Source organism: Pongo abelii, chromosome 3, assembly GCF_028885655.2.
Source record: "Pongo abelii isolate AG06213 chromosome 3, NHGRI_mPonAbe1-v2.0_pri, whole genome shotgun sequence".
NCBI lineage: Eukaryota > Metazoa > Chordata > Mammalia > Primates > Hominidae > Pongo > Pongo abelii.
In genome coordinates, this window is record NC_071988.2 from 11,673,449 (window position 1) to 11,961,806 (window position 288,358).

Consider the following 288,358-nt stretch of genomic DNA (forward strand, 5'->3'; position numbering starts at 1 on the left):
TAGAAACTAACAGGAATTATTCTAACACAGAGTGAAAGACTATGAATTCAGTTTTGAACATGATGAATTAGAGATGCCCGTGAAACACTGAGGCTGAGATATAGATAAAGCAATTATATTCTGTGTGTGTGTGTGTGTGTGTGTGTGTGTGTGTGTGTGTAAAAGACTTAAGATAGTCACTAATTCTTTACTAATTCCTCCATTGAAAAACAGAGTCTAATTCCTTTGAATCTAGACTGTGTACAGGGACTTGCTTGACAACTTCATGTACCCAGTGAAGCTAAGTCATAAAAAGCCTTGTAGCTTCTTCCTGGGTTCTTGTATCACTTGCTCCAAAAGCTTTGAGTGACCATATAAAAAGTCTGACAACCAGGCACAGTGGCTCATGCCTGTAATCCCAGCACTTTGGGAGGCCAAGGTGGGCGGATCACCTGAGGTCAGGAGTTCGAGACCAGCCTGGCCAACATGGTGAAACCCCATCTCTACTAAAAATACGAAATTAGCTGGAGGTGGTGGCACATGCCTGTAATTCCAGCTGCTCAGGAGTCTGAGGCAGAAGAATTGCTTGAACCCAGGAGGTGGATGTTGCAGTGAGCCAACATTGTGCCACTGCACTATAGCCTGGGCAAAAAGGAGCAAAGCTCTGCCTCAAAAAAAAAAAAAAAAAGTTTGACTACCCTGAAACCACCATGCTGGAGAGGCCATGTGTAGGTGTTCTGATAGACAGTCTGAGCTGAGTTTTCTAGCCATTGCCTCCAAGGTGCCAGGCATGCCAGACATGTGAGCAAAGCCTTTCTGGAACCTCCAGACCTGTCCTCCTGCCAGCTGAATATTCCTGAGTTGCTACTTTCAATAAAATGTTGAACAAAAGAAGTGGTATGCTGGTAAACATGCCCTCGGTGGAAAAAAAAAATGAGTTTAGTGTTTTCTGACTTCTGTGATATAAATACCCCCACCATGGCTGGCTTTATGCTATTGAAGTTTAAGCTATAAAGCTCACAAATTTCTTGAATATTTAACAATTGGCTCTTCTGAGCTGATGCAAGCCAACTCCAGCATGTCTTGCTCAAATTTCTGAATCACAAAATCATAAGGTATAATAAAATGTCTCTTGCTCCAAGACACTAAGTTTTGGTAATTTTTTATACAGCAATAGACAATCAGAAGAAAAGATATAAGCATATATTTAGTAAGATTGTTCTATTGACTCCAAATAAGGGATTAGAAACCAAATCTGAGGGCAAAGATATATACAGGACTTACACATTCTAAGAACAGCTGCAAACATTTGCAGTAAGAACCTCTTCAAGGCAACAAAAATGCAGCATATCAATTATCATTACCAAATTTCTATCAATATATGAAGATGGCCAAGGCAAGGAAAGGGGTTAGTGGTGGTTTTGGTAGTGTGATGCCGCCTGCTCTCCTTCGCAACAATAGGTCCAACCCTACCATAATCCAAATGGTCCGTAGACTAAAGAAAGCCTACTATCCATGTCCTTTCTTGGGCATCTGCTTCTAGGCAGCAGATGGGTTGATCTGCTCTGCTCTTATCTGTGCAGGTGGACAGAGAATTGGAATGAGACAGAAACATAACTTCATCCATTTACTTTGTGTATGGAGATTACATGTAACTTTAGACAGAACCTTCATGGGAAAGTAGAACAGGCAGAAAACATGGTGTAGCATGTCAGAAAGAGAGTGGCAGTTTTGATATGGAGAGACTAATCAATTCCCTTTTGAGGAAAGGGATCTAAGCTGAGATCTGAGCTTGCTGATTTGGGGACACTATCAGCTAATCCCTATTAGGGACACTAGGGGTTGAAGAAGAAAGGGATAGCACTCAAGGTGATAATTAAAGAAAGGTTAATGAAGAGACTATCAGCCAGACGCAGTGGCTCATGCCTGTAATCCCAGCACTTTGGTAGGCCAAGGCAGGCAGATCACTTGAGGGCAGGAGTTCTAGACCGTCCTGGTCAACATGGTGAAACCCCGTCTCTACTAACAATACAAAAATTTATCGGATATGGTGGCACAAGCCTGTAGTCCCAGCTAGTTAGGAGGCTGAGGCAGGAGAATCTCTTGAACCCAGGAGGCAGAGGTTGCAATGAGCGGAGATCATGCCACTGCACTCCAGCCTGGGTGACAGAGCAAGACTCTGTCTCAAAACAAAAAACAGAAAACAAACAAACAAACAAACAAAAAAACAACTATCTACAAGGTGGTTGGCATGGTAAGGGAAACCAGCTGCAGATGAGAAAGCAGCCAAGGACTGGCAGCAGCAGGAAGGGGAGGAGCCCTTACCAGGACCTGGCAGAAAGCGTGATCCTATGAGCTATGGCCTCAAGTGGAGGCACGCAGTCACTGGTGAGGATGAGGAGGAGGGCGCTCTGAGTCTGTTCTGGGGAAGTCATTGTGAAGGTCCTCAAGGATACTCAGTGAGCATTTCTGGCTCTTCATCTTCCAGGCAAATAGTGGAGTCCTTCTTCCTGGCCCCTTCATTGTTACGTGGGGCCATGCCATTATCTCCAGCTAGGGTGTGAGTGGACATGATGTGTGTGACTTAAAGTCACAGAACTGAATGATGGGATTGGAGACCTTCAGTACTCTCCTTCCCTCTGCATAGGGACAAGGCGCCTTCTGGATCACAGGTATTTTATAAACCTAGGCATTGGAGCAAGGGCACTTAGAACAGAGCCCTGAGATGCCCTCCAGTGGGGACAGAGTAGAAGCAAAAAGTAAGCCTTTGCTTCTTTAAGCCACTTAAATTCTTTTTAACTATAGTGCAATAGCTGTCGTGACTGATAGACATTTAAACTGAGACTTGTAGAGTAAGAATGAGCCGTGGGATAGATTTTACTAAGTTAGAAAATGACAAATGAGAAGCCATCTTGACTGAGAATTGCACTGAAAATGTGTTTGATAAATGGCTGAAATCCAAACAATGATAACAATAGAACCATACAATCAAAACACATATGTTCTGGTCATTGATTTGGTTAGAATGGTTAGGATATATATATATATAATATATTTATATAATATATAATATATATTATATATTTATTATATATTATATAATATATATTATTATATAATATATATTATATAATATATATTATTATATAATATATATTATATAATATATATTATTATATAATATATATTATATAATATATATTATTATATAATATATATTATATATTACAGATTTATTATATATTAAATATAATATAAATATATATTATATATTTATATAATAAATTATATAAATATATATTATATTATCTCCCATTAGTTCTGTCCCTCTAGAGAACCCTCACTAATACAAAGACTAATGAAATGTAAAAGTTCATCTTTTTTTAAATTGGCTGGTTAGAATTCTGCCACTTATGCCTGTTCAACTTATGGACGTTCATAAGTCTAACATCTCATAGCACAGTTGACATTTGCCAACAACACTTCACCGACATTTGGCTTTAGCCAACTCCTATATAAAGGCCATGTTTTAGTAGTAGCCATTCTGACTGGTGTGAGATGGTATCTCATTTGGTTTTGATTTGCCTTTCTCTAATGATCAGTGATGTTGAGCTTTTTATTCATATAATTGTTGGCCGTATGTATGTCTTCTTTTGAAAAGTGTCTGTTTATGTCCTCTACCCACTCAAAAAGTAACAGATGCTCGCAAGGTTATGAAGAAAAAGGAACCCTTATATGCTGTTCGTGGGAGTGTAAATTAGTTCAACCATTGTGGAAGACAGTGTGGCAATTCCTCAAAGACCTAAAGACAGAAATAACATTCAACCCAGCAATCCCATTACTAGGATTGTCATGGGATTACTTGCTAAATATCCCTATCCAAACTGGTAATCCACTACTGGGTATACAAATACAAAGGAATATAAATAATTCTATTATAAAGACACATGCATGCATATGTTCATTACAGCACTATTTACAATAGCAAAGACATGGAATCAACCTAAATGTCCATTAATGATAGACTGGACAAATAAAATGTGGCACATATACACCATAGAATACTACTGCAGCCATAAAAAAGAACAAGATCATATACTTTGCAGGAACATGGATGGAGCTGGAGGCCATTATCTTTAGCAAACTAATGCAGGATCAGAAAAGCAAATACCACATGTTCTTATAAGTGGGAGCTAAATGATGAGAACACATGGACACATAGAGGGGAACAACACACACTGGGACCTTTCAGAGACTGGAGGATGGGAGGAGGGAGAGAATCAGGACAACCAACTAATGGGTACTAGGCTTAATACCTGGCTGATGAAATAATCTGTACAACAAACCCTCATGACACAAGTTTACCAATGTAACAAACCTGCACTTATACCCCTGAACTTAAAATAAAAGTTAAAACAAGAAAGAAAGAAAAGGCAATTTTTAAAATTTATGAGCTAAGAGCTTTCTTTCTAAGACTTTAAACATTAAGCTTCCTATAACCTAACATATTTTACTTAACATATTTTAAATAGAGGTAAACTTGTAACTTTGACTATTTGAGTTTAATTTGACTCACCTACCTAACTCACAGCTATGGGATAAAACTCAAAATAAGATAGTCCAATACCACACAAATAGGAATACTGTTTCAATTCAGTTCTACACTCATGTATTTATTGATTTGTGGGAATGGGAAGACACTTTGATCCCACACTTGGAAGTGCCCCCACTTTGAGATCCTGCAGCATTATATATTTCGTAACAGCTCTTTTGATATGACTTACTGTTCCTACTGGATTGTAACTACTTAAGGGCAAAGGCGAAGTCTAATCCTTAAGTGCCTTGTAAAGTACTTGGCCTGTGGTAGGTGTCTTTGAGCCACTAGTGTTTCTGAATGAACAAATTGATTTGACAACCTGAGACACAGAATGACATTTCTGGGTGAATCATAAGTCTAACATTTATTAGCCGGGTAACGTTGATCAATGTATATATGTGATCTATCTTTTTATTTGTGTGGGCGTATGTGTCATATAAAACACATAGCTGAGTTTTTAAAATGTCAATTTTTTCAAGAACAATAATTAGGAGTCAGACATTGTGAAGCATTCTTGCACTGAAACACAAGTTGTTACTCACTTTCTCATGCAAACGCCATTTATAAGTAGTGGCCATCTCTCCCAAGGAATTACTTGCCCAATAACCCTACCCAAAACATATGGCTTTGGATATATTCAAGAAGCTTCATTTTCCTTGCTATCTTTGTCTGCGAGTTTTTTTATTGTCATCTGAGTGTTAACAGGTTTCTGGGAATCAATAAATGCTTTGCAAAGGCATTTTCTAGACCTCAAGGACTGGTACATCTTATAATTTGCTTCTTTGCTTATGCTATTCCTTTTCTTCCCAGTTGCACCTCTCCAGAGAGCTAGTGGCATTTCAACTAATGCTTGTTATTGGGAATAACTTCCCACTTTCAAAGGATATAATAATGCTGCAAAACATTACATATTTCTTTCTTGCTTATTTATACAACAAATATATCTTCAGTGTCTATTGCTGGTAAAGCCCCAAGAGTCAGGAAAACTAGGAAGACTCAGTTAAAACCTTCACCTTCACAGAGCCCATAATTATTTAGGAGAGCAACAGAGATCGATAAAGAGAGAATTGCAACATGGTGTGATAAAGAAATATCTTTATCTGTCTGTGAAGACATTATGGGATTACAAAAGGGTGGGACCATATCCAAGAGGTACAGAAACGATCTTGGAAGCCTTCCACAAGAAACTGTATTAGAACTAAACCGCAGAGATAAATCTGGGTTTGGGAGCAGATGGGAGGATATAGATCCCTTAATGTACCCTCATTCATTTCATCAATATTGGCTTGGAACCTAGTCTGTGTCATATGCTATACAAGGTATCAAAAAGATGACTTTGAATAAGAGAATCTACCTTCTTCTCAGTCATCAAAGATCCTATTGCCTAGTAGTCAAGTGTGAAGGTATTAGTAACACAAGTCATGTTCAGAACACATAGCAGGGTTGGATGTGGGCAGGATGGGCTTGGGGATGCAGCTCAAGCAGCCCTGTGTGGGCTCCAAGTGGCTCAGATGCCAGACAAGGAGTGAGAAGAGAGGAAGACAGCAGCACTCACCTCAGATCCCAGAAGCTCTCTTTTCTCAGTCCAGGAAAACCGGAAGACAAAGAAACCAACCACTTTGTTTCCATTCATCTCAACAAATACTTAAATAGCACCTTGATGTGGTTTGGATCTGTGTCCCCACCAAAATCTTATGTTCAATTGCAATCCCTAATTTTGGAAGTGGGGCCTGGTGGGAGGTTATTGAATCATGGGGGCAGGTTTCTCAAGAATGGTTTAGCACCATCCTCTTGGTACTGTTCTCACAATAGTAAGTGAGTTCTCGTAAGATCTGGTGGTATAAAAGCGTGTGGCACCTCCCCCGTCTCTCTCTCTCTCTCTTGCTCCTGCTCTGGCTACGTGAAGTGACTACCCCTTCTTCATCTTCCAGCATGATTTTAAGTTTCCTGAAGCCTCCCCAGAAGCTGAGTGGAACCCAGCAGCATGCTTCTATAGCCTGTGGAATCATGAGCCAATTAAACCTCTTTTTTTATAAATCACCCAGTCTAAGGTGTTTCTTGGTAGCAATGCAATAATGGATGAATAAACACCCAGGCACTGACAAGACAATTATGAGACAACCATACTCTGTGTCCTTAAGGATCTTGCTTCCCAGCAGAGGAGGAATTCATATATCAAGCTCAGTTCCAGGAAGTCTTCATAGAAATAGAAATGAAATGAGGCCTTCATTCCCCCATTTGGAAGAAAATGGTTCTAACCAAGGTAGAGTGAATGGGATAAGAGAAGACCAGAGCAGAACAGATATTTGCTAATTCTTCAGGTCTGGTAATGTTTCATCCAGTAGATAAAAAGCAAATCTGCTGAAAGGAAGGGAGGGAATTAAATGATGACCAAAATGATTGCAAAAATACCCTAATTCAAAATCGACTATGATGTAGAAACATGTCATTTGCATAGGCTTCTAATGAACTGTATTCACCGTGCAGAGATCTGCAAAGATAGTTCAGCACACATGTTTAGATAAAAAGCACCCTCTGAAATATGTTACTACTTTTATCTGACTCAGCAGTGGAAATCTAGGATTATCTCTCAGAGAAAAGAGATTGTCCTTGTCTCCCTACAGCAAAATGGTATTTTTGGAGTGAAGGAAAACTATCAAGGGGCTAATTAAAAAGAGTTACTGAAGATAGGGTGCAAATCCAAGAGCTGAACAGTCAGAATTTGGGAAGGTGCTTTGCCTCTGCAATGTCTTCATCAACAGAAACAGGCAGTGTGCATCTTGGAAAGCTGAAGAGTTAAATTCTTTAAGGAACAAATAGAAGAGGCCTACAGAATTCCACTTTCTACATAAAAAGTCACCTAAATATAAAAAATAAAGTGATTTAATATTGCCCTCGGAACCCAACTAGATTCCTTTGAAAAAATAATCTAGTTTTAAGTTAGGTCAGAACAGCAAGACAATGTTCCAAATGCAGAAAATGTTTAAATAGTTTATTTCAATAAATACTTACATCTCTTGTGGGAAACTAATACAAAGATGGTGATGAGTTCCTATTCTCACAAAGTTTCTCATTAAATAGAATCAGTTCATGTATTTAATGATGATTTTTTGAACCTGGTGCTCACTAGGTTTTCTGGATACAGAGAAAAGGGACACCCAATTCTTCTCTGCAAAGGACATCACCTTATAAGAAGGAGATGGGAGCACAGCAGTTGTAATATGATGTGAAGTCTGCAATAGAAATATACACATCATGTTAGGATTGCAGAGGAGGATCAAGAAAGCCACTCTGCAGATGGGGGATAGGAGATATCAAGAGGGCCTTGAAAGTAGGGGAGGTTGCAAAAAATTATAAAGTAGGAGAAGATGTAAGACAAATAGGACAAGGTAGAGCAGCAGAGGGAGAAGCCTTTCGACCTTAGGAGACAGCATTAGCAGACACTGAGAAGCCAGAGGCATGTACTCCAGCCAACTGGTCAGAGATCGTGGAGCACAGAGCACTTAGTGTGTGGTGAAAGACAGGACAGAATAGGTAGAAAGGCACCACTCCAATGGGGTCTGATGTACCCTGCTAAGATGTGTGGGCTTTTCCTATCAGCAATGGGGTGACACTGAACGGCGTGAAACAAGGAAGTCAAGTGATCAAGATTGAGGGGAACAAGACTGACAACAGAGCCTGGTTAGGGGTGTCAGAGCCCTGGGTAAAGGTGGGCTCTGTTGCCCAGAGCTGACTTATCTCATCACTTAACCTCTCTAAACTCCAGTTTTCTCTTCTGCAAAATAGACATAATAATACTTACCACAGTATTTGCTACAATGACTCAATTAGAAAAGACATAGTATATTTAATTAAATAAGGTAAAGGAAGCCCTTCCAGCACGAACAGTACACGGTAAGGACCACGTCAGTGTTGGGAGGGTTATGTGACATGGGATGTGTGACATGATGAAATTTGAGGTGGCATTTAAATTAATATTTTTAATAACTATATACTGATTGTATACTGGAAAAATTATAATTTCATATGAAACTGATGTTTTCATTCATATTGTTGAGCAAAATTTTAGCTAAGTTTGAAAAGATTAGTCTATTTTTAACTACATGAATGATAGTGGAGTTGCTATAGATATATGATGAACACAGCAGAAGAAATTCTGAGGTGGTTTGAAAATGTAGGAAGTTTAGAAAACCAAACTACCAAGGGTAACTTTCAATAAGGCTGTTGAAAGTGATACTGACAGGAGAAGATGGGATTTAAAGTAGGTCCACAATCGCATGATGTGAAGGAGCGATCAATTTGCAAAATACTTAGTAGGGCAGTCAGCATGAGTGGTGATTATTCGAATGGAGGAGAAGGAAAGAAAGAAGGCATCTGATGAATGAGAAACCGAGTCTGGTGATTGTCCATTTGGACAATGGAGACCCAAAGCCTTTTAGTCGCTTAGAGAATACAGGGGAAATCGTGTTTAGATGCAAGCATTCCTCCTGTGTCTGCCCTGCCTATTGGATATTAATGTAACAAGCCAGATTTATAGGCTTAGAGTTCACAAAGGTGATATGTTACAAACGAAAGATGAATATCTGAGAATTTGTTTTTGTGTGTTTTGTTTGTTTGCTTTTGTTTGTTTGTTTGTGACAGAGTTTTGCTCTTGTCATCCAGGCTGGAGTGCAATTGCACAATCTTAGCTCACTGCAACCTCCACCTCTCAGGTTCAAACGATTCTCCTGCCTCAGCCTCCCGAGTAGCTGAGATTATAGGCACCCGCCACCATACCCAGATAATAATTTTTGTATTTTCATTAGAGACAGGGTTTCACCATGTTGGCCAGACTGGTCTTGAACTCCTGACCTCAGGAGATCCACCCGCCTCGGCCTCCCAAAGTGCTGGGATTACAGGGGTCAGCCACCATGCCCGGCCTTGTGTGTGTGTGTGTGTGTGTGTGTGTGTGTGTGTGTGTTTAATGTTTATTTAGCATTTACTATGTACTTTGTCATGCTAGACAATGGATATACAATTTTAAGTTACACAGATATATTCTATCTTCCTAGAAGTTTTGAAGAGGAAAAAAGTCCTAAACAAATAACCCATGAAATTGTATAATTTAACATCATAACTAGTGTTATGAAGGAAAATAGTGGGAGGATATAAGATTGAGATTCTGTCAGGTGCAGGGAAGGCTTCTTTGATGAAGAAACTCTCAAGTAAAACCCAATGGTGAGAACCAGCAAGTTGGGTAAGGATTGTTTCGCATGTAGGTTGGGGTTGAAACTGTGAGAATAGCCATAAGGACCTGTGATAAAAATAAGTAAAATAAAAGTAGCAATAAATTAAAAGTCAATTCTGAAAATTACCGGTCTTTGAAGAAGCTGAGAGGATCCTACAAGGCATGGGTCTCAGAGAGGCACAGGAGAGGGTAGGCTCCTAGAGTAGCTGAGAGCTCTGAAGAGCAGGAAAAAAGTCACCTTGTGAAATGCTGGCAAAGATGGCCAATAAAACAGGGCCAGCTGAGCACGGTGGCTCACACCTGTAATCCCAGCACTTTGGGAGGTCAAGGAGACAGTTCACTTGAGGCCAGGAGTTCAAGACCAGCCTGGCCAACATGGTAGAACCCTGTCTTAACTAAAAATGCAAGAATTAGCTGGGCATGGTGGCACACAACTGTAGTCCTGGATATTTGGGAGGCTGAGGCACAAGAATCACTTGAACTGGGGAGGCAGAGATTGCAGTGAGCTGAGATGGTGCCACTGCACTTCAGCCTGGGTGACAGAGTGAGACCCGGTCTCAAAAAAATAAAAAATAAAAAAAAGACCAATTTTGACTTGGAAGAGATTTCCCCAAATAATGTTGATTGAGAGGAGAATGAATGGAGGTTGTTCCCATACCTCCAGCCCCACTCCGTGGTAGTTGTTAATTGTCATGTGACCTTGGATGCCTTGTGATTCTTCTCTGAGTCTCAGATTTTTAATCTGGAAAACAAGGTCAAAATATCATTGTTTTAAAAAAATGCCAGATACTGTATAAATGCTAGATAAAGAAATTAGAAAATGTACATTGACAGATGCAAAAGAAAGTAAAATCAGATATGGTTGGTACTTGTAACTTCAAAAATGCCAAACAAATGTGGATTTCCTTTTTCTTCCCCATCATATGTATACAGCACAACTCAAATGATCACCTTGGGGAAAAAAAGAAATAAAAAGTGGAAAAACAAATGAACAAACAACAAGAACAAAACTCCCTTTGATGTCTAAGTAAAGAACTGATATTTTCCTTTCCTGGACTCCCATAACAGTTTGTAAACACCTGTCTTGTCATACTAATCACATTGGATAATAATTGTTGTTAATGCACCTGTTTTCCTCTCAAAAATAAGATTTATTTTCCTGGCTATGTGCTTAATTTGTGTTTGCACTTCTAGTGCCAAGCATAAGAAATGTGCAATTTTCAATTTTGATGAAAAGCTACAATATGTAATTAGAGTAAATTAATGATCCCCATGGAAATGGTATTATTTCATACATTTTACACTGATAACCTGATACAGCTCAGATAAATGATGTGATTTGCCCACAGTCTTCTAGCTCATTCATAGCAGAGCTGGGATTCCAACCCCATGCCTTTTGAGTTTAAATAGCATGCTATTTTAATACCAGCATTCTGAGAAGTGAGAACATGAAGGAAAGACGGGGCCAGACAGAAAGTCGTGTGGGTCTCTAGAAAGCAGAAAAGAGGGGTAAGTGAGTACAGAATGATTCTGCCCCTGCCCATCTCATTCTCTGCATTTCCAAAGCAGGGAAAGTATGCACACGGTTCAGAATTACCTCCATAGTCATTACACGTAAATAAGTAGCCCAGTAATTAAAACATGAACTGCAAAATACCAGGGTAATCATTATCTTTGGTGATGGAAAGAGAAAATAAGATTGTACGTGGAGACTTCAACTCTCTGTAATGATTTGTTGTTGTTTTTCTAAGAGCTGAAATGATAGCATTTGTTAAATTTAGATGATGAGTACACAGGTGTTGATGTGTTCCATACTTTCCTCAATATTTGAACTATTTCAGTTTTTTTTTTTTTTTTAAGACATGCAGTGTCTCTCCATTCTCTCGTCAGCACACAGGAATCTGGCGCCCTCACAAGCTCACACAACAGAAAAACAGCAGGAACAAAATGACTTTCAACCAAGACCAAAGGACAAAGTGAGGGGCGGCAGGATCCCAGCAGGAAGGGCAACAGGGTCTAGAAGAGAGTGAAATTCTTATGAGGAGAGTTGAATTTTAGGGTAGAGAGTTTCTGAGGGACAAACGGAAGGTCTACTCTTGGGAAGCCCCAGAAGTTTGGAAGGAAAGACGGCCAGGCTTTGGGAGCTGTATCTGCACTTTTGAGATTGCTCTGCTTCCCAGAGGCAGCAGGGTAACTGTCCTACTGTTCAGGAATCAATCTTTATGGGAAGAGTCTTTCTTCTGCAATAGAAAAATTGAAATGCCCCCCAGAAAAATAATTGGAAACTTTTTTTTCCTCTCTGTAAAAGCCTGATAATCCTCTGATAAACTTCTCTAGGCAAAGAGAACAAAAACTTCCCCAGGCAAAGAGAACAAAAACTTCCCCATTTCCATTGCATAATAATGATAGTAACATTAACAACAATGTGTCAACGCGAATGATTTCCTAAGCCTTAGAAAGCAACAAAAATGTGGAGACACAGCGCAACGCCCCTGAGATTATAACGCTCAAATCTTATAGTTTTTAGCAACTATTTGTTGTGTGTTCACACTGGATAATATACATTTTTAGACATTCAGAATTGACACTCTTTCTTCCTTTATGCCATAAAAATAGATGGTATTGACTCAATGCTGTCACCTCGTGGTCATATATCATAAGTCGTCTGAACTGGAGGATTTTTTTTCTCCTTATCTCTTAGGTGAAGTTGTGATTTCCCAGAGCAGAAGTGGTAATTAACATTTATGGAGAAAGTCCTTTATTTTTTCTGATGAGATATCAGGTATTTTCATGATGCAATGAAACATCACCTTATTTTCTAGTCTTGTGAGGAATGGGGAACAGGCTAAAGGAGGATAGACGTCTTGCAGAATGCCTTGGAGCTGGCACTGTGGAGGTGAGATTTTAGACTCAGAACTTCTGATTCCACATCCTCCTCTCTTCTCAGTGTACGGCATGCCCCTAGGAAACCTTGTCTGTCTGTCTTATGAGACAACAAGCTACTAAGTTGTCATTTATATTTCTGGAAATCAAATAGATATTTAAAATATCAGATAGATGCTTAAAACTAATTCATTCATTCATTCATAAAACATATATTTGGCAACTACATGCTGCCAGAGCATTTTATTAGGTCATGCCGGAAGTGGAAACTAATCACATAATATCAGCTATTTGGTAACGATCAGCCTAGAAAAGATGACCACATGCAGAACTAAGACATCCTAAGCAGCAGCAAAGAGATCATCATGGCCACTGTGCAAATTTCACATTATAAAAAATGGTCTCTTGGAAGTAATTGAGCATTGAATTTAAATTCTCTGTGCAGTGGCCTCAGTTCTCTAATTTGATGTGTGAAATGCTGGCAAGATATGCAGATGGGTCCCTTGCCCAAATCATTTGAGCATTTCAACTTACTTTGTTGTGGAGCTGTATTAGTCAGGTTAATTAATGCTAACTGCTGCCACAGAGAAGCCCGGAAATCTCAGTGGCTTCATGCAATAAAAGTTTGTTTTTCACTTGTATCACAGTTTGATGTGGATTCAACAGCTGTTTTTTTATCTTGTACTTTGTTTCATCTTGAATCTCCATCTGGAAGGCATGACCCCCAAGGTTGCGGCAAAAGGGAGTGGAAAGGATGGAGGAGGCATGCCAGGCCTAACAGTTACTTTGGTTTTCAGGCCATTGACTGGAACTGGTCATGTGGCCCCATCTAATGGCAAGGGAGGCAGAGAAACAAGGGGAGTGGCATCAGAGGCAGGGAGCCTAATTATACACCAGGGACAAAATCAACCTAAGTGACAGGTTGCCTATGAGTTTGTATTCTCTGAAAACTTGGGCAAAATAATTATGAAAATCGACAAATGAAAAAGAATGGAAAAATCTATTACTCGGAAAACACTGGTTGGTGAGTGGTAAATATCCATTTTCATAAGGAATACTAATTCTTCCCTTAACATTGCACATTGCATTATGTCCGCTAGCAAAACAAAAATGCACACCTGGCTGGGCATGGTGGCTCATGCCTGTAATCCCAACACTTTGGGAGGCCGAGGCAGGCAGATCACCTGAGGTCAGGAGTTTGAGACCAGCCTGGCCAACATGGTGAAACCCGGTTTCTGCAAAAATACAAAAAAAAATTAGCCAGTCATGATGGCGACTGCCTGTAATCCCAGCTACTCCGGAAGCTGAGGCGGGAGAATCGCTTGAACCCAGAAGGCGGAGGTTGCAGTGAGCTGAGATCGCGCCATTCCACTCCAGCCTGGGTGACAGCGAGACTCCATCTCAAAAAAAAAAAAAAAAAAAAAAGGACGCCTTTATTTTTCTAAAGTTGTACTTGAGCACAACATGTTATTAGCCAGGAACCGCCTTGCTGTTACTTTCATAGTATTGCATATTGCCTTCATCAATGGTTTCTTAAATAGGCTTTGTTGTTTTGTGGCTCTCGTTATAATTGTATTCACTGGTATGTCACACTTAATTGTGCCTACTGGTTTGTGGTTATATGAAGATGGCAAAATGGTTTTTGTTTCCCACACTGTCACACTTGCTGAAGGAAGAGAGAGACAGAGAACGCACCAGAAAGAAAGAAAGATCTGTGTATGAAATCACACCCCCAAATTTGTCAGCAGTGTAAAATTATCATTGATCTGATTATTTAATTATATAAGTGATTGCATCTAAATCCAGGTAGCTCGGGCTGCCTTCGCTTTCTCCAAAACCCACATGAGTCTGAAGTCTTCTCCGCCTCAAAACAGAAGAAAGCCAGTTGGAATTAAATAACTATCAAGCCTAGGATGAAAATGGGAAGACCCCAATTGGAAGACGATCAGGTCTAAATGACAATGTGAGAGTCAGGGAAAGATGAACCCCAAGGCAGAGCATTTCTGAGGGTCCAAGAAAAGGCACCTCTTGGGCAGCCCCAAAAGTTGCAAGCAAAGCCCACCATGCCTTATGCTGTACATTTTTCAGGACCCCAGCTAACCACGAGCATGATCTGCTTGCTTTCAATTTTTAGGGTTGATAGTGGAACTTTCTATAGTGGAACTACTGAGGCCATCCTGCCATTCCAAGATTAAGAGCATAGCAAAGGGCTTACATAACATAACATTTAGAAAATCAACCAAATTACGTAGTAAGTTGCATAAATGCTTTCAAGATCTAAAAGTGCTTTCCTTCATGGAGTACCCACCACAGGGTTTTTAGGTAAGCTGAAATAGGTATACTAAGCCCGACTTTATAGACATGGAAGATTAGCATTCGGAAAGATGTTGAAAGTAGTACAAATGGGTGAGACAGTCATAGGACCTGGGTCAACTAACAACCCCTTTCACGCTGTGGTTTTAAAATATGTAAAAAAAGAACAGTGTTTGTTAAAACTTGGCGTAGGATTCTAGGCATTAGTTTTCAGAGCATGTAAATCTCTACATTTGAAATTTATTAACGAGAAACACTACAGTGGATTTGCAAGTAAGCTATGCTCACTTGATGAAACATTACAGAGCTATTAAAATAATCATCATAAATATTGAATTATAGTATATAAAAATGCTTAAAACAGTAACAGTATGCGCAAATAGTAAGTGAAAAAACTCAGGATACAAAATTACAAGATCACTGTATATAGGCCTATAAAATATGGTTATGTATAATGAAGACAGGAAGAAAATAAAACTCAACATTCATTGTGGTTGTGTTATGGTGGGATTAGGAATGCTTTTTTCTTTTTTCTTTTCTTCTCTGAATTTCTGAAATACAATGCCTTTATAACTTTTAGAATAATAATATTATTATTACTATTAGTAATTATGTATTAGAATGTAACACAATTTTAAATGAATATACTACATTTAATTTTTTTTATTATTGTGGAAAACACCCAATGCCCCTTTACTGTGACTGATTGGAAGAATCAGCTACATTGAACTGAATTGAGGGACTACAATTTTGCTGTTATTGTGGTTGACTCAAAGTAGTCAATCATGATTCAGAGTATTAAATCCGAACACAGGTTTTCTTAAGTCATGATAGATGGTTACGTGGATAGATAGATAGATAGATATGCCTATATACCACTTTAAAATATGAATTTAGGGGGAAAATGCCCTCAATATGTCATTGAGATATTTTCCTATCTTCTAAGATGTCTTTTACTTAGAATCCAAAAGATATGAAACAATTTTGAAAATTCAGAAAAGCAGATGTCATCACTCCTGACAGCGCCCTCATTCCTCTTTCTCCAGCATTCTTCATTTTTTTCCCAGAGGAACTGCAGAGCCAAGCCCCTGGTAATGATCACCTGAGGTTTGGGATGATCTCATTAGTTCCAAGCAAGTGTTCAGCAAATGCTAAACAGGCAGGCTGGGGAGCGCTGTTTGGAAGGTAATAAAATACTCATTAAGTCTGTGTGCCCATGGATAGCCTCCCAGTTTTGCTGATCTGCATGATGAATTTGCATATCCAGTTCTGAAATAGTAAATTATTAATAGTTGACACTGGAAGGGGAATCGACTGGAATCATTTCCATAACAATTGCTCTACTTTTGGGTGGGATGAGGTGGGGGAAGGAAATCTAACATGTCTCCCATTGTTGTTGCCTTCAAAGAGTGACCATGTCCTTGAAAGCTCCACTAATAGAAAACAAGAGAAAATATAAATTTAAAAAAACAACAAGGGGTTTCAAATTTATTTTTTGTTAAACAGAAAGAAAGTGAAGAGGAAGGAAGGAAAAGAAGGATATGAGTGAGAAAATTCCTAAATCTCAAATGATCAGAATTTTTCAGCCACATTTCAAGGTTTTCATACTTAAAAGTATTTTCTCCAAATTATCACTACCTGGGGAAGCAGTGCTTCCTGTCACCATGCTGCCTTTTATCAAAAAGAAATAGAAGGTTACAAGATTTCAGTAAGAAATAAAGAAAAGAAGTTGTTTGTTGAATAAACCAATTTTACGCTCAAAAGAGGACACAGGTTGTCAACCATGATTCTATTGTAATCACAGAAATGTCAATGTTGGTTGATAGATTAGTCAATTGATGGATTCATTCATTCACTCAAGAAACACTGAGCACCAAACCTGTCAGAATATATATTTTATATATTTATATTCAGTCCTACACTTTATTTTTTTGTGTTCTTTCTGTGTGTGAGTTCCCAGCCATTCGTTTATACAGCATTTGCTTATAACCTATTGTGTGACAGGCACTGTATTAGGCTTTATAGCTTTGTGGGTGAGAAACACACACACATACTTGAAAGTAGTCAAATAGTCATATATTTATAAGCTAATTACATATAATATGAAGTATTCTTACTTTCACTAATTTGACTATTACCAAGAGGACCTGAATACTTGGCATTTTAAATGACCCAAATGTATAAAAATATTAAAAGCAACCAGCAGAGGGCAGAACACCCTAACAAAAGGGAGACGTGTGTCTCAAGTCCTAATGCTCTCTCTTCAGGTGGTATTATTGCCTGGTTCATGCTAATTTCTTGGGATCTTGGGAATACCCTTACAGAACCCAAGATTTGGTTCAAGGGCTACCAAGGTCTCCTAACTGCTTGTCCATCACTACATAGCCAGTATAATGGTTAGGAGCTCAAACTCAACACAGACTTGGGTTTGAATCCAGTAATTTCCTTTACTGAAATGTGATCTAGGGTGAATTATTTAACATTGTGACCTTCAGTCTCCCGCTCTGAAAATGACAATAGTGCTAATGCAGATTTTGTTTCATTAATCCTCATTTTGTTGCATTAGTTATAAAGAGACTGTTAAGAGAACTAACAGACAATATACCTAGTAAGAATATCAATTAGATTATTGTGTCAAATATTGGACTTTTGAGGTCACTGTTGGGATCAGTCCTTGCTCCTTCAGCCTCATTGTGAAGAATAGGGTAATAAAGTTACTCTCTTCAGGAGGAAATTGGAGATTCAATTCTAGGAAGGAGGTAAATGAGGCAGCATTTACAGGAATTCTCCTGTATGCCAGGCTCTGTATCACCCATTTTGGGCATTGTCCATTTTCATGCTGCTGATAAAGACATACTCAAGACTGGGTAATTTATAAAGAAAAAGAGGTTTAATGGACTCACACTTCCACATGGCTAGGGAGGCCTCACAATCATGGTAGAAGGCAAAAGGCACGTCTTACATGGCAGCAGGCAAAGAGGAAATGAGAATCAAGTGAAAGGAGTTTCGCCTTATAAAACCATCAGCTCTCATGAAACTTATTCACTACCATGAGAACAGTATGGGGAAACCACCCCCATGATTCAATTATCTCCACTGGGTTCCTCCCATAATGTGGGAACTACAATGAAAGATGAGATTTGGGTGGGGACACAGCCAAACCAGATTAGGCATCATCTCTTTTAATGCTCAGAAAAAGCCATTAAGTAGGTATTATTCTAGGTTTATACATGAGGCAACTGAGGCTCAGAAAAGCCAGGTTATATGACCAAAAATATAAACCTAACAAGCAGTTTAAAATATGATTTAGCCCTAGGACCTTCTACTGGAGGGTCCACATTTTTTCTATCGCACCACTAAGCTTACAGCAGTGCCAGAGTAACCTCTCAAAAGATTGACTTCAATCATTTAACTTCTTCACTGAAAACCCTTTATTGAATGGTTAATTGCTTGGATCATTCATTCATTTGTTCAATAACTATTTACTGAATACTGTGTGCTTTACTAGATGTTGAGATTTCAGAAAGGAAAAATAATACAGTCTTTCTTCTCAAGGAGCTAAAATTTAGAGGGGCCAAATATATCAACAATTATCATTCAGGAGTGAAAAGTATATATGTTTTTAATTTGAATAATATGACATACAATATAAAAAGTGTTATTTTTTGAAGGTAAAAGCCAGGGTGGGGACTGCTCCAATCTCTTTTTAAGCCAGTATCTGCTATGATGAGTGGTTGGCCAGCAGCCTTCAGATGTTACTTCCAGATCCACCAGGATGTTCACTCAAGGTCACACTCTCCTGGAGATGTGCCAGTCCAGGACATTCCTGCCCAATGCAGGACTCTTCTAATAGGCAGCCTCTACTCCGGACTCTCCTTTTGCCCTAGTGACACCTTCTAGGAGCTGCACTGTGGTCAGAAGCTCTTTCTTCCCAACCCATTCTCCCTCTCCCCGTTTGTAGGTATCAGAACGGCATCATGACCTAAAGGCTCTCCTTAACTTTCTCCTGCTCCCTCTACCCTTTATTCCTCATCAACCCTTTCTCCAATAAATCTCCTGCAATTTAATTCCATTATGGTATCTGCTTTTCAGAGAACCTGTGCCATCACGGAGGCAAGTTGGCCAAATCTTCTTGGAAAAGTCAAAGATGAATTGTCACAGAGGGCAGTTGAGTTGAGATTGCAGGACTTCACAACTAACATAAAGCCCACTATGGCCCATAGAGTAAGAAGTCTGGAAGTCTGCAAATGGTAACTTCTTTGATATACACACATACAGACACAGATACAGAAACACACACACAGACACACATCTTTGAGAATACAGTAGTTGTTCAATACGTCTCCTGAGAAAAGAAGTGACTGATCACAATGTCTAAAACAAAGATGCAATGCCTGGAACAGGCAAGTCTTTTAACCTCATGTCCTGTTCCTGCAGTTCCCTTTACCTGATTGATCATTCTTACTCACCTCCAAGACCCACCCTATGGCCACATCTCAAAAGACCATGCAAAATGAGGCCTCTCCTTTTCTTTTAATTTTCACAGAACTGTGCTTGGGGCCAGCCTTACCCACATTTTACTTGCCTCATAGTATACATCCCACTACACACATGTAGTGTGTAGTATTTCACAGGTAAGTCCTAAAGTCTACTTCTAAGAGAACTGGCCATGCTCCAAGCCAGCTGGGTGTGGAAGAATAGTAGGCAAGGAAAAAGGGAAGGCGAGACTGCCTGAACATTACATCATCAGGACCATCCTTCACTTGATAAAGGTTATTAGACCAGGAGACAGCCTCTGACCCATCATAATTGTCTCGTGGCCAGTGGAGAAGCCTGGCATATAAAGTTGTGTTCAAACAAGGTCAAACTGGGCTGATCATATTCTCTCAAGCAAGAATATGAATAGGGCCAGGCATGGTGGCTCACTCCTGTAATCCCAGCATTTGGGAGGGCAGGCTGAGGCAAACAGATCATTTGAGGTCAGGAGTTTGAGACCAGCCTGGCCAACGTGGTGAAAACTGGTCTCTACTAAAAATACAAAAAATTAGCTGGGTGTGGTGGCATGTCCCTGTAATCCCAGCTACTCAGGAGGTTAAGGCAGGAGAATCACTTGAACCCAGGAGGCAGAGATTGCAGTGAGCTGAGATCTCACCACTGCACTCCAGCCTGGATGACAGAGAGAGAGTCCATCTTAAAAAAAAAAAAAAAAAAAAAGAATCTGAGTAGACTAAAAACACAGAAGATCGTGAGGACCACCGGTGTTCCGAAGTTATGGGAAAGCTGAATTTAAGAGTAAGAAAGCTAAAAATGAAAAGTCCCTTTAGTGAGACATTTTAAAACAATTAAGTGGCTAATAAAGTGGGTCCTCAAGTCAGGTGCCTACATTCAAATTCCAGGCTTTGCTTTCACTGGCTTTATGACCTTGGCAAGCTATAGCCCTCTCTACTCCAATTTCTTCATCTGTAAAAGGAAGACAAACATAGCTTTCCCTCAAAGAACTCAGATGGGGACCTATGCTAATCAGCATGTCTCATCTTCAAGGAGAGGGAATAATTTGGATCCCTGCCAACCACGAGAAGACAGTTTGACTCTTGGGGAAATGAGCTGCATGCCTTACCACCAGTCATAAAGTCTAGAATGGCTGCAACAGCATCTTAACACCATAGGGAGAACCCGTCTCAGGAAGAAGCCAATAAAATAAGGAGACTAGAGTCAAGTAAAGAATGGAGAACCAGGTCCTGTCAAGCACGTCTGAAGTCAGCCCTACATACAGACTTTTCTGTCATGTGAGCCAATGTCATTTTCTCACAAGAAAGTGGATTAACTTTTATATCTCCTGCAAGCAGAAGAGGTGTAACTCGTGTGGCTGGTTTGAAGAGCTCCTTAGATCTCCAATGGACACCAATGGCTGGCCCCAGTGAGTACTAGATTTCTGCACTAGAAGTTCTTTTTTTTTTTTTTTTAAGTGTCTCCTCTTCCCAGTTTCCTCTGTAAAACTCTGTTATATTTAAGAAATCCTAAGTGAGTCTGTGTTCTTCAGATTCAAAGGTGACTGACCAGCCCATTGACTTGTGTTGACCTGTTCTCCCACTATATTATGATAAATACAATTAATTATTCATCTTTTAATTTCCTATAACAGTGGTTACCAAACTGGGTGACCGATCAAGATGACTTGCGGAATTTCTGTAACAGATTTTGGTGCAGGGGCAAATTCATGAGTGTACAACCTGTGCGGTCACATGGGGCTGCATGTTTAGAATGGCCTTGCATTTGGGTTCATGCACTGCTGCCACCATCTTGGAATTCTTAATTTTTTTTTTAACAAGGGATCCCAATGTTCATTTTTCCCTGGAGCTCACAAATTACATAGTCAGTCCTACTTCTGTGCCTCACATTTCAAATTCTGCCTCAGAGACTCTGTGGCCAGGTCTAGGAATCAGCATTTTCCTGCAATGACTCCCACAGGGTCTAACGTGCAACACACTCTCAATCTGTATCTGGTTAAATGAATTAAGAAGTTGAAAATAAACTGATTTGTTTAAATGTGCTTGAGGGAAACATGTTCATTCTTGTGAGTGGCTCTAGGCCTTGAACACTCCATAGATTCAGAGATCCTGGGAGTTAGAAGGGTCTTTAAGATTCTCTTTCCAACTGCTTCTCTGTGAAATCTGTATATTTGAATCCCCAGGGCAGGTAAAAAACAAACAAAAACACCAATGCCCATACCTAAGCCCAGATCTGAGAGGTCTGAATTTAGTTGCTCTGGGATGGAGCCTGGAGATCATCATTTTTCAAAAGAGGTTTCTAGCATATAACCAGGTTTGAAGACTATTGAACTAGGGTAATATTTTCATTTGAGTAAATGAGAGACAGAGATTAAGTGCCTTATCCAAGGTAATACTAAACACCAGGGACAGATCAATAGTAATTATTGAAGTCCGTACTTATGACAGAGTGGTGGATCAGAAAATAGTTTGCATAATCTGTCCCTCCTTTTCCTTCTAGACACCTGTGATCAGAACTGGCATCCTGTCCACTTTGATTGAGACTGCTGTCCCCATCAAGTGAGGCTGATAAATATTGTTAACAGATTCTATACTGTTTCCTACTTTCACTTGCTCTAAGGAAATTGTTAGAGCAGAATCACTACCTACCACTAGTCATTAAGTCATATAGTATTTTAAACGGTGGATTAGAGTAAAAGCAATAAACGTATTAATGACTCCAAGTGTCATTAAAAATGGGGTCCACAGAGGTTGCACTGCAGAAAGACACCCCTGAGACCCTCTCTTGATAAACACAGCTGAACTAGAGCTCTGCCCACACCAATGACTGTTTCTCTAGGCTTGGATTTAGTCTCAAGGTAGGTCATGAAAGGTCAGGGCAAGTCAGTTTAACTTCCCCAGTGGCCAAAGTTAGTCATCTAAAGCTTTGAGGTCACAGGTGCGGCACAGAAGAAAAATCAAAACAACTGAAAGGTCAGCTTTTTTTGTCTTCTAGACTTGACTATGTGAATTTACAGGAAGCCAGGAAAAGAAAGATTAAAAGAGGAGAGAATGCTTACTTTTCTTCATCATAGTTATCAGGTTGTGTTATAAGTGTTAATTTACTTGTCTGCTATTCTCACTGAAATTTTAACCATTTATTAGACTGAGGAGCCATAGTATCTGCAACTGCAGATGAAACATAGAAGAGGATAAGCAAATGCTTGATGAATTAACAATATTTACCCATGTGTTTGTATATGGATATTATCTCTGTGTAATAAAGTTAAGTTAAATATTGCTTTTAGATACTATCTAATTTTCTTGGGTTTTGAGATAGGATCTCCCTCTGTTGCCCAGGCTGGAGTGCAGTGGTGCAGTCACAGCTCACTGCAGCCTCCACCTCCCTAGCGCAAGTGATCCTCCCACCTCAGCTTCTAGAGTAGGTGAGACTACAGACACGCACAACAACAGCCAGCTATTTTTAAATTTTTGTAGAGACAGGGTCTCTCTATGTTGCCCAGGCTTGGCTCAAGTGATCCTCCTGCCTCAGCTTCTCAAAGTGCTGGGAATACAGCCAGGAGCCACCACGCCCATCCTACAATTTAAATTGATTTTATTTTTTAAGAGCTGTTTCAGTTTCACAGCAAAACTGAGCAGAAAGTACTGAGAGTTTCCACGTGCACCTGCCCCCACACAGGCATGGCTACCCTGCTATCAACATCCCACACCAGGGTGGTACATTTTTTACAATCGATGAACCTACATTAACAAGTTGTTATCACTGAAAGTCCAGAGTTTACATTAGTGTTCATTCCTGGCGTTGTACATTCTGTGGGTTTGACAAATGGCATGTATCTACCATTATACTATCACACAGAGCCATTTCACCGCCTTAAAAATACTCTATGTTTCACCTACTCATCTATTCCTTCCTAACCTTTGACAACCACTGACCTTTTTACTGTCTCCATAGGTTTACCTTTTCCAGAATGTCATATAGTTGGGAGCACATGGTATGATATGGTATGTAACCTTTTCAGATTGAATTCTTTCGCTTAGTAAGATGCATTTAAGTTTTCTCCTTATCTTTACATGGCTTGATAGCTCATTTTTTAAAGGGATGAATAATGTTCTACTGTCTGAATGTACCACAGTCTATCCATTCACCTACTGAAGGACATTTTGGTTGCTTACAAGTTTTAGCAATTATTAATAAAGCTGCTATACATGTCAGTGTGCAGGAGTTTGTGTGGACACATGTTTTCAACTCATTCTGGTAAATATTTGCAAGTGCAATTGTCAGATGTTATGGTAAAAGCCTGTTATATTTGTAAGAAACTTCCGAACTCTCTTCCAAAGTGGTTGTAGCATTTTAAAGTCCTGCCAGCAGTGAATGAGAGTGCTGGTTGCCCTTGCCAACATTTGGTGGTGTTGGTGTTTTGAATTTTGGTCATTCTAACAGGTGTCTGATGGTATCTAATTGTTATTTCTATCTAACTTTTGAGTTAAATGTTTACATTTCTTTAAAAAAATAAAAAACAAAAATAAATGATTTATTAAAATAAATACCATGTCATATTCACTTTTTACAGTAAATATTACAGGTAGCTGCATATAAAATTAATATATACAATAGTTTCTCTAGAAAAAGTGTGATGCAAGACAACAAAATAACCACAAGAGCAAAAGAATAATTACCTACAGATAAATTTTTATAGAAATTTAGCAGGATCGAGATGAGAAAATACTAAAGAAACTACTAAGAGAGACCCATAACAAGACTAAAATAAATGAAAAAGCATACTTGTGTTTGGATAAAAAGATTCAATACCATAGAGTTTCAATTCTTTCTAAATTAATCTGTAAATTTAATGCAATAACAATAAAAAGTATATTTTTTAGAACTAGGCAATAATAAATCTAACTTTCGTGTGGAAAAACAAATAAACAAGAATGATAATAAATGTACTGTTGCATTTCCCTGAAGTGCTTTTTTAAGCATTACATATATATTAAATGATACACTTTCATCAATAGTTCTAAAAGCATTATTTTATTCCCACATTTATATATGATGACTTCAACAAACAGAGAGGTTAAATAACTTGTACAGGTTTATACAGTTAGTACATGGCAAAGGCTGTATTTGAACCCAAACATTCTGTATTCAGGGTACAGAAGTTTGACTAACATACCTCATTCTAAAAGAACCAGGAATATTTGGCCAGGTGTGGTGGCATGCCCCTGTAGTTCTAGCTACTTGGGAGGCTGAGGTGAAAGGATCACCGGAGCCCAGGGAAGTTGAATCTGCACTGAGCTGTGATTATGCCACTGCACTCTAGCTTGGGTGACAGAATGAGATTCTTTCTCAAACAACAACCAGAAATATTCTGGGTGGAGGGGAGAGTGATACAGTGGACAGGTCCTATATGATATTAAATATCACAGAGCTTATTAAGAGTAATAATGACACATGTATATGTAGACACAAATCAACAGGAGAGCATCCAGAGAGAAACTCAAACATATATGAGAGCTCAGAATATGAAAATATGTCCCTTTTTTTGGAAAAAATAAAGAAAAAAGAATATGAAAATGTAACATTGTACATCAGTAGAATAAAGAGATCCTGTTCTATAGGTGATAGTGGAATAAACTGGAATAAATTTCAAATTATGTCCCCATCCTACTCCTTTCATCACAATAAGCTCTATATGGTTTGATGATTTCAGCTGTGTGTGTGTGTGTGTGTGTGTGTATACTCACATACACACACATAAATGGGCAGATGGTAAATAGAAAAAGAAATTCAAAAATGGCTCTTATATACCTGAAAATATGCTCAGTACTACTTGTTATATGCAAAAAGCAAATTAAAACAATGCATGAGATGGTTTGGCTCCGTGTCCCCACCCAAATCTCATCTCAAATTGTAATGCCCATGTGTTGAGGGAGGGACTTGGTGGTGAGGTGATTGGATTATGGGGGCAGTTTCTCCCATACTGTTCTTGTGATAATGAATGATTTTCATGAGATCTGATGGTTTAAAAGTGTGGCAGTTCCCCCTTCACTCTCTTTCTCTCCTGCCACCATGTAAGACATGCCTTGCTTCCCCTTCACCTTCTGCCACAATTGTAAGTTTGCTGAGGCCTCCCCAGCCATGCAGAACTGTAAGTCAATTAAACCTCTTTCCTTTATAAATTACCCAGTCTCGGGTAGTTCTTTATTTCAGTGTGAAAAGGAACGAATACGATGCAATACCATTTTTAATGTAGCTTGGCAAAGATCAAAAAGTTTGAGAACACACACTGTTGGTAAGAGGAAAAATATACTTGTACATTGTTAGTGGAAATTTAAATTGGTTCAAACTGTATGGAATTTTGCAGTAGCTACCAAAATTTAGATGCACGTATCATTTGATTCAGCTATTTGGCTTGCAGAAATGTGTCCTCTACATGCCTTGACATTTGTGGACAAAGACATGTATATATACATGATATTAAGAGCATTATCTTCTATAATATCACACTATTGAGCCCAGTGTAAATGTGCATTAACAGAATCCTGGTTAAATAAATTATGGCATATTTGTACAATAATTGGCTAAGCAGCAATTCAAAATGGTGAGGCACTTCCATATGAATAAATATGGAAGGAGATCATGACACAGTGTTAAGTGGAAAAGGCAAATCAAAGACAAAGAATAAAATATATCAGAATTTCTCTAAAAGAATACATAAGGGGAGAAGAAAAAATAAGAGGTAAAATTGTTTTTTAATAGAATTTGCTGCTGTTGTTTTATTATTTTATTATTTTATGTTGTAAAGAGAATTGAATTACTCATAACTAAGTTCAAGCCATATTATTATTATTGCTTCATACATTGCCATCTTTTCCATTTTGTAATTTGTATTATTTATTTTTAATAATTTATTTAAAATATAATGAGCACTGCTAAGTCAATCACATAACCCAGAAACATTACTAATAATACCAATAACCTCTAAAACATTAATTAAAATTTGCATCAATTTGCAATTTGCGTCATTTGGACTTTGAAATATGCAAAAACATTACATACCTAAAAAATAACTTTGAGGATAATATGATAAAATAATAGGAAATGTTGAAAATATCAACTTTCTACTAAGGAAAAATGGGTTGTATTCATATCTCAACTATTGCCAAGAATATTAAAATTTATGTTTGTTAAAAGCAATAAAAGGAATATACGTGAGTTTTTTTAACTTATGTTTTCTGAGCCTCTTCTGTTTACCATATTCTTAACAAAAATTTCCTGAGAAGCCAGGCATGGTGGGTCACACCTGAAATCCCAGCACTTTGGGAGGCCAAGATGGATGGATCGCTTGAGCTCAGAAGGTTCAGACAAGCCTGTGCAATGTGGCAAAACCCTGTCTCTACAAAAAATACAAAAATTAGCTGTGCATGGTGGCACATGCCTGTCATCCCAGCTACTCAGGAGACTGAGGCAGGAGGATCACTTGAGCCCATGAAGCAAAGGTTGCAGTGAGCTTAGATCGCTCCACTGTACTCTAGTCTGGGCGACACAGTGAGACATTGTCTCAAAAAATAAAAATTAAAAAAAATGAAAGAAAAATTCCTGTGATAGAGTTCAATATTAACTTTTTGCTAATTTCGTTTACATGTAAGATAAAGTGCATAAATCATGAATGATGATTGCACAGCTCAATGCCTTTTCACACACATATCTACAAAGCAAATCAGGATCACTCCATCACCATAGAGGCCCCAAGCATGTCTGCATTCCAAAAGGAGGCAGATGTCTATACAAATTGGTGTTGCCAGTTTTAGAACCATGTGTAAATGAAATCACAGGGTACTTCCCCTTTGGGATCTGTTTTCTGTGCTCAATTTAATGCCCATGGTGTTCATCCACATTACTAGGTGTGGCAGTAGTCCATTCTGCCATCATGTCTAAGCCTCCTGTATGTTCCTTACATTTTGTATCTTTTACTACTGATGAGCATTTATACCTTCTGGTTTGGAGATATCATGCCTAGTGTTCATGGTTATAAGAGGACTGCCAACAGCAACTGAGGAGATATGCATCTTTCCTCATGTTTAGTGGGAATGAGTGGTATAAGAGTGAGGAAAAAAAAATCCAAGGAAACTCTAGCAACTCTTTCTTCATGTCTCATTGATAAAAATTCTGTCATATCTCCATGTCTGAAAATCTCTGGTAAAGGGGCTTGAATCACCTTTTAGACTCAGGCCTCCCTCTTAAGCTGGTAAAATTCTCCAAACCACATGTGTGGCTTATCAGTAGGGGAAGGGGAAAAGACAGATGTTGAAAGTCAACCACTCTGTCCAGCATCTAGAGGAGCTGAGTGAGCCATGTTAGTGCTCATATCATCCTCCCTTTTAATCATTCATTACATCAGTTTTTATTAAAGTGTGATATATGTACCATTAGTAATATTCAGAGAGAGTACACAGATAAACATTTTTAATAAATAGTAATTTTTATTTTACAAGTATTTTTACTTATGATGAGTGATATAATTTACTGTAGTGATATATCTTCCTTTAAAACAGGGGTGTCCTCAAATGTCCATCAATGATAGACTGGATTAAGAAAAGGTGGGCCATATATACCATGGAATACTATGCAGCCATAAAAAAGGATGAGTTCATGTCCTTTGCAGAGATATGGATGAAGCTGGAAACCATCATTCTAAGCAAACTATCACAAGGACAGAAAATCAAACACCACATGTTCTCACTCATAGGTGGGATTTGAACAATGAAAACACATGGACACAGGGCAGGGAACATCACACACTGGGGCACGTCTGGAGGTGGGGAGCTGGGGGACTGGGGGAGGGATAGCATTACAAGAAATATCTAATGTAAATGATGAGTTGATGGGTGCAGCAAACCAGCATGACACATATATACGTATGTACCAAATCTGCACATTGTGCACATGTACTCTAGAACTTAAGGTATAAAATAAAATAAAATAAAACAGGGTGTCCAATCTTTTGACTTCCCCAGGCCACATTGGAAGAAGAAGAATTGTCTTGGGCCACACATAAAATGCAATAACACTAATAATAACTGATGAGCTAAAAAAAAATCCCAAAATAATTTCATAATGTTTTAAGGAAATTTATGATTTTTTGTCGGGCTGCATTCAAAGCTGTCCTGAGCCACGTGTGGCCCATAGGCCACAGATTGGACAAGCTTGTTTTTAAACTAAATTTACTTAAATGAAAAAGGTGAGTCACTTTACTTTAAAGATCAAACTATCAAGTTAATTAGTAAAACCAGTTAATTATTAAAAAGTTATATGTGTGTGTGTCTGTGTGTAGTGAATGTATACACACACACATAACTTACATGATCATAGTAATGATCTTATTAAAAACAATGTCCTCAATATGTATTGCATAAGAGATGCAGGGATATTTCTTGGGATGTCATGATTATACAAAAATAGATTACAATTGTATTTCAGCTATTAACTACCCCAAAGATCAATCTTTGGATTTATTTTTATTTATTTATTTATTTATTTATTTATTTATTTATTTATTTATTTATTTTGGAGACGAATTCTTGCTCTTGTCCCCCAGGCTGGAGTACAATGGTGCGATCTCGGCTCACTGCAACCTCCGGCTCCCGGGTTCAAGTGATTCTCCTGCCTCAGCCTCCCGAGTAGCTGGAATTACAGGTACCTACCAACATGCCCAGCTAATTTTTGTATTTTTAGTAGAGACAGCATTTCACCGTATTAGCCAAGATGGTCTCGAACTCCTGACCTCAGGTGATTCGTCCACCTCAGCCTCCCAAAGTGCTGGGATTACAGGTGTGAGCCACTGCGCCCAGCCTGGATTTATTTTATTTATCAATATGCACTTCTTTGATGAACTCATTTAGTCTCATGACTACGTGTATGCCCTAAACCTCCAAGTTTGTATTTTCAGCTTAATCCCTCTCTCCTAAATTGCATACCTGTGTCTCCAACTCCTTTCTCGACATCTCCTTTGGGCATGTTCATAGTTATCTTCATAGGTAACCAAAACCAAATCCCAAAGCTGCTTCTTCCGTGATCTTCCTGTGTTCTGCAAATGGGAACCTTCATTATTCTACTTTCTCAGGCCCATATACCTGGTGTCATCTGAGTCATCTTTAGCTAGAAAAGCCCCGTACACAATCCATCAGTAAATCTTGGCTGTACTGCAAAATGCACATGATCTTACCACCTCTCACAAACTCTGTGATCCCTTGTGCCCCCATGCTATCCAAGCAACCATCTTTTTTCACTTGGATTACTACAGTTGCCTCCTTAATTATTCTCCCTATTTCTGGGCTTAACCCTCTAATGTTGATTTTTAACAGATGATCTTCTCAAAATGTGAGAGATATAATATCAGTCTTCTGTTCAAAACCTTCCATGACTTTCCATTTAACTGACAACAGAAGCTGATATTCATATGCTATTCTACAATGTCCTACATAATGTTAACCTTCCCACCCAGAAACATAATGTTCTGATTCCTCATGTTGTACGTTCTTCTCTAGCCACTCTGAACTCTATGTTTTTTCTGAAAAAAAAAAAAAAAAAAAAAAAATGATGTTGGGTGTTTTTTTCCTTACTCCCTCTTCCTGGCATGCTCTTCTTTCCTACATCTTTCCCACATCTTTCCCAGATATCTTTCCTATATTCTTCAGGTCCTTGACCAAATGCCGCTTTTTAAATGAGCTCCTCTTGAACCATGCAATTTAAATTTTCATGCTGACCACAACTCTAACTTTGCTTGCTTTATGTTTCATATTGCACTTATTATGCTATTTGGCATATCCTGCTACATTACCTGGTTATAGTTTATCTCCTCCCTTTAGAATAAAAACTCCATGTGAGCAGAAATGTTTGTCTGTTCTGCTTGCTGCCACATTCCTTAAAACATTGTCGACATCTAGTAGACATTCAACAAACAGATGTGAAATAGGTGAAAACTGCTGGGTTATAGTAGTAAATGAAATAGAATAAGGACCTGATGTCATGGAACATCCATCCTCTTAAGAGCAGACATGCAAAATAAAATAAACAAATATATAATATGATGACAGAAAGTGCTAATTTTAGGAAGACAAATAGAGCAAATCAAGATAAGAAAATGATGAGCTGTGTAGCATGGGTTCTTAGAATCATCAATGAATTCCACCATGGGGTGATATTTAAGGAGAAATGTGAACAAAATGATAGAGCAAGCCATATAAATATTTTAAAGAAAATGATTCCAAACAGAGAAAAATAACAGATATAAAGTCCCTTATTGAAGAGAACATGTGAGGTAGGCAAGGAATAGAATAACGGTAGCAGAGAAAGAATGAGCGAGAATCTGATAACGGGAATGAAGAAAGACGTAGCCAAGAGAAAGACATGCCCTACATGTAAATTGTTCTGTGTTAAGAGGCCAGTCTTTTTTCTTATTATGATTATACTTTAAGTTCTGGGGTACATGTGCAGAACGTGGAGGTTTGTTACATAGGTGTATACATGTGCCATGGTGGTTTGCTGCATCCATCAACCTGTCATCTACATTAGGTATTTCTCCTAATGCTATCCCTCCCCTAACCCCGCACCCCCTGACAGGCCTCAGTGTGTGATGTTTCCCTCCCTGTGTCCATATATTCTCATTTTCAACTCCCACTTATAAGTGAGAATATGCAGCGTCTGGTTTTCTGTTCCTGTGTTAGTTTGCTGAGAATGATGGTTTCCAGCTTCATCCATTGTCCCTGCAAAGGACATGAACTCATCCTTTTTTATGGCTGCATAGTATTCCATGGTGTATATGTGCCACATTTTCTTTATCCAGTCTATCATTGATGGGCATTTGGGTTGGTTCCAAGTCCTTGCTATTGTGAATAGTGCTGCAATAAACATACGTATGCATGTGTCTTTATAATAGAATGATTTATGATGCTTTGGGTATATACTCAGTAATGGGATTGCTGGATCAAATGGTATTTCTGGTTCTAGATCCTTGAGGAATCACCACTCTGTCTTCCACAATGGTTGAACTAATTTACACTCCCACCAACAGTATAAAAGTGTTCCCATTTCTCCACATCCTCTCCAGCATCTGTTGTTTCCTGACTTTTTAATGATAGCCATTCTAACTGGCGTGAGATGATATCTCATTTTGGTAAGAGGACAGTCTTTGGGAGGTCCAAGCAGGAGTCCTGTGACCTGATGTGCATGTGAAAAGGACCCTCTGGTGAGTGAAAGCAGGAGGAGCATGCCATGCCAGAGTCTAAGAGAAAAGTGGTGATGGCCTGAACCATGGAGTTTGCCGTGAAGGTTTTAAGAAGAGGTAGGGTTTGGGATGCACTTTAAAGGTGGAGCCGACTGGGCTTGCTTATAATGATGTGGATGTGAAGAAAGAGGTGGGTTAAGGAAGACTCAGAGAGTTGTGATCTGAGCAACTATGTAAATATAGATGACATTTTCTTAGACTAAAATCTCCAAAGGAGCAAGTTTGAGAGGAGGGTATAGAATGCAATATTACTTTTGTAAATTTTAGATGCCATTAAAACAATCATGTGAAAATATCAAGGAGGAAGTTAATTATTAAAATCTAGAGTTTAGAAGTCAGAGTGAGGCTAGAGATTGATTTTGAAGTTATTGGTGTATGTACTATAATCATTATTAATAAATTACTTTTATATATTTTATATATATTCTCAGGAATTGTATTATAATTCACACAATGACTTTAACAAAGAAATCGTTTTTGGATACTCACAGTGGCCCAATCAGGCCAGCATTTTCATCTCTATTTTATAATGAAACAAACTAAGGCTCAAGAGAGTTAAAAGTCTCATCTAACTCACCTGTAAACTTCCCAGAATTCACTGCGCATGTGCCCGAAACTATCCTCTGTCCTAGTGAAAGACAACTGAATAAGACAAACTCTATGCCCTCAAGCTGCTCCAAGTCTAGTGAATGTGTTAAGCAATGTAAACAAATAATTGTACTATATACATTCTAATTAATGGACTTAAACCTCAACCTGTAACTTTAGAATTCAAATTTCATGAAAGATTTTTTTTAAATAACACAAGTAAAAGAGGAAAGCAATAAACTACATTGCTTTTTCAGCCATTCATAGCATTGGAACTCTGCCTTGACAGTGGCTGTTCTGACAGAGAGGCCATCCCTTTGCCACACCTGTCAGCTGACTTCTGCTCCTCTTTGCTCTAACTGCCTGTGTCATTTGCCTACTAGACACAAAGGCTTTTAATCAGCGTGAAGCCTTTGTGCTTTGCTTGGTGGCACAAACAAACTGCAATATGTGAAGTCAATCCACTCCCTAAGGCCTTCTTCCCTTCCCAACCAGAGACATAATAGAAATACCAAATAGGAATATATGAATAGCAAGTAGGAACAAATATAATAATAGCAAATATAAAGTTCATAGCTTCAAATGAGGCAGTGCTAACCTGCTTTACCCTTTTTGACTACCACAAAGCCTTGTCACTGAGTGTTTCCTTACCACTGAATGTGTAGTGAGCTCACTTTCTCCCAGTACTTGATGGCATGGAGGTTATCTTGACTTGAATGGGGAACTGGACAAAAAGGAGAAAGCAGTAAAAGAAGCTTCGGAGCACAACAGCCCTTGGTTCAAATCCTGGTGCTAAGTCTCAGGGAAAATCCCTTAGCAAATTGCTTCATCTGGCTATGTTAAATGAGTGAACAGCGAATGAGATTCTGTATATAAAATTCACAGCATACCTGCCTCCTACCCCCTGCTCCATCCAGTAAAATAGTATGAAAGTCATCTTTCTTGACAAGAAATCCAGTTCCCCAACTCACCAGGCGCTTCTGGACATAACTCTTGGATTTCAACTCAAAAAAGCAGGCTGACCACTGAGCTGACCAGGGGTAGCCCCACTTCAGAGACAGACCTGGCTGACAGAGAAAATAAACTAGGTGAGGAGTTGTCTCCAAGGCAGTTTTATAAATCAGATCCTTGCTAACAGCCAAAGGAAAATAGCAACTCTTTCTCCCCCCTTCCCAAACTCTGTGAAATACGGTATATTTTCCAAAGTCAAGTGCTCACGGTTCTCTATTGCCTTAAGAAGCAGGAGGCCGGCAAGGAAGGGGCCTTGGGGGATGTGGGGAGGGGAGATCTATGACACATTGTTCGGAGAAGGTGGAAGAAGGACGACGGAGGTGTGTGGTCCTGCAAAGTATAGGCCAGGCGATGCCTCCCTCCCCCAGAAACTCATTTATCACCTTGATGGTTTCAGCTCATTTGCAGCCAAGTTATTGTCACCCTTAAAATAATGTGGCTTGACAGGGAAAAAATGAAATCCTTGTGAAAAGTTACATAGTCATCACACTCTGGAGTCAAAATATAGACTGCAGTATCCAAACACCGGGCCCTGGGTACGGCGGGGGTGGTATTTCCTCTCTCCCGCAGGCTTTGGTTTTAGAACAGGACATTAACATTTATGTCATGTTAACGTGCACCTAGGCATGGCGTGTGGCCTCCTGCCATGGACACAGAGAAACACATGCCCCAGCGCTGCCTCGACACGACCGCCAAGACTTTCAGTATAAATGAAGACGCGTGTTTCCTTGCCCAGAGAGTTAATAGCGGGCAACGACATAAATGTTTGGTCATCCCCCAGTGCACAAACTCCATTTCACATGTCAGGGAAGTACTAAATCTTGCCCCGCTACAAGCAGCAACTGATTTTTGACATCAGAACCAATTAAGCCAAAGCCTTCTCAGCTTGGAACCCCCAAAACATCCTAGCCACCCCATTTAACTAGCTGTGTGACCTTGATTGACTTTCATTAGCCTCAGTGTCCCCATCTGTAAAATGGTGATAGCTGAGTGTACCAGCATTGTTTATGGCAAAGAGGAAATACAAAACTGTATGCAAAAGAGTTTGTCTTGGTTTCTGGCACACAGCAAACATCCAGTACAGGGGAGTTTTCTTCCTTTCCAGTTTCTGTCTTGTCTTTCATACCCTTACATCTGGGCTGTAAGAACCTCAGTCTCACAGAGCAAAACTAATTTCCCACCACTGCATGATAGTCAGAACCTGTCAACATGACTATGTGTCTTGTTTTCTATTCTGCACAGCCTGGAAGGAGACCAAAGCAACAAGGAGAGCGATCTCACTGGAGAGGCAGGACTGATTGGCTAAAGGAGCCCAGTGAAGAGGTGGCAAGTACCTGGGGTGCAGCGCTTGTCCCTCCCAGCAAGCCCTCTGCCTCCCACCCACTGTCTACTTTGCTCCCCAGACAGATTGCAAAGCATCACATAACTATGCCTTTTCTGCTTTAGCTTCATCTGCCTGAAATTCCTTCCTTTTATTTTCCCTTGCTGAGTTATTCGTCTCTCCAGAACACCAGTCAGAACTCTACATCCTCCACAAAAAGCTTTACAGCTCCCTCTGACCTTTCGGGGGCCCACTCTGTATCCTCTCCATGGTTCTTCACGTCGTAAAACACTGAATTCTAACTGTTCAGTTGCCTGCTCCTCACCTAATTATCTCTTGCTGTTTCATAAGGGCGGGGCTTTGTCCCTGTTTCTGTGGTGTCCCTAGCACCTCTCCCAGTCAGTAGCACACATACATTCCTCAGGAAATGTTTGGGAAAATGTATTTAAACATACACAGTACAGATAATTCTACAAAATCATAGTTGTTAGTTGATCCCATGTAGTGTGTGTGTGTGTGTGTGTGTGTGTGTAACAATGAATAATTTCTAATATAACTAAGTCTCTTAATGAGCCATTTGTAATATGTTTATAAATCTCTCCATATCCATATATGTTTCAGTTACAAAGAATACAAAGGGAAAAGAGAAAGCAATAAGCAAATATGGATTTCACTCAATAAACAAATATCTACTGAGAGGCACCTATAAGAGTCTGAATAAAAGATGGCTTTTAGTCCTTGCTCAATAACTGAGTGTGTGATCTTAAACAAATCACATCACATCGAATTCACTAAAGTTGATTTTTTTTTTCTCTGAGACGGAATCTTGCTCTGTTGCCCAGACTGGAGTACAGTGGCACGATCTCGGTTCACTGCAACCTCTGCCTCCTGGGTTCAAGTCATTCTCCTGCCTCAGCCTCCCAAGTAGCTGGGACTATAGGCACATGCCACCATGCCTGGCTAATTTTTGTATTTTTTTAGTAGAGACGGGGTTTCACCATGTTGGCCAGACTGGTCTCAAACTCCTGACCTCGTGATCTGCCCGCCTCAACCTCCCAAAGTGCTGGGATTACAGGCGTGCCCAGCCACTAAAGTTGATTTTCTATTAACCTAAAATGAGAAGAATAATATCTATATTGTTTACCTCAAAATTCTCTGAGGATAAAATAAAATGCATATAAAAGCTTATTAAAAACAACAGTGCTCTATAAATCCAAGAGGTATTGTATATACTTATTAGCATATATGATATAACTATACCTTGTGCTCATTGTCCCATACGATTACTGACAAATTTAATGAAGAGGTAATTAATGAAAAATGTTAGAAGTTAATTAAATTTAAAGCAAAATCTAATTTAAGTGATGTTAAGTGATGTTTTTATTCATTTAGTAGAATGCTACAAAATTAAAAACAGGTTTTAACAACTAACAGACAAATAGAAAGTCCTTATGACACATATTTGGTTTTAAAAAGACAGGACCTGCAATTGAATATACACTACAGTAGGCACTATGCAAATAAAATATGAGCATATGAGCATAAGAATTTACTGAAATGTAAAAAATAAAAATATAGTCTTTAGGTTGGCTGATAGCAAGTGGTGCTAGGCTTTTTTTTCTCTTTTCCTTTTTTTTGTTTTGTTTTGAGATGGAGAATGGAGTCTTGCTCAGTCACCCAGGCTGGAGTGCAATGGCATGATCTCGGCTCACTGCAACCTCTGCTTCCTGGGTTCAAGTGATTCTCTTGCCTCAGCCTCCTGAGTAGGTGGGATTATAGGCACTCACCACTATGCCTGGCTAACTTTTTGTATTTTTAGTAGAGACAGGGTTTCACTGTATTGGCCAGGCTGGTCTCAAACTCCTGACCTCATGATCTGCCCGCCTCAGCCTCCCAAAGTCCTGGGATTACAGGCGTGAGCCACCATGCCCTGCCAGGCTTTGTTTTCTACAATCTAATATGCTGTTCTTTTTTTGCAAGTAAAGATTATGGAAAGTTTTTAAAATTTAGAATTGCACAATATTAGAATATAATAGCTTTCAAAAACAAACTTTTTTGTTTTGAAATATTGACATTTGAAAGGAAATATTTTAAATCTTTTCAATTAACAACTCACCGATTACATTTAGATCATTGGAATTGTGTAGGAAGTTGCATTTCATTTCAATAATTTCAATTATTCTGTAAGAAATACCAGTATTTCAAATTCAGTGACAAGGGAATAATTATATGGTTATTAAATAAGATTATGATAAACTTTAATCACTTCTAGTGCTAATATTATATAATTAAAACAATATCATAAGGTGACTTTTGTTTTCATCTCTTTACAAATTACTGGCATGCATACAGATTTATCCAAATGTAATATTTAAATACTGAGTTAGTCGAAGTAGAAAGCAGAAGAGAAAATGAATCTGCATATATTATATTAGCAAAGATCTCTTCAGGTTTGGTTTGAATATGTCCCCCCAAAAAGCATGTATTAGATACTTACGCCTTAATGCAACACAGCTGGAAGATGGGGTATAATATGAGGTGTTTAAGCCTAGAGGGCTCCACCTTTAGGAACGGACTCATGATGATTATAAAAAGGCTTAAGGATGTGAGTTTGAGCTCTTGCTTTTTTCTAATATTCTCACCTTCCACTACGAGATGATACAGCAGGAATGCCCTCACCAGATATCAGCCCTTTGCTCTTGGACACCCCACTCTTCAAAAAGTATGAGCCAACACATTTCTGTTGTGTAAATTACCCAGTCTCAGATATTTTGTCGAGCAGCGCAAAATGAACAAAGAAAATTTCTCTAGATTTAGCAATCCAAGAAGTTAAAGTCGTCACAATATCTGTTGTCTTAAGCCCAGGTTTATTGCTAGACACAATATAGACATGACATATTCATATATTGTCCTCTGCAAAGTGTAATACAACATTGGCTGAGTATGGATTTAGAACACAAATGCTCTGGTTCAAATCCTGTATCTATAATCTACTTCTTAGATTTGTTAGTTAAACTCTGTGCATTGTTATTTCCTTTAAGATAAAGAGGGTAATATGTACCTTGTTAGTCTTATTAGGATTAAATGGGTTAGGCTGGGTACAGTGGCTCATGCCTGTAACGCCAGCACTTTCAGATGCTGAGGCCAGAAGATAGATTTAGCCCAGTGGATAGCTTGAATCCAATATAGCAAAACCCCACCTGTTGTATATATATTTGTGTATATATATACAAATACATACAAATAAATTAGCTGGGTGTGGTGATACCTGCCTGTAGTCCCAGCTACTTGGGAAGCTAAAGTGGGAGGATCACTTGAGCCCAGAAGGTCAAGGCTGCAGTAGCTGCGATCATCCCACTGCACTCCAGCCTGGGCAACAGAGTGAGACCTTACTTCAAAAAAAAAAAAAAAAAAAAAAAAGGGGGTGATTAGATGTGATGAGTAATCCTGTAACAATGAATAATTTATAATATAACTAAGTCTTTTAATGAACCATTTGTAATATGTTTATAAATCTCTCCATATCCATATATGTTTCAGTTACAAAGAATACAAAGAGAAAAGAGAAAGCAATAAGCAAATCTGGATTTCACTCAATAAACAAATATTTATTGAGAGGCACATATAAAAGCCTGAATAAAAAACACAAAGATATTAAATATACAAAATAAAATATTGGAAAGTTAAGGTCAGAAGAACCAATATGTAAATAATAAGAGTTTCAGAGAGAGAAAAGAGAGGAATTAAAAGCAGGAAATTAAAAATGTAATAGTATAAGAAAATTTTCTCAGTACTAAAGGATACGAACTTCTCAATTGAAAAGACCCACAGAATGCTTAAAACAATAGATAAACAATGTCCTAGGTAAAATATTGGCAATATGACCCATAGGCCAAATCTTGCTTGCCATCTATTTTTGAAAATAAAAAAAGTGTTTCATTGGAACACATTCATGCCCATGTGGTTATGTATGCCCATGTGGTTATGCACACAGAGACTTATTTCGGTGTTTTTGTTCATATGTTTGTTTTTATTAATGGACAGAGAATATAATACATGTTTTATATTTTCAATACATCTAAAAAGTGAGAGTTGGTATTTCTTTTTTTTTTTTTAATTTTGAAGAATATCTTCTAAATTACCTTGAGGAATTCAAAAATAATTATACTAAATCCAAACTAGCCAAATTAAGTGCCTGATAAAGATTCTGCAGAAGGAAAATAAGACAAATGAAGCTGAGCACAGAAGGGAAAAATAGAAGTAGGATATATCACTAATTTCATAATTTGCACTTCTTACACTCCAGTCCCACTGCAAGATAAACATATAGCCTAAACAGTTACTCTTAAAATATACATGGGGAAAAGATAAGTGTGTGTGTGTATTTATTCATATATATATAACCCTGTGGGTACACATATATGCACACACACATACACAGATATATACACACATATAAATATATATATGTAGGCATGTGTTAACAACAGGAATACATTTACACTCTGGGCAAAACATCATATAGACAATTTTGTCAGTGTGCAAACATCATAAAATGTAGAGGATGTAGCCTACTACATGCCTAAGCTATATGATATAGCCTGCTGCTCTTAGGCTACAAATCTGGACAGCATGTTACTGCAGTGATACTACAGGCAATTGTAAAACAATGGTAGGCCAGGTGCAGTGGCTCACACCTGTAATCCCAGCATTTTGGGAGGCCGAGGTGGGTGGATCACCTGAGGTCGGGAGTTCGAGACCACCCTGACCAACATGGAGAAACCCCCATCTCTATTAAAAATACAAAAATTTGACAGGCATGGTGGCGCATGCCTGTAATCCCAGCTACTCGGGAGGCTGAAGCAGGAGAATTGCTTGAACTCGAGAGGCAGAGATTGCGGTGAGCCGAGATCATGCCATTGCACTCCAGTCTGGGCAACAAGAGCGAAACTCCATCTCAAAAAAAATAAAAAAAGTGTTTATATATCTAAACACAAAAAAGGTATAATAATAATACCATATAAATGATAAAAAATACTACAGCCGTATAGGGCACTGTATTAATCCATTTTCACTCTGCTGTAAAGAACTTCCTGAGACTGGGTAATTTATGAAGAAAGAGGTTTAATTGGCTCACAGTTCCATAGGCTTAACAGGAAGCATGACTGGGAGGCCTCAGGAAACTTACAATCATGGCGGAAGGCAAAGGGGAGGAAGTAAGCACCTTCTTCACTTGGTGGCAGAAGAGACAGCAAAGGGGGAACTGCCACACACTTTTAAACCATCAGATCTTGTGAGAATTCACTCACTATCACAAGAACTGCATGGGGGAAACTGCTGTCGTGATCCAATCACCTCCCACCAGGTCCCTTCCCCAATACATGGGGATTACAGTTTGACATGAGATTTGGGTGGGGACACAGAGCCAAACCATATCAGTCACTTATCATGAATAAAACTTTGCAGACTGGAAGTTTCTCTGAGTGAATCAGTAAGTGAATGGTAAGTGAATGTGAAGGCCTAGGACATTACTTTATACTGCTGTAGATGTTGTAAACACTGTACACTTAAGCTACATTAAATGTATTAAAATATATTTTCTTTCTTCAAAAACATGTTAACCTTAGCTTACTATAACTTATTTACCTTATAATGTTTTTCAATTTTAACTTTTTTGACTCTATCATAATAACAATTTAAAATACAAGCATGCTGTATAGCTGTAGCAAAATATTTTATTTCTATATATCCTTATTCAATAAGCTTTTCTCCTTTTTTTTTTTTGCTTTTTAAGCTTTTTTATTAAAAACTGAAGACACTAACACACATATTAGCCTAGGACTACACAGGACTGAGATCATCAACTGTCTTCTACCTCTACATCTTATCACAATGGAAGGTGTTCAGGAAGAATACAAATGCAACTATCATCTATGAAAACAATGCCTTCTTCTGAAATACTTCCTGAAGGATCTGTCTGAGGCTGTTTTATTCTAACCTTTTTTTTAATAAGTAAAAGGAGTACACTGTAAAATAATGGTAAACATATAGTAAATAAACCAGTAACATAGCTATTTATTATAATTATCAGGTATTATGTACTCTACATACTTGTATGTGCTATATAATTCATACAGTGACAATGCAATACATTTGTTGATGTGGTTTGACTGTGTCCCCTCCACAATCTAATCTTGAACTGTAGCTCCTGCAATTCCCACGTGTTGTGGGAGAGACCTGATGGGAGGTAATTGAATCATGAGGGTGGGTCTTTCTTGTGCTGTTCTCCAGATCGCGAATAAATCTCATGAGATCTGATTGTTTTAAAAGATGGAGTTTCCCCGCACAAGCTGTCTCTTTGCCTGCTGCTATCCATGTCAGATGTGACTTGCTCCTCTTTGCCTTCCACCATGATTGTGAGGCCTCACCAGCCATGTGGAACTGTGAGTCCAATCAACCTCTTTCCTGTATAAATACCCAGTCTCAGGTATGTTTTTATTAGCAGCATAAAAATGAACTAATACATTTGTTTACACCAACATCATCACAAACAAGTTGGTAATGCATTTTGCTACAATGTCACAATGCCAATCACCTTACTAAGAGACAAGAATTTTTCAGCTCTATTATAATCTTGTAAGACATCATCATTTACACAGTCTGTCATTGACCCAAATGCTGTTATGCAGCACATGAGTGTATATAAAGTTCCTTTTTGTATTACTTTTGCTCTATTTTATCTTTAGATTCTGAAGGAAGTATGTTAAAATCTCTTGCTATGATATCAGATCTGTTCTTTTTCCCATGAATTCTGTTAAGTGTTTACTTCACACACAACCATCTATGTTGTTAGGAACAAATATGTTTATGACTATTATATTTTTATTGAGCATTACCTATACAAATAAAATGGATCTATTAACAGTGTTTGTAAAGTCTTAATAAATTAATCAATAAACTTTATTTCAATTAGTATTTGTATATGTTTGTATTCAGTTATTTTTAACTTCTCTTTTATTTGGCTTTAAGCATATATTTTATAATTATTATATAGCCTGGTTGTATTTAACCACTCTGAGATTCTACTGTTTAATGGGAATTTAAAACTGATGTTTGTGTGATTTTTGGTATGTCTGAATTTAAATGAGCAGTAAACCCACAAAGATGTAGAAAATGAAAGAAGATAGAACATTAGCACAATCTGAGAAGTTACAAGTCAGGTGAATTGATAATAAAATAATCAACAGCTCCAAGGAAACTCAATCATAAATCAGTAGAAGGAAAAATGAGATCAAAATGCATTATACAACTGAAATTATATAAGGCTCATTAATCTGTGACCCTTGATTACTGGTAATGAGTCAGTGGAAAGAAAGATAACATGGCTGTAATAAAGCAAATTGGTGGAAAGTTTTTTATAGTTTTAAACATCCCCACTCACTTCATAAAGTTAAATGACTACTGTTGCTTTGGTCTGGCAAAATATTGTATATTACTTCTCTGGAGAAAAGGGCCTATGGTCTTGGGGCCAGGAGGTATTAATAAGGTTGGAGGTAGAAAAGGGAAAACAAGGAGATTTAGTTAATATTTGTGGTCTGGCTGTTGAGCGTCCTGGTGTGCTTTGCTTACTTAGAAACCAATGTTCCCACCACCATTGCCAGAACCTTCACTTTCCAAGTAGGATTTTAGTGAAATTTCTGGGCAGTCTCACTAGCCCAAGAGAAAAGGCACAAAGGCATTAACATTCAAAGTTTTACAACTAACAGGCCCTATTAGATATCTTCTGGATGAGGTTAATATATCACAGGATCCACTGTATAATTTAAAGCTTCCAAATTCCAAATTTTTAAATAATATTTGACAAATAAGAGTTACAAATCATCTGATTAAAACTTATATAAAAGATTTTTATAAAACAGAAGACAAGAAACCTGCAGGAAATAAGATTATGCATTGATATCGTTTATGTTTCTAGAGTTAAGAGAAGATATTACAGTCATGAAAGAAAAACAGTGTGTATTAAAACAACAATTATTATAAAATAAGAGCTATTTGAAAATTTTTATTTTTTTGAAATTTTTAAAAACTCAATAGAAATTTGGAAAAATTAGTATGAATAATTTTGCCAAAACAAAAATGAAAAACATATATTAAATATGCAAAATAAAATTGGAAAGTTCAGTTCAGAAGAACAAATATGTAAATAATGAGTTTCAGAGAGAGAAAAAGAAGAATTAAAAGCAGGAAGTTAAAAATGTAATAGTATAACGACATTTTCTCAGAACTAAAGGATACGAGTTTCTCAATTAAAAAGCCCCACAGAATGCTTAAAACAATAAATAAACAATGACCTAGGTAAAATGTTGGCACTGTGACCCATGGGCTAAATCCAGCTTGCCACCTATTTAAAAAAAGAAAAAAAAAGTTTCATTGGGACACATTCATGCCCATGTGGTTATGTATTGTCTATGGGCTGTTTTTACAATATGACAGTGTTGAGTAGCTGTAGCACAGGCTGCATGGCCCACAAAGCCTGAAATATCTATTACCAGACCCTGTATTAGTCAGTTCTCACACTGCTGTGAAGAAATACCTAAGACCGCATAATTTATAAAGGAGACAGGTTTAATTGACTCACAGTTCTGCATGGCTGGGGAGGCCTCAGGAAACTTACAATCATGGTGGAAGGCAAAGGAGAAACAGCCACCTTCCCAGGGTGGCAGGACGAAGCGAGTGCAAGCAGGGGAAATGCCAGACGCTTATGAAACCATCAGATCTTGTGAGAACGCCCTCAGTATCACGAGAACAGCATGGGGAAACCACCCTCATGATTCAATCATCTCCACCTGGGCCTGCCTTTGACAGGTGGGGATTATGAGAGTTGAGATTTTGGGCGGGGACACAGTGCCAAGCTATATCAAACCTTTTACAGAAAAATTTTGCCATTCTCTTCCCTAGGGCAAAGCACATCAGAAAATATTGAAATAGTCAGGACAAAGAGGAATTTCTGTAGGATTCTAGACCAATAAATAATTTAGGTCCTATATACTGAATCAAGAATCAGAATAGCTGAAGCTTTAAATAACAGCATCTAGATGGCAAAAAAAATAGCCTTCAAGTTCCTGAAAGAAAATGATTTTCAATCGCTAGAATTCTATACTCAGCCACAAATTAATTGTCAAGATGGAAGAAAGATCATTTTACAGATGTATGTTCTTCAGAATAATCTCTAAAACACACATCTCATTTCAGATGGCTACTTCAGAATTTGCTCAGCAAAAAAATAAATAAATAATAATAATAAAAGAGTAACATACAACTTATAGATAAAGAAACGTATGATTTATAGAAATAAGAGATCTGGTCACAAGAGAAATGTGAGGCAAGAGAAACACCAAACGGTGAAGACAGAGCTCAGGCTAACTGTGGTGGTCATTTTATGACGAATGCAAAATTGACAGAATACCTAATTCATCTGAATATCTCCAAAACATTTTTGAATTTGTAGATAAATGACAAATATTAATTTTGATGAAAAAAATTATGCAGGGGAAAATTTTACTGAGGTTTACCATTTGGCTCAATTATGAGTAGCACTTAAATAGTTGTAATTTTACAAATACTGAATATTGATTTAACCAAATTACATTATAACTATATTGAAATTATAGGGATTTGTTAAGGATGTGTATATGTGGTGAAATGGTGTCATCTGGAAAGGAAGTTATTTTCTTATCTATTTGGTGAGTGTCAAATGATAATACAGAATACTAAAAAATAAAAGTAGCAATAAACATATGATATTTAGAGACCTACACATAATACAAAAATAATCAGCTGAAAAAGATAAAGTGGCTGGGATGATGAAAATGGAAGTGGAAGACTATGGGCTGCCATTTTGTAAGATAAAACAAACAAACTTACAGAATTAGCTGACTGTTTAAACCATATGCCTCTATTTTTTAAATAAATATTTTACTTACTGCCCTGGTACAACTTGAGTTTGTAACACAGTAACCACCAGCCAGATTAAGACACCCAAATATCTCCTTCATTTTTCTCACCTAGAACTAACAACTTCTTCCAAAATATAACCCCTTTTCTGACTTTGAGTCCCACAGATTAGTTCAGCTTGTGTTTGTACTAAATGTAAGCGAAATCATACACTATTTAGCTTTTTTATTCAACATTATGATGTATGTGAGGTGTGCTTATTTCCACTGTTGTGTAGTATTGCATTATATCAATATACTAGAATTAATTTATCCCTTCTTCGGTGGTTAGACACATAGGTTGTCTCCATCTGGATACCTTACAAATAATGCTGTTACGAACTTTTTTTTTTTTTAGGCGGAGTCTCGCTCTGTCGCCCAGGCTGGAGCGCAGTGGTGCGATCTCGGCTCACTGCAGGCTCTGCTTCCCGGGTTCACGCCATTCTCCTGCCTCAGCCTCCCCAGTAGCTGGGACTATAGGCGCCCGCCACCACGCCTGGCTAATTTATTTTGTATTTTTTAGTAGAGACGGGGTTTCACCGTGTTAGCCAGGATGGTCTCGATCTCCTGACCTCGCGATCCACTCGCCTCGGCCTCCCAAAGTGCTGGGATTACACGCGTAAGCCACCCTGCCCGGCCGAACTTTTTTTTAGATAGGTTCTTGCTCTGTTTCCCAGGCTGGAATGCAGTGATGTGAATGGGCTCATGGCAGCCTCCACTTCCTGGGCTCAAGTGATTCTCCTACCTCAGGTGCACTCCACTGCGCCTGGATAATTGTTATTTGTTTGTTTGTTTTATAGAGATGGGGTCTCACTATGTTTCCCAGGCTGGTCTCAAACTCCTGTGCTCAAGCAATCCTCCTGCCTTGGCTTCTCAAAGTGCTGGGATTACAGACGTGAGCCACTGCGCCCACCTGTTATGAACATGCTTGAACATAATTTTTGGTTTATGTATGTAAGCATTTTTGTTGGTGATTAAAATTGTGGGGTTATAATAAGGTATGTACATGGTCAGATTTAAAAGATATATATAAATGAAACCTAAATTTCCATCATAGTGGCAGATTTTAGATTTTAAACCACATCTTTTGGTAAATGACATGTAAAGTAGTCAAAATTTAATCAGAATGTTGAAGATGTATATAACACAATTATCAGACGTGATTATAATGTTATTCTTTTTTTCTGTTAATTTCTGACTCATATATTATGAAGCTATCTTATCAGGGGGATACAAATTTAGAAGTGCATCTTTTTGATGGATTGATACTTTAAACCTAAAATATTCCATTTTTATTTTTGCTGAAAATCATCCTTTAGTAGTTTTTTTCAACAAAGATCTGTGGGTAATTATTTTCTGTTATTTGTGTCTCTAAATATTATTTTAATTTGCCTTCACTATTAAAGGGATTTAGAATCACAACTTGGTGTAGTTGTTTACCCTGATTACTTTATCCATATTAATCTGTCTCTTCAGCATCTATCACTTCTCACGGGAAATCTAGTTTTAATCTGAATTTACTATTCTATAGACATTTATAAGTCTATTTTCTTACATTGTATTTAGGATTCTTTTTAAATTTTTATGGTTCTATAATTTTATACAATGCATCCAAATATGTATTTTTTAAAAATACTTTATTCACACTTGAGAAAACTTTTCAATGTACAGATTTTAAACTTTTCTCTTTCCACACCATCTAGTAGATCTATGATAGAGCTTCTCAAACCATGTCTTGAGTTCTCCTTAATATTTTTAAAATTTTTTGAATCCGTGTTGCGTTCGGATCTTCAGTTTTAGTGTAAAACCCATTAACTCTACTATCAGTGCTGTTTTTTCTCAGTATTTAGTTAGCTTATTTTAAAAAAATATTTCACGGGGAGGAGCCAAGATGTCTGAATAAGAACAGCTCCGGTCTACAGCTCCCAGCGTGAGCGACGCAGAAGACGGGTGATTTCTGCATTACCATCTGAGGTACTGGGTTCATCTCACTAGGGAGTGCCAGACAGTGGGTGCAGGACAGTGGGAGCAGCGCACCATGCGCCAGCCAAAGCAGGGCGAGGCATTGCCTCACTCAGGAAGTGCAAGGGGTCAGGGAGTTCCCTTTCCTGGTCAAGGAAAGGGGTGACAGACCGCACCTGGAAAATTGGGCCACTCCCACCCGAATACTGCGCTTTTCCGACAGGCTTAGGAAACAGCGCACCAGATTATAGCCTGCACCTGGCTCGGGGGGTCCTACGCCCACAGAGTCTCACTGATTGCTAGCACAGCAGTCTGAGATCAAACTGCAAGGCGGCAGCGAGGCTGGGGGAGGGGCGCCCGCCATTGCCCAGGCTCGCTTAGGTAAACAAAGCAGCCGGGAAGCTCGAACTGAGTGGAGCCCACCACAGCTCAAGGAGGCCTGCCTGCCTCTGTTGGCTCCACCTCTGGGGGCAGGGCACAGACAAACAAAAAGACAGCAGTAAGCTCTGCAGACTTAAATGTCCCTGTCTGACAGCTTTGAAGAGAGTAGTGGTTCTCCCAGCACGCAGCTGGAGATCTGAGAACGGGCAGACTGCCTCCTCAAGTGGGTCCCTGACCCCTGACCCCCGAGCAGCCTAACTGGGAGGCACCCCCAGTAGGGGCAGACTGATACCTCACACGGCCGGGTACTCCTCTGAGATAAAACTTCCAGAGGAACGATCAGACAGCAGCATTCGCAGATCACAAAAATCTGCGGTTCTGCAGACACCGCTGCTGATACCCAGGCAAACAGGGTCTGAAGTGGACCTCTAGCAAACTCCAACAGACCTGCAGCTGAGGGTCCTGTCTGTTAGAAGGAAAACTAACAAACAGAAAGGACATCCACACCAAAAACCCATCTGTACAACACCAACATCAAAGACCAAAAGTAGATAAAACCACAAAGATGGGGAAAAAACAGAGCAGAAAAACTGGAAACTCTAAAAAGCAGAGCGCCTCTCCTCCTCCAAAGGAACACAGTTCCTCACCAGCAATGGAACAAAGCTGGACGGAGAATGACTTTGACGAGTTGAGAGAAGAAGGCTTCAGACGATCAAACTACTCCGAGCTACAGGAGGAAATTCAAACCAAAGGCAAAGAAGTTGAAAACTTTGAAAAAACTTTAGACGAATGTATAACTAGAATAACCAATACAGAGAAGTGCTTAAAGGAGCTGATGGAGCTGAAAGCCAAGGCTCGAGAACTATGAGAAGAATGCAGAAGCCTCAGGAGCCGATGTGATCAACTGGAAGAAAGGGTATCAGTGATGGAAGATAAAATGAATGAAATGAAGCAAGAAGGGAAGTTTAGCAAAAAAAAGAATAAAAAGAAATGAACAAAGCCTCCAAGAAATGTGGGACTATGTGAAAAGACCAAATCTACGTCTGATTGTGTACCTGAAAGTGATGGGGAGAATGGAACCAAGTTGGAAAACACTCTGCAGGATATTATCCAGGAGAACTTCCCCAATCTAGCAAGGCAGGCCAACATTCAGATTCAGGAAATACAGAGAACACCACAAAGATACTCCTTGAGAAGAGCAACTCCAAGACACATAATTGTCAGATTCACCAAAGTTGAAATGAAGGAAAAAATGTTAAGGGCAGCCAGAGAGAAAGGTCGGGTTACCCACAAAGGGAAGCCCATCAGACTAACAGCGGATCTCTCAGCAGAAACTCTACAAGCCAGAAGAGAGTGGGGGCCAATATTCAACATTCTTAAAGAAAAGAATTTTCAACCCAGAATTTCATATCCTGCCAAACTAAGCTTCATAAGTGAAGGAGAAATAAAATACTTTACAGACAAGCAAATGCTGAGAGATTTTGTCACCACCAGGCCTGCCCTAAAAGAGCTCCTGAAGGAAGCACTAAACATGGAAAGGCACAACTGGTACCAGCCACTGAAAAATCATGCCAAAACTAAAGACCATCGAGACTAGGAAGAAACTGCATCAACTAACGAGCAAAATAACCAGCTAACATCATAATGACAGAATCAAATTCACACATAACAATATTAACTTTAAATGTAAATGGACTAAATGCTCCAATTAAAAGACACAGACTGGCAAATTGGATAGAGTCAAGACCCATCAGTGTGCTGTATTCAGGAAACCCATCTCACGTGCAGAGACACACATAGGCTCAAAATAAAGGGATGGAGGAAGATCTACCAAGCAAATGGAAAACAAAAAAAGGCAGGGGTTGGAATCCTAGTCTCTGATAAAACAGACTTCAAGCCAACAAAGATCAAAAGAGACAAAGAAGGCCATTACATAATGGTAAAGGGATCAATTCAACAAGAAGAACTAACTATCCTAAATATATATGAACCCAATACAGGAGCACCCAGATTCATAAAGCAAGTCCTGAGTGACCTACAAAGAGACTTAGACTCCCATACAATAATAATGGGAGACCTTAACACCCCACTGTCAACATTAGACAGATCAACGAGACAGAAAGTTAACAAGGATACCCAGGAATTGAACTCAGCTCTGCACCAAGCAGACCTAATAGACATCTACAGAACTCTCCACCCCAAATCAACAGAATATACATTTTTTTCAGCACCACACCACACCTATTCCAAAATTGACCACATACTTGGAAGTAAAGCTCTCCTCAGCAAATGTAAACGAACAGAAATCATAACAAACAGTCTATCAGACCACAGTGCAATCAAACTAGAACTCAGGATTAAGAAACTCCCTCAACACTGCTCAACTACATGGAAACTGAACAACCTGCTCCTGAATGACTACTGGGTACATAACGAAATGAAGGCAGTAATAAAGATGTTCTTTGAAACCAACGAGAACCAAGACACAACATAGCAGAATCTCTGGGACACATTCAAAGCAGTGTGTAGAGGGAAATTTATAGCACTAAATGCCCACGAGAGAAAGCAGGAAAGATCCAAAATTGACACCCTAACATCACAATTAAAAGAACTAGAAAAGCAAGAGCAAACACATTTCAAAAGCTAGCAGAAGGCAGGAAATAACTAAAATCAGAGCAGAACTGAAGGAAATAGAGACACAAAAAACCCTTCAAAAAATTAACGAAACCAGGAGCTGGTTTTTTGAAAGGATCAACAAAATTGATAGACCGCTAGCAAGACTAATAAAAAAAAGAGAGAAGAATCAAATAGATGCAATAAAAAATGATAAAGGGGATATCACCATCGATCCCACAGAAATACAAACTACCATCAGAGAATACTACAAACATCTCTACACAAATAAACTAGAAAATCTAGAAGAAATGGATAAATTCCTCGACACATACACTCTCCCAAGACAAAACCAGGAGGAAGTTGAATCTCTGAGTAGACCAATAACAGGATCTGAAATTGTGGCAATAATCAATAGCTTACCAACCAAAAAGAGTCCAGGACCAGATGGATTCACAGCCGAATTCTACCAGAGGTACAAGGAGGAACTGGGACCATTTCTTCTGAAACTATTCCAATCAATAGAAAAAGAGGGAATCCTCCCTAACTCATTTTATGAGGCCAGCATCATCCTGATACCAAAGCCGGGCAGAGACGCAACAAAAAAAGAGAATTTTAGACCAATATCCTTGATGAACATTGATGCAAAAATCATCAATAAAATACTGGCAAACTGAATCCAGCAGCACATCAAAAAGCTTATCCACCATGATCAACTGGGCTTCATCCCTGGGATGCAAGGCTGGTTCAATATACGCAAATCAATAAATGTAATCCAGCATATAAACAGAACCAAAGACAAAAACCACATGATTATCTCAATAGATGCAGAAAAGGCCTTTGACAAAATTCAATAACTCTTCATGCTAAAAACTCTCAATAAATTAGGTATTGATGGGACATATCTCAAAATAATAAGAGCTATCTATGACAAACCCACAGCCAATATCATACTGAATGGGCAAAAACTGGAAGCATTCCGTTTGAAAACTGGCACAAGACAGGGATGCCCTCTCTCACCACTCCTATTCAATATAGTGTTGGAAGTTCTGGCCAGGGCAATTAGGCAGGAGCAGGAAATAAAGGGTATTCAATTAGGAAAAGAGGAAGTCAAATTGTCCCTGTTTGCAGATGACATGATTGTATATCTAGAAAACCCCATTGTCTCAGCCCAAAATCTCCTTAAGCTGATAAGCAACTTCAGCAAAGTCTCAGGATACAAAATCAATGTACAAAAATCACAAGCATTCTTAAACACCAATAACAGACAAACAGAGAGCCAAATCGTGAGTGAACTCCCATTTACAATTGCTTCAAAGAGAATAAAATACTTAGGAATCCAACTTATAAGGGATGTGAAGGACCTCTTCAAGGAGAACTACAAGCCACTTCTCAACGAAATAAAGGAGGATACAAACAAATGGAAGAACATTCCAAGCTCATGGGTAGGAAGAATCAATATCGTGAAAATGGTCATACTGCCCAAGGTAATTTATAGATTCAATGCCATCCCCATCAAGCTACCAATGACTTTCTTCACAGAATTGGAAAAAACTACTTTAAAGTTCATATGGAACCAAAAAAGAGCCCGCATCGCCAAGTCAATCCTAATCCAAAAGAGGAAAACTGGAGGCATCACGCTACCTGACTTCAAACTATACTACAAGGCAACAGTAACCAAAACAGCATGGTACTGTTACCAAAACAGAGATATAGATCAATGGAACAGAACAGAGCCCTCAGAAATAACGCCGCATATCTACAACTATCTGATCTTTGATAAACCTGAGAAAAACAAGCAATGGGGAAAAGATTCCCTATTTAATAAATGGTGCTGGGAAAACTGGCTAGCCATATGTAGAAAGCTGAAACTGGATCCCTTCCTTACACCTTATACAAAAATTAATTCAAGATGGATTAAAGACTTAAACGTTAGACCTAAAACCATAAAAACCCTAGAAGAAAACCTAGGCATTACCATTCAGGACATAGGCATGGGCAAGGACTTCATGTCTAAAACACCAAAAGCAATGGCAACAAAAGCCAAAATTGACAAATGGGATCTAATTAAACTCAAGAGCTTCTGCACAGCAAAAGAAACTACCGTCAGAGTGAACAGGCAACCTACAGAATGGGAGAAAATGTTCACAACCTACTCATCTGACAAGGGGCTAATATCCAGAATCTACAATGAACTCAAACAAATTTACAAGAAAAAAACAAACAACCCCATCAAAAAGTGGGCAAAGGACATGAACAGACACTTCTCAAAAGAAGACATTTATGCAGCCAAAACACACATGAAAAAATGCTCATCGTCACTGGCCATCAGAGAAATGCAAATCAAAACCACAATGAGATACCATCTCACACCAGTTAGAATGGCAATCATTAAAAAGTCAGGAAACAACAGGTGCTGGAGAGGATGTGAAGAAATAGGAACACTTTTACACTGTTGGTGGGACTGCAAACTAGTTCAACCCTTGTGGAAGTCAGTGTGGCGATTCCTCAGGGATCTAGAACTAGAAATACCATTTGACCCAGCCATCCCATTACTGGGTATATACCCAAAGGACTATAAGTCATGCTGCTATAAAGACACATGCACATGTATGTTTATTGCAGCACTATTCACAATAGCAAAGACTTGGAACCAACCCAAATGTCCAACAATGATAGACTGGATTAAGAAAATGTGGCACATATACACCATGGAATACTATGCAGCCATAAAAAATGATTAGTTCATGTCCTTTGTAGGGACATGGGTGAAATTGGAAATCATCATTCTCAGTAAACTATCGCAAGGAGAAAAAACCAAACACCGCATATTCTCACTCATAGATGGGAATTGAACAATGAGAACACATGGACACAGGAAGGGGAACATCACACTTCAGGGACTGTTGTGGGGTGGGGGTAGGGGGTAGGGATAGCATTAGGAGATATACCTAATGCTAAATGGCAAGTTAATGGGTGCAGCACACCAGCATGGCACATGTATACATATGTAACTAACCTGCACATTGTGCACATGTACCCTAAAACTTAAAAGTATAATAATAATAATAATAATAATAATAAAAGAAAATAAATTCTAAATATTTGAAAAAATAAAAAAAACTGAAAAAAAAAATTTCACGAGGTACATTTACCATTTCCAAGGCTGTCAATTTCTTCTTTCTCAAATGTACCAATTTTTGTTCAATGGCTTCCTTGAATCATTCTAAAGAAAACATTTCATTCTTTAGAATACTATTTTATGTTTGAAAATATATAAAAAAATTAAATGTAAACCTAAATTTTGAGTTAAAAGATAAATTATCATTTATATACACTGTACTGACTAAAATATATATTACTAGTGTCTCAGAAGTCCCTTTCAGGCCCCTTCCCAGCTGAATTTTATCCCTGCCACTGCCACTGGAGTTAACACCTAACCTAAATTCATTCTAATAATTTCCTCATTTATATATGTTCCGTATATAAATAGAATATACATAGTTATCATTATATTCTATAAATAAGCTATATATATATTCCCTATATATGGAATATATTAAAATAAGAAAATTATTAAAATATATATTATATAGTATATAACATAAATAGCCTATTTGTAGAATATATAATATCCTAAAGAATCATATACTATTTAGAGTTATTAAACTTTAAAAACTTATTTATTTTATATTTCATTTCTTCATTATATTATGTCTGATATTAATGTGGTTAAATCAACTTTTTTGTTTCGCATGTGCATGGTAAATGTTTTTCCATCTTTTGAATTTAACCTTTTCATTTCTGTGTATTTTACATATGTCTTTTCTAAATAACATAAAGTTGGAATTTGTTTCAAATCCACAGTTACAATTTTCCCCTTAACTAAATAGTTGCATCCCTGAACATTTTTTACAGTAACTATTTTATCTGAATTGAGTTTAACTATGTTATTGTGTATTTTCTTTCTGCCTCATCTTTTTCTCACTTCTCTTCCTTTCTAGCCATCTTTTTGTGTTGATCGATTTTTTTTCTTTCTCTCCTTACATTTTTCCCCTTTACTTGTTTGTAAATAATATACTCTGTGCATGTTATTCTAGCGATTAGAGGAACTATATGACTAGCTATCCTTGACCTAATAAATTTAAAATTAATCAGCATCTTCACTCTGAAAATAATAAAATGATAACAATTAACTACAATAATAAACCTTAGATTACTTTAAATCCATTCGCTATTTCCCAAATTATTTATTATTTTTCCTTAGTATTTTAGTTCTTTTTCTGTGTCTTCTCACAAATTAGACGTTATTGTTATTTTATGCCAGTGTTTGTTTGAAATTATCCACAAACTAACTGGTATATTTTCTTGCCATTCTTTTTGCATTTGAGATTTTTTATCTAGAACCATAGTCTTTCTGCCTAAAGTGCTACATCCTTCAGAATTGTCTTTAGTAACTGGTAAGTTCTCATTTTTATGTCTCATTTTACTCTGATTCTTAAAAGATATTTTACATGTGTATACAATTCTAGGTTGGTAAATATTACTTCCTCGGCATATTTAAAAATTATTTCACTTTCTTCTGTCTTTATTTTTTGCTACAAATGAGTCCATTACGTGTCTTATGGACATTTTTGTAGGTATTTAGTCTCTTTTTCTCCCTCCTGGCTGCTCTTAGGGTCTCTTTTTCATGGTCTTTAAATGTTTTATAAGTGAAGAGTTCCTTCAATTCGTCCTGCATTGTGTTCATTGTGCTTTTATAATCTAAAGATTTTTTCAACGATTCTGTGAGGTTATTATCCTCTACCATTCTGACCGTTGCCTCCTTCCTGTTATCTTTGGTATGGCCTCTGCAACCCTGACAAGAACATGTTAGAGCTTCTCATTTTATTCTCAATGCCTCTTAACTTCTCTTTGTGGTGTTCTTCTGCTTCTCTGAACCTCATTCTAAGTTATTTCTTCAGCTTTGTATTCCACTTTAAAATTTCTCTCTTCAACTTTATGTCATCTGTTCTTTAATCTATACATTGAGCTTTTAGTTTCATTGTTACATTTTCATTTATAGAGGTTTTAGTTCAAAGAATTTTATTATTCTTTATTTATTACTCACCACTGTGGAATTTCTGATAGCTCAAAACAATTTTGCTCTGGTTTGTACTCATGGCCATGTACATTTAATATATGTTTTTAAATATTAATCTATTTCTGGAACAGAAAAATAAAGATGATTCATATGCTTATGCTGTCATTGTTAATTTGAAGGCAATTTTCTTTTTCTTACCTTAAAACAAGTATGAATCTCTCCTTATCTATCTTATTCCAAGGTCTGAGCTCATTCATGACTACCATCTAAATGCATGTCTATTATTATTGTATAGCATCTATTCACAAAATTGTTTTCAAACTTATTTTTTATTTGACGTAAAAATATTCTTATATCTTGAAACTATTTTTAAGAATAAAATTATCCCTAGCAAGACTCTATTAGTGTACTATAAATACTTTGAGGATGTAATTTGTTATACGGAAGTTGACATTTTCCTCTTGTTTATTTGTTATTAATAATTTTTTGAAACAAATTAATGATTACTAATTACACTTAATATCTTACCTTTGAGATATGTACTTTTTAATGATATTTTTAAATTTAAACTGTAGTAAGCTTTGTGAAAGTCTGTAAATGCATATCAATAGTGCCTAAAAGGCTTATAAAATATAAACCTGTAAATTTGCTTGTACTGTATTAGTTTATCCTAGGGAACATTAAATATACATTGAATTTTTATTTAAAAAACTATGAAAACTGCTCATTACATTTCATATATCTAAAAAAGTAAGAATTATTTGCTAAAGTAAGACATGTATTAAATTATGGTGCATCTATATGACAAAATATTCAGCTATTAAAGATAATTTCTAAGTGGAATATTTGAGAAATATGCATATCATATGAAAAGTGATAAACACAAAAAACAAAAAATATATACTATTCCACTGTTCCTTTTGTGTCTATCTATTTATCTATCTGACAAAATCCTGGAAAGAAAAACAAATACATTAAAGTGTTAAGTATAATTTTTCTGCATGATAAAATCCTGATGTTTTTCTTTATATTTCCAATTTTTTAAAAATTATAATAAATATGATATTGAAATTATAGGAAAAAGTTCACATTTTTATTATTATCACATAGCTATGTTCAAAACTGGGAAATGGCAAAATTAAGAGAGGGAGACTGAAAGGGAAGGAGAAGAGAAAAAGCAATGAAGGAAGGAAGGAAAGGACGGAGGGAGGAAGAAAGAGAAGAAGGAAGGGAAAGAGGGAGGACATGGGATGCTCTCTATACTGACATATTCTCTTTTACTTTTTAATATATACAGTAAATACAAAACCAAAGGACCTGGTGTTGATCACTGCAGGCACTTAAAACTCATCAGTTCGAGTCTGCTAACATTTAGGAAAGCAAACAGCCAACCAGGGGTTCCAAATAAAAGCACAGGGCAGAAGTCAGCAAAGATCATTATGGCAATCTTCAAAGGCTGGCTCAGACCACACATTTGGTGATAGCTCACATGGTCACCATTCAAGAATTCAGAGAAGGAACAAGAAGGGGCCAGGTTTAGGATGGGGGAGGGTGGAAGAGCTATTTCCTGTACCAAAAACCTGTAAGCTTATAAAGAAGCTAAGTGATGTCACCTTTGAAAGGGACTAAAGTAAACATTTCTGAGTTAGAGTGAGTGGTGCCAGTACATTTCTGACTTGGAATGAATCTTTTCTTTCTCTCGTTTGCCATTGAAAAGTTATCTGTACCACTAATACACAGTTATAGCCATAATATTTTGGTTACCAGAAGGAGAATCTGCTCTGATTATCTTAAGTGAAGCATGCTTTATTAAAAAGACACTGCTGAGTCTCTCTCATGTCAAAACCAATCTATTTTCTAAGAGCTGCTGTTATTGTTATCTGTCTCATGTCTCTCAATCTAGCCTCTCCATTCTGCTTTTGTCTGCAATTGGCTTTCTCTGTTTCACTAACAGCTCCTCTCCTCTCCTCTCGTCTCCTCTCCTCTCCTTTCCTCTCCTCTCCTCTCTTCCCTTCTTTTCCTTCCTTGAAGCTTTAGCTTCTCACACTGCCAACAATGGATCCAACTCTATGTGACTTCTTGGTTCCATGTCCACTATTCTCATCAATTCCTTATCTCAGTGCTATTGTTCTTAATTTTTCAGAGAGGATTCCATCGCCAGGTTGGATCAGTGTCACCTATTGTACAATCAGTGATGGTATAAATTATATGGGTGTAAGGGGTGGGACCTCTTGAAGGCTATGTATGAAGTATTGTCTCTCTACTAAAGTTAGTGGTTGACACGTCTGCTGCATATACTTCTTAGGAAAAAGCCATGGCTGCTTGGCAAAGTTTGATTATAAGGTAGGTATCAGACACTAAGGAAGAATTAAAGAGGGACATGTTTATTGAGTATCAGAACCTATATGTATGGTGGCCACTTAATTATATGAGCTATTAATGTTCTCACAGTGCTTAACAATTATTTAACATCTATTACTGAGCACCAGGTGCTTTGCTGTATGTCATATCATTTCATCCTCATACGAATGCTTTGGAGTTGGCATTGCTGCCTTATTTCACAAATGAAAAAAGTAATCTTTAGGATTTCAAATCATACGTCCAAGGACACACAATAGAAATAAAATTTGAAGAAAACTCATTCCTGTCTGACTGCATTAGGTAATGTTTTTCTTAAAACCTCAGTTTAGCCTAGAGTCAAGCACTGATTTACTGTGTGATCTGGTATAACTCACTTACACTCCAGCCTTTATATTTTTCATCCATAAAGTAAGAATATTCTACAAAATATCTCTAGGGTCCATCTACATTATACCTTTTATGAAACTTTGATAATATTTTACTTATTATTTGGTTTTATCCCATTTTTAATTCATGTCTCCATTTTTTAAATTTTAATAGTGATTCTAGTAAGCACACTAGAAATAAATATTGGTAGTAAAAAGTAAAGATTATCTGCATTAAAATAATAAAATGGTGGTTCCAACTTCACCTTTAGTAACTCAAGATTTTAAATATACAGCATCAAAACTATGAACAAATCATAGATTATTTCAATAAAAATTAGCCAACGTAAGCTGGTGCTTTCTTTCTTTTCCGCAGCCACTGAAAGAGACACTAAGAAGAATCAGACGTAGACTGCTCTACTGAGCAAGTGTTTCTTGGACATACGAGTAAATGCAGATGAAAGGATGGGATGTTAGAAAGAGCAGACAATGTTTGGAGGATTTGAAAAAGCTTGCTAAAAGGAGTAGCATTTGAAATGTGTTTTGAACATATTAGCCAAGAGTAATTATTCATCAGAATCAGTAATAATCACTACACATTTTAAAGAAAAAACAAATGAACTCTTTAAGTTGATTTGAAATAACTTGATTTTCACATTTTATATTTTTTACATAAGTCTAAGCTCCTTAACATAGAAAAATGTTTGTAAACAGCAGCACCTAGAGACAAAACTTAGAGAATTCTGATTCTAAGACTCAAACCCAGCCAGCTCCTTAGGGGAGAGCACATTCAGAACCAGAGTGCAGCTGCAAGACTGTTTCCCTTGACTTGTGTGGCACAGAGCTGAGAGAGTGTAAAGGACGGGAAGTGATGTGGAACCGGAATTCAGAATGATCCAGGTCCCACTGCAGTAAAAGTCTGCCTGAGAAGCAGCTGAGTACATAAAAACTCATAAAGAAAACCAAAACAATGATATTCCCTATTGTGACTGTTTAGTCTTTCTGTAGAGACTCATGGGGTCCTGGCTATTATCTATTTTTAATATCACTTGACCTGAAAATTTATGCTACCATCTGGTAGAAGAGGAACATTTTTTTCTCTAATGTGAATATGGGTGAAGAAAAATGTTGAGGGAAGAGTCATAGAATAAGTCACTTAGTTTTTGACATTTTAAACGTAACTAGACACGTTAGATATTCTAACCAATAGATCAATCATTTGGTGTGCATCTGCTATACTATACTTGTTATACTGTGGCACTGAGATTTCTTTTTTTTTTTTTTGAGATGGAGTCTCACTCTTTCACCCAGGTTGGAGTGCAGTGGTGCAATCTCAGCTCACTGCAAGCTCTGCCTCCCGTTTTCAAGCAATTCTCCTGCCTCAGCCTCCTGAGTAGCTGGGACTACAGGCGTGTGCTACCACACCCAGCTATTTTTTCGTTTTTTCTTTCCTTTTTTTTTTTTTGTATTTTTAGTAGAGATGGGGTTTCACCATGTTAGCCAGGATGGTCTCAATCTCCTGACCTCGTGATCCACTCGCCTCGGCCTCCCAAAGTGCTGGGATTACAGGCATGAGCCACCGCGCCCAGCCATTTCTTTTTTTCTTTTTTCTTTTTCTTTCTTTTTTTTTTTTTTTTTTTTTTTGAGACAGAGTCTTGCTCTGTCGCCCAGGCCAGAGTGCAGTGGCGCAATCTCGGCTCACTGCTACCTCTGCCTCCTGGGTTCAAGCGATTCTTGTGCCTCAGCTTCCTGAGTAGCTGGAACTACAGGTGCCTGCCACCACACCAGGCTAATTTGTGTATTTTTAGTAAAGACAGGGTTTCAGCATGTTGGCCAGGATGGTCTCGAACTCCTGGCCTCAAGTGATCCACCTGCCTTGGCCTCCCAAAATGCTGGGATTACAGGTGTGAGCCACTGTGTCCAGCCCCTGTGCCACTGAATTTTCAAGTGGGAAAGTGTTGAATCTAATACTCTGTTGTATATGTATCATCTTTTCCTTTAAAATAGAAAATAAAACTTCCTTTTGGAAAGTTATTGCTAATTGTTTTATTTATTTCATTCTGACTTACCACCATTTCCTCACCTTTCGTTTGAATCAATCAGACAATTATGCCTTTCTACAGGAACTGAGCTAACGATCTCATGGAATTCAACTTAATATTCACAATTCAATCATTCACTCGAGAGTCCGGTGTAGGGGCCTAATAATTGTTGGGGGCTCTGTTGGATGCCTACCATACAGAAGCTCTTACTGATGCCATCAGGGATCTCAGAGCCAAAGAATAAGGCGAATAATTTCGGATGCAATTGTATGTGCACATGTGCGGTACAGAACACACACCTGCTTCATAGGTGTTACAGAGCAGGGAGAGATGAAATGTATTGGATCAAAGGAAGTTGGGGGGTGAGGTGGTGACTAGTGCATAGTGCTCAGAGAAGTTCTCTTGGAGGAAATAATATTTGTGCAAGAGTAGTAAATACAGACAGTAATTTGCCAAGTGACAAGGGAGAAAGGTCACGCAACTCTAACGACCAGAATTGACATTTTCATTTTACGTTTCCATTAAATTAACCATTTAGACTGTACAATAAAAGTCACAATATGAATGTAGAAGACTCAGGTATCCAGTGTGCAAGACAATGATGTTGAACGTACCGTGAAGCCAATTTTCACCGAGTCCTGTTCTGCCTTGTTGTTTCCCTGTGTTGTAGTGATGAAATGGGATCTATCCCTCTTCCGACGATCCCTTTCTGTGGAAAGAACTACCTTAGCACAATCCCTCTGACCCCTCTGTCTTCTTTTTAGCTCTAGGAAGAGGAGGTGACTATCTAATTGGTGATTTAATTATCATGTGATCTAGCAATCCCACTTCTGGGTATATAGCTAAAGGAACAGAAATCAGGATCTCGAAGACATATCTATCTGCACTCTTATGTTAATTATAGCATTATTCACAAGAGCCAAGACATAGAAGCAATCTAAACATCCACCAATAGATGAAAGGATAAAGAAAATGGAGTATATTCATACTATGAAATATTATTCAGCCTTAAAAAGGAAGGAAATCCTGTCGCAACAACATGGATGAACCTGGAGGACATTACGCTAAGTGAAATAAGCCAGACACAGAAAGTACGAAATGATTCTAATTTATAAGATGAAACAAAAATAGTCAAATTCATAGAAGTAGAGAGTAGAATGGTAATTGTCAGGAGCTGGGGATAGGGGGAAATGAGGAGGTTTCATTTAAGGGTACACAGTTTCTGTTATATTAATACAAGATGAGTAATCCTATATGTATCTGTACAACACAGTGCCTATAGTTAACAACACTGTATTCACACTTAAAAATGTGGTAAGAAAGTAGATCTTATGGTAGGCTTATCACAAAATCAATCATTATTATGAAGATGGTAGGAGAAAACTTTTGGAGGGGATGGGTAGGTTTATTGCATAGATTGTATAGATTGGGTTGACGGTCATGGATGTGTACTTACCTCCAAACTCATCAAGTTGTATGCATTAAATATATACAGCTTTATTTTTTAAGTGTCAATTAAAACTCAATAAAATGGTTTAAAAATAAATAAAGATAAAAACTACAGGATGCAGTACAAAGAACAACAAAAAAGAACTTGGGCGTGTGTGGCTAGCTCCCTTCCTTTTTTCTTCTGCTTTGCATAGCACAGAGCTCATGACTTCCTGTCAGCCCTTATGCTGGTGGTCTGTGAATGCCTGAAGCTGGAGTGCAGCAATACAGAGTCATATGTCCAAACGGAGGGACTACATTTTTCTTATATGAGCTTTATTTGTTACAGAAGTGGTATTTTAGCCAATATCTGCCTTACTCCTTTGAATTGTATTTCAACTGATTCAGAATGTATATATGTTTTTTAATCATCATAATCTGGTCTTCTGATAGTAAAAGTAACATAAAAATGCAGTTATGTGCTTTGATCTTGAGTGAAATAATCCTGGTGTGAGTCCCTATTCTAACACCTCTTACTGAGAACATTTTGGAAAGTTGCTGAATGTCTTTGAGCTTCATCCTCCTCATCTATAATATGGAGATGTTTAAAATTATAAACTGGCCAGTCCCTTTTAGCTAACAGGACTTCTAACAAGTTTCCAATGTTTCTTACCACTCACTCATTCCTTCACTCTTTCTTTCTTTCAGGATAGAAGAGTAGATACAGCATGAACTTTGGAACCAGAGAGTGTGGATTTGAATACTGGCTCTGCCACTTGAGCCATGACTTCGATAAGTTTTATAAGTTCTGTGTATTTCAGTCACTCCATTGGTAATTTCAGGATAATAATAGTATCTATATCTGAGAATTGTTAGGATTAAATAGGTTAATATTTTTAAAGTGCATAGGAGATTGTTACTAATATATAAAAATACAATACATATTTTAATTAAATTAACTATAAAAAATGAAACTAACATTGGGCTATGGGCTGCTAAAGGCACAAAGAAAGAAAAATGATACAAACTTTGCATTTAAGGAATTTAGTATATTTTAAACTAACAACATTTTGTGGTAGTGGATAAATATTCAAACTCCCAGCTGCCCAAGAAAGCAATTTCTTCCAGATAGTTTTGCTCACCTACTAACTACCTCTCCTCATCAGGAGCTGCTGGAGAGAGTAGACTGCGTGGCTCCCTAGCATGCGATTGAAACTGGTTACCCAGCTCCTCTAAGGTGAGTCTAACGTGCCTGTGGTTCACAACCCTGTCACAGAAGACAACTGCGCCTCCCAGATTATCACTAACTTCATCCACGTGATGCTCTGTAGCGCCTTCAGTCAGGTGCAAGCCCTTATTCTGTAATTCTTTAAACTTGTTATTAATGGCCAGCAAACTCTCTGATACCCTCAACCATTTCTCAAACATTTACTGAATCTGATGTCCCCTGACACTGCCACTCTGGTCATAGTAAGTTCTCTTATCCCAGCTGTTCAAGAAGCAGTTCCTTGACCAGATGCTCTTGGGACATCTCTTACCACTGGGTGAGCAGCCATTTCTAGTAAAGGCTGGTTATTCTCTAACATCCCAAGAAACAGTGCAGGAAACATAGGTGACCTCTTTACTACCTTTGCTCTTCCAGATGATATCTCCCGCATTTTTCTTCAAACCCCAAGATCCTTGGATGCTTGTGACACCAGATTTTACTGCCCACTGTCTTTCACGATTGCTACCCTCCAAGAGTCCCCCTTTACTTCTCCAAATTAATTGATTATTTTACCACCTGACCCATTGTATTTTTTGACCCACTCTTATTGCCATTCTTGTGTAGGTGTTCTCCCTTATTTCTGTAGGTGATCCCACACCAATGTCTCCCTGGCTGTAGGAGCAACCTACATTTTTGCAACCTACTTCCATGGGTGCATTAATGGCACTGTCTCTGAAATATCAAGTGTAAGCACACTACCCCATGACTGTCACCTACCATCATTCCAGATTTGCCTCTCCCATGATCCATCTTCCATCTCTAGCTACTTCTTTCTTTCATTGAAAATTCAATCTTTTGGCCATTTTCTAATTACTAACCACCCACCTTGCCCTTATTTCCTTCCTTGCAGCTTAGATTCCATTGTCCATCATTAAAATTCCTCTTTATAAACACTTCCACCCTCCTGGATTTTTCTTTCCTCCTGTAAAAATTTAAATTCTTGGTAAAGAAAATAATTGTTTATTCTTCTTGTAACTAAGTAGTGGATTATTGCTGGAAAACAACAATGGCACAGAATCATGCTGTGTCTATGGTCTTATAGTCCATTAATAATTAAAATTCTAGATACTATTACTTCAATAAATTATATCATATTTTCCAAGTAAGTTTGATTTTCCAGTCTCCAAAGAATTATTATTTCATAGCTCCTTTTTCTTTTCAAATCTCCTATAGGCATTTCTCTCTTCGTTCTGTCCTGATGACCTTAGCTTTCTTATTTATACAAGTAATTGAAGAGGACATTTTGCATTTTGCCTTCAATATAGTCATGTTTTTTCTATTGTTATAGATGAAGAGACCCTGCTTCTAGCAAAAGCCAATGGTTTTATTTTTTCTGAATCCCATCTTTTTTCTCCACTTTACCTTTGTATCTTCATTTTTTATCTTTTTTTTCATTTCTATTCAGTCATCTCCATGAGTATGTAAACATGATTTAGTATGCTACATGTTTCAAAATATTTCTGTCCTGAACACACATTCCCCACCCATTACTATTCTATATCTCTGCAAGATTTTATGGCAGAATTTCTGAAAAGCCTTGTCTCTCATAGCTGCTGCTGTAACTTCAACTCAGAATATCTCCACAACTTCTACTTCTCACCATAATCCCACTCACAATCCTTATCAGTACCGAAACTACCCTAATTGAAAATATTTTACTTTACATTTCCTCTTAAAACACTTACGTTGAAAGATGTTTTTATGTATACTCAGATTAACATGTACAATTTTATATAAATAAATAAATAAGGTTGTATCAAAAGTGTTATGTGTTTTTTTTTTTTTCCTGTGTACTGTTTTCTTGCTTCCTTTTATGTCCTCCTTTTTATTCTAACTAGTCAAATGAACTCTCCTTGCCATGGTGATCCCCCAGTGTCAGAACTTTGTTAAATCAATGTTTCTTTTTTATTTTTCGTTTTGATCTCTCATCGATTTTTGATATACTTGACAACTCCATCTTCATTTAAGCACTTTCTTCTCTTGGATTGTGTGGCACTTCTTTATTCTAGTTTTACTCCTAATTTACTTGCCTTTTCTTGGCTTCTTTTGACGGAACTCTACGTGTTAGCTTCCCTGTTCTCTCTCCTGGGCATCTTCTCTTTCTATGTACTCTCCTTAGGTTATCTCAACAATCCCTGTGCTTTTAAATAGTATCTGTAGGCTAAATCTCTACCCCTGCTTCTACCTCTGCATTTTTCTTCTAAAACCCAAGATCACTGGATGCTTGTGACCCCAGATTTTACTATCCACTTCCTTTCACCATTGCTGCTCTCAAGGGTACCATTTACCTCTACTTGTAACTTCCCATAGCTTCACACTTCTTTTTTATTTCCACTTACATTTCTAATCATCATTTTATACTTACCATGATCAAAGTAGAAAGCCTAATTTTTTTCCCCAAAATCTGCCTATTCTTCACACTTCATCATCTCACTGAATGACTTCAGCAGTTCCAGGCTTTTCAAGGCAAAAATCTAGGAGTTATATTTGATTTGTCTCCTTTTAAATCGAATATATTAACAAGTCTTGTCAAATTTACTTCAAAACATATCCCAATCCCATGCAGTCCTCACAACCTCTACTAGTAGCACTCATTTTCTCACCATTGTTATCTCTCTTGTGACTCCTACAACAGTCTCCTAACCCATGTCTCATATTTTCTCAAGTCTCTTACATTCTGTTCCCCAAACAGTACACAAAGTGATATTTTAGAACTTCAAATGTAAATTTAACGTTCTCCTATTGAAGTCATCCCATGAATCCCCATTTAGCCCTAATTCACAAACTCTTCAGTTAGCTGAGTCCTGCCTCCTTCACCTTAGTCCATAACATTATTCTCCTAATCCCCTAGTTAGAACTAAGTTGTTCTTCTCTGATGTATCTGGCATTCCAAACTCATTCATTCTCTAGACCCTCTACATTACAGTCCCACTCACAATCCTATTCCATATAGAAACTACCCTGGTTTAAAATATACTTGATATTTCTTCTTAAAAGATTGGGGTTTAAAGTTTTTTCCTTATGCATGCATGCATATATATACATAGGGATAGTTTTACATAAATAAATAAATAGGCAGGGTACAGTGGAGCATGCCTACAGTCACAGATATTCAGGAGGCTAAGAAAAGAAAATTGATTTACCTCAGGAATTTGAGGCCAGCCTGGGCAACACAGCAAGACACCATCTCTAAAATGTTTTTAATTAAAAATAAATAAATAAGATTATATAATGTGCTGTGCTTTTTCTATATGCTTTGCTTTCTTGCATTCTTTCCCTTTCTTCTTTCTCCCTGTTGACCTTCTCTACCTCCCTAACAGAAGGCTTGGGCAATGTGGTCAACTGATTTTAAAAAGTGACTCAAATTCTTCACTTCTTTCTGTATCCGCCCTTTTCGCAATGTGTCTTTGCAGCCTTGCTCATCACCACATGGAGATGATTCCCCTTGCTTTGAATCTTGGCTGGCCTTGTGATTTACTTTGACTAGCAGAATATGGCAGAAGTAATGGTGTACACATTCTATAATTAGCTCTCAAGAGGCCTGTGTACTTCTCTTTGACCTCTTAGGCTCAACTGACTATGTGAAAAGCCTTAGTAAGCCTATTAGAGGATGAGGGACCATGTAGAAGAGAATCACCCTAGACCAGCCATCCTGCACCATCTAATCCCAGCTGACCCAACTACTGACCTCAGCTGCATAATGAGCTCAACTGAGATCAGCCTAGCCCAGGACAGACCTAAAAAAACTGGTCTGTGGATTCATGAGCAATAATACATTTTTATTTATTTATTTATTTTTATTTTACTTAAAGTTCTGGGATACATGTGCAGAACGTCCAGGTTTGTAGGACATGGATGAAGCTAGAAACCATCATTCTCAGCAAACTAACATTGGAACAGAAAAGCAAACACCACATGTTCTCACTCATAAGTGGAAGTTGAACAATAAAAACACAGGGACACAGGGAGGGGAACATCACACACTGGGGCCTGTCAGGGGACGGGGGGCAAGGAGAGGGAGAGCATTAGGACAAATACCTAGCCCACGTGGGGCTTAAAACCTAGAAGACGGGTTGATGGGTGCAGCAAACCACCATCACACATGTATACCTATATAATAATACATTTTTATTGCTTTAAGCTATTTGGTTTTGGGTCTTTTATAATACAGCATTATTGTGACAATAAAATACTGATTCAATCAGAGAAAGGAAAAGCATTCTAGCCATTTCATTAGGAGAAACTTTATCACATGGAGTTAGTTGTTTCCAAAACTACTGGAGGGTGTTGGGTAGAACCATGACTAGCTTCAGGAAATCAGCAAGTGCAGGAATAACAGAAACCACTCACTTATCAACATTCTCAGCCGCTTGCCCACAAAAGGAAATGGTTTTCAGGAGCTTTCCAAGAAGCAAGGCAAAAGTCACAATGCAGTCTGTCCACATGATGCTCTCCAAGGTTAATAATGGCTTCTTTCTTTTTATCTTCTGGATAGGGTACAAATGCCTCTCATTTGCAGAGCCTAAACTGAAACACTGCTGACAGGATTGCAGATAGTTGTGATTAGTCATTGCTAATTTTTTGTTCAATCCTTCTTCATCTCTATCATTTATATCTTAATTTATGTAAACAATTTATAAATTCTTCTGTATTGTCTCCATGTTCATGTAATTATAAAGGGACAAATATATTCTCGCACATCTAAACACAGATATATGCATGAACCTATACATATATAGGGCAATGTTGTCACTATTTTATACAAATTGAACTATAGCCAAGGTCTTGGGAGCCCACCTTTGCATCAGTGAGGCCTAGATGTGAGACATGGAGTTAAAGAAAATTATTTTGGAGCTCGAAGATTTAATGATTGCCCTGCTGGGTTTCAGACATGTATTGGTCATGTAACCCCCTTTTTTTTTTTGGCTGATTTTGCCTCTTGGAATGAGTGTATTTACCCAATGCCTGCACTTTCATTGTATCTTGGAAGTAACTAACCTGCTTTTGATTCTATAGGCTCATAGATGGAAGGACCTTGCCTTGTCTCAGATGCCACTTTGGACTGTGGACTTTTGAGTTAATGCTGAAATGAGTTAAAATTTGGGGACTGTAGAGAAGGGAGAATTGTATTTTGCCATATAAGAAGAACATGAGATTTTGGAGGGTCAAGGGGAGGAATGATATGGTTTGGATTTGTGTCCCCGTCCAAATCTCATGTCTAATTGTAATCCCCAGTGTTGGAGGAGGGTCTAGATAGGAGGTGATTAGATCATGGGGGCAGATTTTCCCCTTGCTGTTCTTGTGATAGTGGTTGAGTTCTCATGAGATCTGGTTGTTTAAAGGTGTGTAGTACCTCTTCCTTCTCTTTCTTTCTCCTCCCCCAGCCGTGTAGGAAGTGGTTCCTTCCTCTTTGCCTTCCACCATGATTGTAAGTTTCCTGAGCCTCTCCATCCATGCCTTCTGTACAGCCTGCAGAACCATGAGCCAATTAAACCTCTTTTCTTTATGTTACCCAGTCTCAAGTAGGTCTTTACAGCAGTGTAAGAACAGATTAATACAAACTATAATACACATATTACACTACATCTTGCTTCTCACTTAAAAAATCTTGTGAAATCTCTTTTAGTAAACTAATATAACCCTGATTTACTCCTTTTGTTGGAGTACTGTATTTATTGGTGTAAACAGCTAAGTCAAATTTTCAACTTTTCACAAACTGTTAATACTTTTCCATTTTTTCCATTATAAAGAGTCTGCAATAGACATATTTTCACACATTATTATTTAATTGTTAAAAAGTATAGTCCAAGCCGGGCATGGTGGCTCACGCCTGTAATCCCAGCACTTTGGGAGGCTAAGGCAAGTGGATCACTTGAGGTCAGGAGTTCAAGGCCAGCCTGGCAAACATGGTGAAACCCTGTCTCTACTAAAAATACAAAATTAGCCAGGTGTGGTGGCTCATGCCTATAGTCCCAGCTACTCAGGCAGCTGAGGCAGGAGAATAGCTTGAATTGGGAGGTGGAGGTTGCAGTGAGCCTATATCATGCCACTGGGTGTCAGAGGGAGACTCTGTCTCAAAAAAAAAAAAAAAAGAATAGACCGAAGATGGAATTGTTTCATTGAAAGTTATATGTATATTTTAGTAAATGTTTCCAGGTTGCCTTTCCAAAAGAGCATTATAATTCACATCCATTGATTATATGTGAATAAAGGTTACTCATATTCTTGAAAAAAATAGATATTATCAATAATGTCTGGTATATATATATAATTTCATAATAATAAATGGAAAATACTATCTCATATGCTTTAATCTGCATTTACCCATCCACAAAGGAGTTGCGTATGTTTGCTGGTCATTTGAATTTGATATTGATTTTTATATATACATATATGTTTAACATGGTGTTAAAATTCATTAACACAGTGTTTAGGAATGCAATGCAAGCCCCGAGCTACACTGCTTGTGTTTAAATCCTGTGAGTTTTTTTTTTTTTTTTTTTGAGCTATGTTAGTCAGATTTTTCTATTAAGTTGCTGAATTCATAAAATTACCTAGGGATGCATCCCTGATTTTTATTATCAGAGATGTTTAGGAAAAACTGGAATTCAACCGAAGTCTTTCTACTAGTTACCAATGATAAAAACAGAAGCAGAGAGAAAATACTAATCACCTTTGTTCTCTTTCATCTTTATTCATTTCAATTTGAGATCTCTCTTCTGAATAATTTGTTGTTTGATTATAGTCCTTGCTTTAGTAATTTCTTTTGTGGTATTAGTGGGTGATAGGCTCTGAATATTTTAATAGCTGCAAATATCATTTCCTTTCCCCTACTGGGGTGATGGAATACAGTTAGTGAGACATTACTGTTCTCATAAATATTTGTAGATATTATTCCACTATATTCTACTTTCTACTCTTTCCTTTACATTGTCCATTACCAAACTGGTTTGTTGATTTTTTTTTATATAGCTAAGTTGCCCTTTATTTCTGGAAGTGGGGTGTCTTTGTTTCTGGAGTCTACATTTCCAACTGTCTCTCTGTGTGTCCATCTACCTTTTCATCTTTATCCCTGAAGTGCATAAATTTTATCAGGAAATGCCTAGGTATGTATCATCTTTTATCAAACTATTCATTCTACAGATTCCAGTCTTTCTCCAACTCAAAAGAAAAATTTCCTCATGTCATGTGTTTGATTATTTTCTATATGTTTGTTTGATGTTATGTAGAAATCTTATTTGCATTGTAGATCCTTCATGTCACTTATTATTTCCCTTATGACACCTATCTCTTTGGGTTTTGGAGGTACACTAAAAATTAAAGCAGTGCTAAATAAAGTATAATTACATAGAATTGTACTATTTACATGATAAATCCAAGATTAATTAAAAATATAATATTTAAAGCCAATGACATGAAATTTGCACTAGAATTGGAATATAGGGAAAATGTAAATATGCGATTAATGTCTTCAATCTTGTCAGTGTATTTCTGTGACAATAAGAAACTCATTTACAGATTATTGTCAAAACTTGAGAAAAACAAGCAATGGGGAAAGGATTCCCTATTTAATAAATGGTGCTGGGAAAACTGGCTAGCCATATGTAGACAGCTGAAACTGGATCCCTTCCTTACACCTTATACAAAAATTAATTCAAGATGGATTAAAGACTTAAATGATATACCTAAAACCATAAAAACCCTAGAAGAAAACCTAGGCATTACCATTCAGGACATAGCCATTGGCAAGGACTTCACGTCTAAAACACCAAAAGCAATGGCAACAAAAGCCAAAATTGACAAATGGGATCTAATTAAACTAAAGAGCTTCTGCACAGCAAAAGAAACTACCATCAGAGTGAACAGGCAACCTACAAAATGGGAGAAAATTTTCGCAACCTACTCATCTGGAAAAGGGGCTAATATCCAGAATCTACAATGAACTCAAACAAATTTACAAGAAAAAAAACAAACAACCCCATCAAAAAGTGGGCGAAGGATATGAACAGACACTTCTCAAAAGAAGACATTTATGCAGCCAAAAAAGACATGACAAAATGCTCACCATCACTGGCCATCAGAGAAATGCAAATCAAAACCACAATGAGATACCATCTCACACCAGTTAGAATGGCAATCATTAAAAAGTCAGGAAACAACAGGTGCTGGAAAGGATGTGGAGAAATAGGAACACTTTGACACCGTTGGTGGGACTGTAAACTAGTTCAACCATTGTGGAAGTCAGTGTGGCGATTCCTCAGGGATCTAGAACTAGAAATACCATTTGACCCAGCCATCCCATTACTGGGTATATACCCAAAGGACTATAAATCATGCTGCTATAAAGACACATGCACACGTATGTTTATTGCGGCACTATTCACAATAGCAAAGACTTGGAACCAACCCAAATGTCCAACAATGATAGACTGGATTAAGAAAATGTGGCACATATACACCATGGAATACTATGCAGCCATAAAAAATGATTAGTTCATGTCCTTTGTAGGGACATGGGTGAAATTGGAAATCATCATTCTCAGTAAACTATCACAAGAACAAAAAACCAAACACCGCATATTCTCACTCATAGATGGGAATTGAACAATGAGAACACATGGACACAGGAAGGGGAACATCACACTCTGGGGACTGTTGTGGGGTAGGGGGAGGGCGGAGGGATAGCTTTAGGAGATATACCTAATGCTAAATGACGAGTTAATGGGTGCAGCACACCAGCATGGCACATGTATACATATGTAACTAACCTGCACATTGTGCACATGTACCCTAAAACTTAAAGTATAATAATAATACAATAAAATAAAAAATAAAAAAAATTCCATGTCAAAAAAAAACAATGAAGTAAGTAAAAACAAACACTCATAGAAAATGAATTAAACTCATTAATTTATTTTGAAAGCATAATTTTTAGTGAGATGGCTTCAGGAGATCAATAGGAGTTGAATGCTAATCTGATAATGTAATTTTGGAAAATAATGTTAATAAATAATCTTACCTTTAAAAAAATACAAAACAAAGTCAAGAAAAAGATGAAAAAAAACAAAAAACAAAAAATCAGATTATTGTCAAGTCTAAAATTGAGGTCAGCCCATAGACAAATGATGGCTTAATCAACCCTTCAACCCCATTTTGTGTTAAGTTTTAAGATGAACAAAGTACTGTGGGTGACTGGTTTGAAAAAAGTCTTCACAAAGAAAGGGGTATATACCTGGGTATTGACATTTGAATAGGAGTTTGTTGGGATGTCCTCTCCATGTTTAGCTTACTGCTGCTTGCTCTGATGCAGAGCTACCATACCCATGGCTTACTGCTTTGTGTTAATAAATATCTAACAGTTTACTATATATTTTCATGTAGGATGATGGCATGATTCGAGAAGTCATTGAGATCTATTATCTATTCACTACAGCTTTCAGGCTATAAACTATTGCCATCATTGAGCCTGGTGTTGCCCAATGTACAGAGAGACTTTGGCAGGGATAGGAGGGATTTACGAGAAGAATAGCTGCAATAAGGAATGTTTTTGGGTCACTGCTGCTGTCCCCTCTCCTCACCATTTCCACCTTTCCTGCCCCTCTACAATGAGTTTTTAAAATGTATTTTTTAATTTTAATGGAATATATTAACTGATTTTATGACAGTCAAAACATTGTTAATAAATGAGAATATTTTAATGTAATGAATATATACATATATGCTATCTCATTTCAAAAGTGGCATTGATGAGTTACAAAAATACAAATTATATGGCAAGAGAAAAAAAAACCTTATAATTAAACAGTAAAATGAAGCAATAGAGAGCTTATAAACAGAAATACATGCCCAAAGGTTTTTATTCATTCATAAAAATAAAATGCTGACTGAAATTGTATCTTAGAGCTTACCAGCATACAAAGCAAAAAGGCAATAGCTGCGTATTGTAATACTTTTTCTCTTTCTTGCTCCCGTTGCTAATCAATTATCAAGTCCTGCCAGTTTTACTTCTTGTAATGAATCCATACACATGTCTTCAGCTTCTCCACAACTGTCTGAGCACTAGCCAGTGATGTCTGTTGCTCAGCTTGGGACAACAGCCTCATCTGTATTTACAATGTAACACTGATCTAGCCACAACCTATTTACTTTCACTTAGTAAGCAGCAAGGCTTATTTAAGGATGCAAATCTAGTCCTGTCTTTCCCTTGATTAAAATCCGCTAGTACTTTCTTTTTGAATAGGGAATAAAAGCTTCCAAGGCTTTTGAAGTTCTGGTCCCACCTCTTTCCCAAACGTCTTTTTTTTTTTTTTTTTTTTTTTAACGTAGTTTTGCTCTTGTTGCCCAGGCTGTAGTGCAATGGCGAGATCTAGGCTCACTGCAACCTCCGCCTCCCGGGTTCAAGCGATTCTCGTGCTTCAGCCTCCCGCATAGTTGGGATTACAGGCATGCGCCACCATGCCTGGCTAATTTTTTTTTTTTTTTTTTTTTTTTGAGATGGAGTCTCGCTCTGTCTCCCAGGCTGGAATGCAGTGGCGCAATCTCGGCTCACTGCAAGCTCTGCCTCCCGGGTTCATGCCATTCTCCTGCCTCAGCCTCCCGAGTAGCTGGGACTACAGGCGCCCGCCACCACGCCCTGGCTAATTTTTTACATTTTTAGTAGAGACAGGTTTTCACTGTGTTAGCCAGGATGGTCTCAATCTCCTGACCTCGTGATCCGCCTGCCTCAGTCTCCCAAAGTGCTGGGACTACAGGCGTGAGCCACCGCGCCAGGCCATTTCCCAAGTGTCTTAACCACCTCCTACCATCTCTCTAGCTTCCAGTCTGGTCTGTTAATACCTCAGCAGGGCCAAATTCTCTCTTCATAGAGGTATTTTCTGTGCTTAGAGTATTTTTTCTCCATCTGCCTTCCAAATCCCAATACTCCCTACTCATCATGCCAATTTTGTCTCCAGCCTAAGACCATGAGGGGGGCCCCTGGGGGAAGATTAGTTTTTCCAGGTTGTGCTCCCATAGCAGCATGCGTGCTCCCATAGCAGCATGCATTCTCCCAGTGCATATCCTTCCACTGGATTCTAAACTCCATTCATGCAGAGACCATATGGAGTTTTCTTCATCACTGTAACCTCCATATCTATCACATTACCTGACGTTTAGTAGGAGCTCAAACTCATGTTTGTTAAATGCATGAATGAATAAATGACTCAATGAATAAATGAACACCTACATGTCTTATTTCAAGAGTCATAAACTGTAAAGTGATTGGAGTGTAAATCTTTTGCTAAAGAAACACTTTGAAGAATTAGAAACTCAAGATCTAAAGAGGGGAGATTGCAGTCTTCTCCTTCTGGCATTCCCTTCATTTATCTTCCTTTGGTGGTCCACTTGGACTGCAGCCATGAGTCTCTGGTGCCAATTTGTCTCACATTATGAACGGATGTGCTCCATAAACCACCCATAATATGCTGGAATATGGCTCCTGGGCTTTCACGTTCACCGTGAGAACCTCCTGCTCTGCTTACATAGCATCTTTATTATTTACTCAGAGTTACGGAGCCCCAGGTCAGGATGAGTCAAAGATTTGCTCTTCAGAGCCAGATACTTGACTCTCTCGCTACTTAAACATGCCATTTCTACTTGAGGTATCAGAGACTTTTACCACTATATGTCTTATCTGCAATCACTGGGAGAGTATTTCCCATAAATCAATACAGCAAATATTTATAGAGTGCTTCATATAGACTCAGACTTCAGTGGGTCTATAGAGACTGTCTAGTCAAGTGTTCTTATTTTACAGAGATGATAACAGAGCCCTGGTGAAAAACTGGGAGTTCTGCTCTCCAGTCCATTAAATAATTCTCTATGCATGCAAGAAATATAAAAATAATTAAGGTGCTCTCCGTGTCTCAGATAGCTTACATATTGGCAAGGGAGGGGGCCAAACAAGTAAACTGGCAGCATTAACATATATTGACTGCCTAACAGTGATTGGCATGTAGTAGGGAGATAATAATGCTCTCTTAAATAAACGGATGATTACATGAATGCATTAGCTGATAAATCAATCAAAAAGTAGTATGATACTTCTGAGAGCTCTTTATCTTTATGTGACTGTTCATTATTAACTGCTGCCCTCTATATATTAAGGTAATGAGAAGGAAGAGTTTTTATAATGTTCTTACTATTGGATCCTCCGTACCTCACACAGTACACAGAATGTAGAACAGTTCATGTTCATTATTTGGCCATTTCGTGTTTCAGGATTCACCTACTGACTAAAATTAATTCGTGATCCCAAAATCAATACTTACGGTGCTTTCACAGTCAGTCTCAGACATGCCCAGGGGGTAAAATTTGAGTTTCCTGACACATAGTCTCGGTTTCTCAGCCAAGGTCAACAGAAGGTGGCACTCTGCCTTCTTCTTTCAGCTCTCATACTATAGACAAGTGTTTTTCTCATCATCTACCGAGTGTCTGTGTTATGCAATTATGTGTGTTTTGTTGGTGATTTCTTTATATAAATAACTCCAAAGTGAGGTGCTGTCTAGTGTTCCTAAGTGCAAGAAAGCTGTAATGTGCCTTATGGAGAAAACATCATGCATTAGATTTATTTGATCAGGCATGAGTCACAGTGCTGTTGGCTGGGAGTTCAGTGTTAATGCAACAACAATACACAATTAGTAAAGTGTCTTTAAAGAAAATGCTCAGAAAACAAAGATTATATATTGATAGGTTGGTGAAAATCTTGTGACCAGAGGCTTGCAGAAACCTAACTCTGTATTTCCCCTAAAAGCAATGGTTCTGCATTCGCGAATTCAGTGTTTGTGAATGTAACTACTGTTGATGTTAAGAACTGGCCCTCTGTGCTTAGTAAGTACAAAAGAAAGGAAAGAAAGAAGGAAGTCTACCGGTGGCAAGATGAACAGTACTTTGTGAGAAGAGAGAAGACTTAAAATGTCATACACAATACCTGTGACCTACACCTACCTGATAATTACAGTCTTCCTTCAGTATCTTCCAAGGATTGTTTCCAGGGCAATCACTGATAATAAAACCCTTGGATGCTGAAGTATCTTATATAAAAAATCATGTAATCTTTGCATATAATCGACACACATCCTTGTGTGTACTTTATGTCATCTCTAGGTTACTTATAAAACCTAATACAATGTAAAAATGCTACGTAAATGGTTGCCATACTGTATTGGTTTTTTACTTGTATTACTTTTTGTTGTTCTATTGTTTTCTTTCTTCTCCATGTACCTTTGATCCGCTGTTGGTTAAATCTGCGAATCTGGACCCCGGGATACTGAGGGCTGCCTATAATGCGCAGGGATGGCACCTAGGAAGGCACACCATCATGAGATGGTGGTAGCACTCTCCAGGAGTTCGTGCTTACAGCACAGTCCACACAAGTCATTAGGCAAACCACCTGCTACCCAAGTTCAAAGCTATGCTTTCCAGATTTGAGCTGTGTGATTTTAGGGAAGTTTAAATAAAATAATAAACATAAAACATCCAGGGCCTGATATAAATTCAGCATGTAATAAATATTAGCTACTTTTTATTTTGTTTAATTTCAACTGATTTTTTTTTTTTTTTTTTGAGACAGAATCTCATTCTGTCACCCAGGCTGGAGTGCAGTGGGACAATCAGAGCTCACTGCAATGTCAATCTCCTGGGATCAAGAAATTTGTAGAGACAGGGTCTTGCTGTGTTACCCAGGCTGGTCTCAAACTCCTGGGCTTAAGCCATCCTCCCTCCTTACCCTCTGCAAGTGCTGGAATTATAGGAATGAATCACCCTGCCTGGCCCTCAATTGATTTTTTTTAAATCAGTGGTTTTATATTGTAGCTAAAAATTTTTGCTGAGGTACATTTCCCAATTTAAAAACCTAATTCTGCATCCAAATCCACTTTATGTTTGCATATGCCATGAAGATTTTTCTAATGGTCAGCACTCTTGATGTTAACCCAGCTTCTTATTTGCCATTTTGAAAACTGGGTCCCCCAAGGCTTCACAACTACAAATAGTTTGATTTTCAGCCCACACAGATCTTGGCAGCATAGTGTCCCTCTTGATTGCTCTGTCCTTGGAATATAAATGCAATTTTAGTGACTGCCATTTTTTGATGTCAAATAGTTTGGCAACAAGGCAGTGATTCCAGAATTTTCTACCACTTCATTTGAACCAAAAATAACAGCTCACTCCTTTTACTGTTATTATTGTATTAATTTTTTAAAGGAGTGAAAAATCAAAGGAGAGAACCTTGGATTTTTTTAATTAAATTTAATTTTTATATTATTATTATTATTATTATTATTATTTTGAGACAGAGTCTTGCACTGTCACCCGGGCTGGAGTGCAATGGTGGGATCTCAGCTCCCTGCAAGCCCCACCTCCCAGGTTCAAGCGATTCCCCCACCTCAGCCTCCTGAGTAGCTGGGATTACAGGTACCCACCACCATGCCTGGCTAATTTTTGCATTTTTAATAGAGACAGGGTTTCACTATGTTGGCCAGGCTGGTCTTGAACTCCTGACCTTGTGATTCACCTGCCTCAGCCTCCCAAAGTGCTGGGATTATAGGCATAAGCCACCGCTCCCGGCCTTTAATTTTATTTTTAATTGACAAATAATAATTGCATGCTTGCCATTAAAGAGCTATATCTAAAGGTCATTTTTAGCTTTTTAGTTGTTTGGTCCTACAGAAACTGAAAAAAAAAAGAAAGAAAATAAGTTTTCTGACCATAGGTCACTGCTACTTCCCCACCTGAGAACTAATCCTAATTTCCCTCTAGTTTCCTTCACAAGCCACATGCTAGACTTGGGAAAACTAGGCATCTATAACAGAAAAGATGTCATGCTGGAGAGAATATGGGCACGTCTTGCACATAGTAGATGACATATTTTTCACTTTGTGTGGGTAATATCTCTTTTGTAACTTTGTACTCATCTAGTATTAGATAATACATTGCTACTAATTTCAGTGAAGATGATTGGTCTTGCTTCTTTTGTTTTAAACAAACCCTCTAAAAAAGAGAAGTCAGCTCTCATTGTTTGGAGAGGCAAGGATGGATTGACTACTAAGAGCAGAGACGTATCAGTGAGGATTCAATTTGGCTGCATATAACAGTGTACTCAACACTCAGGCTGGGTGTGGTGGCTCACACCTGTGATCCCAGCCCTTTGAGAGGTCAAGGCATGTGGATCACTTGAGGTCAGGGGTTCAAGACCAGCAATGACCAACATGGTGAAACCCCATCTCTGCTAAAAATACAAAATTATCCAGGTGTGGTGGCGCACAACTGAAATCCCAGCTATTTGGGAGGCTGAGGCAGGGGAAGAGCTTGAACCTGGGATGCGGAGTTTGCAGTGAGCTGAGATCGTGCCATTGCACTCCAGCCTGGACAACAAGAGTGAGACTCCTTCTCAGGAAAAAAAAAAAAAAAAAAGAGAGTTCAGTTTTTCTCTTAGGTAAAATGAGTCCAGAAACAGGCAGATCAGGCTAGTATGATGGCAAGTCAAAGATATCTCAGAGACCCAGGCAACTTCTATCTGCCCCACTAATTTTAACAGGTGACTTTCATCCTCAGTATTGCTTCAGGGTCAAAAAAATGATTTTTGCAATTGCACCTATTATCTCTGCACTACAGATAGCAGGAAGGAGAGCATTCCTACTGAGCAGAGCTTACCTCCCAGCTAAATAAATCAGGTCTCTTTATTTAAAACTTACCAGAGGCTCTACCTAATAATTTCCCCTTAGGTCTCAATGGCCATTCTTATGAGCAAAGAAGGCTAAAAAATGTAGGGAGTTGATATACATAAATAATTTAGTTGTCTGCTTTGCTGCCTCATATGGAAGTATTTGTAAACAATATGGAAAACAAGACATTGAGAAGCCAATAGATCTTTATTCCTTTGGAAGCTTTTCTGATTTGAGTCCTCTTTTAAAGACATAAACTGATAAAATGCCGAGTACAGTAAATAAATATATGTATAAGCCAGTCTCATTCCCATTACAGACTCAATCTTGATGGGGTGGGGTTGGATGCAATGGTGAGGGAGTGACTATACTATGGACAGCTAGGAATTTCCTAGGTGAACCTGTTGGGAGGCTCTTTCTCTTGCCCTGCACCCATCTTGAAGTTTGTCTCAACAGGAGGCTTTATTGAAGTTTTCATGAGGAGATTGGGATGGAAATGGAGGCTGCATGGTTTAGCCGACTAGGCTTCCATAACAATGTATCATAGACTGGGTGACTTACACAACAGACATTTATTTCTCACAGTCCTGGAGCTTAGAGGTGCCAGCAAACTCAGCGTTTGATGAGGGTGCTTCCTGGATTGCAGCCAGCCACCTTCTTGATGTGTGGTCGCATGGTCTTTCCTCAGTGTTTGTGTGTAAAGCTGGAGAGAGATCTCTTCCTTCTTATTATTCTTATAAGGGTACTAACTCCATCATGGGGGTCCCACCCTCACGACCTAATCTGAATCTCATTACCTCCTATAGGTCCCATATATCAGTCAGTGTTCTCCAGAAAAACAGAATAAATAGTAAATAGATAGATAGATGGAGACATACATACATACATGCATACATGTTGTAATATTATAGGAAGTGGCTCAAATTATTATGGAGGTCAAAGAGTCCCACATCTGACCTCTTCAAGATGAAGAACCAGAAAAGCCAACAATATTATTCAGTGTGAGCCCAAAGGCCTGAGAATCAGGAGAGCTGGTATCTGATGGCGGGAGATGATGTCTCAGCTCAAACAGATGCAAATTTGCCCTTTGTTCATCTTTTTATTCTATTCAGACTTCAACAGGTTGGATCACGCCCACTTACTTTGGTAAGGGTGATCTTTTTTATTCAGTCCCCAGATTCAAATGCTAATTTTTTCCAGAAACACCCAGAAGTAATTCTTTAGTAGCTATTGGGCTATTCCTTAGCCCAGTCAAGTTGATGCATAAAATTAACTATCACATTTTGCCTCCAAATACTATCACATTGGGGCTTAGGACTTCAACATATGAATTTTGGAAGGACACAAGCATTTTACCTGTTAATAGAAATCAGATTTTTTTCAACACTTTTAAACTTTTATTTTAGGTTCAGGTGTACATGTGAAGGTTTGTTATTAATGTATAGGTAAACTTGTGTCACAAGGTTTTGTTATACAGATTATTTCATCATTCAGATATTAAGCCTGGTACCCAATAATTATTTTTCCTGCTCCTCTCCCTTCTCACACCTTCCACCCTAAAGTAGACTCCAGTGTCTGTTGTTCTTTTCTTTGTGTTCATGACTTCTCATCATTTGGCTCCTATTTACAAGTGAGAACATGTGTTATTTAGTTTTCTGTTCCTGTGTTAATTTGCTAAGGATGATGGCCTCCAATTCCACCCATGTCCCTGTGAAGGACATAACCTCATTCTTTTTTATGGCTGCGTAGTATTCCAAGGTGTACATGCATCACATTTTCTGTATTCAATCTGTTATTGATGGACATTTAGGTTGATTACATGTCTTTGCTATTGTGAACAGTGCTGCAATGAACATTTGCATGCATGTGTCTTTATGATAGAATGATTTATATTCCTCATGTTGCAAAGAAAAGAGAACACTTGTACACTGTTGGTAGAATTGTAAATTACTTGAACCATTGTGGAAAGCGGTATGGTGATTCTTCAAAGAGCTAAAAAAGGAACTACCATTTTACCCATAAAACCAGATTTTATATGGAAATTTTTTTCTGAATTCTTTCTCTTTATCTCCTCACCATTTTCTCCAAGTGTTCTATGCTCTTTCCAGAAAATCCTGTTTTCAGCTTCTCCAGCCACACTGGCTCTTCTTCCTCACACAATTCCAGTCTCCTGCAGAGCTCACTTGGCAATGCAGAAGTTAGTCAAAATTTCCCCAAATTGAAATTGCAGAGGAGGGTAGAGGAATTTGGGCCCACACTTTCTGATGCAACAGCATGGCCAGAGGTACCTGAGAGGACTTCTGAGAGACATGAGCCGTACAGCAGCTTACCAGAAAAATAATTTTTTTTAAAAGTCTCAACAGGAAGGCATGTTGAAAGAGACACAGGAGGTAGCAAAAATATGGCTCAAAAGGATCTTAGAGCAATTAGCATGTTAATTCTTTGGTGAAAAAAATAAACAGATATTGCCCCTCTTTCCTGTTCTCATAGAATTTCAGTCTAGGAGAATAAGCAGACAGTATGTGTGTAATTACACAAATATGCTCTAAGATCCATAAGGACATCACTTTGTCTATTTTTGCTTACCATTGTGTCCCCCAAACTGGGAACTGTGCCAAGCACACAGGAACTCAAGAACTATTTATAGAGTCAGAGAAGGGAGAGAGGGAGAAGGAATAAAGATGAAGCTTGATGATTACTAGGTCATATTTGAGAAGGGGCTCAGGAGGAAGATGAGATATTCACAGGAGCCTCTCATGGTAGATGACATCTGTTCAAACCACTGAGGGAAGAGCACAGCAGGATGATGGCAGAGACACGGGGGATGATGGCGAGAGGCTGGAGATGGGGCAGGAGCTGGACCACCTAGGCCTTCTAGGCTCGCTCAAGATTTTTCACTTGGCTGTTCAATACTATGAGTAATTGAGTCTTCCTCCTAACCCTCCATGTGCAATTTTTGAACTAAATTAACGGTTAAGTCTTTTTCAGTGTTAGCTTAATATCATCCAATCACTTAAGCAATCTTTCTGAGTCATTCCAGTTTGATTAGAATAAAAGTGCTCCCTATTCACAATAGCAAAGACATGGAATCAACCCAAATACCCATAAATGCTAGATAGACTGGGTAAAGAAAATGTGGCACATATACACCATGGAATACTATGCAGCCATAAAAAGGGATGAGATCATGTCCTTTGCAGAGACATGGACGGGTCTGGAAGCCATTATCCTCAGCAAACTAATGCAGGAGCAAAAAAACCAGACACTGCATGTTCTCACTTATAAGCGGGAGCTGAACAATGAGAACACATGGACATATGGTGGGGAACAGCACACACTGGGGCCTCTTGGTGGGTGGAGTCGGGGGAGGGAGAGTATTAGGAAAAATACCTAATGCAGGTTGGGCTTAATACCTGGGTGATGGGTTGATGGGTGCAGCAAACCACCATGGCACACGTTTACCTATGTAACAAACCTGCATATCCTGTACATGTACCCCAGAATTTAAAACAAAATAATTAAAAAAAAGAATAGAAGTGCTCCATCTCTCAGGTATTTTCCTCTTCTCCACATGTTTTTTCCCTGAAGGGTCCATGAGGGAGGAAGCCTACATGACATAATCAACTGCGTATATGGGGTGGGAGGTGAGGTATACCCCTGGACTCTGTTGGTTTTTTGGTACACAATGGTGGCCTGATTTCTGTGAAACTGTCCCTAACCTTCTCAGTCACCTAATCCTGCAGCCTCTTATGCTGCAGTCTGTAACCAGTAAATTTAGGGACCTATTATTTTTTTAGCGATGCTTTTTTGGAGACCCAGCCAAGATAGCCCTGGTAGACCAAGCTCCATCTAGAAGCCACTGGATATGACTCCAGAGCCTGAGCTTCTAACCATGTCCTTTGTCATGGAGTCAATTCTTTCTGACAGAGCAGCTCTGCAACAGGCCAAGCATTTCTCCACATACCAAACATCCTCCTGGCAACTGCAGCCAGCTTAGATTCTCTTTGGCCTGCCCGTGTTGTCAGCCTATGTGGGAATGTGTCCAGCTTGTGAGCTCTCAGCCTTGAGGAAGTTTTATCCTTGAATCCCAGAAGGAATGGAAAAGCAAGGTGGGCCACTATATTGCACTATTTCAGGGAAAGACACATTTATAAATTATAATTTAAATTATGCACTTTGTGTTGGGCCATATGGAGATTCTGAAGTAAGAGCCTCTGGACCTCCTTGCTATACTCAATGTATCTGCCACAGTTTACACTCTCTGAGCCTGGGGATGAGAAGTGAGTAGTCACGGGTCTAATCGCATCCCTCGGGGTCAAGTTTTCTTCTTGTTTCTTCTACGCACTCTTCCATGGAGTGACCCATCACCTCACAGGCAGATGGGGCATCCTCTGTAGCGTCCTCCCTGGCTCCATTGTTAATACATGTTGAGAGGGAAAACAACGCGTATCTCTTGTGCTCTGTGTCACATCTTTTTCTACCTACCCTTTTACTCTAGACGTTGTTTCAGCAATCAGTTGCAGACAGGTGTGACCTGATTATGCCTTGCTTCTGCCACACTGTGTAAGTCTTGCCCCCAGGACTTCTAAGCCTCTGTAGCTTGAGAACCCCCAGAAATGCACTCAAGCATTCTGAAGCATGCTCTACCCTGGAAGTGCTGGAGAAAAAAGTTCCTACCCTTAGGGAAATTCATAATCAAAGGGGTTTAGGCATGAGTCTAATCAGGGGGTCTCCAGTGGGATTGAGTCTCAGCACCCACCGCCCATCAGATTGTGTGATCAATCTGAAAACATACCTTTAAATTGGCTTTTCTTTCCCTTTCGCATATGCAGTCACACACTCCCTCTCTGGGGTCTCTTCCCAAAATAAACCCCCAACACCACATTCTTCTTGCCTTGGGTTCTTTTTGGAGGAACCTAGGCTAAGATGGAGACCTAGAAGAACAAAAAAATCCATTTTCATGAAAATAACCTGACTTAAAACTACATAATTTAATTTTATTTCAAAAATTAGAGTATTATCTCAGTGTTTCTCCTAGCGTTTCTTTTACAATCAATACAAACTCCATGAAAGGTGGCATGGGCATGTAGACAAGAGCATGGACACAAAATCCAGGCAGCCTCTTCCAATCCTGGCTCCTTAAATGCTGTGGCCTTGAACAACTTATTTAATTTCTCAAAGCTTCAGTTTCTTCATATATATATATAATACATATACATATTATATATATGTATATATTATATATATTATATGTACGTATATAATATATATTATATACGTATATATTATGTATTATATATGTATATAATATATATTAAAGATACGTATATAATATATATTATATATACATATATAATATATATTAAAGATATGTATATAATATATATTATATATACATATATAATATATATTATATATATTATATATACGTATATTATATATTATATATACGTATATAATATATATTATATATACGTAAATATATTATGTATATATACCAAATATATATGTATATTATATATAATATATGTGTATATATAATATATACTTTATTTCAATGAATCTTAAAACTTATCTTTTAACTGAGGCCCAGAAAATGAAAGCAAACTGCTCAAGGTCCCACAAGATCTCAGATCTCCTGTCCCCCAATCTAGTCCATAATTTTTCCCCAGACTGTCAGACATCAAAGAGAAGAGACGAATTTTTTGTTCGATTTGTGCCCCACTAAAGATTCTCCCAAAGAACATTCTGAAGTGAAAATTCTAGGGTAAGAAAGGCAATGTGATGGTCGTCTTCTCTCTTTCTTTCAAGACTAGATATAAAATTATTTCTTTCTTAGCAGTCTGTAGTTTTAAATAGAGTTTACAAGGTGTTTTTTGATATCCATCATCTCATTTTATCAACAAATAAACTCTGAAAAGAACATGGAATAAAAGTTTCTAGCTCCACTTAGTAGATTAATTCACTCATACTCTAATTTATATATTCATTCACTTGTTTTTTAACTCATTTTCTGTTGATTATTGCCTCATATTGTGATGAGCAATGAGAATATACAGATGAGAAAGCTATAGCCCAATCCTAAACATCTTCACAGTCTAGTGGAAAAAAATGAGCATGCAAACAGAAAAAAAATGCAGTACTAGTTCTATGATCAAAGCAGCTATGGACTGTCTTGAGGATACAAAGAATGAGATAATCCTACATGGGGATAGGGTGAACAGGGAAAGGAATGATGCTCGCTCCGGCTTCAGCGATGAGAGCTTTTCGCTAGATAGCTAACAGACGCAGGGCATTCTTGACCAAGAGAACAGAACACACAAAGCCATAAAGAGATGGAAAACCTATTACTCAGAAACCAAAAGTCCTAGGATATGTCTGAATCATAGCATGCAACGCAAAGTAGGATATGAAAAAGGTGGAGGAGAAGGGAGGTTGAAGAGGTGAAGAACAAATTATAGTGGTTAATCTGTAACTGGTCAAAAGGAGATTCTAATGTGTATTACACAGGAAGATGCCACAACCTGATGTTCGTTTTACCAAGTTCACTCCAGTAGTATCAGGAAAAGTGGACTTGTGAGATAGAGGTTAGTGGCAATAGGGCCAGTTAAGAAGCTGTTGCTGTCATTCAAGAGAGATGATGAAGGCGTAACTTAAGGCAGAGCAAGGAGATAGGAAGAATACAGATGTTAGATATTTTAAAGAAGTGGAGTTGTTGGATCACCATCACTGACCGCATGTGAAAGATGATAAAAGGAATCATTCAGAGTAACTCCCACATTTATTTCATAGATTACTGAGTGGATGATGTTGCCATTGTTCCATATTGAGATGTTAAGAAGAAAACAGTAAGGAACAAAAGACAGTAAAGTATGGACATATTGACCTTGAGTTATATAGAGAAATATGCACTTACTATTTGACTAGTTAGTCTACAGTTTAGTACAGTTAAGGATTGTGGTTAGAAGCCTGAATTGGTGGTTCATTACCAAATAGATGGTCATTGAAGACATTGAATAAGATGACATTGCTTAAGAAAGGTTTGCAGAGTAAAAAGTGAAGAGAACTGAGCTCAGAACTCTACCATCTGAATGAATAAAGGTGGATAAAAGGAATAGAACCCATGAAAAGTTTAAGGTGAAATATGCCTAGAATTAGGTGGAGCAAAAAATTAAATTTATCTGTGAAGGAAAGGAGAAGGGTGTTTCTTAACCTACACAGGGACTTAAGAGTCCCAGAAGGGCATTGCTGCTGCTGTGTTATGGGAGACTCAAGCACTTACATTGGCTATAGAGAAGAAGCCATTTTTCCAATTCCAAGGGAAATGTTAAGCCAGGTTCTGGTTTTACATCCCAGGAAATATTAGAAGAATGAAAAGTTGAGTTGAAACAAAGGAATGGAGAGGGCTTCATATTTGTATTAGTTTCCCGTGGTTGCCATAAGTTGGATTGCTTAAAACAACAGAAAATTATTCTCTCATAGTTCTAGAGACTGGGTGTCTGGATCAAGGAGTAGGCAGGGCCACTCTGCTTCTGAAGTCTTCAGAGAATTCTTCCTTGCCTCCTCTGGCTTCTGGTTGTTGCTGGAAATCCTCGACCTTCCTTGACTTGTAGCTGCATCTCTACAATGCCTACCTCCATCTTCACAGGCCTGCCTTCCCGCTATGTACACTTCTGTGTCTCCAAATCTCCCTCTTCTTTAAGGACAGCAGTCATTGAATTAAGGGCCTATTCTAATTCAATTTCACCTCATCTCATGTTGGTTACCTCTGCAAAGACTTCATTTCCAAGTAAAATTGCATTCTTAGATGCTAGGTGTTAGGATTTCAACATCTTTTTTGGAAAGACCTACAACAGCAGCACACACAATGGATGCATATGTATAGTTACTATTGCACGGATTAAGGCAGGAAATAAGAGGGTCCATGACTCACAGCCTATATAACCTCAGCAAACTGAAATATATGGTTGTCTAATGAGAGACTGAGGGAAGATGCAGACATACAAATTCCAATACACCATGAAAAGTATTTAGGTTGGTGCAAAAGTAATTGCGGTCTCTGCCATAAAAGTAATGGCAAAAGCTGCAATTACTTTTGCACCAACGTAATACTTTAGTAACAGCCTGATCATGGCATGCTGTGGGAGCACAGGGGAGGGATTGAATAACTCAGCATAGACCAGGAGATGAAAAGGCTTCTCTAAATTCAATGATGGCTGTCCTTAAATAAGAGAGTAAAAACCAACTTTAATCTAAAAAGGCAGTTAAGACTCTATGCCCCACCGAAAGTGTGTATGATTGGAGAATATTCCAGGCAGACAGAGCAATGTGGGCAAAGGCATAGGGTGTAGAAAGGCCAGAGAAGTTCATCAATTGCCCACAATGCCACAACCAGCTGTGATAGGACTCTGTACTGTTTACTCCAAATTCCATCTTTCTCTCCCTCTGACACCCTGGAGAAAGAAACACTGATGTTGAATCCTTGGCCCAAAGTGTTTATTTTTTGATAGGGTATCTCCTTACCTGTTGTCCCATTATCAATCCCCAAAGGCCTTGAGCTTTACTGAAATGCCTAAGGTGGAAGTAATGATTAATGTATCCCAGGCCAAGAAGCTGCAGGAGCAGGGATTCCTGGCTCCTCACAGAGATGCCATTGTTCCTCTCTGAGACGGTGTCCCTCCCTCTCACACCCCGACCACGGCTTCCCCAAGCAGAGTGTTTATGTGTTGAGTGCAACACTCCGTGGACTTCAGGGTCTAATGGGGTGTGAGAGGGGGCCTGGGGTTTTTCATCTTGTTTTCAGCTGTACAAACACCCCACACTTTCCCCTTCCACTCAGCGTTTAAGCTCAGGCCTGTTAAGATACCAGAGCTGCAAGGTGTTGGCAGGGACTCCACAAGTCGAAAGAGGGAGACCCAGCGCCTTCCACCCTAACACCAAAGACATTTACAGTGTTTATTTTCTCAGCCTTCACCTAAGCTCTCAGGTAAACATTTCACTGTTTGATATTTTGGAACTTCTCTATAGCTTTGTTAAAAGGGAGGAAGATGGGAACTATGTTGTCCAAAGCAAGTGGAACCTGCTTCTCCAAAATGCAATGAGAGCAAATGAATTAAGAGATTTTCTCTCCCACTTATTATGGATTTACTTTTCCTTTCTTTCTTTTTTGTTAACCTGGTAACATTGACTTAAGACCTCTTCCTAACAAGTGTAACCTTTTAGAATTCTTTGGGACTGACTGATTAGGAAGCAGAAATAGATTCAAAGGAAAAGAGAGGCAGGAAAAAGAAACCAGCAAATGCTGAGCTCCCCTTATGCATCACTGGCTGTGATGCAAACTTGTATTATTTCACTTAATTCTCACAATGACATGCAAGGTGAGTGCCATTTTCTTCTTACTACAGAATAGAAAATCAAAGAAGATAACCTAAGGTTTCAGTCAAGGTCTTTCTAGCTCCAAAGCCCATCATGCCTTTTCTCTCTCTCCACCATGCTGATTTGTCATCAACCTTACAAAAAAAAAATTATAGAAAGAGAAAGAGTTGTGTATATCATCATGAAATAGCCATTATTTTGATCAAACACTTGCTATTTGCTATTCAGATATAAGTGATTGCATGATTTAGCAAAAATAGCCAATAATCAGTATCATAAGAAATGGCTTCAAGTCCTAGCTTGGCCACTTAATATTGAAATTAATTATGGAATAAGCTATATTTACGGAGGTCAATCAAAAATCAATGTTATGTTTTTTCATCACTATATTGTCAATTCATCTTTTGAGCTTTCTTCCATCCTCTGGCATGAAATCATAGGCAGATTCCAAACCATTTAAGTTATACTCAGGTATTATAGCAATCAGCTATTGCTAAAATAATGCTACATTATTTTACCACTTCACACCCAGTAGCTAATAGTAATAATTATTCATTACTCTTAAGAACCTGTGGATTAGATGGAAGTTCACTGATATAGGCTGTTCTCGGTTTCAAGATGTAGTTTGTGTCCAAGTTTACTTAAGGTGACTCTCATTTTCTTTGGACAAGTGACTACTCAGGTAAGTTTCTCATGATGATTGAAGGCAGACATACAGGTGAGGACAATGAAAACACAAGATCTCTCTTACCAACTAGGCTTGGAACTAGCCCTCAGATACTTCTGCTCACATTCCATTGGCCCAAATAAGTTACAGAGCTGAACTCAAAGGGTTGTGTGGGGACAGACCCACAGGTGACCTCAGTGATTCCTGCTTTCTGGTATTTACTCCTTTGTGTGAATAATCCCCTCCCCTTGAGTGTGAGCAAACACTCACAATAGACCAATAGACCAATAAAAAGGTACAAACAAGGACCTATGACTTGTTTTTAGCCAACGGAATATGGCATAGGTGAGGGATGCCACTTCCGTGATTACACTACATTATATAGAACTTCGTTGTGCTGGTAAACTTACCCTTGAGATTCTATCTCTAGACAACTTAGAAGCAGCGAGCAGCCAACTTGGGAGGCCCATATTGCAAGGAAATGAGGATGAATTCCATCTGGCAGTCAGCAAGAAGCTAGGGCCATCAGCCCTTCAATTGCAAGAAGATGAATTCTGCCAACAATTCTGCCCAAGGGAAGGACACAACTTAGAAATTTTCCAAACATTGGATGTACAGACATTCTCAATGGAGCCCTCTCTCTTTGCTGTGCTGTTATGAAGCATATCCTTCCAGTTTCTCCTTTAGAGTCCTATTTTGTTTTTCTTTAGGGCTGATTAAGATTCCAGTCTCTTTGTCACTCAAAGCATATGTTGATGGCCTTTGCAGCAACATGGATGGAACTGGAGGCCATTACCCTAAGTGAATTAACACAGGAATAGAAAACCAAATACTGCATGTTCTCACTTAAAATGGGAGCTAAACACTGAGTACACATGGACACAAAGAAGGGAACAGTAGACACTGGGGCCTATGAGGCTGGAGGGTGGGGGGAGGGGGAGGATCCAAAAACTACCTATCAATTATTATGCTGATTATTTGGATGAGAAAATTATCTGTACATCAAACCCCACAACATGCAATTTACCCATGTAACAAACTTACACATGTACTTGTTGAATCTAAAATAAAAGTTGGAAAAAGAAAGACACGTATTGAGTTCCAAATGGTTTTCCGAAAACTCCCTTCATTTACATTGCAGCCTGGACTTACAAGTGGGGGAATACACCTCTCCTTTGCTCTTTGGAAAACATCACACTCCCAAAATAGTGTTCTCTCCAGAAGTTCTCATTACCAAGCTGTCTCTTAACGAGCTATTCACCTTCCTTTACACAACCTGGAGATAAGCGAAGGGATAATGTAAGCAAGACCAGTTCAGCAACACCATCTTTTCAAGTTCTGCTCAGATAATTTTTCATATGATTTTTGTAAGGAAAAGACTATTACAAAATAAAATCTGGCAACATTAACCAGCATTTTAAGCCCCTATCACATGCCCTATCCAGCACTCCTGAGATCAACTAGCTTTCTTTTGTGTTTTCTTTAATAACATTATCAATATATTATATTAAGATGTATTAGTAATCTACTACTATTTCTACATAAATAAAAATTAACAAGCAAAATGGGAAACAGTCAGCTTTATTAAATGTTTTAAACTTCTAAATGCACTGCTTACCTTTAGTGTTAGAAATTTGTAGCAGGAATGTATGAAAAGACTGGTAGTGAATATATTATTCCACTGGTAAAAGTAACTTGAATTTCAGTGTTAGTAAGACTGGCACATATAGGAGTTCTTTACAGAGAATAGGAACAATTCAACATTGCTGAAAACAACAACTGCCTGAGCTCAAGGGAAGTGCTCTCTCTTTGATCAACCCAAAAGGAAGATATCATTCATTACCATCTATAAACCAGTACCTGAGGTACACAGCATACTCAATAAGCCACCTCTTATTCATAGGTCATTCTGATACCCTCTTATTCATAGGTATTATCTTCAGTTCATGCACTAAACACAATCCATCACTGATCAGATCAGCAAATGCAGTCTCTCTCAGCACAAACAACAAGAGACAAACCACTCTAAACCAAAAATACCATAATACCAGGACAGAAACTGGATGGTAAGTTTGTTGGATGCACCAAGTCCTTAAATCTTGTTTTATGATTTTTAGAGAGCTCTGTAATGGCTTCCTAGGTGTGATGGAAAGAGTGCATTTTACTTACTTTTAGATCTTCCACAAAACAATATAATTTTTAGAAGGAGCTGCCTCAGAAGTTCATCCAGAACAACTGTTTCATTAATCCACTCAAAATTAGCTCATATTTTGGACATTATAGTCTGAATTATTTACAAATAAAATGACTGCCAACCATATACTTTATTTGATACATTGATAAATACAGAAATGAAAAATAAGATGTTTGGTAAATTATTTTTGAAACCACATGTTCCCAAAATACATATTTTCACTCTCTAATAAATAAATTAGGACTGGCCGAGTGCACTGTGTACAATTTGTCTCTTAATTTTGAACTCATGTGAATGTCCAAGAAAACTCAATCTCTATGCTTCAGAATTCTTTGCACTTTATTCTTACGCACATTTTGTTAGTATAGTTTTATGTCCAAAATGTTTCCTCCCATTAGAAAAAAAAACCTTTTTCTTGGGATCAAAAAAATCATACTTGGAGCTCAATCTGTTAAATTCCCCAGGGGCAAGTGTTCCAAGCATATTATAAACTTGGCACAATGCATCATTATCTCTGTTAACCAACACATCAAGCTGTGTTCAAGGATGATTTAAAGGGATATAAAATAAGACTTTTTTAAAAAGTGTACGGGTAGATAAAGATAAAATAAAATTCCCTTAGAAAATGTACACTTAATTTGCTATAAACAAAAAGGAATGTTTTATATATATGTATAATATAGTCTTAAATGACTGTCTGTGTATACATTCAATTGCTTGAATATCTAAAAGTAATGTTTTCTTTCAGATACTCAAAGAAATGTCTATTTTTAGCCATCAACTGCTCCTCTAGAACATTCAAATTGGCACTTTGGAGGGATGACTATAGATAATCCAGCTACACAAATTGCTAGGGCTGCAGAGTTGAACATTGCTGACATCAAGGAGAAAGGCAATGTGTGCCTGAGTCCATCAAAATAGGCTTCAGGTCTTAGCAGGAAGTCTTCTATAATGAAGTACTACCTTCCTAATATCTGTTCCACACAAGCTGATTAAGCCCCATTACTCATCATACATTCAGGGATAAGCAAGCCTAAGCCATTTTGGGATGATGAGAAGAAGGTCTAGCTGAGGGCTTGTGAGAGATAAGCTTTCTGGCTTTTGTGAATTTAAGCCAGGTTTACTGCCCCCTACAAATCATGAATAAGGAAACTTAGCACCCTGGGCAACTGACAGGCATATTGCATTTATGAGGAAACCTACCTTAGGATGAACATGATGTTGACCTTGATGACATTAACTGTTGGATCCGCCAAACTGAAAGTTCATGCCACCTCTGGATTCTGTCTCACTTGCACAAATATGTTTCTATAATGTTCAGGTTCATTACAGTTTAAATTTCCATTAATTGCTGCCTAAAGCATCCCAATAGATATACTTTATTTTCCTTTCATGACATTCCTACATCAAACCACAGAATGGGAAAGGCTGCCAAGATTTCAGCCAAGATTGTGTCTAAGTTTAGTTTCTGCCACTACTACAATATTTACTATGGTCTTCATTTAAACACCTTATATAAGTCTAACACATTGAATCAATTAAATTAAGCTTTACTATCTATTAGGAGCTACTGAGCAGGCAATTGAATGAACTGGTGTTATTTTTACATAATGATTTCATCTACTTATTAATGTAGAACATAGATAGCTACAGAGTCCGTTAGACCAATGTTACTGAAATGCTACTGTCAGACACGTGGGTGCATTTGTAGATAGACAGCATAACATAGATAAATGATGGTCTACCCGAGGAGACAGGCAGATACAGTCTTATTGAAACACACTAACACATGATATCATAGAAGTATGTGCAAAAAAATGAAAGGATCCAAGAAAAAAGTTGTTTTATATTCATGGCTTTGTTTCTTTTCTCTTCCTGCATAAAAAATATTAAACTCTCAACATGGGCAACATGGAAAAACCCTGTCTCTACAAAAAAATACAAAAGTTAGCTGGGTATGGTAATGTGTGCCTGTAGTCCCTGCTACTGGGGAGGCTGAGGTGGGAGGATTACTTGAGCCTGGGAGGCAGAGGTTGCAGTGAGATGAGAAGGCACCACTGCACTCCTGCAACAGAGTGAGATCCTGTCTCAAAAAGAAAAAAATAATTAAACTTTTTCTCTAAAAGTAATATTTCTCTGTATGTGTTTGAATATAGAGGTGAAGGGAAAAGCTGACCCAGAAAACAAAGTATTAAACATTTGTATTGATTTTCTTGTGGAAGGGTGTATATAGAGGGGTGACACAGGGGTGGGTAATGAGGAAACTGGAATGTGCTACAGACATTTTATTTTAACAAAGAGGCAAGACAAAGAGTAAGAAATCCAGGATTCTTGTCCAGCACGAGCAGGCAACTTCCATCACTGAGTCTCAGTTTTATCATGTAAAGCAATCACTGCCCTGCCATATCCCATTTTACAATTGTTGGGAGGAGCACACAAGTACATATCCTTATTTTACACAGATGCACACACACGTATGTGCATGTATGTGTCTATATCTATATATCTTTATATCTATATCTACGTCAATGCTTCAAAAAGTGAGACAATAATCTTCACAAGCTTGGGGGGTTGAAGAAGTGCAGCTAGTCTAATCCACGTGAAAATAAATATCAGCTCTGAGCCACTTCATTATAAATGGTAATCAGCATATTTGAAGAAGTGTATCTGAGAAGGCAAAACAACCAGCAGACTTATTTTCAGAGCATGTGTGAGGCATGGGATGAAGTCCTATTGGGTATGCGTACTGAAAAGTAAACTGAATCACACCTAAGGATTATTTTGGCAATCGCTTTCTATAACAAAAGTGAAAATCACAGATACAAAATTTTATGTTTTAGTTTTCTTAGTTTTTTTCCCTCTCTTTTATTTTAACAACTTTACTGAGATATAATTTACATACCATAGAATTCACCCATATAAAGTGTACAATTCAGAGCCTTTAAGTATATATACAAAGTTTCACAATATTCACCAAAATCTAATTTTAGAACATTTTTATTATCCCCAAAAGAACCTTATACCTTTCAGCAGCCATTCCCCAGACACATTCGACTCCCCCCTGTCCGGCTCAGGGCAAATATCAATCTATTTTATATCTTATGGGTTTGTCTAATCTGGACATTTACATGAATAAAACTATACAATGTGTGATGTTTTGTGACTGGCTTCTTTCAGTTAGAATAATGTTCTCAAACTTCATCCATGTTGTAGTGTGCATCAATACTTCTCTCCTTTTTATGACCAAGTAATAATATTCCACTCCAAGGATAAACCACATTATGTTTATATATTTATGCATTTCAGTTGTTTCTACTTTTTGGCTACTGTGAATCATGAAACTATGAACATTTAGATACAAGGTTTGTGTGGACATATGTGTTCATTTCTCTTGGTTTTATACTTAGGAATGAGTTTGTTGAATCATATGGTAACTTTTTAAGAAACTGCTTAATGTTTTCCAAAAAAGTTGCACCATTTTACATTCTTACAAACAAAGCATGACTTTTGCTTTAATCTAATGTTACAAGTTAAATAATAAAGTTTAATTTTTCTTATTTCATAGTGAAAATAAATTTATTAACTGCCTTTCAATTTCTCCATGAGATATGCCTGTTGGTGTTAAAATAAAACATCATATTTGTTATTTTCAATTTTTTTGTATTGTGTGTTTATTTACCCACCTAATCCAGATTTCTTTTTTAAGATGATGTTTCTTTTTTAAATGTTGAATATTTTGTGTTTAAACATATTGGTCATTAGCCAAAGTGACTTATAAAATTTTTACTTTTTGAATATTTTGAGAATTTTCTTTTCTTTTCTTTTCTTTTTGAGACAGAGTCTTGCTCTGTCACCGGGCTGGAGTGCAGGCACAATCTCGGCTCACTGCAACCTCTACCTCCTGGGTTCAAGCAATACCCCTGCCTCAGACTCGTAAGTAGCTGGGACTACAGGCATACACCACCACGCCCAGCTAATTTTTATGTATTTTAGTAGAGATGGAGTTTCACCATGTTGGCCAGGCTGGTCTCGATCTCCTGACCTCATGATCTGCCTGCCATGGCCCCCTAAAGTGCTGGGATTACAGGTGTGAGCCACCACGTCTAGCCTTTGAGGTCAATTTTTATAAATAATCCAATCTGTGTATAGTTGTAAAGTGAATATAATCATTTTTAATTAGCCACAGAAGTTCTTAGAACATTATTAGTTCAATGTCATTAATTATATGGGATTTCCCCATTGTTTATATTTAGTATCTATCTCATAAGTTTATTGGGAAGATTCAAGGACCTAACTCACATATAGCTTGGGGGGTAGGAGACGGAAGACTAGCACATAGAAATAGTTCAGTATAACTGGCTGTTTTTATTCAATCATATCAAAGTAAAAATCTCCTTTTACAATTCTGTTTCTGTCAGTTTCTTGTAACGTCTCTAATATTATTTACTCATATATTCAGATTTTGTACTATTCAATTTATGCTTACTGGTGTCACAACTTTATAATTAAATATCTTTCATCATAATTTAAAGCTTTTTATTAATACTTTTAATTTAATTCTAATTTATCTGACTCTAATATTGGCACCTTTACTTTCCTACATTTAAGCTTGAGTGAAAAAAAAATCTCGTTTATTCTTTTTTAGGTTCTTTTTTCTCTGAATCATTTTGATCACATGTATTTCTCTAAACAAATATCATTTTATTTTATTTTTAATCCATTCTGGAAATTAATACCCACTGGCAGGAAAGTTTGAGTCCGTGATGTTCATTAGGATGATTTTTATTTGTGCTCCCTGATGTCATTCTATGCTCTGCTGTTCTATACTTCCCAGATTGTATAGAGCACTCTTGACAAAAGTAACTCCAGCTTAGAAAAATACTTCATTTTAGATATCATAGGGCACTTTGCCAACAAGGACAAAATGTTTTGCTTGATAAACAAATAAAAAAATAATAATAAAGACTACATCCAACCAGATAAGGACATAAAACAGGCACACTGTTCCTCTATGAGTCCTCACCTGAGGATTCTGTGATCATAAAGGGGTAGGGCTTCAGCAGCTCAGGACAGCTTTCTTCACTGAGACACTGACTTGTTATCACTTGTGATTTTAAGCACCCAGCATCTGCCATGGAAGGCTCTGCCCACATCAAGGACAATTTATTTTCCTTTGCGTATTATATGAGTCCATTTGCATCACTATAAAGGAATACTCGAGGCTGAGTAATTTATGAAGAAAAAGAGGTTTTGTTTGGCTCATGGTCCTGCAGGCTGTCCAGGAAGCAAGGTGTCAGCATCTGCTTCTGGTGAGGGCTTCAGAGAGCTTGCAATCATGGTGGAAGGTGAGGGGGGAGCAAGAGAGGGAGTGAGAGACGGGGGAGGTGCCACACCCTTTTAAACAACTATATCTTGCATTAACTCAGGGAATAACTCACTCATTGCCATGAGGAAGGCACCAAACCATTCATGAGGGATCTGCTCCCATAATCCAAATACCTCCTACCAGGCCCCACTTCTGACAATGGGGATTACATTTCAACATAAGATATGGGGGAGACAAATATCCAAGAACCATATCAGGTATAAACTCAGCAATGGAACTGAGTGTGTTGAATGATAGTTCTCCTTTAAGTTCTTTGAGAAATCACCAAACTGCTTTCCACAGTGACTGAGCTAATTTACATTTCCACCAACAGTGTATAAGCTTTCCCTTTTCTCTACAGCCTTGCCAGCATTTGTTGTTTTTTGACCATATAGTAATAGCCATTCTGACTGGTATGAGATACTATCTATCTCATTATGGTTTTAATTTGTATTGATCTAATGATTACTAATGTTGGGTATTTGTTTCTATGCTTGTTTGCCATGTGTATGTCTTCTTTGGGGAAGTGTCTGTTCATGTCCTTTGCCCACTTTTTAATGGGATTATTTGTTTTTTATGCTTGTTAATTTGTGTAAGTTTCTTATAGATGCTGGATATCAGTCCTTTGTTCGATGTATACTTTGCAAATATTTTCTCCCATTCTATTGGTTGTTTGTTTACTCTGTTGATAGTTTCTCTTGCTCTACAGAAGTTCTTTAGTTCAATTAGGTCCCACTTGTCCATTTTTGTTTTTGCTACAATTGCTTTTGAGGAAAGAATAATAAACACTTACTATATTTTTCAGGAACTATGTACTCATTGGCTCCATCCCTATTTCTCAGACTGAGAATTCTTGCAAGGACTTGTCTTGTTTCTTCTGTCATCCATGAGGGGTATGGTACCTGACATATAGCCAGTGTATAGCAATCGAGTTTTGAAGGAATGAATAAGTGAATGAGTTTTATAGACTCCCAGAGCTAGTAGTGACTCCATTTGACTGAAAAGAAAATCAAAGCTCTGAGATGTGTAGAGGCTTGCCAGCAAATTATAGTTACTTAGTGGTAGGAGCAAGTCAAGAGTTCAGGTCCCCTGCCATCCAACCCCACATAATCTGCTCAATCTTACCATATGTTTGAAATTTTAGAAGTGAAAGCTTTTACTTTTTTCTTCTACTTTTTGTAAGTAGTGCTAAATGATTAAGAAAAAGAGAGGGGAATATAATTTAAACTGCCTGTGATGAAAATAAATTAGTAGGAGGCATCCTGAAAGTCCAGGAACTAATATCCATCCACAGCAGCAGGCATATGTTTTTCCTGGCATACTTTCACTCTGAAGGTAAGCAAACACATAAGTTGGTATTTCATTACTTTAAGCATTTTTATTAAGGTGTTTTTTATATGTCAGTGGTGTAGGAAGAGAGAAAGATTAAAAAGAAATTTCTTGTTACAACATGTTTTGAAACGTTCTATATTTCTACAACATAGTTTATTTTTGGTTCTTTTTCTCAGCATGCAATCTTGACAATTTGGAGATAGAAAAATCTTTAACAGACAAGACCAATTTGACAAAAATTCTTAGGTACTTAGAATATCTGACACAGGCTGCCTAAATTTGAATACTAGAGCTTCACTTCTTTATAGCTCTGTAATGTTGGAAAGTAAAAAAGCATTTGGTGTCCATATTTTCTCATCTGAAAATGTACTGTTAAATTAAAAATATCTCTAACACCTACTTCATCAGCATGTCAAAATACTCAAAAATGTTACACAAGATAATATATGTAAATCATCTGGCACATTGCCTGACACATTTTAAATACTCTTATCATTTAGCTATTGTTGTAACAAACTGCCTTAAGACTCAGTGTGTTAAAACAATAGAAATCTAAAAAGTTCTGAGCTCATAGAAGTACAAAGTAAAATAATTGTTAACAAGGGTTGGGGTAGTTTGGAGGAGGGCAGGGTTCAGGAGATGCTGATTAAAGAATACAAAATTACAGTTACATAGAAGGAATAAGTTCAAGAGATCTATTGTACAACATGGTAACTATAGTTAACAATATATTGTATTATTGAAGAATGTGAAGAATGAATGTAGAGTGTTCTCATCACAAAAATAATAACTATGTGAGATAATGCATATGTTAATTAGCTAGATTTAGCTATTACATAATGTCTGCACACTTCAAAACATTATGTTGTACATGGCAAATACATACAATGTTACCTGTCAATGAAAGAAAAAGAAAGAAAAAAGAAAGAAAGAAAGAAAGAAAGAAAGAAAGAAAGAAAGAAAGAAAGAAAGAAAGAAAAAGAAAGAAAGAAAGAAATTTTTTTTCTTGTAAGTTTGTTTAAGTTATTTGTAGATTCTGGATATTAGTCCTTTGTCAGATGGATAGATTGCAAAAATTTTCTCCCATTCTGTAGGTTGCCTGTTCACTCTGATGATGTTTCTTTTGCTGTGCAAAAGCTCTTTAGTTTAATTAAATCCCATCTGTCAATTTTGGCTTTTGTTGCCATTGCTTTTGGTGTTTTAGTCATTAAGTCTTTGCCCATATCTATGTCCTGAATGGTATTGCCTAGGTTTTCTTCTAGAATTTTTATGGTTTTAGGTCCTTCTTTAATCCATCTTGAGTTAATTTTTGTATCAGGCGTAAGGAAGGGGTCCAGTTTCAGTTTTCTGCATATGGCTAGCCAGTTTTCCCAACACCATTTATTAAATAAGGAATCCTTTCCCCATGGCCAGACTGGCCAGACTCATGCATGCATCTGAAAGTTAGATTGCGGCCTTCTCTAGATTGGTATTGGCTGCGGCAACTTAACTAAGACAACTCTGCTCACATGTCGTTCATCCTCCTCCCAGTAATTGTGAGCCATCTCAGGCATGTTCTTCGCAAGGAAATGGCAGAAGCACAAGAGCAAGCAAACATTTTAAGCTTCATATGCAAACATTTTGAACAATTTTGCTTGCTTGAATTTTGTAAACATCTTACTTGGCCAAAGTAAATCTCATGTCAAGACTAAGGGTAGAAATATACTCCTCCAATCCATTTTCCTTGGTATAAATATATTACAAAACTAAGAGCAAAGAACACAGATACAGGGAAAGGTGATAGGTTGGGGCCAATAACACATCCTACAACAAACACTCAATTGTACAATACTAAGTAATATTAACTCTATCATTTACTTCCTAAATCTTTGTACACAAAATACCTTACATCTTCCCAAGCAATTGAATGGCACAGAGTACTAGTTCAAACTGTTTCTAATATAAGTAGACTGAGTCTTGGTGAGCAGTAAAGTTTGTATATTTACAGACATCACCCAGCAGCTATTCTATTCTGAACCTGTCAGAAATGGGTAATACAATGACACATCCCATTATCTCATTTCCAGATGTATTTCATTCACCTTATTGTCCTTTCAAATGTAACACTTGGAATCTGTTGATCCTATCTTGAAAACATTTATTCTCTTTTTCTAGTTTTCAGCTGCAGAATTACCATTCATGGCTTTATATAGGTTCTGCTTCTCTGCAGAGATCTTCTCTTCATTTATTAAAGTTATTCTTTTCTTTAATTCTTTGAGCATATTTTTTACTTCTTTTTATCCACTTAGTAGAAAGAAGTTGATTTAATCAAAGACATTAGCTCAACTGGCTCTTCACCTGAAGAAAATTCAAATTGGTTTCCAATTTATATCATACTCTAGAATTCAATTCTAAATGGATTAAAAAGTTAAGATTTAAAAAGAACAATAAAAATTATAATAAATAACTTGTGAAACTGAAAATACAATCCAGGATTTGAGAAAAACTTTCCTAATTAAAACAGAAACTCCAAAATCTATAAAAAGAAAGTGACATGGTGGACTATATAATATATAGATTACAAATACATTCGACAGACAATGTGTTATGATCTATATATATAATGACCTTAGGGCCAGGCACAGTAATCCCACTACAAGGAGGATTGCTTGAGGCCAAGAGTTCGAGACCATGCTGAGCAATATATTGAGATTCCATCTCTACAGTTTTTTTTTTAAACTTAGCCAGGTATGGTGGTGTATGCCTGTAGTCCCAGCTACTTGGGAGGTTGATGTGGAATAACTGTTTGAACCCAAGAATTTGAGGTTACAGTGAGCAATGATCATGCCACACTGTACTCCAGCTTGAGCAACAGAGCAATACTCTAAAACAAAAACAAAATAAAAACACCGATATCTTGCAAGCTTGACAGAATCATAAAGAAAAGATAACAAAACAAAAATCCCAGAATGAAAATTGACAAAAATATATGAGTAGGTACTATTAAATTGCAAATACTAATGACCAGAAATATATAAAAAGATGCTCAAATTTACTAATAGAAAAATGTGTTGCTACTATATAAGATACTACTTTAGATCTCACTTTAATATTATGCTATGTTTTATTTTCTATTGTATTTTAGATTAAGGGAGTAGCTGTGCAGGTTGGTTACATGGATATACTGCATGATGCTGAGGTTTGGGATTCTGATGATTCTGTTGCTCAATTAGCAAACATAGTACCCAATAGGTATTTTCAATCCTTGTTCCCCTTCTTCACTCTTCCCTTTTGGAATTCTGAGAGTCTATTATTCCACCTTTGTGTCCATTGTGTACTCAATGTTTAGCTCTCACTTATGAGTGAGAACATGCAGTATTTGATTTTCTGTTCCTGCTTTAATTCATTTAGGATAATGGCCTCCAAATGCATCCATGTTGCTGCAAGGGACTTGATTTCTTTCTTTTTCATGGCTGTGTACTATTCTATGGTGTATATCTTATCACATTTTCTTTATCCAATCCACCCTTGATGAGCACCTGGGTCAAATCTATGTCTTTGTCATTATGAACAGTGCTGCAATAAACATACAAGTGCAAGTGTATTTTCGGTGGAATGATTTATTTATTTTCCTTTGAGTGTAGTAATGGGATTGCTGAGACAAATGGTAATTCTAGTTTTAGTTCTTTGAGAAACCTTCAAACTGCTTTCCATAGGGGCTAAACTAATTTGCATTCTCACCAACAGTATATAAGCACCCCCTTTTCTCTACAAACTTGCCACCATATTATTAACTTTTTAATTATAACCCTTCTGACTAGTGTGAGATGGTATGTCATTGTGGTTTTGATTTGCATCTCTGATGATTAGCGATGCTGAGCATTTCCTAGGTTTTCTTCTAGGATTTTTATCCTTGAGGTCTTAAATTTAAGTCTGATCCATCTTGGGTTAATTTTTATACAGAGTGAGAGATAGGGTCCAGTTTTCATATTATCTGGAAGCCTTTGGAATCTGATGATGCAATAAGCACAGAGGGGCTGTGTCCCTGGTTAGTTTATAGAATTTGGGGATGGATCTGTTTTTCCAGTTTCATTTTTCCACCCCCATCTGATAGAGACCACACATCTCATTGTAAAATATACTGTTGGCAAATCCCTCATGTTATATTATCACACAGCTCAATCCCTGTTCCCCATTTCCAACCACAGCCAATCAAACTGGTCTCCTGCTAACCAAGTTTCCATTCTTGGTAGAGAAGGGAAACGGGGAGAATGGAAGACCAGGGATCTTTTCCTGTCCCTAATGATCCATTTAGGCACCTCATTTGCTCTGTACACTGCCATTATTATTATTTATCAGCCACTTATATGTCTTCTTTTGAGAAGTGTCTATTCATGACCTCTGCCCACTTTTTAATGGAGTTATTTGTTTTTTTTCTTGTGGATTTTTTTATGTTATTTATTGATTCTGGATACTAGTCCTTTGTTAGATGCATAGTTTACAAATAATTTCTCCCATTCTGTAGGTTGTCTGATTACTTTTACTCTGTTGATAGTTTCTTGTGCAAAAGCTCTTTAGTTTAATTAGGTCACAATTGTCAATTTTTGGTTTTGTCGCATTTGCTTTTCATGACTTAGTCATCAATTATTTGTTTAGGCCAAAGGCTAGAAGAGCATTTCCTCGGTTTTCTTCTAGGATTTCTATCCTTGAGGTCTTACATGTAAGTCGTTGATCCATCTTGAGTTAATTTTTGTACAGAGTGAGAGATGATGGTCCAGTTTTATTTTTCTGCATACGGTTGGCCAGTTTCCCAGGGCCATTTATTGATAGGATATCTTTTCCTTATTGTTTATTTTTGTCAATCTTGTCAAAGGTCAGTTTTAGGTGTGCAGCTTTATTTTAGGGTCTCTATTCTATTCCATTGGCCTATGTGTGTGTGTTTGTACCAGTACCATGCCGTTTTGGTTACTGTAGCCTTGTAGTATAGTTTGAAGTTGGGTAATGTGATGCCTCCAGCTTTATTCTTTTTGCTTAGAGTTGCCTTAGCTATGAATGGGAAAAGTTGGAAGCATTCCTGCTAAGAACTAGAACAAGACAAGGATGTCCACTCTTACCAGCCCTATTCAACATAATACTGATAACCCTAGTCAGGGCAATTAGAGAAGAGAAAAAAATAAAAAGCCTCTAAATAAGAAAAGAAGCAATTAAGTAAGAAAAGAAGAACTCAATTATCTCTTTTTACTAATGATATGATTCTATGCCAAAAGACCACAATGATTCTGCCAAAAGATTCCTATATCTGATAGACGACTTCAGCAAAGTATCAGGATACAAAATCAACATACAAAAATCATTACCATTTTCATATACCAATAAAGTTGAATCTAAGAACCAAATGAAGAACACAATCTCATTGACAATAGCCATACACACAAAAATAAAATATCTAGGGATACAGCTAAACAGGGAGATAAAAGATCTCTACAAAGAGAATTGACAAAACATTGCTGAAAGAAATCAGAGATGACACAAACAAATGGAAAAGCATTTCATGCTCCTGGGTTGGAAGAATCAGTTCCATTAAAATGTCCACATGGCCCAAAGCAATCTACAGATTCAACGCAATTCCTATCAAACTAACCATGCCATTTTTCACATAATTAAAGAAAAAAACTATTCTAAAATTCATAGAGAATCAAAAGAAAGCCTGAATAGCCAAGGCAATGCTTTTTTTAAATGTAGTCCCAGTATATAGTTTGAAGTTTTTTTCTCTGCTAAATATAACATATGGACATGCTTAATATCGGTTTCTATTGGCTGTGTCTTTTTTTTTCTGTGTATAGATCACACTGTGTATGAATCATACACTGTTTCTATGTTTTTGGTTTGGTTGTTTTTGTTTTCAAACTAGACAGTTAAGATACTATTGTATAGCTATTTTGTATCCCCTCATATTGTTCTGATGATTATTATTTTTATGTTTTTGTTCTAGTAGGCAGTTAACTTGCTTGAACCCAAACTGCAATCGTTATCTCTTCAATTGTATATAGCAGCTGAAATCTCCACAACTCCTTCTACCTTCAAGCTGCTGCTATTTTAGCCTAGCTATTTTTCTCTTGAGGTCCCCCCTTTACATTTATGATTTATTAAATCATCAGCAAAGATTTGGGTGGTGCTTCTACTCAGGTTTTTCAGTTTACCGTTTCTCAATTCCCTTGATTTTTGAAAATTTCCCCACTACTTTTCAGCTTCTCTCATTTTTTTTTTCAGTCTCTGTCTCCTGACCCCTCATGACAGTAAGCCTTCATATTTTCACGATGAGAGCTACATATTTGGAAAATGCATTTATTTTAAAAAATTAGCAGACTCATAGCTTTCACACACTACAGTTCTATCCTTTTCCATTTTTAATTGCATTTTCATTGAGTCTCTTGAGTCTCCCACCAGTATGCAAGATCAGTCAAGAATTTCCACGTAGTGTATAGTCAGATTTTAGGTCCAATTCTCTTCCAAAACTAGATTCGGTTTTCTGACATCTTAAGCTAGGAAGGCAGTGATTTTCTGCTGCCACAGTAATGAAGTGTGCCCTGCAGTAACAAAGGCACAAACTTGCAATTATTACCATTTTCAGTTGGAATTTTTAAGGAAAAAACTCTTTACTGGCTTCTGTTATTGGATCTTTTCAAGTGCTTTTAAGTGGTTGTTTTCTATACTGTGTCTAGGCTTTACACTACCCATGTGAAGCAGTAGCTTATGAGCACTTCACCTCACTGAGTACCAGAAATCCTCTGCCTGTGGGTATTGGAGAATGGTGACAATGTTGGCAGGCTCCTCAGAGTGTTTTGAAGGATATAAAAGCAGACCTTGAAGAGAAGATGACAGGACCATATGCCAAATCTACCAATTGTGAGAAGTGCTCAGGAGGTTGATAAATAAGTACCACAGTGCAGTTAAATAGAAAAGACCCCTAAGAATATGACATTTTTAAAAGGTGGCCGGGAAATAATTCCTGGGAACACCTCTGGGAATCAGAGAGGACATGAACCCAACCTCCAAATTGTAAGGATGAATGAACAGCCTTAGGGGACTACAGATGAAATAGTGTCTTCATAATTGAATTCAATGAAATGCAGGAAATACAGAAAACATTCTAAGAAGAGAATTGAGAATATACTAGGATTGAAAACCTTAGGAGCTGTTGAAGATAATGTAAGAAGAGTGCTTTTCAATGGATTCTTCCCTTTGAAACCACCCTATTCCCAGATTCTGTCATTTAATAGCTGTGCAAATGTGAGCAAGTTGTTAAACTTGCTAACACTCATTTATGAGCACACAGTAGAAACTCAATAGATATTAAGTGTTATGCACTGTTATATGTATTGAAGATTTCAGAAGACAGAAGGCAAGATGTTGGAGAGGAGAAATGAGGGGATGTATGAATGGAAATGAATCACTGACTATTATAAGAATGCAGGCATTAGGAACAGTCAATAATCTGCAGTTGTAAGGTTTGGGATAGTGCATCTCTAAATAGATGAGACGTAATCTGGGTTTAATCCTGGCAAATTTATGAAATTATATAAAAGTTGTGTAGAATTTTCAGACCTCATGGAACAGTGAAATCAAATGACTAAGAAATGGCCATAGTATCTCACCATCACTGCCTTTCCTCAACTTCTCCAAGAAGACAGGTTAACCAGCCATAGTATCTCACCATCACTGGCTTTCCTCAACTTCTCCAAGAAGACAAATTAACCAAGTACACCCCATCCATAGAGGTCACAGGGAGAAACATAGTGATCAAAGTTTCCTCTTGGAATAGTTCTTCTAATTCCTCCAGGTTGAGTGAAAGAATGTGGCCTGGAATACCTTGTTTGTGAGACTATCAGTTTAAAGGGAGTAGTCAGGACCAGTATACCACCTTGAAAACAACAAAAATGACAAAGAATTGCACATTAGCGAAAATTCTAACCAGACACTTGAATTTAGGGAGAAGAAATAATGAGGTCCTCAATATTTTTATGCTGTTCATTCAAGATCTACAAAGAAAGAAAAAGAAGACTTCCAGAGATTCAGAATCTAAAATAATTAACCAACTAGGAGCTAGAAACCACGGTTTTATTATGAACTAATTAACTTTCTATATAAAAGTAGAGTACTATTGAACACTAAGGATTCCTTGTAGGTTTAGCATGCTAGAACACAAAGAAAGTAGGAGTGTAGACAGCAAAGGGAATGGTAGACTTTATATACAGCCAGGTATCTTAGGCCTAAAATTGCTGTTTAGTTGTTAAGAAGGCTTTGTAGCTAAAAGTGTGGACTCTAGAGCCAGACATTCTAAGTTTGAATTTCAGCTTTGCTATTAAATAGCTATTTTAACTTGTACATATCATTTAAACACCTTACTCTGTTAAATTGAACTAAATTTAGGCTTCAGAAGCTTCTGTGTGAGTCATACCTAATAAACTATAACATAACTCAATACATAAACAAACTGAAAACCTAACTTAGGAATCTGCTTTTGTAATAGCTGAGTCTCAGTCAATCACAGCAGCTGAGCAGCCAACTAGCTGTTTCTGTACCTCGTTGCCTTTTTTTGTCCATAAATGTTGTATAACCACGGGCAGCCCCAGAGACATTCTGAACCTACTCTGGTTTCTGGAGACTGCCTGATTCCTGAATCGTTCTTTTCTCAATTAAAATATGTTAAATTGGCCAGACGCAGTGGCTCATGCCTGTAATTCCAGCACTTTGGGGGGCCGAGGTGGGCGGATCACAAGGTCAGGAGTTCGAGACCAGCTTGGCCAATATAGTGAAACCCCGCCTCTACTAAAAATACAAAAATTATCTGGGCATGGTGGCTGGCACTTGTAGTCCCAGCTACTCGGGAGGCTGAGGCAAAAGAATCGCTTGGACCCGGGAGATGGAGGTTGCAGTGAGCCAAGATTGCTCCACTGCACTCCAGCCTGGGCGACAGAGTGAGACTGTGTCTCAAAAAAAAAAAAAAAAAAGTTAAATTTTTGCTTTTAAATATCAGATTGGTGGCAGAAGTAGGATCTAAGCTAGATCTTCCACCAAGCCTTAGGATCAATCATTGAGTGAGCAAACAAAGTACCCACCAGGTCCACTGTGCCCATTGGTGTCTTGAAGCAACTGGGAATTATGAGTCAGCTGTCACTTGGATTCTGAAGTTCCATGGATTTGTGTTTTGATCTATCTAAGCTTTTTTGAACAACTTTTTTATCTTGACTGGATTTGTAAGTCACAGCAGAAACTGGACTGGCTCAAGGATTGAATTGGATTCAGTGAATAACTGAACTTGGATCCAAAGACCTCAAATATCTGACTGGGTCAGACAGAAACTGGCAGTAAATGGCAATTAATGCAGGGGGTGCAAACTCTGGCTTTCAGAATTTGACATGTACTTTCAGCTCTATTATTTTTTCTTAGTTTTTCTTGTACACTTACACAGGGAAAAAAGCACTGGATAAGTTCATCAAGGGGATCTCAGAGCCAAAACCAAGATTCTACAGAATTACAGAATCCTTAATTTCTGAAGAACCAAGTATTTCACCTTCTAACTATGCCTACCTTTACACGAATAAGTTCTTGGCCCTGGAAGCAGCAAATTCTTATAAGAGTGATGAAATATTACTAAAAAGATAATTGGAAATTATCATGGTCAGAATGTAAAACATTCCAAATGAACAATACTACACTTTAAGAAGTGCATTTAAAAATGAGAATTCCTGAATTAGTCTCATTCTGAGATACCTATTGATGTGTAGAAGCTTCTCAAACAATTTCAAAATGTTTATTGCCTCTTTTGAAAAACTCGACAAAAGGCAAATAAAAACCTTAGGTTACTAATTAATAAGAAATATAAAATCTGCTAGACTTTTGGCTTACTATGATACACTGAAGACAAAAAAGTAAAGTAACCTGTTGTATAAAATATTTATTAAAGATATGTTCTCAGGTAAAGTAGATTTGATTCTGTTTATCAGAGATATCCATGCTGAATCCAGGCATAATGGATGTTATATTTGCCCTATTTGTGAATGAGCTCTGCCTTTTCCTCAGTAATTTTAGATGAGGTAAAAAGTCTTCCTAGTGAACTAAATAAACTTTTCTGACATATAGCTGGCTATTTTGAAACACTTTGGCAAAAACATACATCTATAAAGGAAATCTTCATTTGTAAGGATATCTGCTTCTCTGTACCACAGGGAATAGTCAGAAGACTAAGTCATTAGAAACACACACAATAGAAAATGAATTAGTTTAAATTTGGATAACAATTCTTACCTTTGATTAAGGTCCTTTTACTGGCCATCTTGTATTATTGGGAACTTTATCTATACTCTTATTTCTTGACTTGGGCAAATGATGGTATTCAGAACTAAAGTCTCAGCTTTGTGCCATGAAGATGTTAACTTTCTACCTTGTTTTACTTAAGCTATCAATTTGAAAATTCAAATTTAGGTCAAAAAATGTTTAGATGGCTATAAAAATGGGATAAGTACAGCAAACAGCTATGAGATTAAAACAAAGATGAAATCTATCAAAGATCGTAGGGATCAAAGAGATCTCTACTGGCCCTCCAACATTACAGGACCCCAAACCAATGCATTTTATTTACCCCAGTTTGGAAAAATGTTTAAAATTATAAGGCAGAAATTACAATGAGCAAACTAGCTAACAATTGCTTACAACTATAGTCACACAGATTAATCAAGAAAAGGGCAATAGTCCTTTGACGTAACTCCTTGTTGGAATGAGATAAAATTTTATAGATAAACATGTCATAGTTTCAAAATTATTTTTCAGTAATTTGAAGTCTTAACATCATGTTAGAATAAGTACCAGATACTCACTAAATGTCCGAGTCATTCCTAAGCAGTTTAAAGTATTGAAACATTACTTGCTGAATGTAGATTTAGAATATATCTATTTTGACTGTCTTAGTCCATTTTATATTGCTATCAAGGAATACCTGAGACTGGGTAATTTTTGTTAAAAGTTTGTTTGGATCATAATTCTGCTGACATTGGGCATCTGATGAAAGTCTCAGGCTGCTTCCACTCACGGAAGAAGGTAAAATGGGAGTTGGCATGTGCAGAGATAACATGGTGAGGGAGGAAGCAAGAGAAAGGGTTGGGAAGTGCCAGGCTCTTTGTATTATGACAACCAGCTCTCATAGGAATGAACAGAGTGAGACTCAGTCACTGCCACAAGAACAACACCAAGCCATTCATGAGGAATCCACCCTCATAATACAAACACCTCCCATTAGGCCACACCTCCAACAGTGGGAATCAGATTTCAACATGAGGTTTTAGGGGACAAACATTCAAACTGCAGCATCAACATCTTGTTTTTATACAGTACAGAAAATATGAATATATTTGGGTCTGTTAATAACCATGAAAAAATATGTTATGAGAAAACATATTTCTGCAAGTTATAAAATGGTTCTTGTCTGCAAAATGGTAATATAAAATAGTTCAAAATTTTTTACTTCCTAAGTTCTCACTAAAAAGTAAGGTTATTAACATTAAAAATAACTCCGTATGTGAGGAAAGTAAGACAAAGTAAGATATGTTTTTGGTAAATGAAGCTTACATGGTAGGTGTGTTTTAGGTTAGGAAAAAATAAAGGTAATTTTGTTCTAACATAGACTGATGGTTGCAAAGTGAGAAACAGAAAAGATTTGTGGAAGATGAATCTTGTAAAAGAAATTTTATGTGTGATCATGCTGGCTAAAATTACAAGGGAATTATTTAAAAGTTTTTTTCTAAAAATTGAGCATTAATATCAAAAATATACAATACAAAACTGGAATTTGGTCCTCTCTTTAAAAGCAGCAAGGTTTTCCTGGAGTATTGATCTGCTATTCACGGAAAATAGTGAAAGTTTTTTCTTTTAACCTTTAAAGTAACTGGCCAAAGCAAAAAAGATTCTGTGTTTTATCAACATGAATCCCTGTGCTTTATGTTGTTTTTATTAATTTTTGATGACAAAAAAACTAAGTCCTCTCTGTTAAAGAGTTAAGGTTTTTCCAGCACTATATAACTTACTGTATTTACTTTTAAATTCTTTTTGTTATCACTCTCATTAAATGGATGGGTATTATTTCACAGTGATCTGTGATCCCACTTTGATCAGGTATTTGAAATATTTGATTTTTTTGACAGATGCATAAAATCAAATTCTAAATTAAGTCATTTTCTTGACCTTGATTTGACGTTGGTATTTTCCAGTTGGCTCCCCAGCAGCAATAAAATATGTATTTCTCACCTTGTGAAATAGAGATACTAAACTAATAGTGCTAATTTAACATTTTGGATTACATGGAAAGCATCACCAAATGATGTGATGCTAAATTTTTAAGATTATATTTATTTGTATATTATTGATATGAGTGTTCTAAAAAAGTATGGGATTTCTATAAATCTAACATGAACATAATTTTTGTTACCATGTTAAAATGTTTTCTACCACAGAAATAACCAAATTTATTTGTCAAGTGCTGGTTAAAATTAACTCTTAGATTTTAACCCTGGACAGCCTAAGTCACTGTCATCCACAGTGGTTTTGCTTCTTCTCTAAAAGCATTCGCAGTCAACTACAGTCAAAAATTGCTTCTTGTTCAAGGAGATTTATAGAAAGAAAGGATGGAAGGGAATCTGATAAATACAGTTTTTTTTATAATCTTAAGATTATACAATTGGACTGGTAAGATTTCCCAGAACTCTAATGAAGAGACATGGTTTGTGAAACTAACCCAACATCAAGCAGAACAAGAATGAATTAAATACGAAGGAAATAGTTAAGCAGATTTTTACGCTAAGTCCACCAATACTGAAGTTGTTAAGTGATTTAAATAAACTTCATGATCCAAGTCAAATTACCTATGATAACCCATTTAATAAACAGTTCTATGTATCCAATTTAGAGAATCAAAATTGATATTTAAAATGATATAAATCAAATGTTAAATGTGAACTCATGAAGAGCCTGGACAGCTTTCTGGTTTTACTGAGTCCTTAAAGCTCTCACTACTAAAAACTCTCCAGTCCATGACTCATCGTGGAAGATATAAAATTATCAAAATTATGAAAAAAATTGTGTAGTGACTGTTCTAAAATTGCTACAATGTTTATGACCCATGTTTGGCTTGCCAAATCTATAATCCTTGAAATTCAAAGAAAATTTTTGGTTCATTTCTGCTACCTGATGGGTCATTTGAACATTAATAGAGGGATTTCATTCAATTGCCATTTCAATGCATGTTTTCTCATTGTATATGAGCTTTTTCATGCATGAAGGCTGATGCTATAAAAGCAGTTAAAAGGTTATTAGAAAATATGTTTTGCTCATTGGGCAGTCCTGGAGAAATTTCCAGCAATAGAAGTACTTGTTTCACTGTACAAGTTGTAAAACAGCTAAATAAGGAATTACAAATGCAATAGTATTAGGTAAAGCTAACTGAATTAATTGGATTTCCTTGGTCAAAGGCACTGCTGGTGGATGGAAATAAGATTCATTTCCAATAAAAATATAAGTTGACCGTGTATAGTCACTGTATGGCCTATGTTCCTAATAATAGAATGCCATGTATCTCCTGCTCTCCTGAACTCTAATATGACTAAATCCTTCAAGGTTTTATTGCATTATACCACAGCATATTTTATTTAGGTAAGAGAAGCATTCTGTGATCTATTGATCAAGGATAATCAAACCTCTTATGATCTAAAACCCGGAGATTAGGTCTTCTGCAAATTACATTAAAGAAAGCCTGCCCTTGTACCCCATTGAAAGGGACGATACAAATTTTTTCTCAACACATAAACCAAAAAAACAAAACTCGTGGGGGCCTGAAATCTTGGGTCTGCATCTCACAACTTAAAAGGGTTTCTCAGATTCTTGGAACTGTACATCCATGGGAGACTTTAATGTAAAGCTAACCAGGGAAGTTTCTCCCCCAAAGCAGACAGCATTGTAGATGGACAGCTTTTCCAAGATCACAGATCAAGACTTCTCTGCCATCATAAACTCTTGCATGTCTGAATTTTTTCCTTGCTTATGCCCATCTCTTTGGCTTGGCAGGATAATGCTGTAATTACAATTTTGCAATCACTAGCATCTGTGGGTAAATTGATGAAGAGTTGAATCTTTCCCGCCAAACCTAGATCTGTGCATGATCTAAAGAATCATTTAGTTCAGCCAGTAACTTTGGCAACATCTCTAATGTAACTGTTGTTTAAATTGTACTAGTGAGGTAAGATTCCTAGAACTATTTTTTCTCATAATCTTTTTTAATTTAACCTCATCATTCTATACAAGAACCTAGACCAATAAGTATATCACAAGAACCTAGACCAATAAGTACATCACAAGACAGATTTGCACCAACATCCCAAACGGAATGTCTTCGAAAACTGACTTATGTGCCAGGATAGTATAGTTCTCTTTTAATCTGTAATAACTCTGCCTTAGATTCTTGGATAGAAACTGCAAATTTCACTATTTAAAGTAATGCATCCATGAATAATAGAACTGAAAAAGAGGCCTTGTGTGCATGCATGGGGTATACTTCTATTTGTGGAGGATTTCAGAGTGAAACTTATGCACTAAAAACCTTATGCTTTCATGGATGGAAGATGAAGGGCCAATGTTCTAAGAACTTTAATGGTGTCTTTATTACTCTATAATCAATCAGAAACAGAACATTGGTCCACTTCTCTTAACTTATATCATAGGTTAAAAATAACATCGCCAGGGGTCATTAATCTTTCTGAATGGGCATCAATTTGTTAAGTCAGTCTTTCTCGCCTGTGGCTTGGAGTAAATATAAATGAAGCAATGATTCGAAGTTTATTCCTCACAATTGGCCTTACAGTAGATTGTAATGCAAAAGTTATGGTTGCACAACAGACTTTTAAAATTCTCTTGATAGAGTTGTACTGGATAATAGAATTTATCTAGCTTACCTCCTGGTTAAATAGAAAACAATCTATGCCGTTACTGATACTTCCTGCGGCACGTGCATGAGCACAGCTGGTATTATACTCAGTTGAAGGGGATTAATAAACAGGCTGCTTGGTTAAAACAGGTAGACTCTTTGTATCATTTTTTATCTTTTTGTTTTTTCCTGGTTTGCTTCACAGAGATCCTGGCTAAGGAGCACATTCCGAACTCTTGTTATTATCTGCCTGAGAATCATAATAATCTGCTGGGCACACTGTATTCGCTCAAAAGTTTCAATGTGTGCTTGTAGCCATCTGAAGAATGTCAAATGATCTCTCTGGTACTGGAATGACAAAATCCCAAAGAAATATGTGATCATAAGAACAACATAACCTATGAATGACATGTTGAGACCAAAGCCCCAAAATTATGGTAACTCAGAGTAGTATTAATAGCCTAAGGTTTGGTCACAATCTCACTTAGCTGAGAACCTGACCAAAAGGAAGAAATTGTTAAACAAAATTATGGGGAGCCATTGTTTTAGACTGAGCTTCTGAAGTGGGCCCCAACAAATTAGATTAAACAGAAATGAAGTCACTCGTGCTAAATACCACATAATCAAACTGAAACTTTAAGAAAGCAGAGAGATCTCAAAACATATCTTTTTTTTCTTCCTGAAAACAGGAGATTCCTGTCTGCCTGAGTGAGCATAAGAAAGCCTCCTCTACTTTTACTTTGCAGAGAAATGGCCTGAGGTGGCCTTATCTTGACCAATCAGTTTTTTTTTTTTTTTTTTTTTTTTATCTTTCTGGTTTCTTGTTGCCACCATGCAAAACCCACTGTTCTGTTATTGCCCAATGGGAGCTGAGACCAAATATGTCCATTTATAATAATAACACAGAGTGACATCAATGTTTGAAGTTTTGGTCAATCCCCCAAAATTAAGAGGCTGACCAAAAGGAAAGAATTTTAAAATAAATCTAAATTTAGGCCTTAGAAGCCTCCATGTAAATCCTATGTAACAAACTGCATCCTAACTCGATACATAAACAAACTGAAAACACAACTTACGAATTTGTTTTTGTAATAACTGAGAATCATCAAATTATAGCAACTGAACAGCTAGCTAGCTGTCTCTCTGTCTCATTTCCTTTTTCTGTCCATAAATATTATTCAACCAGTGGCAGTCCTAAAGTTACTGGGAACCTTTTCTGGTTTGGAGGCTACTTAAATTTGATTTGCTTAAAGATTTTTATTTAACAACGTCTTCATCCATTCAATAGAGATGATAGTGGCTATTGCAAAACATTTTTATGACAATTAATAAGTCAATATATACAAATACATAGAACATTAAGTGGTATGTCACATAATTATTAACAACTTATATTTATAAACAAGAAAAGTATAATGAATAAATTATAAATATCATTAGTTATGAAGTCAAAGGAGTATCAGAGTCAGTGTCATAACAGATTTGAGTGTTAGCCCTGTCACATACCAGCCATATCATCCAGGTAAAAGTTGGTTTATTGATACAAAATTTCTTTGGATAAAAAAATAAATAAATAAAATAAAGAAGAATCTCGACTTTCCCATGAGAATTTACTGTGTGGAGTCACACCACATTTTCCTCTCAACTGAAGAGTTTATTATAGATTTGTTCTATTATTAGAAATATTTGCTCTGTTTTCTTATGCTAATTCCAGGATGCCACACAGTAGCTGCCTGTCTTTCACTACTGATTATGTGAATCCTTAAAATAAATAACGTCGGGTCTAATGTTTTAACTGATTATTTGAGAACATGGGACGGTTTAAGTTTACATACGCAAAGTTTACTCAAAAATGAGACGAGGAAAAATTAATTCACAAAAATTCAATAGAAACACTTGGGTCTTAACAGATGACCATCTCCTGGCATGGAAGTTCATTCCTAATATTTAGGCAATAGTGATCCTACTACAAAAATTTTGGAGGTATTTCTTGAACGTCCCTGCACCGGGTACATGGACTGCAGTTGTAAAACTGAATTTGGCCTCATGTAAGTGTTCTCAGTGTCTATTTTATTTTATTTTATTTTATTATTTTTTCTAGACTGAGTCTCTCTCTATCACCCAGGCTGGAATGCAGTGGCGCAAACTCGGCTCACTGCAACCTCTACCTCCCAAGTTCAAGCGATTCTCGTGTCTCAGCCTCCTTAGTAGCTGGGAATACAGGTGCCCGCCACTATGCCCAGCTATTTTTTTTGTAATTTTAGCAGAGACGGGGTTTCACCATGTTGGCCAGGCTGGTCTCAAACTCCTGACCTCAAGTGATTTGCTCACCTCGGCCTCCCAAAACTCAGTGTGTTCTTCACATTGTTTCAATAAAGTACTCAGAATTCCCACAACATTTTAAAGCAATGAGATTTATGTAGCCAGAATGCCTAGCTGGTTTCTTAAAGACTCTAACCAATCTTGGTGTCTACAAGACCACACTTTAAGTAAGTCGATCATTCTGCACAGGAAATCCTGCACACAGTTTATTCGATACTAACTCAGGTTATGCTTTTCCAGAGTGATGGCTCACATCTTTCCACCAAGCCCTTTTTGGAAGTCACTAGTGTTGTGGCTATAGTTTTCTGTACTGGTTAGGAATTACTTCAGTTACGAGTAACAATAACTTACTAGAAATAGTATGAAATGAAGTTTTAGTTTTTCTCTAACAGTGAAAGGTCTGTTTTGGTTTAGTGTCAAAATATTTGGGCTCTGGGTTAGCATTTCTAAGATTCACTTGACCGCACGATTATCTCTGGCTGCAACTGCTCCAAGAATCACATACTTTTACAATTGCATTCAGAGGCAGATTTGGGTATGGGGGCAAGGAGAAGTAGATCATGAGGCAGAAAGTTTCTCCCTCCAGGGCTTCTTTTTATGGAGGAGAATCTTTCCCCAAAGGCTTCTGAAGCTCATTGCTCCTTCCTCTCATTGGCCAGAACTGAGCTATGTGTCTACTGCTCCTAGGTTAAGTAGTTAGTTTCATCTTTTCTGGTATTAGAACAAAACCAAAATTGACATTAGTTTGGGTTTAGGCAAACGCCAGAGTTGACCATCTTCGTTTTTTCTGTTTTGTTTTGTTTTTCAGATTTACTTTACTGAATAAGTAATTCCAACTAACAGAAAGGATGTAATACAAAAAAAAAAAAATCCCAGATTTCTCAAAAAATAATATTTTACCACATTAATGTTATTAGTCTCTCTCTCTCTTCCATGTTACATTAACACATACTATTTTTAAATGAAAGATTTGGCATTAATTTGTACACACAATTTACCAGTATCCTAAATACTTAAGTATACACACACATACACACAAACAGACACACAACTACAAAAACTACAATATAACCCTACCATTATTGCCCTCAAATCAGAAAATCAACATTGACTCAATATTTCTCATAATTAGATTTAGGTCATGCATTTCTGAAAAGCAATATCACAGAAACGATGCTATGTTCTCAGTACCCTAATAGGTGGTATACAATATTGATTTGTTCTAGCATTGTCAAAGTGAACAATGACCACATGATTAAATTGGCATCTTCTAGGTTTCTCCACTGTAAAGTAATTGTCTTCCTTTGTAATTAGTATTTCATTGGGAGCTACTTTAAGACTATTAAGATATCTTATTTCTCATGAAACTTCCACCCATTAGTTTTAGCATCGCTGATGATTCATACTTTAATCACTTATTCCTATGATGGTTAATAAACAATAATTTCATAATTTTATCCCTCCATATAAATTTGTTACTTGGGATTCTACTCTCAGAAACAGCTTTCTCTTCTCTCTATTAATTCATTTGTATTAGCACAGACTCCTGGATTTCTACTTTATTAGTGGATTAAAATTCAATAATATTATTTTGATGCTCAATTTGTCCCAGATTTGGGACACAGTGGAAGCCCCTTCAAGCTGACTTCTATATACCTTTGACATGTCATCATTACTCTTTAAACACTTCTTTCTGACAAAACAAAGTTGTTTCATGCCCAGTGCTATGGACTGTTTGTGTCCCCCCAAAATTTATCTGTTAAAATTCTAACCCCAGTGAATATATTGGTAGGTGGGGGACCTTTGAGAGTTGATTAGGTCATGAGAATGGAGCCCTCCTGAATGGTATTAGTACTTTTATAAGGAGATAGAGATCAGAGCTCTCCTCTTTCTCTCTATAGGAGGATACAATGGGAAGTTGGCCATCTACAAACAGAAAGCCAGTCCTCGCCAGACACTGATCTGCCAGCATCTTGACCCTGGACTTCCTAGCCTCCAGAAAAATGAGAAATAAATATTGTTTAAGCTACCCAGTGTATAGTAACTGCTTATAGCAGTCCCAGCTAAGACATTCAGTGTGTATTTTTGTTGTCTCAAACTCAGAATCATTCATTTCTGTAAGGAATACTCATTTGTTTTAGTAGAGAATGGTATTTATAAACAAAGACCTAGACTCTCTATATACTCATTGCTACTTGGGTCTTACTGCTGTTAGGCCCTCTTAATAGATAAAGCTAGGAAATATGTATGTATATGCACATATATTATATAGGTACATTTGCTTTTATATTTATTTATATATATCTGTATTAAGAATTCTGAGTTTATTCCAATACCTCCAATTGTAATCTAAACTTTAGGGATGGTCTAGCCTTACCCCGTTCCACATTTCTAACTTTCTTCTCCAACAGTAATAAGCCTGTCTCCCATTTTTCGTGATATATTAATTTATTTTCTGAGGTCTCCTTCATGTAACCAATCTCTCAGCAAGACTAGTTCTTGACACTGGCCATAAGCACTTCTGGCTTGGCCTTGACTACATGAAGACCTTCTTGTTTACCTCAGAAAAATAAGCAAATGAATGTTGGACTAGTCACTTAAGGATTGTATGTGTTCATTGTGACTACGGTGGCATGATTTAGTCATTAAACAACGCAGTGATTTGGCCCCATTGCATTGACCACCCGACTTCGCCTCTTCCTTGCTTCAATCCTGGTCACACCAGCTGCATTTTTTTCCGTCCTTGATTATTTTTTTCTCATCACTTGACATATAAATATTTTGGTACAGTGTACTGTAATGAGTTCCTTAGAACTACTTTGGCACAAAGCCACAGAAATAAAATGATTGAGCTATTCATTTGGAACAAGGTCTCAAGCCCATGTGAACACTGAAGGGTACATAGATTAATGGAGTAAGAAAATAAAAACACTCACAAATTATCAAATTATTTGTTCAAATCTCACTATTTATTTCAACAATGAAACATTGTTAAACATTATTCCACAAACATTTTTCCAAACCTTCCATATTTAAAACCTACACCAATTTCTCTGCTGTTGTGACATGTTGTGCCTTCTTTTTTCTAGGAACTTATTACCTTCTACTTAAATGTCTGTTTGTCAGTCTTTGCAAGTAGCTTTGGAGCCTGATATGGTTTGGGTGTCCCCATTGTGATGGTTAATACTGAGTTTCAACTCGACTGGATTGAGGGATACAAAGTATTGATCCTGGGGCTGTCTATGAGGATGTTGCCAAAAGAGATTAACATTTGAGTCAGTGGGCTGATGAAGGCAGATCCCCCCTTAATCTGGTGGGCACAATCTAATCAGCTTCCAGCAAATATAAAGCAGGCAGAAAACATGAAAAAGAGAGACAAGCCTAGTCTTCCAGCCTACATCTTTCTCCCATGCTGGATGGTTCCTGCCCTCAAACATTGGACTCCAAATTCTTCAGTTTTGGGACTGGACTGGCTGTCCTTGTTCTTCAGCTTGCAGACAGCCTATTATGGGACCTTGTGATAGTGTAATATATATCCTATTAGTTCTGTCCATCTAAGAGAACCCTGACTAATACATCACCAAAATCTCATCTTGAATTTTAATCCCCATAATCCTCATGTGTCAAGGGTGGGACCTCATGGGAGATGACTGGATCATGGGGGTGGTTTCCCCCATGCTGTTCTCATGAGATCTGAAGGTTTGAACTCACACACTCTTTACTGCCTGCTGCATGTAAGATGTACCTTCTCCCCTTCACCATGATCGTAAGTTTCCTGAGGCCTCCCCAGCCATGTGGAACTGTGAGTCAATTAAACCTCTTTTCTCTGTAGATTAGCCAGTCTTGGGTATGTCTTTACAGCAGTATGAAAATGAACTAACACAGAACCCTTTGAAGACAAAATTAGTTATGCATTTCCATATCCACAAAGGTTAGCCCAGGACCTAGTTCACTGATGTTTGATAAATCCTTGCCAAATCACTGAATTATTTAATGATAAAATAATGCCACAATAGTCCAAATGAACAAATACAATCATTAGGTGAATGGTCTAAAATGTATTTGCCTTTTCTTCCTTCTTATGAATCTTTAACACACTTCAGTAAACCACTGTTGCACATCCTTTTCTGCATCTGCCCTTGTGTTTGTGGTTGCTACCCTTTCCACGTTAGTGAGGCTCTTTAAATTCCTGAGACCAGCCAGACACTTAGAAAGAGAGATTCTGTCTATCTCCAACGTCCTAATTTGAGTAGGACTCAAAATGGCCAAATTATAAAAAGATTTTACAAGCCATCATATTACTGTATTTTCCAGTATTTTCCAAATTCTACTTACCCTCATCTCCCAATAATCCATACTCATTTAACTGGGAAACCAAAAAGAGAAGCTCTTGTTTACCTTATTTGTTTCTGTTACATAGCAAGTTCTCAGACACTACTCTTAAACATGTAAGTTTAGAATTAAAATTTCACAGATGCCAATGTTTTTAAAATGTAATTTTCAGAGGCTATGAGTGCCTGAGAGAGAAAATATTATACAAAAGATAATGAAAATATTAAAACAATTCTGAGGCTATTATATGAGACAGAACACCACCATCTAGAAAGCAAAGTTATTACCAGCAAAAGAAGACTTGCGAGGTAGTCTCTGCTCTACTCTTGGCCTCAGCAGCATCTGGAACAGGAATTCTAGGTCCCTATGCCTGTGCTGTCCAATATGGTAATAGCCACTGTGGCTGTTGTGTATTTGAAATGTGGCTGGTCTGAGTTAAGATGTCTATGAGTGTAAAATGCAGATCAGATTTTGAAGATTTGGTTTAATTTAAAAAATGCAAATTTCTCTTAACCATTTTTAAAACTGATTACACATTAAAATGATTACATTACAAATGTATGGGTTTCAGTGAAATATATTATCCACTGTTGCTTTATTTCTCTGCTCTCTTTTATAACAAAAGGTCTTAAAAGCATTGCTAATTGCCACTGTCCCCATTTATTCACCTTACATTCTCTCCTCTATAACCTCTAATCAGCACCAAGACCTCAATTAGCAAGGTTTCAAATCACCTTTACATTGCAAACGTCTATGGTTATGACTTTACTTTTAATGAATTTGATCTCATAGCATTATTTGACACAGTTGATGACTCCATCCTTCCTGAAACTGTCTCCTTTATTGGCTTGACTGAAACTCCATGCTTCTGGTTTTTCCCTTTACCTCCCTGAAGCAACCCTTTGCTGATTCCTTTCCCTCTCTGTGACCGTAAACTCATTCTTGGACATTCACCTTTCATCAGCATTTACTCTCCCGTTTACCCAGTCTTTTTCCTTAAACACCATTGGCATATGAGGAATCTAAAATGTTTCCTTAAGTCCTAAGTTATTTCCAAAATTCATATAAACAACTACTGTTTGGTATCTTTATCTGGTTTTCTGATAAGCACCTCAAAATTAACTCAATTCTCTCTTGATTCTCCCTCAGTTTCTCCCTTTCAGTACACCTGCCAGTCTTCTCAGTCTTAGCTGATGGCAGCACCATCTGCCCCACTGCTTAGGCCCAACATGTAGGATCTATCCTGTCTTCTGTAATACCCAATTCATCAGTGTATCAGGTTGACTCTTTTTGTAAAGCATATTTCAAACGTGATTATTTCTCTCAATATTCCCTGGCTGCTTCCTGGTCCAAACCACCATTTTCTCTCACATGAACTGTTGTAATAATCTACAAAATAGTTTTCCTGCTTTTCCTCATACCCACTACATAACCCATTCTCCATATTGTGAGCAGAGCCATTGTATTGTCTGTTTTCATAAAGACATACCTGAGACTAGGCAATTTACAAAAAAGAGGTTTAATTGGAGTTACAGTTACATGTGGCTGGGGAAGACTCACAATCATGGTGGAAGGTAAGCAAGAGCAAGACACATCTTACGTGGATGGCAGTAAGCAAAGAGAGAGCTTGTGCAGGAAAATTCCCCCTCATAATAACCATCAGATCTCGTGAGGCATTCTGTCACGAGAACAGCATGGGAAAGACCTACCCCCATGATTCAACTACCTCCCAGCGGGTCCCTCCCACAACACATGAGAATTCAAGATGGGGGACACAGTGGGGACACACCCAAACCATATCAGTCTGCCCCTGGCCCCTCCCAAATTTCAAGTCTTCACATTTCAAAACCAATCTTGCCATCCCAACAGTCCCCCAAAGTTTTAATTCATTTCAGCATTAACTCAAAAGTCCACAGTTCAAAGTCTCATCCAAGACAAGGCAAGTCCCTTCTGCCTATGAGCCTGTAAAATCAAAAGCAAGTTAGTTACTTCCTAGATATAGGTGGTGTACAGGCATTGGGTAAATACAGCCATTCCAAATGGGAGATATTGGACAAAGCAAAGGGGCTACAGGCCCCATGCAAGTCCAAAATCAAGCAGAGCAGTAAAATCTTAAAGCTCTAAAATGATCTCCTTTGACTCCATGTATCACATCCAGGTCACACTGATACAAGAGGTGGGTTCCTATGGTCTTGGACAGCTCTGTCCCTGTGGCTTTGCTGGGTACAGCCTCCCTCCTGGCTGCTTTCACTGGCTTACACTGAATGTCTGCAGCTTTTCCAGGTGCATGGTGCAAGCTGTCAGTGGATCTACCATTCTGGGGGTCTGGAGGACAATAGCCCTCTTCTCACAGCTCTACTAGGCAGTGCCCCAGAAGGGACTCTGTGTGGGGGCTCCAACCCAACATTTCCCTTCTGCACTGTCCTAGCAGAGGTTCCCCATGAAAGCCCCACCCCCACAGCAAACTTTTGCCTGGACATCCAGGTGTTTCCATACACCTTCTGAAATCTAGGTGGAGGTTCCCAAACCTCAATTCTTGAACTGTGCACCGGCAGGCTCAACACCATGTGGAAGCTGCCAATGTTTGGGGCTTCCTCCCTCTGAAGCAACAGCCTGAGCTGTACCTTAGCCTCTTTTAGTCAGGTTGGAGTGGCTGGGACGCAGGGCACAAAGTCCCTAGACTACACACAGCACAGAGACTCTGGGCCTAGCCCACAAAACCATTTTCTCCTAGGCCTCTGGGCCTGTGATGGGAGGGGCCACCGTGAAGACCTCTGATATGCCCTGGAGACATTTTTCCCAGTGTCTTGGCGATTAACATTCAGCTCCTCGATACTTATGCAAATTTCTGCACCTGGCTTCAATTTCTCCTCAGAAAATTGATTTTTCTTTTCAATCACATTGTCAGGCTGCAAATTTTCTGAACTTTTGTGCTCTGCTTCCCATATAAAACTGAATGCCTTTAACAGCACCCAAGTCATATCTGCTGCTTAGAAGTTTCTTCTGCCAGATACCCTACATCATCACTCTCAAGTTCAAAGTTCCACAAATCTCTAGGGCAGAAGCAAAATTCTGCCAGTCTTTTTGCTAAAACATAACTAGAGTCACCTTTGCTCCAGTTCCCAACAATTTCCTCATCTCCATGTGAGAACACCTCAGCCTGGACTTTATTGTCCATATCACTATCAGGCTTTTGGTCCAAGCCGTTCAATGAATCTCTAGGAAGTTCCAAACTTTCCCCCATTTTCCTGTCTTTTGAGATCTCCAAACTGTTTCAACCTCTGCCTGTTAGTTCCAAAGTCGCTTCCACATTTTTGGGTATCTTTTCAGCAATGCCTCACTCACTGGTGCCAATTTCCTGTATGGTCCATTTTCACGCTGCTGATAAAGACATACCCGAGACTGGGCAATTTACAAAAGAGGTTTAATTGGACTTACAGTTCCACGTGGCTGGGGAAGCCTCACAATCAAGGTGGAAGGCAAGGAGGAGCAAGTCACATCTTAGGTGGATGGCGGCAGGCAAAGAGAGAGCTTGTGCAGGAAAACTTCCCCTTAGAATAACCGTCAGATCTCACGAGACTTACTTACTATCATGAGAACGGCACAGAAAAGACCTGCCCCCATAATTCAACTACCTCCCACAACACGTGGGAATTCAAGATAAGATTTGGGTGGGGATACAGCCATACCATGTCAGCCATACATTAAATTATAAGTCAGATTATGCCATATCTCTGCTTTAAGGTTTTTAACCTTAAAAGTTTTCCATCTCATTAGGATAAGTACAAACTCCTTACTCTTATTAGTCCTGCTTACTTATTCAATATGTAGAACTATTTTCCAACTTTTAAATTATTCTCCAGACAAGCTTTCCTTTCTACAATCCCTTAAACACACCAAGAATATTCTTCCTGGCTGTATCCACTACTTACATTGGTCTTCCCTGTTCTCTTCATAGTTGGCTCCTTGTTGTCATTTAAATCTCAGCTTAAATAGTATCTCACCAGAGACAGCTTCCTGACCACCCTAATCTAAAGTCCTGCACAGGCACTCTTTAAAACAGCACCATATTTTAATTTTCTACTTATCCCTAGTCATTACCATAGAGTATTTTCCTTGCTTATTTTTCCTTTAATTATTGGATTTTCTTTGATATAAAGCAGAACCTTGTTGGCCTTATTCATCATTATATTCCCAGTGGCTCAAAAAGTACATATACTAGAGACTCAACTATTTGTTTATTGAATGCTTAATCACATCATCTTATTGACTAGCACAGGGCTAAAAAACTTCAAAATTTGTGGGAGAAGTTGTCAGGTTTCAAATAAACTTAATATGATGTTTTCAAGACTATTTTCCTTAGCAGCCACTCCTTGGTCCTGACTACCTGTTTTCATTCTAAACCAATGTTTTTCCAAAGAACTTTCTGTGATGTCCAATACAGTAGCTACTAGCCATATGTGGCTAATGAGCACTTCAAATGTAGCCAGTGCAACTGTGGAAGTAAATATTTAATTTTATTCCATTTTAATTACTGTTCACGCTTGAACAACACAGGTTTTAAAATGCAGGTCTACTTATACGTAGATTTCCATCTGTCACCTCTGAGACAGTAAGACCCACCCTTCTTTTTTTTTTTTTCCTCGTATTTAGCCTACTCAATGTGAAGATGATGGGAATGAAGACCTTTATTATGATCCACTTTCACTTAATAAATAGCAGATATGCTTTCTCTTCCTTATGATTTTCTTTTTTCTTTCTGTTTTTGTTTTTTTTTTTCTCCTTGAGACAGAATCTTACTCTGTCACCCAGGCTAGAGTGCAGTAATGCAATCTCAGCTCACTGTAACCTCCACCTCCCAGGTTCAAGCGATTCTCATGACTCAGCCACCTAAGTAGCTGGGATTACAGGCATGCACCACCGTGCTCAGTTAATTTTTGTATTTTTAGTAGAGATGGGGTTTCACCACGTTGGCCAGGCTGGTCTCGAACTCCTGGCCCCAAGTGATCTGCCCTCCTTGGCCTCCCAAAGTGCTGAGATTACAGGCATGAGCCACCACACCTGGCCTCCTTCTCATAATTTTCTTACTAACATTTTCCCTTCCCTTGCTTACTTTATTGTAATATAATACATATAATATGTATGTGATAGATATAACATACAAAGTATGTGTTGGTAAACTTTCTGATCAACAGTAGGCTATTCGTAGTTAAGCTTTGGGGTAGACAAAAGTTATACCTAAATTTCTAACTGTACAAAGTGAAGCGGAAGTGCCCTTAATACCCCCACACACACTTTGTTAAAGAATCAACTATAATTTAAAATTAAGTAGCCTCATGTAGCTAGTGACCACCATATTAGATAAAGCAGCTCTAGTGTGAATGTTCTTTTAAGGCAGTTTCCATGTCTCAGTTCATCCAAAGTTCTGAGTACCCAGCAAGTTTCTGATGCAGCGCAGGTACTCATAAAGGCTGATTGTAATAGTTGAGTTAAGGGTAGCACTGAATGACAGGACAATGGGAAATATTGTCTTTGTGTCTTGGTCTGCTCAGAATGCTATAACAAAATTCTTAGGATTGGGTGATTTACAAACAACAGAAATTTGTTGGTGACAATCCTGAGGGTGGGAAGTCTAAGATCAAGCAGCCAGCAGATTCAGTGTCATGTGAGGGCTCACGTTCTGTTTCAAAATGGCTTCTTCATCCTCTTTTTTTTTCTTTTTTTTTTTTTTTTGAGACAGAGTCTTGCTCTGTTGCCAAGCTTGAGTGCAGTGGCGCGATCTTGGCTCACCACAACCTCCACCTCTGGGTTCAAGCAATTCTCCTACCTCAGCCTCCTGAGTAGTTGGGACTACAGGTGCATGCCACCATCCCCAGCTAATTTTTGTATTTTTAGTAGAGACAGGGTTTCATCATGTTGGCCAGGATGCTCTCGATCTCTTAACCTCATGATCCGCCAAAAATGGCTTCTTTTTGCTGCATCCTCACATGGAGGAAAGAACACATTCTTTCTGGCTTCTTTTATAAGGTCGCTCATCTAACTTATAGGGACACAGTCTTCCTGATCTAAGCAACTCCAAAAAGCCCTACCTCTTAACACTATCACCTTGGCAGTTACATTTCAACATATGACTTTTAGGGTGACACAAACATTCAGACTATAGAACTCTATGGCGGAGACAGCCACCACATTGTGCCTTCCCTTCAGTGCAGAAATGGAAATAGTACAAATCTTAGGGTTAGGTGACCAAGATTCAAGATTCCTACCTACTGTTTACTGGTTGTGTGATCTCAGGTAACCACAGAGCCACCTCTGGGCTTCTGTTTCCTCACCTGGAAAATGATGACATAAAATAATTCAGCCCCTAATTCACTGAATTTTTAATAGGAATCAATTGAGACCAAGAATAGGAAAATCAAGCGGTAAATTATGAAGTGGCCTTTAAGTATATGGTTTGGTTATTAATCCTACAGATTGTTCTTGTTGGCAGATAAATATTAGGTGTTAGTTATCAAACATCACATCACCTAGACAGCCCTGGCCTTAGAAATGTTGGCATCTGCTCGTTTCACTGCATGATGGAAAAAAAAGAATAAATAAATCATAAATGATTAATTTAGACTTCCCTCCACGTCTCCTGTTAACAGCTCAAAGCCCCCACCACACAGCAGGCTTAGTGATGAACTGGTGTGGTAGAACCTTCAAGACGGCAGCTAACCCTTCTCCAAGTACAACCAGCTGTGAAAACAAATTTAACTCCACCAACACTGCAAAGGAGCAAAGCTTTTTCATAGGTTAGAGATATAATGTTCACCTCATTCAGAGGGATCCAAACCAAATACCAATGACTTCTGGGGGTAAGGCTATTAAGCATAATAGATAGATTATCTACTAGTTTACTAAATGTGAAGGAAGAAACATTTGTCATAGTTTTGCTAGAAAATGAGACTTTATCAAAGGGAGAGAGGGTGAAAGGTCACCAGTTCTATTGGTGCGATTATTATCTTTACATAGCTGGAGTGGCAAAAGAAATGATCCCAAACAGAGTAAAACAAAACAGACCGCACCGAAGCACTTCAAGATGAGCCCCAAGAAGCCATCATACCAGACCCATTGGTTTCATCTTAATTTATCATCTTGGCCCTTGTTGACAAGAGTTTGATTGGGTTATCCATCTATTTAAGCTGCAGCAAGTTTTATCACAGCAAACCACATGATAGACGTTGAAGATGGTTATTTCTTGGAAATTAATTATTTAATAACAATAATATTATTGTTTTTGAGCACCAGCAACATCCCTGAAACTTTGCATTCTATTTATCTCCATTAACAATCCACAAAGTAAGCATTACTATTTTCACTTTACAAATGAAGCAACTTGGGTTTCATCAAATTAGACCATTATAGCTGGCTTTAGGGATATTTCTGTTTTTAGTGTTAATATCGCTATCAGTGGAGGCTGCTTATAGAAACACCTTTCTTGGTTCCTCAATACATGCATACATAAGAAACTTAATAATCAATGCCTATTTGTTATTTCTGTCAACATCTTTGCCCATATCTCTCTATGGCTTCTTACCTTGTAAAGGTAGATCTCAAGAAACTCTTCTGTGGAAGTTAGGTTTCTTTAATGCTACCTTTACTACCCTTGTCAGAGGTCACAAATGCCTCAAAAAAGCTGGAGTTACTCATGTTAGATAAAGCAATTTCTCCAGCCTTACTTTTCTCTTCTGTTCTAAGGATGCCACTCTCACCCGGTTACCTCACAGATGCCACTGGCACCTAGATTAAGCCCTGGCATTCAACAAGAGCCTTGGATTGTCTGTCTGGGTTTTGTTTTAGCTTCCTCCAGAAACATAGTCTCTTGGTGTTTCCCATTTATTTCAATAAGAAAATAAGGCTCTTTCACATACTATTTTCAGAGCCAGGAGCAAGCCCGGGACTTCCAGTTCCCATGACAGTTTTCATTACAGGGACATACCTTGTATTTCTTTTTTTTTTTTGAGACAGAGTCTTGCTCTGTCGCCCAGGCTGGAGTGCAGTGGTGCAATCTCGGCTCACTGCAGATACCTCGTATTTTAATGAAAATAGATATGATTTAATACACATGAATATTGTCAAATTAACTGAAGGAATGTTGCAAAATAATTGAATTATTTTAAAAAATCATTGCAGCTCACATTTATTAGTTTTCTATATATACTAAGCCTTCACACATATAACTATGTGTAATTTTTTGTTGTTGTTGTTGAGACAGAGTCTCACACTGTCGCCCGGGCTGGAGCGCAATGGCACGATCTCAGCTCACTGCAACCTCTGCCTCCCAGGTTCATGCAATTCTCCTGATTCAGCCTCCCAAGTAGCTGGGATTACAGGTGTACACCACCACACTTGACTAGTTTTTATACTTATAATAGAGACAGGGTTTCACTATGTTGGCCAGACTGATCTTGAACTCTTGACCTCATGATCTGCCTGCCTCTGCCTCCCAACGTGCTGGGATTACAGATGTGAGTCACCACGCACAGATGAGAAATTTATCTCTCATAGTTATGGAGGCTAAGAATTTAGAGATCAAGGCACTTACAGGTTCACAAATGGTGGAAGAAATCAACAAGCCTTTTAGGGCCTCTTTTATAAAGGTACTACTCTCATTCATGAGAGCTTTCCTTTCCTGACCTAACCACCTCCCCAAAAGCCCCATCTCCTAATTCCATCACGTTGTAGGTCAGAATTTCTTTCAACATATAAATTTTGGGATAACACAAACACCCAGACAAGAGCATGATTATTTTCATTTAACAAGAGAGACAACTGAGGCACAGAGAGCTTATGACATTCATCCAGGACCATACAGAGGAAAGTAATACACCAAACTCTACCTCCAAACCTGCATTCTTATGTAACCTATAGTGGGAGGATGTTACAAAGTATATGGACATTGAAGCCAGAGCCTTGATTCAGATCCATTCCCTACCATTTCCCATGTGCCAATCTTTCTACCCTAAGCAAGTTACTCAACATCTTTGCACAGGGATTATGAATGTGAGCTCTCAGCCCACCTACCTGAGCTGGAATTTCTGTTCCACCACTTCTAGCTATGAAGCCTTGGACAATCCAGTAACCATCTGTGCCTTGGTTTCCTTATCTATGAAGCAAGGATAATAATAGTATCTATTCCCACAGACAATTAAATGTCCTGAGGCAAGTAAAGTGCTTTTTACAGTGCCTGGCCCACAAGAAACAGTTAACAAGTGTTAGCTAATCCTGTCATTAGAATCGTTATAATTGAGAATCAACTTCCTGATCTGTTAAACTAGGATAATTAATCATCTTCATCGGAGTGTGGTGGGAATAAATCAAGAAATGCAATCAAAATCTTTAAACAACACACACTATTATTCTTTGGCTTTGGAGAAGTATACATGTGAAAATGTACTGAACCTCAGAAGCAACTTTCACAGGCAACTTTCAGAGAGAAATTAGATGTGGACATTCATTGTTCTAGGGCCCAGTAGCTGAATCTGCTCTTCCTTTTCTCTCTGTGGGTCATTTAACAATTTACCTAATCCATGGACTCTTCACACAGGACAAAAAACAAGGACAATTTATGAGATTTGGGAAGACATCAAGAGTGGTAGAATTAGCAGTGACATGGGTCAGGCAGCCCTGACTTTAAATCCTGTGTCCTACACTTATCAATGGGCCAACCTTGGGCAGGTCACCTGTACCCTGTATCTGTAAAATGAGGGTAAAAGCACCAATCTCATGGGCTTGTGTCTCATCTTAAGTAGAACATATGTAAAGCATGAAGGAGAGTCATTGCCATCCTCCTCACTTGACAAAGCTCTCGTGCCCAAAGTCAAATCTATATTTTCCATGAGTAGTTGGAGTCACAGGGCTGAACTTTTCCATTCAGCAAAGAGAAGAAAATACTCATTTGTGATTAAGTATACTTAAATTGTATCTATTATTAATTTCATTGAGTTCTGTACTTAGGTTAAACACTGATTTCACTAGGTAGGGTACAAATTTAAGTATTCAGTGTAAATAAAGTTTAAGTACATCAGTACAGATTTAGTTTAAGTAAACTGATCCAATTTAAGCAGAGTAATGTGCAAGCTAAAATGCACTGATGAGCTCTGCTAGTAGACAGGAATAGCTAAAGATGTGGGTGGTCAGAGAAGAGAGAGCGTTCACTTCATTTTTGAATTATTCCCTGATTGTTTCTTCATGGTCTTCCATCTCCACCTTCACACCCATCACCAGACATCAACAGGCTCTCAAGCTCTTCCAAAAATTTTGAAGAAAAATATGTAATAAAGAACTCATGGTCCAGGCAAGTCCTGAATATCCTTGTTAATTTTCTGTCTCGTTCATCTGTCTAATATTGACAGTGGAGTGTTAACGTCTCCCACTATTATTGTGTGGGAGTCTAAGTCTCTTTGTAGGTCTCTAAGAACTTGCTTTATGAATCTGGGTGCTCCTATATTGGGTGCATATATATTTAGGATAGTTAGCTCTTCTTGTTGCATTGATCCCTTTACCATTATGTAATGTCTTTTTTATCCTTGTTGGTTTAAAGTCTGTTTTATCAGAGACTAGGATTGCAACTTCTGCTTCTTTTGCTTTCCATTTGCTTGGTAAATATTCCTCTATCCCTTTATTTTGAGCCTACGTGTGTCTTTGCATGTGAGATGAGTCTCCTGAATACAACACACTGATGCACTGATCATTAGAGAAATGCAAATCAAAACCACAATGAGATACCATCTCACGCCAGTTAGAATGGCGATCATTGAAAAGTCAGGAAACAACAAATGCTGGAGAGGATGTGGACAAATAGGAACGCTTTTACACTATTGGTGGGAGTGTAAATTAGTTCAACCATTGTGGAACACAGTGTGGAGATTCCTCAAGGATCTAGAACCAGAAATACCATTTGACCCAGCAATCCCATTACTGGGTGTATACCCAGAGGATTATAAATCATTCTACTATAAAGACACATGCACACGTATGCTTATTGCAGCACTGTTCACAATAGCAAAGACTTGAAACCAACCCAAATGTCCATCAATGATAGACTGGATAAAGAAAATGTGGCACATATACACCATGGAACACTATGCAGCCATAAAAAAGGATGAGTTCCTGTCCTTTTCAGGGACATGGATGAAACTGGAAACCACAATTCTCAGCAAACTAATACAGGAACAGAGAACCAAACACTGCATGTTCTCACTCATAAGTGGGAGGTGAACAATGAGAACACATGGACACAGGGAGGGGAACATCACACACCGGGTCCTGTCGGCGGGTGGGTGGTGGGTAGGGGAGGGATAGCATTAGGAGAAATACCTAATGTAGATGATGAGTTGATGAGTGCAGCAAACCACCATGGCACGTGTATACCTATGTAACAAACCTGAACGTTCTGCCCATGTACCCCAGAACTTAAAGTATAATAAAATAATTAAATAAACAACCCCCCCCCAAAAAAAGAACTCATGCATGTCATTCATTCTAAGAATATTTAAGGAGTACCTGCTCTATTCCAGGCTGCTCTGTATCGGCTGCTCTGTATTAGCTGCTCATGACATAGGCCCAGCCCCCACAAGGCGCTCACAGTGATTGAATAAATGAGCAATTTTTCTTGGACTTAAAAAGTAAGAAAAGATTCCTAAGACATGGATCCTTCCCTCAAGGAATTGTTTTGAGTCTAATAGAGGAAGAAAGAGCTTAGGCACAAATAAAGGCAATTATAAAAGTGCCTGAAGTTTGGAGGAAAATGGTGGATTCAGGAAGGCGTTGGTGTGGCGGTGGAGAGCACCACATCACAGGCAGGAAGAACAAGCAGAATAAAGGTATAAAAGAGCAGAAAGCTCTCAGTATACAAAAGACACATGGAGTAGAGCTTCCTGAAGCAGCTTCCCAGCTTCAGAAAACAGACACCAGGACACTCGACTTCTACTTTTGCTCGTTTCCCTGTGATTTTTCCATGTAAAAAGTCTATTTTTGGCTGGGCATGATGGTTCATGCCTGTAATCCCAGCACTTTGAGAGGCTGAGGTGGGCAGATCACCAGAGGTCAGGAGTTTGAGATCAGCCTGGCTAACATGGTTAAACCCTGTATCTACTAAAATGACAAAAATTAGCCAGGCATGGTTAGGGTGTGGGGTCTGTAATCCCAGCTACTCCAGAAGCTGAGGCAGAAGAATCACTTGAATCTGGGAGGCGGAATTTGCAATGAGGCAAGATCACGCCACTGCACTTTAGCCTGGGGCACAGAACGAGACTCCATTTCAAAAACAAAAATAAAATAAAAGTCTGTTTTGTACACCACTTTAAAGAGAGCATAGGGTCTGGGCATAGTGGATCACGCCTGTAATCTCAGCACTTTGGGAGGCCGAGGAGGGTGGATAGCTTGAGCCCAGGAGTTTGAGGCCAGCCTGAGCAACATGGCAAAACCCCATCTCTATAAAAAAATACAAAAATTAGCTGGGTGTAATGGCACACAGCTGTAATCCCAGCTACTTGGGAGGCTGAGGCGGGAGGATCACCTAAGCTCATGAAGGTAGAAACTACAATGAGCAATGATTGTGCTACTGCACTCAAACCTGGGTGACAGAGTGAGATCCTGTCTCAGGGGGAAAAAAAAATAAGAGGGTATAGGAAGCTGTAAAAGACACCAACACCCTGGAATATCACGGAGAAGCTTCTTGCCTGCCCTTGGCAGCCCAGATATCCCACCCCATGTAACTGCACCATGTCAACTCAACAATTAGCACCTCCCTTTCCTTATCCATAACATGAGCACATAGAACAATATTCCAGACCCTTCTAGCTCTAATATTAGTGGTTCTATAAGTTCTCCAATAGAAGCTGGCCAGAGAGAGATGTCTTTCTTTGTGGCTTTTCCCCTTTCTCCTTAGATTCTCACATGCCCTGGTCTCTGGACAGCTGATCATACATATTATTTTGCCCTGCAACACAAAGTAATGAATTTTGTTTCCAAATTTTATGTGATAACTAGGAATTCTTGTGTAGAGAAAAATGCATGTGTCAATGGAAAACGATGCATTGCCTACATAGCTTACTCTCCAAATTATCTGATTCTAGCCTTTCCTTGTCTTTAAGCTCTTTTACAACTCTGTAAATTGTAGGTAACTTATAGCAATGTGAATTAAATCTTATCTATAAACATGCAAATTCAACCCTATCTTTAGAGGTTGTCTTTGTCTATTCTTGCTGCTATAACAAAATATTATAAACCAGGGAGTTTATAAACAGCAGAACTTTATTTCTGACAGTTCTGGAGACTGGGAAGTCCAAGACCATGGCACTGCCAGGTTTAGAGTCTGATGAGGGATCATTTCCTGGTTCATAGATGACTGTGTCTTCACATGGTGGGAAGGGCAAATGATCTCCCATGTGCCTATTTTATAAAGGCACTAATCCCACTAATGAGGGCTTCATCCTTGTGACCTAAGTACCTCCTAAAGGCCACACCTCCTAATATCATTACCTTGGGGACTAGGATTTCAACACATAAATTTTGAGGGAATACAAACATTCAGACCATAGCCAGAGGTCTAATGAATTTCCCTCACCCATTTGTGAAAAAAAGTTTTACCTCCATTTGCACGTTCATTCCAATATTGCTAATCTACAAATGTCCCTGTTCTTCAGATTCTTTTCTATATTTAGGACAAGCTCTTAGGTAAATCTCTAGCCCTGTGATCCTCAGAGTTAGAGATTTTCTTATCTTATCATAAAAGTGGAAGCTCACGTAAAGGTGGTAAAAGCAGGTCTTGGTGGTTTGTAAAAGCCCTTTCAGCTGTTGCAACTGATGCTTAACTCACCACGGGAGGTTCAGAAAGTGCTTTCTAACTAAAATTAAATGAACTCCAATATTTCTTCTTTTTTTATTTTGTAAAAATAGGTGTATTCGTTTTCTAGGGCTGTCATTATAAAGCACCACTAACAGGGTGGCTTAAGCGACGCGAATATATTTCTTCACTGTTCTTAAGTCTAGAAGTCTAAGATCAAGGCGACAGAGGGTTGGTTCCTTCTGAGGGCCATGAAGGAAGCACTGGTTCTACGCCTTTCCCTGAGGCCTGTGGGTGACCATCATCTTCTCCCTGTGTCTTCACATGGCTTTCCCTCTATGTTTGATTCTTTGTTCAAAGTTTGACTTCTTATAAGGACACCAGTCCTACTCTGTCAGGACCAGCCCAAATTACCCAGATTTAATTTAATTATTTCCTTAAAAACCCTATCTTTAAACACAGTCTTATTCTGAGGTACTAGGGGTTAGAACTTCAGCATATGAACTTTGGAAGACACAGTGCAGCCCAGTAGAACTAAACAAAAATGACTAGGTAACTTTTACATGGTCTTTGAGACTATACAAACCACGGGATAGGAAAATATAGATTCACTTTACCAAATTGTCTGAGAGGAGAGGCACATGGGCTGGCATGCTGTGATGATTCATGGTCCAACACTCCTTAAACTGTAAAAAGGCCCTGACTGCATTCTCCTATCCTACATAATGTGCCAGTTTTACTATGCCATAATGAGTTCCCTGAATGTAACAGCTCCCTGACAAGAATTGTCAGATTTAGCAAATCAAAATACAGGCCACCCAGTTACATTTGGATTTCAGATAAACAACATTTTTATAAAGATAAATATGCCTCCTGTAATATTTGAGACACGCTTTATGCTAAAATGTTGTTTGTTGTTAATGTGAAATTCAAATGTAATTGGGTACTCTCTGCTTTATCTGTCAATCCTACTCCAATCCCTCATGGATATACACATGCTATGTTTAAAATTCTCACTTGTCACCTCTCTGCACTTTATAGAGATAAATCCCTATCACCCCTAGACACTGAATGTTTGTATCCTTCTTAATTCATATGTCAAAGTGTTAACTCCCAATGCAGCTGTGTTTGGAGGCAAGTTCCTCTAGGGAAGTAAGTAAGGTCAAATGAGTCCATAAGAGGAGGACCTGAGGCCCGGCGTGGTGGCTCACGCCTGTAATCCCACCACTTTGGGAGGCCGAGGCGGGTGGATCACAAGGTCAGAAGATCGAGACCATCCTGGCTAACACAGTGAAACCCCGACTCTACTAAAAATACAAAAAAATTAGCTGGGCATGGTGGCGGGCGTCTGTAGTCCCAGCTACTCGGGAGGCTGAGGCAGGAGAATGGTGTGAACCCGGGAGGCGGAGCTTGCAGTGAGCCGAGATCGCGCCACTGCACTCCAGCCTGGGTGACAGAGAGAGACTCCGTCTCAAAAAAAAAAAAAAAAAAAAAGAGGAGGACCCTAATACAGTAAGATTACTGTCTTTATAAGAAGAGATACCAGAGGGAATGTTCTCTCTCCCTCCCCACCAAGGAACACATGCACAAAGAAAAGGTCATATGAGCACACAGTGAGGCGGCAGCTGCCTACAAGCCAAGAGAAGAGGCCTCAGGAAGTAATCTAGCTTGCCGCCACCTTGATCTTGAACTTCCCAGCCTCTAAACTGAGAGAAATACATTTCTGTTGTGCAAGCCACTCTATCTATGGTATTCTCTTACAGCTGCTGGACCAGTCTAACACATCCCTTAAAGCAGCACACCAGGGACTAGTACACAGAGTACAATATACAGTCAGGTGTTCATTATTTATTGAATGAATGACAAGTCTAGTCATTTTGGATCCTGCGAAGTGAAACAGGTACCCACCTTCTGTTCTATGAATGAATATGTCTTAACCTGTCTCTGCTGGAATCTGTCTTAGCACATCATCCCATATTGTCAATGCCTGCTCATCTGTCTGCCTACTACCAGGGGCCTTGGAAAGCAGGGACTGTATATCATTTATTCATTGTCATGCATCTAACATTAAGCAAATTCCCTCCTATGCTGTTTGCAATTTCCAATGAAACACACTCAAGAAAAAAAAAATGGACTTGTAATGAAATGTGATATTAATCAAAGCTCTTGGGACTTGGAACTTTGATAGTTCTCCTTCAAGTTCCCCAATTCAAATCTTCTCTCACCACCCAGTTTGGAGACAATCCACCTATCTGAGCACACATGTCCGGGCACTGCTGGGATGAGATCAAATATTTCCTGTCAGAGCTGGGTCTCAACAGCCCTTGGAGGGCTCTCAGTGACCCCTAGAGCCGGTGTGAAAGTGGACCAGCAGCCAGATGGCTTCACATTTCCACATTCCTTCAGCTTGTTTTCTTACTGTGGCAGATACCCAAGAGCATCCCAAATCCTCAAGAGAGATGGGATTTCAAGAAAATTTGTTTCTTTTGCAAAGCAAGAGATGTGAACACTTGAGCCTGATGAAGAAAAATATGATTTAAAACACTGACTACAGGTTTTCAAGCTATCAGCAACAATATAAGAAAACTACACACACAGAGAGTGTTTTCTCCCCCCAACATTCAATTCCACCTGGGGGCAAACATGCCACACATATCCACTGCCGAGGATTAAAACAGGTCAGGGATCACAGAGTTGTGGCCACATAAACAGATTATCCTGTTTCCTGAGACATCCTTTATGCTGCAGCTGCCTCCTTGGAGGAAGATCGTGAATCACATTGTTCTTCTCTCTTCCATTTGATCCGACACCATGTAAACAAGCAATGTTGAATGAGAAAGAAAACATTTCAGGCAAATGTTGGAATTGCTTACCTTGTATAAGCAATCTGCTTACTCAGTAACAAGGTCTTACATTAGAAAGGGGCAGTTTTGGCCGTGAATATGTTTGGGTAAATGAATGAGAAACAATTATTTAACACCAATTATGTGACAAGTATTGTGGTTTACTCTTCCCACATGTGATCTCATTTCATCCAAACAGCCACCCTGAGGGGAAGTGATAATAAATGGTACTGCTTTTCACAAATTATAAATGAGAAAACATATATGAAACCATTTAGTAACGGGCAAAGTCAGCATTTAAACCCATGTCTCTCTAAATAGGTAATTTGTTTAACAACTCAGTAAACACTTATTTGTAATTAAAAATGCAAATAATAACTATTGAATAAAAGAATGAGTGAGTCATTTCATTTGATCTTATTTTATTTATTTTTAAACTAATGAAGCTGAGAAACAAAGACGTTGAAGAATTTGCCTACTTTTACAAGTCTTATAAGTGTTGGAATTTTGACCTTTTCTCTCTCACAAGGCAATTGAAAATTTCAGAAAATATTATGATGATGGGATGTCAATAAAAAATTACAATGAGCCATCATTTGGGGTAAATTAATCTTAAACAAACAAACAAAATTTTTCTTGACAAATTTATAAATGACTGTCCTAAGAAGTCAGAGACGACTTCGAGGTTATCAGGCAGTTCGTTGACAAATAGGTAGAAAGTAGAGACCAAAGAGCTGAAAAAGACACTGCCAAACAAATAGCCACCAAAATGAGTGAAACATTTGGCTCAGATTACATAGTGGTGATAAAGCTGAGAAAATTGTAATAAAATGGCCTACCTTAAAGATTTGTAAAATCTTTCTTCAATGTGCTTCATGTAAAAGTTCTCAAGGTGGGAAGATAGGTCAGATGCAAAGGTCCTGAGCTCCAGGGTAGGTCTGCATGTGTTTATATCTCAACTCTACCAAATACTAGGTGTGAACCTTAAGAAATTCCCTCATATCACTGGGCTCCACAGAATGGGAATACTAATTATACCTACTTCATTTACTGTTATGAGGATTTAATGAGACAATCCATTCAAAGCATATAGAAAATGTCTGATGTATTTAAATAGAGAGCATGCAATAACTAAACGAAAACATACCTTATTAAAATTGTTTATTTTACATCATAATATAAAATGGTCTTATTTCATTTTAAGACAATAAAATTGTGGGTAGACATCTTCTGATGTTAAAATTATGATTCTATCACCATATCTTTTTTGAAAATCTGTTTTCCCTATTAATGATCTAAGAATTACTTTGCCTAGAACACCATCACTAACCAAAGCAATCAGGAAACTGAGAAATATCCAATCAAGTAGACAACAGTTGTGGTGTTCCAAATCCACACTATGATATTTATAGAGGGAGATGTGCTGACACTACAAGCGATGAAGTAATGGTGTATTGTAGGGGAAAGCACTGAATTAAGAATCGCTGTTGAATTGGTCAATTCTTTGCTTAAGTCACATTGCCTTTCTGAGTCTTAGATTTCTTAGATATTTGAAACAGGGGCTTGGGCAAAATTATGTCTATGGTTCCTTCCATCTCTCAAATGGAAGTTATTACCATTTTAGTGTTGCCTTGGTAATACCATACAAGTATTAGTATCAATTATTATTATAAATAATTTGAGATCTTCTCCTTCCTGAATCACTGCTACAGTCATTAAACCCAATTACCTCATTATCTAAATTCACATGAATTATAACCCTAAAAGGGATGTATGTGTAAAAGTGGCTTTAAAGAAACCAATGTGTCACCTCATGCATTTATAAAATAATCAAAAGTGCTGAGGCCATATGGTAAAAGGTCCAAGGTTCGCTAACTCCTTTCCCCAGTCTCTCCTTTTGACTTCCATTTCTATCCCACATCTTGGGGTATTTATTTATCTTAAGTTTAGATGAGGCCCTGCAGTCCCTGAAGGAGACATGGAAAGATTCAGTTCTGAAGAGGGACTTGGGAGAAAACCATATTTCATGCCCATTGGCATTTGGGAGGCTGTCGAACTGTCTGTTGGGAAGTTTCTTGCAGAGTATAAACAGAGAGTTTGAGGGTGGCCAAGCATTTGACTTCCCATCTGATTTGGGTGCGTTGTTGAAGCTCTCAGCACCTCCAGCTCACCATCTGCAGGATAGATCATCAGAATGTAACAGACCATTTATTCTGATGACCTTGTTTTACTGATGTAGAAATTGAGGCCCTGAAAGTAAAGCAATGTTCCCAAGGTCACAGCATGAGTTAGAATTTCCAATCAGAGACCACATTCTCAGCCATTCCTTTCCCTCTTTTAAGTCAAGCATGAGTTGGTGACAAGAAAGAATTCTGATAATTGTGGGTAACAGTGCACAATTCAATTACTTTGTGGAGTTTTAGCCACACAATGAATTTAGTTTGCTGCAGTGGCAAGATTATGGGCATAGGTTTCAAGCAGACCTTAGCTGAATCCTTATTTTTTATTCAATAGCTGTGTATTTCTTTAGCCTATGGGCTACCTTCTGTTTCCTTCTTTGTAAAACAAGGATAGTAATATCTGCTTCCTGGAATTTTTACTACATTAAAATGTAATTTGATAGCATATCCTAAGGAGTAGAGCATAGTGCTAGACACATAGTGAGGACTCTAAAAAATCTTTGTCTCCTCCTCCAACCTCTTTGAGGCTGTGATAATCACATTTAGAGTTCAATAGTTATGCATTTTTCAAAGAACACCTGGAGATAATTCACACAATTCTGCCTTTTAGATATTTATTTTAGTCACACTGTAGAAAAATTGCCACTAAAACTGCTTTACCAAGGAATGAAAAGGGAATCCTGAAAATAATAGTAAGAGAACACGGGCACACAATCACAAATACACATCATAGATACATATTTACTTCAATCTTCCTCTCCCAACATCCACTCCAAAGAAAACCACTAAAAGAACAGGTAAATTATTTTTATTTTTAAAGGCATAAATCTATAAGGACAAAGTGGAGAGAATGGAGCAACAATTTTGAAAGCTGGAAAGCAGATGCCTGATCCGTAGTAACTAACTTAGCAGGCACACAGAAACAGATCCTTTTGCTGGCAGTGAGGAAAGCTGAGAAACAAGTTGATTTACGCCATCGAACCCATTAAAGGCTCAGAAATTTGTTGTGTCATGTACTTCTGAGTATGGGAGAGAAGGTGGGGCAACACGCAAGAGATGCAGTTGAAATATTGTCAAAGGCAATCAGATCCCTAGATAGCTCCTCTTGTTCATATAGCATTCCCCTCACCTAGGCAGAAGGAGGGCTTATTCCTTAGGAAAGGTGAAACAAAGGGTCCGTCAACAGATGAATGACAGGCGTAGTTAGACATGAGAATGGGAGTGTCATCGTGAAAACATGGCAAACCAGTGAAAGTTTGCACACTGTTGAGATGTTGAGACCTGCTTGCCATTTCTCCACGTGGAGCTTTCGGAGTGCTGGCAGCCAGATATGTCCTGGAGATTGAAAGAATCTTCTCTAGAGCACCGAGTTAGTCTAAGGGAAAACACCTGGCTTCACGGATTCAGCAGTGTAAACCCCTAGCTAAGTCTCTCTATTTTGAAAAATCGAAAGGACAGACCCCTTTGACACACATGAAACTTCTCACCAAATATCAGAGCCCATCCTTAGAAACTGGTAATCACCCAAAGTCATTTGATATTGAAAAAGAATATCTAATGTAAAAGTCAAAAACTAAATAGTAGGAGGAGGTAGGAAAAGGAGGAGGGGGAGGAGAAAGACAAAACACACAGACCCAGAGGGGAGAGAATTTACAAAGTACTCTCATTAGTATCTTTCAGATGATAAGAGAATATATTTAATCTACAAATAAGAACAGGAAGCTATGAAATAGGAACTCTCAAAGAGGATTAAAAAGAAATCCTAGAATTATGAGAAATACAAAAAAAATCTAGAAATATGGAAGAAAAAGATAAAGAAAAGTCTAACAGAGGCTTTTGAAGATAAAATTCAGGAAACATTATATAAAAAGTTGAACATAGTGACAGAAATGAAAAATGAATTAAAGACAAGAGAAAAAAACATTATGACACATCCAAGAGGTTCAACTCCAAATATTTTGAATTCCAGTCAGGGAGAGTAGAAAATTGAGTGATAAAGATTTCATATAAAAAAAAAATTCAACACAGTTGCCCCAAATCTGAAGTACATGAATTTCTGTTTCAAAGGGTTTAGCACGCTGCATGGGAGCAAACTAATACCAAGACATGAAGAACTTTCGGAATATTGAAGAGAAAATAAGATATTTACATAAAAGATATATAATGAGAATCAAATAATATTGCACTTCTCACCGTCAACACATAAAGCTAGAAGGAAATGGGAAAATGCATTAAAAATTTCTAGGGAAACTGATGTGTCCCCTCAGCACAGACAATCTCTCAATTTCATATAAAAATACAATAAAGACTGGGCCTGATCCCAGCACTTTGGGAGGCCAAAGTGGGAGGATCGCTTGGGCCAAGGAGTTTGAGACTAGCCTCAAAACATAGTGAGACCCTATGTCTATGAAAAAAACAAAAAATTAAATAAACAAGGCATGGTGGTGTGCACCTGTGGTCCCAGCTACTCAGGAAGCTGAGGCAGGAGGATTCTTGAGCCCAGGAGAACAAGGCTGCAGTGAGCCACGTGCCAATGCACTACAGCCTGGACAACAGGGCAAGACCTTGTCTCAAATAAAAAAAAAAAAGCCACAATAAAGGTATTTTCAGAGAGAAAAGGTCTTACATTTTCCGATTATTTCTCAGCAATCACCTGGCAGACTTGATTTTCTTTTACTCTAAATAAGGAAATAAACCAGGAAATATGATCCAAAATCCAAATAGGAGGTCCAACAAAAGAGAGAGGCAAAATTGATTTCCACAGTGAAGGGAAATAATGGGGTTGCCTGTGCAGTTCCAGAGAGCCACGAGGCCAGGCAGACGCAGGCAAGAAGAAATTTCCTTAAGAAGATGACATTTTAAATTATCTAAGGTATTTGTCTAAAGTATTTTTGTATATTCAAAGGAGAATTACACAACTGGAAGAGAATTCAAAGTTGAATTAATCATTAAGCACATAGAAAATAAGCCAAATTGTTGACTTCATTGGTTATTTCCTATGCAGGAAAGTAAATATAATCACATTATATGGATCACATAAAATAGCATTTATACATTAATAATAAGGGCATAATCGGTATTTACCTAATCAAAATTGCTAGATAAATATATGGGGAAGATAAAGCAATAGAATTTATTAGAGAGAATGAGAAGTAAAGGGGAAAATGGTGGTAGTGGGGGGGGGGGTGGGTGAAAGAGAACAAAATCCCATCTTCTATTTTGGGAATAACGCCTAAAACAAAATCTAGAAGTATAGTCATGTCATTTGAAAATACAGGGCAAATATCACAGAATTAGCTTGAAAAAGTTACAAGCAGCCGACGCTAGGAAGAAGGTGGAGCAGACCTGCTGTTCTTAACAAGTCTTGCATTGGATCCTTTTTAACCATATGCATGTTTACTTTTGATAAAAATAAAAAGTAAATTAACTACTGTTTTCCAGGCTTCCTCTTTAAGATATCTGTCCAATCTCCAAACTGTTAACTGGGATACTAGTTATCATTTTTGAATTGCCTCATTTTTTTTTCTACTGGAAACATGAACAATGATATCCATGCAATCAACTAAGTTTGACGCACTATTTCTGTTTCTTCTCGTGTACCTTAAATGTAAATTATCAATAGTACAATTAAGAAGTGCTTGTTAATGTATCACTCAGAATCTTACCTTACACTTATCTACCTGTTGCCCCACACTAAAAGCATTTTTTTGAACAGAATCACTCCTGAAAGGTAAGTTATTGCTTTCAAATAACCACTAGAGGGAAATGTTGCTCTTTTTACTAAGTAGTCACAGTCTGCTAGGGAACAGTTTCCTCAAGCAATGAGTAGGAATTATAAAGCCATGGCCTGCGTCATTTTTCCCTTCCTGGAGTGTAGAATCCTGAAGCTTGAGGGGAGCTTGCAACCCATCTAGGTCAAGCTCCTCTGACCTCTCCCTTTCGGCACTAAAAGAAACCAAGACCCAGAGAGGAAGAGCTTTTTTACGTCATAGGATAAAGGAAGCAGAAAAACCAAGTGCTAAAGACAAAATTTCCTTATTTACCTAAGCTGGGCAAATCTGGAATGAAACAAGAGAGTAACTCAGAAGAGTTGGTTTTTAGTTCAAGATCATTAAGCAGGGATTCGATAGTAAGAATTAGCACTGGTTGAATGTTTGCTGTGTGCTGAGTATACGTGTTACCATGTGCTGGGACGACTTTAGATGTCTCCATTCTTTATTCTTATCCTGATCAGAGTTGTGTATGGTAGAAAAAATTATTATCTATCCCCTTTCTACAGATGAGAAAACTAAGCCACAGAGAGTTTAAGTCACCTGCCCAGAATCAGACAGGAAGTGATTGCAGACCAGGGATTTAAAACTAAACAACGTAGCTCTGGAGTTCATGACTGATCATTCCGCTTACTGCCTGTCAGTGGAAGACCTGGAATTTATCTGTGAATGTGGAAAAAGCTATCATTCCTTCCTGGGGAAGTGGCCTCACCTCACCCTTTGGTCAGATGAGATGATGTGTCCCATTGACCACAGAGATCCTTCAGGATTTATCAGGGTGGTAGACAGAGCTTTTTAAAGGACTGATTTCTTTCTATCTCAATGTCTCCCATGATGCCTGGCTCAGAGGACTGGCTCATGAAATGTTAGATGAGTGAATAAATATGATCCTAATGACTTCACAAACCAATCAGTTGTATAGAAAACATACTGTGTCACATCTTGTCATTCATAAAATTTAGGAAAATGCCACAAAACTATCTTTGTCCACTTGTTCTCACTTAACATTGTAGAGTTTATCCAATCAAATGCCTAATTCTACCTGATTTCCCCCCAAAATTGATAATGCATTTTGTTCAGTCCATAAAGCATAGTCTGTCACTGTGTACATATGCAGGCTCCTAGGCCCACTGCATTGTGTTATTTCATGAGCTGATGTAGCTGATGTGTCACTGCCTTATAAAACATCTGGGGTCTTTATCACTTATTGCTGTGGGCCCAGCCAAGTCTTCATCTTCTCAGTTGATGGAACTTTGAGCTTGTTTAACTCACTATTCCTCACAGCACTGAGGCTTAGGGAGGGGAAGGGCTCCTGTTTAAAAATAATAACCATGTACAAAGAGCAGGATTTAATAACGGAGGTTACAGCTAGGGAAATGTCCTTTGCACAGAAGGAAAACACACTTCATGAAAAATACCTACAGATTTTCGATCTTCCTACTGGAAGGTTTGAAGTCATTTAGTGCAATTCTAGAAATGTAAGGGGTTAAAATGCCCATGTCTTGCCCCCACACCAATTCATCCTTTACATATATTTAGAGACATGGTCTCACTTTGTGCCCAGGCAGAAGTGCAGTGTAGTTATCACAGCTCACTGCAACCTGAAACTCCTGGACTCAATCAATCCTTCCACCTCAGTCTCCCTACTAGGTAGGATTACAGGCACAAGCCACTGCACTGAACACATTGACTTTATTTTGGTGAATGTTAACATATGTATAAATTCTTGTAATCACCACCACAATCAAGATACAGGACTGCTTCATCACACTCAAAAAAACTGGTATTTCTTAACACCCAAACCTCTCTCCTCTCTTATACCTGGTGAACACTGATTTGTTCTTCATCATTACAGTTTTGACCTGAGACTGCTATATAAATGTAACACAGAATTTATAAACTTTGAGACTGTCTTCTCTCACTCAGCATAATGCTTTGGGGATTCTTCCCAGTTGTTTGGTGCGTCTATAATAGTCTATTCGTTTTTACTGCTGAAAAATATTTTATTGTATGTGTATTAGTCTGTTCTTATGCTGCTAATAAAGACATACTGAGATTGGGTAATTTATAAAGGAAAGAGGTTTAATTGACTCACAGTTCAGCATGGCTAGAGAGGCCTCAGGAAATTTACAATCATGGCGGAAGGGAAAGCAAACATGTCCTTCCCATCATGGCAGGAATGCTCAACAGAAGGGGGGAAGTGCCCAACAGAAGGGGGGAAGGCCCCTTATAAAACCATCAGATCTCATGAAAACTCACTCACTATCAAGAGAACAGCATGAGGATAACCACCCCCATGATTCAATCACCTCCCACTCAGTCCCTCCCAGGACATGTGGGGATCATGGGAACTACAATTCAAGATGAGATTTGGATGGGACACAGCCAAACCACACCACAAGTACCACAATTTGTTTATCCATTCACCTGCTGAGAGATACTTCAGTTGTTTTCAGTTTAAGGCAATTACAAATAGAACTGCAATAAACATTCATATGCAGGCTTTCTGTATGAACATAAATTTTCATGACTGTAAGATAAATACCTACATGGACAACTCTTGGGTCATCAGATAAGTGTATGTTTTACTATACGATAAACTGCCAAAATATTTTCCAGAGGAGCTACATCCTTTTGCATCCCCACCAGCATTGTATGAGAGTTCCAGTTGCTCCACATGCTCGTCACAGTAATTCATAATTCTCTCTCTTTTTTTGTGTGATTTTAGGCACTCTAATATTTATGAACTGTTACCACATTGCAGTGTTAAATTTCTCTAATGAATTATGATGCTGAGCATCTTTTAATGTGCTTATATTTTATACACCCGCTTTGGTGACGTGTCTATGGAAATATTTTACCCTTTTTCCAAAAAACAAAAAACAAAAATAAAAAACAAAATAGGTTTTGTTTTCTTATTGTTAGTTTTCAATAATTTTAAACTATATTCTGTATGCAAATCTTTTGTCAGACATATGATTTGTAAATATTTTCTCCCAGTCTACAACTCTGCTTTTCATTCTTTTAACAGTACCTTTCAAAGAGCAAAAGTTTTGTTGTGCTTTGCTTTTTTAATTTTGATAAAATCCAATTTCTTACTTTTTAAAAATAATTATGATTTGTGTTTTGGTGATAATATCTAAGACTATCTTGCTTAATGCTAGGTCACAAAGGTTTTCACAAAGGTTTATCATTTAATGTTTTACATTTAAATCTCTGATTGATTTTGAGTTAATATTTATACTAAGTAGGAGACTGAGGTTGAGGTTCATTACATTGTATTTGAATGGTTAATTTTCCCAAAACAATTTCTTGAAAGGATTATCTACTGTCCATCGAACTGCCTTTGCATCTTTGTCAAAAATCAGTTGGCTACATATGAGTGGGTATATTTTTGGATTATCTTCCGTTTGATGGATCTGTGTGTCTATCCCTTCAATGCCACTTTGTCTTAATTAGTGCAGCTTTATAGTAAGTCTTAAAATCAGGTAGCATGAGTATTACAACTTTATTCTACTGTTTTAACCATTTATAACCTTTCTATAATAGTTTTAGAAGCATTAAGTATGATGCTAGCTCTTGGTTTTTTGGAGATGGTTATAGGTTTAAGAAAGTTTCCTTCTACTTTTAGTTGTCTGATAATTTTTGTCATAAATGACGTATTTTGCCAAATGATTTTTCTATATGTATTGATATGATCTCTTTTCTTCTGCAGGTTGTTAACATAATGAATTACACTAATGGATTTACAAATATTGAATCAGCCTTACATTCCCTAAAAAATTCCATCTTGGTCTTCTGTATTATTTTTATTAATATTTATTACTAGATTTGGTTCTTTAGTATTTTGTCAATTTTGTGTCTATTTATATAAGGGATTTGGTTTGTAATTTTTTCTTTTGTTTTATATCTTGTTTTGGTACTATCATTGTCTGGTTTTGGTATTAGAGTAATACTAGCTTCCTAAAATAAGTCAAAAAGTGCTCACTCCTCTATTTCTAGAAGAGATTGTCTGGAATTGGTGTTACTCCTTTATGCAATTGGTAGAATTATTCAGTATATCCACTTGATCAGGAGTTTTCTTTATTGAAAGATTTTAATTTATGAATTCAATATCTTTAATAATTGTGGCACTATTTGAGTTATTTATGATATTTTGAGTAAGTTTTAGCAGTGGTTTCTGAGGAATTGGTAATTTTATCTAAGTTATAAAATTCATGTACATATTATTTATAGTACTTTTTATTACCTTCTTAATATTTATGAGTTCTGAAGGAATATCCCAGTTTTTTTATTTTTTATTTTATTTTTTTTATTGGGGAGTACCTAGTAGGTATATATTTTTATGCAGTACATGAGATATTTTGATACAGGCATGCAATACCTAATAATTACATCAGAGTAAAAGGGTTTCCATCACCTCAAGCATTTATCCTTTATGTTACAATCCAATTACATTCTTTTAGTTATTTTAAAATATACAATTACATTACTATTGACTGTAGTAACCCTGTTGCATTACCAAATGCTAAATGTATTATTCATCAGTAAGTTCTATCCAAACTTTTCTTGTCTTTCTTCTTCCAGCTTTATTTTGATATATCAATTTTGTTGATCTTTAGAAAAGCCAGCTTGTTGTTCAACTTTTTCTACTCTTCTTCTATTTAAAAAATTATTGATTTCTGTCTATTTTTAAATTATTTCCCTCCTTCTATTTGCTTGGGTCCATTTTGCCCTTTTTAGTTTCTTAAGGTAAGAACAGATATATTGATTTGAAGCTTTTCTTCTTTTCTAATATAAATATTTAATGCTATGAATTATTCTTTAAAAACTACCTTAAATGAATTTCACAAATCTTGATATGTTTTATTTTCATTTTGATTCAATTCAAAATATTGTTCTAATTCTCTTGGGACTTCCTCTTTACCCAAAGGAAATAAAATCAGCCCTCATAGAACTATCTGCAAACCCACGTTTATTGCAGCATTATTCACAATAGCCAAGATATGGAAACAATGTAAATATCCATTGATGGATAAACAGATTAAGAAATTATATATATAAATATGTATATGCATATATGTGTGTGTGGATACACACACAGACACACACACACACATAGGAATATTATTCAGCCTTGAAAAAGAAGGCAATTTGGGGCCAGGTGTGGTGGCTCACACTTTGGGAGGATGAGGTGGGTGGATCACGAGGTCAGGAGATTGAGACCATCCTGGCTAACACAGTGAAACCCCATCTCTACTAAAAATACAAACACAAAATTAGCCAGGCGTGGTGGTGGGTGCCTGTAGTCCCAGCTACTTGGGAGGCTGAGGCTGGAGAATGGCATGAACCCGGGAGGTGGAACTTGCAGTGAGCCAAGATTGCACCACTGCACTCCAGCCTCGGGGGCAGAGCAAGACTCCGTCTCAGGAAAAAAAAAAAAAAAAAAAAAAAAATGCAATTTGGCCATTTGCTACCATGTGAATGGACCCGGAAGGCATCGTGCTAAGTGAGATAAAGCAGACACAGAAAGAAAAATACTGCATGATCTCAATTATATCTGGAATCTAAAAAAAGAAAATTGAATACATAGAAACAGAATAAAATGGCAGTTACCAAGGATAGAGGTAGAGAAAGGAAATGAGAAGATGAAGCTTAAAGGATGTAAACTTGCAGATATGTAAGATGAGTAAGTCGAGAGATACAATGTGCAACATGAAGAATATGCAATCATGTGTTGCTTAATAACTGGGATATAGTCTGATAAACATGTTGTTAGACAATTATGTCATTCTGTGAACATCATAGAATATACTTACTCAAACGTAGATGAGCCTACTACACACTTAGGTTATATGATATAGCCTATTATTCCTAGGCTACAAACCTTACAGCATGTTACTGTACTGAATATTGCGGTCAATTTTAACACAATGGTAAGTATTTGTGTATCCAAACATAGAAAAGGTACAGTAAAAAATAGTATTATAATTTTATGGAGCCATAATTATATACATGGTCTGTCATGGACTAAAATGTCATTTTGTAGCACATAACTCTAATTATAATATTGTATCATATACAGGGAATTTGCTTAGACAGTGGACTTTAGACTATTTTAAGACCAAAAATGCATCACTATGCAAGATGATGGATATCTTAATTTGCTTAGCTATAGCAACTACTTCACTATTTATATTAAAACATAATGTTTTACACCTGAGATGCATACAATATTTTTTAAATCTCATAAAATACTTAAAAGCATGCTGTTTAATTTTCTTTTCTTTTTTTTTTTTTTTTTAATTGAAATGGAGTGTCACTCTGTCCCCATGCTGGAGTGCAGTGGCGCCATCTCAGCTCACTGCAACCTCCACCTCCCGGGTTCAAGTGATTCTCCTGCCTCAGCCTCTCACGTAGCTGGGACTATAGGCATGCACCACCATGCCCAGCTAATTTTTGTATTTTTAGTAGAGATGGGGTTTTGCCATGTTGGCCAGGATGGTCTTGATCTCTTGACCTTGTGATCCACCCACCTGGGCCTCCCAAAGTGCTGGGATTACAGGCATGTGCCACTGCGCCCGGCCTATTTAATTTTCAAGTGTTTGAGAGTCTCTTGTAATCTTTGTTATTGACTTTAGTTTAATCTATTAGAATGAAAGAGTAACATTTGTATGATTTCAAGTGATTTTAATTTTTAAATTTGTTTTGTGACCTGGAATACATTCTATCTTGGTGAATGATCTCTGTCCACTTGAAGACAAGGATGTACGTTCTTTGGTTGTTGGTTGATGTGTAAAACGTAAGTGTAAAAACATCCAGCTTTGATGATGTTGTTCAGTTTTTCTATATCCTTGCAGACTCAGTATCCACTAACTCTATCAATTACTGAGAATGGAGGTTGAATTACTGAGAGCAGAGGTAATACATCTAAATATAATGGTGGATTTGTATACTTCTTTCAGTTCTGTCAAATTTTGTTTCATATGTTTTGAAATTCTATTGTCAGTACTTATTTTACACATTGAGGACTTTTATGTCTTCTTGAGAAATTGACCTTATCATTACGTTATGTCTCATTTTATCCCTATTGTTCTTTGCTCTGAAGTCTACTTTGTCTGATATTAATATAGCTAAATGTTAACCATAGCTTTCTTTTTAAAAGAAGAGCTTTGTTCTGAAAACAAAATTCTTTAACAGTTATTTTAGAGGAAGTCTGCTGGCAACAAATTCTCTTAGTTCTTCTTTATCTGAGACAGCTTTATTTCACTGTCATTTCTGCAGGAATTTTTCACTCGATGGAGGTTGACTGTGTTTTTCTTTAGGCCCTTTAAAAATGTTTGTTTACTTCTTTCTGGCTACCATGGTTTCTGATGAGAAATCTACAGTCATTGAAATTGTTGCTCTCCTAAGTAATGCATCATTTTCTCTGTCGTCTTCAATATTTTTTCTTTACTTTCCAGCAACTTGATTATAATGTCTCCAAGTGTGAATTTCTTTGCTTGTTCATTTGTTTTCTGTTTGGAGTTCGTTCAACTTCTTAAATCTGTAAGTTTATGGGTTTTGTCAAATTTGAGAGGCTTTCTTACTATTATTTCTCCAAATATTTTCTCTGCACACTATTTTTCATCTCCTTCTGGGACTTCTTTGACATAAATGTTAGATTTTTATATTTTCCCATTAGTCTCCAAGACTCTGTTCCTTTTTCTCCATCTTTTCTCTCTGTGTTTTTCAAATTAAATAAATTCTAATGACATATTTCAAGTTCACTGACTTTTTCTTCTAGCATATTCATTCTGCTGGTAAGCCCCTTCTATGATACTTTTACTTTGGTTAATGTGTTTTTCTGTTTTTAATTTCCAGTCATTTCTTCTTTATATCTTCTATTTGTTTTTGTTAAGACTTTCTACCTTCCCATTCATTTCAACAATGTTTACCTTAGCCTACTGAAGCATTTTAAAAATAGCCGTTTTGAGTCTGTCAGATAATTCCAACTAGCATTTGTTGATTTTCTGTTTCTCTCAAGATTTTCCTGATTCTTTATATATTGAGTAATGCTTGGATTGTGTTGTAGATATTTTGAGTATTACCTTATGAGATACTAAGTCTTGCTTAAACCATATGGATAATCTTAAGCTTTTAGTTTTAGTAGATCCATGCATGCACAGCTTGGGGTGTGTCCAGAAATTCACAAATAATTTTTAGGTGAATTTTTGGAAGTCCTTCCTCTCTGAAATCTCAAAATCTTCTCATTTCCTAGGATCCCCTTTTTAGCCTACTATTCCAAAAGCTGATCTATTCACCAGAGTCTTCCATACTCCCCTTTGCTGTGCACAGGTCTGGGGTTAAGCTGTGGAGGACAGAAAAGGTAGGGGTGGGGCTATAGAAATAAGAGTTTTCTCCTCCCTCTTCAAAGCACAGCTTCTTTATCCAATAGGAAGGTTCTACTCAGAATTCTAGGTGTTTGTGAGAAGCTACAGGCTGAAATATATGATATTTTGCAAATAAGCATTTACTGTATTCTCTCTGGCCATTAGGAAATTTGTTCTTACTACTCAAGCTGTAACTAGAGTACTTCTCTTAAGTTCTTTCAGGTTCTGGGGTGAGTTGCACCAGGCCACGTGGATACCAAAGTAAAAACGAATGAAAAACTCACTGCTGATTCAGTGATACATTGAATTTTGGCCTTCTTCGCCACCCCTCCTGCTACTAGTTATTTTTTAGAGTACTCAAAGTATCTTCTCCATTCACTCAGTCCAGGTTTTATAGCTGCTTTCCACGGAAAATCCAGGATGGAGTGTTCTTACTTCATCCTTCCCATATCTGAATCCCCTGCATTGTGTTAATTATTCTAAAATCCAGAACATTCTTCTATGGGTAGGCTTTGCCTACTTCTCCAGCTCTTTCTTTTCCAAAATCTAATGAAATTAAATTATGCTGTTTCCCACATGATTGCTGTCCTGCAAAAATCGGTGCATACAGAATAAAATGTTAACGGAACTTCTTAGAATTGTGAAACACAAAGGCTGTTTCTTACATCTACATGTGTCCACACTATTCCATCATAATTTGATGCCCTTCCTCTGTCATCTGTGTTTGCATAGTTAACTCCCAGTGAGACTTTAAGATTCAGATCAAGGGTTGGCTTGAGCTTGAAGTAGGTGTTCATGTTCTGTTTACACTCCCATGGTGTTCTGGACTATTTACAAATGCTTGTCTGACTAGCTGTGTCTCCTTTAAGCACTCTGTTATTTTTATGTGTATATCTCCAATGCCTAAAAGAAAGTGGATGTTTCATAAATGTTCGATGAATGAATGAATGAGAAAAGAATAAAAATTTATTGAGTGCTCACTTTAATGTTATTTACTCTGCACAATCTTAAAAGAACATAATTGTATTAGACATGTTTTGCAAGTGACTGTCTCTCACATTACCTGTCCTTGCTAAAGATGAATTTCCCCAACCCACAGCCTCAGCTGTCATAGTCAATTGGATCATGGTGGGCACTTGCTCAAGTTCAGCTTACCCAAAGGCTGACTAAAATTCTATGGCTAGCAAGGAAAACATGAACTAGGTAAATCATCACAAGCTTTTTGGAATTTTGAAATAAGGAAACTAAGAGAATGTAGCCAGCTGGATCCAGACAGCAGCATATAATTGAGACCAGTGTGACAACAAAGGCCTTGTCCAACCTGATACAAATAAAAGAAAAAGTAGTTTATAGGGAGGAGATAGTGAATACTTATAGAGAAACAAGAGGCCATGGAACCTTTGGAGAGAGACCACGATAAAAGAGGGAGTGGGGAGGATGCCTGCACGGTTTCCCATATACAGCTCCCCCAAACTGACTGTACATATACAAATTATTAATCTTACTTTTTCTTAAGACCCATGGCATACTTTGTAAAAAGAACTTGAACTTTCTTGAGTGAATTTTTATTGTTCGCTAGCTCCTTATTTAAGCAGATATTGATGGTTACTAACACAATAACCATTAGCTGTTTTATTTTAAGGCCCTGAATTATATCTAGATTTTCCAGCCTCCTTCATGTAGCCACATTTCCCTGAGAAGGTTAGTAGCATCCCCAACCCAAGAGATACATTTTATTTGGCTTAAGCCAAATGTTGAAGATCCCTACTATTATCAGTGCTTAGATTATGCAAAGAAAGGTGGTATAGTTCTGGCCAATGAGACATGAGAGGGACTCAACTGGGTGACTTCTGCAAAACAGGGTTTTATGGGACGTTTCTTTAGGGGTTTGAAAAGGCCATATTCTAATTTTATTGTTTCTTCTCCAGGAATAAGCTGAAATGTACTACAGAGTAAATTTCCTCTCATCAACTATTTGGTTATACTAAGGCATAGACGATGAACAAGAGGCAGAGAAATACTTGATGTCCCCTTATTTATCAATTTAGAATAATAACTTGGTTCTTTAGTACCCTTCAAAGGTGAAAACTTTAATTTTTTTTTTTAATAATACAAGGTCTCATTTTTTCACCCAACCTGGAGTGCAGTGGAGCAATCTCAGCTCATTGCAGCTTGGACCTCCCGGGCTCAAGTGATCTTCCCACCTCAGTCTCCTGAGCTTCCTACTGCTCGAACTTAATTGTATTTCTTCCCAGGAACAACTCTTACAAACATCAACAATGACCTCTGTGTTCTGCTATTGAAGTTCATCATTATTTCATTTCTCCTTTTTTGTATAAATAATTTATTCCCTCTCCTTACACCTTATCACAATGACCTGGTTCTTTTCTCTCCTAGATGGCTACATCTTCTTCACTCAGGTGCATATCACCATGCCTGTCTACTTTTTTTGTTTTTTATAGAGACAGGGTTTCTCTTTGTTTCCCAGGCTGGTCTCAAACTCCTGAGCTCAAGCAATCCTCCAGCCTCAGCCTCCCGAAGTGCTGGGATTACAGGTGTGAGCCACCACGACAGGCCAAAAGTTTGTTTAATTTTTAATTGTCATTATGAAATCAAGGATTTTTACTTATTTTATATGTTCTGATTAATTTTAGTTATAATTCTTAAAAGGTCATAAAATTAGAATATGACCTTTCCAAACCCTTAAAGAAACCTTCCAGCCTCCTATCTGTCCAACCGTACCCTGTAAGTACAGACTACTTAAGAAGGTAGCCTTTGAGGCCAGGCAGACTTGGGTTCAAATCATAGTTTCTCCACTTAGATTCTGTATGACCTTCATCAGTTCACTATAGCTCTTTGTGCCTCATTTTTTGCATACATAGAATATGCCTAACACCTCTCAGTGTTTTTGTAAGGATCAAATAAGATCGAGAATATAAGTTGCTCAAGAAAATGGAGCTCTTCTATATCATCTTTCTCTCCTGTTTTTTAAATTGTATCCTCTTCTTCCTATTAGATTGGCACAAAAGTAACTGCGGTTTTTGCCATTACTTTTAATTGCAAAAGTCACAATTACCTTTGCACCAACGTAATATATTGGTAATAGTATTGATATCAGTATTATTATTTAAGTATTCTGCCCAATTTTTAATTCCTCTCTAAAGTCTATTATATTTACTTCTACCAGTGTTGACATAACTACTGATCATGTTCTATTATTTAGTCTTATTAAATCCTGCATATATGAATTTATTAATTTATTCAACAAAATTCACCGTTAAGGCTGCAAGCCCACCTTATCTTTATTGATATTTATTTTATTTATCTATTACTACAGATAACTACTCCTTTTTAAGTCCACAGCCTCTGCTCATGCAAAGACTTTGTACTTGAAAATTTTCCTTCTCTTTTCTACAATATGTTATTCCCTTTTTACCAGCTGAATCTCATCAGCTGACATGCATGATCCATTGTATTTTATCTTCAAATGTAACCCTCTCTTGATACCATATTCACCAAGGCTCTAACTCTATTTGTCTACTCCCACCACAGCAAAACTTGAAAAAGTTGGCTGTCACTACTATTCCAGTTTCATTCTACTTCTTTCCAGGAACAACTCTTACAAACACCAGCAATGACCTCTGTGTTCTGCTATTGAAGTTCATCATTATTTCATTCCTCCTTTTTTATAGAAATAATTTCTCCTCTTTCCTTTCTCTTTATCACACTGACCTGGTTCTTTTCTCTCCTACATAGCTATATCCTCTTCATTCATTCCTTGCTGGTGCCTCTCCATTTAGCTTGTCCTTTCAAAGTGGGAGTGCCTCAGGGCTGAGATCCTGAGTTTTATTCTTTGCTATGCTCGTAAAATCTTCAGGGGCAACTTCAACCAGTCACCTGCTCTGTTGGCCATCATGGAGTATCTAGGGGTACCTCCCACAAAATGTCAGCTTAAAATGCTAACTGGGAGGTCCTTACCCATGATTTTAAATAGGAAAATTATAATATGTTGTGTGTCAATCTCAAATTCACAACTAATTTTCTAAAACACAACAAAACAACAATATAAAATTGTATTACCATATACAAATATAAACCATTGTGTTAAGGTGTCAGATGTTTAACATGGTGCCTCTGAATCATCAAAGTACCAAAATAGTGGTAACAGGTACCTGCTTTGTCTTCAGTAACATGGCCTCTCCAGCAGCCAAGTAACACACCCATCTGTTAACACTTATAAGATTTCAAAATATTTATTGGTATGTATTTGTTGGCTGCCCAAATCTTTCTCTATACCTCTGACATCTTCCAATACTGGACTTTTATATCTAACTTTTTATTATCTTGCTCTCATTCTCCTTTATCTTTCTTGTACACACACACACACACACACAGACACATGTACAGATAAATACACACATACACACACACACATCTGCTTCTCTTTCAGATTTTTTCTACTTAGCTAAAGTCATCACCATCCACCAAGATATTAGAAACAAAAATTTAGACATCTTTGATCTCTTTTCCACTAATAACAACATCTGATCTATCCACAAATCCTGTCAATTGTATTTACAAAACACATCCAATGCTAGTTCCATTCCCCACTGCCACTACAGTATTTGTATTCCACATGGTCTAAACGAAGATTGTTACCAGCAATGGTTACTGAAAAAGACTTGGAGTTGAGCTCCCTGTGTTGACTCTTTCCCTGATCTACTTAAAACATTTTCCAAGCCTTCCAATTTTCCATAAGATAAAGTACAAACTCCATAACACCACTTACACAGCCTTCCATGATCTGGCTGCTTCTTTCCTTTGACCTCAACTCTTACCCACTCCACACTACTTGCTTATTATGATCCTGCCACGGTGGCCTGCCTTCCTGTCCTGAAACAAACTGGTTCCAGTGTTAATGTCTCTGCACTGCACCCTTGGCCTTGATCTGGTTTTCCCTTGGTGGAGCCATCCATTCAGCTACAGTTTAGATTAAATAGCACCTCCTCTAAGAAAACTTTCTTGACAATCCAACCTAGAAATGTCTTGCAATCACTCTTTATCACAACATTCTACACAAATTCTCTGCATGGCACTTATAATGGATATTTTTGTGTGTTCAGTTGTTTATATCTTGCTTCTCCCATTTCTATCCCTTCTGATTATAAGCCCTGTGAGAGCAGGATCTTTATCTGTATTGTACTGCTGTATCCTCTGAACTTAGATTGTTAGTGACAGATACTAAGAACTTAATAAATATCTGTCAAGTTAATGAATGAAATATTTATTGAGTGCATTATGTTCAGGTCTGCACCAGTAGCAGGAAGTAAAAAGGTGAAAAGTAATGGTGTTTGTCTTCAAGTTACTTTTAGTTAAGAAAGAATGTAATCCTGCAAAGAAAGTTCAAAATGTAACATGATGATGGAGAAATGCCATAAGTACAGTAAGATCATGGAGAAAGTGCTCAAGTGTGTCCCAAAAAGACAGGGACATTTTCCTAGAGGAGGCAGTGCTGAAAAAAGCTACTTAAGGATAAACAGGGATCTGTCTGTTGAGTAAAAGGAAAGGCATTCTTTGCAGAAAGTACATGTTCCAGTATCTAAAAGTTGTACAGTATTCCTGGAGTATATTGCAAGTAACAGAGTCATAAACTCTAAGGCTATTTGTGTGGGCAGAGGCAGGAGCATGCAGGTTTCCACATGACGAGTTTACCATGATCAGTAAGGGGTCCCTGAAGAATATTGGGCATAAGAATAGGGACATTCATGAACTAGAGAAATCCCCTTGTCATAAGGGAGGAGAATGACTTCAAAATCAAAACAGGAAAGCTAGCTAGAAGTCTATTGCAATTATTTAAGCAAAAAGTAATTAACCAGTTAGAGTGAAGACAGAATAAAGTCCAGGAAGAATACATGACACCTGGTAAGTAAGAAATCTAGAAAAGAAGTATCAGTATTCTTAGTGAACCTAAGCTTTAGGCTTTATTCATCTCGAGAAACCCAGTGCCTAGTATAGTCCCTGGAACAAACGAGAAGCTCCATGTAGATTTGCAAATACAAATCAAACTGTATTAAGAGCAATTAATAAATTCAATATGGCATCTGAATACCTCTGATTACTACAAATGAAGGTATAGTTATGGTATCATGATTTTATTTTATTTTTTTAACTATAGATACGCATCAGTTAATTTTAAATGATTTGTTAGGGCTGGGCGCAGTGGCTCATGCCTGTAATGCCAGCACTTTGGAAGGCCGAGGCAGGTTGATCATTTGAGGTCAGGAGTTTGAGACCAGCCTGGCCAACATGGTGAAACCCCATCTGTACTAAAAATATAAAAATTAGCTGGGCATGCTGGCGAGCGCCTGAAGTCCCAGCTACTTGGGAGGCTGAGACAGGAGAATCGCTTGAGTCTGGGAGGCAGAGCTTGCAGTGAGACAAGATCACACCACTGCACTCCAGTCTGGGCAACAGAGGGAGACCCTGTCTCAAAAAAAAAAAAAAAAATTAAATAAATAAATAAATGATCTGTTTGTTGTCATTTGGTGGAGCTGTGGGTAGAGTTGGGAATGTATAAAGATCCGCACTGTTCAGACAGAATTCTGAATGACTAGAGAAGAAATAAAAAATTAATAGCTATCAATCCTTTCATGAAACTTAATAATTCAATTCTCCAATACAAATATTTCAAATGAGTGTGAAAGTGTGTAAACAGAGATTCAATATACAATGAAGTAAGCATATATGAATATAAGGAAATTGTATATATATACATGTATATATACATACACACATGTGTGTATGTATATACACATATATACATATATATATATTTTTTTTGAGACAGAGTCTCACTCTGTCCCCCAGGCTGGAGTGCGGTGGCGTGAGCTCAGCTCACTGCAACCTCTGTCTCCCAGGTTCAAGTGATTCTCCTGCCTCAGCTTCCTGAGTAGCTGAGATTACAGGTGTGCACCACCACGCCCAGCTAATTTTTGTATTTTTAGTAGAGACGGGACTTCACCATGTTGGTGAGGCTGGTCTCGAACTCCTGACCTTGTGATCTGCCTGCTTCAGCCTCCCAAAGTGCTGCAATTACAGGTGTGAGCCGTGCCCAGCCAGGAAATAGTACATATTTAGTAAATATCTTTTAAAATATTGAAACAATATCAATGATGTCATCCCACTTGTGTAAAACAAATACACAGGAAATATCCAAAAGGGTTTCTAAGCAACTGATCTCAATGACTTTTTCTGGAAAGTAAAACTCAAAAATTAGCTGCAGTAGGAACCTTTTACATTTTATTTTATTACAGAATACTTGAATTTCTTTCTATGACAATGCAGTACTAAAAATAATCTCTTTGTTCAAAGATGAAACACAGAGAAAATCATGCAAAATAATGTGTAGTTTAATGAGTTATACTAAGTCAAAAAGCCTCAGAACCACTACCAGGTTAAGAAATAAAACTTTACCAACCATCCAAAATCACCAAGGCATCAGTCCAATCACAGACCCTTCCCTTCCCACACCGGTAATCACTCCTGACTTTTATAGTAATGACATTCCAGCTTTTAAAAACAGCTCTAACATCCATGTTTGCCAAATATAATTAGGATTGTATTACTTTTAAATTTTTACATTTCTTTTAAGTCTCCTTTTATCCATAGATTTTTCTCTCCACCTTTTATGTTCCTTATACATTATTTGCTGAATGAACCAAGATATTTGAACTGAACTTGTTGACTGCATACACATGGTGCAGATCAGTAGGTTCCTCTGTCCTCTGGGTTTCCTGCCAATTAGTAAGTAGACCCAAAGGCTTGATCAGACTCAGGTTTGATCCCCTTGAAAAGACTGCTGGTGTTTAGCAAGACTATCGGAGACATGTATTCTTGTTTTGTCCTTTTCATGGTTACCATCTGTTGATATATAATGCTATATCTGTTAATTCATTGCAAACTGCTGAAATTCTAATTCAACAAATTATCTTTCTAGTTAGTTGAATACTTGTATAAAGAGACCCTTGCCTTCATTGCCTACTTGGTTACCTAGTGATATTGTTTATACGGGAAAGGTAAAATAAATGCTTAAAGTGTCCTTTTACTAGTTTTCAAAATGATGGATTGATTCCTTATCATCTTCATAAGGCCATCAATCATTCATCCTCTTATAAAAATCATTATTCAAACACGGATATAAACATATTTAATGAGTTTCCATTCATTGCAATTATTTTTATTAGTGAAACTCAAATAGTGCTGTATTTGGCCAGTTAAAACCTATTCAAGTTGGGTCTTGAGTCTTCTAACATGACCCTAATAATTTTCCATAGTTCCATGATCATCTTGTACATTTCTCATCTGAGACCTGCAATTAGCGGTATTTTTTTAGCATAAAAGTCTATGTCGAAATCAATATCTGGGCACTAGGAATGCTTATTGCTACTGGGTTGATAATTGTCTTGAGGACATTTTAGTGAACAGAGCAAAGAAGACACACACATGTGTTCATGTACATACATAAGTACCTATTGACACTTTGAATTCAAAATTAAAATTACAGAGCTTTTACATAACCTCTTCCCTATTACATCTGTATACCTGTCTTTCACATTGAAACGTTTGGTTCTCAGGACACAGGGGATAATAAAATTAGAATGTTTCATAGCATTGTTTTATTTCATCTCATATTACACAAGCAACAGTCTCAAAATAACAAAACCAATATCACCTATGATGACTAACACCATTTAAAATGATTGTTGTATATGATCTCCATTTCCCCCTCATATGTAGAAAGTTGTGCTACATCTGCATTTTCAGAACATATAGCTATTACATTGTCTTTCCCTGATAACCCTCATTTAGTCTTATTTACACAAATACTGATATATTTAAAACTCACCACCAGTTATGATGTCATTATGTCTCTAGTCATTTTGGTTCCCTAATGTTTGTTCTCAAGTAAATTCCTCAGAAGGCTCATGGGAGCAATATTCCCTGAGTGCTTACAGGCTAAATACAGCTTTTGTCCTTTAAACTGAAAGTCAGGTTTATTGTAAAGATATTTTCTTTTCCTGAGTGTCTTAAATTAGTCCATTTTTTTCTGCAATAAAGCATTGTTGTCAAAAAGTCTGATGATAATTCAATTTTATTCCCTTAAAAGTAATTTGCTCTTTCATTATAGATGCCTAAAGATTATTTCAGGTCCAATAATTTGATCAGATTGTATTTTGGTTTTGATCATTCTGGGTCTGCAGTCTCAGGAACAACTTTCAATGTATTGTCTTATTCTTTTTTTTTTTCAGAAAGAATTTTGAGAATTACTGTTTTTTTAATGGTTTGTTTGCTTCCTGTTTTGATTTTCTCTTTTTTCAAGCATTCTAATTATTTGCATTTTGATCTTCTTTGGCTCCTCAATATTTATCCCCTTCTCTTGAATCCTTTTCCCTCTTTTATGAATTTCCTTTTTATTTTTAACAGTTTTTATTTTTCACTTTCTAGTTCTCTTCAGGCATTATATCTTTTGTTCAATTTCTCTTCTAGTTTACCTTCATTCTAATTTTTTAAATTTTATTTCTAATTCTTTCCTGAGATCTGTCAACTAATTTGAGTTCTTATAATTTTGATTTATGTTATTCTTTCATGTCTTTTTTTCATTATTTTAGCTCATGTTCAAATGATAAGTTACAGTTTTATTGTGTATTGTAAGCATATCTTCCTCAGATATTTTCACTCTGTAGGAATGTTATTCTGCTACTTATTCATTTTATTATTATAGTAACTCTGTATGAGATTTTACCTCAGTACCTTCCTGATGTACTTTTTTTTTTTTTTTTTTTTTGAGACAGAGTCTCACTCTGTTGCCTAGGCTGGAGCGCAGTGGCACAATCTCGGCTCACTGTAACCTCCACCTCCTGGGTTCAAGCAATTCTCTGCCTCAGCCTCCTGAGTAGCTGGGATTACAGGTGCCTGACACCAAGCCCGGCTAATTTTTGTATTTTTAGTAGAGACGGGGTTTCACCATTTTGGCCAGGCTTGTCTTGAACTCCTGACCTCAGGTGATCCACCCACCTTGGCCTCCCAAAGGGCTGGGATTACAGGCGTGAGCCACTGTGCCCAGCCAATGCACATTTTTATAAGAAATAAATTTTTGTGATCTTTTAGAATTGAGAAGAGGTGTGGTCAGGAAAGATTTTCAAACTTTTTAAGTACCTTTTTGTTTCTGTATAGTGCACTAAAACGCATAGCCTTGGTTCCTTGGATTTTCTAGTTCTGCAACCTCCTCTCACCTTCTTTCATCTAGACTTTCTCTTTTGTCTCTATTATTTCTAGCTTCATAAATTTTGATTCCACTCCCAGAAGTTTCTCCTAACTGTGGGCGCCTGTCCTAGAATGGAACCTCAGAAGGTCAGTTTCAGAATGTTCTTAGCAGTCAGATTGCCCCACCCCTCAGTCCTCCCACCATGGGCCCTTGCATTCTTCAGTTCATTTGGTCATCATGCTTTCCAGGGAATACCTGCAGCATTGCGGAGGTTCTTCTGTTCTCATTGCTCAGCCCCATCCAGTTGCTTCCCTCTTCTGTACAGATGCTAATGGCACACAGATTTTGTGGTTGGTGGCAGTAGGTCCCCATTCATTTGCATTTTGGGGTTCACAGGGATACCTTGGTATCTTGCTTGCAAGTAAAATTGTTGAGCATATTTGGATTTGCTATTTTTTGTTCTATTTTTATGCAAAAATTTCAAAAAACTAAAAAAAGTTGCTGCTACTAAAGTCATTTTTGCAAAATCTTCTACATGTATCTTAAAAATTAATTTCTTTGACAATATGTGTTGTGGTAGACAGTTTACTGTCCTCAATTATTCATAGCTTTCATTGGAAGAGGATACTTACCTGCCCACTGCCATATGACCTGCATTGTCTCCTACTAAGCAGATTATATTTCCTCTCTGTTGACATCAGGCTTTGGTCAGTGGAACATGTATAACATGGAGAACATGACATCTCAGCATTGAGAGCCATAGCATGGTCCAGCCATCAGTCTTTTTTGACATGACAGTGGTATGGTTAAGCGGAGGAAGTTCCTTCAGCCGGATCCCAGAGTAAAGATACATATGGAGCCAGAACCAACAGACAGGCACCAATGTATGACAGGAGTGAGAGATAAGCTTTTGTTTTTGTAAATCACTGACTATCAAAGCACAGCATAGCTTTAAAGTTTCTATTATTTTTTTCAAGCAATGGATTTTAATTTGCGGGCCTAATTCGGTAATATTGTTAAATTGGATTAGAAATCCTGAGATAAATAAAAAAGAGGATGAAGATGATGTAGAATAGAGATTAGTAATCACTAAAGGTGGCTACTTCTTCAAGTTCTTGGAAAATAAAAGAAAAAAATGGTGTAATCAGAGCCCAGAAGTGTTATCTACAGTCTCTCTCTCTCTCTCTCTCTCTCTCTCTGTGTACACTGTGTACATACATATACATATATATACACACATATACAGTTTAATATACACTTTTATATATATGACAGTAGTTTTCTGGTAGCATCATTTTATATATATATATATAAAACATGTTATATATATATATAAAACATGTAATATATATATATATATGACAGTAGTTTTTCCAGTAGCATGGTTTTCACACCTGAATTTCTAATATATAATTTCCATTAGAATGGAGCAAATCCACATGGTTTAGAGGAGAGGGATCTTCAGTCCTGCTCTCTCTGCATCAGAATTCACTCCCACCTCAAGACTCCTGGAGTTGCTGTGACTTCCCAGAAGCCAAAGATTCCACAAAACATACTGTGAAAACATAATTGTCAAAATGCAAATAAAACACAAAAAATATTATAATGTTAAAAACTTGTGTTCAAAAACAGTGTTATAAGATAACCTTTAAAACGTCAACTAAAAGTGTAAAGTTCCTTTAAATAAATCTAAGAAAATATGTAAAACCTTTATAGGGGATCCTTTAACATTTACCCAAAGAGAAAAAACAAAACTTAAACCATGAGAGATACCATGTTTATGGGTTAAAAGATTGAATATAAAAAACTGTCAGGAAACTACAATTTAAGTGTAGCAACAATGAAAATATCAACAGAACATTTTACAAAACCTAAAAAGTTATTCTGAAATTAATAGGGAAACATATGTGACTAAGACTAACCAGGACAATTTTGAAAAAAAAAAGGAGGGGGATTTAGTCATCACATATCAGTATTTTTAAAATGCAATAGCTATAAAAATACTAGGTGCAAGTGCATGACTAAATAGACCAATATTTCACAACCCAAAGTAGTCATATATATATATGTATATATACACACACACATATATGCACACATATATATACATATATATGACAGCCAATCATTGATATTTCACAGATCATTGAATGCACTTTTATTTACTTAGCAAGTAATTGACCAACTGAATAAATGAGCAGGCGTATATTACAGTGTTGTTCATTCTGGTCCATTCAGATCACTCCATATGATTGGGGCTCAAGGATATTTACTCGACTTCGAATTTTCCTCTTTTGGAAGGAGACAATGAGACTACAGAATGTAGAACTTTTAAAGAGCAAGGAATAACAAAAGAACTGCATATATTTAGACTTGAAGCCAACCTAAACTGCTTATATATCTGAAATGCTGTTGTGGATTAATTCTACAGCAGACCCTGAAGGGTCCATGCACAGGATTTAAGGGAGGTCAATTTTGTCCCAATTGGTACAAGTAGCACATTGTCATACCTGAAGGTCATATGGAGTTATGAAAACAAGAATTTGAAGTCAGGCAGAACCAGATTCAAATCACCATTTTGTCACTTTTTCACTGTGTAACCTGTGACCTGTCACAAAGGCTCTGTGACTCAGTTTTCTTGTCATTAAAATGAGGATAATTAGAGGCAGCAGAACATTACTATGTAAGTGTGAGTTCTGGACCTGCTGCCAGTGTTCAAATTCACTTTCTAGCTATGTGAACTCGAGCAAGCTGTTTAACCTCTTTGAGCCTCAGTTTCATCATCCATAAAATAGAGAAATAAAAGTAGCTACTTCAGAGGGTTGTTGGAAAAATTAAATGACTTACTATACATAAAGTGCAAAGAAGTATATGTGGTTCCTAGTAAGCCTTGCTCCTGGTAATAATAATAGAAATAAAAACTACCTCAAATGTCACAAAGACAAGTAGATGCAATGACACATGTAAAGCTTTGGGCACAGTGCCTGAAACATTCAAAGTGCCCTATAAAGGTTCCTTTCCTCTGTTCCCTTAAGCTGTCAGCAAAAGGAACAAATGTCCCTCCAGAGGTAGTGAGCCCACCATCAGCAGAAGCGTTCAATCAGAAGTTGTTTAACCACATCTCCAGAATGTTATAGTAAAGCCTTGAAACTAGGTGGACACAAGGATTAGGCAATTCCTGAGCTCCTCTTCAAATAAAGGTTCTGTGATTAAATCTAAAACTTTCGGAAAGGCCGTCAAATGGGAATTGTGGGTAACCAAAACTTTCCTGAAATTTCCAGCTCATTTTCCAGGATAAATGCAGCCCCCATTACCCTACAAAGCGCACCAAATATTAGCAACACACACACACACACTCACACACACACGCACACATAAACACACACATACACAGAGGCATCATTCATATGTCCTAACATAAATCTTTTTACCACAATGACCACGGTTGTCAGTGAAAGAAATACTCTTGTTCAGTCCAGTGCACTTGGGTAGCCCAAATAAACAATAGTATAATACCCGGCATTTATTCAGCACCCTTTGGGGCAAGGGCTCACACTTTATACATATTTCTCGTTTATCATGGCCACATTCCTGGGAGACAGGCTGCCCCTCAGAGAGGCAATGGTGTTGGGCTTTTGATTTCAGGCCTGCCTGGTGGAGAGCTGTTGCTTTTCGCATGTTAGAACATGCAGTACTTAAATGTCTTTCAGCCTTCCTGGGCCTGGCTGAGTGGCCTTTCATGAAAGGCTCCTGGTGTTGCATTGAGAGTTGCAGTGCCTCTGGTCTGGGCTGTTTCCCCTCACTACTGAGGCTTCCACCCTCGTGGCTTAAGAACACTCAGGCTCTGAGTGACAGGCCGGGCATTGTGTTTCAGCGAGGGCATCCCCTTGAGAGTGCTGCAGCATTTGAATCCAACTGGAGAGAAACCTACAGGAGCTTTGGAGGTCATTGGGAATCTCAGCCTGTGCCACTTACTAGCTGTGTGACCTCAGGGAAATCACTTACCTTCTATTAGCTACCTAACCTAGAAAACAGGCCCAGTAAGACATGATTTGTGAGGCTTTAATGACACAACATGGGATAAAGCATGTCCATTCCCTGTCATGTGGTGGAACTTGAATTTAAAATACCTATTATTATTATGATAGGCATAATCTTGCCTCCAAGTTATGGAGCTCAGTGTTTCCACACATCAATGTTACAGGCTCATTTATGTCCTGTTGAAGTCCTAACCCCCACAGAATATGACTGTGTTTAAAGAGAGGGTCTTTAAAGAGGTAATTAGTTAAAGTAAGGTCCTCTAGGTGGGCTCTAATTTAGTATGAGAAGAGAGATAAGGAAGACCCCGATGCAGAGGAAATCTATATGAAGACACAGGGGGAAGGTGGCCGTCTACAAGCCAAGGGAAGAGGTCTAGGAAGAAACCAACACTGCTGACACCTTGATCTCAAACTTTTAACCTCCAGAAAATAAGTGTCCATGGTTTAAGCCACCCAGTCTGTGGAACATTATTATGGCACCCCTAGCAAACAAATATATACAACTTGAGTCCACAGACATAATCCCTAAACCTCAAGTCAGGTGATTCCTTTGAAAGATCAAGTAAATAATGTCCCAAGGTTCAGGAGGACACTTAAGCAAAGAAAAACTGTGATCGTGAAGCAGAATATTTCCCTGATGCCTTCACAGGACTCATGACAGGAGAGCCTCTTTTACTCAGCCCACCACTCTCAACTCCTAGCAGGAGGGAGAGTGTGAGCAAATGAGTATGGGAACTGGAGTGAATGAGAGCTGGAACCAGCTGGCTGCTTCAGCACCAGTGGGATCAAAGTTCACTCATTCAGACACATGGCTTTCTACTCCTTGTGGGAGGGAGCACACCGGTAAGCAGGTGCAGGAACCAGCCAGATGCTTTAGTGCCAGCAAGAGCAAATTCCATGTAGGCCCCATGGCAATGTCCAGGCAGGGGTGCCTGTGACCCCTGAAGCCTCACAGTGCTCTTTTAGCTCTGCCATCCATGGACGGCTTAAGTGTTAACAGCTTAGTGGGTCTTCTGCCTTTTTGCGTGAGACAGCTGCCCTCTGCCAGCAAGGGCAAAGGGCCAGTGTGACAGCCTTTTGTATCTGCACTTGTGGCTCCTGAGTTCTTATCTGGCATCCAGGAAAAATGAGGTTGCATGAACAAATTGAAAGATGGTAAATGAGGGGGATTTTATTGCCAATGAAAGTGGCTCTCAGTGGGAAGGGGAGCTAAAAAAGGATGGGGTGGATAGGTAATCTTTCCCGGAAGTCCAGCCATATCCAGCCAGATTGTTCTCCAAAGTTACATGGTCTAGCTGTCCCTCTGAAGTCAAGCTGCTTCTATCTGATGTCCAGCCATAGTCTCATCTGCTGGCTGGGTCTGGGGTTTTTATAGGCACAGGATAAGGTGGAGGAGAGCCATGGGTGGATTAGGAAAATGCAACATTCAAATAGGAAAACAGAGACATAAGTTCTCACTTTGGGCCATGGTTTCAGGCTTTCCAGCTCAGCGTGGGGTTTTGCTGGGGATCTGCCTTTTTCTGCCTAGAATTTCTCTGCCCCCTGTCCCTATCAATTGTACACAATAAGTTAATTGCATAAGCCCTTGGCAAAAAGAAAGTAAAATCAAAGCCATTTTTCTTTATCAGTGGGATGAATGAGAAAGAGCACCAGATTTGAGTCAGAGATCAAAAGGTGAATCCCATCTCCACCAGCATTTAGCTGTGGGAACTTTGGTAGCCATTTATCTCCATGTGTTTCTATTTTACTTCAGTAAATTCACCTGTCTCCCACATCAGATCATCTTTAACAACCTGGACTAAGTCAATGATTCTTAATTTTCAGGGAATAACCCAGTTACTACTTTATAATAGAGTAATCATAAGAGTTTCCCAGATTAATGGAACGCTATGATTCTACTTGGGAATTATTCTCAAGGCTTCAGTAAAGAGGTAAGTGAAAAGACAAATGTGCCTTTCAATAAATATTGCTATCATTACAGTAGAAAAGAGATATCTTGGAATCTTGGCATAGGAAAAACTCATTTCAGCATTTTCTACTCAGATGCCATGCATAGGAGTAGATAAGAAATAATGTTTTAAAAAATAACCAAATCTTATCCATCCCACAAGCTTTATATAGTGGTGTAAAATAAATGTTGAACTAAATGTTGTCCATAACTCTACTCTTTAGCTATATTTTCAAAAAAATTATTTTTGAAGACATGACCATATGTTTGTTGAGAGTTAATAGTCAACCTCACTAATCACAGCACAAGAAACATTGCTACCTCTAAGACATCCACCTATGGAAAGATATCCTAAATCTTCTCAAATCTTGTTCCCACTCCACTTTCCTTTAATAAGTAGCCTCTCCTCTAACCTAGGAAATGTATATGAGTCCTTTGCATTCCTTTTTTTTAATTTTATTATTATTATACTTTAAGTTTTAGGGTACATGTGCACAATGTGCAGGTTAGTTACATATGTATACATGTGCCTTTGCATTCCTTTAAGGCAATTCACTAGCACTTGTTATGCTGTTGTTGCCAGCCTTATTATAATTTCCTATCAAAATAATTTGCTACCTACCTTTTAAGTTGTGAGAGCTAATTAATGTGTTCTAAGTGCTTTGGGATTGCTTTGGGATTCTGAGATGAAAGTCCCATAAAAATGTCATGTTATTATGTCCTGACCCAATAAAAATTGTCAGAAAAAAAAAATCATGCCATTAGAGGGCACTTTGTGCCTGTGGGACTTCATAATAAATGCAAAGCTACTCCTACTTCACATCTTTTGAGGAATTCTTTAGGCCAGCCTCATATAGTGGAAAAGTTGTGCATTTCACTAATCTTTGGAATCACTTTACATCTTGCAGCCTCAGTTTCCATTTTCTTAATTGTTTAAAAAAAAGATAAAACTGACCTCAGAGTGCCATTATAAAGGTGAAATAACAGTTGGCAAGTACAGAGACTGTGGCTTATAGAGCAGATTAGAATATGTAACCTCTTCATTTAAAAGCAGATCCATTAAGCAAAAATCTGAACATGTTACATATTAATCATTATTCTTTTTCTCTACATACAAGAGGACTGACTATTTATATGACAAATGTATGTGTCATAAAGTTGTTTAATATAGTTGTTGCCTTGGCATCCATTTTTAGGCCTGGTATCCACTGTTGGAAACCTGCTTATATTCCTTCACCTTTGGCCTAGTTAAAACTTTTCTCGCCCCTGTTGTTGTTTGCAATATGGCCTGATTATTCTTATCTCACTAGCCTAAAATCCCACAGCTACTGTCCATGATAAAACTCAATGATCAATGCCAGAATCATGTAGATAAGCGCTCCTGTTCACAAGTGTTTTCTTTAAATTGACCAATCCACAATCCCTACAGGAAAGCCTGATGGATAATACCCATGGACCTTAATGAAGGCCTCATCCCATATGTCATCTCTAGCTCCTGCTCTCCACCCATTGGTTGTATGCCATGCTGTCTTCAGACTTCCAGTCAGCCCTCCTGAGTATACCTCTTCTCTTGTGGACCTGTGAGCGATCAAATGTTTCTTTTATTTTCTGTTTTGTTGTGTTGCCTGCCCTGCTTCGCACCTAATCAATATACCTCAACGTAACTTTCCCCCATCAAGACTTTCCTAGAAAGTGATTATCATAGCTTAAGGCTATTTCCAGAGAGATATTTCAGGACCAAATCGAGGAAAATCACAATATTATATTAAACATTCACTATTCTTATACATAATGGCTGCCCTCAGAAGCTTCTAAGCTATCCAAGAAGGAAGCTTATCCAGCTACCGTTGTGTGCCCTGCAATCAAAGTACATTGCCAACTGTTTTAGTTAATGGTTCCACACAGCAAATAAAAACAGAAACAAGCACACAAAACCTGCCCTTGCTGAGCTTAGAGTTGAGTGAGGTGGACAGTCAATACTCAGGGTAAATAAGTCAATCTATCACATGTTAAATCGTGATCAGTTCTACAGGGGAAACTAAAGCCAAGAAAAAAATAAAAAGTGCTAAGTGTGGGTTACGGGCTGCAATTTTAGGGACAGCAGCATGAACTGCCTCATCCAGGAATATGGCATTTATGTAAGTGTGTAACAGAACTGAGGCCTTTAATCATATGTCACTTTCTCAGTGAAGGGTTTTGACAGGCTGCAAGTGCCTTAAGACGCTGCCAAGAGTGTCAATCCAAGCAGAGAGCCTGACATGGGTGACGTGTGTTTTTTCACAATGCTAGGTCACATTTACTCATTTTCGCCAAAAGCAGTCACAGTTCTTTCAGAATGTGTTCTCTGTGCCCATCCAGTAACCAGTACCACTGAGAGGTAATAGTGCATAAAGATCTTTGAAGACAGTATTGATTTCCTGGCCAAATAATCTGTAACTGAAACATTTAAAACCACATGATCAGGGTGATAAGGTTGTAAACATAGGGCACTGGGTTCATCATTTATATCATCGTGATCTTAAGACTTTCAAACACACCTGCAGACATAGATAGATAGATAGATAGATAGATATAGATGTATATAGATAGATATCTTCTGCCATCTATCTATGATATATAGATATTGAGATATAGATATTTATATATAAATATCTACATACAGGTATACACATACACACACACACACACACACACACACACACACACACACAATTTGCTGAGATTGAAAGCCAGAGGTTTCTGAGGACTGGTCTAATATCGACACTCTGTTCTGGTGAAATGAGCTCAAGGAACACTGCCAAAGAGCCACAGAAATAAGCACTCAGAGGCAAAGCATTAGTTCTCTCCAGTTTTTCTGTGGAAAAATTTGTGTGGCTCAGACCTCTCACCCCATATTAGACTCAACCCTGGAGGATAAAACACAAGACGTGCTAGATTTTAGGCTTCCTCATTCCTTCAACAGAGCCCAGGTCTGCAGTTTGGTCAGCTGTCTCACCTAGGCCTGGAGGAATTGTGAGAAAGAACCGGTTATAAGAAATTTCCCCATAGGATTGGGTGGTCTACGCAAGCTCGAGATTCCGTACAGCATGATTGTGGTTTCTGCTACCTCTGAAGATTGCCAGAATGCTTGCAGGGATTAAAAACAGGAAATCCAATGATCCACATAAATGATATTTTCCTAATGGTAATATTCCGCACATTTAAAGGACACAACCCTAGAATTGTTCAAGGAAATGGGACCCCTCCTGGTCTTCCTTTCATGTCAATAACTCTACTATGTGAGTCCTATGTCATTTTTTTACACCCACTCAACCTGTGACATGTCCATTTATGCAACTTGGATCCTGAGGCTGTGGCCTTTACTGCTTGTCCCATACTTGCAGGAACATTCCATATACAACCAGTCACTCCCATGGACAGCAAACCAGAGTTGTTCTGAAGATGTGAAAATAAATTTTACATTTTTTACAATAGCATATATCTCAGTTTTGGAATTCTGTGTTCTGCTCTACATATGGAGGGTTATAGCAGACATTGTGCAGGGTACTATGGGAAATGGTTAAAGTGGAAAGCTGTGCACCCTGCCTGTTGGAAGTTTACAATCAAGGATGCAACTAAATTCAAAATATCTAATTCTCTGATGGGAATATAAGCCATTGGATAATTTCCGAATGTCAATTTGTAAAAATGATCAAGAAAATTTAAAACTATTTTTATTCTTTAATCTACTCTTAGAAATTTGTCCTATAAAAATTATCAGATAAATGGATATTCATTGCACTTTTATTCACATGATAGGAAAAAATGGGAAAAAGAAAAATATCCAATTATATGAAATAAACTATGGTATATCAATAAAATGAGTGACTTACCCAGTCATTAAAAGTTGGGTTTATTAAGGATATACAGGCTGGGTGCGGTGGCTCACGCCTGTAATCCCAGCACTTCGGGAGGTTGAGGCGGGCAGATCACGAGGTCAGGAGATCAAGACCATCCTGGCTAACGCAGTAAAACCCCGTCTCTACTAAAAATACAAAAAATTAGCCAGGTGTGGTGGTGGGCGCCTGTGGTCCCAGCTACTCGGGAGGCTGAGGCAGGAGAATGGCATTAACCCAGGAGGCGGAGCTTGCAGTGAGCCGAGATTGTGCCACTGCACTCCAGCCTGGGGGTCAGAGTGAGACCCTGTCTCAAAAAAAAAAGGATATACAACACCAAAAATTACTTACGTTATAAATAATGTGATGAAGTAAACATTCAGATATAAAATTATACTAAGATTTCAAATTTGTGTCCTTAACAAAAAACGTATGTATGCACGTGTGTGTGTGTGTGTGTGTGTACTCATATTGAGAAGATGGCAGCAGATATCTCTGAATGGAGCTATCAGTGACATTTATTTGATTCTTGAGTAGAAATGTTCTTTTTCACTCATTACAAGCAACATATTATGTAATCTTATGCCCTGTTATTTCTCAATGAAATAAATCAGAGGTCAAATCCAGCCAGACTTCCGGTTTTATCTTTTTCTAAATAAGTTTTTTTGGAACAAAGTCATGCTCTTTTATTTGTATATTATGTATAAATGTTTTTGCACAATATTGACACAGTATAGTAATAGGTCCCAAGTCTAAAATATTTACTCTATTACTCTTCGCAAAACAAACAAACACAAAAAAAACATTGCTAATCTCTGGTATAAATGTAAGCCAAATATAAATTTAATCTGATTCTTAACAGGAGTTATTTTGCTCTCATAGTAGCCATTGGCAATGTCTAGAATATTTTGGGTTGTAACAGCTGGGGGTGATGGTGCTACTGACATCTGATGGAAGGAGGTCAGGGATGCTGCTAACATGCTGTAATGCACAGCCCAGCTCTCTACAACAAAGAATTGCCCAGTTCAAAATCTCAGTAGTGCTGAGTCTGAGAAACTCTGCTGCCCCTTAATAGTTAAAGCCTTCTAATATTCAAGTCAGATGACCAGAGTTAGCCAGCCCAACTCTTTTAACATTCAATGAACTTTGCATCTTTGTTGGTGACAGCTCAACTTAGTTCTTGGTTCTCCCTGTGCGTTTTTAACAGATAATTTACTCATGTCTATTTGTCACTATATAAAATGAGTTCTTCTATCTGGCTTGACAAAATCAAGTTGTCTAGCAATAGACAATCACTAGAAATAAAATATTCCTACTGCAACACATATGCTTTCTTCCATACATGTGGAAAACATAGAGGAAAGAATTATGTAAAAGCTTAAAGATTCCTATATTTTAGGCCCCATCCTGTTCTGAGGGAAGTTGAAATATATATATTTCCTGTATATATTTCATATATATTTGTATATATATTTTGTGTATATATTTCATATACATTCATATATAGTATATATTTGTATATACATTCTATATATTTCATATACATATATTTCATATATACATTTCATATATATTCTCGTACATTTAATATATTTAATATATATTTCATGTACATTTAATATATATTTTAAATACATTTAATATATATTTCTTACATATTTTAATATATATATTTCAGCTTTCTTCAGAACAAGATATATATATATATTTTTTGAAGGAACAAAGTGAGACCGAAGCAACCACTGGAATATCGTTTAAAGTCATTTTTTAAAAGGCAACATTTTGTCAGTTAGACTCAAATATCTTAATTTATTCTATACAGTTTGGTTAATGTGGTTCTTGGACTCTGTGTGCAAAGCACAGGAGAAAGTGATTATAAATACAGTTTGAGGCCAGCTATTTCTATTTCTCAGAAAAGACTCTTTCTTATTTGGGCTAATACGTATGTAACTGTCTCTGCTTCTATCACATTGAATTGCCCAATCTTTCGGGCAACTGATAGAATGCATATTTCTGAAACAACTAAAACTGAAGTGAGAACCAGTCCATTCACTCATACCCTCTACTCTGTGACTTGAGCAGATCCTGAGACACAAAGGTTGGAGGACAGCCCCACAGCCACCAAGCTCTTAGCTCTGATCCCAAGGTAAGCCCAATCATAGAATGAACAATTCCCTATGCTCTGAAATGGGGTTTATGAAATCCAGATTCATAGCTAGTGTGAGGAGGAATGAGCTAATATATGTGTATGTTGTTTAGTTCAGTATGTGGTAAGTTGTAAGTGCTATAGTGTTATTAACCATATTTTATTATTTTCCCACTTACTGATCAAAACAATTATAAAGAATAGCTATTATTTGACCTGTATTTAAAATGTGGACGCTGATACTAAGAGCTTAAGTAGCTTGCCAGAGTCCATACAACTAGTAAGGGATCAGGTCAACACACCACAATTTTACTCCAAAAGGCAGGAAAGGCAAATACAATGATAGCTTGGGAATAGTTTCAGTGGCTGATTTAGGTGACAGTCTGTGATAGACTACTGATATAGTTTGCATATTTGTCTCCCTCAAATCTCATGTTGAAATGTAATCCCCAGAGTTGGAGGTTGGGCCTAGTGGGAGCTGTTAGGGTCATGGGAGCAGATTCCTCATGAATGGCTTGGTGCCAGTCCTTGAGGTAATGACTAAGTTCTGGCTCTATTAGTCTCTGAGAGATTTGATTGTTAAAAAAGAGCCTAGCACCTCCTCCCCTCTTACTCTCTTCTTCCCTCTCCATGTGATATGTGCTCACCAGCTGCGCTTTGCCTTCCATCATGAATGGAAGCTTCCTGAAGCCCTCTACAGAAGCAGAGGCTGACATAATTCTTCTTGTACAGCTGGCAGAGCTGCGAGCCAAATAAACCTCTTTTTTAAAAATAAACTACCCAGCCTCAGAAATGCCTTTATAGCAATGTAAATGGACTAAGACAACTGCTGGAAAAATATCAGGTACTTCCTTAATTCTTGTGTTTGACAGCTCAGCCCTTTCCCTATCCACTTCCCTCCTGCCCCAGGTGCCCCTGTCAATGACAAAATGGCAGCCTGGGCCCATGGTGATTCCAAACTAGCCTGGCAGATTTTATGTTCTTAAAGTCTGCTTTGGGTTGAAATTATTTCACTCTACATTTCAAAGGCTTCTAAGGCCCCTATTTTCAGGTTACAAAAACAGTCCCCAAAACCAACTTGAGCCAAATCACAAGTAATTGAGCAAATTATGTTTCCTAATCACCCATCTTCCTTTGCGCCTCAGCCGACAAACCCCTTCTCTTGACACGCTCCGGATGCCCCAGCTTTCCAGCCTCTTCTCCAGTGTCATTCTAATTGGCACTAATCGCTTCACTAAAATTCAGGCATCAAAAAGGTCCCACCAATCAGTTTATCCTTTGACCCTGGGCTCTGGCTTCTCCATCAAGTTCAGGCATTACTAATCCACATAGTGGTTTGTCCAGACAGCTTATTTTGTCTGCACCTTTTCTTCTTCTACTAAGATTTAAAATGACGACCAGCTGCATTCACAAAGTGTCCCTTCCCCCACTCCGACCCATAAACCCGTTGTGCTGTTGCCGGAGGGCGGGATGGGGTACGTGTGTGACTCCACACAGGCTTTTCGGGTCGTGTTAGGGAGAGTAGACCACAGCGTGTAGGGGCATTCCTTGCAGTTCCCTCCCCCACACCAGCCTTTTCTTCCTCACACCTGCAAGGTGAAAAGCCAGGCTCCCTTGCTGAGCCTTCAATTTCATCACCTTTGTTTCTGTCCTAGGGTGAAAGATCAGGCAGGTAGCAAGACTGAAGTCACAGCCAGTGCTGTCAGAAAGTGGAAAACAGTGGGCCTCAGAGGAGATGAGGCTTAAGAGGATTCCTTTTGTGTGCTGCCTGCCCAACTTAATCCACCCAAAGCCACATCATAAGCAAAACATTCTCTTTCTCAGGGGAGAAAAAAATGCACTTGACATCTAAAAGATAGTTAGGACTCAGCCATTCTCCCCCTTAGCATAGTCAGCCTGCTCACGTATCCGGGAGCTTCCTTGTCTTCTCCCTTTAAACTCAGAGCAGATCCAAGTCTTTGCCAGCAGCACCAAGGTCATTTCATTTGTGTACATTATCACTATAATCCCCAACATCCTCCTTGAAAAACGATGCATAATAAAAAGGATGAAAAGATTATTTTGTCCTCAGAAAATTAACCCCTTGTGGTAAATAACGTTTTGACTTCTGAGAGCCACCCCCCCAAATATATATATATATACACACACATATATATGTATATATCACAGCTCAAAGTGTTACTGTCATCTCAAGGTTTGGAAAGACGATGATAGGATCAGGGTCTGAGTTAGAGCCCACGTGGCAGCACTGTGAGCTTAGCCGACATAACCATGGAAGCAATATTTCTGGTGGTCCTCAAAGAAGGGAAAACATTTAGCCAGATGAAATAGGTAAATGTGTGGAGAAAGGTGTTCAGGGAGGAGGGGGGGTCATGAGTAATAATGGGGCAATTCCTAGAGATTGTTCCTGCATGTCCTCTCCCATCCTGTCCAGCTGATCCCAGACTGGGAGAATATTGGAAAGCCAGAAGGTACTTGGACTTTAGGCTCGATAAGGACAGGATTCTCAACTTTACTCTTCATTTGTATCAATTACCAAGCTGTCCTGACAGGGCTTACCTTGTCTGTAAAATGGGTATTAACAATCTCTAAACAGTGGGATTGAGGACTGCATAAGACTGTATGAGGTTTTATTTCATTTATTTCTCAAAATGACTTTAAAGGCAAGTACTTTTATAATCATCCCTGTATTACACATGTTATAAGTGAATTATAAACATGATGAACAATGTAGCTAGCACGTTGTGGATGCAGGCCTTTGCAGATAATCTCTCAAATTCCTGCTGGCCCCTCTTCCTACCTCCCAGCCTCTGAAGATGAATCAGATAAAGGGGGAGAAACAGCCTTAGCAGCACCTGGGAATCAGCATGTGTTTTGTAATGTTAGTGTCTCCTCCTCTTTCACATTATTGTTATTATTATTATTATTTTGAGACAGTGTGTCACTCTGTCACCTAGACTGGAGTGCAGTGGCGTGATGTTGGCTCACTGCAACTTCTGTCTCCCAGGTTCAAGCAATTCTTGTGCCTCAGCCACCCGAGTAGCTGGGGCTCCAGGTATGCACCACCACGCCCAGCTAATTTCTGTATTTTTAGTAGAGATGGGGTTTTACCATGTTAGCCAGGCTGGTCACAAACTGCTGACCTCAAGTGATCCACCCACCTCAGCCTCCCAAAGTGTTGGGATTACAGGTGTGAGCCACTGTGCCCGGCCACTCTTTCACCTTATTTTTTGATGTCCCCTTCAACCCCTACTCCTATCAAGAGTCTTCCCTACATAAGCTATTATAGACAGCTATACTCTGAACTGGGATTCAACTGATCCCTGGTAGACAGATATTTGTTCTGAACTAATTGTTGCTTTTCCCTCTCAAAATAGTTCTGCTTTAATAAATGGTGATATGGTTTGGCTGTGTCCCCACCCAAATCTCATCTTGAACTGTAGCTCCCATAATTCCCGTGTGTCATGGGAGGGACCCAGTGGGAGGTAATTGAATCATTGGGGTGGGTCTTTCCCATGCTGTCCTCATGACAGTGAATGTCTCAGGAGATCTGATGGTTTTATAAAGGGGAATTCCCCTACACAAACTCTCTTTTGCCTGCCACCATGTAAGACATGACTTTGTTCCTCCTTCACCTTTCACCTTCATTCATGATTGTGAGGCCTTCCCAGCCATGTGGAACTGTGAGTCAATTAAACCTCTTTCCTTTAGAAATTGCCCAGTTTCAAGAATGTCTTTATTATTAGCAGTGTGAGAATGAACTAATACGAATGGGAATGGAGGAGTAGAAACATTTATCCAGAGAGCTTGGTTAAATATCTAATCTGAATTTTGATTAGGTCTAACAAGTTTTTCTTGAGTGTGAACAAAATGCTAGGCATGACTCCTAAAGACAAGGAATTTACAATCCAATAGGGAGAATGAAGTATACTTAGGAAAACACACACACATGCACATACACTCACACAGACACACATAGACAGATATGCACAGTAAAAAAAAAAGAAAGATGGTGATCAATGATAAGTAATATGAAAAAAAAAAGCAGAAAGAGCAAACGATGGAGAAGTTGAGACAGGGAGACAAAAAGGGAAGTTTTTACTATTAACCAGGCAAAAGGTGACGTGAAAGAAGTGATGATGGAGTGATGTGGAGTGATTTGAGAAATAATTAGAACTTGGATGCCTGGGGAAAGGAATAGAGAAAGGGAGAGTGAGAGAGAGGAGTCATGGATACCACCAGGTTCTGGTTTGGGTACTGAGATAAGGACCCAATCGGAGCCACAGCTTGAGACCAAGGCCCTAGATACAGAGAGAAGATGATGGATTCTGTTTTTGACATCTTAAGCGTGACATGAGTCTGGGACCTCATGTCGTGGATGTCTGGCAGCAATTAGACATCTTAGTCTGGAGATTAGAAAGGCAGTTTGGGGTGAAGATGGGACTATGGGAACATGGTCCCTCAATGAACAAAGAGAGGCTACTGGCCAAAGCTTTAGAAGTCTCACTTTTTCCCAGTCTCTAGGAAGTAACTGTTTATTTTTGTGTACAGATTGGCTCCAAGGAGTGGTTAAGTGAGGGATTGTTAAATGAAGTATTTTGCAAAATGAAAATGCCATAGGAAAGCTGGTGGATCATTGCAATGATGACCGAAGTGGGTATACAACTCCCATGCTGGAGAGCCACTGTGCCAAGACTGTTTTTCTTTGTGCTTAAATTCGAATCCTCTGAGGCCTCCCATCATCTTGCCTCACATTCTATGAATGGCTTTTAGCAAATATCAAAGAAATTGCCAAGTTCAGCTATGAGAACCTCATTGAATTTGATAAATAGATTCTTGCTTTCTTTTTCTTCCAACTGGTCTTTCCCATAAAATACTTAGTTTTATAAGCTAATAAGGATCAAATGTTAATAATAGTGAATCCTAATATCTGTGCTTACCAGGTTCTAGGGCTTTTGACATGAATTATCAGATCTAGCCCTTACAAAAACGAAATGAGGTTGAAGTATCAGCTATTGCCACTATAATGCTGTGGAACAAATCACCTCCCAGAACTCGGTGGCTTAAAAGCAGAAGCATTTATTGTCCCAGATCTGTAGGTTGACTAGGCTGTCTCTGTTGCCCTAGGCTGAGCTTCTCTGGGCTGTTCTGCTTCTCACCGTAGGCCTGGGGTCGGCTTAGGCATTTATTCTGCACATGTCTTCATACTGCAATCCAGGCTGTAGGGATAACACGAACAGGTATCCAGAGAGAATGCTTCTCATGGTAATGGTAGAAGGAAAGAGGTAAAGAGACACTGTGATTCTTCTTAAGGTACAGGCTTAGAACTGGCACGGTCTCATGTCTACCCACATGTTCTTTGCCAAAGTGAGTAACACACCCAAGCTTCTGCCCATGTGGCACAAAAGGAAAGAGTAAAGAATTGCAGTTAATCATTTAATCTACCACAACTGGGTATCTTTATTATCCTCTTTTTACAGATACAGAATTCTGTATATAGAGGTTAAGCTTAATGCTTTATCCTTCTGTTTATTCATTTTTCTTTTATTAAAAAAACCAATGTTCTGCATAATATTTTCAAACATGCCAAACCAGAAATTCATGACACCATCTCTGTTTTAAAGAATCCCACAGTGTATGTTGTGGGAGAGACAAACTTGTCGACACATCATTGTGGCACAGAGCAGGGGCATCCACAACAGAAGTCTCTATAAGATGCCAGAGGAGCCCAGGGAAATGGATGACTCACTCTGCCTGGAAGAGTTGGGAAGCCTCCATGAATGGAAGAGATGATGTCAACGCTGAATCTTTAAGGAAGAAGTGGTCATTGTGTTAAAGAAGGTAGATAAATAAGTTATAAGTAGAAGGCAGAATGTGTCCCATGAGAAGGTGTCTAGACAAGTGAGCATCCATGAAAGTACATTAAACAGAGGAATGGCGTTCTTGCTGCAATGTAGAGCATGAATTAGAGGAAAGGCAATGGAAGAGAGAGGCAGACATCAAGCAAAACCATAATGAAGTGCAGTCTGAATGAAGACACCAACTTTAGCACAGAGGCCTGCACAAGCATGGGCAGCTGCACACATGTATACACACACATGTGTATACACACACACATATACACACACACACGGGGAAAAAGTCTCAGCATAGATATTCGTAGAAGAGAAAAAAGAACATGGAAGCAATTTCAGCCACTTTCTTTAATTGCTCACCTGATGGCCCTGTGGGATAGGATTTCAGCTAGGGTGTCACACAGTGCAATTCATCCTGAGACGTGTGACCTTTACCATTTCTTTTCATTTCTCAGGTGTGTGCTTTTCACTCTGCCATGGAAGCCTCCCTTATCATTGACTCTGAATTCAGACTGGCACCTCCATGAATGACTGCCTCGAAGTGACTGTGTTATGGGGTGGTCCAGCTGACTTAGGTGGCTGAAGTGTCTCCTTGAGGTGCCCCATCAGGACTCTGGGGCTTAGTACTGGTGAGTCACAGACTTCAGGTTTCAGGAGTTGCAGCACTGGACAGGAGTGAAATTAATGATATTTAATTTTCTTGCCTTCTCTGAGTGTGCTGTATGTACCAAGTGCAGTGCGAAGCATTTAATGTGCAAATGTGCATCATCCCAGACAATTCTGACAGCCTTAGAAAATAGTCAGGAAAATGATTTCTCTTCAAAAAACAAAAAAAAAAAGGTTGGCTGGCTGCGGTGTCTCATACCTCTAATCCTAGCACTTTGGGAGGCCGAGGCAGGCGGATCACCTGAGGTCGGGAGTTCGAGACCAGCCTGACCAACATAGAGAAACCCCATCTCTACTAAAATAATAATAATAATAATAATAATAATAATAATACAAAATTAGCTGGGCGTGGTGGTGCATGCCTGTAATCCCAGCTACTCGGGGGGCTGAGGCAGGAGAACTGCTTGAACTCGGGAGGCCAAGGTTGCGGTGAGCCGAGATTGCGCCATTGCACTCCAGCCTGGGCAACAAGAGTGAAACTCTGTCTCAAAAAAAAAAAAGTTTCAAATATCTATTTTTTTTTTTTTTTAAGAAATAGCCTCTGTTTATTAAGTACTCAATTGTGACTGATTCAAATGCCGCAAAAAACTTTCATTAGACCAGACCCATTCCCACGGGCATGCTTTTCTTGAGCCTGAGTGTTTTGCTAAGGAGACAGGAAAGTTTAATAGAAAGTGGGGCTTGCAGACAACCAGACTTTGAAACTCGGCTCCATCACGTACTTCTATGAAGTCCTGGGCACATCCCTGAACTTCTCTTAATTTCAGTTTCCTGATCTCTGAAGTAGAGATAGTTAGGATTACCTTTCAAGTTATTGTCACTAAATGAAATGACTTAGGAAAAATGTTATCTGATTCAAGCAGCACAGCTGGATTTGAGGATTTGGGTACACTGAGATTTATTCATGGAGATCTCTTTGGAAAACCTTGGGAAGAGGAAGAGCAGCAGGGTAGGGAAGGGGATGGAGAAATGCAAGACTGTGGGGTCGGGTTAACTCTAGCCCACTAAGGGATTCAGTCCTGTCTTGAAATAAGTGAGTGGGACTTTTGTGCCCCTGCCCCAACCAGTCAAAACTATTGTATGGCAGGGGAGAAGGAGCCTTAGCTTAACATCCTCTGGGCAATGTGGCTTCAATCACTGGACAATCTCCCAGAGAAAACTGCAGATGTGAGCCATTAGCAGAAGCACCTGCAGAACTTGGAGCACGATAACCAAACTAGTTAAGAGGATCTTGGTGCATCTGTAGGGCACCAACAGCAACTGTTGCAGTTCACCCCTTGCACCATTCAGATCTATGTGGTCTCACATTAATTCATTGCTTCATGCTGCAGTGACTGGAGGAATTTAGTTAGTCACTATATTGGATGACCTGTTTCCCCACAGTAAAGTGTAGAGGAGAAAAGGAGTATAGCATAGCAGAATGGTGTGATATTGTGATCGTGAAGATCAATGCCTCTGGATTCAGACACCTAGGCTCAAACCTTGATTTTCCCTCTCACCTGCTCTGTGACCTTGCACAACCTCCTAAACTGACATTCTACCTCATCATCCATGCAGGGAAGACCATAGTAAGTTGAATAGTGACTCCCCAAAATAAGTGCCACCTGGAATCTCAGAATGTCACCTTATTTTGAATAAGGATCTTTTTAGATGTAATTAATATAAAGATATCCAGATAAGATCATTCTGTATTGTGGTGACCGTAAATCTCATGACTATCCTTTAAGTCACAGAAAAGGCGAAGACACAGAGACACATGGAGGGAAAGGCCATGTTAAGACAGGCAAAGACTGAGGTGCAGTCACAAACCAAGAAATGCCAACGATTGCTAGGCAGTCACCAGAGGGAAGGAGAGACTCATACAATGGATCCTTCCTTGAGACTCCAGAAGGAACTGACACACACTGCTGACATCTTGATTTTGAACTTCTGGCTTCCACAACTGTGAAAAAATAAATTTCTGTTGTTGTAAGCCACCCAGTTTGGGGCAATTGATTAAGACACCCCTAGGAAACTAATATCATAACCACATAAGATTGTTATGTGGATCAAATTAATTAATGCAAGTAAAGAGCCTAGGACACAAGCTGGTACATAGTAGGAATTTTTAAAGTGTCAGTTCTTATTGTAATTGTTAGAATTATATAAACACCAATGCACCCAGGGGCTGTTGAATATTATCTGTTGTTGACCGCGTCTGTTGTTGTACAAGCACAGTGAAGTCTCAATTTGGGAACCCATACACAATTCCAGTCCGGAACAAAAATCTTACTAAGTTTCACAGCACATTATGCACAGTCCTTTGCTCTTAGCCACTGCTCAATAAGTGTGGAACCTAAAAATATAATTCAAAATGTCATCTGTTTGTTTAAATTCAACTGTTTGAACACAGATGCAAGGTTCTTGAGGGTCTAGGATGTCTCTGTGGATATTTCCTGAAATCAAGTAAGTTTAAATAGCTTACCTTACCCTTCCCAAGAATGAAAAGTCTGCATTTAGCGCATGCATGGGCAATGCCAAAGAAAAATACATGTTAATAAGCCAATATTTCTATGGGTCCATATTCTACACTTTGCACAATGGATTCCTCTGGAGATGAGGGCCCAAAGCAGGAGAGCTTTTCTGAAAAAGTTCAAGGGAAGAAAAGGTTTCTCTAGGACACAACTCCTGCCTTTTTTAAATCTGCCAAACAGCAGTGGCCTTACCCTCTTTCCAAAGTGCTAGAGATTATTTAGGTAAACTCAGTTATTGGCAGTAATGAAGGTTTCAATTCAAAACCCTCTTTTGGGTAAAGTGATTCAGAGTGAGAAGTGTTATGTTTGATTTTTTTCTCACTGTGAAATCCAGATTTTGCAAGGCTATAATGTTCCATTTTCAGGAAGGCTGGTAGGGCCAACATTTAAGTCTGGTTCAACCATGCTTAATGCTATATCCTGTCATTTTAAAGCCCCCTCCCATTTCTTTCTTTACTCACCTTTCTTCCCTTACACTTTGCCATTTATGATAAACTGAAAGATAATTATGACCCTAGTTTTTAGAGTCTCTTAATTCTGTTGTTTTAGACACATCCAAAGGCACTGGAGCATTTTAATTTTATTTTAACTTGTGTTTACCAAACCTGTATCATGCACACCATCGGGCAGTGGGCTCCTTTGGGCTCTTTCCAGAAAATTAAAACCATAAATTAAATATAAATGGTCAAAGCCACAGAACAAGCAAGGCCTTCTTAGTGTCCACAGAGAGGAGTTCTATTACCACCATTCGCTTTGGAGAAGAGGGAGGTTACCTGTAATTCTTGTTCTCTTGAAGGTGTATATTTTATAATACGTCTCCATTCACCACCCTGCCTTCCCCAAGGAGTTCTTAGCTGCTTGATTTTCTTGGCTGCAGAAGAACTGGCAGTTAGGGGTTAGCAAATTCTTAGGACCCCTGGGGTAGATACATTGCAGTTCTAGCAAGAGTTCATACTCTCTTAAACTGTGTTTCTGGATTTTAATTTTGCCTCGAGCTGTATGTTAAGAGAAGTTCTCTCTGACGAGAATAACTCTGCACTTAGGGAGAAATGCTTCCCTCAAGATACCATGTCTTTATTAACAGAAATTCCCCCCTCACCCGATCCCTTTGTTTATTTACTTTTATTTATTTATTTATTTATTTATTTATTTTGAGACAGAGTCTTGCTCTGTCTCCCAGGTTGGAATGCAGTGGCACAATCTTTGCTCACTACAACCTCCACCTCCTGGGTTCAAGCAATTCTCCTCCCTCTGCCTCCCCAGTAGCTGGGATTACAGGCATGCACCATCATGCCTGGCTAATTTTTGTATTTTTAGTAGAGATGAGGTTTTGCCATGTTGGCCAGGCTGGTCTCGAACTCCTGACCTCTGGTGATCTCCTGCTTCAGCCTCCCAAAGTGCTAGGATTACAAGCGTGAGCCAGCGCGCCCAGTCACCCAATCCTTTTAAAATAATAGCAATAAGACATGAAGGAAACTCAAACATTTTTTAAGACCCCAGGATTCCCCAAACTTCTCTTCTATTCCCTTGAGCCCAAACCATGCAGATTAATATACACGGGGACACATTTCAGTCTCTCTCCCTTACCAAAATTAACAACCTTTTGAAGCAAAAGTGTCAACTCTTTTTGACTCACCTGGCATCTCCTATTGATGGATCGTGGCTGCCTGCTTAAGAGAGTGGAGGCCAGATGCAGACTCAACAGGAAGCAGTGTGGGGATTGATTAATGATGTCTGCTGCAGTGGAGGACAAGGGAGTGGCAGCATTTGTGCTGTGTATTTGCCATTCCTGGTAAGGACTGTGTGTTATTTATCTCTGTGTCCCTGTGCCTAGCATGGTGCCTGGCACAGAGCGGGTGCTCCATAAATATTTGTTGAACTGAATTGAACTAAACTTTCCAACCAACTCCCTCTTTATAGACACCGCAATGGTTTTCTCTGAGTCAGAAGGTATGGTGGTAGTTCATCTCTTGGTGGAAAGCAATGATAGTAAGAAATTCTCCAAGGGTTGAGTTGTTATGCGGCCAGTAGGTTCAATTACCTCAGAATCTGTTCAATGACTCTGCCATGGACCCAATGTCTATTAAACGAGACTTTCATTACCATCAGCTCTTTGCTGTTGTCCTACTACCTCCCCCAAATAACTAAATCATGTCTCCATGTGCCTAGCTGCTGGCTGACGTCCTGCTGTGACACATCTCTTATGTGACATGTGATCTGTGACACGTGATCTGTGACACGGATCTGCCTCACAACATTAACCACTGACAACCATGTATCTTTTGCTTATATGATCTATGCATTGGGTTAGACCCATACACTCACTGCCCTACCTCAGAGCATGGGACAGCCTTTGGATCTTGTGCTTCAAACAAACTTCTGCTTTGTGGTAGCACCCAGTTTCTGAGTCTACTCAACACCACTTTGTTCTCCTACCTTTTCCCACCCTCATTCCCCTTCATCATCATGCGTCAGTGACTTATTATTTTATGTATTCAATATCCCTACAATGACAAAAGTTTCATGATATTCTATGCCACAGTGAGGTGAGTTGGATATTTGAAGTTGAGTAGTCCTGGTTTAAGCCTTATCTTTGCTATTTAGTATCTCTCTGCTCCAACACAAGTTGTTAACCTATTGTGTGGCTTGCTTTTTATGTGTATTTTTGAATTAAAACATAAATGCAGATAACAATAACACCTTCTTTAAAGTATTGCTGGGAGAATTAATGAATGCATTATGCCTTGAATCTAGTAGAAATTGAATGAATAATGGCAATTATTAGTATCTTGTCCCAGGGTCTATACTGCATTAGAATTAAGAAAATAGACATGCCCTCAAAGGCCATACAAAAAACATAGGATCAGACTCCAGGTCATAATAACAAAAACATCAGAGGCTCTTTGAGACCATATTTATGAAACAGCAATGATTCAGCAAAGATAATCAAATCCTCCAGCAGAAAAGTCAACTGAAAACTACTCACTAATGGAGGGGAAAAGAGTAATCAAAGGGAGATTTGAAGAATATTGCATACTCTTAATTTCTATTACTCTTTATTATTTCCATTATCTTACTTGCTCCTCACCACCGTGTTCCCATTTTTACGTATGAGGGTATTAAAGCTGGAAGGTGTTAATCAGCTTGCCCGTGGCCAGACCCCCAATAAGTTGTGCACCTCAACCCAGGTCTTCTGCCCAGCTCTCATTCCTCACCAGGTTGTCTCTTTACAGAAATATCTGAAAGGAATGAACAGGACCCTCACCAAGTAGGCTAATAAAAGCTTGGAAGGATGGAGCTTGTTGCTCTCACTCTGGAGACCTTCTCTAGTGCTGAGTACAGGACTCCGAGGATTTCCATGCCACAAGCTCTTCCCTTTCTGTACAGAGATCCTGGCTAGTGGGCCTTTCCTAGAGGGCCTCGACAACTGAGGGGGCCATGGTGTCATTGCATCATCAGGCTCAGAGTGTCTGCCTCTGCAGAAACACTCCTGAACAAGCATCAGAAGAACACCTCTCCCCAGTCTAGTGTAGAGTGTGATGGAAGAAAAATAGCAAATGTGTCCATCATGAGGATGCAAACTTCAGCTGGGCCTGTTAGAACAACACTGACCTTTTTCTAAGGTACCCACAGCCCAAAGCTTGTGTTTTCAGTTGCTCCTCAGAAATGTGTTTGAAGAGAGATGGTTCTGAGAGGGCAGGCCTTCCCATGAAGGAGAGATTACTTGCCAGCTCTTTTTCATGAGCTGATTATCCTGTCCTTCCTCAAAGAGTTTTCACACCAAGGGTGTGACATTTGCCTTGCCTCTCATGGTTTCAAATCAGAGATTGAAGAACAGAGATTCACTGGTTGTCATGTAACAAAACCAGGCTCAAATTAGCTGCACTTCATTGGGGACTGATGAGAGTAATGGAAAAATATTAAAAAAAAATCTCATGGAAAATAAGAGCAGAGAATGTGGCTGGGTACCATAAGTCACTGAGGTCAATAAAAGGACAATTTTTAGGGTTGAGAACCACATTCTTTCCATCTACCTGATCTTCATAGTTTTGTGTTAGTGGTTTTTTGCTTGTGTTTTGTTTTGTTTTATCTGTGCTTCTTGATCCATTCACCTTTTCTTGTGTGTAGCTTTCACATAACTATGAAGCAGGTGACCCTAAACATCCCACCAGTTAAGGTATTCAACAGAGATTGGATAGAGCCACTGTAGCCAACTAATATTTATGGGAGGAATAAACTGATTGATCCAGTGTTATTTCTACTGAACCAAGTGTCCTTATCTGTAGGGAATGAGAGTCAAAGAGTGAAAACATTGTTGCAGGAATCACTCTGGGGAATGAGAGGCAGAGGTTGTCAAAGCAGGGTCACAGACTAGTAGACATCCCAAGATGTCTATTTGGAGCATCATATAACTTTAGAACAGAAAGAGGCTTCTCAAGAACATTACCAGGAGCACTGATAATATCCCAAAAACTTACAGTGTCCTTGCAAAGTAAGTGTCTCTTCCCCAGAGGGAAGAGGGTAAGAAGAGTAAGACTTGGAGAGGTTAATTTACTCAAGATTATACCTTCTGCAGCAGAATTCATCAGTAGCAAAACCCGTCTTTTTTTTCTGCCAGATGTCCTCACAGAGAATCAGTTACCTAAATGGATTTACCACTGCCCAAGTTCTAGCCCTCAACCTGCAGGCCCAGAAACCTGATATACCAACACAGAGAACACACCATGTCTTTCAGTAGATACATACAAGTTCACAGGGATCCATGAAACACAAGATGCCTATCTACTCATCTACAAAGAGATGCTTTACCACAATTTATACTGCAATCTCCAAGTGGCCTAAATTGCATGCTACCTTCTTACAAGAAGACTGACTTAGGAAGAGATTTCCAAGTACGTGGAATTAGAATAGGGGTATTTCCTATGTAACTCAAATGTTTCATCTTACTTAACAGTAGTACCCTGATGTGACCATCTGTATAATCAAAATGGACCTACTCCTAGATCTTGGTACTTGGTATCTGAAGACCCAGACATCGTCTATTCAGTGCAGCTCTTGGATGGGCATTGCCAATGTGTGTCTCTATGACTCTCGTTTTCCTTAGCTTCTGCTCAGCAAGCCCATTTCTGATTGGCATATCTTTTCTTGTAGGTTAACCCATTTAGTTACTGCTTGCTCCTGCCTGGAAACAAATTTATCTTTTCAAAATGATTTTTCCTATGTCTTCTCTCATCCAGCCTGTTTTGCGATTAAACTCTCTAAGGGAAACCTAGAGTTTGGGGTCTGCTTCATCCTTGCCCCTGTACCTACCACCCATAACCAGATCTGCATATTTAAAATGCAACTGGACATTAAAGCCATTACAGAAGCTTTCCAAATGGGCAAATATTTGCCTCAATTATTCTATTTACAATTCCAAAAATATTTCTTCTGTTGAAGTCTGTGTACAAGAAGTGGCTCCAAAACCATTTTTAAGGGAGTTTTGACATCAATGAAACGTTATGCTGGCAGGGAGAGTGAAGTGCTTGATTAATAAAGAGTCTCAGTGTTTTCAAACACATATTCCAAGCAGCCTCATTTGAAGAAAACCACAAACGGAGAATGCTTTGCTGCTCACAGTCACAAGGGGGTTGTGTATTTCATTCCCGCTTACACAGTCCGCTTACTTTGGAGCTTGGGTAGGAAAGAAACATGGCCAGCCAGCAGAAATAAGGCTACATTCAGTGACCCTACCCTTCCACCCATTGGCCTGATGGGAGAACTTTTTTACCCCTTAATGCTACTGTTTTCTTAGTTTTTAACCTTTTAATACTTAATAATTCTCTAAAAGACCATCCTGAGAGGAAAGAAGGGGACACCTTAGGACTTCATTGTGTTAGCAATTGAGGATTCTGAGATTCCTAATTTCAGAATTTCCAGTCAGTGGTGTTGGCATGTCTTACAGAAATGTAATTGAGCATGTTCATGTTAATTACTTTGAAGTGCTTTCCTCTTTTCCAGTGCTTTACAAAAACACAGCAACTTAAATTGGGTCATTATTTCATGTGTCTAAGATCCTACTCAGCAACTTAAGGGAGCCATGGAAATGCAGTCAGAAGAATTAATTTAAAATGGTTCCAATATTTCCCCATAAAGGAAAAATGTAAATAAAAAAATATTGGCAATGTACTTACTAAAACTGGGACTTATAATAATGATAATAATAAACAAAATACCATCTTTAAATTCCCCTTTCAATTCACTAACATATTTTGGGTGCCAGCAATGTCTAGACATCTCCAGTTTTATTTACCCTTGCATCTTGTTTAATTCTCTCAACAATCCCACAAAATATGGAATCATCATGCCTCTGAGGCACAGAAGGGTTAATGACTTATCTGAAGTCACGCAGCTAATTCACGAGAGAACAGATCTGTGGATAAAAGTCTTCTAAATCCTTCACCAAAGCTGCTGCTTTTAGTGCCCCATGTTTATCAGGAGCAAGAAATAACTGTTAAATTATTTTCGTTTGTTTTCTTTTTGCAGGAAAATGAGATGAATGGTACACAAATCTGGCTACCATACTTGTTTTCACCATAAGTTTTAATCTACTTCTCCTACATATTCATGGGTCCTTTGTCCAGTCAAACCCTTAATCAATTAATTTACAAAACTTCCCTGGTGCTTTGTGTTTCATCGATTCTATCCATTCCTTCATCATACACACACACAAACACATACACACACACACACACACACAAACACACATGTACATACAGTCGGCCCTCCATATTTATTGGTCCCACATCAATAGATTAAACCAACTGAGGATCATAAATGTTTGGATAAAAACATTCTACCAAATTCCAAAAAGTAAAAGTTGAATTTGCCATGCACCAAGACCTATGTTGAATCCATGCTAATGAAGTGATGTGTAGACATTGCATTAGTTATTATAAGTAATCTATAGAGAAGATTTAAAGTATATAAGAAGGTGTGTGTAGTTTATATGCACATACTCCATTTAACATAAGAGACTGACCATTCACAGATTTCGGTATCTCCAGGGGGTCCTGGAACCAATCCTCCATGGATACCAAGGAACGACTATATCTGTGTGTGTGTGTGTATATATATGTGTGTGCGTGTGTGTGTGTATGTGTGTGTGTGTATATATGTGTGTGTGTGTGTATGTGTGTGTGTATATATATGTGTGTGGGTGTGCGTGTGTGTGTGTATATATATGTGTGTGTGTGCGTGTATGTGTGTGTGTGTGTGTGTGTGTATATATATATATAGTTGGAATCAGCAACCTATGTGTATATACATAGTTGCTTGGAATCAGTAAGCTCCATGTATACAAACACACACATACATGCATATAATTTGGGGGGCAGTCTACTCATCTATTTGGGAGACTGACCTCTCCCACTATTAATTCTCCTAGTTAGTCCTCCCCACTTCAAGTGTACATGTGCACCAGGCCTGGCCAGTGAGCATATATCCATTTCCCTGGCCACAGCATAATAGCCTGACCAATGCAGAGCCAAAATCTTCCCTGAGAATTTTGTGCAACGATCTGGAAAGGAAGTGGTTGTAACCTCTGAGATTACACAGAAATGATGGAACGAGAAAGCCTGGAACTGCCAGAGCCATTTTTAATACAACAAAAAGATGGCCTGCCTGAGATTGAAAACAACACAATGGAAAGTGGACACAACAGATAAAGAGAAAACAGTTTTCCCACAGATAGCTTTAACCCTTAAATAGCTTTGAGTCACATGAGTCAGTTCATTTTCTTTGAGTAAGTTGGCAGATTTGTGTTTTTTAAAACCCAAAGAATCATGAATAAATGCATCTTTCTTCTGTGTTTACATCTCTAACCCGCAGAACCACAGGACTTTGAAATACGCCTCAAGAATTCTCCCATAATCTTGGTTCTTGACCACCTGTAGCTCCACTCATCACACCCAGACTCAGTTTTACTTTCCTGGCTTCTGATCTCCTCAGCTGCATTTAACGATGATATTCGGTCTCCAATTTCTTCGCTCTATTCTTAGTGTTTCTTTCTGACTACGACTTTGACTTTATCTTTAGTTTTGTTTATCTCAAGCAACCTATCTGGTTTAGTGCTTCAACCCCAAATTCTGGAGCCTCCTACTCAACCGTATCACCCTCCTCTACCTGCCTTTTTATTTGTGATCTTCCCAATCTCATTAAATATATACAAATTTGACACTCCCTTAATTCTATACATTTTCAAATATCTTGTCAATTGTTCTCCTTCATGTCTAAATAACTCTATGCAAAAAATTTTGTACACCTTGAAGGAATGTACGCTTTCCCTGAAAAAAATATAAATTAACAAAACTTACACATGAAAATTTAGAAAGCCTAAAGTGATCAATAACTATGGAATTTGTTGAAAGGCAAAAATAAATTACTTCCCCAAAGACTCTAATTTCACATAATTTTATGACTACACTGTTTCAAGTTAAAGTTATAGATTATTTATACATCATTTAAACTGGTTCAGAGAATACAAAGAAGAACACCTCTAAATTCCAGAAGATATATAAGTATAACCATGATGTAGAAACCTAACAAAGTGAGCCTATAATAAAAGAATTAAAAAGTTAAACTACAGATGCCGTCACTTATGAGTTGTGATCCCAACATCCTCTATAAAATTCTAGCATATTTAGCACACAGTATGGTAAAAAAAAAAATACACTACTGTCAGGTATATAATTAACAATAGTTCATGACCCAGAAAACAAACTTTTAGTAAACTAGGAATAGAATAATTTTTCCTTAATATAATTTACTCTAACCAAATATTTCCCTTAAAATCAAACAGGAAATAAATCACAATACCTTCATTAGTATGTGCATTTGCTCTTAATGGTCTTCACTAGGAGAACTTAAGTGATTTTCACAGGGTTACTCAATAGGCAGGTGAAAGAGTTGATATCCCACAGAGCAAGCTCTGACTCTGAAGCCTTAAATTTCTATATTATTCTTAGCCCTCAGAGGTGGCTATCCTTGGTTTTCACTTAGTCAGCATCCTTCCCATTTTCTGGCAAGATTTTTTTGGGAAATTATCTCTCACCTGTCAGATACAATCTTGATGGCCTAACAATGAAGCCATCCTGCCCTCTGGCCAGGGAGTAGGCATACAACCAATAAATGGGACTTCCTTTCCCTTCCCTTCTCTTGTTTCTTTCTCTCTTTTTCTCTCTCTCTCTTTTTCTTCCCGTATTCGGTGGAACTTCAGTCTTTAGACTAAGTAGACTAAATGATTCAATCTGATTTATCCTGAAGGGTAAAGTCTTACTAGACTATGCTTTAATTCCTAGAGTTTTCTCATTTCTGTCCTTTTTGGAGGCCTCATTTTAATGTCCTTTCAATCTTTGAGTGACTTCCAAATCCTTCCTTAAAAATCATTTTAATGATTGCCATTCTAACTGGTGTGAGATGCACATGTACCATAAAACCTAAAGTATAATAATAATAATAATAATAAAAATCATTTTAAAAAGACATTTTGTTAAAGTGAGCCAGTGTATGTTTCCGTCACTTGTAAATAACCCTAGCTAGTATGTCTGTACCTCAGTCAAGTAAGCTAGAACTCTGAATTCAAGTACCTTTTCTTAGCCAACACTATCCATCAATTGATGCAGTCTGTGGGTTTTACTTACACAATATGTTTGGTCTTCTTTTCTTTCCTTTCCCTTTCTGCTACTGCCCTAGTTTAAGTTATCATTACCTCCTGCCTGAACATGGGCCTCCTACCCTTTTCTCTTGCCTGTAGTCTCTTTCTGTCTTATCCATTCCACCAATTGTCAGATTATTGGTGCACTAAGAATATTCTTGATGATGTGACTACTCTGTCCCGAATTTGTATTTCAAACAGAATTAAATCTGAAATCCAAACAAAAGACCATCTGACAATCCTGAGCCTATACATCTAACCTTAACCCTCTCTTCTTTTATTCTTTTCACTGTGCTCTAGTCAAATGAATAATCTGTTGTTTTCTTCAAGACACTATGCATTCTTGTCTTTGAGCCTAACCAAAATGCTTTTTCCCATATCTTACAATCCTCATGCAGCCAAATATTACTTATATTTAGAGGTCACACATAATTACCATTTCCTCCTGAAACCTACCCCAAAAGCTGAATATCTCATCTGCTTCGTCTGCATTCTCTAAAGCTTCATCTCTACCTATCTTGGCAGCTTTAGATAGCACTTCCTACTCCTATTTCATGTAAACATGAACATATTTCCTTTTCCCACAGCAAGACCATGACATGTTTTTCAGGACAACTGGAATAAAAAAAAACTGGGTAATTACACAGGAATGGAAGTTTATATCCACACCAAGATATTCCCTAAACTCAGCCCATTGAACCCAGGAAGATAGATGGGGTGTGGTCACTGAGACTATTTCTGAGAAGGCCCTGTATGTATGAAGACTTCTTTGAGCTTGTAACTCCATCTGTGAATTGTGTGGTCACAGCCTGGTGACCAGTGTGGTCAGCTGAAAGTACACCCGTGGCCACACACATGTATGATGGACTGCCAAGGATGAGTGACAGCAGCACCATTGTTTAAAGAAGCTGAATAAAAAATGTACGTCATTCTTGAGACTTACACTTCTAAGCCTTCTTTGTTTGCTTTGTGGATGACATACCTCAAGCCTCCAAAAAGCCCTAATACCAAAGTGCATAGAGCAGAGTAGTCTAGGCCTAGGGAGAACTCAGGTTTTAAAATCAGACAAACTCCAATTTAACTTCTAGTAGACCATATATTAGTTACGCAGATTATCAATCTTTTCCTTTAACTATAAAATGGGTATGAAAATACTGACCAAGAAGTTCATTTTAAAAATCAAACAAGATTATGCATATCTAATGTCTACCACAGTGTTGAGCAATTTAATGTGCTGATGCTAATAATTGTCCTAACACCATAGATATTTTTATCTAAACTTAAAAACAAATACTGTGAAATAAAGATAACTTCAAAAATAGTTCCTTTTTTTTTTTTTTTAGAAATTGATCAGATTGTATAGTAGGTGAAATAATGATCCCAAATATATCAGGCCCAAATCCCTGGAGCCTTTAAATGTCACCTTATATGGAAAAAGTAACTTTGCAAACATGACAGTTAAGAGTCTTGAGATCAAGAGATCATCCTGAATTATCTGGGTGGACTATGAGTATAATCACCAGCATCCTTTTAAGAGGGAGGCAGAAATCTGTGACACACACAGAAGAGGAAAAGGCAGTGTGATCATGGAAACAGACTGATACGGCCACAAGCCATGGTATGCAGGCAGCCACCAGAAGGTAAAAGAGAGATGTAACTGATTCTTTCCTACTGTCTTTAGAGGAAGTGCAGCCCTGCTGACACTTTGATTTTGGCCCAGTGATACTGATTTTATATTTCTAATCTCCAGAACTGTAAAAGAATTAATTTTTGTTGTTTTAAGCCACCAAGTTGGGGATCATTTGTTAAAAGGGCCACAGAAAACTAATGCAGATATTGGTGCTAGCAAAGGGGATGCTGCTATAATAAATACCTAAACATGTGGAATTGGCTTTAGAATTAGAAATGGCTAGAGGCTATATAAATTTTGAGATGCAGTTTAAGGAAAAATAAAACCCTAGATAGCCTTAAACACAGTGTTGGTAGAAATATGAACAGTAAAGACATTAAGGTTGAACGCTCAAGAAGGAAATAAGCAACATGTTATTGGAAACTGGAAAATAACCAGTCTTTGTTTATAGGGGCCAAAAACTTAGCTGAATTGTGTTCTACAATTGAGTGGAAAGCAGAACTTGTAAGTGATAAACTGATTAACTTGGATATTTAGCTGAGGAGGTTTCCAACCAAAGTATTGAAGACACAGACTGGTTTCTTCTTGTTGCTTATAGCGAAATGCAAGAGAAAATGCAAGAGAAAAGAGATAAATTGAAGAAAAAACTGTTTAGCAAAAAGGAAACAGGATTTGTTGACTTAGGAAATATTCAGCCTATCTGCATTGTAAAAGACGATAAAAAAAATAAAGCGGTCCATTGTTAGGAATGTATAGTTTGGAGGGAAGGCTAGCTTGCAGCAATATAATATCCTGAAGATGGATATTATAATAGGACAATGAAGTGTCATACAAAAAGCACTGAGCCAGAGGTAGTGTCAAACATTACATCTTAGAAAAAAACTAAAAAGAAAACAGCTATTCCAATAAGAAGAGAAATGAAGGTAGAAGGATGCATAAGACTTGGTAAATTTGTCAGTAGTAAGAAGAACAAAGTGAAGTATTTCATATCTAATGATCTGTTGTCTCTGTGAAATAAGGGAGGGAGGAAGAATCACTTGCTAGGAGTGAGAAGGCAGGTGGTCAGGAAGATGACGCTATAAAAGAGGTCAAGGTGTTAGTTCACCTGTACTGGAATAATGGTGATGAAAATGATGATGATGATGATGATGATGATGATGAGGATGATGACGACAGTAAGGGCAATGAATGCTAATGGCTGTAGCTAATATATTTGCTATGCATTCACCATGAACCACATATATAATATTAATCATTTTTTGGAGTTATTATCACATATAACTATCACATCAGCCCTGAGAATTAGATCTCATTATTATTTTCAATTGTCATTAGTTTATATTATAAATATATGTACCATAACATATTATGTGTAACAAAACATAATAATATATTATATGTAGTATCAGATATTTTATGTAACATAATAAATGTGTCATATATAGACATATGGTATGTTATATATTATATATAAATAATATATGTTTAAGAGTAAACATATAGATGTTTACTTTTATTATGCTATTACTGTTTTATAGAAGAGAAAATAGACTCTGATAGGTTAGGTAAATTGACCAAGGATACAAAGCTAGTAGATGGTAGATTATGGAGTCAAATCTATCTAATCCAAAGGATTAGGATTTGATTATGGAATCAAATCTGTCTAATCCAAAGCCTGTTTTCTTAACCATTAGATTATACTACACCATTATCTTAAAATGTTTTCTCAAAGAAGCCAGTCAAAAGTCCGCTTGCCTCTTCCTCAGTATTCCACTCCTTAGCATGTCAAATCAAAACCATTCATTCATCCCTGCATTTTTTCACAAAATATGCTCCCCAAATCATTGTGTGATTCTCCATTGCCGAATCCACTGGTCGCTTACAGTCTACACCTTACTTGACATCAGATCTTGTGCACCGCTCTTCTCCATACACCTCTTTGCTCCATTGCCTGCAATGACAACACACTCCTGGGCTCTATTTCTTTTGGTAGAACCAGTTTTATCATATTTTCAGAAGTCCAGTCTCATGGATACAATGAAAGGAATACTGACCTAGAAAACTGCAGAGCTGGTCCTCACTTTCTCTGGATCACTGAGCCACTGAGTAGCCTTGGGCACTGTCCTCACTCCCTCTATGCCTCCATTTACTCACTCCTCACTCCCTCTATGCCTCCATTTACTCACTTCCAAATAAAGGAAATGATCTAGGGAGTCCCAATCAGCTTCCACACTCTATTAGTCCAAGTTCATAAAAAGGACATTGAGAAGGAGAAATCTTGGCTGTCTGCCTCAGGGAAAAAATAACTAAGATATCACTTTGCAAAAGGAGTATGTGAATTTCAACAGCATTGTGCCTGTCTCTGCCTGGAGTTGGCTGTCTCTCCAACGCTGGGCTCCCTTCTGGACACTATAAATTATCCAAGGACATAGGCTAATTGACACAGTTGAGAGGAGAGGGACACAAATAGTCCCAGGCTTGGAGAGTGAGACCTCTGTGGGGAGGTTAATAGAGCTGGAGCAGCTCAAGCTTGAGGAAGGGCTGCTGAAGGGAGCCATCATTCTGCCGACACATTCATAAAAAGATATTGTGAGAAGGGCAGGGATCAGTCTTCTTATTAATCAACAAGGGCAGAATGAGAATTAACAAGCTGTAAGCTGCAGTGAGGAGTATCAAAGCTAAATATCAGGGAAAATGTTAGACCACTGGGAGCAGTTAGGCAATGGAACAGACTGCTAGGAGAAGCCATGAAGTCACTCTAATTGGGAGCATTTGAGGCAGAGAGCAGATATACGTCCGTCACAGACGAAGGGCCTCCTGGGGGAAAATAAGGAACAGGACGCTAATGGACCTCAATGAATGAAGCATAACAAGCCCTCAACTTTAACAGCAGAGCACAGTCTGAAGGTGTGAAGGCAGCGTGGGGCAAGATTGGGAGTTGAAGAGTGCAAATGAACAGTCATGGTGGTATTGTTGAGATGGTGATTTGTGCAGTTTTCATGAACTGGGTTCAAACTTTCATTCTGCTACCTGCTAACTCAGCATGGTTTCCTTCTTGGATTCAGTTTCTTTGGCTATAAAACGGGGAGCATGATGACCATTTCATAATGAATGATATGAGGATAAAATAAGGCCACGTCTATGAATCATTTCACCTGGTATCGGTGACACAGGCAGTTCTAGGTAAATGATATTTATGATAAAAGCCAGAGCTCTCCAGGACAAGAAGTGAGTCAGAGGGAAGGCTCCAGGCCCCAGCTTGCTTTAGTAGCTCATCTTCTACTTTTGAGGGTGGCAGGGGGTCAGTGTTCAGAACTGGTGACATTCAGCTACTGACTGAGTCTGTCCTGCAGAGAGGCTCAAGGTCAGGAGGAAGTAATTTTGGAAATTCATGAGGCCATGGGTGGGAAAGGCAGTGTGTTTTTCTGAACCACCCATGGGTCTGGGAGTGGCAGAGGCCAGAACTGAGGAAAAGGAGCTCGGTGACTTTCAAAGGGTAGGGATTGCTGCCAGCAGCAGATGCTCTCAGTGCCCGACAGCACACCCCTCTTAGCCAGCCTCTGCGTTCACCACCGTGATGGACAGCTCTACGCGAGCTCACACTCAGATTACAACAAAGCCTCACCTCTCAAGCCAGACTTGCCACTATCTGCCTTAGAAAAGGGCTCTTTCTGAGGCTGAAGAAGTCAATGGGCCCCATGCACAAGGGCAGCCCAGAGGGCAGATTTATTCATACCCCAAAGAACACCCTCAACCAACACAGTATAGGAGCTAGTGGATAAATGCCCCCCATTTCCCATTATTTGGGCAGAAATTCTGGGATGCATTGGTTCTTCAGAGGCCCCAGTAGAACAAAGCCCCTACTGCTTACAGTGTCAATGCCACTCCTGTTGGCTTTTCCTTCTTCTGGTCTCAGTCTCCTCAGGCTCTCACTCACGCTTCATGTAATGATTTCCCAAATAAACCACCCATACCTAAGACCCTGGATCAAGCTCTGCTTCTGTGGAAACCAAAACTGAGGCAGTGTCTGAAAAAAAAATTCAAAAGGTCAGAAACCGGCTGGTCGCGGTGGCTCATGCCTGCAATCCCAGCACTTTGGGAGGCCGAGGTGGGCAGATCATGAGGTCAGGAGATCGAGACCATCCTGGCTAACACAGAGAAACCTCATCTCTACTAAAAATACAAAAAAAAAAAAAAAATAGCTGGGCGTGGTGGCAGGTGCCTATAGTCCCAGCTACTGGGGAGGCTGAGGCAGGAGAATGGCATCAACCTGGGAGGCAGAGGCTGCAGTGAGCCGAGATCGCGCCACTGCACTCCAGCCTGGGCAACAGAGCGGGATTCCATCTCAAAAAAAAAAAAAAAAGTCAGAAACCAGGGACAGCTTACAGCAGAGAAGCTTTGTGTAGTAGCACACATTATAATGAATATTTTGTATGTGTTCTCAATCATTAATTTTGAACTTATATTGCCATCTATTTGTTTCTCTTGTTTTGTTTTGTTTTCGATTAAGCATTACTCTCATTTGAAATGCCTCCAATCTCATCACAGAGGTAAAAACAAAACTTTAAGACTTAAAAATGCCTGCCATCCTCTTGTCTTCTGACATATCCCTCATAGCCCAGCTTATATCCTGGCACTTGGGTCAGTATTTTTCCAGTTTAATCTGCCACAGCATCTTCCTTCAAATAATTTACAGAGCACTTTGAACTCAGAATCAGTACTCATCAAATTACTGTTTACTTCATGCATATATATATATATATATATATATATATATATATATATATAAAATCTTCCTGGGGAATAGAAACTGACATCATACACACCCCCAGCAGACTATCACTTTCATTTTGACAAGACTTGTGTGTTATGGCTGCTCTTAGCTGCAAGAGAAGCAGGACATTTAGGTTTTTTCTTCTTCTAGAGTGGAGGCAAACAAGCAAAAAGGGTAAAGAATGAGCACTTAGACAGTGGAAAAGATCTTTTTATAACAATATGAATCAGTTATGAAGATCTTTTTATAACAATATAAATCCGTTATTAGGCATTGGGTCACATCATAATTATGGAGGCTGAAAATTGCATTATGGTGGCTGAATATCTGCCATTTGCAAGCTGCACACTCAGGAAAGCTGGTGGTATAGTTCAAAACCCTGAAAGATGGATAGCCAATGGGGTAGATTCCAGTCCATGTCTGAAGGCCTGAGAATCAGAAGCATTGAGGGCAAAAGATCAATGCCCTGAACTGATCAGCTGAATCAGTCAGGTAGATTTAATTCAGCCTTCCTGCACCTTGTTGTTCTAGTCAGTCTCTCAATGGATTCAATGATGTCCACTCACACTGGGGAAAGCCACCTGCTTTACTCAGTTTACTAATTCAAATGCTAATATCTTCTGGAAACGTCCTCACCCAGAAATAATGTCTATTCAGCTGTCTGGGCATCCTATGGCCCAGTGAAGCTGACACATAAAATTAGCCATCGTAATAACTTCTTGTCAGATGAAAAATTTTACTCCCATGTTTTTACAGAGATTCAGGGAGCTGTTGAGTTTTATTCAAGGAAGTCATGACTAGCTAGAGATAAGTTAAAACTTTCACAAATATATAGGTGCAGAAATAATAATCATCATAGGTTTCATAAATTATGCTGGTACTAGGAATATAAAGGAATAACCTGACATCTGCCCTCATAAATCTCCCAGCATGTTAGACACACAAGGAGCTCTCAGCCTTTTAGGAACATGCACAGATCATTGCAGTACATTGTGGAAAGTGCAAAGGGTGTGATGTGCTTGGCACATCGTGGGAGCACAGACTGGGGAATCGGGGTGGGACTTAATTGAGTTCTCTTGATGATGTTCAGACAAGTATTCCCAGAGGAGATGAGCAGGGGCTTTAACAGGTTGAATTGGTGATTTTCTGTTGTTGTTTATTTTTCTTAACATAAAAAGGGATGATTAGAGTTATAAGCTGGGGAGCAAGGTGATCTAACTTACCCTTTATCAAAGGCAGTTTTATGTAGAGGAAGGACTGTTGGAGAGTGGTAATAAGGAGACTGCTTCCCCCAATCTTTCAGGTGATTGAGAGAGAAAATGGCTTGCTCTGGGGTTGTAGCTTTGGGACACTAAGGAGTTATCAAAATGAGAATACGTAGTAGAGTTATTGTATGATGTTGAATTTAATATAAAATATAATAAAGTCTAAAACAGCATCTACATTTTTGGCTGAGTAATTGAAAACATGTAGGTTTTGTTTAATAGGATAGAGAAGTCTGGCTGGTAATTAGGTGGCTCTTTTCCTTATGTTAAGTTTGAGTTGTTCATTAGTTTATGAAGTAGAGATGTCAAGTGATATGGTTTGGCCATGTCCACACCCAAATCTCATCTTGAATTGTAGCTCCCATAATTCCCACATGTTGTGGGAGGGACCCAGTGGGAGTTAATTGAATCATGGGGGTGGTTCTCATGATAGTGAATAAGTCTATGAGATCTGATGGTTTTATAAGGGGAAACTCCTTTCACTTGATTCTCACTCTCTCTTGTCTGCTGCCATGTAAGATGTGCCTTTCACCTTTCACCACGATTGTGAGGCATTCCCAGCCACATGGAACTGTGAGTCCATTAAATAACTTTTTCTTTATAAATTACTTAGTCTCAAGTACATCTTTATCAGCAGCTTAAAAACAAACTAATAAATCGAGTAAACAACCTGGTGATCAGGGGAAAATCTAAAGCTTATGGTAAATCACTGTTACTTTCTTTATTAAAATGACCATGATCCCTCAATCCTTGAATCTGATTTTTAAGTTTTCTCCTCACTGGGCTACTTTAGGACCTCTCTTGTAGTTCTTATTAAACTCTTCGATTATTCTCTTTAGAAATCTTTCTTGCCTGTCTGTAAATTTATTGAGTTCAGCTATTACATTTTATCTTTGAATTATCATCACAAGTTCTGACATATGATAAGAGTGCCACACATATTTATCAGTGGCAAAAAATGTCTTATTTAATAAGAAATTAGCACCTTTTTCAAGTAGGCAAAGCATAAATGACTATGATTATCATCTTCATCTTCTATATTTTATAAGTATTGAATGTCAAATATTACAGACTCACAGCCCATCTTCTAATTTTAAATCATTAATTCTTGACACTACATGATGAAAAATCAGATATATAATAACTACAGAGTTGACTAAATTGACATGTTTCCATGGATTCTGGAAATAAATGTCTCATTTATTTAGTAGATTTTTTAGAAGTGTCAAATACAGCAATGGAATGCTGGTCTCTTGTCAAAACCAGCCACTTACAGATGTTATTAGGTAAGTTTTATTAACACTTAACTAGATTGGAGTATTGAAGAAAAATAAGTTACTGCTGAAGAATATTACTGATGATAGATCATACGTATTTCCATTTTAATTATCATTTTTATCCTCTTAATATTTTGTAATAAAAGGGCCAGTCCCTTGGATTAAATTTTGTGCACAATTTGAAAATGAAGCTGGAGTTTGAGCAACAAAATTTGATAGACATTTCTTCCAAAACTTTTTTTGAAATGGAAAATAAAAATCTCCATGTTGAAAATATTTTGTAATATATTATCAAATTCTGCAAACCTTATTAAACGTGGAATAATATGTTCAGATAACAAGGATTTTCAGTATATAAATTAGATGTTTATTTTGTTTTCCTTTCTTTCAATTCCTATGTACTCTGAAAGATTTACTAATTATGAGTGTGTTGTGATTATCACCAATAAATTATGTTATCTGCTTGGGATTTTCAAAGTTTTACTTTTCAGTCAGCATCAATCTGTCACCTGTTCCAGCCACATTTATCTGCAGTGATTAATTAACCTTGTAGAAAAGTTGGCACTAACATTGGGAATAATTCTTTGTTATTTTTTACGCTGTCTGTTTTTTATCGTAAACTACTTATGTTTCTATCTCCTGAGGCCATATAATTTAATACTTGATGGTTCCATATAGATTTAATTGGAGGAAAAAACTTATATATTATTACTAATGTGAGAGGAAGGCTTAGAGAAAGCCAAATTGAGTTTAGAAAATATCATGCGTGGCATTTAGCAATATCTACTATAATCGTATGTATATTTTAAAATTGTTTTTTATCCAAATAAACTGAAAGTGAACTTCATAAAGGAAAAGTGCTTTTGTGTCCCATACCTAGAACACAAACTGCCACATAGCACATACACAATACTTTTGGAATGAATGACTGGATCATTTTGTTAAAAGTGTCTTGACAGCTCAGATGACCTTGCTGCTCTTGAAACCATCATCAGTTGATCATTGTAGCAAGATGATACTAATGGCTGATTAAATTTGTATAATACTTTAAAATTAGCAATGTAATTTGTAATTTTCAAAGTGCTTTCATTCATTTGAAGCTCACAGAAACATCATGAAGCAAAAGGAGTTTTATTACCTTAATCGTACAGAGGAGTAAACTGAGACTTAGATAAAATGAAACAATTAGACACAGCATATGTCTAAATCCAAATCCATACATAAGAACTAGAGGGCCTCATGACATTAGCCTCCAAAAGAAGGATCTACTATGTCTGTGTGTGTCAGGGTGGGGCAGGGGTGCTACCCATGAAAAAGGTGAGGCCTCAGCAGAATGTGGAAGATGTAACAAAGCTGAGGAATTAAGGTGGAAGAAAGGGTATTCCAGGCACAGAACTATAACTTGTTCTTCCTTTTCCATTAGCCTCCATCGCCTCACTCTCCTCCATTTCTCTTAGTAGCTCTTATCACCTACCTGATATTATGGTACATATATACTCATGTGTTTATCGACTACTCACCCGCAGGAATGTAAAATCTCAGGGACTCTATGTATCATATTTGTCACTGCCTTCCCAACTCTTAGAAGAGACCCTGCCACACATGAGGCACTTAATAAATATTTATGGGGTGAATGAATGCTGAAAGGACCTCATGAATAGAGGCAAGTGACAGGGACAGGTGACACATCAATGGCCCTTTTGAAAAACTTAAAAGCCATCTGTCTTTCTAATAGGTTGAACCATATGAGATGCTAATATTTGACTACTTTTGATCTGTTTACTGGAGATTTTGTATAGTTATTGATAAAATGTGAAGAGGAAATCAGAAAAGGAAGAGCTCTTAAGGTTGGAAACAAAGGAATTGACCAAATTTGGGATGGACTAATTTAGCATGTTAAGATATCTAGATAAATCTTAGGAAAATATGGGAGTCATTGACAGGCTTTAAGTAGAAGATTGACATAACCTGATAGATCCATGTGACGATTTTGTAGCAGATGGATTCAAAGGGAGAAGAATGGAAGAAGCCAGGAGACAATTCAGAGGTCATTACATCATCTTGCAAGAGACGGTAAATGCCAGAGCCCCCAGGTTAGTGGAAGCCTTGACTCCCCCTACTGAGGTTGGCTTTCTCCAAGGAGTCCTCTCCCTGAATTCCCTCTGCATGGTGGGACATCACTTGGTTCCCCTGGTGGGTACCAGCTCTCCCTTTTCACCTTCTTTTCAAGCATGGGAGGGCCCCAAAATATATTTTTCTTCCTTTTTTCAAAGCTGAGACAAGTTGGGTTCACCTGAATATTAAGTGGACATGAAATGGAAGAAAATAGACGAAAATAACCAGACGTAGATTTTTGAACTGACCAAAGGCAATTCACTTACCACAAATTCTTTGAGATTTCACCTCTTTACTCTTTTGAAGTCTTAATCTCTTTCTCTATTAATCTCCTTTGTCTAAATATTTATTTTTGAAATCTGGTGTTAATCTCATAAAGCATAGATCATTTTTTTTGTTTGTTTTCAACCTGATACTATTTCAGTAGGGAAATTATTGTAGACATCTGATTACTTCTAAAATCAATGGCTAAAAGCCATCAAAGCACCCATTCTATTACTAATAACATAAAGTTTTGCAGCATCTATCATCTGACTGGTTGACCATATAATTTCTTTGCCCAAACTAAGAGTTTTAAGAGGAAAAAGATGCACAATAATTAGTTGAGACAACAGACATAGACCAGGAATTTCCCAGGCAAACTGGCACAGATCATCCTCTATGTAGCTAAAAACTCAACATATAGATAATCAAATATCTCTCACAAGGGGTGTATTTTGCAAACAATTTACTCGAGATACTTTACCAGGACAGTGTAGTGTATAAAGTCTAAGTGTTCTTTAGTAACATTGCTTATATCAGCTTATATCTGTTTCAAGATAAAATTTTCAGGCCAAAATTATGAATATATTTTTGCTCTTTATAGCTTTCAAAGTTCCACTGTATAGCTTCTAAATGTCTTTAAAATCCTGTGAGGTACACAGGAGTTGAGTTAATATGTGCACTTCATAGATATATAAATTGGGGCTCAGAACATTTAGATTGAAAAGACGATGATGTAAAGTAGAAGAATACTGACCCAAATACAAAACATGTATTTGAGCACTGGCATATCACATTTTTTGTTTGTTTGTTTGTTTGTTTGTTTGTTTTGCAGCAGTGTTACCCAAAGCATCGGTCACATACAGTTTAACCATATGCAATGAGAGGAGACTTACAGAAACCTTTATAGAAATTCAATAGAATTATTTTCTGTCTGTTGAAGCTAATAAAAATTAGGCTTGTTTTTTATAGGCCTTCTTTGTCTAGTAATTCATATTTACTGTGTTTCACAAATGCATCAGTTCATGAAAATTGAAAATTAAAAAAAATTATCCCACGATAGATCATTTTAAGAAATGCTAGGCCACAGGATATCAGGCAGTTATTTAACCACTCTGGATTTTAGCCTCCTCACATTTAAAAACTGAAAACAATAAGTGATTCTACCTCATGTGGCTCAAGAAACAATAAAAAGTAATAATAAAGGAGAAGCGTGGTGAAAAAATATAAATAAAACAAAAACAAAAAATCGTAATAAATTATAACTAGCATTTGTCTAGGACCCTAAAGTAATTATTTTAAAAATACGCTCAATAGTAGCCCCAAAGTTCCTACAAAACTTCAGTTAGTAGAGGTGGGGGCTTGGTGTGTGATTTCAGCACCATGTTCCAGCTGCACTCCTCACTGCCTCTTTGAACGGAGCAGGTTTGCTTTCATTTCTTTAAAATATTATGTTTGTGCTTTAAGTTTGCCATTAAGAAAAGGGGCCCATATTTAAAATTCTAAATTTTCTATAGAGTGTACAAAGTGTACTCACTTAATTCTTACAATGGCCATGTTATGTCAAGATGTTATTTTCCAGAAGAAAGAAAAAATGGCAAGCTTGCAGGGTGCTCAGGATCTAGCTGCCAAGTAACAGAGCTCAACACCAGCCTAGGCTTCATGATTCCACACCCAGGTCTCTTCTTGGCCACCTGGCATGTATAAGATGAAATCTACAATTTCTTATATGTTTTCCTTTTCGTTCTACTTCTACTTCTTTTCCTCGCAAGATTTTGACTCGTGAAAAGAATCAGGACCAAGAGCTCAAAGATTTCCAATAGTACATATTGTGCTTAGGAAAATCAAAGTTATACTTTCTATTTTTTTATTTTTAATTTTTGTGGGTAAATGGTGTATATATTTATGAGACACATGAGATATTTTGATACAGGTATGCAATGCGTAATAATCACATCTTGGAAAATGGAATATCTATCCTCACAAGCATTTATCTTTTGTGTTACAAACAAACCAATTATAGTATTTTAGTTATTTTAAGATAAACAATTAAGTTATTACTGACTATAGTCACCCTGTTGGGCTATTAAGTACTAGGTCTTATTCATCCTTTCTAACTATTCTTTTTTACCCATTAACCATCCCCAACTCCACCCCTCAAAGTTATACTTTCTAAACAGCTAGCTCTGAAAGCATCTCTTTACTGAGGCTTAGCTGTGTGTGTTATGGATAAAATTGTGCTATTGCCCTAACTTTATATATTGTAGTCCTACCCCCTAGAATTTCATAATATGACCATATTTGGAGAGAGGGTCTTTAAAATGATAATTAAACTAAAATGAGGTCATAAGGGTGGATCTTAATCCAATATGAGTGCTGTCTTTATAAGGAAAAGAAATGTAAACACAGACATACACAGAGGAAAAATTATGTGAAGACAGAGAAGATGGCTCTCAACAAGCCAAGGAGAGAGGCTTAGAACAGATCTTTCCTTCACAGAATTCAGAACAAAACAACCATCTTGATCTTGAACTTCTAGCTTCCAAAAGTGTGAGATAATAAATTCCTATTGTTTACGACATCCAGTCTGTGATACTTCGTTATGAAAGCCCTGCAAACTAAGATAAGTGTATAATGTTTATGATAACAGTATGCAGAATCAAATAAGTGACTTTTTATGTACCAGGTAACAAAAACATTTCATATTACTGTTGTATTCAGGAAGTATTCTGTTGGCATTCCAAGACAAATGAATCACAATTTCTGGTGTTTTTTTTTTGTTTCTTTGCAAATTCTGCATTTTTATAGGAGCGCTGAAACTTTATACTTAGAGCAGCCCATATACAAGTATTTGGTAAACAGGAACTGAACCCTTCTTTGAGGTTTGCAAACGGAATCTCTATGGAATCAATGTGCCTACCACTTGTGAGAGCATCAGGAAGGTATTTGTCCTCTTTGAACCTTAATTTTTTATCTATAAAAAGGAGAATTGGCAAGAATGATCTCTAAGGCAATGACTTATGGTTCCAAGAGCACTGGGTTTGTGGCAAAGACAAAAAAATCTGCATTCAAGTCCTAACTTTGTCACTCACTGTTTAGCTATGTGATATTAGGGAGGTCCCTTTGCTCCTCTGAGCTTTTGTTTCCTCTTTTATAAGAATGTGGCTTATAATACTGAAATCACAGCGTGCCTATGAGAACGTGGTGAGATAATAAATGTAAAAATACCTCGCACATTGAAGAATCCAAAGCAAAGTTGGTTGTATTTTCATTTTAGCTCCAAAGTACCATGTCTAAAAGCACTTTGGAGCAGAGAGTATATCAAAACTTAATTTGAACTACTTTCTAACAGGCAGGCAAGATTGCCCAAAGAGTGTTTTTGTTCTTCCCACTTGCTCAGATATGTACATGTAGAAAAATCACCTCAGTCATCTTGCATTTTTATTTCTTACAAAGATATTTTAAAGGGCAAGAATGATGTCTTATGGACATTATCACAACATGCCAAAAATGATGTCATTTGGTGTTGAAATCACTCATCTCCTCGAATATCATTCCTGCTGGCTAGGATGTCTTGGATACGTCAGAAGTGATTTTCCTTAGTCCAACTTGTTAGTAACAAGTTTCTCCTAATTTTTGACCACTAACCATCCACCCTTAAGAAGAAGTTTTGAATGTTGCTTTGTCTGGTTCTTATATAAATTTAAAAACCATCCTCAAATTATCCGCTGCTAGATGTGAAGTCAGATGTCTTCAATTTCAGATGAACCAGATAGAAGGTGTTACAGATTTTCAGTAAAGTGATAAAATTCAAGTGGATACTCAATCCTCACAGGCAAGCACTTGGGCCTGTCTGGTGGTTTTAAAGAGTGAATCTGTAGAGACCACAGTTCTCCAGAATAGACTGATCAGGGGAGTAGAGATGGAAATGGAGTTAAGTTTGCAATTCAGGAAGAATCAGAAGGTATTGATCAATCTATCCATTCACTCAACAGATACTATGCATCTATCAGATGCCCATCACTGTGCTCCTAAGAGAGGGAGAAAGTCACTTAGCTCTTCTCCTTTGGTCAAATTCAATAAACATGTTAATGGCTTAGTGTGTAATCTGCTAGAAATAAAGATGAATATAGCAGGAGTTCTTTCCTTCAAAAATATATGAAAAGCATACAAAAGTCACTTATTATACATACAAGAGTAATAGAAATATAGATGTCAAACACTACTTTATTAATAGTGAAATCAGCAACTGATAACCCATTACAGAGCTCTGCTGAAAATTCTTTAGGCACCTGAAGCTGAAGCTCAAGGCTGAAGCCAAACCTCTGCTCAGCTAGCCCCCATCGCAGCTAACCCTTGGGATCTTACTTTGGCCTACAGCAAGGGGAGAATTATTGGAAGTTCCAGAGTCCATTCACTCTGCCACTTCTCTATTTCAGAGAAGCAGAGACAGAGTAAGATAGAGTGGCAGAGAACATTGAGATGTATTAGAGGAAGCCTAGAAGAGTTTTTGCTAATTTAACCAATCAGATTAAGAATTGCTTCTCCCTTATCTGAGAATTAAAGAATAGCACCAGGAATAAGAAATTGTGAATTTTTCTTACTTAGGATACTAGAGGAAAGGGAAATTAGACCCAAAATAATGAGTTAGGAAACTATGATACTTGGCCAGTTTAAGGGCTTCCAAACTATGCTTTTGTTTTAAATGATGGGAATACATCTGATAGAGAGAACATAAGAAAAAACTCAAAATCATGGACTCTCTGAACAAAAAGAGAGCCTCAAAAAGATGCCATAGTTTTGAAGTCTTGTCAGCTGAGGCAATGACTATTAATTTACTCAGCAAATATTTTTAAACATCTTCTATATACATTCACCGCACTAGCCTTGTTAATTTATAGAAACAGACATAATTCCTGATTTCAAAAAACATCCATTTCCATGCCGAGCTATATCCATAAACACATGGAATGCAACATGCTAATTGCTGTAATGAATGGGACCAGGTAAATGTAGAAGAAGCACCTTGCTCCACCATGTGAAGAAAGACTCCAGTAAAAGAGAACATGTGAGCTGGCTCTTTGAAGCAGCAGAAAGGGCTGACTGAGCAAGTTGACTAAGTGGAGGGGGAAACACTGACTTGACAAAGGGAAGGAAGCATGGCAAAACCCATTGTGTCTGGAGAACCTGTTATTTATATGTCTATTGAGCTCCCAGGATGCATGCAATACAAGAGTGAATAATAGAGTAAAGTCTCTGCTGTCATGAAGATTTCATGTGGCTGTGGAGGAGGGGCAGCATAGATAATAAACAAACAAACGATAGAGGTATTTTTAGAAACCAAATATGCAATATAAAAAATGAAATGAGCTAAATGGTGTAGTTGCAGCAGAACTATTTTATTTGGGAGATGGGAGCATCATCATGGAACGTGTCTTTTGGCCATGACAGCCAAACCCAAAAGTTAAGAAGGATTCTTAACATGTGAAGACAAGGGGGTTGAACACTGACCAAAGGGAGCAGTGAGAGAAAACATTCAGAGACTGGAACTGACCTGGAAGACTCAAGACATAGGTCGAAGGCCCACATGGGTAGAGATTGTGAGTGGGGGATTCGGTGGAAAGAGAGATGATCAAAGAGAGGAGCAGTGGCCAGATCATGTAAATCCTACAAATGTTTGACACAGTAGAGGCACAGAGTGGAGAAACTACAGTAGTAGCCAGCAAGGCAGATTATAAAGGGCCAACATGCTTCACTGTGAAACACCTGTGTGATAGTGATGTTTATGTGTGAACTAGGCCACAAGGCGCCCATATATCTAGTTAAACATTATTTCTGGGTGTTAGTGAGGATGTTTTCCAGAAGAGATTAGCATTTTATTTGGTGGACAGAGTAAAGCAGATGACCCTTCCCAACTAGAGTGGGCAGAATCTGACTTACTAAGGACACAAATATAATGAAAAGGCAGAGAAAGGTTATATTTGTCCCGCCTCTGCCTGATAGCTTGAGCTAAGACATTGATCTTTTCCTGCTTTTGACATTCCCTGGTTCATGGGCCTAACTCAGACTAGAATCTTCACCATTGGCTTTCCAGCTCTCAGGCTTTTGAATTGTACCACTAGTATCCCTGGATCTCCAGTTTGCACATGGCAGAATAGAAGACTTCTCAACCTCCATATTTGTATGAGCTAATACCTTATAATAAATCTAGATAGACAGATAGATGATAGATAGATAGATAGATAGATAGATAGATAGATAGATAGATAGATAGATAGATAGACAGACAGCTATCTCCTATTGCTTACATTTCTCTAAAAAATCCTGACTAATACCACCCGGAAAACTGCAATGTTATTCCCCTCACTGTAACTGGATACTGATATAAAGGAGCCAGACTGTGAAAAAGCTCTAACTTTAGTTTTGTTAGACAGTTGATTCGATGAAACGCTATGACCCAGATAGTATCCAGCCTCTCAATGTCTTAAAAATAGCCTATAAGGGATGTTTGCAACAGACAAAATTTGGGATTAAGCATCAATAAATTGTCTATGTGAGGCTGAAATCCAAACCCAACAGTCATCCAGAAAGAGGCAAATTCACAAGTTTTTTTTTTTTTCTTTCTTTCTTTTCACAAGCCCCCTGGATACAGAATGTCCACTGTGAGCTAACCAGGAGAAAGAAATCTGGCTTTACAGTGCGTGTAATCTGGAGAGCAAGGAAAGAAACATTTAAGCTGTTATTCAAACAAGTTTCATTCCAATTACTACTTTCCTCTCTGTCAGAATCAATTATTCTCAATGTTGACATGGCCATTGCTTGTGGAGGTGATTGGAAGATCTGCTTCCATATTTTTCTCCTGGTGTTTTCTCTTTTCTTCAGCTGTTTTTGGTTGTGGGTTGCTCTGTAGCGTTGTTGATTTTCCCACTGCAGCCAGCACCACAGAGTTGTTTTTACATGGCCATAAAATAAAATGAATGTACACAGGAAAAGGAGCTTTGCTCCAAGTCAAGTACAGGACAGCTTAGCTTAACATGCACTCAATTTCACAAGCAGAGACCTGTCTGAGGGACCTGTTTACTCTCATTGCTTACAGACACAGTGACCATTTGCTTTGTGACATCCCCACACCTACAGTGGGCCCCAGCCAGACAAGGACTGAGAAGCCAACTCATTTTTGCCTTGTGACAGTGGGAGAAACACTGATCTCCCAATGACTTTGATGGGCTAATTGCAGAAGCACACTGAATTAATCACACCACACCACCGCTGGGCGCCTGTCAGCACCTCCATGACGCTATCAACTGGGGCTGTTGAGTCTACATGAAATAGAGAAAAGGGAAGTGAAAAGAAAGCACTTAAGTATTTCCTAATATGTGGCTATTAGGCTGAATTTAACCACTGGTCAAGCAATCAGGTCAGATCACTTTTTACTCTGTCATCTTGAGTTGTCTTATGTTATTCTTTGCTTGTCTTCTGAAAGCCAAGCATGAGTTTCAAAATGATGGCGAGCATGATTAAACTTTAAAAAAATTTATTCAGCTGAACTTGAGAAACATTTCTGAAAATTATATTATTTCCTGAAAATTATAATGCCCTAGGGAATTCAAGAAATATAAGTTAAAACTCAGTACGGTGTTAGGCAGAGAGATGTGGAAGAGTCAAGGGCACCCATTCTTTGTTTTTATGTTAGAGCCAAATAGAATTTATTTCTATCCTCTGCTTATTTCCTGATTTTATGGCATTCAAGACTTTTCTCATAGAGTTGTTAAATAATAGAATTTATTTTTACCAGCAGTCCAACATTTACATGTTCAGATTATATCCATTAAAAATACCACTGTTCTTCAAAGTTAAACACCCCCGGTAGCATTTCTCTTTGATGTATTCCAATAAGAATCATTTATTCCTAAATTTTTTAAACACTCAAGGCCAGGAATTATACTGTGTTCTCTTGATGATTTATCTCCAGCACATAGTAAGTGCTCAATAAGTACCTGTTTAAATAAATGTTGAATGATAAATTCTTGAGATGCAACCCAACACACCTCCTAGCAGCAGATCATAAAAGACTGTATGTATCATTGTTATTCGGTATACACACAACTTTGGTTCCAATTTGATTCAATTCATCAAATATGAATCATGCAGTTGAGAAACAAAACATCAAAGATGATTATAAATGTCTGGATGACTAAACCAATGGTATTGTGATTCACTTACTTGTAAATTCACTAGGGTTGACTGGAGGTGTTCTTTATGTAACATGTGACTTTGTCTGAGAGCACATAAAAAATTTGTATGATAGATGCCATATCAGAAACTTCCCTAATTGTTTTGCTAAAAGAAAATATAAATCTCTCTCCAAAATGGAGAGGAAAAAGAAATTAGTTCTAACTGAGGAACTGGGGTAAACTCCACCTAGGACACGTGAGCAGCATCTTCAAGAGTAACTCACCAAGCAGAGTAGTGAAGGAATAGTGTTCCCAACAGAGGGATTAGAAAGGTGAAGGGATAGTTACCTCTCCCTTAATGTTGTCTTTGCTTTTCAGTACCAATATCACTCTTCACAAACTTGACACTTTCCTGTGTTTATTTAAGATCCCATGAGCTTTTGGTAGAGATGATGCTTCTAGCTTTAATATTTGCATCCCTCATGATAGAAACAGATATCTCAACCACATAGCCAGGATAAATCCAAGCCCCCCTGCCAGCCTAGGAAGTATCATAGCACACATAGGTGTTCAGGAGCCAAGTTCCTTTATGTTCTATCAATGCTTTCTTCACTTCCCCACTACTTCTAGCACCACAATGATCAATCTGAAGCCTTCATTCCTGCAAACATTTCTAGCAGCTCACAATACTAGTTTATAAGATACTTGGATATGACACTAAACGGGTGGTTTGTGATCAGATTACCAGGCTGTGCCATCTATACCATGACTTTCCAAACTACTCAAATACTAGACACACAAAAATACATATTTCCTTTTGTTTCCATGTGACAATGCCTCTTCAGCGTTACTAGTTTCTGAGCCTCTGGGTATTGGCTTCCAGAATCACTGTAATTCTAATCCTGTACCCTACTTCTTAGCATCTTACTTTCAGATACTCAGTAATTAATGAGGATTTACTACACAACTCCACCCATTTCTTGTAAAACTGGCATAACTAACAATTAATCAACATAGTTATTCAACAAAGATTTATTGAGTGAGAACTACATGCCAGCTCTGCTCAAAGGCAGGGATGCAAAGAGCAACAAAGCAGAATTAGTCCCTGGTGTCTCACAGTTTATAGCACAATGGTCTTCTACATCTTACTGAGTAAATTTCTCTTGAATATCTTCTGTTTTATATTGGTTTAATTGATTTATCCCAGTTCTGAAGGCTGGGAAATACAAAATCAATGTGCCTGCAAATTCAATGTGTTGGGAGGGCCCTCCTCATTTTGTGAAGATGGTTGCCTTCTTGCTGTATCCTCACGTGGCTGAGAGAGACAGCATCTCTCTTATGCCTCTTCTTACAAGGGCATTAATCCCATTTATGAGAGTTCTACCCTCATGATCTGATTAGCTTGCTCCAAAGGACTCACCTCCAGATACCATCACAATGGAGATTAGGACTTTAACATATGAATTTGAGAGGGACACAAACATTTAATCCATAGCATTCTGTCCCAAGTCCACCCGACATTTATCCTCTTCTTATATGCAAAATACATTCATTTAATCTCAACAGCCCCAAGAGTCTTAACTCATTTTAGCCTCAATTCTGGTCTGAAGTCCACAGTCTCATGTAAATATCATCTAAATCAGATAAAGGTGACACTTGAGGTTTGATTCACCCTGAGACAAAATTCCTCTCCATTTGTGAACCTATAAAACCAAACCAGTTATGTGTTTCCAGAATACAATGGCAGGACAAGTGTAGGATATACATCCCCATTTCAAAAATGATAAACAGGAAAGAAAGATAAATAGGAAAGAGGTCTCAAGCTAGTTCAAAACCTAGCAAGGCAAACATTGTATTTTAAGGCTGAAGAACAATTTTTCTTGGCTCTATTTTCTGCCTTTCAGACCCACTGTGGCAGAGTTTCTGCTCTACATCTCTGGAGGTAGGGGTCTGGTCCCCAGGGCTTTGCCCAGTGAGGGATGGGGTGTCCCACACTCATGACTCTGGGTGGCCTCACCCCAAGGCTTTTTGTGGAGGCTGCCTGGCCTGCCGAAATCAAGACGATGGTTTTCTCTTTTGAAATCAAGGAGGTAACACTGATGATTTATTAATCACCTTTTATGGCTGTTTGTCTTTTGTCTTGAAGAACAGTGCACATTCACAGTCAAATAACTCTATAGTCCCTTCCTGTAAAAATCTAAGAAGTTTGATTCTCTTCCTGTATCCTCTCTCATCTCAGTTCTCTTTCATTTAAACTGGCAGTGTTCTGCTCAGGTGACTGACTAGGGCTTTGATTCACACCCACACAATCTCCTTATCAAATGGTTGACCCACCATGTCCTTGGTGTTCTCTTCCAAACATACTTTCTCATTTTTGTATAATATAGACAAGCTAAGAAGTTTCTAAATCTTTCAGTTTTGGAATATTTTTGTGTAACAATTTTGTCTACAATTTATTTTTCCCTTCTCTCATTTTACTATGAGCAGTCACAAGGGCCCAAGCAGCTCCTTCAACACTACACTTGAAAAGCTCCTCAGCTAAATGTCCAGTTTCATCGCTTACAACTTCTACCTTCCACAAAACACTAGAACATAAACATAATTCAGCCGATTTCTTTACCACTTTACAACAAGGATCACCTTTTCTCTATTGTCCAGTAATTCATTCTGCATTTCCACCTAACACCTCATCAAAATGGCCCTTACTATCCATATTTCTGCCAACATTCTAGACATGGTTATTTATGTGTAACTTTCTCTACAGCTTTCCTCTTTCTTTTCTGAGCCCTCACTCAAGTTGCTTTTAAAAGTCTCTTCATGGCAATATCAGCTTTTACAGCATGCAATTCAAGACTCTACCCTTTACCTAGTTCCTAAGCTACTTCTACATTTTAAAATATTTGTCATAGTAGCACCTCTACTCTCAGTACCAATTATTGTCTTAGTCTGCTCATGCTGCTATTACAAATAGCATAAACTAGATGGCTTAAGCAACATTTATTTCTCACAGTTCTGTAGGCTGAGAAGTGCAAGTTCAAGGTGCCAGCAGATTAAATGCCTGGTGAAGGTTATCTTTCTGGTTTTAAAACAGTTGTCTTCATGCTGTATCTTCACATGGCTGAGAGAGATGATCTCTGTCATGTCTCTTCTTATAAGTGTACTGATCCCATTCATAAAGGGTTCACTCTCACGATCTAATTATTTTCAGTGTCCTCACCTTCAAATACTTTGGAAATTAAGACTTCAACATATAAATTTTGGGGTGATAACAACATTCTGTTCATAGCAAAAGGTATAAGAAGGATTGACTGATGTCCACAGTTTACTTAAGGTACATTGCTCTCCAAAAAGTTTATTCCTGTACACATACAAGTACATAAATATACATAAGTATAAATATGTACATATACATTTTTCCATTTATTTATTTTTGCCAAATGTCTTTTTTTTTTTTTTTTTTTTTTTGAGATAGAGTCTTGCTGTCACCCAGGCTGGAGTATAGTGGCATGATCCTGGCTCACTGCAACCTCCACCCCCTGGATTCAAGCAATTCTTCTGCCTCAACCTCCCCAGTAGCTGGGATTACAAGCATGTGCTACCAGGGCCAGCTAATTTTTATGTTTTTAGTAGAGATGGGGTTTTGCCATGCTGGCCAGGCTGGTCTCAAACTCCTGACCTCAAGTGATCTGCCTGCCTCAGCCTCCTAAAGTGCTGGGATTACAGGCATGAGCCACTGCACCCAGCCAATTTTTGCTAAATGTCTTGGTTGACATTATGAGCTTTGATAGTATTGGCAAACTTGGAGAATTATGGAAAATTGAGTATTTTTCCCACATAAACATCAAAATTTTTCTATATTAAATAAGCTATTTTCTGAAACTCTTTACTTACGAGATTTTTTTGTACATTAATGAGTTGACTTTACTTGAAATAGCCATCAGAATTATAATTGCAGTCTCCTAAATTTAATATTTTTAAATTATTTCAAAAGAATATGACTCACAGCAACTCAAGGAAGGAATAAGTGGAAATCTTTTCTTATAGGCTTATATGTTGTATACATCAAAAAAATAAAGTCACTTAAAGAGAAAATGATGGGGAGTCTTTTGAGGCAGTGATGTTAACTGTCTTTTTCACATCTATAGCCCTCCATCTAGTATTTTAAGCACTTAAATTTATCAATTTATTAATTGTGAAAGATATATAATTCCTTGTTATTAAAGCTGCTGTTACATTTTTAGTCTCCAAACTTACAAGCATGTGCTGTGTACACATAGACACATGAATAGTTTCAACAATAGGTACAAGCAAACCTTGCATGAATACCATTATTTAAAGATTTTGAATTTTTTTTAAATATAAGAATCATTATTATTATAAAAATTAAAACTTTATTTGATGTTCTTAAAATTATTGTATGTCTTTGAATTGTTTATGAGTTTCATAGAAAAGAAGGGGAATGGGGCTTCATAATTCTTTGGTGCTCATAGTCCCTGAAGTTCTTATTTTGGCTGTCTCTCCACATTTTTTTCTGCACGAGCTCCTGCTTCTTTCGTCCTTTGAATTGGAGTTTTTAGACTGTTTTTGCTGTCAAAACACCTAATTTGTATGTTTGCAATGCCTACTAAGAGAAGCTCTCACAACCTGAAAAATCTCTGCACTAGCACAATGATTAGCCACCTCTGAAATACCCACTGAGAAACCCAGAAGCTATATGTAGTCTTGTCCCAAGTAAAAGGAGGACCTCCAACCCAGTGGTGTTTATTTTTCCTTTAATCAACTAGTGAAGCAGCACAGACATACATAAATGCCAAGGGTCTTCTCCCAAAGCAGCAGCAAAATGAGGTTAGAGATGCTGGGAGGATCCCCTGGTGAGTCCTGGCAAAGTTTGAGACAGTCCTGGGCTTTCTCATGTCTGAGCTCAACATTCAACAGCTCACCACAAGGCCGTCCCAGTGAACTCTGTCCCATCGATATTGGACATTACAAGAAAAGATAATAATCAGTCTTACAGGCCTCTGTGGCCTGGGAAGGATGGACAAGGGTATAAGCTGCTGGCTACCTAAGGTTGCAAGGACAATGAACAGGCTGGTATCACTCCTGCTCTTTGATGGTTTCAGGACAGACTCACAGAATCACAGAATCGAAGAGGTGGAATGCAATGAACCATCTCTATGTTCCGTTTCTCTGTTGGTTTTCTGCCAAAATGACCCCTTTGATGGAACCTTACCAATTTCTAAGGCTGCTACTTTACTTCTTTAGTAATTTTAACTGCTAGGCATATCTACTTAAATATAACCTAAACTGACCTTGCATTGCTCATTATTTTGTCCTGTAAAGGTAAAGAGATGAGAGCTAGTTTCCATAAGAAGTTATCAACTATTTGAAGGCAGCCATAATCCCTCTTCTCTCTGGGCTAAATGACTACATTCCTCACCCTGCTGCAGCCTGGTTTCCGCCCTCACTAAAAGTGCTCAAACTGCCACCCTTACCTCACTGAACTCCTCAGATGCATCCAGCAGGCATAATTCGTTCCTCCTTTGATGTCTCCCTGGACAAGGCTTTCCCAGTTCTCCGCCTACAGGGAACCTGTTCTTGGTAGGCCTTCCTCACTGGCTTTTCTGCTTTCATCACTTCTTAAGCTAAGGTGCTAGCCTTAGCCCTCTTTTCTTCTCACCAAAAAAGAACCCACCTCAGTGACTACATCCATACTCAGACCTCAACTCTCATCTAAACGTTAATAATACCCAAACTTTATTTCCTGTTTGAAAGTCACATGACCATATCCAACTTCATCAAAAACGCTCCACAGGGGCCTCAAGCTTAATATAATTACAAATTAAAATAATTAGCTTTCTCATAAAATGAGTTCTTTCTCACCTGTATTATTTTCCACTTCCTCTGTCTTCTCCAACTTAAATGGCTCTACTGTCTATCTCTTCAATCACACAGTGAAAAAGAAAAAAAGAGAAGTTATCCTTAACCTATGTAGTTTATCAATAAAATGCTAGCCAATAAAGAAGCAAAGGTGGACGTTAAAACCAAAATTCCTGATTCCAAGCCAAATGGCTTTTCTTCGTACATTTTCTTTTGGTATTTTTTTGGTATATTCATCTTTGTATGTTTACTCAAGTAAACAAAGGCAAATACAACTTTTCAAGGACTTTCAGATAAAATTGATTATATGTGACCAGATTCATTTCAGGAACCTATAAAATGTATACTATTTTTCATTCGATTCCAGTTCACATCATCTTCATATAAATGTAGAGCTTTGGTACATACTACAATTGGATGTGAAGTCTATTTTTGTCAATGAAGCAATGAGGCAAAGTTCACAGCTGAGGACAGGCACACTTCGCCAACAGTTAGCTTAAACAAGGAGAACTTTGACACTTGTAGTAAGGAAACCTTTTCATGAATTGCTGCTTTATTGAAACATTGCCTAGCAGATGCAGTTTAAGTGGAAAGGGAATTTCTGCTGCTGTTTATAGGACTGTGGGGGTCAGAGGCCAACCAGGGCCTTCTGAAAATGGACTGGAAGAGCTTGCCTCTTCTAAGACAGCCCCCATATTTTCACTTATGACAAATATTTGGAAATTAAATAATTATGTTAAGGAAGGCATGATGCCTTTTACAGCCTGAAATCCTGAGGGTTGCCATGGCTGTGAACTTCAGAGTTTCCACAGCATTTCTAAATATTTGCAGAGAACCATTTCCTGTTTCAAGAATGACAAAAGTCTAACTTGAAGAGTGAACATTTTAGTGCTGGTCAATTATTTCAGAAGAGTTGTACTTTGTTAAAATCCACACTCAAATATGCTACAACAACATTTTGGGCTTGGGAAAGTTTTCTCGATCTAGGAAGCTCAAAATAAAGCCTGAATGCTCCATCTTTAGAGCTTTCAGCAAGGGTAAGATAGCATAGCGGAACTATTACACAGGATGCCATTCTCTGCAAGCAAGTGGTGGAAATTAGACATAAAATCCTCTATTCAGGAGAATACAACCTGGCATTATCCTAAAATGTGCATGATTAGGTGAATGCATTCAGATAGAATAACACGTAGGTGAATACATTCAGATAGAATAACATTTCCTCCTCACTTCAGCCTCTTAACCTTCAGCCACCTCTAAAATGATTTCGTTATTCAGATTTATAAAATTTAACTTATATTTGCCTCCTTTAGCTGCCAAAAATTTTCAAACTGTTGCTAGGATCTACTAGATATTCTGGGGCCTAACTGTTGAGTTTCTCACCGTGGCATGAAATACCAGATACATTCACTCTGCAGACAGGAAACAATAGTTACCATTTATTCAATGACTTCCATGTGTCATATTCTATATAAACCTCTTTGCAGATATCATCTCTTTAATTTTCATAAGACCTCAGTGAGTCAGAAATTATTTTAAATTTGTGCATACTCTGCTAGAGTCCCAAAAGGATACAAGACGAATAAGATGCACTTAAATATCTTCTTTGAAGAAGTATTTTAAAACTAAGAACAGTTAGATAGATTTTGTCAAAAGCATACAGCCAAGGAGTAGCTGAGTTGGACATTTTACTTAAATAGATCCAACTCCGAAGGTCAGACTATATCCCTCACACCATCAGTAGGAACTGCAGCCAGCAGAAAAGTGACCAGGGACCCATAGGAGAAGTGAGGGTGGGAGCACAGATCATGAATGGGGAGAAGCAACTGCTGGCTGAAAAACACAGAACCAGGAGACAGAAAAACCTCTTGCTTGTATGTAATTGATGTAGTGCTTCCCAATGGGAGTACTATTAGCATTTTGGATGAAACAGTCCTTCATTGGACAGGACTGTACTCACATTGAGGAATGTTGCTTAATGCTTTCCCCAAACACTTAATGCCAGCATCATCCCTCATCATTGATAAAAACAAAAAACACCTAACATATTACCAAATGTCCCTTAATGAGGTAGGGCTGCTTAGAGGAAGTGGAATTATAATCCTAAGCATTATAGGTAATATTACTTTCCTCTTACAGATGAGGAAACTCCAAGTTCAAGTGTAAACCTTTGGAATGGAATGTATCAGTGAATAACATTAAATGTTAGGCCTTTTCCCCAATGACACCATCATCCTAAGTGCCTTGACATTTCTCTTCTTGCCAAGATAATAATCTCTTTCACACAAAGGTCATTGTGTAGACACATACACAGATCCCTAGCTTTCTAGAGCAGAACTTGTGTCTTCTACATACTGCAGTGTGTTCTTCTCATTATAGGATCTCCAATAATCAATTACTTAATTTTTAATTTAATTGATTAAGGACAAGATCCTAACTAAAAGCAACCCAACACAGGTCCATTTCGATTTGGGAATTTTAACAGGAAAACTGCATGAAATATGTGGTAATCTAGGGCATATTAAAGGACACATTTTACTTAGGAGGGGATTGAAGCAGCATTGTGATGGTGAACAAAAGAAAGTCTTTGACATGGAAAAGACTTACAAAGTGGTCATGCTTAGCTGGGCCAAATGGCTTGTGTTATTTCCAGGTGGAAGTATATTGCAGGGTTTCTGTAGCACCCTGGAGGTACAATTGGGAAAAAATTGGAGCAATCTGGAACATCTGTCTCTAATCAGCATGGCCCTGCCCTTATCCATTTCTGTTCTTGTCCAGGAATGGTAGAACATGACCATGTCCCAGCTCCAAAGCCTCCACTATAGCACATGTTTCTAATGAGTACTTAAGAAAGCATGAACTCCCAGCGAACACATCACAAAGACATGAAGTAAAAGGTAGATTCCTCAGAGTGAGCTGGATTTTATTAAAGCAAGGGGGGGAGTGCTTGCACCCTCTCTAGCACACTTAGTGCATACTCCAAACCATCTCGTTCCCCACTCAACTTTAACTCAGCCCCTTATTACCAGCCAGACTCCCATCTCTAGTGTCCTTTATTTATCCTTCCTCTTACTCAGTCCTCCTTCTTTTCCCTCTTTGCTGGCTAGTCTATGTTCTCCCACCACCACCACCCCAAATGCATGCTTTGCCCTTATCTGCCCCACTTTTGCCCTAGCAGCAAACTCCTATGAATGGCAGCTTCCAGGCTCCCCGCCCTCTAATTTGCAGGTGAGTACAGCCATTGAAAGATCCAAGCAGGAAATCATGGGTTAGATAGACAGAATGGAGGGGGGCCTTAATCTCCCCTGCTTCCTCCCTGGCTGTCTGCTGTGGTCCAGGCAGTGGCTCTATACCTCTCTTCCCTTAGGCGTTTCTTCCTCTATGATTCAGGCTCTTACCGGGCTCTTTCACAGTTTCCTATCTTTGCCACTTCAGACTCGGGAATAGTAATGGCTGTCAATCATTGCTAGTCTCAGGATGCCTTCACTTTTCTAGCTGGTTTCCTTAACCCTGCCTACACGTGGCTAAATGGTCTTCCGTCATTAAAAATCTCTAAGTTGAACCATCTGAGTCAAATTTGTTTTTCTGTCCGGACTCTGACCCACGTATCCTCCCTCCTATTGCTGTCTATGGTGCCTTGGAACTACCCATCTATAATCAGCAAATTCTACTTGATCCTTGGTCTCCTCCCAGAACATTTACTCTACTGTCTTATCTAAAAATCTACCTGACTCCGACTTCTGAGTTCACTTCTCCTACAGTGTTTTCAAGTGAACCATCTTTTATCTCATATCTCATGTGGCTTAGGAGAGGGCTGGCTTGTCATTATAGCTTCTAGGTCATTATCCACCTCACAGACACCAAAAGCAAAGGAACTCCCATTGCTTATAAAGGTCAGGCCATTCTGTTTTATCTCCATCATTGCCAATTTGTTGCTGTCATCTACTGACCTCCGAGTCAACTTCCCTCATTTATTAAAGCCTTTAGCTGTGAATTTAATTATCTTGTTCTCATTGCCACTGACATCAGCCTTAATTCATTCATCTCACAAAAATTCATTGAGTACCTGTTGACAGACCATGTTCTAGTTGCTAGGGATACAGTGTTGAACAAAACAAAAAAAGGAAACATTTCTACTTTCACATACTTGTGTGTATGTGGGAGAGGACCTTTGTGTCTTAGCCTAAACAGGGTCAGGCTGACTATGTGAAGGGCTCCCCCTGGAGTTGTACAACACAGTGGCCCTGTTCACCTCTCCATTACTCACTCTCCTAATCTCCAATGACTTTTCTTTCCACTTGACTTTACATATTCACTCTCATGGGTCATAAGCACGGTGTTGTCACCAGGACCTGCACTTCATTCAAAATCTTTCATTTAAAGATTGAATTTTCCGATCCCCATTTCCATTCTTGGGTGTCCTTGCTCTAGTGACCCTCCTGTCAGTTCTTTACCCTCACTAGACCTCCAAACTACTGAACTCACTACTTTCTCACTGTCCCTTAGGTTTCTTCTGTCCTTAGGACAGATGAGAGAGCTGAACCCAAGACTCAACATTAAGCCAGAGATTCACAAGGGAGCTGAAGAGGCCCCAGGTCATTGGTGCTGATTACAAGACTTCCTGCCTTTGTCTGCCAGGCAGCCTAGGGGTTACAGTGCTTTGTGATGTTGTGAATCTCTTGTTCAACTCTTGGCAACTCCATTGCCTACGTAACTAATGCTCTGCAATAATATCCTCTGCTTAAATACTTGAAGTCAGTTTTGTATTTTTCATTAGATCTTGACTAAAACAGAAATGCCCAATAAGATTGAAAAGATGTCCAACTTCAATAGTATCAGAAAGAAATAAAAATTAAAACCATACAGCAACCAAATTGACAAAAAGTAAATAACAGTTCACATAGCTACAGAATTAAGAAACCCTTATACTCTTCTACTGGGAGTGTAAATTAAAATAACAAGTTTAGTTTGAAAAATGATTTAGCATTATTTTACATTTGTGGACATTTGCATAAGCAGCAGGTATAAATCATATTACTACGAGAAACTCTTGCCCTCAAGCAACAAAGTCTTTTATAATAATTAGTATATTTTTTAAAAGTTGATAACAAAATACAAAGAAAGGAGATAATCCTAATGACTATAATGACCATTACTAATAATAAATATGGCAAATTATATATATATAATATATATATTCTCTAAAATATTATAAGACAGTGAAAATGACTGAAATATATAACTCCTTGCACAAAACATAGTTTATTCTGGGAAATATAATCTAGAGTAAAGAAGTCAATGAATATACAGAATATCTACCATTTATAAAAAGCTCAAAAATAAGTGACATGAGACAACACATTGTTTATTTTATATATATATATATATGTATATATATGGCATTAGATTATTTTATGAAAAAGGAAGAACAAGGATAAACACAGTGATTACCTGGTCTTGGTTACCATGGAGTTGAGTCAGGACAGGGACCCACAGGTGCATGGAAAGGCTTTGTTAATGTACTAGACCTTGGATAAGTGCTTATTTAATTATTACGCATCATCAGACTATATATATATATATATACACGTATACACGCATACATATATTCACATATACGAATCTTATAAATTTTATGTATATTATACATACATATATATACATACACACACATATGTATATATAAAATTTTTCTTATTTTTATAGTACTAGTTCTCAGATTGCCCATTGGGAAGCATCAGCTCCCTAAGGTAGGTCTCTTTCATCTCATATATCTTATAATTTCATAAAACTCCAATATTCTAAAGACGCATAATTCCATACCATAACTAGCCAGATTATTCCTAATCATGCTTTATCATTAGTTCACTTGCAAATCCCATGCCACCAAATATGAGAGATTACTGCTTCTTAATGGTTACTTCACTGCACTGTCCCTCAGTTCCTCTGAAAAATGAGGGACTAACTCTATGTACCTCATGAGGGGTTTTGCGAGGATAAAACTGAGTAATTTAAAGAAAGCATCTAGCAATGTCTGGCATATAGAAACATTCAAAATACATGAAAATATTCAAAATCTTCTTAGTATAATATCAATATAAATAATGATGTTTTTACTCTCTAAATTAATTTAGAGAGAACACATTGTGATTGTTCTGTAAAGTGTGCACATAATAGTTTTTCTTAGAGGGCCTCATTACATGAGAAGGCTCACTTGCTCACATAATTATGGAGCTGACATGTCAGGTAAGCCACGCACAAGGCACGAGCAGGACTTCTTGTTGCATGATCATGATCTTTACCTAAGAATTCCTCCAATACAAACACAGAACCCAGAAGGAAATAAGCTTGTGGTCAAAATTAAAGTTTAAAGAGAAGTAAATTATATGTCATTAATGGTAATGAAACTCACTGAAGTTCCATCTCTACCTCCAACAAATTAGGCATGAAGCTCAGCCTCTCTGGTCTTCCTTTCTTAATCGATATAACAGCTTAAGACGGAACTCTACAACCAAACTGCCAGAGATTGTATCCTGGATCCACTGCCAACCAACTGTAGGATTTGACTTGATAAACTCCCCAAGTGTCAGTTTCCTTATAGGTAAAATAGGGACAGCAACACATATAGTGGTTGAGAGCATTACATGAGACGTTTATAAAGGGCTTACCCCAGTAGCAAGCACATTTAAAGTGCTTAACAAATATTTTGACTGTCACCATTCTCTAACTCCATCACTGCAGTCGTTGAAAACCCAGGGCCGCCTTTCATTTATCTTCATACCTCTAGATTCCAACACATTTCACATATACATAGTGCATGTTCAGTGGATATTTGTTGACTTGCGTTCTAGATGGTCACAGAAAACCCAGTGGAGTCTTTAAGTGTTCATGTAAAGGTTATCCAGAAAACCTTTTGGAGTTAATTTGTCCTGTGCTCTTGGTAAAACATGGCTTCTATGGTAGGAAGAGGGGAAAAGTCTATATTTTAAATGGTTTCATGGACTGCCAAGAACTGTTATAAAACAATATTTTGATGAGTTATACAGTAAATGAATCAGAAACATATGAGATTAATTTCCCTGAAAATACATGTGGGTTTAAAAATGAAAGGAAAGGAATGTTGGCACAATGTGCTATGCCAAACCCAAAATGTTAGAAAAATATTTTATGATATTAGGATGCACAAATCCTAAAAGCAGCTCAATTTGCTCATCTTTCAGTGGCCTGCTCCCAATGTACCTGTTGTGTCTGGTCCTCTACAGTGAGAATAAGTAAAACCTAAACAAGAAATTTAAAAGCCATGGTATAAGACAAGGAGCCAGAAGTTCCAAGTCTTGGGCCTGGTTCTGCCGCTGGCTAGCTGTGGAAGTCTAGATTAATCACTTAATCTTCCTGGGCTTCAGCTCAGGAAAACAGTCCATGACTTGCAGACCTCACAGGATTGTTGAGAGTGCTGTTAGAATGGGAGTTCAGAAAGCAGTGATAAGCCCAGGATGACAGAGACCAGAACAAAAAAGTAAGATGCTACCCTCAAGAGGGGGCAAGTATCCAGATGAGCCCATACCCCTGTGTCAAAGTGAAGCAGGCATGCACAAGATGTACACATGGCCAACTGTGGAGGAATCTTCAGCAGAAGTTAAGCAGAGTATCCATGGTGGATTATAGTTCTTGTTCATCAATATCCTCAAGCCCCTTGTATTCTCTGCCTTCTACCACATCTAAGGTGCAAAACCCCAACTCTACATGTAGGCGGCTGGACACCTCAGAAGTATGGTCGGCAACATCAGTTGGACCCACAGGGATCTTTTTCTACTCTTCTGTTTTGCGGCTCTTTTTCCCTGTGCTAACTCCAAACTCATCATTCAGGTCTAATCCTTCTACTAAAATCACTATCCTCTTATTTATGGAAAATCTGAGACCAACTAGCATTAGTTAACCAATAGTATTCTCATCTGTATATCTACTTCTTTCCATAGCCATTGGTATCAGTTATCTGTTTCAATGCAACAAATTATCCCAAAACTTAGAAGATTAAAACAAAAAGCATTTATCTCATAGAGTTTCAAGGACAGAAATCCAGGACTGACTTAGTTGGATGATATTGGACATGGGTAGACAGGGTCTACCATGGTGCTGCAGTCAAGTTATCAACCGGAACTGCAGTTAGGTGAAGCCTTGACAGGGCAGAGGGAGCCTCTTCCAAGCTCTCTCATGTGGTTATTGGTTGGGCTATTGACCTCTGGTTTTCACAATGTAGGCCTCTCCCTAAGTTGTCTGAGTATTCTCATGAAATGGTAGCTGGATTTCCCCAAAGTGTTATGGACTGAATTATGTCCCCTCAAAAACTTATACTGAAGCCCTAACTTCCAACATGAATATACTTTGAGATACAGCCTTTAAAAATGTAACTGAGACTGAATTGGGCTATACAAGTAAAGCTCTAATCCAATATGACTAGTATCCTTATAAGAGGAGGAAGAAGCACTAGCATGCCTGTCCTAACAAACAAAGTGATGAGAGAGAGAGTACACCTAAGAGGGAAGCTACAGCGTTTTATAAACTAATCATGGAAATAATATACTACAACTTCTACCACATACTACTGGCCACACAGATTGACATTTGTGTAATTTCAATGGGGGCTACACTAGGGAGTTAGTACTGAGATGTGGAAATCATTTGGGCCATCTTAGAGACTAGCTTCCACACCATCTGCACTCTCAACAAGATGTGAGCTCCAGCCACCCCGCTAATTTGGGAGGTTGATCCCATCACTTCTTGCCTCCTCTTAGCTATTGTATTCAGAAGCAGTCATCCACCTGCTTCTGAACATGTGCTCACTTTCTCTGTCTCTACTGACTCTCCACTTTCACTTTACAATATCCTTGTATTTGACCCACTACAGGCAGATCTTATGGGGCTCAGGAGATTACCATAACTAAGACTGCCATTTTTTTTTCAAAGAAAATAGACTTAATTAACTCTTTAACAAATTTTAAGGCTTAAGACACTTATGAAAGAAAATAATTTTGCTTCCCTGTCCACAAGTGATTGAAGCCATAAGTGAACTAAATTTAACTAGGTAGGGGTGGACAAGCCAGAGGTCAGCCATATCTGAAATGACTTGGTGCTAATCTCACTCCAGTAAAGGCATTTGTATAGGGCAGTGACAAACCTGCCTGATGAAATCAAACCTTTTGCAAAGAATAAACATTAAGTAAACAGAGAAGTAAGGTGACTCGGATGTGGGGCATGAATCAAATAATATGGATGTGCTATTTCAGTTCTTCATATCTTTCATATATGCCCGTCTGCAAACACAGAGCCCAGAGTATCTGAAGAGCTAAAGAGATGATATCCCTTATTTCTCTCATATTCTTATGAATGTTTGTGATTAATACCTCATTACCAAAGGTAGTCTGCGCAGACTTAAAATGCCTGATTTCCCATTCCAATAAATAAAAAAATTATCTAATAGTTTCTCCTACTATAGCATTCCAACTCCATCGCCACTACTTTCTTCTTTAGTTTGAACTAGATAAATTGCTTTGCATGTAGAATGCCCCCTTCCAGCATTTCTCAATAAAACAAATACTGTATAGCCCACCAAAGTCCAAATATTCTTTATTATCTCATGCCATATTATTAATAGTTCTGTTTATTTCTTATCTACAATGGTGTGTCAATGAAGTATATGATCAGTGGCATTTTTCAGAAAAAAAATACATTCACTTGGCCAAATAGAAGTTTTAATCTTTGCACAAAACAAGAAGGTAGGTATACCGCGCTTGATGGCTGATTCAGTGGCTTTATTATTTCATGAAGGACACATGGTCCACGGCCATTCTACTTCATCATTCTGTGTGTGGCTTTTGTTTTCATGCTTATCTCACTGAGGTTGCAAAAGGGCTGAAAATGATTGCTTTGCCTCCAACATTGTATCAGTCTTTCAAAAAGAAATAAGAGAGGCAAAGGACAAAAGGTATGGACCATATGAGCCTAAGCTCTGTATAAGTTTTACCAAATGATTTCTGGTTACATTTCATTGACTAGAACTCATTGCCATTACCACAAATTACCATTGCCAATCAGGGCCACCCACAAAGGAGGATGGTGTTTTATTTGTTTTGTTTTGTTTTAATTTGATTTCAGATGTAAACATTATTACTCTGAATGAAAATCAGGGGTCTGTTGGTGTCAACAAAAGAGAAGACGGATAGTGAGCCATTGTCCCACAGTTTCTACTTCAAAGAATTCAAAACAAAATAGTGACTATTTGTATTGTGTCAACTCAGCTAAGCAGGAGCTCTGTTTCATAGAATCTCCTTACTTTTGGGGGTCTGGATTAGGGTGGGCCATGACAGAATTTTGAGCCAAGTTTGAAGGCAAAAATAAAGCTTCAGCCATATTTTTATTTTATTTTATTTTAAGTTCTGGGATACATGTGCTGAACGTGCAGGTTTGTTACATAGGTATACATGTCCATGGTGGTTTGCTGCACCTATCAATCTGTCATCTAGCTTTTAAGCCCCATATGCATTAGATATTTGTCCTAATGCTCCCCCTCCCCTTGCCCTCTACCCCTCACAGGCCCCAGTATGTCATCACTATTCCCCTCCCTGTGTCCATGTGTTCTCATTGTTCAACTCCTACTTACGAGTGAGAACAAGTGGTGTTCGGTTTTCTGTTCCTGTGTTAGTTTGCTGAGGATGATGGTTTCCAGCTTCATTCATGTCCCTGCAAAGGACATGAACTCATTCTTTTTTATGGCTGCATAGTATTCCACGGTGTGTATGTGCCACATTTTCTTTTTCCAGTCTATCAATGATAAGCATTTGGGTTGGTTCCAAGTCTTTGCTATTGTACATAGTGCTGCAATAAACATACGTGTGCATGTGTCATTATAGTAGAATGATTTATAATCCTTTGGGGATATACCCAGTAATGGGATTGCTGGTTGGGGCAGTGTCAGTTGTCACTGGTTTGCTTGCTTCCCTTGTTACCATGGAGCAATAGCTGGGCCCACAGATCCTCCTTCCTTTCTGCCCTGCTGAATTGAGTCCCAGCACGAGACACAGAAGCAACAGTATGCGTAAACTGTATGGCCAGTTTTCCCAATTACCTAACATCACATTTCAATGACAAACACTATATTCTGTGTTATTTCTAGTAGTTCATTTTATAATGAAGAAACTAACAATGACAAATGAATTCCTGATGTTGAAGCAGATTGAATGTTTCTTACTAAAATTAAAAAAATGTAGGCTGGGTGTGGTGGCTTACGCCTGTAATGCCAGCACTTTGGGAGGCCGAGGCGGGCAGATCACAAGGTCAGGAGTTCAAGACCAGCCTGACCAACATGGTGAAACCCCATCTTTATTAAAAAATATAAAAATTAGCTGGATATGGTGGCATGCACCTGTAATCCCAGCTACTCAGGAGGCTGATGCAGGAGAATCACTTGAACTCAGGAGTTGGAGGTTGCAGTGAGCTGAGATTGTGCCACTGCACTCCAGCCTGGGCAACAGAGCAGGACTCTGTCAAAAAAAAAATCTATCTATATCTATATCTATATCTATATCTTCTGATAATTAGTCAGCATGGAAAAGAACAAAGAGCATAGTTTGTGCAGTCAGGGAATTGTTGGTTTATATCCCAAATCTGCAACATTGTAAAAGTTTGACCTTGTGCAATGCATCTTCTTGAAGACCTGATTTTCTTATTTGTATGGCAAAGCTAATTGTACACATACCTTTCAGAGTTCTTGTGACATTTACTAATAATACATATAAAAGGCCCAGCATTCTATTTAGTACAAAATAGATGTTCCAATAAGTGATGGCTGTGAATGCAGGGCACTTTCCATTACACCAGGAGAAAATAAATAAAAATATATTTTTAACGTTGTGACAGAAAGAGCAATATTCCATAAATGTAGGAAACAAACAATTAATTGTATTAGATGATAAGGGCATGATAAAAGTAGAACATTACCTAAAGATTAATAATTTAAGAAAGAAAATTTCTCTTTCTCTCTTTCTCTCTCCGTTCTCCCTTACCCATCTACTTACAACTACCACTATTATAACTATCCCAGTGTGGGAGTTTAACAACTATATTGCAGCTTTTCATTTAAGGCCATTTAATTGCCTTAAAGGTGTTTTTAAAAATCTTTAAAATCAATCAATAAACAGACAAATATCTTAATGAAAAAATAAGCAAATAAACTAAATGAAAAAACTCTCAGAAAAACAGTAATACTAGAATTACATATTAAAATATTTTCATTCTGGGCAGGAAATATAAAAGATGAGCCTGGAACACCTTGTAGTGCCAGCAAATAAAAACAAATGCTCAGAAGTAAGGAAGGAAGGAAGGAAGGAAGGAAGGAAAGAAAGAAGGAAGGGAGTTATGGAGGGAAGGAGGGAGGGACAGAGGGAGGGAGGAAAAAAGGAAGGAAGGAAGAAGGAAGGGAGTTAGGGAAGGAAGGAGGGAAGGAGGGAGGGAGGGAGGAAGGCAGGGAGGGAAGGACAGAGGAAGGAAGGAAGGAAGGAAGGAAGGAAGGGAGGGAGGGAGGAAGTTAGCTGTGGTCATATTAACATGGCATAAGAGCCAACTGAAAGAGCTCCCAATAGCCAAAGTTGAAACAATTTGAGCAAAATATTAAATAAAATAGAATTAAATAATACAAAGTATAGAATAAATATCCATGAGGCCATACTGATATAAATATATAAATGAATGAATAAATAAATAAATGTATAGCAGACAAATCCCTCTTTCAAAAGAACTCCAAATAATTTACGTAGATACCTAGTTCTCAGGTAGATGAAGGGTAACTTCTCTCTCCCTAAGTGTGGGGCTATTCATAGTGAATTCGTCCCAATGAGTACAGTACGGAAATGGAGAAAAACAGAGTAACTTCATAGCGCAGAAAATGACTAACATTACCTCTCCCAGGCGAACATGGTTAACACCAGCATTTATAAGTCATGTTGACAGCATGTGCCCTGGATATACTCTGATGAAAACACTTCACCTCTCTTGTTGTGCACATAATCTCAATATAATAAGAAAAATACCAGGCAAATCCCAAAGAAGAGATATTCTGCAAATATCTGACGAATATGCCTCAAAAGTGTCAGGGTCATCAAAAACAACAAAAGTCTGAGAAACTCTTAAGATGAGGAGGATACTAAGGAGACATGACTACGGAGAGTAATATGGTGTCCTGGACAGAAAATGGGCCCTAGGTAAAAACTAAGAACATCTGAAAAAAGCATGGACTTCAGTTAATAATAATGTATCAATGGTGGTTCATTAGTTTTAACAACTGTACCATACTAATGTCAGATGTTAATAATAGGAGACATAGATGTCTGGGAATTCTCTATTTTCAAATTTTTTCTGTAAATCTAAAATTGTTCTAAAATAAAAAGCATGTTTTTAAAAGATACTCATTCTCATTGTGCTAAGTAAATAGTTTTTTTAAAGTTATAATTTTTCCCATATTATACTGACAAAAGGTTTTTAAAGGTACAGAAACTTAGTGTTAACAGAAAATGGATACTTAGTATAAACTCACACAATTTTTCTAGAGAGCATTTTGCATTAATAGTTCAATGAGGCATACACATTGATTCAGACATCTCATTTCCAAGATTTATTCCTGTGATGCTTAACACACAAGTAAGAAAATACATAAGACTGTTTCTTGCAGTTAAAGGTTTATCAATTTGATAGTCATTAAATGAGGAATAGTCCATCCATATATCCAATATTGTATAGCCATTAAAATTATGCATTTGGAAATATTATATCTATATCACAGTTTTTATGAAAATTATAATGTGATTCTACTTGTGTAAATACATGCACACACACACAGGCATCTACATATATAGAGAGGGTAGTTAGTGGAAAAATACTAGGGGTCGACAGTGGAAAAAAGTAGAAATTTAGATTATTATTATGTTTTTCCTTTTAGTTAATTTTATGAAATATTACAAACCTAATTTTAATGCTATAGTTTTTGTTTTTTAATTTTTAGATTCTTAAGGAATATCTTATCCTGGTGAATCAGTCAGTAATCATGAACTTCCTTTTGCCTCTCAAGTTTAATGCCCAGAATTAAAGGCTCCTAGATCCAGCCCCACACTCAGAATGCAGCTTTTTAGATTTTTTTTTTGAGATGGAGTCTCATTCTGTTGCCCAGGTTGGAGTGCAGTTGTGCAGTCTCGGCTCGCTGCAACCTCTGCTTCCCCAGTTCAAGCGATTCTCCTGCCTCAGCCTCCCAAGTAGCTGGGATTACAGGTGCCCACCACCACACCTAGCTAATTTTTATATTTTTAGTAGAGATGGAGTTTCACCATGTTGGCCAGGCTGGTCTCGAACTCCTGACCTCAAGTGATCTGCCTGCCTTGGCGTCCCAAAGTGCTGGAATTACAGGCGTGAGCAACCACGCTCAACCTAGCTTTTTGGGTCTTCAGCTGATTGGGGAACAAATGAATGCAAATGTAAACAGGAGAAAACTATTCTTAAGTGGTTGAACAACTTGGACCAAGGTCACACTGTTGGCGAGTAGACTCACCAGGATTCATGTACTGATCTGTTTAATTTCGAACCCAGCTTTACAACCATCCGACGTTGTTCTGGAAACAGACAGACTATAATTGCCTGTACTTGTTCAAGTCTCTGCTGTGTCCTAGCTGTGTGAATATTGAGCAACTTAAGTAATCTCTCAGATCTTCACTTTCATCATCCGTAAAACTGAGGAGGCCGGGCGCGGTGGCTCACGCCTATAATCCCAGCACTTTGGGAGGATGAGGAAGGTGGATCATTTGAGGTCAGGAGTTCGAGATCAGCCTGGCCAACATATAGTGAAACCGCATCTCTACTAAAAATACAAAAATTAGCCAGGCGTGGTGGTACATGCCTGTAAATCCAGCTACTTCAGGAGGCTGAGGCAGGAGAATCACTTGAACTGGGGGAGGCGGAGGTTGCAGTGTGCCAAGATTGCGCCATTGCACTCCAGCCTGGGAGACAGAGCAAGACAAACCTGAAGTAACAACACCTACTTTCCAAAACCATGCAAGAAGAAAATACTGACAGAATTTAGAATAGGTGACTAATAAATATTTTTTGAATAAATAGATGAACAAATGTAGGAACAATAAATGTTACCTAAACAGAGTGTGACAACCAGTTTGTCAACACACTAGTGATATAAAAGGTTCCTAATTATGAAACATCTTTTACAGGGATTATTCACCATAAGATCTAGGACTCTATACATTTTGCTCACCGCTAAGTGGTCCTTTCTTATCAGTTTAATCTCCCTCTAAAATGTTCATTCTGTCTCAAATGCATATTGTAAACTATTTAAAAAGTTGGATTTTCTTCCTTGGGAAAGACACTATTTCTTCTACTTGCCAAAATAATACATATATTATATGGGTAGCTAAAACAAACATTTTTAAATTTTATTAAAGGAGTTTTACTGATTTCATAACTGAAATATAAGATATTAACAATAAAGATGTTTTGACAGTAAGAGTCTGTCAACATTATATCTAGAAGTATACATAAATCTAATATAAAATATCTAGAAAATCCAGAAAAATTAATGACAGCAAAACTACAGTCCATACACTGATGTGTCTCATCAGCTGATTGAATATGATACATATTAAGAGAATGTCTGAAAGTCAGTTATTTTCTCATTTTTTAAGGCCAGTATCTGTCAATTACTCAGATGCAGCATAAGTAAATGCATAAAGATTAGTCTTTTTCATCAATTTAAAAATTATGAGAAAATAAAATTTTTAATTCAATAGGGTCTCTAAAGATCTATTTCTTAAAACTAAATATAACCTGCTTTTAAAAGGGAACACAAAGATGTGAAACAAGAAAATGAATTAAAATTCCTTAACATTTAAACTTTCCTAAGTGAAAACTTTTCACAGGCCTGATAGTGAGGGATGAGCTGGAACTCTGTGGTGGGAACAGTGCTGGGGGTTTATCTACAATGACCATGGTTAAAATCCGGGACCTTCTTGACCTGTTCAGTGGTGGGTTTACATTGAAACTGTTATAAATTATTACAGAGGTGAAGCCAAGCCAAACAGTCCAACATAAATATATCTGCAGACATACTGGCTACTATATATTCTAAACACTGTCGGTAAATGAATAAACAGAGCTTTCTAAATCATTTAAGAAAATATATTTATTCATAAAATCAATAATTTTCAGTTTTCAGTTTGAGCCTCCTAAAAAATGAGAGACCTATTATAACTAATTTTTTGGAATCCGTAAATATCATGGATTCCCAAGCTGCTCCCTTCCTGCGATAATGGCCAGAACCTCACACTTCTCTAAGTGATGTGTGAATGTTTTTCAGTTTGGATACTTGACTAATCTCTACCTGTTGAAATTGTTCCACTGCATTACACAAGTTAAATATTTGAGCTCCACAATTTCAACAGACTGACTCTGCATCTGTACAAAGGGACAAAGAAGTATAATATGACAGTCTGATTTTCCTAGGGTTGTTGGGACAGCAGCAAGCCTGCTGCTGGCTTGCCCGTATGGGTGAATCATAGCCAACCAGGGTAGACCAAATTTTGTGGTCTGGTTTTATTTGCCTAGTCATATAACTCAGGGCTTTAAGTCTGCACATTGTTGACCAAAACATTAATTGTGGCAAAATAGTTTGTGTCTGTACTGAAAGAGTAATACCAGGGTAACCCACGTGTAGTGACCATGAATTAGTTAAAAAAAAAAAAAAAAAAAAGGAGGAAAAAAAGGCATGAGGGTGTGTTTTGTTGCAGGGGAAAGCTCCTAACCTCTGAAGCTAAAGTCATTGGGAGTTGGGAGGTCTCATTTTGAAGACAGCTTCAATAGAAACGAGGTTGTTTTACGGGAGGGAGGAGGGGCTGCCGGTTAAAGCAATAGGTGCTTTTCTGGATAGTATTTATTTTCTCTTGTGTTCCAGTATTAATCAATGTAAATGTCTTTCTCTGTCATTTGAGTTGCCCTATCTGTTAAACACAGCCAGCTGGTGATAATCTGCAGTCCGCTTTTCCTAAGGGAAATTTGCCTTCACTGGTCCCTTTACTGATTGGTAAATTGATAGGTTGATTTTGATATAATCAATGAGTGTTAGACACAGGGGAGAAAACCAAACCTCAAAATGTCAAACTGAATGTCACAAAATATGGAAGATTTCTAGGGAGAATATAAAAAGAGATCTCCTGAGGCAAACATATGGGTTCAGGATGAAGGTCTCAGCACAAGGATGAAAGTGAATGCTATTTTTTTTCTTTCTGCCTTAAGCATTATTCAGAATATCCACTTTGAAGCTAGGCTACAGAAAAAACATGCCTCAGACCCTATGTGCTGGTCCCATACTATCCAGGCAGCCATCAAGAGCACATTAATATACTAGTTTAGGTTTCTGCGAGCAAGGGAGGGCTGTTTTTCCTTTTAAACGGCCCCAGGACTCCAAAGAGTGAAACAGTTTCCCAGGGCCCTGGCAATGGTAACATCTGGTGGTGGAAACCCAAGAGCTGCTGGGTAATGAGGATGGACCTCCAGACCCTGAATGTCTATCGCACCTACGGCTCTTTAGGGTAAGCTAATTGTGTTCTAATTGTATTAGTTTCCTAGTGTTGTTACAACAAAGTACCAGCAACTCTTAAAACAAAAGATGTTTATTGTCTTGAAGTTCTGGAGGCCAGAAGGCTGAATCCCAGGTTAGCAGAGTTGGTTGGTTCCTATCCAGGGCTTTGTGGAGTCTCTTCCCTGCCACGCTCCTAGTTTCTGGTGATGGTTGGCCATCTTTGGCATTCTTTGGCTTGCAGCTGATAACCCTGCAATCTCTGTCTCTGTTGTCACATGGCAATCTTTTTACCATATGATTCTCTCCTCTTCTTCTAAGGACACCAAACATATCAGAGTAGGCTCACCCCATTCTGGTATGACTTCCTCTTAACTGATTACATTGGCAATGACCCTATTTCCAAATAAGGCTGCATTCTGAGGTACTAGGGGTAGGACTTCAGCATATCTTTTGGGGAGGGATAAAATGCAATTAATAACATTGATCAATTCATATATTATGTTTCTTTCAGTCTATAAAAATACTTAAACCTTAAATGCTAGTAATACTTTCAAACAAAACGTAGTCCCATATTCTGTAATACCCTTTCAGGAGATCTGTAAGGCCAAAACTATTTTTGTAGTACTATTAAGTTATTTGACCTTTTTATTGTCAGTTTTGGGCAACTATACAGTAATCCTTAGTAATCCTTTTCAAATTCTTTATAATATGTAATAATGTCATCACTCTGATGGCTAATGGAATGTGCATTTGTGTTTTATATTGTCTAGAATTTTCTGATGTAGTGCTACAGAATAAATTTGTACATTTTCAGAGATAACTAGATTTATTCCTAGAACCTCTACTGTGCTCCTATTAGCTGTACTTGGTTGTAACTGCTAAAATCATTGTAATCTCACTATTGTCAAAAAAATCATTTGTTGAAAATTCCAAAATTTTTCTTATAATTACATAAAACACAACAAGAAATAGTACGCATTTGTGTACTTACTTACACTTGTATTTGAAGATAAATCCTTTGCTTAAAAAGGGAGATTAAAAGACTATTTCAATCCACATCTAAACATTCTGAAAAAAATTAAAATGATTTTTCAGTGTTCTCTGACCAATGCAAGAGAGGAATCTACACCAAAGAAACTAAGAAAACCATAATATAAAAAAATTATGTTTAAAAAACTAAAATAAAAAGTGATACTATAACAAAAAGTATTTTACTTCATTGTGTCTTAAGCAACACATACTTTTTTAATAGTATTATGGTGCCAGTCAAATTGAGGTGCCATTTAGAGATCAATCATTCAGAATTTAAGAAAACCAAATATTTTAAATGAATGCACAATGAACTCCTTATGCCAACAACTGTCTGTTACAGTTTTTCAAACTAACATGAAAAAGCTGAGCCAGGTGCAGTGATGTGTGCCTGTGGTCCCACCTACTCTACCTGGAAGGATCCACTTAAGCCCAGGAGATCGAGACCAGTCTGGCAACACAGCAAGACCTCATCTCGGAAACAGACAAACAAACAAACAAAGCTATTGAAGCATCTTATAGGATAAATTATATATTGCATTGGCTAAAAGAGGACACTCAATAACTAAGAGCTTAATAAAACCATGTAGAGTTGACATTTACAAATGCCTGCTGAATGAAAAGTCAGTAAAATAGATCACAGCATCACCACTTTCACAAGTTACAGTAACTTGTGAAATTAAAGATGTAGCTACAAATATGAAAACTGAGTTAGTCCGGGAGTAGTGGCTCACACCTGTAATCCCAGCCCTTTGGAATGCCAAGGCGGGCAGATCACCTGAGGTCAGGGGTTTGAGACCAACCTGGCCAACATGGTGAAACACCGCCTCTACTAAAAATACAAAAATTAGTCAGGCATGGTGGCGTTTGCCTGTAATTCCAGTTACTCGGGAGGCTGAGGCAGGAGAATCCCTTGGCCCCGGGTGGCAGAGTTGCCGTGAGCTGAGATCAAGCCACTGCACTCTAGCCTGGGTGACAGAGTGAGACTCTGTCATAAAATAAAATAAAATATAAAATAAAATGAATAAAATAAAATAAAATAAAATATAAAATAAAATAAAACCGAGTGAATATCTTTATTACATATTTGAGTAGCAATTTTTCACCATTATATATTTGCAAGAAATATTAAAAGAGGAAAAGAAGCCAGTGTCACTTAAGAATAACCTAGAAAAAGCACTAAAACATTGATTTTATTAATCTCAATTTTTGATTATAAGCCATGTTTTAATATTTTGTGTGGTAAAATGTGAAGTATGCATAAAACACTTTGGCTACAGAACGTAGTCTGATGGTTGTCTCCAGGACAAACACTGCTACAGTTATTTGAGTTGCAAGCTGAACTACTGCGTTTTTGGTTTTGTTTTTGTTTTTCACAGAATGTCATTTTTATTCGAAATAAAAACTGACTAACTACATTTAATCAAACTTGGGTATTTGGCAAACATTTTCCTGAAAGTGAATGAAGTGAAGCTGTCAAGTCAAGGCAAACAAATGACGGTATTTGTTGTTGATAATAAAATTCAAGCTTTCGAGTCAAAATTAGAATTTTGGAAACCCTGTATCCTCCACCATGAGATTGACAGCTTCTAAATACTTACAGACTTTTCTGATGAGGTTGGTGGTGATATTGACAAATATAAATCTTAGTGTTAATTTAGAAAATCTGAATAATTCAAATAACCAAATTTTCAAGTATTGAACAATATTATAAAATCAAACATGGGTAAAAGATCCACTCAAAAATCAAGATAAACAATGACTTATAATAAAATAGAAAATCAAAAGTTTATCAATATCATTTCAGATTACACACTAATCTTTTACAAATTATCCTTGCCAAGTTTGATATAGTACAAAAGAAGAACATCAATAATTATTTGAAAAGCTGATTATAAGTTCAACTATGTGTGTGTGTTTGTGTGAGAGAGATTGAATTTTCTACATATATTTCAACCAAAACAATTTATCACACTGCAGAAGCAGATAGGAGAGGAGCTGTCTTGTTTTAAATCAAGTATTACAAACGTTTGCAATGAAAAAAATAAAGTAAAAGGCTTGCAAAAATATAAAATTATGATTTTTAATAGAACTATGATCATACTTGCTGGTTCTAAATGTGTTAATACATTTTCAAAAACTCTCACTTCTAATATATAACAAATAAAGATTAAAAAACATCTTTTTGAGGTCCTCAATATTTTTTTAAAACTAAAAGGAATCTTGAGATCAAACAGTTTGAGAGCTGTTGATCTGAAAATCATTGATAATCCTTTTATGCTCCTTTCCCCTGCTCTTTGAATCCAGCTTGCTTTAAGTTAGGTTCATATTCTTTATTTCAAGATCATAGCTGGAAGTCCCTGCTAGTATAGTCCATGTGTGGGAGAACCATTCTCTCACTCTCCAGAACGCTTGACTAGAAAGCAATGGGAAGTAGAGAAAAAGAACAGATGGGATAAGAGGAGCAGAGAGGGGAGCAAAGGGAGAAGATTGGCACAGTAAGCATACTCTCCTTCTCACCCTAATTCTCTCCTCCACAATCCAGACACAATAGGGCTACTATCTACCATGGCACAGACCTTCCAGGACCCAGACCCAGCACTAAGGCAACATTTATTTTCACCCATTGATGCTATCTATGTTCTACTTGCTGTTAAATATTTTAAATGTTATTCTGGCATGTGGCATCATTAGGAGGATTAATTACCACAGCATACGTAAAGTGCTAGCACAGTGCCTGGTGCATAAATATACTCAGTGAATGTTACATATTATTATCACCAGGATTTCTTCACCTCATTTTTATGTCTCTGTCTTCCTTGACCTATCTCTTGTGTCATGACTGTATTTTACCGTATCTTTTCACACTGGGGCACTACCAGTCCTGAATTATGCAATGAAGACTGAAAACAACTTCAGCATATTCCAAAACAGTGGTTTGCTTTGAGATGCAACCCAACACCTTTCAAAGGAGCCCAACAAAGTGTTCGGGGCATATGCATACCTTCTAAGCATTGGCTTTTGTTGCCCTTTGCCAATTGCAAAAGGAAAAAGAGCAAACTTGCAAAAATATCCCCAAGAGACTACTTGGTATTTGAACCTGGCTCAAGGCAAAAACTATGAAAAGCCCTGTGTGAAAATCAGTCTTTGGTGAGAGACTTCTGGCCAGCAAAGACAGCCTCAATACTCTTCATAAAGCAAACAAGCCTCTGAAAACCTGGCCACTCACTACTGAAGCAACTCAAATTCCAACACTAGGAATTTGACTTATTACTAATACAATTTCCTTCAAGAGCAGATGTTGGACACAGGGAATATCCCAACCAGGGCAATTCAGATTCCCAATCCTTCCTATTTTACTTAAGCTGTAGGTGTATTTACACAAAAGTTTGGGCAGCATTAAACCACAGCTAGTCAGAGAGGTCCTGGATGCTCAGGAGTAAGTCATCCTTCCCCACTTGAAAGGCATCTTTTGCCCAAGAATCAGCCAAAGGAGTTTCCGGTTCATTTGGAATCCAGGTCTTCAGCACAACATGGCTTTTTGCTTTTTAAATTTTTTTCCCTACCTGTTCAACCAACAAGCAAGCTGAGACATTAAGTATTTTTCCACGGTTCTCCACAAATGCAAAATGTTGCTTCTGCTCGCATATAAATGAGGCCTTACCATTTACAAAGAGCTCTCTTACCTGTTTCCTTATTTCATCTTCACAGGGGCCCCTGAAAATGAGGTGGATGAAGGTTCCAGTTTCCATAGGGTAAAACAAAAACAACTGAATTTGGAGTCAAAAGAACTGATCTTAAGTGCAGCTCTACTGTTAACTAGCTGTGTGGTCTTATATCAGTTAGGATTTAGGTCAACTCTGAGAGACAAAAAGTAAATCTAAAATAATAGTGGCTCAGACGAAATAGAAGTCTATTTATTTCTAATATAACAGAGTCCAGAAGTAAGCTATCCAAGATAAGGTAAGAATGATCATAAGGGATCCAGCTCCTCACATTTTCTTAGATAATATCTTAGCAGAGATGTAGAAGGGATTTTGTGAAAGAGCATTTGTATTTTAATTCGTAGAATATTTGCAGCACTATTATACTGATCCTCAACATGCAGCTTCCACCTCATGTCTTAAGATAGTTGCTTGGACTCCAGGCCACCCTGTCCACATTGCAACCATCAGAAAGGAAGGAGAGTGTGTAGGGCAGCTGTTCTCTGTGTCATCACATCCATCTGCCACTTACAAAATTTTCCCTAGAACTTGGCCATGTGACTACAACTAACTTCAAGGGAGGCTGAGTCTTTTTTCAGGCATGTGCCCAGCTAAAAATCACAAGTCGTATAATAAAGAATAATGAAAAAAAAAAAAAAACGGGTTTTGAGAGACAACCAACAAGCTCTGCTGCAATCTCAAGCAAGTTGCATGACCTTGCTGAGCCTGTTTCTTCATCTGTGAATGCATGAATTTTAACCCCACAGCCTCAACTGGGGCTGAGGCTGGCCTGACTGATCACCAGCTTTGGGACAGATGGTGCCTGAATCAGGAACTTGATTCTTTTAATATGTGAGCTTCTGACACACAAAATACAGATTCTTCTAGAACCTGGGCAGGAGAGTGGAGGTCCAAATGCTAAGAACTGAATTAGGAAAAGAGGTATTTTTGGATGGGATGGAGATGGAATAAAAGTAAGCACTAAGAAGGTAAAATCAAACCACAGGTAATGTGAGGAGTTCGGAAAGAGAAGAAAGGACCAAAGTTATCGCCTCGAACTGCAGACGTTTAGTAGCATTGAATGTTTGTTTGTCATGGATGTTTGTTTACAGAGGTATCTTTCTCAAAGAATCAACCCAGTGTTAAAGGCCAGGGTCAGTGGAGGCAATGACAAAGATTAAATGAAAATGTTTGTAAAAAATCTTGTGAACTGTAAAGTGGCACTCACATGTAATAAAAGTAGTATTATTAATAACTAACGCTATCTTACCTTTTTTGCAATTATAAGTGAAGGCAGAACCTTAAAAAAATCTCAAGTATCCCAAATGATTGTTTCTGATGATGAGAAATATTTTTCAGGTGCTCTCCCATACCAACCAAGAGAGTCAGCTCTGGACTGGAATTGAGGAAACCCGATTTCCTGACACAGCTCCACAACTTACTATATCCATGGCCTTTCTAAGTTATTTAGGCAAACTGAGCCTCAGTGTACCCAGCTATAAAATGAAGCAATGTGTGCTTATCTCAAAAGATAACCTTCAACATAGATTCTGGATCCACATGTTAAATAAATATTAACAGAGCAATTTCTATGTGTCATGTATTTTGCTAGAAGCCACGATGCAAACATAAAATGGTATGAGGTAGTGATTAGGAGTGTAGATATGAAGGCAGGGTGCCCTAAATACTAGCTCTGCCATGTTCTAGGTGTCTGATATTGGCCAAGTTCCCTAACCTCAACTTGCTGCAGTTTTCCCATCGGCAAAAGAATGATAATAATGTATACTGCATAGAACTGTCATGAAAGTGAAATGAGTCAATGCATGTAAAGTGCTTAGAACAGTACCTTGCATGTACCAGGTGTTCAATACATATTATCTAGTATTATTATTAAGGTAATTGTTGTTGTCACAATAAAAGCAATTATCTAGCCTGCATGCATGTCATTCTTACCCTTGGCTCCACCATCACATAGATCTTTCAGTGGATGTAATTTGGGGGAAACTATTACTTGCCAGGCAATAGAGAAGGACTTGGGTATCCATCATTTATTTCTTACAAGTAACACTGGAATTGTTGTTGTTGTTATCAGAAGAAACTGATTCTTTGTCTAAGCTCACACCTGGGATCTGAACCAGGTCTCTCTGACTGTAATAATTTTGTTCTTTCTACCTCAACCTATTTTATTTGTATTTCCCTACCTGATCTTTGTTGATTATTTGTTTTTCTGCCTCGCTGATTAGGAGGAAAGTTCTATTAATAGGAATTTTGATTAGTTGACCAGTAGGTGTTATCTATAGGATAAGGCCAGGCTCTTGAACATAACATTGAGTGCCTCTGTGGTCTGATTCTTGCCTATCTCTCCAATCTTTTCTCTTTTCCTCACTCTCTCCCACCACTCTGTCATTTAGAGAAGAGAGTGGGGGCCAATATTCAACATTCTTAAAGAAAAGAATTTTCAACACAGAATTTCATATCCAGCCAAACTAAGTTTCATAAGTGAAGGAGAAATAAAATACTTTACAGACAAGTAAATGCTGAGAGATTTTGTCACCACCAAGCCTGCCCTAAAAGAGCTCCTGAAGGAAGCACTAAACATGGAAAGGCACAACCGGTACCAGCCACTGCAAAATCATGCCAAAATGTAAAGACCATCGAGACTAGGAAGAGACTGCATCAACTAACCAGCAAAATAACCAGCTAACATCATAATGACAGGATCAAATTCACACATAACAATATTAACTTTAAATGTAAATGGACTAAATGCTCCAATTAAAAGACACAGACTGGCAAATTGGATAAAGACTCAAGACCCATCAGTGTGCTGTATTCAGGAAACCCATCTCACATGCAGAGACACACATAGGCTCAAAATAAAAGGATGGAGGAAGATCTACCAAGCAAATGGAAAACAAAAAAAGGCAGGGGTTGCAATCCTAGTCTCTGATAAAACAGACTTTAAACCAACAAAGATCAAAAGAGACAAAGAAGGCCATTACATAATGGTAAAGGGATCAATTCAACAAGAAGAGCTAACTATCCTAAATATATATGCACCCAATACAGGAGCACCCAGATTCATAAAGGAAGTCCTGAGTGACCTACAAAGAGACTTAGACTCCCACACATTAATAATGGGAGACTTTAACACCCCACTGTCAACATTAGACAGATCAACGAGACAGAAAGTCAACGAGGATACCCAGGAATTCAACTCAGCTCTGCACCAAGTGGACCTAATAGACATCTACAGAACTCTCCACCCCAAATCAACAGAATATACATTTTTTTCAGCACCACACCACACCTATTCCAAAATTGACCACATACTTGGAAGTAAAGCTCTCCTCAGTAAATGTAAAAGAACAGAAATTATAACAAACTATCTCTCAGATCACAGTGCTATCAAGCTAGAACTCAGGATTAAGAATCTCACTCAAAACTGCTCAACTACATGGAAACTGAACAACCTGCTCCTGAATGACTACTGGGTACATAACGAAATGAAGGCAGAAATAAAGATGTTCTTTGAAACCAACGAGAACCAAGACACAACATACCAGAATCTCTGGGATGCATTCAAAGCAGTGTGTAGAGGGAAATTTATAGCACTAAATGCCCATAAGAGAAAGCAGGAAAGATCCAAAATTGACACCCTAACATCACAATTAAAAGAACTAGAAAAGCAAGAGCAAACACATTCAAAAGCTAGCAGAAGGCAAGAAATAACTAAAATCAGAGCAGAACTGAAGGAAATAGAGACACAAAAAACCCTTCAAAAAATTAATGAATCCAGGGGCTGGTTTTTTGAAAGGATCAACAAAATTGATAGACCGCTAGCAAGATTAATAAAGAAAAAAAGAGAGAAGAATCAAATAGATGCAATGAAAAATGATAAAGGGGATATCACCACCGATCCCACAGAAATACAAACTACCATCAGAGAATACTACAAACATCTCTACGCAAATAAACCAGAAAATCTAGAAGAAATGGATAAATTCCTCAACACATACACCCTCCCAAGACTAAACCAGGAAGAAGTTGAATCTCTGAACAGACCAATAACAGGAGCTGAAATTGTGGCAATAATCAATAGCTTACCAACCAAAAAAAGTCCAGGACCAGATGGGTTCACAGCCGAATTCTACCAGAGGTACAAGGAGGAACTGGTACCATTCCTTGTGAAACTATTCCAATCAATAGAAAAAGAGGGAATCCTCCCTAACTCATTTTATGAGGCCAGCGTCATCCTGATACCAAAGCTGGGCAGAGACACAACCAAAAAAGAGAATTTTAGATGAATATCCTTGATGAACATTGATGCAAAAATCCTCAATAAAATACTGGCAAACAGAATCCAGCAGCTCATCAAAAAGCTTATCCACCATGATCAAGTGGGCTTCATCCCCGGGATGCAAGGCTGTTTCAATATACGCAAATCAATAAATGTAATCCAGCATATAAACAGAACCAAAGACAAAAACCACATGATTATCTCAATAGATGCAGAAAAGGCCTTTGACAAAATTCAACAACCTTCATGCTAAAAACTCTCAATAAATTAGGTATTGATGGGACATATCTCAAAATCATAAGAGCTGCCTATGACAAACCCACAGCCAATATCATACTGAATGGGCAAAAACTGGAAGCATTCCCTTCGAAAACTGGCACAAGATAGGGATGCCCTCTCTCACCACTTCTATTCAACATAGTGTTGGAAGTTCTGGCCAGGGCAATTAGGCAGGAGAAGGAAATAAAGGGCATTCAGTTAGGAAAAGAGGAAGTCGAATTGGCCCTGTTTGCAGACGACATGATTGTATATCTAGAAAACCCCATTGTCTCAGCCCAAAATCTCCTTAAGCTGATAAGCAACTTCAGCAAAGTCTCAGGATACGAAATCAACGTACAAAAATCACAAGCATTCTTATACACCAATAACAGACAAACAGAGAGCCAAATAATCAGTGAACTCCCATTCACAATTGCTTCAAAGAGAATCAAATACCTAGGAATCCAACTTACAAGGGATGTGAAGGACCTCTTCAAGGAGAACTACAAACCACTGCTCAAGGAAATAAAAGAGGATACAAACAAATGGAAGAACATTCCATGCTGATGGGTAGGAAGAATCAATATCGTGAAAATGGCCATACTGCCCAAGGTAATTTACAGATTCAATGCCATCCCCATCAAGCTACCAATGACTTTCTTCATAGAATTGGAAAAAACTACTTTAAAGTTCATATGGAACCAAAAAAGAGCCCGCATCGCCAAGTCAATCCTAAGCCAAAAGAACAAAGCTGGAGGGATCACACTACCTGACTTCAAACTATACTACAAGGCTACAGTAACCAAAACAGCATGGTACTGGTACCAAAACAGAGATATAGATCAATGGAACAGAACAGAGCCGTCAGAAATAATGCCACATATCTACAACTATCTGATCTTTGACAAACCTGACAAAAACAAGCAATGGGTAAAGGATTCCCTATTTAATAAATGGTGCTGGGAAAACTGGCTAGCCATATGTAGAAAGCTGAAACTGGATCCCTTCCTTACACCTTATACAAAAGTCAATTCAAGATGGATTAAAGACTTAAACGTTAGACTTAAAACCATAAAAACCCCAGAATAACACCTAGGCATTACCATTCAGGACATAGGCATGGGCAAGGACTTCATGTCTAAAACACCAAAAGCAATGGCAACAAAAGCCAAAATGGACAAATGGGATCTAATTAAACTCAAGAGCTCCTGCACAGCAAAAGAAACTACCATCAGAGTGAACAGGCAACCTACAAAATGGGAGAAAATTTTCACAACCTACTCATCTGACAAAGGGCTAATATCCAGAATCTACAATGAACTCCAACAAATTTACAAGAAAAAAACAAACAACCCCAACAAAAAGTGGGTGAAGGACATGAACAGACACTTCTCAAAAGAAGACATTTATGCAGCCAAAAAACACATGACAAAATGCTCACCATCACTGGCCATCAGAGAAATGCAAATCAAAACCACAATGAGATACCATCTCACACCAGTTAGAATGGCAATCATTAAAAAGTCAGGAAACAACAGGTGCTGGAGAGGATGTGGAGAAATAGGAACACTTTGACACTGTTGGTGGGACTGTAAACTAGTTCAACCCCTGTGGAAGTCAGTGTGGTGATTCCTCAGGGATCTAGAACTAGAAATTCCATTTGACCCAGCCATCCCATTACTGGGTATATACCCAAAGGACTATAAATCATGCTGCTATAAAGACACATGCACATGTATGTATATTGCGGCATTATTCACAATAGCAAAGACTTGCAACCAACCCAAATGTCCAACAATGATAGACTGGATTAAGAAAATGTGGCACATATACACTATGGAATACTATGCAGCCATAAGAAATGATGAGTTCATGTCCTTTGTAGGGACATGGATGAAATTGGAAATCATCATTCTCAGTAAACTATCGCAAGAACAAAAAACCAAACACCGCATATTCTCACTCATAGGTGGGAATTGAACAATGAGAACACATGGACACAGGAAGGGGAACATCACACTTCGGGGACTGTTGTGGGGTGGGGGGAGGGGGGAGGGATAGCATCGGGAGATATACCTAATGCTAGATGACGAGTTAGTGGGTGCAGCACACCCAGCATGGCACATGTATACATATGTAACTAACCTGCACATTGCACACATGTACCATAAAACCTAAAGTGTAATAATAATAATAAAAAAAAGAAAATCGTAAGGAAGAGAAAACATAAAATCAATCAATCAATCAATCAATCAATGCTGCCAAAGATCTTCTACGCATCCTACTTCCTAGTTTCAGCTCAGTTTTCTCAAATTGTTCTTGAAAGCATTAAGTGCAACTGCAGTGGATCTCTTTGGGGTGAGCTACATATTTCTGCCACAAATATGATGTTCTACTTTGTCACACGTTAACTCCAAATAACCACATGTAGCTGACCTCATGCCTGCTCTGGGAAAATGGGACAATTGGGCTTTGTGCCTTTGCATTATGTGTCTTGGAAGTTAAATAGACAAGTGAAGGTAGTTTTGCCAGTCCTTTTGACAAAGGATGTCACTTTGAACTTCTGAAGAACAATTTTAAAGATCTCACATTAGAGTAATATCTCAGCAGAGTTATAGAAGGGACTTTGTAAAAAATCATTTGTACTTTAAGGAATATTTGCACCACTAGACACAGAAACAGGATCTTAGTAAAATGTAAGCTTCATTGGTGCTACAGAAAGATCACAAGGATAGAGCTAGACCTGAAGATAAATTCCAGCTTTGCGACATGTTATGCAGCTTTGGGCAAGTAACTAAACTCCATTAAGCCTCAGTTCAATCAGCTGTAACCTGAGAATAGTAATAATTTCTGGCATTTGTAGGTGTTAGAGAAGCTGTAATTATTCAAAGACATTATCTAAGCTACTTGCCTTGGAAACCAGAGCCTTAGAGACAACTGAACATATAAGTATAAGGAACTATGACAGAGAGAAGAGAGCCTGTACTGTGAATGCCAGATAGTCTAGCCGAGGCTGAGTTGGACCTCAAATCCTGGATCTAGGCCCCTGCTCTGAAAGCCAAGTGATCTAGTCTATGACAGCCCTAGAGCTGATCACTTTATACGAAACACACTAAAACATACAGAAGATGGAGGCAGACAACAGAATGCTACTGTAACTGGAAATCTGATCTTGAACCATATCTCAAAACTGTGCTGTAAAAGAAGACCTATTTTGAAAATATCCTCACTGGTAGATACTTCAAAACTTCAGTTGGGTTCTAGGTAGGTGCTGGAGAAAGCTAAAATATCTTCTCAAGAAAATGGGAAAGTGTGTGTGCGTGTGTGTGTGCATTTCTCCAGGTAGGTATGTGGTCCGGTCTAAGACTGAAGGAGTAGAGAATGGGGGAAGGGGATTTCAAAGAAGAAACCACTAGGATAATGAAAGGAAACAAGGATACCTAAGGCTCAGTTTAATGTTATTTGGTCTGCCCTAAAGTTCCACTATCTCAAAACTTCAGGGAAGATCTCATGCCTACTCTTGCCTTATACATATTGGACATTTTTTGTGTGTTTATGAAGAAAAGAGGTTGAGTTTCCTGGATCAATGGCTGAGAAGATGTAAAGGAACAACTAGAAGATCCAAAGTGGGGAAATTTAGCAAATTAGAACCAAAGGTAATCCTATGAATGTAAAACTGCCCTCTCTGCCTCAGCACGAACTCACAGAAATATAAGAAACAGCATTAAACTTTAAATGAAGCACGAAGTGGGAGGCTGAAATAATCTTATCTAGATTCTAAGGGGTAGAAGTAAGTGTAAAACTTTAATCAGGAAAAAAATGTATTCCAGGAATTCAATTATTTGAAATCTTCATGATGAATGTCAACTTTCTGCCATCACTCTCCTTAGGAAGCTAAGTCCTAATCAGAATTTTACTTAGGTAAGTAGAAAGTCAGAATCATAGAAATGTAACAATCTTGGGAAAAGGTATCCTCTAAGATATCTTCTATATGTTTATAAAATGGGAATGACTTTGGGACTTTGGCAATTTAAGAATGACCTACACAACTTCTAGTTGACCAAGATTCCCTGTCTTCCAGGCAGTGCTAGAACAAATTGGCCAGGTCCTTATTTACATTCTCTTGGATGTACTAACTACACATATTCAGACCAACCTCAGATGGTATGTTTTCTCTCCTAGAGTTTATTAGTATCATTGTCTGTGATTCAACCTTATTGGGCAAGTGTAGCCTAGTCTTTGTTAGGTCCAGAGCTACCTCAAGATTGACTAACCTCTTGAGGCATTTCCACTCTGTTATTTTAGATTGGTTCTTTTAGGGCTAATTTCCTCCATCATGTGCTGATTTTGTAGTTGAGCCTTCAGAAGGTAATCTTGTGTTCCTTGTTCCCAAGTCCTTAGAAGACAACTTGCTATAGTCTTGAGGATGGAAAATAAGTGTAATAAACTTGGCACCTAGTTGATGTTCAATAAACGTTAATTCCCTCTTTTACCTTGGGGTATAGAAGACCTTTGCAATCTGTTTATGAACAAGTATTTAATAAGGGTTGGCAGAGAGTAGTGAGTTAATAACAGTGGCTGCTATGTAAAACATATTGGCAAAGTGAGTTGAGAACTTTTATGCATTTTTTGTAGAACACTAATAATGTGGATATAACTTGGTTTGATTGAGAGGAATGCAAAGGATATTGATTATAATGGCAGCATATCTATGCAAAACGCTTTAGATTCCAAACTTCTCTGGAATCTAAACTCTTGAGTTAGTACGAACCTATGGAAATAAAGACTTGTTAAAACTATTCACACCACCAATATAATATATTCCTATCATATATTTACCTTTACATTTGTAAAATCGTTGAAGTGAGAAACTGTGTTTATTCCTAGTATTTAGCAGTGCCTTCTACACAGTGATATTGAATAAGTGTTTCTGAAGTGTATGTTGAATGCACAACTGATCTTTCCATTAAAAAAAATCACCTTGTCAATGGAACAATGATATCCACTTTATTACTACGTAAATATTCATCCCTCTTGCTGCATTTCTTTCTAGTGGCCATTATTTATCATCTTTCAGTTTGAATCTTTTGTAAAATAACGAGGAAATAAGATGTGGTTGGCATGGGTAGAGGTTTATCTTTTGGGTTGAGGTTTTTTAATTTGTTTTATTTGGGGAGATCTATTTGAGATTTTAATACTAAAATATTTTCTAATTGTTAAAACAACCCCAGCAAAGATAGTACACAAAACACAAAATAAGTGTAGACATTAGCCTAAGATAAAATTCTACTGAACTCAGGGAATCTCTGCTTCACTCATTGTGCATGCTGATGCTGCCTGAACTTCATCCATGTTCACTGAAGAGAAAGGGCAGGGTCTTCCCATGAGTTATGGAGTAGTGCTAAGCAGCCAGCACAGACAGGAAAACAGAAAAACAAACGTTGGGTTCCTGGAAGAGTGAAAGGAAAACAAATGTGTATTGAATGTCTACTTTATGTCAGGGGTTGTCCGCAGGATGCTTTTCTGTGACTTGATTCAATCATACAAGAAAGGGATTTATAATTTTCATTCTAGAGAAATATAAACTGCTTTAGTTAAAGTCACACAGCTACTAAGTGGCTGAGATTTTTATTTGGTCTGTCTGTCTCCAAACCTCTATCTTTTTCTACTAAACCAGTATTTCCTATGTGTTTCTGATTCAAAAAATCACCTGAAGCACTTGACAAAAATATACATTTTCAGGCCTCTGTCTAAGAGATCTCATCTGGATAAGTCTGGGTTAAGTTTGTGAAATTTTAACAATCACACCAGGTGGTTTTTGTGAGCAAGCGAGGTCTGCATCCCCCGACTCACCATTCTACCTTCCAGAGATATCCAAAGTGTCAAAATATACAAGAGCCTCAAAATAGCCCAAAGAGAGACAAAGCGCTAAAAGACTTTAAATATCCCCACAATCATCACCCTTCCCCTTCATCCTGTCATCTCTCCATTTCATTTTATGAACAGTAGACATATATTCACAGCATGTACCCTCAGCTAAAAGCACCCCTTTCAACAGATTTATCCCACCAAGCCTCTCCTATACAAAAATTATGAAATCTACTCTGGAAAGAGCTCAGTCTTGGTTAATCTCATTCTAGAAAGTCTGGGCAAAAAAAAAACTAGTCAAATGATTTTCCAGATTAATATGGTTTGAATGGATCTGAAAGTTCTCTCTCCTAACTCCCTCTCTTCATTTCTCTTTTGAGTTCTCAGTGCGTTTCTGCATCTCTGTTTCTCTGTAAGTTGTATGCATATTCTAAAACACCTGCGTCTTGCCACTAAACTTTGTATGAGTCCTCACTTATGAAGATGAGGCTTCTAGGATTCTCCCTCTATAAATAGATTATTTTTAAGGAGTCAATTCTTAAGCCAGTATTTGTAAAACATTTTCCTTGAAGTCTAATGACAGAAAAAAGTTACTTGTGCCCCTGGAAGTTGTGGAAACATAACCATAGCATCCTACAAAAAGCATGCAATTCATTTGAAGTTTTTTTTAAACCTTAAAATTTCATGTGAATTTGTTTTTTAAATTATGGACATAATTTAAAATTTGTCCATATTGATTTTAATATAAGAAATTTGTTTTTCAATATCTATGAACTAAATTAAATATGTGTATATGTATGGACATCTATGGATGTGTGTGTGTGTGTATGTGTGTGTGTGTAGCTTTTCTGAAGCTTTGCCATCCCTGTGTACAGATGAAAATACATAGCATTCAATCACTACCATGCATTAACACTTCACCTTAAATAAGTTTACTTGATTAGTTAACTTTCCCAAAATAATGTGACCCAAGATGGAAATTTCTTAAATAGGAAATGGAAAAGAAAAGTCCCAAGCAATGGTATGGATTTGCACATTCCCTGAGGCTGATTATCAAATGAAAGATACCTTACTGTTGACTACTCAGTTTGAGTACAAATATTACTTCGAGTCAGATCCTGCTTCCCAAGTCTCTCTCTTTCTCTCTCAACTTCAGAATGAATAAGCCTGATTTATTTTCCAAATTGCATGTCACTTCCACATTCACTGTCATATGTGAGCTTTACATTAACTTTATAGAACTAACAAGGCAGAAATTGTTCTCTGAATCTGACAGAGAAAAAAGAAGGAACAGCAATATTATAAGACTTACCTAGAATCACACAGATCATTCTAGTTTCCATTTCTCCATATTTCTTCTATGACATATCCAGTAATATCTCAGACATTTTCAGAAATATTAGACATATTCAGTAAGTTATGGCTGAACTGAATTTATTATTCCATCATAAGATTGGGAGTGCAAAGCTTAGATTTGCAGCTCAATTCTTTCACTCTTCTCAATCTGGTGCCATTATAAAAACATAAGTTGCATTGCAAAAAATGCTAGTAATTTGATAAATAATATTTATGCACCTCCTTGCAAACCAGCTTTCAGAGTAAACATATAAAATTGTTCACTGCCCAACTAAAAAAAAACAAAAATCCCTCCTGTGTTATCACTGAGAAATCGAGACTATTTTTTAAGTTCCGAAGGGCTCAACAGAAGTCAATATTTGTAAATATTAACCTTGTGAGCAAGCAAGGTTTGAATCTCTTGCTGCACCATTTTTGAGTAGTCCAGTCTGATAAGAAGAATTCAAATTGGATTGTGATCTGTCTTAAATGAAACTCTCCATTTATATCAAATGTGCTCTGTAGTCAGAATAGGTGACAGGATAATAAAAAAAGAGTACAGTTCCGCTGAAAGAGGCCTTGACTCTTTATCATCCATCAGGCAAGGTGAAAAGCTCACTGAAAACTCCAGTGAGATTACATTTAACATAAACTTCCTGAGCCGAATTCCATTATTGCTAAAATAACTAGAAGGGAATCATTTAAATATTTTCCTGATGCCAGTATGGGGTCTTATTCAGCTTCTGACTAACAGCATTTTGAGAAGAGTTCATCCTCCCTCAAAGTGTGGAGAATTGCTTAAGTTTTATATATAGAAAAAAAAATTTTTTAAGTGTTATTTTAATCTGCCTGCTGATGAAAGATATCCTGACAGAAGTGAACCACTGCTGCTTCAGACATCCAGCAATAGACATCAGTACTTCCAAGGAAGTTCATTTCATTGTTGGACATAAAATTATGTTGGAAAGACACAAGCCACAGTGAAGTGAAAAACTATGAGAGCATACTGCAGCCCCCAGCCAGAGAAAAGAAATGGGTGAGAAATTTCTCAGAGGCTTCTTGCAGTCAGGTTTGATAGGGTCATGGCAAAAACTGTTAACAGTCCAAACATCTGCTAGAAATCTCATTCATTTAAGAGACAAGCATGCAATGAATTCTTAATTCATTCACTGATAATTTTCACTTTCAGAATAGAGAGGAAAAGTCAGAATATTTGGGCATTATTCTTACAAAGTAATTACTGGTCTTGTGGTAATGATTTAAACTTGAAAAAAAAGAGTGTATTATATTAAATTTCATGTAATTGAGAAAATCAACATGGTGCAGAATTGGATAAAAGACAACTCTCAAAAAGACAAGACCAAAAAAATTGTGCCATTTTGTGGTATTCATTTATTCGCTTATTCTATTACCTTATTACTATTTGATATTTATTGAACATGTACTGTATGCCAGGCTCTGTGAGGTCCCAGAGCACAAAGATAAATAATAAAGTCTCTGCCCAAAGGAGTTTGTAATATGGCAGACAAGACAAGACAAATGAATCAAGGATTCAAGCCAGTGATGATAAGTTTAAAAAGAAGGTTGCGATCTCTTGACTACTCTTCCTGTGTACATTACAGGATTTGGGTAAGAGTACTACATGCCACTCAGGGTCAAAGCAGAGGGAGAAAGGAAAATCATGGGCAAGTACCTTCATGGTGGTTTTCACGGAAGAAACAGGCAATACAGAGTACACGGGCTCAGAATTAGTGAGTCTGAATACCTTCAGCAGGCTCTGAGGCATGGGGTCATCCCTGATTGCCTGCTACCTGGCCCTGGGGCGATTAGGCTGGAGCGTTCAGGCATGTGAAAGCCTGATAAGGAAGTGGTTGGGGGTATGGAGTTAACTAGCTGTTCAAGAAAAGAAACTGACCAGCCTCCAGCTGGGACTTCAAAACTAAATCAAGACAGAATTTTATAAAACCATGTTACACTCATGCCATCTCAGAGCAGCATAGATAACTCATCATAAAGTGCATGCTGTGCTGCAGTTGCTTATTACGTCTCCTGTATTTTCTACCTAATTAAACTAGCTCTATGAGGGCAAGGACACCCCTAGAATCCAGCACATACAAGATGTCTGATTAATGCTTTGAATGAAACAGAAGGGCATTTAGGTTACGTTTCAAAGAATGAATAGGAGTTCCCTAAAAGCAGATGATTGGGGTAAGAAACCAAAGGAAAAAAAAAAGTAGACCAGTGCTAGAAAGTGTTTTGGAACGGCAAACAGTTTTAGGTTTCTTAGCTTACCATTTAGGGAGAAATACCAAGATATAATGAGACTAGAAAAAAAAATTGAGGTAAAATGAAGGAAAACATGATGTGTTCGTGTAAGAAATTTTAATTTTATCCTATATGAAATGGTGAGGCAGGAAGTTCTAGCACAAGAAGATGGCCAGACAAGTGAGTGCCATGGGTTGCTTTTCAACGTGGAAAATAAATAGGAAAGATAAGATTTTTCTTACCATAAGCAATGTCCCATAGTAACTGGCACAGTTCTCTCTAAGTACAAATGCTTTCACCTCTAGAGCCAGCCTTCATGTTCTGTTTATGGCTGGGTCCATGATGAAACACAATGATATGCAGTTATGACCTACACAGTATGCTGCAAAAAAATCCCTCAGCTATTATCACCAATAGATTTCATCTTCTTTTTCACATTTTTTCCCCATGTAGCATGAGCAGATGAATTAAAAAAAAAACTATATAGAAGTATACATTTTTCCAAGAATATGTAATGCCTAAAATATAATTGCTAAAGTCATAAAAGATCTGGTCTCCAAACAAATTATATTCATCTAATGACTGTCCAACTGTCTTTAAATTACTGTTTAATAACTACCTTGTGCTCTTATTAGGGAAAAATCATACATGGTGTGATATTGTGTTATGGTTTATTATTTTTATTCAGACACAGACATGACACCATAACATTAAGAAGTCATGTCTTTGGCCATATTCAAATAAATAATATATACTAAAAGCCTCAATCTGTGAAGGATCGCAGGGTTTCCATAAGAAAATGAAAATGTAGATGCAGACATCTGATTTGCTCAGTTCCTTCACAAGATCCTTGCAGCCTGCTCCATGTGGGACATAAAGAGCTTTTGTGACGCACATGCTGTGCATCACAAATGGAGAGGCTGGCCAAGAAAAATATACAGTTACCAGAAGAATAAACCCAGGATGAAAAGCACAGAGGTAGCATCAATAGACGTCTAATATGCCATTGGTCCCATCTGGTTAGAATCACATCATCAGAATCAGAGCTGGAGTAGACCTTCCAGGTCATCCCTTCCATCCTCTTACCAATACAACAATCATCTTTTTGAAGACCAAGTCCAGTTCAATTTCACATGTCTCAAGAGACAAAAATTCCACAGATTCTGGAAGCAAGATATTTACCATATTTAAAGAGCCAAAAGTAGACATAGTAGAGATTTCAGTCAGTAAAAAAACTGTATTTGGCCTTTGAAATATAAGTATAGGTTTTTTAAAGTAAAAATTCTCCCAATAAAAGACATCTTGAGGCAGAGGGAGAATCACAATTGAGATGGAAAGAGGAATTGCTGTGAGCTGTTAACAAAAATTTAAGGGAACCTCAGAATTGTTTTCAAGGGAGCTTCAAGAATCAGTCTAGAAAAATTCTCTGTCAGTGTTCAAATCCTTCCTCTATGCTACAGAGGACAGTGGAACAGCTGTCACCAGGAACTAGCTAAGGTGTGGAAAAAAAGAGGTGAGCTGAAAATCAAAGGTGTAGGTTCTTTTTTTTTTTTTGAGGCAGAGTCTCACTCTGTCGCCCAGGCTGGAGTGCAGTGGCGCGATCTCAGCTCACTGCAACCTCTGCCTCCCAGGTTTAAGCGATTCTCATGCCTCAGCCTCCCGAATAGCTGGGACCACAGGTGTGCACCATCACACCTGGCTAATTTTTTTGTATTTTTAGTAGAGACAGGGTTTCGCCATGTTGGCCAGGCTGGTCTCGAACTCCTGACCTCAAGTGATCCACCCACCCTGGCCTCCCGAACTGCTGGGATTACAGGTATAAGCCACCATGCCCAGCCTCTGTAGGTTCTTATTATAGATAACAGAAGACATTTGGCCTTTGGGAGATGGTAGGGAGAGGAGGACGATTGCCTAATAAGAGAAATCCTATGTGAAGAGCCAAGAGGCAGAATCAGAACATGTATTAAATTTTTCAGAGTCTGTCTGAAGGTAAGATCAAAGGTAGCCTATGGAGACAAGAGTTTGGGAGTGAGAAAATAAGATATAGTACAAACAGGTTTAGGCCAAAAGGAATGAGGAACTCCTAAATGGTTGTCTTTAAGAGTCGTTTTTTGTTCAAAAGAAGTACTATGTGGTAGTCTAATTATATACATATAATTAGACATATATATATATATATATATATATATATATATATATATATGACAGATAAAGCAGAGATATTCTGGGTAAAACATGAGACAGGATTGAATATGTGGGGAATGCTCTAGGCCTCCTGCTCAAATCCACCTATTCCTTTGGAGGCCCTTGCTGCAATGCTGTGGAACTCCCAGGAAAAACACCAACTGTCAACTGTAGAATTAAGATTTCATTTATGAGTATTCTGTGGTGGAGCATGTCAAAAGCGAGATGTTAAAGCTCCTGAATGAGGAATTTTACCCACAGAACTCAGAGCTTGTTTTATTGAAGGCAATGTTCTATCACCTTTCACATCCATGTGACTCAGTATTCTTCAAAAATGCCACAATCGTATCTGTCTCAGCAGAGTATGTGATGTGCGGTCTGTGAACACTTTCTGTGGCTTGCTTTTATGTACCAGTAAAGTGAGACAGCCCAGTCTAAAGAGTTCAAGGCAGGAAGTATAGCAAGGAGATAGAAGGTAAATAGTGTGAAAAAGAGAAATGAGAGAATCGCCAAACCACAATACAGGAAAGGAGTGGAAAATAAAGCCAGAGTAGGTAAAAAGACCCTCAAGGATGAAACTGGGTATTGATGGTATAACCAACAGTGCTATTTTCTAAACCAAAGGTAAATACCATCATTTTTTCTTGTTAGGAGAAATATTTTGTTTGGAAAATATACTCTCCTACACCCAGCCTCGTATTTAACTAGATCAGTCATAGGAATTCCATCCCCCTAGCAATATTGATTAGGAATATGATGCCATCGTGGCCAAAGAAGAAATGTGAAAGGGGGCTTCTGTAGAGAATTTTCCTGCTCCGATAATGGCACAGCTGTAATAAGATGGCCTATCTTCTTATCTTAGGTATTCTGTCTAGACACCTAGAATTAAAGAAGTCATCTGTGACTCAAAAGGAACATATGAGGTGACAATGTTGACACAAACATCTTTCTTCCTTGATGTCAAAGTTGCACCACTGAATTGTCCAAGCCCTACTTTGGGCTCCTCTTTAGAGAAAATATCAGTTTTTGCTTACTTCCTGGGTAAGTTGAGAAAACAGTTTTCTATAGCGGTGAGCTAAGCATCCCAATTGATACTGGAAGGTAGAAAGAAGCCTTACACCCTAACTGACAACTGCTATACCTTGAGCATTTCTTATACATATTGCTTTGTACCTGTCACTGAACTGAAACTTTTTTTTTTTAAGACGGAGTCTTGCTCTTTCGCCCAGGCTGCAGTGCAGTGGTGCCATCTGGGTTCACTGCAAGCTCCGCCTCCCGGGTTCAGGCCGTTCTCCTGTTTCAGCTTCCTGAGTAGCTGGGACTACAGGCGCCCGCCACCACGCCCAGCTAATTTTTTGTATTTTTAGTAGAGACGGGGTTTCACCGTGTTAGCCAGGATGGTCTCCATCTCCTGACGTCGTGATCCACCCGCCTCGGCCTCTCAAAGTGCTAGGATTACAGGCATGAGCCACCGCCCCTGGCTGAAACTTTTTATCTTAAAGCAACAGATATTCATTGGGTAGAGAAGGACCAAGAAATATGATGGAAGAGAAACATGGGCTGGTTTTGTAAGATGAAGTTAAACCCTTTTTCCCCAAGTTTAAGTGAAAAGTTTAAATATTTATGCATAGTGGGCAATATGGGAGAAAGAAAAATTTTTCCCTGGGGAAAGCAAAGTAAATGAAACAATGCCTGTGAGCTTCTTGAGGGCAGGTATCATGGTTTCCCCATTTTGGAGTATCCAATACTAGCAACATGACTGACACATGGTAGGTACTCTGTAAATGCAGAACTAATTAATTGAAAGACACCAGAGATCTAGAAATTAATATTTATTCTCAGTCTTATCTAGGCATTTCCTAGTTGCTTATAGCATGTTTGTGTACGGGCCTACATTGGTACCAGGAACTAAATCTAAACATGAGAACTTGTTAAGCAATAGCTGCAAATGTGGTACAGCCATGGAAATTTTAAAGCAGAAACTGATGACTGTTCATTAAAATTAAAAGTTATATTCAGCTTCCCAGGATAGTAGGAAAAGTCACAATGAATGAACCTAAAGCCTACGTGCATGAACATTACAGCTCAAAATAGTTTGATGCGTCTTACTTCCTATGGTCCTTCCAACTGTTCTGAACACATATTAGGACAGATTCTTCCCTTGTATGGTTTAGCGAGGTGGCTGAATTCTAGCCAACAGATGTCAGTGAACTTACAGGTATCATTCCAGCGTATAGCTTTTGAGAAGCATTCCATTTCCATATTCTCTTTTCACTGTCCTACCAGCAGTGATGAGAGCAGTGAAACTGTAGGGAATGTCAGAGCCAAAAACCAGAAAGTTTCAAAGATGCAGTAATTTATAGACAATCTTTGGGCCTATGAATTACTGCAATAAACAATCAATGCCAACCAGAAATACCTGCACTGGGATTGATCTGTTATATATTTTGTCATTATTTTGGTGCCATAGTTTAGCCTATTTTAAGTAATACAACTTGTATACACCTGTTTGGCTCAAGAGCACAATATAAGCTTTGTCAACACCTTAGAATGATAGGCAGAATCATGTCAAAAAAATTCTGCAATTAACATGAGTGTGCTTTGCAGTTCACAATGCTTTGACATACACTAGCTTGTATGGTCCTTCCAACAGCCCCAAGAGGTAGGCGGGGTAAACATTATTATCTTCATTTCAGAGGTAAGAAGATCAATGATCAGGGAGATTAAACAAATTGTCCAAATCTAGTGAGTGCTAGACTTAGAATTAAAGCACTAGTCTTCTGATTCCAAATCCTTTGCTTTTCTCATTGTAATATTCTGAATCTCTGCCTCTGTATAAAATATTTTCGTGATTGATGATTTTTTGCAGAAATTTCTCCAAGGGATTAAGGCACTTCTTGGAAAACTCAATTCATTTGAGTTCTAAATATGGAAGGATTTATAAATCCAGAGGATTTAGCAATAAGGCTGGATCTAGCACGGATCACTTTTCTTTGTAGACGTTCTGAATGTCTCAGACTTGGATGGCTCCTGCAGAAGTTGTTGAGCTCACTCTCTTTCATTAAAACAAAGACTGCTCTGACACATCCCTGAGAACTGATCAGTCAGCCTCCGCTTGAACACCTCTAGTGAGGGAGAACTCACTATTTTAAAAGCTTTCTCAGTCTGTTGTTATGGTAGCCAATGTGGCCTGACTTCCCCAGAACTTTTTTGGTTTTAAGGCTGAAAATCCCACATCCTGGGGATGCCCTGAGTCCTGAATAAACAAGCAGGGTGTTGGCTACCCTACCATTGTTGAACAATGGAAATTATTGAAACATTTTAATTGAAATGAAGCATGCCTTGCTGTAACTTCAATCAAGGTTACCTGTTCTGCCCTCCCAGTGTCTGTTGTTATTCAACCAGCATTTGTTTCTTGCAGATTTCTGGATTCTCTGGTTTTGTCTAGCTACCACAAGCCAGAGGTAAAACTTTATTTTCAGCTTTACCCGACTTTATGTCTCACAGACAGAGCCTGATGACACACTAGCAATAATCCAGATCACCTAAGTAAATTATTCTCCCTATAAGACTAAAGAATAACCCTCTAGAAATTATTTTTCTGTTTCCCCAGCATGAGCTTTATGATGGCATTAATAACAATAAAAATGAATGTAATAATATTATAATCAATCAAGGTTAAGGCTAATGTATTAATTAATAGTAATTGATTCTTAAACAGGAACTAATTATTTTCTCACTGCATGCTGTTAAGAAAAACAATATTATGTCTTCTAAGGTTTCACCACTGAACTTAATTTGCCTCTGAGATTTGAATTCTTTTTTTCTTCTTTTCTTTTTTCTTCTTCTTCTTTTTTTTTTTTTAATATGAGTGCACCACTTACTCTTTGGGGAAAAAGGAACAGTTTCTAAATTATTGGGTACTGAGGGACTACCAAAACCAGGAAATTCATGTTTTATGAGTTTTCCCCAAATCAAAGCAACAGGGTTATGGTCAACATCATCCTTTCACTCCCACTGAGTCCTTTCTGAGAGTTGCTTTCAGAGGCAAAAGAAACTTTTTGCAGTGAAAGTCACATCCACTTTATGGCTTTGTTTCCCGCTGAAAATCTAGATCTGATTGTTCTAAATCTGACTGTGATTCAAACTTTCTACATACATTTAGGAAAAACCACTTAAGGTCTTTATTTCAGTTTCAGATACATACACACATAGACCTGTATTACCTAGCTACAGTATGTATCTTTCATAAAACAGTAGTAAGTGTCTGATAAATAAGTAATATTTTTTGTGCTTTTTCCTATACCAAGTGTATGCTAATGAATTTCTGTTCTTACATCCAATAGTGTAAGTTGGGTTTTATTATACACAATTTACAGGTAAAAAGAATAGCATCCCAGAAGGATCTAAACATTCCCAAGGTCATCACCTCATGCAGTGGCTCTCTAATCTGGGCAATCATACCCTTTCCACCTGCTATCCCCACCCCACTCCAAGCCAGGAGTTATTTAGTAATGTCTGAAGACATTGTGAATTGTTGTAACTGGGCAGGTGCTATTCTCATTTAGAAGGTAGAAACCCAGGATCCTACCATATATCCTACTGTGTGTAAGACAGGCCCCTCTTCCCTTCAACATAGAACTAAGTGGCCCAAAATGTCAATCCTGCTGAGGTTGAGAAATACTAAGCTAATACATGGCAGACTGAGGATTCAATCCCAAATAATACAATCCCAGAGTGCACATTCAATATTTGCTCTTGAAATACATATTTAGTATTACATACCTTACCTGGGCATGGTTGCTAGTGCCTGTAGTACTAGTTGCTCAGGAAACTAAAGCAGGAGAATTGCTTGAGCCCAGAAGTTGAAGTCCAGCCTGGACAATGTAGCAAGACATCATCTCTAAAAAGAAATAAATACATACATACACACATAAACACATAAATAAAATATTATCTATTTTATCAAAATACTAATGATAATAGAAATCCATCATTTTGCAAAATATTGTTGTACTCCTTTGTCCATTTACAACTCATAGTTTTTAGGATCTAAGATAAGGGACCTAATAATTCTTGGTAGACTATGGCAAAGGCATTTGCATATATATTATACATGACAAAAGCTAATGAGAAAGATGGAGTCCACCTAAGAAAATCTCAAGGGCTAGATCCATTCTAAAAGAGGGTTAACGCCTAAAGTGTTTTGAAGATCATAGTTGGGTCACATTTTACTGACGGAAGTGCCTTAAGAAGATTGGTAGAACTACAATTGAGATAGACCCATGTGCTTAATATTGAATTATTTTTCACAAGCAAACTTTGCACAATGAGCTGGGATTGGTATGGCTATGAAAGTGGTAACTCAAGGTCTGTACCCAGAATGATGCCACTCAGGCTGGCATGGGCTTTAGCCTAGTCCAGGTCATAAGCTCCATGCTGTGCCCTGGGCAGAGAGCAAGATTCAGTCTCCTGTCATGGCCCACCCTTTTCCTTGTAGGCACCAAGCATGCACTCTGAGGCCAGAGCAAGACTTTGTGTAGCCAGAATAGATTCAGGAGAGAGCAATACTTGGCTGTGATGCAGACAGCCTTTGAACAGGGGATGACTTCTATAACTACAATTTCTGATAGCTTCTGAGCACAAAAGGAAACCATGAGAGTCTTGGCAATTGCCAGCACTCAGGCAGGCATGGATCCCAGACCCCACTTAGTGTTTGCGTTAAGCCAATAGCTCATTGGAGTAAGGCTTTAATGGGGAATAGGACCTGATGTCTGTTTTTTTGTGCCAGATATTCTTTTTATACTCATCTCACAAGTATTTCTGAACATTTGATATTAATTGTACAATTTTTCAAGTATACACACTGGTAAAACCAAGAAGGATATGAGAACATCCTGTGCTCTTGGGATTTTCACTTTAGTTAGTAAATATTCAATATGACCATTAAGAAAAGAAAATGAGTTATTTCTTTATTTACTATACATTTGATAAATATCTACTATGGGCAAAGTATGGTGTAGGTATGAAAGAAAAATATAACTGAATATATGAGCCCTCTCTTCAGAAATCTTCTAATGTGGTGCAAGAAGCAGACGGATGGTGTGGCAAGAAGAGGAAAAGAAGAGAAGCAAGGGAAGGGAAGTGAAGGGAAATGAAGGGGAGGGGAGGAAGGAAGGAAGCTCAGATGTAAATATGGCCTCCCATTTCATTGTTGGATTACCTTGGGTCAGCTACTGAACTCTCTCAGGCTCAGTTTTCTCATCCATAAAATAGGCACAAAAATACCTATTTGTGAACAGAACAGAAATTTTTAAGAGCTTTAATAAAGCTCTTAAAAGTATAATTATGGGTGTTCACTTGCTCTCGGGTATGGAGATGGCCAAAAGAGATGCCCCTAGCTTCTGTGCCAGTCCTAAAGAAATTGATGAATGAGCAATCTCCTATCCTCCCCACCAGTGATGCTCTAACCCAGAAGGACCAAGGGAATCCAGGCCCAGAGACTGGGGAAAAAGAAAATGAAAAGTGGGTTTAACTCAGCCACACAGTAATCAAAAAGGCAGGTGCAAATTAGCGGAACTCACTTTCTTAGAATACCCTAGGGCGTTTTATAGGGAATAGGCTTTGAAAACATGGCTTGGGTTGTTAGAACATTGACAGTGAACTCTGTATCTCCTGTTTCTATTCTTCAGTCCTAGCTGTGCACTCCTATCACCTTGTGTATAAATGCAGATGCCAAGAACACACACAAGACCACCGAATCAGAATCTCTGGGGGCAGAGCCCAGAAGCTGTACATTGAAGAATCACAGCCAGGAGTGGAAATCACTGCAGTAGAGCATCACTGCATTTGGGTTGAGGGGTTGCGGGGTGGGGAATAAAACCTTTTCACTTCTGGTTTAGGTTCCTTCATATGCAAAAGTGACTCTAAGATGATTTGATATCATGCATAAGAAGGTAGATCCTTTCTTTGACTGTATGATTATTACTTTGTCAGTCCATCTGGATAGTGTTACACACCATCGCTCCAGCCAGTGCATCATCTTTAGGAATGACACTGACATTTCTTCTCCCTTAACTTCCACATTCCTTCACACCCCAAATCTGGTCAACCCAACTTTCTTAGTGTTTTTCAATCCTTATCATCGTCTCCCTCTTCATTTATACTGCCTTCTTCCAAGCCTTCATAATCTATTACTTTCTTATGTAAATGCCTATTTTATTTGAATAAAAAGTGTTAAATATTAACATTTAAAAAGGAAAGAAAAAGACAGGAGCTAACACATAAAGCAACTACTGGGTATGAACCCTGGATGGGAGTCTTCATACATCATCTGATTTTGATTGCTGTAACAGCCTCATGAGTTTAGTTTCCATCTCAAACCACTCTAGAGAGGAGAAGATGAAGTAGTCAGTGATTTTTCCAAATGCTATACTGCTAATACAGGCAGAGCAGTTTCTTAAATCTAGTCTCCTTAAAGCAACCAGAAGTTTTTCAACGAGTTTCATAATCATTACCAGTACATCCTTCCTAATGGATGATCCGCATTCCAACTGGCTTTATATAAATCTCTTTTTATTATTTTCTTTGCCTGAATGAACACAGGGACCAACTGTTCCCTGTCACTCATCTATTACACTTTCAGACACTTGAAGCCTGAGAATCGCTTCTAATTTTCTAACTAACCAATCACACTTTTATATATACTAAATTTAGTTTCCATTGATGGAACAGCCACAGATTGCTGGCACCATCCTTGGCACTGGTGGGCAATGGTCAGGAGAGAGAAAGATGACAAAGTCATTGGAATTGGGGCACTTGAATCCAATAGAAGCATGACAGATGACAACCAGGTAGACTAGTTAAGTGCATTCTCTGAAGCAAATTCCCAAAATAAATAGGAAGGCTGTGTGTAAAATAAGGCAATAATCCAACAGCCCTCTTACCCAGCTGGGCAACCTCCTTAGAGAAATAAACAGCATCCTTTTAACCATATAGACAGGCTCACAGTTGAGCCAATTTATCTGTATCATCTACAAACAATATTTAACTTAATCTAAGGCAGAACAGCAGAACAAACATTGAGGTCTGGGTCTGTAACCACTTCTTCAACACTGAAATGTTTATGGGAACGTTCAAGGTTAAGAAAGAAAGAACATCTGAGTCCTCAGTGGACACTGCCATCCTTGCTGGGTACGGCTTCTCACTTATTCATATATGATGTGCTACAGAGGACCAGCATTAGCCAGTCATCCTTCAGTGAGTATCAAGTCAAGAGCTTTTGGTTCTTGGCTGAGCTGTGTTTTTCACTAGTTGTGTGATGTTAGGTAAGCCACTTGAGTTCACTCAGTATCAGTGTATTAGTCCGTTTTCATGCTGCTAATAAAGACATACCCAAGACTGGGTAATTTATACAGGAAAAAGATTTAATGGATTTACAGTTCCACATGACTGGGGAGGCCTCACAATCGTGGAAGAAAGCCAGGAGCAAGTCACATCTTATGTGGATGGCAGCAGGCAAAGAGAGAGAGCTTGTGCAGGGAAACTTCAATTTTAAAAACCATCAGATCTCATAAGACTTATTCACTATCAGGAGAACAGCACAGGAAAGACCTGACCCCATGATTCAATTACCTCCCACCGGGTTCTTCCCATGACATGTGGAAATTGTGGGAGTTACAATTCAAGATGAGATTTGGGTGGGGACACAGCCAAACCATATCACTCAGTTTGGTAAAAAATCCAAACAGTGAGTTAAGCTAGGTCTCTCTATAGGACTCTTCCAACTTAATATCTCTAAAGCTTCACTTGGATAAGGATTTCTAACAGAGAAAATAGTATCAGTGCTTTTTACCTGGAGATATTCAGTAGTCTGAACAGAAAGAGCATCTTCACTCTTCCTCAATTTCTATGTCACCTGTATGAGTAATTGTCATTGCTCAACAATACTAGCAAGGAATGTATGATGCTTAGTGTTTCTCCTACTCTACCATATCTGCCTTGTCTTCCCACTAGTCCATCTACAGGAATCTTCCCTATACTTGACATATCAACATTTGCAGGTACTATACTGTGCGTGAGTAAGGAGGCATCAGGTAACAAGCACTATGCCAAAATAAGAGCCATGGAATCTACCTCTGAGATGTCAAGAGGAAATTTCAAGATGGAGGCCAAGCAAGGAAGTAACATGAATGACATCCTCACATAAATTTATACCTTCATAGGCATGGGGGTACATTTGTTGTTTTTGTTCATCCACCATTCACACCCACTCCCTCCAGAAACAGCAGTCCAACTTTTCTTTTGGGAAGAATTTCTCCCCTACACGTGGTACACATAGTTTTGGAGTGGGTAGGGGAGTCAAGCCTCAACCAACCACATGGTCTTTCCTCCGAATATAGTGACTGGCTCAGTGATGGGGGCATGATCCATCTGAGGCTTGTAAGAATTAGCTCTAGGTTGGAGAGAGACTTCTCCTGGTACTACCCATAACAAGGATGATGTAAACCTAGAACTGCCAGAAGCCATCACAGGGAATATGAAAACAAGCCAACACAAAGGAAGTCATGAACCCTGATGATACGGACTGAGTCCTTTGATTCAGCCAGGCCTGAAATGACTTCTTCATTTCTAGTAAAGCCAGTTTCTATTGTGATTCTACTACTTGAAATCAGAAGATCTGTGAGTTATACACTAAAGGCAAGCATTGGCCCTTGAATTTGCTTTTTAAGAAATTTTAGTAGGTGTTTTGACAGATTAACAATCTCTAAGATAGCTTCCAGTTTTATCATTCAGTGTACCTTTAAAACTAACTTGACCAACCAAAAAAGGAAACTTAAAAAAGAAGATAAAACTAATCTGGCCAAGAAAAGCCACATAGTAGATCAGTGACTGTTAATCAGGCTGAACTGAGTATGAATCCCAATTTATCTACTGCCTCATTCTAATAGCCTAGTTACTTGGCCTCAGTGAGCTTGTGTGTTTCTCTATAATGGGCGTAATGATATGTAGCTTGAAGAATTGCCTTCCAAGATTAAATTAAAACATTGAATACCAGGTCAATTTCCTGACACACAATATGCAGTCAACGGATGGCAGCTGTGATTACTTTATAATTTTATTTGTCCATGGAACCAGAAGCCACATCTAACAGTGTCTTATGTGAGTGTAATAATGGTCTTTCCTTACAACTGCAAACTCAATACACTTTCAAAATATTTTCATACCCATTAGCTCATTTTCCCATTTCCCCATTGCTCAAGAGTAGTCAAAGTTGGTGTGACAACTATCACTTTAAAGAAGAAGAAATCAAGGTCTTACAGCCACAAAGTAGAGTCAGGACCAAAACCACAGCCCTCTAACCCCAAGCTCAGAGCTCTACTTTCCCCACCTCGCAGACCTGATGCCCAAAACCTGTGTCATCTCTCAGGGTCTCCACTGATAGAGTTCTGTATATTACCAAGTCATAGAGTTATGAAGTTAGAACAGTCATTGGAAATCTCAACCTCTACCCCTCCAGAATTTCTAACAATATTGTGGTTAAAAGCATAGAATGGAAATTCAGAAAGATCTGGATTAAAATCTATCAATTTTGGGCTTTGTGGCCACAAGCAAATGAAAAATATTGCTGATTTTCATTTTCATATCTGTGTTATAGAGGTCCTGGAAGTGCCTAACTCTTCTGCTTATAAAGAGAATTAAGTGTTATAAAGCAATCAGCATAGTTTCTATCACACGGAAACCTCACTGTGCAAGGTCCATATTATGGAATTATTTATTGTTGTGATTACTATTATTATAACCTCAGGATTCTGAACCTCCAGTGTTTTCTTCACTCCTGCCTGCCTTTTCATACTATAAACTTAAAATAATACACACACACACACACACACACACACATCCATGTGCCACTGAGACCAGGGACTATCTCTGTTGTCTTTACACACACAAATCAATTCATATTTCCTGGATGTCTCAATAACAAATAATTGCTATTCTAAGGCATTAATTTGAAATATCCTAAGGGAATAATTACCTTTGAGTTCTGATGTGGGCTTCTCTCCTCTCTCACTGGGAAAGAGACTCCAGCAGCTGATGAAGGTGAGGAAGATTTAATCACATATTCCTACTCCATTGAGAGCTGCTGCTTCTTGTGTTTTTTTTTTTTTTCTCTGTGTTTACCCTTTATTTCTTTCACACACCCACTTCAGGCATAGCCAAGGGTAAAGGATAGTGGTGCTGGGTGTGGGCCCCTCTAGGGAAGATTTAGGCTTTATCCTTTGTTTGTGTTCTCCACTTGTGATTTGTATTAAATTCACTTTGGGACACATACTACAAGGTACAAGAGGGCTTTTTGATTGAAAAGTGAAAGGAGCCTATTAGAAATGTGAAATCATAATTTCTGGAGGTTTGGGGATTTAAAAAAATGTGGACAGCTGCTGGCTAAAGAACTGAGAAACGTTTAAGTCAGAAAAATATTCTAGGCAATGGAGCCAGAGAACCTAAATCAGTGGCAAATACTGCTAAGCCATCATTACATACTAAATAGTTATTAGTCATCTCTTCATTCTAAACAGAAAGCTTAAGGGTCTGAAGTCCAAAGCTTAGACTCCATTCTTTCTAACAAATCAAAAATCCCATCCCTTCCAATAACAGAAATCTGCCAAGAGAACATTAAAGGTCACGCTAAACCCACAAATGCAAAGTAATGCAGATTTCAAAGACCTCGAGTGGAAAAATACAATTAAAAGTCACGAGCTCATTCTGAGCAGAAGAAAACCCGAGAGCTTGATTTAAGGTCAGGAGCCCAAGGAGCATTAAAGAAGAGAAGCAGGAACCATAAGCCAAGTCATAAGCAAAGTGGCCTGGAAACCCTCAAGGCTGGTGTGAGCCTTCCGCTTTCGGCCCCCCTCGTGGGTGAGTGGGTCACAGCGGGGTTGGGATGCTGAGTTATCCCATGGGGCCTATAATGCGAACTACATGTGAGGACCTGGCCTCCAGCGGATGGGCCTGGGCTGCTGGCTCTCACCCAGCTCTACAGCGATTTTCCTGTATTACCCTAAACAAGTCATTCACCCTGCCCAACCCTATTTTTGCCTAATTACAAAATAATTTCTTTTAATGAGGCCAAGCTTACTAGTAAGCCTGCTTTCTGTGGTCTGAGGGTTGCTAAGACGGCACCACTGGGACTTTAGGCCCAGCTCCATGATATTTACATCTCCCCACTCTACTTTGCACCAATACCTGAAACACCACCATTCCTGAGTATATTTAATCTACAAGCATGCTTTGTGTGCCTGCTTTATGCCAGACACTGTACTAGGAATTAAGTATACAGGGGTGAGTAAAACAAGCATAGACCCTATGCAGAATACAGCTGGCAGAAACACACTAAATAGGTAAATATATATATATATATACACACACACACAGACATGCACTGTAAGGTTAGTGAACAAAGCACTCTAAGAAATGAGAAGTCTGAGTCTTAATTAAGGTCATTAGAAAAGCCACCAAAAAGATAATCTTTAAGCAGAGATCTGGAAAGATCCAGGAACATAGTATTCTAAGCTGGAAACTACCATGTGCTACCCTCTAGGCTAGATGGGAGCTTGATGGAGTCTAGAAATTGAAAAGGAGCTCATTGTAGCTGGGGCACAGTACATGAGATGGAAAGCCGCTGAGATCAGGTGAGAGCTGCTTGAGCAGAGATTACATGGGGCTTGGTAGGCCCCAAAAAGGAATCTGGATATTGATTCACCCCCAATATGAAGCCATTAAAGAGTCTAAGCAACACTCTCACTATTAAAATTACTCTGGCTTCAGTGAGGTAGATAGAATGGTGGAAGGCAAAAGAGGAAACAAGAAACATAGGCAAAATATTTTGCTCCCCTCTCTAGATTATAAGCTCCATGAAGGCAAAAAGTTACATCAGTTTTCTTCAAAATATCTCTGTGGTTCATAAAACAAAGATGTCCCAAGAAATTAGCAAGTTCTGATGGTGAATAAAGGCAAAGCCTTACTTAGGATCAATAAGAAAAGTACTCTATGTGGCATTGAAAAGACATTCTATCAATAAACATTTATTGATGAAAAAAGAATGAGTGAAGATAACTGTACTCCAGAAGAAAATATTACAGTAGCTTGGATATAGTGGTAAAGTGGAGAGAGCAGGATAAGTAGGCAGATTTGAGATCTATTTGGAGGCAAAAATAAAGGACTTACAGAGCAAATGGATGCAAAGATGGAGAGAGAAGGACAAATGAAGATCAATACCCTCATTTCTGGCTTGAGCAACAAGGTAATTGGCAAAGGCATTTCCTGGGAAAAGAAAACTTCCTGGGGGACAGGTGAGTTCGACTATTGGTCTATATCTGGAATCACAATGACTCAGCCTCTACAGACCTGTGCATGTCAGAATAAATGTGTACTGTTACTAAATTTGGGGGCAGTTTATCATGCAGCCTTACCATGGCCATAGCTGACTTCTGTGGTTTGGATAACTGACCATTCCAAATACCATGTTGAAATTTAATCCCCAGTGTAGCAGTGTTGGGAGGTGGACCCAGTGGGAGATGTGTGGGCCACCGGGGCAAATTTCAAATGAATGGCTTGATGCCATCCTTGCATTAATGAATGAATTATTGCTCTATTAGTTCCTACAATATCTGGTTGTTAAAAAGAGCCTGGCATCTCCCCGTTTGCTCTCTTGCTTCCTCCCCCACAATGTTATATCTGCATGCAAAGGCTCCCCTTCAACTTCCACCATCAGTGCAAACAGAGGCCTCACCAGAAACAGATGCAGGTGCCATGCTTCTTGTACAGTCTGCAGAACCATAAGCCAAATAAACCTCTTTTTTCTTATAAGTTACTCAGCCTCAGGTATTCCTTTACAGCAACACTAAATGAAGTGAGACACTAACTGAGGCAGGAATCAAAAGATTCAAAAGAAAATCATAAGTCCAATATCCAAATGTCAAATTTAGGAGAACTGTGAAATACCCAAGTGAGGATATCAAGTAAGCAACTGGATACACAATTCCATAAATGTACATGTATTGAGGGCACAACTAAAAAGAAACTTCTGGAGTTACCAGCATAAAGATTATACTTAAAACCAAGGGTACCAATGAAATCATCTAGGAAGAGTACATAGAAAGAAAGATACAAAAGTGCCTCTATCCCAATCATGAAATTCTTTAACTTTTACAGGTTATGAGAAGGAAATTTCAAAGACAAAGAAGGATGAATCAGAAATGAGGCAAGAAAACAGAAAGACATGGGAGCACAGCATCCAAGAAAGGAGATTTTTAAAAAATTCATAGCAAATACTCAACTGGGTGAAACACTGATAGCAGACTATATTAGTTTTCTACTGCTGCTATAACAAATTACTATCAACTTAGAGACTTTAAAACTACAAGAATGTATTTTATAGTTTCGGAGATCATAAGTCTGAAATAGGCCTCAATAAACTAAAGTTAAAGTATCAACAAGTATGTGTTTCTTCTGGAAGCTTTAAAGGAATGTCAGTTTTGTAATTTTTCTCAGCTTCCAGAAACCACCCTCATTTCTTGCCTCATGGTGTCTTCTTAAATCTTCAAAGCCAACAGCGTAACAATTTCAGATCTCTCTTGGGTATTGACATGGTTTGGCTCTACGTCCCCACGCAAATCTCATCTTGTAGCTCCCATAATTCCCACGTGTTATGAGAGGGAACCAGTGGGAGATAATTGCATCATGGGTGTGGGTCTTTCACATGATGTTCTTGCGATAGTGAATAAGTCTCATGAGATCCGATGGTTTTAAAAATGGGAGTTTCACTGCACAGGGTCTCTCTTCACCTGCTGCCATCCATGTAAGACATGACTTACTCCTCCTTTCCTTCCACCATGATTGTGAGGCTTCCCCAGCCACATGAAACTCTAAGTCCATTAAACCTCTTTCTTTTGTAAATTGCCTAGTCTCAGGTATATCTAAAGACTAATACAGGCATTAACACTGACTTTCCTACCTCTCTTTTTCACACGTAGGGATACTTGTGATTATATTGGGCCCACCAGGATACCCCAGGAAAATCTCCCTATCTCAAGGTCAGCAGATTAGCAATCTCAATTCTGTCTGCACCCTCAATTTCCACCTTGTCCCATGCAACATGACATATTCACAAGAGATTAGAAAGCAGCCATCTTTGGGAGACCATTATTCTGCCTACCCTTGACACCAAATAAGATGGGCTTTGCTTTTGGGGGAAATGCATAGGTGTTTTAGGGAAAAGTTAAGGCTCCTAGTGTGTTAGTTCTACAGAATATTAAGAGAAGAGCTCAGGCTAACTTTCCGCTCTATATAACTGTGTTTTATTTTCCCAGCTCCAACCAATTCAATTCTCCCACACCAGTTGGGTATTATAACATCAAATTTAATTTTGACACTAACTACCCAAAATTAGCACAGACCCCACAAGTTAAGGAATCAGTCTCACAAGACCGTCCCTACTTCAGAGCCAGGTGCAAGTGATGTCCCCAGGTTACCCACACTTCTGCTCAATCAACTACAAATTTGTGAGTGTCTGCAATGCCCCCTCAAGTTTTACCATTCTCTAGAACAATTTACACAACTCAGAAAAGTGCTATACTTATTATTACCATTTATTTTGAAGGACACAAATGAACAGCTAAGATAAAGAGGCACAGGAGGCATGGTTCAGAAGGGTTCTGAGTGCAAAAACATCTGTCCCTGCAGAATCAGGGAGAGTTACCCTCCCAGTATATCAATAACCAGAAAGCCTTGAACTCTGTTGTTTTCATAAAAGTTTCATTAAAGTGGGTAGGATTGATTAAATCATTACTATTGGTGATTAAACTTAATCTCCAGTCCCTCATTTGGGGAGTAGGGCTGAAAGTCCTAACTGTCTAATCACATGGTTGATTTTCCTGGCAATCAATCCCCATCCAAAGCTGTCTAGGGCCTCCCACCATAAGTTATCTCATTAGCATACAAAAGACATTCTTATAACAGTTTTTTTTTAATACTTTTAAGTTCTGGGATATATGTGCAGAACATGCGGGTTTGTTATATAGATATACATGTGCCACAGTGGTTTGCTGCATCCATCAACCCATCAGCTAGGTTTTAAGCCCTGCATGCATTAGGTATTTCTCCTAATGCTACCCTCCCCTTGCCCCCAGCCCTTGAAAGGACCTGGTGTGTGATGTTCCCCTCCCTGTGCCAATGTGTTCTCATTATTCAACTCCCACTTGTGAGTGAGAACATGAGGTGTTTGGTTTCCTGTTCCTGTGTTAGTTTGCTGAGAATGATGGTTTCCAGCTTCATCCATGTCCCTGCAAAGGACATGAACTCATCCTTTTATATGGCTGCATAGTATTCCATGGTGTATAAAGATTTCATATGTTTGTTGGCTGCATAAATGTCTTCTTTTGAGAAGTGTCTGTTCATAGCCTTTGCTCTCTTTTTGATGGGTTTTTTTTTTGTACATTTGTTTACATTTTTTGTAGATTCTGGATATTAGCCCTTTGTCAGATGGATAGATTGCAAAAATTTTCTCCCATTCTGTAGGTTGCCTGTTCATGCTGATGATAGTTTCTTTTGCTGTGCAGAAGCTCTTTAGTTTAATTAGATCCCATTTGTCAATTTTGGCTTTTGTTACCATTGCTTTTGGTGTTTTAGTCATGAAGTCTTTGCCCCTGCCTGTGTCATGAACAGTATTGCCTAGGTTTTCTTCTAGGGTTTTTATGGTTTTAGGTCTTACATTTAAGTCTTTAATTCATCTTGAGTTAATTTTTGTATAAGGTGTAAGGAAGGGGTCTAGTTTCAGTTTTCTGCATATGGCTAGCCAGTTTTCCCAACACAATTTATTAAATAGGGAATCATTTCCCCATTGCTTATTTTTGTCAGGTTTGTCAAAGATCATATGGTTGTAGATGTGTGGTGTTATTTCTGAGGCCTCTGTTCTGTTCCATTGGTCTATATATATGTTTCAGTACCAGTACCATGCTGTTTTTGTTACTCTAGCCTTGTAGTATAGTTTGAAGTTAGGTAGCATGATGCCTCCAGCTTTGTTCTTATTTCTTAGGATTGGCTTGGCTATATGTACCATTTTTTGGTTCCATATGAAATTTAAAGTGGTTTTCTCTAATCTGTGAAGAAACTCAATAGTAGCTGCCAAAACCTGCCAGAAACACAACAAAAAAAGAAAATTTCAGGCTAATATCCCTGATGAACATTGATACAAAAATCCTGAATAAAATACTGGCAAACCGAATCCAGCAGCACTATAAAATGATTAGGAGACAAGAACATATTAATGGAAATTAAAAATATGATGCAAGTCTGGTTGAACCCACACAAATCCATAAACGTAATCCATCATATAAACAGAACCAATGACAAAAACCATACGATTATCTCAATAGATGTAGAGAAGGCATTGGATAAATTTCAACTCCCTTTCGTGCTAAAAAAATAACTCAATAAACTAGGTATTGATGGAACATATCTCAAAATAATAAGAGCCATTTATGACAAACCCATAGCCAATATCATACTGAATGGGCAAAAGCTGGAAACATTCCCTTTGAAAACCAGCACAAGACAAGGATGCCCTCTCTCACCACTCCTATTTAACATAGTATTGGAAGTTCTGGGCAGGGCAATCAAGCAAAAGCAAGAAATAAAGGGTATTCAAATAGGAAGAAAGGAAGTCAAATTGTCTGTTTGCAGATGACAGGATTGTATATTTAGAAAACCCTATAATCAGCCCCAATACCCCTTAAGCTGATAAGCAACTTAAGCGAATTCTCAGGATACAAAATCACAAGCATTCCTATACCCAATAATAGACAAACAGAGAGCCAAATCATGGGTGAACTCCCATTCACCACTGCTACAAAGAGAATAAAATACCTAGGAATACAACTTACAAGGGACGTGAAGGACCTCTTCAAGGAGAACAATAAACCACTGCTCAAAGAAATAAGAGAGGACACAAACAAATGGAAAAACGTTCCATGTTCATGGATAGGAAGAATCAATATCGTGAAAATGGCCATACTGCCCAAAGTAATTTATAGATTCAATGCTAGTCCCATCAAGCTACCATTGACTTTCTTATCCCAGTTTTAAGAGCTCTTCAGCAGGAACCTGGGGCAAACACCAAACATATTTTTTCTTAAATCCTAGGTCTATACTGTACAAAAAGCCTTAGTACTGAAAAAATGTCTCCCTTATATGCAGAATTATATAAGGAACATTTAAGAAATCAGAAAAGCAGACTTAAACCATAAAGAAAGCTCATTTAAGTTACTTCTTTTAATCATCTGTCTCCAAACATTTGAGAGAAAAAGAGGACAGGATAGAAAAATCAAGATGGACACACACACACAAAATGCCTGATATTGGAATACATAGATGATCTACAGAATATGAGATCTCTCAAAACTATGTATTTTTTTTTTTGAGTCTCACTCCATCACCCAGGCTGGAGTGCAGTGGTGCAATCTCTGCCTCCTGAGTTCAAGCAATTCTTGTTCTCAGCCACCTGAGTAACTGGGATTACAGGTGCATGCCACCATGCCCAGCAAATTTCTGTGTTTTTAGTAGAGATAGTTTCACCATGTTGGCCAGGCTGGTCTCCAACTCCTGACCTCAAGTGATCTGCCCACCTCGACCTCCCAAAGTGCTGTGATTACAAGTGTGAGCCACTGTGCCTGGTTCTCTCAAAACTACTTTAATGAGACTTCTCAGAGACTTTGGGAACAGATTAAATCAATAAAATAATATTAATGGGTTGATATAAAAGGATTAGGAGACAAGAACATATTAATGGAAATTAAAAATATGGTAGCTGAAATTTCTTTAAAAATTGGTAGCATGGCCTGAGAAAAATACCACAGAACATAAGGCAGAGAAAGAGAAAAGAAAATATAAAAGTAAAGTTTTAAAGGATCAGTCCAGAAGGATTGTTACCAAAATGTCAGGGATTTTGTCTAGGTCCTGCTGCTCACTACACAGAAAGCCAATCACTGAGACAATGAGTATTGCCAGGGAAGAAGGCTTAAATCAGGTGTTGCAGCTGAAGAGAATGAGAGATAAAGTCTCAAATCCATCTCCCCAACTGACAAAAACTGAGGGGGCATAGCAGAGAAGGCAGGAAAACAAGAATTAAAGAGTAGTAAGGAAGCAATCATGATGGATGAAGTGTCTAGCATCTCGTTGTCTGGATGTGGTGATCTGAAGAGTTTCAGTTGCTTGCTTGAGGGTTAGTTTCCTGAGGAAGGAACTCAGATGAGACAGAAATGAGTTTCAATTTTTAAAACCAGGAGTTTCAATTTGTATGTTTATTCAAAAAAAATGTAAATATTAGTTCTATGGATGATTGGGCCAGTTTCAGAATCATCATCTATCCAAAGGAGTTTTAGAGAAGAGAACAGAATATGAAGGAGATTCTGCAAGACAGCAGGGCAATAACTATAACATTTTAAGGAAAATATTATCTTTAACCCAGATTTCCACACCTAGACACAATACTTAGTGTGAGAGTAAAATAAAGAAATTTCCAGACAGGAAAGGACTCAGGCCAAAAATTCTTAATAATGTACTTCAACACAACAAGAGAAAATGTGAAAAGAGCAACCCATGGGAATAACTCAGGAGTATAAGTAGAGCCTGTAGTCTTTATCTCTTCTGAGGCAAACAGTGGATCCGTTTTCTGTCATCTCTCCATCAAGGTAGACCATGTGACTGCTCTTGACAATGGAATATGATCAGAAGTCACAAGTGCCACTTCTGGCCCAAGAAGATTAAAAGCATATGTACTTTCTGCATTGCCTCCCTTTTCCACTGGCTGATTGCAGAGGTGAAGGCAGACTTAGAAGATAGCTCACTCACCTGATGGAAATCTCCACTTCGGAGTGTCTGAATGGAGTAGAACTCCCTTCTGGTTCTAGGTGGATTGGGATAGGAGTGAAAAAAATGTAGACTTCTTATAAAATTAAGCATCTGAAATTTGGAGATGCTACAACATTTAAACTAGCCTGATTAATAAATAATTAAATGGGAAGAAATTCTGGAAAAATAGCTCTGCAGCAGGCATTATAAAGCACTAAATCCAAATTTGAACATAATTCGGGGCACCCTAATGGTTTAATCTCTAAGAAGGAAGAAGACTATTAAATATTTAATAATAGAATTGAAAAGCCAGGAAATCCTATGGGCTTGGTAGAAAAAGTGTGTGTTTCTTTTGTCAGCAAGTGAAAAACAGCAATCAGAATCAACAAGAAAAATTAAAAGATGTATAAGAACATCATTGTTCAAGTAGAAAGCGAACTAAAATGTGATATGATATTGAGCATTTAGAAGAAAGGAGAATCCATTTAAATTTATTAACATTGGAAACATTCTCTGTCAATCCTAAAGAACATAGGATTACATTTCTTTCACTGTGATTACAAACCTACCACTTGCTCCTAAAGCATCTTTACAATTCTTACATTGACATCATCATAATATTAATTATAAAGACTGTTTGCTTTCAAACTTTTAGCATCATTTTTCTAAAAAGCAAAAAATAAAACAAATATAATCACAAAACAGAATTTAAATATTAAGATTCTGATACAGGATAAATAATTGTATAGCTGAAACAACTTCGGAAATACAAAGGAGAAGAGAGGTCAGTAGTTGTGCTGTGGCCCTAATTTTCCCATTGGAAGTAATGAGGAATCAAGATATACTCTCTAAATTTGATGGAACAAGAAACACAATTTTAAATATACTATTTAACAAAACTGGGAAGTAGTGTATGTGAGCCCAGTCCTATTTGTCAAAGCGAAGAGTCAACAGATATGTCAAGAAATATACAATAATGTACTGTTTAATATTATCTTAGCAACCATTAGAAGAAATAAAAGCATATGTAATCCTACTAAGAAATGAGACTCACAAAGGAGGGTATAAATAGGGACTGAAGAAATGTTAATTTTTTACTTACTACTGACTTTCAATTATTCAAAGAATATGCATATATTATTTTTATAGTGCTATCAACTAATACTCTAAAAAGAGGAGGCAAAACAGGTGTGTGTGTGTTTATGTGTATGTAAGTGGCCGGCAGCGGGGGCGGGGGGCAGGGAGGGTGGGTAAAGATTTTAGAATGCTGAATCATTTACTTGAAATCTGTTTTTTTTGGTTTTTTGGTTTTTTGGTTTTTGTGGGTTTTTTTGTCTTTTTTTTTTTTGGAGACAGGGTTTCGCTCTTGTCGCTCAGGCTGGAGTGCAATGGTGTGACCTCAGCTCACCGCAACCTCTGCCTCCCAAGTTCAAGTGATTCTTCTGCCCCATCCTCCTGAGTAGCTGGGATTACAGGCACCTGCCACCACGCCCAGCTAATTTTTGTATTTTTTAGTAAAGATGGGGTTTCACCATGTTGGCCAGGCTGGTCTCAAACTCCTGACGTCAGGTGATACGCCCACCTCGGCCTCCCAAAATGCTGGGATTACAGGTGTGAGCCACCACGCCTGGCCTACTTGAAATCTTTAGATCAAACAAGAGCACTTACTATAAGCTCGCTGATAGTAGGATTATAGAAATATACTTCATACACAACAGAAGACTTCAGTGTACTTATGTTAAAATTTGCATTTCTATTTTGAAAGGAACTTTGTGTTCCAATTTTTTATTGTTTGTTCTCAAATGTATCCACTTTTTTGACTTAGAGCAATTATGTTTAATAAAAACCAAAGCATGAGCAATTTTTCCATTGTTCATCATAAAAACCTCATTTTACTTCAGGTTTTCCAGTGTCTTCTCAAGTGCTTACATTACTGAAATATTTATTTAAAAAAAAAAAACAATGCAGAGTTTTTGGATTGGTAAGTTTCCCTGAGTCCTTGAAGTAATGTATCAAGAACTTGGTTTGTCATTCAATTAACAGGCTCCTTCCCAAGCCCTGTCTTCATAAGCAGTACAGCATGTGAGAATTCAGTGGTCTTATCCAAGGGAAAATGCACAACAGAGATATGGAAACACAGGTCCAGACCTTGGCAAAGATCGAGAGGTCAGGATTAAAGGAGTATTTTGGACAGTGATTAAAAGGCTGATAATGCAAACCATGGAAGTGGAACTAAACTGACTAAGCAGGGAATAGAGGGAAAAGAGATGAGAGAGAATGACAAAAATTCAGGCAATGCTCATACACAAAGACGCAAATGTAAGAAGAATAAAGCACTAAAGTATAGTCTGGGGGAATAAGATGCAAACTCACTAGATTATGAATTACTTGAAGACCAAGACTGTCATTGACTTTTAGTCTAATCCTTCTCTCCCCAATCCCATTATATTTAATTCTCTGACCTTCCTCTCTTTTTAACACTTGGAAAATGGTTTTTAAATGAGATAGAAGGGGAAGAATACATTATGGAGGAAAAAATAAAAGAAATTTCTAATAGAGCCAAGAGAAAATAATCGTACTGAATGAAACTGTCGCCAAAAGACAAGACTTTGTCCCGTCAGAACCTAGCAGTTTAGGTGGTAAATGCTCAACAGAGGTGAGAGGGAATGAATGAAGTATAAGCTGGGATGGGCACACAATGGAAGATAAAGGAAAGATGGTAGAGGAGAATTGGGAACTAAGATTAATTTAGGAGCCCAGCATTTGTATTTCTGTGGCTGGACTAAAATCCAAAAATCATAATCATACATATTATAAGAAATGGCATATGTAGTAACCAAGATGGCTCCAATAAAACAGGTCCAATAGGAATGACCCAAAGCCATATCAGTTTCTTGTGTCACACTTTCTTTTAAAGTACGGCCAGTCATGTCAGAATCTGTATCCCACATCACAGTCCCTAGACAGAAATTGCTAAAAGCTCACTGCTGTCTTCAGAACAACCTCACATTGGGATGTTGTACAAAAACATGACATAGAGCTGTTCTTTAGTTTAAGTAAAGGGATTTATGTCATCCAATTGGAAAGTGATGAATTGGCATGAACGCAGTAATTTTACCTCTTAGGTGCAAAAGCCAATTTAAGAGTGTGCAGACAAAATTTGCTTTCATTTTCCCTAGTTCTCCAACACAAGTCATGAGTGTGGATCAGACTATATAAACATTAGGAAAGCAGCATAACATCAGTACTGGGTGAACTGCACATCTATGTGATGCACTTAGTTTTCAGGAGAAATGGGCTGATTTTCGACAACAGATAGGGGCCAGAGGAACAGCTGCTGGTCAGAACTCACTGATCTCTACCTTACCAAGATAATGATACTTCTTCCCTTCAGATATGTGTCATTTACAGGCAGGAAGAATTTTTATATTCTGAAGGCTTCTGTGGGTTTCTGCCTCCCATTGGTTCTCAGAATGGAGATACACAAACACACACACACACACCAGGAAAGAGACAGAGAGAGAGAGAGATATTAATAGATATCACTCTTGACTGGGTGTGGTGGCTCACCCCTGTAATCCCAGCACTTTGGGAAGCTGAGGCAGGCAGATCACTTAAGGTCAGGAGTTCGTGACCAGCCTGACTAACATGGTGAAACCCTATCTCTACTGAAACTACAATAATTAGCTGGGCATGGTGGCAGGCGCCTGTAGTCCCAGCTACCTGAGAGGCTGAGGCACAAGAATTGCTTGAACCTGGGAGGTGAAGATTGCAGTGAGCCTGTATTGTGCCATTGCACTCCAGCCTCAGTGACAGAACATGACTCCATCTCAAAAAAAAAAAAAAAAAAAGAGAGAGAGAGAGAGATACCACTCTTACATCTTTCTCATTCTGCTAAACCTCAACCACAAAATCATTTTTGTGAGAGAACAGACATCAAAGTACTGTTGATTCCCATTGTTTGTGGTTGTTGTGTTCTATAAAGTCACCACAAAGGCTGAATTAGGAAATACTGAACCATTGCTTTTAGAGAAACTATGGGATTTGTTTCCTTCATGCCTCTGGTTACAACATTTTTGTCAATCAAGCAATACTCAACTTTGTTTTATATCGTTTCAGGACAAGTCATTCGTTTTGTATTGTTGATTCATTAACATTGAACTCAAGGCTGACAGCACTGTAACTCATGCTACAAAAAAGCTTACCTACAACATGTACAGTTATACATTGTGCAACAACATTTCAGTCAATGATGGACTGCATATACAGCAGTGGTCTGGTAAAATTATGATATCATATTTTTACTGTATCATTTCTATGTTTGGATACACAGATACCATTATTTTACAGTAGCCTACACTATTTAATACAGTAAAATACTGTCCAGGTTTGTAGCCTAGGGAAAACAGGCTAGACCATGTAGCCTAGTTGTTTAGTAGGCTATATCATCTAGTTTTATGTAAGCATACTCTGTAATGTTCACACAACAACAAAATTGTCTCATGTGTGTCTCAGAATATATCCCTATTGTTAAATGACACATGACTGTGTTTTCTTTGTGAGGCACATTACAGTCCTCTTGTCTTTGGAAATGCTAGGTGCACTTCAGCACGACACTTGAGGGCCATTTAAATAGCTAAAATAACAAAAAGGCACAAAAATGCAAAAACATAGCATTCAATAGACCGTGAAAGGACACTCGTTTACAATATGAGGCAGGGTATTACTCTGTTTGATTTCAGCTGGAAATGTGTGCATCAGGTGATTCCTATTTTTCACCCCTCTACACATGTCCACAAATGACTATGAAAGTGCCATGAGTATTGATTTGAAGATTATGATAAATTTTCACAAGTAGGTGAGACTTTCAGCTTCTGTTGAGGCCCTCAGGCTGCTTCCACTCATGGCAGAGGCAAAGGGGACCAAGCATGAACAGAGATCACATGGTGAGAGAGGAGTGTATAAGGGGAGAGGCTCTTTTTAACAACCAGCTCTCATGAAAACCACTATTGCATTCTTCCCCTAGCCCCCCAAATCTCATGTCCCTCTTACATGCAAAATACAACCATCCCTTCCCAACAGTCCTCCAAGTTGTAACTTGTTCCAGTACCAACTTAAAAGTCCAAGTCTCATCTGAGACTCAAGGCAAGTTTCTTCCAGCTATGAGACTATAAAATTTTAAAAGGAAGTTATATAATTCCAAGATATAAGGATTGTACAGGAATTGGGTAAACATTCCCACTTCAAATGGAGACTTACTATCTTATTCTGAGCCCTCCAAATGCTTCCAACCTCTGAAATTGGGAAAACATTCCCATTTCACAGGGTATAATTACATTTGAAGTGGGAATGTTATAGTTCACTCCTGGCCAAAAGAAAGGGGTAGCAGGCCCCACACAAATCTGAAATCCAGCAAGACAGACATTACATCTTAAAGCCCCAAAATCATCTTTCTTAACTCCAGGCTCCACATTCTGGGCACACTGATGTCAAAGGTGGGTTCCCCAGGCCTTGAGCAGCCCCAGCCCCCTGGTTCTCCTAGGCACAGACCACATGGCTACTCTCACAGGTTGGAGTGAAATGCCAGAGGCTTTGTCAGCTTGTAGATTCATGCTACTGGTGGCTCTATAATACTGGGGTCTTAAGGGTAGCAGTCTTGCTCCTATGGCTCCACTAGACACTGCCTTGTTTGTGGTAGCTCCACATCTGTTGCAGACTTTTGCCTGGGTTCTCATGCTTTCCAGTAAATCCTCTGAAATCCAAGTGGAAACTGAAAAGCCTCCATGACTTTTGCATTCTGTGCACCTGCAGACTTAACACCATATAGAAGCTGCCAAGGCTTACCGCTTTCACAATTTGGAGGCAGAGCAGTACCTGGGGCCCTTTCAGCCACAGCTGGGGCTGGAGTGGCTAGGATGTGGGGAGTATCATTCCCAGATGGCACAGGGCAGATGTGCCCTGGCCATTGTGTGCTCCTAGGCCTCTGGGCCTGTGATGGGAGGGGCAGTCTTGAAGGTATTGGAAGTACTTTCAAGGCCTTTTCCCCATTGTCCTGACTGTTAGCACTTGGCTCCCTTTTAGTCATGCTAATCTCTTTAGCAAGTGGTTTCTCAGCAGAAACCATTTTTTTCCTCTCCTCAAAACACTTTCCTTCTCTATCATATGGACCGGCTGCAAATTTTTGGAATTTCTATATTCTGCTCCTTTTTTAATTATTAATTTCATCTTTGGGTCATTCCTTTGCCGCCATATCTAATTGTAGGCTATCAGAAGCAGCCATGCCACTTCTTGAGTGCTTTGCTGCTTATAAATTTCTTCCACCAGATACCCTAGGTCATCACCCTTCAGCCTTCCATAAAGCCCTAAGGCAAGGACAGAATGTAGCCAAGTTCTTTACTGGGGAGTAAAAAAGGATGACCTTTGCTCCAGTTTACAATCAGTTTGTCATTTTCATCTGAGACCTTGTCAGCATAGTCTTTACTGTCAATATTTCTATCAACATTTTGATCACAACTACTTAAGCAGTCTCTAATAAGTTCCAGACCTTACCTCATCTTCCTGTCCTCTCTTTGCCCTCCACATGCTTTCAACCTCCGCTCATTACCCAGTTCCAAAGCTACTTCTGTATTTTCAGGTATCCTTATAGCAACACTTCACTCCTCAGTATCAATTTCCTATCTTAGTCCATTTGTATTGCTATAAAGGAACACCTGAGACTGAGAAATTTATAAAGAAAATAGGTTAATTTGGCTCATGATTTTTCAGGCTGTACAAGAAGCATGTCAGAAGCGTCTGCTTGACTTCCTGCTTCCACTCATGGCAGAAGGCAAAAGACAGCCAGCATGTGCAGAGATTACATGGTGAGAGAGGAAGCAAGAGAGAGAGAGAGAGAGAGAGAGAGAGGAGGGAGGTGCTAGGCTCTTTAAATCATTCAGCCCTCACAGGAACAAATAATCTAAGAACTCACTCATTTCTGCAAGGACGGCTCTCAAGCCATTCATGAGGGATCCAACCTATGACCCAAACACCTCCAATTAGGTCCCACCTCCAACACTGGGTATCAAATTTCAATGCAAGATATGGGGAAGTAAAACAAACAAAAGTATAGCACATGTGAATTCATAAATATGGAATCCATGAATAAGGTGGATTGGCTATAATGACAAAATAATAATAATAGTTAACATCTACTATTCAATCACTGCATGCCAAGCCCTATTCTATACTCTTTAGATATTAACTGTATATGGTTCTCACAAGAACCCACAGAGGTAGGCACAATTCCCACTTCTATATTATAGATAAGGTAACTGCAGATGAATGAAGTGCCTTGCTGCTCAGGGTGGCACCAGCATTTAATCCCCAGTGTTGTAATTCAAAGTCTTTGCTCTCAGCCACCTCCCTGGATGTAGGACAGTCTGCAGGTCTTTTCCTGAGCCAGGCCCACCCATCAATGTGCTTTCCAAAATAAAATAATCATATACACGAGCATAAATTAATTCAAACACTCCCTGAGCAACAGAAAGACTCTAAAATCAGTTTTTTTAAATGGCAATTATTTATTTCTTCTTGCCAAATACAGATGACAGTTACTATGTGCAAGGCACTGACATGGTGGTGGGGGGATGGAGAGAGTTACCAGGCATGTGAGTAATCAGCAGCTGCACAAATGATAAAAGCTGCTGACTCCGAGACCCTCCTACACCCTGTGTACTCAGTTGAAGAGAATAAAGTTTAATTAAATACACATACAAGCACCTGGGGATCTCTGTACCTCAGCAGTCATATCAGTCCAATAAGAGGAAAAAGGCCTAACTCTTTCTGAGGATACTAAAAGGGGTGCACTGGGCTAATGATCACAGGGCAGTGTCTGTGATTCCAGCCCAGACCTCCTTGAGGATTTGAAGTAACCCAAGCTTGTCTTGGTGCACAGGTCTTTGTAAGAGCCTTCTAGAGCATATAAGAGAGTTAGGCATAGAGCTTATGGGGAGGGTGTGACTACCTCTGCCCTTGCTAACTATACTTTCACCTCCATCTTCCATCTCCCCTATATCCCTGCAGATATGGGACAGAAATGATTATTTCATATCCCAAAAGAGAAGCAAAACATTTAGAGAAATTGAGTGACATGACTAGTAAAGAGCAAAGGTCAGACTGAAGATCTGATTCGCCTTGGGTTCGTGAACATGCACTGGTTAAGAAGGGACTTTCATTTAACCCTCACAGCATCCCCACAGGAAAAGCATGCATATCTCCATTTTACACACTAAGAGATGAAGGCTCAAAGGTCAGTGATTTCCTTCTAATCATGTGGCTAATAAGCAGGAAAGCTGGACTAAAATCCACATTGTCTGCATCCTAGTCCAGCACCTTTCTTGCTGCCTCTAGACAAGACCAGAAAAGAAGCAGAGCATCCCTGGCAGGTGGCACAAGAATAGCACAAACCTGAGGCCTGCCGCATTGCCACCAGGCACAACTGTCGGTTGCTTTTCTTTCCCTTGGCAGAATTCGTTGACTTCTGTAATGTGCCAGGATATAATACAGCAGTGAAAAAATAGAGACAACTTCTGATGCCATAGTTTTCTTTCCCTTGGCAGAATTTGTTGACTTCTGTAATGTGCCAGGATATAATACAGCAGTGAAAAAATAGGGACAACTTCTGATGCCATAAAGCAAGACACTGAGCAAGCCACTGAAGGGTAGACAAGAGATAGGGAGGTGTTAAGAGAACAGGTAACAGGAGCCCCCAGCACCACCAGGGAATTAGGGGAATACTCACCATGGAAGTGACACTGAGGCTGTCATCTAAAAGTGAAAGCAGGAAGCAGCTGCCAAACAAAAAGAGGTACAGGTACAGAAGCTGAAAGGTGGGAAAGACTTATTTAAAAATCTGAGAAGACAAGAGCCCATAGAGGTGAAGGGAACCTAATATGGAGGGGGCAGTGGACTTGATATGGACCTGGAACAACAGAACCAGATATTTTAGGGCCTTCTACTTCAGAGACCCAGAGAACTCAATACAGTGGGCCAGCCAAGGCACCTCTCAGTTGTCAGGGGTCCCTTTAGAGGGGAGGAAAGCAAGCTCATTAAGCTCTTTAATCTCTCCCCTCTAGGTCATTTCCTCCAGCTACGAATGAATCATACAGTTTTCTCCTCCCTGTCCACATGGCCTGGGTACCGAGGCTTGGAACAGGGGCCTGTTTTCCAGGTGCGGTCTCACCAGTGTCGTATAAAGGGGGATTATTCCCCTTCCTGCAGCTTGACTCCTCGCACAGGCCAACTCCAGCCGGGTCGGCTTTCCTCATGGCCAGATCACATTACGAGTTAATATCTAATTTGTAAGTTCTATATCACACCTCAGTTTCACAGCATTGTGGCTTCCAAGTGAACATTCACTTCTTCCTTTTTCAAAATTAGTTGGGTACTCTATGGTGAGAGAGGGAGAATGGAATGTACAATTGGCCAACTAAAACAGAGAGGCCCTGAATTGCTGTCTGACCACAAGGATGTAGCTTCATCTCTTAGTTAACAATCTGTAAAATGGGGTCTTAATTTGCTCTGCCATTACATAGCTGCATAAATTCTATGGATTGGAATTCAACTTCTAATACCAGTTTTTATAACTAAACGTCTCTCTTGTCCTCAGTTTCCCTTTCTGTAACATAAACAAATAGGAATAAATGATCTCAAAGGACCCCTTTAAATATAACATTTTTTACTTTTCAATATGATTAGTAGCTAGAGGATTATTCTGAGAATTTTTATGTCCTAAAAATTAATATCACAGTAGTTGCATTGCTAATTTTTTGTGTGTCGAAGACTTTTTGGAGATAAAGGCAGAGGCTACATAGAAGTAAACAATTTTTCAGAAGAGTAGCATAATGGTTCCAATTCCTCCCACTCCCAGACCTGTGCCATGTAACTTTATAGTGTGTCCCACTCTGACTCAAGACTTGCTTTGGGACAATGTGATGTTGGAGAACATGATACAAGTAGAGACTCAAAAACTCTTGCATGATTAGCGTTGTTTTTCTTGCCCTCTACCAAAACCACACAAAAGACATGTCCAAGTTATCCCACTAGCGTCAGAAGAGGATGTGGGACGTGTGGAGCAGAGTCAACCCACAGACACATGAGCAAACCCAGCCACACTGCAGACACATGAGTGAGCCCAGCCAAGACTTGCCAAGCCCAGCCTACATGATCTGATCCCTGCTGATGTGTTAGAAATAAATATTTATTGTTTTATACCACTGAGTTTTGGGGTGATTTGTTACACAGCATTATTTTAGCAGCTGATACAAATCTGAACCTAAGTACAGTATTTTATCATTTGTTTAGTCCACCCGAAATAATTACACGAAAGGTAATACCTAACTTGTCTCTCTGCCTCATCGTTCTATTTCTCCATTTGTCCTCCATCTTCCCCTGTCTTAGATAAAGACATGTCCCTCCTTTGTACCAACACTAACCCTATCTTCTCTACTCCAATTCTCGCCCTTCCAACCTTCTGTGTGATGTGACTCCATCCATTATTCCCTCCTTCAGAGAGGTTAATGCACCCTGACATCTTTAAGGGTGGTTTCTCTCAGAAAGGTAGATTTAAGGGCAAAATACCTTATTGTCTAGAACAGAGGGCTATAAAAGTCCCATTTTGTTTTGATGATTTAAAATAAAAGTGCCCATCCTCTAGCACTCACCAGTGGGATAAGGAAGGATAGGTTTCCTCCCACGGGGAAGTGGCTCAGTGGGAGGGCTGAGTAACAATAGCCACATCTTGTGGGAAAGGGTAAAGGGTAGAGTGGGGGCAAAGGTGGAATCTCCTTAGCAGGGCTTTGCATGGAGGGAAGGTCAGGGTCTTCCTTTACTAATCAGATATCTTCTTTTCTACTCTCCCTTTCTTTTCCCCAAGCCCTGCCAACCACATAATGCATTTTTTCTATTCTTACTGTCATCCTCCCTATTCTTTTCATAGCCAAGTTTATATTTGTGCACAGTATTGACATACCTTGTTTTCAGTGGCAAAATTTTCTTCCTTGTCTTTTGGAGACTCATGAATTAAGTGCAGGTCTAAATTTTCAAGACCTTCTTTAATTAGTGTTTAATTTATTATGTGGCATACAGTGAAGAAAGGAGCATTTATCTTTATTGTAGAGTGAAATGCTAATGGGACAACTAAAAGAAAAAGATATTAGGCATTTTCAAAGCCTCTGTTCTGAAAAGGCAGCAGGTTGACATTGATTAAAATATCACATATTGTAGAATGTGTGAAAGAAGGTTAACTGGGGCCAGCAAAAATATTTTTCCTCTCAGGTGTGTAAAATCTTGGATTTCATGGTTTACATGTATCCTAGACCTGCTTGGAGGCAATCCGAATGTGAACAACACGTCATCTTTTCACTCTGAAACTGGCATTTATTTGTATAGTTCTTGTCAGAACTACCAAGAACAGTATTGGATGATCTTGGTAGAGGGCAAGATAATCAATTCCAATCGTGCAAGAGTTTTTACGTCTCTGCTTGTATCACACTCAACAACATCACATTGTCCCAAAGCAAGACCCGAGTTAGAAAGTGGGACACACTCTAAAGTTACATGACATGGATCTGGGGGTGAAAAGAATTGGACTGTTATACCACTCTACTAAAAGATTGTTTACTTTCACCTAGCCTTTCTCTCTTCTCCAGAAAGTCTTAGTAATTTCAACACTTTAAAAATTAATATCAACTACTATGATATTAATTCTTGATATCTGAAAATTCTCAGAAGAATCCTCTAGACACTAGTCATATAGCAAAACAAAAAGTGTTACATTGAAATGAATCCTTAGAAATCCTTAATTCCTATCTGTTTATGTTACAGATGAGGAAACTGAAGACAGGAAAGATGGTTAGTGAAACAGCTGGTGTTAGAAGCTAAATTTAGTTCATTTAATACTCTACTTTAATTAGGACTTTATACAGCTATGTAATGGCAGAGAGAATTAAGACCCCATTTTACAGGTTGTTAACTAAGGGATAAGGTTGCATCCTTGTGGTCAGATCACGACACAAATGGTCTTTTTTTAACTACATCACTGAGCTCTCCAGGGTCATGTGCTTCAGGAAATCACTTGCCTAAACAGCTCTGCTCTTTCCTAGAGAAAGGAAAAAATATTTATTAATACTTTCTATTGTCCAAACTCAATCCATAGTTTATCACAATCATGAGATAATAAAAATTAGGTATATTGCTTCTTTCTGTTCTCTAGACAACTTTCATTACTCTTATTCATTCTTTCTTTCAATTTTTCAATGCATGTCAATACTGTAAAATTTATGACAACAGATGTACACATCGGGTCTCTTTCTTCCTGCCTAGTGTTGAGCACAGTTTCTGATGTGTAATGTTTATCCCGCAAACATTAAATGAATTAATGAATGAATGAATTCAAGGCAACATAGTTTTCAATTCAGCATACGAAAAGGGATATGAGATATCATTTCATTAAGATTATAATACATAAGAAAGACAAATGTTACCAAAAAAAGTTACATTGACATAGATGCAACGACACAAGATGGCAATGATAACACCTGGGAGCTGAGGCCGGGCGCATGGCTCACGCCTGTAATCCTAGCACTTTGGGAGGCAAAGGTGGGTGGATCACGAGGTCAGGAGATCGAGACCATCCTGGCTAACACGGTGAAACCCCATCTCTACTAAAAATACAAAAAAATTAGCCAGGTGTGGTGGCGGGCACCTGTAATCCCAGCTACTGCGGAGGCTGAGAAAGGAGAATGGCGTGAACCCGGGAGGCGGAGCTTGCAGTGAGCGGAGATCGCGCCACTGCACTCCAGCCTGGGCGACAGAGTGAGACTCCGTCTCAAAAACAAAACAAAACAAACAAACAAAAAAAACCCTCGTAGCTGAGTTGGAGTTGGAGACTGAGAGAGGGAGTTATTTGTGCTGCCTGCAAGGCTGGGTTTCCCCATCACTGACACTGGGAGAGCAAAGCTAGACCATCTCCCTTTGGAGCTGGCTTCTTTATGTCATCTATAAGCGAGACATGATTGGTATTATTATTATATCTCATCCTTTTAAAAATTAATTAGTTAATTTTTAAGTTAAACATTGTAATTGTACATATTTATGGGGCACAATTTGATATCTTGATACTTACATGTGTGTATAATGATCAAATAAGTGTATTTTCCATGTCTATCACTTCATGCATTGATCATTTCTTTGTGATGATAACATTCAAAAGCATGTCTTCTAGCTATTTTAAAATATACAATACTTTTCTAAAGCAAAAATCAACTCTCCTGGGTGACGTATAGAGTAAGATTGGGATAATAATAGCAATATGAGTTGTTGCCTCTGCAATGTATATTATGTGTCAAGCACTAGCATAAATGCTTTCTATGAATCATAATTTAACTCTCACAATAACCCTAAGTGCTAGGTAATATTATTATCTTCTTCTGTTGCTGAGATACATAAGACTGAGGCATGTGTAGTACATTCAGATAGACATAGAACCCAGCCAGAGACCCATAGATAGATTCTACCCACTGCCTACCCCAACATATTATGGTTTTTCCTAGGTAATTTTTCTTCTCCTAAATAATTATTTTAATACATGCTGTTTGTAATATTGTTTCTTAAGAGCAATCCAGTGAAGGAAAAGGAAAATGAATGCTAATTCTATTAGCAAGGGCTTTGGAAGTTGCAAAACTTGGGTTCATATCTTGGCTTCATCAGTTTCCTTACATTCCTTTGGGTATCACATAGGTCTTCAGTCTCTCTTCTGTACAATGGGTATGTCACTAACGTCTCTCAAGAGTTCTTCTAAAGATGAAATGAGATGCACAGATAAACCACCTCGCACATGTCTAATTCAGCTAATGATTTTCTTTTCTTGGATCGCACTCATTATTCCCAACTGGGTGGTTTCTCTATTAGAAGAAAAAAGTAAGTAAAAACAAGTGCAAAGAAGATCATATGAGGCTAATTGTGATGGGTAATTTTATGTTTCAACTTAACTGGATCATAAGATGCCCAGATATCTAGGTAAACATTATTTCTG

At 38.1% G+C, this 288,358-nt stretch overlaps 1 long non-coding RNA gene across 1 annotated transcript; it reads right to left on the reverse strand.

Annotated features, from left to right (window-relative positions):
• Positions 1-77,700: 77,700 nt before the first annotated feature.
• Positions 77,701-89,413, reverse strand: LOC129058916 (uncharacterized). Its single transcript, XR_008524356.2, has 4 exons — positions 89,107-89,413; positions 88,365-88,520; positions 82,708-82,846; positions 77,701-82,569 (listed from the first exon to the last, which is right to left on the reverse strand). It is a non-coding gene; the product is annotated as an uncharacterized LOC129058916 (long non-coding RNA).
• Positions 89,414-288,358: the final 198,945 nt, after the last annotated feature.